Source organism: Hylobates moloch, unplaced genomic scaffold (genome assembly GCF_009828535.3).
Source record: "Hylobates moloch isolate HMO894 unplaced genomic scaffold, HMol_V3 SCAFFOLD_8, whole genome shotgun sequence".
NCBI lineage: Eukaryota > Metazoa > Chordata > Mammalia > Primates > Hylobatidae > Hylobates > Hylobates moloch.
In genome coordinates, this window is record NW_026652283.1 from 90,761,748 (window position 1) to 90,989,492 (window position 227,745).

Sequence of the window (227,745 nt, forward strand, 5' to 3'; positions counted from 1 at the left end):
GGGCACATGCCTCCCAGGCCACCTCAGTCTCACCTGCCCGCTCTGGGCTGGCTGCTCCTAACCTACCTCGCCGAGCTGTTTGTTGGAGGGCTGGACATTTGTGGCAGTGCTGAAGGGGGCACTGCCGGAGAGTAAAGTATTATGTTTCTTCTTGTCACCCCAGTTCCCTTGGTGGCAACCCCAGACCCAACCCATGCCCCTGACAGATCTAGTTCTCTTCTCCTGTGTTCCCTTTGAGTCCAGTGTGGGACATGGTTTAACTGTCCCAGCGACATTTCTCCAAGTGGAAATCCTATTTTTGTAGATCTCTGTGCTTTGCTCTCAAGGCTTGGAGAGGTATGTGCCCCTCCTGGGTGCTCACCGCCCGCTGCATAGGCAGGAATGCGGTTGGGAGGCAGGCCGGACTGCCAGCCCAGCTGGCCGGAAGGAGACTGTGGTTTTGTGTGTGTGGACAGCCCGGGAGCTTTGAGACAGGTGCCTGGGGCTGGCTGCAGACGGTGTGGTTGGGGGCGGGAGGTGAGCTAGACCCAACCCTTAGCTTTTAGCCTGGCTGTCACCTTTTTAATTTCCAGAACTGCACAATGACCAGCAGGAGGGGAGAAGAGAGTAGGAAAAAGGAAGGAAGGACAGACATCAAGTGCCAGATGTTGTCTGAACTACTCGAGCACCTCTCACCAAACTTCATGTATAAATAAAATACATATTTTTAAAACAAACCAATAAATGGCTTACATGACCTGATCTAGGCTCTGTCCTTGTGCTGAGATTTGACAAGAGTGGTAGCTGAGGCCCGAGGGCCTGGGAGATGGCCTCCTCCTGAGCAAGTCTGGGGAACATGCTGAGAGACCATAACTGACCATCATAACCATGGTTTAAGCATACAATTCTGTGACAGTAAGCACATGCACACTGTGGTACCACCATCACCACTGTCCATGTCAGGAACTTTTTTGTCAGCCCAAATTACCACCCTGCACCCATTAAACACTAACTCCCCACACCTCCCTTCCCCCAGCCCCAGGGAGCTGCCATTCTGCTTTTCATCCCTACAAATTTGACTACTCTAAATGCCTTATATAAGTGGAATCATACAATATTTGACAAATTCGACCACCCTAAATGCCTTATATAAGTGGAATCATATAATATTTGACAAATTTGACTACCCTAAGTGCCTTATATAAGTGGAATCATACAATATTTGTCCTCTTGTGACTAGCTTATTTCACTTACCATCATGTCCTCAAGGTTCATCCAGGTCACAACACATTTCCTTCCTTTTTAGGAATTTTTTTTTTTCAGGATTTTCAGAATTTTTTCTTAGTTTTTTTCATAAATTTTCAGAATTTGCATCCTTTTTAAGGCTGAATAATATTCCATTGTATATATTTTGCTTATCCTCTCACCCACTGAGGGACACTTGCGTTGCTTCCACATTTTAGCTATTGTAAATAATGCTGTCGTGAACATGAGTGCACAAATATCTGAGACCTTGCCTTGAATTATTTTGGGTAGGTACCCAGAAGTGGAATTGCTGTTTCATATGGCAATTTTATTTTTAATTTTTTTAGGAACTGCCATACTGTCTCCCACAGCACAAGGGTTCCAGTTTATCTACATCCTCATCAACTCTTGTTATTTTCTGTTTTTTTCAAATAGCAAGTCATCCTAATCTGTCTGAGATGGTATCTCATTGTAGTTTTTTTGTTTGTTTGTTTGCTTTTTGTTTTTTGAGATGGAGTCCCGCTCTGTCACCCAGGCTAGAGTGCAATGGCACCATCTGAGCTCACTGCAACCTCTGCCTCCCAGGTTCAAGTGATTCTCCTGCCTCAGCTTCCCGAGTAGCTGGAACTACAGGCACCAGCCACCACCAGCTAATTTCTCTACTGTTTTTAGTAGAGATGGGGTTTCACCATGTTGGCCAGGCTGGTCTCGAACTCCTGACCTCAGGTGATCTGCCCATCTTGGCCTCCCAAAGTGCTGGGATTACAGGCATGAGCCACTGTGCCTGGCCTCATTGTAGTTTTGATCTGCATTTTCCTAATGATCAGTTACGCTGAATATCTTTTCATGTGCTTATTCGTCATTTGTATTTCTTCTTTGGAGAAATGTCTATTCAGGTCCTTTGAATTTGGTTATTTTCTTTGTCATTGTTGACTTTTAGAAGTTCTCTATATATTCTGGATATTAATTCTTTATCAGATATATGATTTGCACATATTTTTCCCCATTCTGTGGGTTGCCTTTTTACTCTGTTGATACTGTCTTGGGATGCACAAAACTTTAATTTTCACTAATTCCATTGTCTATTTTTTATTTTGTTGCCTGTGTCTCCTCCCATCTTATTGACTGTGCCTTTTCAGCCTCCCTTGGCAGAACATCCTCTGGTGTCTGACTAATGTTCAAGTTCTTTAGGCCCTGTGCTCTCTCCCAGAAAGAGTGGAAAACACATTCTTTTCCCCTCCCATGGCTCTGAAGAGTCTTGATCTTTTCCTGAGGCCAGGTCTCTCCTTGGACCCCCAGGCCAGCAGATTCAGCTGCTTACTTTGGACATCTCCAGAGCTTTCAGGCCCAGCCCAGCCAACTCTGAGCTCCTCTGCCTCACCCTGAGCCTATCTGTGAAGGTGCTCCCACAAATCCATCCTCAGCCGCATGCAGCCCTCACCTCTCACCCCTCACCTGGTCCAAGCCCCGTTGGCTCTACCTCCTTCGTGTGTTTCAAATCCCACCTTTTGGCTCCATCTTATTGTCCCTTCCTTGCGTGAGGCCAGCATATCACCTCATGGAGGCCACCAGGGAAGCTCCTTCCTCTAACCTCATCCATTCCAAACTCTTCTCCACTTAGCTACCAGAGTGATATTTTCATCCAAGATAATTACCCCCATAAGACTGCACAGTGGCTTTCTATTGCCTCAGGATTAAGGCAAACCCCTCAGAGGTCCCCCCAGCCCTGCCAACCTCTGTAACAGCATCTCTTCCAACGCCTCAAAGGCTCCAGGCTCTTCCCCCTCCCAGCCTTGCCAGAACACTCTTCTCCTTTCCACTCAGCCTTCAGACCTCCCTGAATGCCCCTTCCTCTGGGAACCTCCCCTGACACAGCCCGGTCCCCTCCCCACCATGTGCCCCACTCTTGATGCTTCCCTGCCATAGCCCTCCACACTCCTTGCAAATACCTGCAAAGCCATTATGTGACCAAACACGATCCCAGATGTAATAGAACCCAGCCTTGGTCTCTGTCCCTTCCTGTCTCTTTAGCTTTATTCAGGGGCGATCATCTTCCCTGGCCCTGGAGAAAACCCGGGCAGAGCCTGTAGCTTTGCAGCTCAGTCTTAGGTTATTTTACCTAATCAGTCAGTTTGTGTTATACACACAGACTCAGCCAGGCCAGGAGGGCATTCGATCCCATGACTTGTCAGAGACAAGGTGGCTGGTGGGTTCTCCTCCCCAGGCCAGGCAGATGGTTAGGGATGCTCTCACACAAGGCATTTTTGTGGGATCTCTCTTCTGGGTACCCCCTTATGATCTCTTCCTTTGCCCATGGGAACCATGAGCCTAGCCCTTCCTGGCAAGGCCTCTTGTCCCTCCAGGTGGCCCTGTCATAGTGGTGCACACTGGCTCTCTCTCCACCTGCCCACCTCTGGCCCACAAGAAACACTTGGAGCACTTGCCCCACCTACTCTGGGTGGGGTCATGCCCTGACAGCAGTGCCCTCTGCAGCCACCCCCAGCACAGCTGGCCCGCAACCCTTCCTCTGGGTTCCCAGGGCGGGAGTCAGACCACACTCACTCATCCACTTGAGCTTTCTTGGATCCTGGAGGCCCAGTTCTCTGTGTCTCCAACATCTTAAAGCTCTCTGAGAAGCTCTGGAAGCCCTCTTGGCCTGCCCAGAGTTAGAAGGTGGTGTGTGCCTGCCACAAGCCTTGCCAGAACCTCCTGCAAGGGAAGGCTGGGGTTCTGGAAACAGCACAGCAGCAGCTTTCTCTGAAGAAACTGGCTCCCAGGGTCCCGCAGCCCTCCACTCTCTAAGACCCCTTTTTATATCCTTGATATGACTAGGGGCCCAAGTGGGTGGTGCCATTTATTTCCCTTGTAAACCAACTTCATAGGAGAGGCATGTGGTTCAGTGCCCTGAAACCTGTGATATTGGTTCCTTGGTCCAAACTGGGGCAGGGATAGTCCATTCAACACTGGGCTAATCATCTTTCCCCAGCCACACGAGAGTTTTTCAAACGGCAGACCATGTCCAGTTTTTTTTTTTTTTTTAAGAATATCAGAACTTAAAATAACAGTATATCCCATGTGGTAAGAGTGAGTGTTGTTTGGAGAAACTGTTGATTCAGCTCTATATAAAACTTGGGTGAGTGCCCATGTGTGTATCCTGGTGAGTGATAGAAAATAAACTTCTTACTAGGAATCTCAGTGAAAAAAACTTAAAAGCAGCACAAGAACACAGTCTATGTCTGCTTTACTCAGCACTGCATCCTGGGACTAGCTCAGTGGCTGGCACATGGTGGTAACTCAATGACTATTGCATGTGTGAGGAAAGGAGGGAAGCTGGAGGCTACGACTCCACCATGGGGCTGTGAGGGGAGTCAGGTCTTTTTCACAAGCTCCAGGGATTCTAACTACCGCCTTTGTCTGGGCCAGCGGGCAGCTTCCCGCATTGTTCTTGAAACCAAGGCTTGGAGCCCATGCTTCTCGGCCCCTTGGGTGGGGTCCTCCCTGGCTGCCTGAGGTGGGCCCTCACCTGGCCTGGGATGTGGGCAGGTTCACCTGGAAAGAGTGAGTGAGGCTGGGAAGTGGCTGAGGCCGGGAGAGGAGGCCTGTGCTTGCAGCAAGGCTGCAGCTGTCGCTGGGTCACTCTGGGGTGAGGCTGGGGTCCAGGCAGCGGGTGGCCCTGTGAGTGACAGATGCCGGCTCCTGTGTCAGCGGGAAAGCATGCAGCCCAAAGATCTCAGCCCTTGGCAGAGAGAGAGATGCTCCTGGACAGACGTCAGCTCTCACCCTGGGGGCCACGGCAGTGTTGGCAGCTTCCCTACCCCCGTGCCAGGAGCTCCTCCAACATCAGCCCTGATGGCCACGAGACTAAAAGCTCAGAAGGTTGGGAGCGGCCAGGGAGACAGAAGCCCAGGCACTCCTACAGGCAGAGACAGCAACTAGGGACAGCAACTGAGAGTGAGGCAAGGGTGTCATAGCAAAGATGCCAAAGGGCAGCCACTGATGGGCTCAGAGAAACAGCAGGGACTAGTGTCTCCTGACCCTGGCTGCTTCTGAGAGTCTGTGTGTGCTGGCACGGTGCCTTTGCACCCCACCATTGCTCTAAGCACACTGTTACTGTGCAGCCCACCTGTGAGTCTAAGGGCTGTGCAAGGCCAGGCCAGACCTGTTTGTTCATAACACAGTCTTCAGCCCCTGCCCCAGCACCTGGCACAGATAAGGAGCTGGGAATGTTTGCAGAAGAAACAAACTGATTGATCAGCCAATTCACTCTCTGCTGAGTTCCCCTGGACCTGCTCCTCCGTTTGAACCCTTCTTGTCCCCTCAAGTTTCCGGCCCCTTTTTTCACCAGCAGTCCCACCTTCCACTCTGTTTTTCTGGAATGAGGTCAGACACAGGACCATTTGAAATTCTTGCCAGATGGAGAAACGTGTGGATTCACCATGCACTTGTGCACACGCAAGGCACAGAGGCTGTAGTCAGTCTGTCAAGGATGAGGAGGGGCACACAGGGAGATGCCTCAAATCCCAGGAATGAATGTCAGGCTTCCTGTCCCAAACCTTCTTGGGCCAGGGCCCTCAGGACTTTCTCAGGGACACAGGTAGGCAGACAGGCCAGAGAAGAGTCAAGCAGAGAGGATGGGTGAGGAACTTAGTTCAGAAATGATACTTAAAGGCTGGCAGTTGCCAAGCTCCATCTGAGGGCATCCCAGAGGGACCCCAGGGTCCCTTCGGGTAGCACCATCCTCATGTGGGTATCCCAAGCCAGCCTGAGTGGCAGGGGTCGGGACCAGGCCAGCCTGAGCCCAGCACGTGTAATGACCATCCTGACAAGCACTTCCTCCCATGCCAGCTCACAGAGCTGGCATCCCCGGGCAGCTGCCAGGCACCTGCTGCCGGAGAGAAAAGCCCCATCATCCCAGCCTTTGTGGACAGACAGGCCGGCTCGGATTCCAGAAAGGCATGCAAGGTCAGAGTGAAGCCCCCTTCCCCGGATGTGGGCTGAGCAGCCAGCAGTATGTCCTGTCCTCCTGCCTGCCCCACTCCGTGCTGGCCTCTGTGTGAGGCAGAGCATCAGGGAGTGTGCACTGGGATCCTCAGTGTGACTGGCCAGGGGGCCGAGCTTGCCTCCAGTATTTGTCCTGGGAGCCGTCTCCCCTTGGGGCCCATGTCTGCCACTCATCCTCCCAGGCATCGCTCCCTCCCTGGCAGAACCAGGCCACTTCTGTACGGAAGACTGTAGGACTTGTGGCAAGGAAGGCAGAGGGCAGGGACGGCTCGCCCAAGAGCCCTCCCTGTTTAAGAGAAGCCAGTTTAAGAGAGATAATTGGGGCTCCTGTATCCTGTATCAATCCATCACATTTATAGCCATCACTCCAGACAGGAGACAAGGAAATGACAAAAGCCAATAAGGCCAATAAATAAAGGGTAATGGAATAATCAGTATGTGCAGCCTATTCCCTGAGCCACAGAGCCAGGGGCAGGGCTCAGCCCCTCCCTTTGGTCTCTGTCTCAGCTTCACCCACAGGCCCCAGGAGACAGTTAAAACCACTCAACAGCCCCCACGGGGGTGCCCGGCTGGATTTCCAGCTGCTCAGGCCAAAACCCTTGACGTCATCCTTGCCTCCTCTCTTTTTCTCACACCCTACATCCAATCCGGCCGGAAATCCTGTTGGCTCTGCCTTCGAAATATATCCTAAGTTCAACCACTTCTCAACATCTCCACTGCCACTGCGCTGGTCTGAGCTGCCATCATCTCTCTCCTGGATTCTTACAGCAGCCTCCTCACCAGTCCTTGTCCCTAGCTGCTCTCAACACAGCAGCCAGCATGGTCCTATTAAAATCAAGTCAGATCACACTCATCGAAAGCCCTCCAGCAGCCTCATCTCACCCAGAGGAAAAGCCTTTACCCAGCCCTTACCCAGCCCTGATCCATCCCTTGCCCATTTGCCTGCCTGAGCCTCGCTATGGCCAGCCTCTTGCTCCACTTCAGCGACACCGACTCCTTACAGGTTCCTGAGCAGGCCAAGCATGTCTTGGCCTGGCACTGGAGCACTGGCTGTTCCCTCCCACCTGGAATGCTCTTCCCCCAGGATCAGCCCTAGCTCCTCTGCTTCCTCTTCCAAGTCTTAGAGGTCACTTTTGCAATAAGGCCGACCATGACCATCCTATTTTCTTCCCTTTCCCAGCCCATTGTTTTTATTTTTTAATCAGTTTTAGGAAAGTATAACTTATATACAATAAAAGGCACCCTTCTTAAATGCACAGTTTGATGAGTTTTGACAAATGTTTAAACAGTACAGCCACCACCATAATTAAGATATGGAATATTTCCATCACATCAAGAAGTTGTCTCATCTCCTTCATGGTCAGTCCGCTGTTCCTGGCAATCACTGATCGATTTTCTGTTCCTATAGATTTGCCTTTTCTGGAGAGTCCATATAAGTGGAGGAATTTTTGTATGCAGCCTTGTGTGCCTGGCTGCTTTCACTTAGCATAATGAATTAGAGATCCATCCATGTCATTGTCTGTATCAGTTGTTCCTTTTTATTGTTGAACAGTATTCCATTATATGAGCATACCACAGTTTGTTTTCCATTCAATAGTTGATGGACATTTGAGTTGTTTACCATTTTTTGCTATTGTGAATAAAGCTGCCATGAACATTTGTATATAGATGTTTGTGTGGGCTTATGTGTTTTGGACTTTTTTTGTTTGTTTTTTTGAGATGGAGTCTCACTCTGTCACTCAGACTAGAATGCATTGGCATGACCTCCACTCACTGCAACTTCATCTTCCCGGGCTCAAGCAATCCTCCCTCCTCAGTCTCCCAAGTAGCTGGGACTACAGACATGCACCAACATACCAAATAATTTTTTTTGTATTTCTGAGAGACAGGGTTTTACCATGTTGCGCAGGCTGGTCTCAAAATCCTGAGCTCAAGTGATCTGCCTGCCTCAGCCTCCCAGGCATGCTGCGATTACAGGCATGAGCCCCCACACCTGGCTATGTTTTTATCTCTTGGGTAAATACCTAGGAATTGAATTTCAGAGTTATATTAATAGTGTATGTTTAACTTTATATGAAATTGTCAAAATGCTTTCCAAAGCATTTGTTTGCTTTTCAATCAGCAATGAGAGTTCCAGTTGCTGTATATCCATGCCAGCATTTAGTATTGCCAGCCTTATTTTTCCTTTAACTTCAGCCATTTGAGTAGGTGTATCTTGTAATTTTAATTTGGATTTCCCTGATGACTAATGATGTTGAGCATGTCTTTTTCTTCTTTAAGAGATGGGGTCTCACTCTGTCACCCAGGCTGGAGTGCAGTGGCACAATCATAGCTCACTGTAACCTTGAACTTCCAGACTCAAGTGATCCTCCCACCTGAGGCTCCTGAGTAGCTGGGACTACAGGCATGAGCTATTTAAAAAAAAAAAAAAATGTTGTAGAGATGGGGGTGTTGCTGTGTTGCCCAAGCTCGTCTCAAACTCCTGGGCTCAAGTAGTCCTCCTGCCTCGGCCTCCCAAAGTGCTAGGATTACAGGCATGTGCCACCGTGCCCATAATGTGAGCATCTTTCCATGTGCTTATTGGCTATTCCTCTATCTTCTTTGGTGAAATGTCTGCCACTGTTTTAAAGAGCTCTCAACCATGCTTATACGCTTACATCATCACTGGAAGGAGCAAGCCTCCCTGTGTGTGATAACTTCCACTGCTCTGACACAGGCTTTCTGTGTGATCTGGGGAAACTGACCTCACTGGTCCAGTTTCTGTTCCCTTGTCTGTAAAATGGGGAAAATAACAACAGCTGCCTCCCAGGGCAGTGTGAGGACTATGAAAATTAAGATTTGTAAAGAATTTACAATGATTCCTCAAATATAGTAAGCGCTTAATAAATGTCCAGTATGATGACAGTGATGATGATTATTAAGCCCTATGTGACTCGTTCATGTCAATCCTATTTCCCTGTTAAAGTCCAATGTTTTCATCTATAAATGGTTGTGGGAGAGGGTGGGGGCTGAACAATCTCTAAGTCCTGTCCACAGTAGCATCCCTGAGTTCTAGAATCGCTCTGTTTATGGACACACCCTTACAGGTCCCTTTCCCCTCCCAGGGCATGCCCAGCAGCCACCCACCCACGGGACTCTAGAGTTACACACACAAGGCAACAGGAAGCTCACCTCCAACTCCTGCCCTCCAGAAATGGACTAGGGCCCAGCTCCTTAATCACCCATAAGAAGGACCATGAGAAACTGAAAGGATCAGGGGAGATGCAGAAGTCAGAGGCAGAGCTGGGAAGGGTAGGTGACACCAGGCAAGAGCAAGACAGTGGGAAGCTGGGGAGAGCAGTGTGGCCTTGCAGGGCTGCATCTCCTGCCCCCACGGTGGCTCCACATGCTCTCCCACTCCAGCCCTCTACCTCCCACTAGGCAGCTCCACAGGTCTGCGGGCCCAGCCCTCCAGCAGCCCTGCCTTCATCCCTCCCTGACTCTGGGGGAAGGCTGGGCCCCCCAAGGGAAGTGTCTCAAGTCCTTGAGTCCCTCCCTTTGGGGCAGTGGAGTGGGAAGGAGGACAGGAATGTTGGGAAATCAGTGCACACAGATCTGGGGCTGGTGCCAGGGTGCCACAGGGAGCAAGGAGGAGGTGATGAGAGAAGGGCACGGCAGCTCAGCAGGGCCCAGGCTGCAGGCAGGGCAGGAGGGGTGGTGGGGATGTGACTCGGTGAGCGGACGGGGCTGGGAGGCTGGGAGAGCAAGGGGTTATAGAGGTTAGAGGCCAGAGATTTCTGAAAGACCAGATCAGGGAGAAGAGGAGGTCCCGAGTGGCCAGGGTACAGGAAGGGTGAGGAAGATGAGGCAAGGAGCAAGGGCATGGTTGGGGGAAACGAACCTCTGGTCCTCCCAGCCTCCCAGGCCTTCACTTCCACTAAGCATACTCTTCATACTCATTGTCACCCTCTTGATTGTGGGCAGCCCTGCCCAGCCTTTCCAGCTACCAGCCCCTGCCAGGACTCTCTTGGCACCCCAGCCACCCAGTGTCCTCCTCCCTTCCAGGCCAGCTACCACCTCCATGCTGCCCTCACCACCCACCTGCTGCAAGGCCCCCATCACAGAGCCCCCCAAAGCCAATTTCTCTGCTCCCACACCCCAGCTGAAACCCACCCAGCCCCAAGCATAGGATCACTATAAAGCCACGCATCTGCCTTCTGCCAGCCCTACCTGCCACCCTCTCTCTCCTGTGGACACTCTGACATTTGAAGGATCAATGACTACCAAGCAGCAGGGCCAGACGAGAGGCTCCAGAACCAGAGGGTCCCCTTCCTCACTCACTCACTCCCACCAAGTGAGATCAGCCTACATAGGGACCAGCTGGGGAAACTGAGGCATCTGTCCACTCTTTGTTTAGCAACCACATATTGAGCATCTTATAGATAAAACCAGACAAGGTCCCTGTCCTCACGTAGCTCACAGTCAAGTTAGGAAAACAGGTATTCACCTCTAAATCCACAAACAAGGCTGTTTATAGTTACAAAACTATATGGCAGGGTAGGGGAGTACAAAGTGCAATGAGGGAGAATAACCAGTCAGGTGATCTCTACAGGGAGAGATGAGGGTGGCTTGGACCAGGATGGGGCTAGTAGAGAATGAGAAGCTAGGGAGCTATTTCGGATGCAAAATTGGTAGACAGAGCGCTCAGAAGTGGGAGAGGAGGTGTCTCTGGTCTCTGGCTAGGACAGCCATGAAAGTGCCATAGGAGGCTTCCTCAGATCACCTCCCAGGCAGCCCCTCAGGCCTCCTATGTCTGCCCCACAGAGCCCTTGGCAAGCAGAATGGATGACCATTTGGGGACCTATTTTAAGAATGAATCCCAGGTCCCATCCACCCAGATCCTACCTCCTACAGCTACCATGGGGAGCCAAGCTGTAAACAAGAGCAAGTTCCCAATACCTGCTGAGGCAGCGCCGACACATCGCTGGTGATGGTGAAGACACTGGCGTCTCTGGTATCTGTGAATGCAGCCGTTTGAACAGTCCCTTGGGCACAGAGCACAAAGGTGGCCTCAATCCACTTTTAATTTTTTCTGTTAACCAATCAAGAATTTACATGACACGTCCAGTCCCTCCCTTTAGGGATTTTCACTTTCTGAGTTTTTTTTGTTTTTTTTGTGTGTGTTTTTTAAAAAAAAAAAAAAAAAAAAAAAAAAAAACAAGCAAAATAGGGATTGTGGGTCTGACCAGCACTACCACATCACTATTGAGGACACTTATAGCATCCTCACAGGGACAGTATCACTCCTCAAAGTCAACTGGAGCCCAGGGGCCCCCCACTGTGACTCATATCTAGGTGGCAGTCCCTGGCCAGGAGCACAGGCACAATGTCAGCATGGCAGAGTCTCCAGAGCTCCCGGCAGTTAGCCTCACACTGTGCTAAGGACAGCCTTACCCCAGGAAACACAGGTGGGTCCTGTTGTAAGCCCCGGGCACCACCCTAGACTCATGTGTTCCTCATATTAATCTCATTTCAGAAGCCCCATGGCCCAATGCCTTTATTGTGGCCACCTCACTCCATCCCAACAAATTCTCTTCACTTCAAATCCCAGGAGCAGCAGTTGGATAGTGTTTTCTTCCCTCACAGAGATTCTGGGCTCCCTCTGTCAACGGATGTGCTTCCTCCAGGGACCAGCTTTGCATACCAGAGATCTCAGGGAGAGGAGGCTTTGGATCTAGTCTCAAAACAATAAACTAGCTCCAGGTGGGGGACCAAGGCCACTCATTCTTCACCCTACGTTTACATAACTAAGAAAGCTATTTAAGTGGCTTTCACTGAACTCCAGTTATTTCACTTTAAACTGTCCCTGTGACTTGTGGACACAGAGAGTGGACTTCACCAGGCACTTAAATCCTCCTCGTTGGTCCCCAGAGCTTTGAAGAGGCTTATCTGGAGAACAGACCTCCCACAGCACCCTATCCCAGCCTCCACACAGGCTCTGCTCTGAGTGCTTTTCAGGCAGGGAAAAGGAACAAGTCCAGGTGGAAATCTTCCAAATGTGTCTTCCCCAATCACCCTGTCACCGGACTGTTCTCAGCAAAAACTTTCTCATAAATTATCTTTGCCTTTGGCTTTTCACACACAAAGGTCACATAGTTGTCTGCCTTTGGTATCACACGTGTAGCTGGAGAAGTGGTTTCAGAGGTTCCCACAGCTGGAATCTCCAGAGGAATTTCAATCAAGAAAAGGGAAATGAGGTCATGACAAAGAGGGAAAGGGAGGAAAGAGAAAGTGGGGAAGACCTGGAGAGCTAGAGGAGGAGAGGGGAGTCTCTACCTAGGTCATCTGGCTCCTTTCCCCCTTTCCATCCCTAAGCCACTCTTTTCTTCAGTGGCACCCTCACCATCGTATCCAAGTGAATGGATAATAAAAAGGGCCAACTGGAAGCAATAACACACCATGTGAATGAGCACCCACAGCACCCAAATCTTGGTTTCTAAATATCATTCCCCATTAAAAGGAACCAGGGCTCCTTGGTGAAATGGCTGATTCAGGGCTAGAGCCAGGAAAACACCAGAAAACCTGGAACATCTTATTGTGCCAGAAAGCAAAAAAGTGCTTAAAGACAGATGAAGATAAATGTCAAAAGACACAGGAGCCAGTATGAATGGGCCAACTAGTAAGTTTAGAAGTAATGATGGTGTAAAAAATTATTAGTGGGCAAAAACTAGTGGGTAGAAGTTTGAATGAGGAATATAGTCTCAAAGTATCTCCCCACAATTACTTATTAATTAGAAAGAGAAAATAGTAATTCTACAGGAGGGGGAACAGACACCACTTAAACTAAGTGATCAAAGATAATATCACTAACAAGTGGAAAAGTTGACATAGTGTGCCTCCTGATATAGGACTCTGAGAAAGAGTCACCTTCAGTAATCATCCCCAAAACACATCACCTGACAGTCATAATGAGGACGCATCCAACAGGATTCGAGCAACATTCTTCTTCAAATAACTGGCCTGCACGCTTCAAAATTGTTAAATTCAAGAAACACAAAGAAAGGCTGAGGAACTCTCCCAGATTAAAGGAGGTGAAAGAGACATGGAAACTGAATACAATGAGTGGCCCTGGAACAAGAAAAAGAAATAGAAATAGGCCAGGCTCGGTGGCTCACGCCTGTAATCCCAGCACTTTGGGAGGCCGAGGTGGGTGAATCATCTGAGGCCAGGAGTTCGAGACCAGCCTGGCCAACATGGTAAAACCCCATCTCTACTTAAAAATATAAAAATCAGCTGGTTGTGGTGGTGCATGCCTGTAATCCCAGCTACTTGGGAGGCTGAGGCAGGAGAATCACTTGAACCCAGGAGGCAGAGGTTGCAGTGAGCCAGGATCACACCACCGCACTCCAGCCTGGGCAACAGAGTGAGACTCCGTCTCAAAAAAAAAAAAGAAAGAAAGAAAGAAATAGAAAGAAAGAAGATATGATGAGACAACTAATGAAATGTACATATGGACTGTGGATTCAGTAACAGTATTAGACCAATGTTAGATTTTCTGATTTTGATAATTATACTATGGTTTTGTAAGAGAATATCCTTGTCCTTACCAACACACACAAGTATTTAGGACAAAAAAGGCATGATGTATTCAACTTGTTCTCACGTGACTCTGAAAAAAATGTGTGCGCATGTGCGTATGTGTATATATACTATATATAGTAGATACGTAATACAGAGTACATCATAAGCACACACATATTTGAGGAAAGAGAGAATGATAAAATAAATGTGCAAGATATAAACAATTGCTGAATCTGCATAAAGGGCATATGGGAATTTCTTGCAACTTTTCTGTATCTAAGTTTGAAATTATATTAAAATAAAATTTACAAAAAATATTACTAATGGCCAATAATTACATTGTACCCGATACGGTTTAAAACGCTTTACTTATTTCAGCTCATTTGGTACTTACAACAGTTCTACAAGGTATATGGTATTATCTATCATCTATGTTGTCGTCTTCATTTTACAGATGGGGAAACCAAGGCACAAGGCAGTTACGATACTTGCTGTAGCTCCCCCACCTGGTTAAGATGGCGGAGATGAGACCCCAGGCTAATAAGCCTGGCTCAAGTCTGTGCTCTCAGGATGCTCTGATGCCTCCTAAGGCATCAGAGGCTGAGAATAGAACCCACAGACAGGAATGCACACAGGAGGACAGGCACACCCTTCCCCACAGACACACACACAGTGGGGCTGCCTGGAGCAGTATGGATGCAGTCTGCTAATCAAAATAGTCTTCAGATCTGAACACAGAAGAAAGCCTTTTAGAGCGTGGAAGGAAGTTCAGAGTTCAGTGCCATAGAGCCTAGGGGCTGGACACCTGGGCTAAGACCCTCCACCCTGAAGGGTTTCCTACGGCCTCTGGCTTGGTCCTATTTGCCTTCTCCTTCCCCTTCCCTAGAGCTCCAAGTTTCTGTCTCTCTTTCTCCATGACTTTTCTGTTCCCTCCACCCCATCCCAGTGAATCCAGAAATAAGAGGTTTCTGGCAGGGCCTTCTGGTGAACAGTGGCCTTAGAGGAAAGAGGTGGGCCCAGACAGAGAAATGGCCCAAAAGCCAGGCAGTTGGAGGGGGAAGACTGGAAGCTGATGGTCGCAGTGATAGAGGAGATGGGGTGAGGAGAGGAGACAAGAGGACCAGCCATTGAAGTTTGCCCAGTAATAAGAGGCACTGTGTGTGCCAGGCCCCAGCATCAGCAGTCACTGCAGGAACAGGCCTGATGGGGGAGGGAGGTGGTCATCCTCCTTGGCACTTTGCCAGGAAGGACCGAGGGAGGTCTGTCTCCTACCATCTCTGAGAAGGCTGAGGCCACATGGAGCAGAAACAAATCTCCAAGCCAGGGGCTGTCAGGGAGGGTGCCTGGTTGCTAGGGCCTGTCTAGTCTGACAGGGCAATGGGGGTTGGGGGAAAAAGATGCTGACGTCTGAATTCAGAAGTGGAGTGGACCCCCACCATCACCCTCCCTGCCGAAGGGCCTGTCACAAGGCGGCCGTGGCTCACACCCGCTTATCAGCGCTGGGGTGTGGAGAGGGTGTCGCAGACGGGAGATAGGGCTGGGACAGGGCTGTCCACACCAGCCCTGCTCTGCCTCCCTCATTCACACCTCCTCAGAGGCCCTCGGCCCACTTTGCCCCTGTGGCCTCCAGCCCGCCCCACTGTGCCTCTTCTGCAAACCACCCCAGCAGGCTGCCTTGCTCCAAGGATTGCTCTGCCCTGGACAATTAAGAGACACCAAAGAGGAGGGATGCCGGACACTGTCTAGCCCCAACCCCTCACTTTACAGATAAAGGAACTGAAGAGTGAGGAGCGGCTACTTAACTAAGATCCTATCGCAAGTACACCGAGGAGCCAGAAGTAGAAGGCAGGTTCTCACCCCAGACCAGAACATGAAAGAGTCTGAGCCTCAGCTGGGGAACCCCTGAGAGCAGGGTTCCAAGGGCCATAGTGAAGGAGGAGTGAGGGGCACATTTATCCCTAAGGAGGGCCAGTCTGTTCATATTTTAGCCTCATGCAGGGAGAGAGAGCACAATCAAATTATATCATCCTGGTCTCCACCTGCCTTGGATAAGACCCCCCAGGGCAGGGCTCTTCCATCTCTGCCCCCAGACTAGCTCTCTTCCATCTGTGTCTGAATGGTGATGGGTGGCAAGGGGTCAAAGGCTCTCTCTGAAGTGGGCAGAGTAGGGACACAGAGAACATCAACCAAGAGGCTAGTGGGAGAAGCCAGGGTCCCTTCATGGATGCAGGGAGGGAACCAAAACATCATCCTGTCTGGTGGTATAAGAAGGAGCCAGTTGGGCTCCGAGACCTCAAAGGTGCTAGGGAGGCTCAGCAAACTTAAGGTCACTGCCTGTCACTGCCCTCACCCCTGCAGCCTTGAAAGACATTTGGGTAGATCTTTCTATCCGGGCATCACCAGAGGTAGGACATTTCATCCTGTGCCTGTGGAGTAACTGGGGCTGGAGGAGGGAGACGATGGGAATAATTCTGAGATCCTGGTTGGGGGTAGGTAAGGGGGTGGGGCTTCACACCTGCACACAGCTGGAAGACCTAATTTTAGCTCTGCTTCTCCAGGGTCAAACAGAGCCCTTGCTCAGCGCACTCTGACTGCCACCTGCACGCTTCCATCTTCCCACCAAGGTGACTGCCTCAGACCAGAGACCAGACTACAGAGCCTAACATAGGGTGCCCAGGGAAAGTGCCGTGGGAGTTCAGGCATGAGTTCAGCAATGCTCAGTACCCGGGCATTATTCAAGACACAGGCTTGCCCACAGCCACATAGCAGGACCCAGGTCTCCACCCTTCTGTGTCCCCACGCCCCCTGCCCAAGTGAATGAGCACATTAGGACTCAAGCAGGATAAACTCCACCTTTCTGACTTGCTGCGTAACTCCAAAACATTTCTTGAACACTCACTATTTGCAGAACCCTGCAGGGGCCTCAGAAAAGAATCAACTCCATTATGTGCCTGCCTCTAAAGAGTTAGCAGGGCACTGTAGGGCTAAAATGGGTAAATGCATGAATGACCGAATTAAAAAGCAACATGGATGAAGCTGGAAACCATCATTCTCAGCAAACTATCACAAGGACAAAAAAACCAAACACCGCATGTTCTCACTCATAGGTGGGAATCGAACAATGAGAACACTTGGACACAGGAAGGGGAACATCACACACCAAGGCCTGTTGTGGGGTGGGGGAAGGGGGGAGGGATAGCATTAGGAGATATACCTAATGTAAATGACAAGTTAATGGGTGCAGCACACCAACATGGCACATGTATACATACGTAACAAACCTGCACGTTGTGCACATGTACCCTAGAACTTAAAGTATAATTTAAAAAGATATATATATATATAAAAAGAAAGCAAATGAAAATAACTGCAACAACCTTGAGGGGGGGAGTTGAGGGTAAACATTACATTGGAAGCTAGAAAATCTTGGTAAGTTCCTAGAGTTTGTTGCTTCGTTTGTGAAATGGGATGAATTGCGCCGATTCAAATGGTAGACTGCATAAGCTCTGACTGGAAAGCGCTCTGCAAACTGTAAAGCACGGATATGCTCAAAGGGCTGGTAGCAACACATCACAGTCTTAGGATTTGAGAAGAGATTGAACCACTTCCACCACCGCAGGTTAACACCATACTGAGGCCTGGCTCTGTCCTTCACTCTCTCAGATCAGGATGACCTTCATCAGACACCAATAATCATTCTCAAGAATTCACAGTAACTGGCTACCATTTATTAAGAGCTTACCAAACTGCACATGTTATCTTATTCAATCCTCAACCAATTCTGCAGGTCCTTCTCAACCTGCTTGCAGATGAGGAACCTGATTCAGAAGGATGAAGTCAGTTGTCCTCAACTGTCCCGCACTGATAAGTGGAAAGATGATTATGTGGGACCCCAAGTCTCCCCAGCAGCCTCCCCGCTCACTGCTGGCATCCAAAGCATTGGTCCAGCCATGCCATGTAGACCCAGAGATGCGGCAGGCACTCTCCCTGTCCCAGAGTGACTCACAGACAAATTGTGATGGAGACCTATTTCTCCATAATGCAATCAATTCAGTGTTTTTCTTTCTAAAGAAACAGAAATGGGCTGAGTGACTTGGCTCAAGCCCGTAATCCCAGCACTTAGGGAGGCCAAAGTGAGAGGACTGCTTGAGGCCAGGAGTTCAAGACCAGCCTGGGCAACATGGCGAGAACTCATTTCCAGAAAAAAAAAGTTTTTAATTAGCCAGCCATGCTGGTACATGCCTGTAGTCCTAGCTACTCGGAAGGCTGAGGCAAGAGGATTGCTTGAGCCCAGGAGTTCAAGGTTAGAGTGAACTACAATTGCACCACTGCACTCCAGCCTGGGTGAGAAAGTGAGACCCTGTCTCTATAAACAAACAAACAAACAAACAGAAATGAACTTAATAGAAAATATCAGAGCACATTATCACACAAAACTTGCTGGGTATGTGAAGTGGGTTGCCATGTAAAGTGAGTTTTCTACCAGAGGCATCTTCCATGGCTCTGTCTTGTTCAATGTTTTTAACACACACATTGAAGGCTTGTTTATTCAATCTGCTATCTCAAAGCTCGGATGCATAGCTAACATGTCAGATGGCCAAATCAGGATCATCAAGATGTGAACTCACTTGAAGATGGGTAGAAACTGTAACAAGATGAAATCCTAACAGTTGGGCATACATAAAATCTCACATTTGTGCTCCAAAAACTGGCTGTGTAAGTGCATAATGGGAAAGTGATTTGACAGCAGATCGATCATGTGAAAAAGATCTGAGGCAGTCATTTGGACCGAGTTCCACAGGAAGCAATGGTATATAGTGTGAAAAGTGGAGCGTCCCTGAGAAGAGCGGTCAATCCCCTGGACTCAGTTCAGCACTGCTATCACTGCATCCTGAATGCTTTGCTCAGATGTGGCTGCCACATCATGAAGGCATATAAAATCATGATGGTGAAGGGCCTGAAATTCATGAGCACCTGAGCATGACATGAGATGCCACATGTCTTTATAAGCTGCGTATCTCAAAAGGACTATCAGGTGAAAGGAGGTGCCAGCCAGTTCTGTGTGGCCTGGAATGGCAGTTTGGGCCTGTCATTGATGGGTAGGAATTACAAGGGAAGGTTTCAACTTCATCTTATGAAGATCTACTATAAAGAAAATTGTATAGCTGGGGGCCCAAAGGGATAGGAGAACATACTCCCTTAGAGATATTCAGAAGTTCAAAGACCACTTATCTGACAAAGGACTCCTGTCTAGTGGCTGTATGTACTGGGAGAGGGTGGAGGTATAGTAGAGGGCCAGTCTGGCTTGAAACCCTGGTTTATCAGCAGAATCATCAGTGTTACTTGTTTAGAAAATACAAATTCCAGGCCGGCGTGGTGGCTCACGCCTGTAATCCCAGCACTTTGGGAGGCCAAGGTAGGCGGATCACTTGAGGCCAGTTCAAGACCAGCCTGGCCAACGTGGTGAAACCCCATCTCTACTAAAAATATATAAATTAGCCAGGTGTGGTGGCACACGCCTGTAGTCCCACCTACTCAGGAGGCTGAGACAGGAGAATCGCTTGAGCCCAGGTGGCACAGGTGGCAGTATGCTGAGATCACGCCACTGCACTCCAGCCTGGGTGACAGAGCAAGACTCTCTCTCAAAAAAAAAATACTGATTCTAACCTCACATCAAATCTACAGAATCAAAACCTCAAGAAGAGTTAGAGAATCTATTTTTTGAGGCAGATTATTCTAGATTGAGACTAGTTATAACAACATGAACTTTGAGTGAAACCTATATTTAGGGAAAAAAAATGTATAAACAACATTTTGGAACACCTGGGCCAATTTTAATAGGAATTGTTTATTAGATGATATCGAATTCTGGTAATTTTCTTAGATGTGATATTTTAAAATTATAGTGGAATGTTCTTATTCTTAGGTAATATAAGCTAAAGTATTAAAAAGGTGAAGTGTCATGCCTATAATTTACTTTAAAAAAAAAACAGCAAATTGCTTTTAATAATTTGGAAAAAAGAGAAAGCAAACAAGACAAAATTTGGGGGGAGGGGCAATCATTGCACTCTTCTTTCAACTTTTCTGCAGGCTTGAAATTTCTCAAAACAAAGTTTAGGGGAACATTATTAAGCTGTTAGGCTATTCTGATGTGAGCCAAACATGAGACCCACTGGACAAGATAACCTCTGCTATTCCATCCAGCCTGAGTGCCTGGTGCCTGATGTCCGAGGCTGACTGAGTTCTTTGTGGCTTACAGAGCTGCAAGTTCCATACTGGGGTGGTGCCACAGCTGAAACTGTCTTGCAGTGACACTAGGCCACAGTGACCCCTAGAGGTACTTGGCACGCTCAGCGGCAGTCCACCCCTTGACCACAATTGGCATGTTCAGGAGTAGGAAAGGGAAGCCCATCGGCATCCCCACTGTCCTGAATTGCATGGGGTCTATGTCAATGCAGTCCATCTTGCTTGGCCCTAATGACCTGAGGTTTGCTCCCTGAAGGTGGGGCTAGACTAGAAAAAGGAACACTGGATCCCTGATAGACAATCTCCAAGAAGGATGACATCCAGGAAAGCATCCCAGATGGAGGCTAGGCATGGAGACAGGCAGGAGCAGGAGTTTCATGCCTGATGTGAGCCCAGCCCTGACCAAATCCACCAGAATGAACTACAGTGAGGACACAGGAGGCACTTGGAAGTGTGCCAGAACAGGGAAGGACACACGGGGTGAAGGTATGAAGGGGTGGGCAGGGAACAAACAGCACCCTGGGTGCAGGGTTAGATTCAGGGATGGACTGCTAATGGGAAGTTTGCGATTCACGGAAGTGAAATCAATGACACTTATGTACTCACAAGGATGAGGCCAGGGGACACAGGTAGGTGACATGGTAACATTCAGAGTCATTCCAAGTATAGAACTCAGCCTAGAGTTCTAATCAAAGGTCTGAAGGAAAGACAGAAGTTTTCCATCGCTTGAAGGTCAAGGTGCAAGGGGCAGAAATATTTGCAGGTATTTAATTAAGGGCTGACATCCATTCTCCTAACCTTTGCAATTTGTTGTATTGCTACACACAACAATATTGGTGCAACAGCCTCAGTTCAGAGACCAGAGTTTGGAATTTCACAATAAAGATATCACTGAGGGTAGAGAGAAACTTGGGATGTGGGTTTCCAGCAGAAGAGCCTTTCCAGACTGGCACTTCCTCGACGGCTGCCTTTCCCTCAGACCAGGGACTGTCTGAGGGTAAAGAGAACAGAAGGGCAGAATCTCAGGCTCAGCCTATGCTGCATCTGAGTCCAGGATGATCAACAGCCACATTGAAGGCTGAAGCGGTATGACAGGAGGAAAATTCTAACCTCTAACCAATTATTTACATTTCAAGTTTGTTTGGGGGAACTCTTGATGAAAGCGTTGAGACAATCCAAACACCACTGTTACACACTAACAAACTTTTTCAAAGGTTGTCTGATGCACAAGTCATATAAATAAATAAATATAAATAAAAATGAGGACTGGCAGACTGCAACTTTGTATTACATGCTCTTACCTCCATTTTCCACAATGACCAGGCAGCATCTTTCAAAAGAAATAAAAACCTAAGAAACTTTATTGATCTGTCCTTTTGCAGGTGGCGGCGAGGGTGGACAGGACGCCGTGAAGGCCTCAGGCACACTATGAGAGTACAAGGTGGTAGGTCGCTGCCTGCCCACCCCCAAATGCCATACACTACCCCTCTACCACATGCGAGTATTTGCACCTAATCATGTCGTCGCCCAGTCCTGCTTCTGGTACTTGGTATCTCAGTTAAAGAAGATGAAGTCTTCAGGGGAGACTGTTACTGTGGGCAGGTGTTAGAGAAGTGCCCCCTGCAGGTGAAGAACTTCGGCATCTGGCTGCGCTGTGACACCCAGAGCAGCACCCACAACATGTGCCGGGAATATGGGGACCTGACCACTGCGGGTGCTGTCACCCAGTGCTACCAAGACATGGGCGCCTGGCACCACGCCTGGGCCCACTCCATCCAGATCATGAAGGTGGAGGAGACCACAGCCAGCAAGTGCCACTGGCCAGCCGTCAAGCAGTTTCACGACTCCAAGATCAAGTTCCTGCTGCCCCACTGGGTCCAGCACTATCAGCACAAGCCACACTTCACCACCAAGAGGCCCAACACCTTCTTCTAGGGGCAGTGCCCTCACCCGGGGTGCCCCAAATAAACTCAGGAACGCCCCGGTGGAAAAAAAAAAAAAACTTTATTGATCTAAAAATAGAGATTTTACCATCTAGGTGGAGAGGAACAAGCAAGAAGAGCATAAGTAACTCTAAGGCTGCTGGCAATGCAGGTCGGCAGAACAGAGCAACAGGGGAAGGGAGTTGGGGGCCTGCCTCTAGAGATGTGCAGTAGGTACCTAGGACTTATCCCACAGAGCTGCCCACTCACACTCCTGGAGAAACACCCAGGCCACACCATCACGACTCCATTGAGGAGAAAAAATAACAGATTGTTTGGTCACAGTGACATTTTGGCTCTACATCCCCGAGAAGAAGAGAACTGGCACAAGCTAATGGGGAACAGTGTGATAAAACAGAATGATACTAATCAGGCTATTGCGTTCTGACCCCTCAACTTTTCTTTTTTACCCAAATAAAAGAGCAGAACAAGGTCAGTCATTATCATCTTATCTTTATCTTAAAGCCTTGGCATTTCTCTTAGAACAAACACACCACAAAAATCTTTCTTGTAATGCCACTCGGAAAAGACAGCAGTGGTATGTATGACAGATTCAGACAAGTTCTTATGCCCCAAGACGTTTTACTGACAATATTCAGGATAGTCCATGAAAGGACTCCGTGTAAACCCAAATTAGGAGATCTGGCTCAGAAAAACAGCCACAGTTTCCCCCAGGAATGCTAAATGCCTTTGGACCTTTGGCCCACTATGCTAAGTAGACAAGCAGGCACAGAGGAAGCAAACAATAAGATGGTGATTTTGTGGGCAGACCTTTTTCTTCTTTTTTTTTTTGAGACAGGGTCTCCCTCTGTGGCCCAGGCTGGAGTCCAGTGGCATGACCATGTCCCATTGCAGCCTCAACCTGCCAGGCTCAAGTGATCCTCCCATCTCAGTCTCCTGAGTAGCTGGGACTACAGGTGTGCACCACCACGCCCAGCTAATTTTTGTATTTTTTTGTAAAGACAGGGTTTCATTATGTTGCCCAGGCTGGTCTCAAACTCCTGGGCTCAAGCTATCCACCCACCTCGATTTCCCAAAGTGCTGAGATTATAGGCCTGAGCCACCATGCCTGGCCACAGACCCTTCATAGGTTTCTTAATCTTAAGAACGAAAAGCTCACCTGGAAAGCAAGAACACATCAATTTGGCAGTAGCTGGTCACTAAAATAATTGTATCTCTGGAGGCAAGCATGGGCTCTAACAAACCCCACAAAGTATTGCCGTCTAATTCCCAAATACTCCTGACTGTCTCTTTCCACAGAGCTAAGGAGGGTTCAATTCAAAGAACACTAAAGTCCCTTTGGCTTGCATAGCAGACAAGAAACCAGACTCTTCTTACCAAGCATGCCTCGGGCCCACAAATACCCATGGAAATAGGTATATATTTCTGAGTAAAAAGCCACTATCCGTGTCAGAAAAGATTTGAATCTACCTCAGCTGTCTTTCTTCTCTTAGATCTGTCTGCCTCATACTTTGTGGATGACTACTCTGGAAAAGTGAAACTCGGGTAAGACACTAAGGTCTCCAAGCCTCAATTTTCTCGCAGGTAAAATGGGGATAGTGGTATTTACCTCAGAGAGTCATTGTGAGACAACACATGTAAAGCACTGAGCCTAGTATACAGAACACATTTAGTGAGCAGAAACTAGTTGCTGAGTGCTTCTACGTAGACAGAAGTAGAGGAAAGAGCAGATTCATGAAAGGAGAAAGAAGAAACAAATATACAGTGCATGTGGACAGAAACTACATAGAGGATTTCTCAAAGCTGGCTCCTAGACCAGTTCAGGTCCTAGGGGGAAAAACGTACAACACTGAGTTCTGAGAAGGCTGGGCAGATACATCAAAGACAATGCATGGTTTCGAGGCATGAAACTAAACAAATGCCTTCCCAATACTCTACATCCAGAGGGACACAAATGCAGTGTCATCTGTGGGCAGTCTTCCTGTTAACTTGACACAAGATCAGCCCTCCATCTGCAGGTGTCAAAGCTCCCTTAATAATTAGTTTCTGAGTCAAATATAATACTGACAAAAACATTGTAGATCTTTCATCTTTTGGGGGAATTTTTAGTCATAAATTTAGGATTCCATTGTTTCTTTAAAGCAAAGCCACTAGTAGCTGAGGGTGATGGTGTGTGCCTGTAGTCCCAGCTGCTCAGGGGGCAGAGGCAGGAGGACTGCTTAAGCCCAGAAGTTTGAGGCTATAGTGAGCTATGATTCTACCACTGCACTCCAGCCTGGATGACACAGCGAGACTACATCTCTTAAAGAGAAACATTTTTTAAAAAGCAAAAAGCAAAGCCACTAAAATATGTTAGCCTAAAGAGGGCATGCCTGCTTCATTACAGACGATATGACACATCTTGAGATAAAAACTAGGATGGCTTTCTTGTCTGGGTTTCTGACTGCTCCTTAGCTTTGAGTTCTTCTAGCTTCTTCTCATAGCAACTCATGAAGTAATCATCTGGTTCAATCTCTGCATTCTTCAAGTTTTCCATGATCTTTTCCAGTCTGAGCACTGATCGGGCTCCTTCAATCTTTCTTGTGCTCAAGTACAAGGTGAACTCCTGGAAATCCAGGAGCTTACAGGTGTCCACAGAGCAGATATTCCGGATATCACTAGTTCTATCCAAACGAGGAAAAAACACCAGTCCTGACAACTTCTCTAGGTCCTGGAGGCTCACTTGGAATTCAGTTAACTGGGGCTGGAAGCCTATGGCTTCATTGGGTACCACAAAGGCCCCTAGCGCCAGTGGTTCAGTAGATACTGAGCTTCTGCGGGCTAGGATTACCTTATAAAGGTGTGAGGGGACTGCCACGTTGTCCTCCCCAATCACCTAAAAACAAAGCAGCCATATTAGTGATGCCAATTTGTGCTAACAGTTTGCAAATTTTTCCTGAAAAAAACTTATTTAACGCATTGCTGAAATGTACTTATAAGCCATCCCACTCTGTTCTAATGAATTTAAATTCAACTGCCAAAAATAATAAACTGACTCAGAGATTCACATACAAGATGAGTATCTAATAGGTCAATTCTGATCACATTCTTTAAAATAATATAACCCCAGGTGAGGTACGGTGGCTCATACCTGTAATCCCAGCACTTTGGGAGGCCAAGGCGGGCGGATCACTTGAGGTCAGGAGTTCAAGACCAGCCTGGCCAACATGGTGAAACCCATCTCTACTAAAAAAAAAAATACAAAAATTAGCTGGGGGTGGTGGCAGGCGCCTGTAATCCCAGCTACTTGGGAGGCTGAAGCAGGAGAATCGCTTGAACCCAGGAGGTGGAGGGTGCAGTGAGCCGAGATTGCACCACTGCACTCCAGCCTGGCCGATGGAGCAAGACTCCATCTCAAAAAATAAAAATAAAATAATGCCAACCCAAAGATCAGGGGTCACAGTCTCTGTTCTGTTTGTAGGACAAAGGACAAAGGAATGCCATGAGTGAGTCCTGGTTTTTTAATAGACAAGAAAAGCTGTCATTTTCTCTTCATCTCATAATCAGACCTTCTGGTGCTCCAAACATTCAAAGGTCAAACTGCAGGCTTGTATACTCCCAGCTCTAGAAATGAAAACATGGCCTTAGTTTATGAAATTCACTAGGGAACTAAACAGATAGCCCTTAGAGAAGCAGCCAGGTGTCAAGTCAACATTACCATCTCCAGGATCACTTCAATTAAGGCTAATTTTTAAAATTAAATTACATAAATGTAAATACTGTTTGCTCTGAGTTTTGCACATCCTTGGGCTTGTGATCAAAGAACTTCTAAATATGTTGTCATATCAAACATTTTGGAAAGGTATCCACACAATGAAGAAGCCAGAGCCAGGGTCAGGCCTAGAAAACATAAATTAGTTGTGTGGTTTGGCTGAAATTAATGAAATAACATTATTACTAAACCTTTTCAAATTTCCTTTCAATTGGCATCCAGGCCGGGTGCGGGGGCTCACACCTGTAATCCCAGCACTTTGGGAAGCCAAGGCAGGCAGATCCCCTGAGGTCGGGAGTTTGAGACCAGCCTGACCAACATGGAGAAACCCCATCTCTACTAAAAATACAAAATTAGCTGGGCGTGGTGGCGCATGCCTGTAATCCCTGCTACTCGGGAGGCTGAGGCAAGAGAATCGCTTGAACCCAGGAGGTGGAGGTTGCAATTAGCTGAGATTGTGACACTGCACTCCAGCCTGGGCAACAAGAGCGAAATTCCATCTCAAAACAAAACAAAACAAAAAGGCTTTTTTGAAAAAGAAAATACTCAACATCTATTTACTTAATGATCCCCAATAACTGACATAATCCAACTAAAATATGCTCATGGGTATTACTGCCCCTCCTGGGCTCTTCCCTGGTAAGAGTCAGTTTTCTTTCCTGATCAGACAGCTCTGCCTGCAGCAAGATTCCTTCTTGTGAGCCCAAATAAGGCAGAGACACAACAGCTACAAAGGAGGTTTCTTTTCTGCTTTTTTCAAGCTCCTACCTACATGGCACATGGCCTGGGAACTCCAAGGCCATCTGCTGTCTGTCACACATGAAGGTCCCACTGCCAAGACCAACTGCAGAGCTTCAGGGAAGACCCATGCACGGGAATGATTTCCATAACCAAATGTCTTCGAAGTTACTGAAAGTGGTTGGTCAGGGTGTGGTGTAAAGTCTATGAAACTATGTGCTACAAACATAAGATCCCCATTTCACCCCAAAAATTCATTTATGCAGCTGGGAAGATAAACATACTCTTCGAAGCAAAAAATATACTGAGGGAGAACCCTATGGAAGTCCACAATTAACTCATGAATCACCAAAAGATGTTAATTCAACAATGCAACTCAGAGGTTCTGTGCCTGGCATTGCTGGAAATACAGAAAAGAATATGCTTTAAAGTGTATGCAGCTGGTGCCTCCACTCAAGAAACTTACCACCTAGAGTGGGAACCAAGACCTACAGCTTTCACTACAGGTAGAATGTGGTTAGGTGCCAATACAAAGCCCAAATAACAGCACGAAGGGGATTCAGGGGAAGCTGGGGACCAGAACTGAGGGTACAGATGCAGCTGAGCCATAGTTTGCAAAGAGGGAGAAGGTGAAAGGGGCTTCAAGTATTCCAGGTGCTAGCTAGGAATCCAACAGTTAAACAAAGTCTTGGTGCCACCTCGTGGACATTCCCCATCACTGCAGTACAGTTCAAGAACATTCACTTCATTTTCTCTCCTCATGGACTCCTTGTCTACAAACAAACGGCAATTTTCAAATATAATTAACACACCCATTGCTGCCATGCAGAGCTAATTAGGCTCGTAAAATTCCAGCCAAAAGTAAAGACGTTGGACATTTTAAGTTCTACAGCTTTACTTTATGCAAATGTACCATTTCTATAGGTGTTTAAAAACTCATAATTGCTAGAGGACCTCGATTCTACTTTTGAGAAACCTCATGGAAACAGAAATTCCTATTAGGAATCACAGGTGTGATCCTTCTACCCATGACCTTCTCACAATATTTCAAGGGGGTAAAAAACTATCCCTAGAACTAAGGAGAAAAATAAAAACAGCCACTCACTAATCTCTTTTCTGATTCAGTCTGCTTTGTTCTTAGGAAGCAAACATCTTTTATCTGTCTAATATAGGGACAGGTCCTAGTTGGATATTCAGAAAAACCCACTGTTTCTTCCTTGAATTTAAGACAATTTTTTAAAACAATCAATCGTAAAATATTTTAGAGCTGTCTCTTTAAAGACAACTCAACCTACATAATAAATTTTTTCTACTTTTGGAAAAATTGGAAGACTTCCAGAAATGTTTCTAAACACTACTAGAGGTTCGGTGGACTGGAAGCCCAGAGACCTGGTCAAACGTGGCTTTGCCACTAAGCTGCAAGTCGCGCCCACCCATTTCTTGTTTCTTCATTTATAAAATACGTAACAGCCATCCCCACGGGTGGATTGCTATTTTGTATTTTATAAATGCCTCTCTCATAGAATTGTTATGAAGATACAATGACACGTTAGTTTAAAATTTTTCAAAATCTACAAGATCTATGTAAAAAGCTGTTTTGTAGTGGACATCATTCAAAAGATACAATGGCATTTGGTACAAAAGATGGTTTTACAGAGGGATAGGGGCAGGGGAAACATATAATCAAGCAAGATTAGACTACTTACAGGTCAGCAATGGGGTTTCAGGAGGAGAAAGCAACCTGAGCACAAATGATGTCCGTAACAAAGGACTCAAAGGCTTAACATAAACCAAGTCTAGTTAATCAGTGAGTCAGCAAACAACCCTTTTCATGTAATATTTAGGTATAAAAATATTTTGCAAAGGAAACCCTTGCTGCTGTTAAATTCCCAAGAAGCACTGAACTCTACTCAAGACTGTAGCATAAATTGGAAGCCAACTGGGAGTTAACTAGAAAATACAATACATAAGCTGGCACTCATTCGCAACCTGAAGCTAGTTTTCTTATATGCTGGCCTGAGCTTGTTTCCTTCCATCCAAGAGAAAGAAATGACAATTTGCCACCACCACCTGTGCCACCCAGACCCAGAAGAGACCCAAAACAAACAATGCCCACATTAAACCTGCCATCTGTAAGGTCATACATACTGTAACTGTGCCTCCAATAAAATATTAAGAAGCATCAAGAGGAAAAAATATGTACCTGCTAGAATTAGATAGATATATTTGGTTACATTCCCCTGGTAAGACAAAAAAAGAAACTCCAAAAATAAAACTAGAGGGACAGATCAAGAGACCAAGCCCTTAAAAAGTCATGCCGATCAAGTGAAAGAAAGAAACCACGGGAGTTTGATAAACAGCAAATCCGAACCTGAGGGGGAGAAGGAACATGAAAAGTGAGGGAGTCACAAAGTGTGGTAAAGTCAACAAGAATGCGGTCTCCCGCTGTGTTATCTATAAAACCTCAGCAGATGCCTGTGTGGCAGCACAAACCCTGGAAGACGGTACTTCTCACGCTGGGGTATCTGTTCCAGGCCAAAGGGTAGGAGCCTACTAAGTCACAGTAAAACAAGTACCCTCTTTCTAGGCTGTCAATGGTACTTGAAAATTTAGGGTGAGGGTAGGGAGACAACCAGTAAAATAATTTAACTTTCATTAAAACAAATAGATATGGAAATGAACAAAAGCTTTCCCTAAATATAAGGCAAGAGACTTAAAAAAAAATATTACTCCCATATCACTTCAAGTGATGTTTCAAGACTCCTGAGGGCATTTTCAATTTCCTCCCCTTTAGGGTTAGTATAATGGAAGTTTGCAAAGTGCTGTTATAAAAGAACACAGATCGTTAAATATTTCTAACATTACCACCATCACTGAGTTCTAAAATCTGAAGCTCACTTTCTTGTCAGACCATTTATAATGTTCAAACCAGAATCTTCAGGTATGTTTCACTTGTCTGGAATCAACCTCTTCTTGAAACAGGAACATCAGAGAAAGCACAGGGATGACCTCAGCTATATAATAAAGGGGGTGATTCTGATTAGAACTGTCAGATGACTCACTTCTGATAAAATCACTGCTACAAATCTTCCCTTAGGCTCATATTCACTCAAGTTCTGTGATGATGTGATCCTTTCCTACATATTCTAACAGACATTTCTGCCTGGCTATAAGGAATCCTCCTCTTGGCCCATTTTCTGTTATTTTTGCATGCCAGCAAGTATCACTTGTAACTCCTCTCTCCATCCACACCATCTTTTATTATCTGCTAACCTTAAGCTTTTGTATATGGACAGCACAGCAATTCATTTACCATAAACTTGAGCGCTTCAAAGAGTAACACTGTGAATGACTGGCAGTTGTCAGACAGACCCATGTTTGGATACCCTCTTTGACAATTATAAGCTATATGCCTGAGACTCGATCCTTAAAGCCTTGATTTCCTTGTCTATAAAAGAAAATGGTCACTACTTTTTTTGTAAGGGTGTAGTGAAGATTGAATGAGATGCATATATAAAGCTACTTATATACTGCCTGGTATACCTGGCCCTCAAGAAATGCCAGTTCATTTGCTTTACTTCCCCCAAAGTAAAAACACATATATGCTTCATTGCCTGCATAGAAAACTAAATAAACCATTTTATTGGGTACAACTTCCTAAAATAAGGTTCAGAGTATAGTTGTAAGCAAGCAGTAAATATTAAATGGCTAGATCTGAGAAAACAAAACACTTTCCAAGCACTCTGAATTGCAGTACGTAATTGCAAAACATTGCCTTGAAAGCAGGAATTCATGATTCAAATTATTCGTTGCTTGAGAGAAACAGACCAGTCTCCAGCACTGGGCAATGCTGTGTCCCCTTTCCCAGAATAATTAAAGGACATCATTTTATCCATATTTGTTTTATAATTAATTGCCTACTTTTCAAAGGCCCTGCTTGCTACAAAAAGTATCTTGAAATTCTTGCCTGAACTTTTTAGCTGGTCATTTGAAGTTTCTGCCACCAGGCCCCAAACTTTCCTTTTATTTTTGTCTCCTTCCCTACATAAACGCTCTAACTTAACTGTTTTCTCAGCATATATCCTATCTCTTCTCATCTCTTCACCTTGCCTAGGTAGACCTCACACATCTGTATTTCTTAACCAAATTCTCCCAAGTTCATAGATACACGTGTGTGTGCATATATATAAAAATTTGGACCCAACTAAATTCTTGGCAAGAATTTCAAGATAATTTTTCCAATTTATTTTACTAACAAACTATATTTTGCTTTCATCTAATAGATACACCAAAGATTTTTAGGTTTAAAATTCTACCTGAAATAAAGTTTGATTTGAAATATAATGCCAAATCTAATAAAAGCAGTATTATTATGGAGATATTTGTTAGTGAAAACCATAGTTTGATATGCTTCTGAGAAAACTGAAAAGCCATACGCTTCTCCAGAAATATGGATTCCTGGAGTCAATATTCAACTTTACATATACATACACAACGTACAAACACAGTGAACTGCTTTCCTAATGACCAGTGTCTGTCAATCCCTGTTTTGAAATACAAGAACACAGAAAGCAGAGGAGAAAGGCCTTTTCAACAGTGAGCCACTAAAGGCAATGGAATCCATGTACTACGAGCTTTGGGGCTCTCTCCATCCACTACAAAAGGCTAAAAATAAATGTGGTGAACATACCTGACAAACCAAACAGCAGAGCAACCACTCAAGAATCAATCTGAATTGCTGTCCAGATCTTGGTTTCTAAACATCAATCCCCACTAAAAGGATCCAGTGCTCCTTGGAGAAATGGCTGATGGCCAAGATGAACATGGAATATAGCCTTATGCCAGAAAGTAGGAAATGCTAAAAAATGATGATGCATCAAAAGGACACAGAAGACACTTGAAGGAACTTCCACTGGCTAAATCTGGGGCAATTTGAGCATCAAAATGCACAATCACAGTAAACATTAAAACTCTTTGAATAAAAATAATTCTGTGAGTCTACATTGATAACAAGGAAAAGCTCTAACAGTGGAATGTCAACTAATAAATGAAGGAGTAAGAATTAGAAAGTCATCATTTAGCAACTATCACAGTAATAACTAATTCAGGCAAGAAATATCAATGGATGCTAAAACTATTGAGTGAAAGTTTGAAGAGAAAAAAGATGCTTACAACGCCTCAAAGTATTTCCTCGGATTACCTATAAATTCCAAAGGGGGAAATGGTGAAAAAACCTGGTAGACACCACCTAAACCAAGTAAAGTTAAAATCATCAATAATCAGACAAACTGGTATTATGCACCTCCTGCTGCGATGCACTGAGAAGGACACAAGATCACTGCTCCTACATTCTGCCAAAAACATAATGAATCATGAGCAAACAACAGACAAACCCAAAGGAGGGACACACTGTAAAACAACTGGCCCATACTCTTCAAAAACATCAAAATCATTCAAGACAAAAGGCTGAGTCAGAAGCTAGTTCAGATTAAAGGATACTACAGAGACATGACAACTAAACGCAATGCTCAATCCTGGTTGGATACTGAATCAGAAAAAAAAAAAAAAAACACAGTATAAAGGATATTACTGGGTAATTTGTAAAATTTGAATATGGACTAAATATTAGGTAATATTTCTATATGTTGTTTCAAGAATTTGATAATTATTCTGTGGTTACATGACAGAATGCTTAGGAGGAAAGGAACAAGATATCTGCAACTAACTCAAATGGTTCAGAAAATAAAAACAGGTTTATGCCTATCTATATGGGGGAGCACAAATGTGGCAAAATGTTAACTACTGGTACATCTAGGTGAAAGATACAGGGGAGTTCTTTTTATTGTTCTTATAACCTTTCTATAAATTTGAAATTATTTCCAAATAAAACATTAAGAAATATTAACCTGCTAAAAGCAAAGACAAAAAAAATTAACCTGCTTTGCAAGAAACTAATAAATATAGATTAAAGTAGAGTTTCCAGTTAAAAAAAGGCAAAGTGAACACGGGTTTTTGGTCCTCTCCTCTGCAAATTAAAAGGAAAATACACACACACACACACACACACACACACACACACACACACACATATATATGGATATCCATATATATATTCCACATAAATATATGGAATGGCAGTAAAAAGGTACAAAAGTGCTGAAAAATGACAGAGTAGTGCATTAGTGGACTAAGAAGTACCATGAACTTCTGGAAGATGAAAGATGGATGTGATGACATTGTTAAGATAAAATAAACAGGAAAAAGCCAAAAGTTGATATTAATATTTTACCACCCCTTAAGCAGTACTCCAGCAAATAACGGGTATCAAAATCAAAGTGTGTGACTGAAAAAACTTCATCTGCAGAGTTATCGTAGAATTCACAAAAATAGCAGGCCTTTGTTTTGCCTTCATATGAGGCTAGAAAAATATTCTCTAAAAGAATGGGTCTCTTTTTCTGCAGCCCATGCCCTTCCTAGAGCTAGACACGAACTTGCCTGCCAACCAAGTGCCTGCAGGGCCGGAGAAATGGCTCTGCGCCACGGCCTCCATCCTGGGCAAACCCAAGGATGGGAGCATGGGCCAGGGAGCACAGGACAAGGGCAGCATGTGAACATGATGGGTGTGGCAGGCCTGACCATGGTGCTGAGTAGGTCCACTGAGCCCTGGGTGCAGCTGTTCATCTCCTCCACCAGCATGATGGACACTACTGAGGAGAACCGCAGCCGCAGCACCCACTTCTTCGAGTTCCTCACCAAGGAGCTGGCCCTGGGCCAGGACCAGATAATTTTCCACTTTTACCCCCTGGAGCCCTGGCAGACTGGCAAGAAAGGGATGGTCATAACTTTTTAATGACTGGCCTCCAGGGATCCAGGGCATCTGTGAGCTGGCTGCCCCTTCCAGCGAGTCTTCCTGGCAGAGCACCTGGTGTTACCAGCTTTGGGTAATTCCTCATGAGACATTCCTGTGACCTCATAATCCTCTTCTTCTCCATCCTCAAGTCAAATAAAGGGATCATCCTCATTAAAATAAAAATAAAAGAATGGTGGTATACATAAAACTACCCTAGAGAACTCGTCATACATAAAGATTCCTGAGCCCATCTTCAGAGTTTTAGGACATTTTCAGACATGCAAGGACTCGGAAAGGTTATCATCCATTGACTCTTCCAGAAAAAAATTGATGATATACTCTACCAAAGCAAAAAAAAGTTATCTATAAAAAAGGGTAGCCAGGTGCAGTGACTCATGCCTGTAATCCCAGCACTTTGGGAGGCTAAGGCGGACAGATCACTTGCAGTCAGGAGTTCAAGACCAGCCTGGCCAACATGGTGAAACCCCATCTCTACTAAAAATATAAAAAATTAGCCAAATGTGGTGGCAGGCACCTGTAGTCCCAGCTATTCAGGAGGCTGAGGCAGAAGAATTGCTTGAACCTGGGAGGTGGAGGCTGCAGTGAGCCAAGATCGAACCACTGCACTCCAGCCTGGGGGACAGAGTAAAACTCCGTCTCAAAAAAAAAAAAAAAAAAAAAAGCGGGGGCAGGTGGGGAGGGTGGAAAAGAGGGATTTAAGATAATATTTAAGGGGAAAGAGGAATTTAAGGACCCAAGCTAGGAGTATAATAAGAAGAAACAGAAGGACAGATATACAGATGACTTAAAACTAAAAAAGCTTACTGGGATTGCAAACGGTCAGTTCTCAACTCATCATTGCCTCCTTGAAATGCTTTCTTCACTTAGCTTCTGGAACATCACTCTCCCCTAGATTTCTCCTGCCTTAAAGGCTGCTCCTCTGACTCTTTCGCTGGATCTTCCTCTTCTTGACCTCTAAATGTCTGAGTGCTCCAGGGTTCAGAAGTCAATTGATTGTTCTCTCCTGTCTATATTCACTTATATAATCTCATCATAGCTTTCAACATCATCGGTGTGCTGACCACTTCCAAGCACATCCTAAATCAGACCACTTCTCACCATTTCTAACACCACCATCCTATTCTAGTTATTATTTCTCATGTAGACAATTCCATTAGTCTCTTAACTGGCCTTCCAGGTTCCACACTTTTTTCTGTTCTTCACAAGAAGCCAGTGTGTGCTTTAAAAATGTAAACCAGATTATGCTACTAACCTGATCAAAACACTGTAAGTGTCCCATCTCACTTAATACAATCCACATTTCCTGCCATTGCCTCCCTCTATAATTTACCTTCTTCTCCTCCTCATGCTTACGCTGCTCTAGTCACACTGAGCAGAGCACTGCTCCTTGAATGGGCCAACCTCAGTTTCACCCGTGTCTCTGCACTCACTCTAGCTGAAAAACTCTTCATATGGCTTGCTCCCTCACTTCACTTAGGCTTCTGCCCTATCTTCACTTCCCCTTGTCTCTCTTTCCCACCCTAATACAATCCTTTACCGTGCTTTATATTTCTACAAGGCATTTTACTTACTATGTATCTCCTCCACTATAATGCACGCTCCATGAGGGTACTCTTTTCTGCCTTGTTTACTGCTGTATCAGAAGCACCCAGAACAGCACCAGGTACCTAGTAAAAGCTTAGTTAAGTCTCTGTTGAATAAAAGGAAGGAAAGAAGAAAGGGAATGAAGGAGAAAGGGAAGGAGGGAGGAAACAAGTAATCCAAATTGAAACAGAAAGTCAGAGGGCTCTAGAATATATTTTCACGAAAAAACTAATTTACCTTTTTAAAAAATCATATGATGATATGCTTAAATGACCTAAATTATCTGAATTAGAAAGTAAAAACATATTCCATTTTTAAAAAGAGCAATTATAATACACCGCCACCCTTACCTTCCACTTCTCAGTTTTTGTGGTAATACTTCTCTTTCAAGTGGCACAGATTTAATGATATAGAATTATATCTACTTCCTTATAGGTCCAAACACACTACATACACACTTATAATAATATAAATGCTGGTTAAATATTTTCCAATAGATCTTGGATTACAAACTCAAAGACCAACAAGGGCTAGACAGGAAATGTAAATGAGTAAAATGGGGCAGGTAAAGGCTACAGTGAATTGAAGATGTGTGTTCAATCTAAGGAGAAGGTTGATACTCTTATCTAGTAAACTGGCTGCCTATGGGAGTATATGCCAATTGTTACGAAGTCATCTGATTTAAGAGAAGCTAAAATCTGGATTTATGTGAAATCTCCCAATTATTAAATATTATCAACTAATTAAAAAATAACATACAGTCAGGTGTGGTGGCTCAAGCCTTTAATTCCAGCCCTTTGAGGGGTGCAGGTGGGAGGATTACTTGAGGCCAGGAATTTAAGGCCAGCCAGGGCAACATAGTGAGACCCCCACCTCTACAAAAAAGAAACTTAAAAATTAGCTGGGCGTGGTGGTGCATGCCTGTAGTCGTAGCTACTTGGTAGGCTGAAGTGGGAAGATCTCTTAAGCCCAGAAGATAAAGGTTACAGTGAGCTATGATCTTGTCACTGCACTCCAGCCTAGCAGACAGAGCAAGATCCTATCTCTATGAAAAACTTTAAAAAATATATATATACCATGTGAGCCAAATAAAATACCTCTATGGGCTGGACTTGCCATAAGAGGCCTCAGTTTACAAACTCTGCTACAGGCAAAACTCAGACTACATTATCGTTAGCAAACATAAATGTAAATGCTACAAACCTTGACAAGTATAAATGATAGATCAAGATTAAAGGTTCAAGTATATTATGTAAAGTATATGATGCAAATTTTACCAACAGAAGAACTAAAATTAAGTATATATGACTAGCAGAGTATGGTGCAGTGCAAGAAGTACACAATAAATTTCCTAATTTTAGAGAGATAAATTAACTGTTAATAAGTGACAGGTCACAAGTTAAAAATATATTTTAGTGCTCATTATTCTGAGATAAAGAAATAAGCGCCAGAACAAATAAAAACTGGACAGTGGGATAAGGAGTATAAGTGAGACTTTACCTTTTTATCCTGCCTTGTTCTGTTTGAATTTCATTACAATGTCATATACTTCCACAATCATGTTTTAAGATTTAGCATTTTTATCATTATGCACATATAACTGCATAATTTAAAAATTTTTTAAGTTTAAATTCAAGGAAAGATAGTTTACCAATTGTGACTTTAATGCCATGAGCGAAAAAAAAGCATCAAGACTAAACCGTGTTTAATATAAGTATCTAATTTCACAACTCATAACATGAACTCATGAACTCAAAAGCATCGACTTAGAAGACTACAAAAATTGTGCTTTGAAATTAATAAAGAGGCACCTGACTTTTGGGCTTCTGTAGATAAGAAAGGAGAAATAAAAAAGAATCTTAGAAATCATAGGTTTATGAGTACATGCACCAAAGAATACAAAAAACACCAGTCTTCATTCTTACGTTAGCCTCCAAAGGAGTAATAGTAGCTAACATTTACTGAACATTTCCTGTGTGCTAACTACCAAGCTAACAATGATACTAGCAACTCGGTGAGGTAAACACTACTACTACCCAAATATCACAGATAAAATTGAACTTTAAAGAAGTTAGGTCATTTTCCCAGGACCACATGCAAGCAAGTATCAAAGCAAAGATACAAGGCCAGATCTGACATGAAATACGTGCTTTTAACAACTATAACCACCCTGCCTTTCCTGCTATTGCAAGGTAAAGGGATAAGCTCCAAGTTAAACACCAGAAATTTCTCCTGTGGTCTACTACCGGTAGGTCTGAACTTCCTTACTAATTCTAGTACCCCGTCCTATGCTTTGATAAGAGGAGACATGTCAAATTAACATCCTTTATAATTTGGTCCAAATTTCACTTTATCTTGCAGATATTATTTGAAAAATTCCTTGATACAGGACTGTGAACATTCCCTAATTTCAGTATAAATGAAGTTTCCTTTTCTGTTCTTTTAATGTCACTCCTTTTGTTATGGTTCCGAGGCTTAGGAAAGTAACAACGTATACTTTCTCTGTCATGGTTTCTGTACTCCAGATAGACTGGTAGCCAACGCAATTGGAGGCAGAGAAACTCATTAGAAGCCTCTGCAATACTGTAGGTGTTCAGAGCTTCGGTATGTCTAAGTGAAAGTTATTTTAAAAAAAGAGAATTAATAGAAGTTGTTGGTTCAAAGTAATTAAGAGTAAGAGATGACTGCCAGAATGTGAAATACAGGAGAGGAAGAAAGTAATCAAGAATATAAGTTTGGGGCATGCCATTTACAATTCTGTATACCTTCCTCCCACATGACAGGTACTTGAAAATTTGCTGAACGGATGATTTACTGAATTAAAGATTTGCCTGTGTGAGCATGGATAGGTCCTATAAATTAATAGAGACATGGAAAACTAATGGTATGAGCTTAGAAGCCCAGAATCTGAAAGAGAATACCTAAGACCAGCAAGTCTTTAAAATAAAAACAAGAAACAAGACTATTACTCAAAGTATACTCTTCAGGAAGCTGATCTTGACTGACCTCACACGACTGATCATTACGACACTAAATAAGGTGAGGAGAGCTGATAGGTCTCTTTTGAAACTCTTCAAGGCTAGCTTGAACATGCTTGAGTATCATTTCACTGATAAACTATTTTAATATATCTTTTAATATTTTATTTAAATATCTACAATATTTAATATATAATTTAAAAATTTCTAAGCTTAGGATTTGTAAGAACAGCACAAAGAACTCCTTCCTTTATATCCTTCACTCAGATTTACCAATTGTTAACATTTTGTTCTATTTGCTTTATCACTCTCTTCTATTTTCCCTAAACTTTTTAAAAGTCACAGACGCACCCTTTTACTCCTAAACACTTCAGGATATAACTTCCTAAGAGCAAAGATATTTACTTACATAATCACAGAACAATTTTAAAAGTCATGAAATGTAATACTGAAAATATACAATTATCTAATTTACAGATCTCGAATGTTGCCAATTCTCCCAATAACATCCTTTTTAGCAACTTTCTTCTAGTCTAGGATCTAATCTAAGATCATATTACACATTTTGTTTGCATGACTCTTTAATCCATTCATCTAGAACAGATAGTTTCTCAGCCTTTGTCTTTTATGACACTAACACTTTTGTAAAGTAGAAGTCAGCTGTTTCACACAATGTCCCTCAATTGGGGTATGCCTGATATTTTATCCTGCTCAGCGCATCACATCAGGAAGTACGACATATCACTAAGTCCCATTACTAGCAATACTAAGCTTGATCACTTGGGTAAGGGGATGTTTCTTCACTGTAAAGTTATTTCTTACTTTGTGATTAATAAATAACGTATGATGAGATACTTTTAGACTATGTAAATACCCTATTCCTCATAAAACATTCACTCACTAGTTTTAGCTAGTGATGATTCTTGCCTGAATCAATTATGGTGATGTGTGCAAAATGATTTGTATAACTCTTTCATTCTTGCAAATTTATTAACTGACATTCTATGGTATGCAGAAGCTTTTCTTTACACCCTATGTATTTACATATTTATTGAGTATGGATTATTTAATTCAATAGGTTTATAATCCATTTTATTTTGATATTCAATAGCACCAGATACAGTAAGTGGGAGCTCCTTCAAGCTGATTCACATGTCCTTCTGACATATCCCCACCATTTGTCTGAGCACCTCCTTGGCTTTCTGGCATATGATGTTCCATTTTGTACTCTCTCTGTACCACCCCTTAAATCAGTCATTTCTCTAAGTGCTGAGTCTTTTCAGAAGGAGATGCTTTTTAGAAACCAGTATCTGGGTCTCAAGATATGCTCATTGCTAATGACATACCAATTCTTCTGGGCCTTTTCAGCAGAAAGAACTAGAAGATATATTTTTATCAGTTCTATTTTTAAAAATTATATCCAACTTAAGAAAAACAATACATTTTCCACTACAGCATTTGGGCAACACATACTTTACAGAAATAGCCACACAAAAATCTATATAGTGAAATGCTTGTAATTATTGGTTAATTTTTCCTTTTAAACATTGTACAAATTTTTGTTCTACTACACAGTAGGCTAGTGATATAAATTTTTCAATTTTATAAAAACAAAGCACAAATTAAACTGTAATTTAACCACTTAAGATATACAAGTCAAAGCTAGAAAAGCCTCTTTTCTGATATAAAATAAACGGGATTTAACAAAGACCAAGAATAATTAATATTTGAAAAACAATACAGAGGGCTTTAAGCCTTTTTTTCTCCTAAGACTACAAAATATACTAAAATTAAATTAGCAAGTTAATCAGAGGAGAGAAATTAATCTGAGAGGAGAGAAATTAAATGAATTAATTTTAAAATACTAATTCCTTTGACTTCCTTCACTCCCATATCTACTGGAATTTTCCAAGGGTGTACAAATCCTTGAAAACAACTACTCTATCATTTCCACTTAACAAACAGAAGTAGCTGGGTCATAATTTTGTGTGGAAAAAGAGAAAGTGGGCTATTCATATGGACCTATACAAATCCTTGGATGCTTGGACATTACTGCACATCTGATCTAGATAGGCTGATAATAAGCAAGTCAAATGGACAGAATATACTCTAAAAGTTTTGTTTTTTTTTGGAGGGGCGGTGGTTCCTCAATCTGTTCCTCAGGTTATTAAATTTTATCACAGACTTAAGTAATCATTTACCTAACCAGCATTTATTAAATATCTACTTTATTTCCAGAGCTGAGCTAGGTGTTCCCTCCCCTCCTCTTTGGCCTCACTAGCAAGTCCTTCAGTGCTTCTTTTTACTCACTCTACCACCTCTTCTGCTTCACTCCACCTGTTCCCTACCCTCTGTAGGCCTCACAGTATAACACTTCAGCCACCCTCTTGGCAGAATCCTCAGGATATTTCTGCATAATAAGATTAAATGTTACGCTTTTTCTAAGAACACCTGCTCTTCAGGTATACCACTTTGTAAACTGCCAATATGGAAGGCTAGCTAAGAATTTCCCAGCAACATTAGATGTCTGAAGCTCTCACACCACTAATTACACTCTCCTATCTTTAATCTCTCTTTCTTTCAGTTTATAAAAGTGCTCACATATCTTGCATATTAAAAAAAAAGAAGCTTCTAAAAGAAAAGCTTTTCTTCCCATTTATTCAACTCACTGTAACACTGTAATCTGGTTGTTTTTATTTTATTTTTATTTTTTTTGAGACGGAGTCTTGCTCTGTTGCCCAGGCTGGAGTGCAGTGGTGCGATCTCGGCTCAACGCAACCTCCGCCTCCTAGGTTCAAGCAATTCTGCCTCAGACTCCCAAGTAGCTGGGACTACAGGCACACACCGCCACACCTAGATAATTTTTGTATTTTTAGTAGAGACGGGATTTCACCATATTGGCCAGGCTGGTCTCAAACTCCTGACCTCGTGATCACCCACCTCGGCCTCCCAAAGTGCTGGGATTACAGGCGTGAGCCACTGTGCCTGGTCTGCAATCTAGTTGTTATCCTGGAACTTCTCCCTCTTCCTCACTCAAACAAGTTATTTATTCATGGTTACTCTTTTCTGTGTTCCTCTATTATTCCTCACTCCAACTGCTTGTATGTCCTAACTCATCTCCTTGCCTCTAATCTCTCCTTCAAATGCTCTCTTTTCCCACCTATCTCTTTACACGCTGCTGCCAAAATACTCTTTATAAAACCCAAATATCACATTTCTCCCATGCTTAAAACAAATCTATGACTTCTTAGTGCCTAAAAATTAAAACCCAAGTCTTCATCGTAGAATAGAAAGTCGCATATTATCTCACCCGTCCACCTGCTGTTATGGAACTCTTCGTCCCCCTTGAGCCACCCACACTGTTTTGTACCACAAGCTCCAATTTTTATGAATGATATATAAATCCCAAAACCCTGATGTTGACCACAGATGTCCTGTGCTCATCTTGCTCCAACCTCTGGAATCCTCAGGGTCCACTCCTGACTCTTATCTGTCAAGGTATAGCTCAATATCACTTCCTCTTTTAAGCGTTCCTGACCCATATGAGTAGAGCCCATCAGTCCTTTCACAAGATCACACTGTGTGTGTTTACCTCTATTACAGCATGTCACACTTTAATGTAATTAATTGTTAACAACTGTTTTCCACTCTAAACTGTGAGTTCCTTGAAGTCAATAGTTGCTTTTATCCATCACTATATTCTCTATGCCTATCATTCCTAATAGGTGTTCAATAAATATTGTTGAATAAGTGAAATTAAAAAGTAGAATGCAAAATTATTTTAAAATGATAAAAATAAAAACAAAAAGCAGAATGCAAAGTGAGATTATAATCTCATACAGATAACATAAACCTGACTATTAAACATCCTTACCTGGTAACTAACTATTTTCTTTCCATCGCTTCTAGTCTGAGGTAAGGTCAAAGGCCCAGATACCACCCAAACATCTTCAAACCTTTCTGTCAGCTCTCGACAGTACATTTCTATTCTGAAAAACAAATCAAAAAATGTATGATATTCTCACATATATACATGTAAGATAGCAGCAAATCATATCAATCCCTATGAAAGATACCAAGAAAAACTGCATTTGAGAAATTAACTTAAACAAGAACATGGCCAAAAGATTATAAGCATATAAACAATTATTTTCCCAGTTTGCTTACTGCACAGAAAAAACTTAAAAATCATATACACTAACAAAACTATCTACATTTTTCTTTATGTGCACTCAGAGTACATTCTGGAATTCAAATTTCATGAACTTACAACTTTTTTTATGTCATAGTTCCCAACCAGCTTTCAAGAATTATATATCATTCCAACAAGATGATATACTTTATTTAACCATTCCTCTTGCAGGACAATTGGGCTTATGTTAACATTTCTTACATAATGCAACATTGTATCAATTCCTTAGGATAAATTTCAAGGACCAGAATTATTGAATGAATTTCTTTTAAAGACATCATATGTAAAACTAACATTTTTAATAGGGTTATATCAATTTACTCTATAAGCTCCAAAATACAACACAGCAGTTTCACAACAATCTTTATAATGCTGGGATTTATCATTTAAAATCTGTTTTTGTCAATCTACCAGATAAAAATGGCAAGTTTTTTTTTTTTTTCTTTTTTTTAGACAGAGTCTCACTCCATCACCCAGGCTGGAGTGCAATGGTGCAATCTCAGCTCACTGCAACCTCCGCCTCCCGGGTTCAAGTGATTCTCCTGCCTCAACCTCCCGAGTAGCTGGGATTACAGGTGCCCAAATGGCAAGTAGTTGTAATATGTACTTTCTTACACTGCAGTTGGAAGATTTTTTTTTTTTTTTTTGAGACAGAGTCTCACTCACTCTGTCACCCAGGCTCAGCTCACTGCAACCTCCGTCTCCTCGGTTTAAGCAATTCTCCTGCCTCAGCCTCTCGAGTGGCTGGGATTTTAGGTGTGTGCCACCATACCCAGCTAATTTTTTTTTTATTTTTAGTAGACACACGGTTTCGCCACGTTGCCCAGACTGGTCTCCAACTCCTGACCTCAAGCAATCTGCCCACCTCGGCTTCCCAAAGTGCTGGCATTACAGGCATGAGCCACTGCGCCCGGCCCAGTTGGAAGAGATTTCTAAATGAGAGATAACAATGCATGTCCTCATTCCTCAGTTTCTTAACTAAAAAGTAAAATCCAATTATTTTTATAGGCTGGTATAAGTGTAGTGGTGTTTACAACTAATTGTTCATAACCAGTTACATAACTTTTTTGTTCTTTCTCTACTCCCACTGCTTCACTTGACTGGCCTTAAAAATTTTTTTTAATTATTTTTAATAGCAGGTATATATATATGTCTAATTACAAGGTAAAGTTTTCCTCCCAGAAATTTATCTCTTGGGAAAAGAAAATGTTGAATGCTTCCACAGATATGCGATCAGCAAATCCAGAATATGGAAAGGAAACTCTAGGACAAACATCCTAGATCTTCAACAGATAATTTGAATGGAGGAAAAAAGAAGAAAGGAAAACCTACAGATTAATATGAACTAAAGAGATATATCAACCAAATTTTTGTGTCTATCTTGTTTGAATCCTGGTTCAAACCAACCAACAACAACAAAAAATTAAAGACAACCAGGAAAATTTGAACACTGACTATAAAATTGGTAATAAAGAATTATTGTTAAATTCTTTAAGGGCATTAATAATACTGTGGTTATATTTTAAAAGAATCCTTATCTTCTAAATATATATAACGAAACATTTATAAATGAAATATCTGCAATCTGCTAAAAATAACCTGAGTGGGGCAAAGTGAGGGTATGTAGATGAAACAAATGTCACCATGACTGATAACTGCTGAAGTCTCTCGCTGGTGCAGGGTGCTCTCTTCATTATTTTAAACCACAAACTACTATATGGGGAAAAACACAATAGCCTGAAAGAACCTCAAACTGTTAGTTTTAGATGCATAAAGAAACCACCTGACAGTATCAGAAAAATGTAGAAGGCCCAGATTATTTTATAGTTAGGTTCTATCAAAAACTGGTTTATAGTGGCTGTGCGTGGTGGCTCATGCCTGTAATCCCAGCACTTTGGGAGGCCAAGGTGGGCAAATCACGAGGTCAGGAGTTCAAGACTAGCCTGGCCAACATAGTGAAACCCCATGTCTACTAAAAATACAAAAATTAGCTGGGTATGGTGGTGTGTGCCTATAATCCCAGCTACTCAGGAGGCTGAGGCAGGAGAATCGCTTGAACCCGGGAGGCGGAGGGTGTAGTGAGCCGAGATCATGCCACTGCACACCAGCCCAGGCGACAATGTGAGACTTTCTCTCAAAAAAACAAAAAACAAACAAACAAAAAAACTGGTTAATAGTTACATTAAACTATACCCCAACTTTTTTTAAGTTCAGGAACTTTTTTTTTTTTTTTGAGACAGGGTCTTGCTCTGTTGTCTAGACTGGAGTGCAATGGCACAATCACCACTCACTATAGCCTCAGACTCCTGGGCTCAAGTGATTCTCCCACCTCAGCCTCCTGAGTAGCTGGGATTACAGGCATGGACCACCACACTTGGTTAATTTTTAAAATTCTTAGTAGAGACAAGGCTTCACTATGTCCCAGGCCACTCTCAAACTCCTGGCTTCAAGCAATTCTCCTGCCTCGGCCTCTCAAAGTGCTGAGACTATAGACATGAACCACTGACCCTGGCCTAAAGCTCAGGAGCTCTTGAAATACAAAACTGTTTTTTTAAAAAAGCTAGGAAATATTGGAATACAAGAGAAACTAATAGTGTTCACTGAACACACTCAAGATGCTGCCTCAATTATTAAGATTATTATTTTGAGTCATTTCTTTGAAAACTTGACTTTTGAACAGTGGCAAGCATGTTCAAAAAGGCAGGCTATGTTTTGAAGTCTGATCTTCTGTAGAAGACTGTACCCCCAAAACACAGCAAAGAAAACTGGCCCAAAGTACTTACCTTCAGAGGCTTAGCTTTTGAAAAACAAAGACAGAAACAGTTAATAGGCACATCAGTACATTCTCCTGTCACTTCATTTATCTTCCATAGAGTCATGTTTTTAAAACTCATCCCTCACCTGTTCCAATATCCAGAATTATTATCAAAATCCTGAGGCACAATGTTAGAAAGGTAAAAGGTTTCAGCCATGGCTTTCTGTAAAGAAGGAAACATAGTAACTTGCACTGAAATGCTTTCCCCTTTAAAAGATATTTTATTAAAAAGACACAGAAAAACATTTTATTTATACATTAGTGCCAGGCAATTATTGACTACTTGTTTCAATAAATGAAAGCCATAATTATTCCAGGACAGAAAGCTCTTATAATAATTATTCAAAATGAGGACTATAAAGTAAGTAGTCGGGTAGGCTTATCAATTATAAAATCCAAACCTATAACGTGAATTCTAAGAACTAAGTATTTCCAACACAAAGCTTAAGGGAAAATTCTGGTTTTAAGCCTCTGGCAAAGAGTTTCTCAATAGAGATCAATTTTCACAAAAGTTATTTTAGTACAGTACAAACATACTAGTTCAAAAGTGGCAGAGAAAACGTCCTTGTTCTTCTGAATATCTGGCCACTATGTGTTCATTCACTTCACATTTCTGACCCAAATACACAAGGCTCTACCTCACTGTAATTTCCTCACTGATCTATACTAACTGTCAATGCTACAAGTACCTTCTCTTCAAGCAGTCGCTCTCAATCTTGAGTGCACACTGGAATAATCTAGGGAGCTTTAAAAATATTGATATTGATGCCTGGGTCTCATCCCTGAGAGTTTCCAATTTTATAAGTATGAGGTTCAGGTCTGGGCATCAGGATTGTGAGAACTTCTCCAAGTGATTATAATGAGTGTCCAAGGTTAAGAATTACTATCTTAATGACATAATCACCAATAGTTCACGTAACAAATGTCAGTATCATGAAAGACATTCCTCCCACTTTTTGGCAGGGAAATCATTCTAGATTAAAGAAGACTAAAGAAATATGATAACTAAATGTAATGTGTGATTCATGATTGAATACTGAATCAAAAAAGCGATAAAGGTCATAATTAGGACCATGTGGGAAAGCTGACTATACATTGTATTTTAGGTAGTATTACTGCACAAACATATAAAAATGTATTAGTATACACTTCTTGGTATGATACTTGTATTTATATATATTATATTCATATATATAAACATCCTCATTCTTAGATGATGCATACTCCTGAGCAATCTATTTAGAAATAAAACATGCCTGCAACTTTGTCAATGGTTGCAGAATTTACATATGTATATGTAAAGTAAATGTATCAATGTTTGTTGTACTATTTTTTCATCTTTTCTATAAATTTCTACAAATTAAAAAATTTTTTAAAAATAAATTAGCCAGGCATGATGGAACATGACCGTAGTCCTAGTTACTCGGGAAGCTGAGGAAAGAGGACCGTATAAGCCCTAAGAGTTCAAGACTACAGTAAGCTGTGATTCCACCACTGTACTCCAGCCTGGGCATCAAAGCGAGACTCTGTCTCTAATTAACTAATTAAAAACAAGTGAGTGGCTGAGCACAGTGGCTCACACCTGTAATCCCAGCACTCTGGGAGGCCGAGGCAGGTGGATCACCTGAGGTCAGGAGTTTGAGACCAGCCTGGCCAATGTGGTGAAACCCCGTCTCTACTAAAAATACAAAACAGCTGGGTGTGGTGGCGGGCACCTGTAATTCCAGCTACTTGGGAGGCTGAGGCAGGAGAATCACTTGAACCTGGGAGGCGGAGGTTACAGTGAGCCGAGATCATGCCATTGTACTCCAGCCTAGGCGACAGAGAGAGACTCCATCTCAAAAAATAAACAAACAAACAAACAAAAATTAGCTGAGCATGGTGACGCACCCCTGTAATCCCAGCTACTCAGGAGGCTGAGGCACAAGAATTGCTTGAACCTGGGAGGCAGAGGTTGCAGTGCGCCGAGATCAAGCCACTGTGTTCCGACCTGGGCAACAGAGTGAGTGAGACTCCATCTCAAAAAAAATAAATAAATAAAAGTGAGTAGCTTCAGCTCTCAGTGGCTTTCCAGTTCCCTTCATATAGCACTTAGTTTTCCTCATTCAACCTGTTTAAAAATGTCTCGGTATGTGATTGAAAGAAGAGAAATAAAGTCAGGAAGAAAAATAAGAGTATGGAAATTCTCAAGTTTTAAGGTTTGGCTCCTGGTTTTTAAATCTCTAATTCCTGTTGTTTGCATAACATCAGCCCCATATTCCCATCTCTCCCCCAAAGTATGCCTACACTTGAAAATTTGTTATTTCCTGCTGGAGCCATGTGTCCTCGTGACCACCCACTTCCAACATAATCTTCATTGAAGGCACTGAAGGTTGGAGGGATATTGGGATCAGGCTTAAATTTACAATGCTTTCTGTCTGCATCACCTGAAGAAAAACACACAAAATGGTTACGTTTATCAGTAGACAAATGTCCCTCAAGATTCTCTAAGCAAGGCAAGCTGGTTGCTACTGGCTGGTGTCTCTCCAAGCAGCTAGTATTAGGGACTGCATGCATGTCTCAAGTTCCTGGCATAGTTCAGATACTTCATCTGAATTTAGAAAGTACTAGTCTAGGAAAGAATGCTTTTCATATAGTGTAGCTATCTCATATAATTTTGACCCTGGCCTTTCCAGTTAAAGAAAAACTCCTCTGAATAGTATTTAAGTAAAAACAATCACCAATCAAAACACTAAACTACATAAAAAGCTTGGCTACTAAACTCTTGTTTTTTAAAAAAGACACCCATGTATTATATTTTGTACGGTTGTATTTGACAAGTTTATGTGTACTGAAATAATGGATATATATAGACACAAAACAATTTGTTCTAGGCAGGCACAGCCTTGGGGAGAGGAGTGTCTCTGATATCTTGCTTACTGCCTCTTGAACCATGACAAAATAAACATTTAAGTTATGAGCTCCACCCAGAAATTTCTAAAACAGAGTATCTGGGTACCACATAGGAGAGAAGAAATCTCAGATTTTATTTATTTTCTGACACCTCCAGAATGGTTTGTCACAGAGAATATTAGCAAACCCTAACACTATCTATTGCACTATTGTGAGGTGAGACTTTCTTAAACTACAAAAGTTATGACAACAAATGAAACATATTCAGACTGTTATTCAAAGAAGTGTAAAATGGAGAACAATGAAGTCACTGATTCCAAGGTGATTTCATTCAGCCAAGAAAAATTTAGTATCAGATCCCAAAGTTTACAGTAAAGTATCATATATGTAGCTTTTTAGAATCACTTTATAAAGAATAATACAGAAAAATTATCATTAGTAAATTTCTAAGTGTCATTACCATTGGAATCACTTCCTTCTACACCTAGTTATCTTTGGCTGGTGCTTACTGCCCTGGAAAAGCAATCTGTAGGAATTTCCAAAGACCTAAAAAGATACCTTCCTTGGGAAAAGATGTAAATTTACTGCTGTAAGGTGTCTAGCAGTATTTCCAGTGGAGAACCATATTAAACCATGCTCAGGGATTAAGGTTCCCTGACCTCCTCTCGATGCACAGATTTGGGCTGTAAGTCTGCATGATAGCCAGTTTTTGACTTTACCTTCCCTGGAACAAACTTTTTATCTTCCTTTTGGCCTTTGTTCAGTGCCAAGACAACCTTCCATGTAGTCCCTGAGAGTGGGCAGGGAAGTTAGTTCTAGTTCACTCTTCCCAGAGGATGTAGCCCTTTGGAGTTCCAGGGTAACACAGGAAGGGTCTCCTACACTGCAGGACCTACAGGACAACCTACCTTGGGTGAGCCTTAGGTCTTTCCTTCAATCCTCCTCACCCCATAATGCTGTGAATTCAAAGGCAAATGTGGTTTTGGTTTGCCAAGACTGCGCTTACCTCTTTGGATTCTGGCTTTCTCCCACAAACACTAGCCTGGCAATTCTCCACTATGCTGCTGTCTCTTCATTTTTCTGAAGTCATTTTTTAAAAGATATACTTTTAGCTGGACATAGTGGCACATACCTGTAATCCCAGCTACTCAGGAGGCTGAGGCAGGAGGGTCACTTGAACCCAGAAATTCAAGACTAGCCTAGGCAACATAGCAAAAACCCATCTCAAAAAAAAAAGTAAAAAAATATACAGATATACACTTTTTATATATTAACATTTTCTGTTTTCAGCAGGAAGATTCTATCTGAATAACTCAGTCCCTCATTACTGAAAACAGAAGACCTTTTACATTAAAATCAAGTAAAACACGGGTACATTGCTCCCTATTTTCAAATAATATTAATTGGCTCTATTTTATTGCCTCAAAAGTACACAGCTCACAAGACTTATTATACAATATAAAATGCCCAGGTTTTCTTATATGCTTGATAAAGTTTTCACTTACATCAGTTTCTCTCTAACAGCAAGTACATTCCAAGCATCCTGTTATTCTGCTGGTTGCTGTGCACTCTAGAATGGCACACACTGGCTTTAATATCAGCATTTTAATATGCATAGCCATAGCACACATTTTAAAGCAAAGGAGAATATGTGGAACACACAGCAAATTAAAAAGCAAATAACAAAAGGGAACAAAACAATTGTGACAAAAGGTAATATCCTTAATAAATAAAAGAACTTTTACAAATAAATTCAAAAGAGAATACCCCAACTGAAATAGGTAAAGAATAACTTACCAAAAAAGACTAATGCATAACATGTTAACTCTCACTGATAATCAATAAACACAAGTAAAATGAGCATTAAATTGGTAAAGCTCAGTAATGCTCACCATGGATGAAGGCTGAGAGAGAGAACAAACAACAATGGTAGGAGTGTAAACTTGAAGAATCTACCTAGAAACCAATTTGACATTAATTATCAAGATCTGGTAATTCTACAGGACCCTATCAAGACATAACGACACATGAATAAACTGACACACCTGCCTACTTCTCCAGCCTCATTTCACATCACCTTCTCCCTCATTGACCTACTGGCACTCTTTTAGTTCCCTAAAAGAACAAAACTCCTCTCCATATTGGGGGCCTCCAAAGATACAAGTGTTCCTTTCTTCCTAGAATGCTCTTCTCCACATCCCATGGCACATTCAACCCTCTGCCTAAGTAATTTCCATTCACTCTTCAGTACATTTTTTCAGAGAAGCCTTACTAATCAAAATCAGGTTCTTCTGTTATAATCTCTCATCACACTTTTTTTTTTTTTTTTTTTTGAGACACAGTTTCCCTCTGTTGCCTAGGCTGGAGTGTGGTGCTGCAATCTTGGCTCACTGCAACCCCCACCTCCCGGGCTCAAGAGATCCTCCTATCTCAGTCCCCCAAGTAGCTGGAACCACAGAGGTGCACCACCACACCCAGCTAATTTTTGTATTTTTTGTAGAAACAGGGTTTTGTCATATTGGCCAGGCTCATCTGAAACTCCTGAGCTCAAACGCCTCTGCCTCCCAAAGTACTGGGATTACATGTGTGAGCTACCATGCCCAGCCTCTCATCAAACTTTTTACTGTTCCTTAATTATACTACACTAACTTGCAATCACTTCCTTTGGAAAAATTATTGTAATTATACATCCAAAATTATTTGTTTGATAGGTCAACCCACTCTCCCAACTCAAAGTGTCATTGGGGTAGAGATCCTCTACTCTGGTCACACATAGGTCCCCAAGGGTTATCACAGTGCCAGACACATAGCAGGCACATAAATATTTGTTAAGGTAAAACTGAATGGTGCTCATTGCTGTAATATTTATGACAGAGCCTCCCAACTAGTGTGTCAAGATATGGGTATTTTCAGCCCTGAGACAGCTGGAAAGGGTCTGGCTTTCTGGCTGCCAGGTAGGGTTGATTTAACCAGTAAGCTATATAAATATAACTTTCTACATGTGCTATGATATGAAAAAAGTTGAGAATATTAATAATCATCCCTGTCTTAAATTTGGAGACATCTTTCATAAATACTGTTACTTCAATTTTTTTTTATTCAACCACCTACCCATTATCTTGCTTTTGGAAATATGTTCAAGAACCCATCTAGGCACTCGCTTTGCCTGATCATAAGACAAAGCGTGATTAGTGTAACACCTTGTATCTGTTCCAGTTAAAGGGAATCCAAATTGTTCCAAGACAGCCTTTTCTGCAGATCCTAAAAATGAAAAAAAAAAGTGGGGGAGGCAGAGACAAAAAAAAAAAAAACACACACACACAATTAGTGGCTCTTAATAATGAAAGATTATAAGGAAAAGGAGAGCGGTGTGATTTACAAAGGACTGGCTCAGAAGTCGAATCAACCAGAAAATCTCATTTTTGCAATTACTTAAGAGATGAAGAAAATAGACAGTAGGCAAAGTACTGATTTGCCTATAATCAGTGAATAAAATGCAGCTACTGCATTAACTTTTGAATAAAGATTTGATCTTATTAGTCTTTCACATCACATTTCCAAATCATCTCTGAAGCACTGATATGTGTGCTGTTGCAAGATGACAGTAAAACTGGTACTGTTTTTCCTAGTGGGAGAAACCAAGCACACATTCAACAGTGAGTCAGTTTCGAGACAATCCTCCCCTGATGCCTTCTCAAATCCTCATCCCACCAAGGGGGCAGTTCTCTTGCTAGATGCCAAGTATCCAAAGGAGCAAGTTAAATTAGCACGTCCGCAAAGTGCAAGAAATGAGCACGTGTTAATTTTTTTTTTTTTTTTGTCAAATATAAGGTACCCATTGCAACATTGAGTTTTTATACACTTTGGAAGGATAGCAGGTATTCTTCAACTGAACAATGACGAAAGAAGGGCAGTTAACTAATCTACTAAAACTATGTATTAATTTATTCCTTCATTCATGCTTACTGAATGCCAATTATGTACCAGGTACTGTGCTGGTTAGATGATGGAGACCAAAACAGACATAGTCTCAAGTCTTACGGAGCTAACAATCTTAGTGGAGGACACAGACATTAAAACATAGATATCGCGATGAGTAACTGGGGGGAAGAAAGTCGGGCGGGGGGGTAGTTCTGTGCAGAAAACGAAGATGTCCGGGGGAAGTAAGGACATGAGGGAAGTTGGCGAGACGCGAGGTGGGGAGGGGAGGCCGAGCCGGGAGAATAAAGGTCAGAAACCAAGGGCCGGGCTCGGGGCCCAGCAAACGGTGAAGGCTGTCCGTCAAGGATTGCCATTCACACCCCAGGTAGGAGTCGGAGAACGAAACCTGGTCCAGGGAAGGGAGGACGGGCCCACAGACTTACCATCCGGCTGCTTCCCTGTCAACGCTCCCTCAGCGCCCTGACTCTGGAAGAACTGCAGGGCCGTGAGCCCAGCTCCCGCAGCGCCCACTACAGCCCCAGCCACGAAGCCGCTCAGAAAACGCCGGGAGCCCCGCAGGCGGGAAGCGACACTCTTGGTAGCCATCTTGCCCGAGGTACCGGCCTTTTACCACGGCGCATGCGCGCACAGGCCGGCCCCCCCCCGCCTCCCCCGCCACGACGCCTCGCCGCCCGCCAAGCTGAGGGCCTCGCACGCCCCCTGGTGACAAACCGGGATGCCTAGCGGATCCCCGCTTCATCCCTGGTCCACTGGACGGGGCGATGGATGGGGAATATGATGTCTAGAGGGCTTAGTGGTGTGCTAGATATAGTCTTGAGAAGAAAATGCCTTTAGTCCCATTTAATAGGTGAGTAAACACTCGCACGTGGTTACACTAAGGTCTCCAGAGCCGATATTCCAACTCAGGTCTATTTATTTAGCGACAGGGTCTCTGTTACCCAGGCTGCAGTACAGTGGAATGATCATAGCTCACTGCGATCTCGAACTCCTGGGCTCAAGCGATCCTCCTGCCTCAGCCTCCTGAGTAGCTGGGACTACAGGCACGTGCCACACTGCCCGGCTAATTTTTTTGGTGGGAGTGGGGGAGCGGTAGAGAAGGGGGTCTCCTTATGTTGCCCAGGCTGGTATCCAACTTCTGGCCTCAAGCAATCTTCCCGCCAAGGCCTCCCAAAGTGCTGTAAGTCCAGGTGTGTGTCACTGTCCCCAACCTTCTCTTTTAAATTGGAATAATAATACTTAGACCATAGCGTTCTTGTGAGGATTAAAGGAGATGACACATGTAAAATGTTTAGGGAAGTACCAGGGGCATGTCACTAAGTGCTCTATAAATGTTAGAAATGTTTGAGTCATCTCTACTCTGTCTTGATAGAATATAAAATCCAGATTGCTGAACGCCTGCTGGCAAAGAAAGGATAGATTTCATGGACTACCACTCACAAATAAATGAGTCTTCATTTTGCAGCACGATCTCCAGCATTCCGTGTGGACTTAGTTCTTAGCAGAAACTTCAAGTTTCCTATTTCTTAGATAACCGGTAGGAATAACTTTCATCTGATCCCACTGATGATTCACTGACCAGGAGGCCACTTCTAACAACCTACTGAAGTGTGCACATTATTTTGACAGCCTCAAATGGGAGGCTACTCCCTTGCCAGGAATACCTCTTGTGAAGGACCCTGACTGGTTAAGCTACATCAACCAGAGTCCTTCCTAGGGATTTTCGATCTCTCTGGGTAGCAAAGCTGTGACATGAAACTCACAGGCACAGTGGCTCATGCCTGTAATCCCAGCACTTGGGGAGGCCAAGACTGGAGGATCACCTGAGGTCAGGAATTTGAGACCAGCCTGGCCAACATGGTGAAACCCGTCCCTACTAACAATACAAAAATTAACCGGGCATGGTGGCACGCGCCTGTAATCCCAGCTACTCGAAAGGCTGAGGCAGAACTGCTTGAACCCAGGAGACAGAGGTTGCAGTGAGCTGAGATCGTGCCACTGCACTCCAATCTGGGCAATAGAGCAAGACTCTGTCTCCAAAAAAAAAAAAAAAAAAAAAAGCTCTGGCACTGTATACAGCCTTGTTTCCTGCTAAGAAGTCAAAGGAGCAGATGCATCTGGTCGTGCTCTGAGCAATAATGGAAGAAATACCAGGACACAGGTGGAGAAGGCCTGCAATGTTGGGACCCCAACTCCCAAGGCTCCTGAAGCCCATATATATCCTGCCTTTCTGAAGGCTTGGCTAGTCATTTCCCCCAGAATCCTTTCAGTGAAACCCCCTTTTTTGTCTAATGGTTTCTGTCACCTGCAACCAAGAATCCTAACAAATACAACCAGACAACACTGGTATCTGTAGGCTTCAAGGCTACTTCAGCAGCTTTCCCCAGAATTTACTAAGTACACAATCACTGAGGTACTGTATTTCTTAAGGCGCTTGTAAGTGCCAGACACTGTGCTAAATACTAGAGAGAGAAATATTAGATGGCTTTTCCTAATCCAGATCCTCTACTTCTGAACAACAGTGTAACCCCACATTTGGTCCCAAGAGGTCAAGAACTGGAAGGGCTGCCTGCCTCTGAGTAGGAAAACTCCCTCTGGGCCTGTTTGCCCACCTGTAAAATTGGAATTGGGCCAGTGATTTGTAAACTTTAATCAAGGTTCCTAGGTATTCCATAGGGATGCCTGAGGGATGACGAAGGGATGGGAGGTAAGTGAAATGGTCCCTTGGCCCTCTTCTACTTGCTTATTCAGACAAGCCTGGTTTTATAAACCAACTTCTGTGTCAAATTTCTTTCGGTCAAAGAAACCAGATGACTCCTAAGGTCCAACCTTTCAGCTTTTCCTGCTCCAAGATCCTGTGTCAAAAATATCAGCCCTTTGCCCTCCTTCCTTCCTTAGGGGCACTCACTAATAAAAGGTGAACTTTCTAAATGTGAAAGAGCAAAAACAGCCAAATATTGGGCAACTGGTCCCTGAATAAAGGGTCCTTTCATCAAAAACTTTCTCCAAAAGTTTCAAACAGTTGCTTAATTCTCGTAATAAAGGGTGAATTAAAAGGGTGTTTCTCCACTTAGGCAAGTAAGAGTCACGGACCAAAAAACTTGTTACTGCAGAAAGCAGTGAAGTGATTCCTGGGGCCTTCCTGTTTTGTTAGGTATTAAAGACTATCATTATTTTATTATTGGGGAACCATGAGTTCCTTTAGTGAGATTAAGTCCAGACCTCTGAAACTGGAGACCTGCTTTGCTAATTCCAGGTTGGGGATAAGGACCCATAATTGTATTTTTTGATAGCTCAGCAAATGACTCCAGTACTCAGCAACGTTTGGGAATGGCAGAGTTTGTCATCTGCAATAGTCCTGAATACAACTATTTTCAAGGCTTCTCCGCTCCACTTACAATAATATTGCTCAGGGTTGTCTGCAAAGTACAGGACTGGTGGCAGAGGATGGGGGAACGGGGAAGTGTCTTGGACATTTGGAAAATATGCTACCCTGCAGAAACTTACTCAAAATCCCAGAACAGTTTGTTCAGGAGAATGGTCCCCATTCATAATGTCCCCAACTAGACCCTGAACTTCTGAATGGCAGAAATGGAGACCTGTGCTTAGCTCCAGCCCCACAGGACCATGGCAGACTAGGCATTCAGCCATTAACATCTGTTAATGTTACACATACCAAACAGGAACTGTCTTGAGTCAGCCCTCTAAGCAGCGGAACACCATTTTACTTCCAATCCTCATGAAAGGAAACTCCAATCCCCTGCCACGTAATTAAGGGAGACAAGATTGTTTTATTATTATTTTATTTTCATATACAAAAAGATAAAACTTGAAATAGTTCTAGATTTTTCCTCCTATTGTTGGGGTGTAACTGCTTCTTCACACAGGGGGAAAAAACTACATTCACATCGGTTTATTTGAGGACCCAGTGCAGAGTTCAAGCAGCAAAACCCCAACTTAGCAGATCTAATTTCAAACTTGACACTCATTTCTAAAATTACCACAGTAAAAAGGAACAAAGATCCACTGCAAATGAATGAACTATGATACAATGTTCTTTCCAAAATGTTTTCATTTTGCAACTGTAATTACATGGATGTCTGCTTTAGGCCATTTTAGGTGTATATGTGTGCGCACGTGTGTGTGTGTGTGTGTGTGTGTGTGTGTGTGTGTGTGTGTAATATATATATATAAATCAGCACACTTCTCAAATCCAGACAGGGTAACAGCAACAAGCTTAACTCTGTGTATATATATATATATTTTTTTTAAAACATGATACTTTAGTATAACTTTTGTTAATTCAGTAGTACAAGCTATTTCTGTTCTACAAAATTTTTATTTTATAGCTACAAGGGTGAAAAGTGACCTACTACATTTACATCTCACATATCCTGGTATACAAACAGTACTTATTTGAGCCAAAAACTAGAAGTCTTTAGTTTTAGCGCTTGAAAGAGCTTCCTTGCTTCTACAGCCTTAAATCATATACTAGTCACATTTCCAGAGTTTGCAATTACTCATCATTTTGAACTGTGAGAAACAGGTGAACTCAAATTTTTAATTACAATTTTTATATACAAGTTAGGTAACACAGCTCAGTAAGACTTAGCTATCCATCCTAAGCCCAACACACACATTCTCCACTAAGTTAGACAAGTCTTAGGGTTTTCCTTCTTTCCCTTACAAATAATGTACAAATTTAGAAGTAGCTGGTAAAACTAATAGATATAAGATGGCAAATAAAAGGTGACATTTTCTGTCGGTTCCAAAACTGTTCCTGCAAATTTTGTCCTTTGCTGTGTTCTTTAACCGTTGTGTGTTACATGCAGAAAGCTCTTTTCATAAGAATTGACATCAAACTCAATGTAAGCTAAATTTACAGTACTGTATAAAGTTATTCAGATTCAAGGACAAATGTGGAAAAATATTAACAGGTGAAAAACTTGGCCTTTGACACTACCATTAAGATCGTGTCAAGTTCATAAGCAGATTTTTGTACAGCTGAAAAATGGCATTGTTGTGGATTTGTGGTGTGGAACTGAAATCTAGAAATATATTTCTACTCTGCGGTAACCCTCTCCCTCAATTCTGAAGTACCACTCAACTTTCTCTGCATTTTTACAGAATTATAGAAAAAAAGAGGAAAAAAAAGCCGCTGGCATTTTAACAATTCCTTCCCTCACTGGCAGTCTTAACATTTTCAGATGAGGTCTCCTGAAGAATCTCTAATAATCACTTGCTCCCAGTCGGCCTTTCATGATGACTTGGACACTTTTCAAATTAAAACTCAGATGTTGCCTAATCTTTCCTACTCTCATCTCTGTCATTGTTGGTAAAATTTGGGTGACTGCATTTTTCCCTTATGGAGAAATTATTTGGCTAAACACACACTTAACTTGTGGCAGTGCTCTGAGAAAACCCCACTCGGGCTAAAGCACTTGCAGGGACTGAAGTCAACAGTCCACTGAATGGGGCAGAGACCAAACACTTAAGATGACTCACTTGGGACCCTCACTGGGAACACACTGACCTTGTGTCCCATGGTCTGCGGAACAGCAGGTCTGCAGGACAGCAAGACAGCCCAGGAAGGTAGCCCATGCTCTCGTATAGCTGAGTTACCACTTTTAATCTTGGTCTGCCATCTATGCCCCAGAGACAAAAATTCAGATGTAGTGACTGCTGGTTAATTAAACTTTTTGAACTGGTAAAAAAGGCTCTTTAAAAAATATATATATTTATTTAAAATACATCAAAATGACAAACAGCCATATCCCACAAGGCCTAATTTCACAGCAACATATGCTACAGACATCTTCCCAAAATGCACTATGGTGGATAGTGGGTTTTTTATCCTGCCATTTAAAGGAATGTTCTACATTTGAGCATTAGCGACTGGAAATGTGTTACAAAGAGCTTATCTTTGGAACTAATTTGCGTGCAAGACCAGCCAATTAAATCGCTTTGCCTATTCAGACACACGAGAATACTGAAAATGGCAGAATTCAAAGAGGAACACAGGAAGCACCATTCAGATGACACTCTAGACCCATCCCACCACAATGCCATGACGAGCTTGCCAGAAGCCCTTTCTTCAGTCCTTGGGAAGAGTTTTGCTTTAAAACAAGTGCCCACGCTCAACAGGGTTCCTGCATGTGTACGTTAAAAAGTCTGCAGTATCAAGAGGACCCAGATGGCGACACTGTTCAACATGAGGTCTGAGGTAACTGGTTCTTAAAATACCTGGATCACAGAAGTGCATCCAGAAATTAGAGCTGGGAAAAAGGAAAAAGGTAGAGGTTGGGGACTAGAAAAGACAAGTAGAAGAAAAGCTTACAGCAGTTGCTTTCGGGGGGAAGAGAGTGACAAAAACAAAGGCACAACAGAATTACATTCCAAGACACGTGGCTGGAGAGCAGAGAAATGTTCTTTTTATGGGGAACAGATGGGGTTGGTTTCTGGAGTGCTACTAGATCTGCTGGAACTAAATTTATTCCAAGTATAAAAAGGGTAAAGTGTAAACCTATACGCTTAACCAGAATGAATAAAAAGCACAGCTGGTTTAAAATTACACATTAGGGATTCTCTTGATAAAACTATCCCGTCCAGTGCACCTCTGTCTGGAAGCAGCAGCCTGAAGCCAGCGGGCAGGGTCTGGGGGACAGACAGGTCTTCAGCTGGGCCTCAGGACTGGCCATTATGCATACCAGAAATCAACTTAATTATTCCTTATATATCGCCACCAAAAGTCCCACACAAATAACCATCCACTCTCTGCCTAAAAATAAATAGGCTAAAATGAAGACCACTTTCCATATTGTGGCAGTGATGCTGAGCTTCCTAAGAAAAGCAGGAAAACTCTGGAGCTATTTGAAAGATGCTCTGCTGTTACTGGGGTTCTGAGCTTCCTCACTGGGCTCCTGGCTGATTCCACAGATTGAAGCAGCGAGCCAACCCAACCATTCTCACCTCCAAAAGAGCACTGACCAGAGAGGACAAAATGTGCCTGGCAGCTCTCCATTTAATTGGATCACTGCATCCACATGCCACCCTCCCCACTTTTCTGAACAATTACTTAAATGGGTAATTCTGCCCCTCAACCTGGATAATGTGATCTTAGATAATTCAGTCTGGTGGATTACTCAAACCACCAGATTCTCATTTCAAAGTTTTTGTACCTGAATCTTTTTCGAGTCCCATCCCACCCCAATCTGCACCCCTATACAATTTCTGTTCCCCCAAACACTCTCACATGACTATGTCCTATGGCAAAGGCTTACAAACTAATTTGTGACCTCAGAACCCTTTGTTCAACAGAAATCTCAGGAGGAAGCACCAATGTAAAACACATTGCAGGCCCTCTCTCTTCCCAATCCACAAGAAGCTGAGCTGAAGTATCACTGTCCTACACAACCACAAGTGGAGTTTTGGCCAAAAAAGACCCGCAAATTGACTCCAGTCTGCCAGTGTATCACAAGAATCCATATAAATGCTAAGTAAAAGTTCCACACCACTCATGCTCCAGTGTATGTGTTTCTCTTGAAAGGTAAAGCTCATTAGCTCTGATTACAAAATCATTCAAATTCACTAACTTTATAAAAATAATCTATGGTATAAAACAATCTCCACACTGTGTAGAAGAAATCTGTCAAGTGATATAACTAAATATATATGTAGAACTATCAATTCTTTTAAAGTAAAGTTTCAAGTGTTGTGTATCTATTATACAACCTATTCTTTTATTTACAATGCTAACATTCTGACGCAAACATGATTAGGAGTCAGGGAATGAGCCCACACCCAACCAACAGAGAAGTTCCCAGGACTCAAGACAGAACTCATGCATTTGCAAGAAGACCCATCCTTACCTGCCTGAAAAACTCGTGGGTCATATTTTTCGTAACTGTGAGCTCAAAAATGTAAACTTTGCAAGTGAATGTAATACTCTTCTGTAGATGTCCAGCATAGCCCAGGTTTATATAACCCATTCCATACACACAAAGAGCAGTATGTACATTGCTTTAGTGTCCTGTGGTTGGTTTACAGTAGTTCTCAGAATTACCTAGGCCCTAGACAACCCAAAGACACTGCCCTAGAGAAATGAAGGCAGTGCAGGGCCCATCACCACACATTGGCATTTAGAGAATATGTGTTTCAATTACTGAGGAAAAATCACTTCGGTTATCTCTATGAGCTGCCATAGGAGCAAATAAAGTATCACTGGTTTTGGCACTACAGGGGATACGGGAAGTACCACAATCAAAAAGTCTTGTTTCATTCATACCTGGAAGATACCATCATGAAAATGTAAAAACTTGGTAATAATTTAAATAATGGTAAATTCTTTAAATTCAAATTCTTGTTCGAACCAAAGTTTACAGTGGACCCAAAATAAACATAAAACATTCAAAATGTCCCACTAGATAATTCGGACTTTTCTTTGCTGGCAGGCCTTTTGGAGCCACCAATTGTTTTAAAAAATGTTATTGGGTCAACCGAATTAATTTTCAAGGGCATGTTTTTCCTACAAAACTAAATCATTATTTCAAAAGTCTTTTCCAACCTTCTAAAGGTTTGGGATACATTCATAGGTAGACTGCTGGTTACAAATCAACTACCTGGAATCTTACTTAAAGAACTATGCGTATAACCCTGAATTCATTAAACATTTACAAATCTAGACTGAGAAGATATACAGTTCATCAACTGAATTACTGGGCCTGTTTATCTAAAACATTACTGTCAATTGAGATTTAAACTCATCATTACTAGATTGAACACGTTAGCCGCTGAGTATTTCATTAGTTTAGAATTTGCAAACAGCCATTAACTAAAAGAATTCATGTCACCCCAGTGAGAAGGAGAAAAAGACACCTTGTCCCCTTCTCTTTCTGGCTGTTCGCCCAGGATGGAGGGTAGATGACTAGATTCACAGAGCTTCTTAAAAAGGTATGGTCTGATGTCCCTGAAATGGGAATCAGGCCTGGCCATCTCTCCAAAGGTGTGCCATCAAAAACTCAACAGGCTAAAATAACTGAGACTGAAAATCAAACTGAGTTAACTCCTGGAAACTGCTTTCCAATTAGTATATTTTTCTAGTGAAATAAAGTTTTCGAGAATAATAACTAGCTGTCCAACTTCTAGTACCAATTCTAAAAACTTAAATACTTATGCTTACTATATTATTTTAAAAACCAGCAAATCTTTGTGTTACCAATAGGTGCTGGAAACTTTATACTGCATACTAAAAAAGGCAAAATTCTAGTTTCAAGAGGGCCATCCAATACTCCCACTTTAATGGAACAGCCACCTCCCCACCCTCACGGCTCAGAGCACAGGGGCCAAGTGACAGGCTTTCTGAGCCACACACAACACATGAAGGACATTCAATACATAGCTGGGCTTCCTTCCACCAGGGAAAAACCCCACACACAGCCCAAGCACACAGGACATAGCAGGATGGAGAAAACGAGAATGTGGCCAACTGAAGAGAAGGGTGACAGAGCCCAACTACAGGATGAAGTGCTTTGCTGTCTAAGTTATGTCAAGAGGGTTAGCCTGGCCTCTTAGGGCAAAGGAAGAACTATCTCTGTGGCCTGGAGGTGAGAGACCCTTCCCTTTGCTAAGAATATGTGAGCAAGAGTCTCTATCCTCCTGAAGATGTTCAAGGCTGGAAAACAACCTCCTTGTTCTGCAGAAACACCCCCCAAGTCCCAACAGGATGTATTCAGAGTCAGAATCAGCTAGCACGTGTGGGTATGCCCTCCCCAGGCAGGACTGGTCCCACCGGCTCCTCTCCAGAGCAGACAGGACAAGAAGGCCACGCTGGATAACAAAGGCTAATAATGCTCACCATCTTCCCTCACAGCCAGGTGTCACTTTCTCCTAAGAACAGCCCATTTGCAGCCCTTGCCCCTGAGCAACTCATGCAAAGAACTCCTGCTGAGGACCAATGGTCCCAGGAGAAAACCCAGCTTATGCCAGGCCAGGATGTTCTGATGACTATGTCCATGGCCTTTCCCAATGCCCCATCATTGAGGGCCCTCTGCATGACACTGTAATGCAATGGCCTCTGTCCTCACCTGCTTCCTCCTTCTGCTCATTACTGGATTTCTCCAGCTAGGGATGACTTCTCAGTTATCATAGATGCTTTCAAAGAAGATTCTTCCCCAAGGCCCATCCCTACAGCCAGGAGCCTGCTTGGATGACAGCACACTAGAAAGGAAGAAGTAAGGATCCTTGGCTACTCTCTGCTAACTTGGTCCCCTCCCACCCTGCATGGAACAGCCCCTCCCATTGACAGGGAAAATGATGCCAGGCCCCATTTTCCCCAGTCTGTCACAGAGCCTGAGATCAAAAACAAAAAGAAACCAATTATCTGAGCCCACCAAAGTACATGTCACATGAAGTCATTATGGAAAAGAGCACAGGCAGAGACTCTACGACCCAGTAAATTCAAAATAGGGCCCTAGATGGCTCACTCCTCCAAGAACACATGACAGCAAACAGACAAACATTTTACCCAGGGCAAAAGGCCCACCTGTGCTCCTAGACCCATGCCCTATAAGGAGATCCCCCACCTTCTTCTTGCCATCAGAACCAGATATACCACCTGATGGGTGCACTTTACACCATAGCATGAGGGGAAGAGCGGCCTGAAGCCCGAAGAACTGACATGGATCACCCTCCTCCCCAGCCACACCAAAAAGGTACCATCTCCTGACACACCATCTAATGGCAAGGCCCCACAGGGACACTATAGTGGCTGAGCGCACGGTGGGCCTAAGGGGGAGGCCACCCAGGGAAAAGGCATGCAGGCCTGACCTGTCTGTACTGTGTCCTGACCGCAAAGTCCCGCACCAGAACCATGGCTCAACCCTCTCTTGGCCAGGTCAAAACTTCTCACAAGAATCAAGCCAGCACACAAAAGAAAAACCACCCAGAGGAACTAAAACCAAACAAAGAGGCTGGGGTTTAGTGTTCAGGTAGTATCATGACCTAACTATTCCTGCAGTAAATTTGCTACATTTGATAGTGGTTTGTTTCTTCTGAGGATGAAAGGTAAAGATGCCTGCACTGCCTGAGGAGAAGGCTAAAGAAATTAGATATGGCACTTTTCAATAAATATTTTAAAGCTTCTTAAAGAAATAAATGGTAAAGAAAAGCAACTGCTGTAAGGCCTGTTTTGCCATTAAAAATTATTCCAAGGGAAGAAAAATACCACAGCACAAAATCAAACCATTAAAAAAAAAAAAAAAAACAAAAAAAAACATAGCTTACCAAAATGCTGTTCCTGTAACCACTTGGCCAGCCCACATTTTGACCCATGAAGCAAAAACTGAGCTCTGAGAGAGAAGCAAACGGGCCTCCCATAACACCCTGTGCCCCAACACCCAAAGGAAAGGACCCCCGGGCAGCAAGCCCCAGACACTGAACATAGCACGCCAGGTAGATGCCCAGGCGTGTGCAGTGCCCCTCACACTGTGGACTCCAAGACCAGCAAGGGCAAAACCCTTCACTCCCAGACATGCTGCACTAAAAGACTGGCCTGAGTCATGGTGTGCTTCACAGAGGCACCACAGATCTCTTCCAATGTTGCTGTTCATTTGCTGAAGAAGTTAAATCTCAAGTAAAATCACCCCATTCAGGTCTAAGGGCCATCCTTCTACCAAGTTTAAGTGGGGTTACTTGTCATTCTGAACACCGACCGATCAAGTTACATGTTACATGTGAATTACATGTGAAGCTCCAAACAACCCAAGAGGAGGCGGCCTCTTCAGTTCTCACCCAGGTCAACCTCTCCCCACGGCCCCCGCCTTGCCTACCCTCATGATGAAGAGATGCACTGTTTTTAAATAAAATGATCTAAAGAAACCAGAAGGAAAAGCCGTCACAAACAAGACTGATGAATGCCCAGACTTGGCCCAGCCAGCCAACCTACAGTTGATGACAATTATTTACAAGGGGGCGTTATCAAACAAAAATGGTAGCACTCCCCAGAAGATGCAAACTTTTTTCTCTTTCTCTATTTCTTTTAAACTTCCTTGTCATAAAAGCCAACTTACATTAAAATATACTTACTACAAGACAACACAACTAACAAAATATATAATAAACCTTACACAAGTAGAAAATTCTGAGGTATTTCTGGTTTGAGGTGATCTGTGGTCGTGAAGTTTTAATTCTTTTACTTTTCAAAATTTAAACCTTGGAAGCCACATAGCAAAGCATGTGTATATGTGGATGTGTGTGTTTTGTTTGAAAAAAAAATTTAGCATGTTTCATAAATTAAAAAGAATTCAAATGTTGAAACAGCAGCATTAGGAACATTCACTGACTAGAGCAAGGTTATGGCATAATAGAAAAACAGTTTTTTAGAATATGTACCACTTTAAGGGGTCTAGAGAAAGTCTTGTCCACGAGCCACTGAAAGGGGACAGTAATGTCACCACCTGGGGTGGAACCAGAGCTGCAGGAATCTGGGGTCCCCAGCGAGGCAGGCCTTGGCAGACTCCACCCAGGAAATCCTCTTGCCCTATCTGTGCAGGACAACCCCCTGTGGGCATTTCCCTGAACTGCTCCAAGAGGAAACAAAAGTATTTCAACTTTTCATCCATTAAGGGTATTTACAGCATTGTGTCTTATGAAGAATGTATTCCTAACCTGTGATGATTCTACCCTCACCTAATTTTAAAATTAGGGCAGAAAAAATGTTTCATCCTATGCCCAAGGCCAAGTTAGTGAAAAGAAACTGGTCAGGGCCAGCAGGTAAGTCAGGGCTGCACCCAGTCTCAGACTTTCTCCAAACCCCGCTCTTGCTGTTAATGCTCGGCCTCCACAAGGTCCTTCCCCTCGATTCCTGGTTACCTGAGAAGTAGCCTCCATACTAAAGGATGCTGCTCCGAATGTGCCCGAGTCCAGTGTAGCTCTGTTCCAAACCCTACCCCCAGTACCGTCCTCCCCTTCCAATTCCAGTCCAAACCATTCTCATCCCAGTTTTTTTCTCGGTCAGGACAACACCCGTTAGATCCGTGAAAGACGCATCTGCTGTTTCTTAAGCTCACTAAAACAAAATAAAAGGAGGGGAGGGAGGGAGGGGAGAAGGGCAGAGGACAGAGGAAACTCCTCTTCTGAGGAAGGTATGTTCTTATGTAACAGTCTTCAAAGGTTCCTCTAGGTAGAGTTTGCAGCATTAGGTTTCCTAAGACAGGAGATGGGTTTCTTTGTGTCACAGATTCTGAGACGACGAACAAAGAGAAAGTGGGAAAAACGAATCCCAAAGGACAGGAGGTGGCTGAGGCTCTTCAGCATGGCGCTGGTTCTGCATTCACAGCTCAGCACCTCAACGCCTGCTGACGTGTCCGCTGTTTGTGATACAGTAGAGCAATATGCTGGTAAAAACTGATCCAATCCAAAAAATAATATTAATAATAATAATTATAATAATTATAATAATAATAATAAAAAGTCAAGGTAAAATAGCAGCTGCATTTTATGTGTTTGTTGGTTTTATGGGATTTCCAAAACAAAACACAACTTTTTTTCCTTTTTTCTTCAGATCCACTGAGTCTGGACAGACACTCATGTCCTGGGCTTAGATGCTTGACTCTTTAGGGGGCAGGTCCACATTGGTGACAGAGGTTACCAGGGAAACCAGACAGTCCGAGGTAGTGCCGTTGACCGACCTCCGAATCAGGGACACCCGCTCCTCCACACAGCCCGCGGACAAGCGAGCCTCTGCATCATGGTCCCAGCACTCCTCGATGGTCACACAAAGCTGGGCCAGACCCTAAGCAGCATAGGGCAGATGGGAAAGACACCTCTGTTAGGGCCCTTCAGTGAGGAAAAGCTTTGGGGGACAGTAAACTTGATGTTCCCAAGGATCAGGCAGAGCCCACCAGCCCCAACCACAGCAGCAGGTCCACCAGCAGAGGCCTGGGGAAAACTTCAGGAATCAGCATGCCTGCCTTCATGGCAGTCATCTTTCTGAGCTTACTGGCCTCACTCCACAGCCCTAGGAAAGGCTCACTGAACCTCAACATACACAGGAGGGAGAAGGAGACACCCAGGCCCCTACTAGGGCAGACACGACTACTTGCCTTGAAGCGCTGATATTCAAACAAAATCTTATTCGAAGCCCAAACCATACAAGGGCCCAAAATGTAGTAGTTCAGTCAAAGTGGGGATCAGGAGAAGGACATCATCCTACCTTACTCCCACAACCCCTGGAACACATCCCTAGAGTCCAGGGAACGTAGCAGACTTTCTATTTGCCCGTTCCCCCTTGATTTCAGCTTACCTGCTACACGTGAAGGGTTTTCCCTTCTCCACCCCCCTGCAAAGTTGCCTGCACCAGGCCCCTTACCGGGTGTTTCAACCAGTGATCTTTAATGGTGGGCCTCATCTTCTTGTGCACCACCACCTCCTGCAGCTCCTCCAACGAAGGGTGCTGGCCAATCTCTTCCTCAAAGGGCAGCATGTACTCATCCACGGGTCCTAGGAGTAAGAGAGAGCCCAGCAGGATCACTCTAAGGTCCCACTGCTCCCTATCCCTCAACCTAGGATGCCCAGGGCTGCCATCCTACTTACCGTCTGCAGCCTTGCAGCGAGACACAAGCTCCCACAGCACCAACCCCATGGCATACATGTCAATGCGCAGGAAGGCATCTCTCTGGAAGTTGATGGCTCCCTCAAGCACCTCAGGAGCCATGTACCGTCTCGTGCCTACCTATGTGAGGACAGAGGAGGGCAGGATTTACAGTGACTGGCCATACACACACAGCTAGGACATGGGAGTTACAGCCTCTGTGCACCAGATGCAGGCAAGACACAGCAATTCAGACAGGTTATCAATGATGGCAAACCTCGATTCACCACATTCACAGCAGTTACAAGAGGTCACAGCATCAATTATACTTGGATAATAATTTTTAAATACTATATCCTGGAAATAATACTAATCTAAAATGGAATTGTTACCAAATTAATACAAGGAACTACAGATGATGTGTATGTTACTGAGATTAAGACCAAAAACAAAGAGGGAAGGAGAACACTTAAAAATAATAACAGTGATTGTTTTAGGAATGATTTCCTAAGTTTAATTCTTAGTTACTTTTTCCAGGTTCTTTGTTTGGATCCTTAGTACATTTCTTTCTGTTTTATCTTAGGAATTAAAACTAAAAAAGTGAGAGAAAGACTAAGACTGCAAGGACTAGTGGTCAAAACCCCAATGGGGAATCTCTACGTTTCCCAGCTGACTGTCCTATGGAAGCTAAGCTACACTGCCTTCCCGGCCTTGGTTTCTCCACTGGTCAAACAAGAGCATTGTTCTGAGCTCTCAGACAGCTCTGAACGCATGCAGTCACCCTCATCCCTGCACCTCGCCAGCTGAGCACGAAAAGGGCAAAGTATCTACCCCGGGCCTGTCCCTCTCTTCCTGCCCTGTGAGGCTTGTTACCTGTCCGTGGGTGTCCCCTGGAGGTTTCCCTGGCTCAAATCGAACAGCCAAGCCAAAGTCAGCCAGCACGGCTGTGAGGTCGCTCTTCAGCAATACATTCTTACTTTTAAAGTCCCTGTGGAAACAAGTGGGCAGAGATAAAGCTTAACATCATGATCCAACTCCCACCTTGGTTCCCAAGATATTACAGTCTGTGCCCTAGAGTCAGCCCCCAGACCAGGCCATCCCACCCTACCTGGGGTGCAGAGGTGAAGCAGCACAGGCAGGGAGCTGCAGGCGCCAACATGGGTGTGAGAATCCCTCAGTGCACTTCAGATGGAAGGCCTCCCCCAGGGTTGGCAAAGCAACACCTACCCTAATGGCTGGGCAGACCCTGTCCCAGTCCCCACACTATCAAAGGGCAGCCATATATTCTCAGAGAGGTTGTGGACAGGCACACTGGCCTGGGATGCAAGTTTTCTGAGAAGAATTTACAGCATTTGGAATGTGAATGAGAATAGGATTTTAATATTAGCTTTCCTAGGATCCTGCAGAGACCTCTTAGGGCCTCAAACTCACCATGAAGGCTGGGTGGAGCAAGGGTGCTATTGCATGCACCCAGCTCCACCTCTAACTAAGCAAAGCTACTTGTGGTACTCAATTTCCCCAATGCCTGTCTCAGCCTTGTGAGGATTCGACTGAGTGGTAAGTGCAAATGCTTAGGGCCACACCTGGCATACTTACTAGGTATTCCTATTAAGTTGAGCCATATAGCAGAGACAACATTCAATCTTTTGACCTACAAAAACGGCAATTTCATACAGTCTACCTTCTATGTCACCACTGTTATTACCATCAGGGACCCTTCAGCTTTGAACGCTGGAATTTGAGGTTCATTCCCCTCCCTCACAGTCACAGAACCAGACTCAACTAGCTACAAGACCTTGGCTAAATCATTCAACTTCTCTGTACTACTGTTCCTCCATCTGCAAGACAGAGCTGAGAAATACAGTACTTGTCTCAATGGGCGGTAATGAAGGTTAGTCAAATGAATTGCTACTTCTCAAGTGTTTAGAGCACTGCCTGCCATTTAGTAAGCATGACAGTGATGAGCTCATCCAGAGTTTCTTAAAGTGTGGTTCGAGGACCCCAGAAGATCTCTAAGACTGTTCCAAGGGAATCTATAAAGTCAAAATTATTTTCATTTATTTGCTTTCTTAAGGCTCATTCTCTTAGGAGCATAGTTTTCCAGAGGCTACATGAGATGTGATGTCCTCACTCTGACAGCGAATGGGATGTGTGGGTGTGCTCAAATACAGCAAATATCAATAGTCATAATCCACTTACACAAAAGTCCTTTTAAGAGTATAAAGGGGTCCTAAACTAGAAAATTTGAGAACTACTGAGCCAACTCTCCAACCAAAGTAATGGAGTCAGCACTTCATGTGGCCATTAGAGGGCACCAAAAACCAGCTTGGGAGGCCATGCCATCCCCAGGACACAGTGGGAAGGCCAGGTTTTGTGCCCAGCTGCCTCGGACACACAGCAAGCAGAGTAAGTATGTTTAGGAAGTTGAGACATCTCCAGACACTGCTCTCACCCACCAACCCTTCCCACAGCTCCAGGCCAAGTGCAGGAAAGGCACCTGCTGACCCAGGTACCTGTGGGCAATAGACGGCTTGTGGCCCTCGCCACGGCACCAGGGCACATCCTCATGCAGGTATGAGAGGCCTCGTGACATCGTCTCTGCTACATGACACAGTTCGTTCCACGTGATGATGTTCCCCTTGAGGTAATCCGTGAGGGAGCCCTGAGAGAAGACAGCACAGAACCTGAGCACAGATTCTGGGTACAGGACACGACCCAGCCCAGCCCTGGCAGAGAAGTCTCAGTGGGCCAATGGCTAGGCTGCCCTCCTGGGAGGCTACTACAATCAAGATGGAAGATGGATGAGGCCAGGAGGCAGGGAGGGCTAGGGGTGGGAATCATGGAATCACTACTCTTATCATAAAAACTTATCCCAGGGTGAGAGGTTCCTATCATAGGGGAACTTATGTCCACACCTATGGCAGGGGTAACCCCATCGTGGATAGTGCTACCGGGGCAGAGTACCTCATGGTGGACATCTCCACAGGGAAGGGGTCATCACATTATGGAGAGCCACCTAGGGGACATTCCATCTCCTCTCAGAGTCCATTCTGATGGGTGTGACTCACCTTGTCGTGGAAGGCCGTGATGAGCCACAGCTCTACTTCGAGGTTGGAGCCTCGCTTCTCGGCAGCAATGAACTGTAGCAGGTTCTCGTGCTTCATGCCAGGTGTGCTGAAGATCTCCCGTTCACTCTGCCACGACTGCTTGTCCTGAGGCCGAGGGCGAAGGGTTGGGGGGACAAGTGGCTGGCTTAGCCCTGCTGCAGTCACACTGCCCTACAGCAGAACAACCATTCCCCATTCCCCACCCCTGAGCCTCCCAGCCCATTCCCCACCCCCCAGCCTCCCAGCTTCAGCATTTGTAAGGGGACCAGGAGAAGACCTGTATTAAGCTAGGCCCCGGAGCATGAGGCCAACAGTGATCCCAGAGATCACTTAAGGCTAGCACTTCGATTTACAAATGGGGCCACTAAGGTCCACGGATGGGGAGTGAGTGACCCAGTATCACCCAACAAATGAGGCAGAGCCAGATCTGGTGTCCAGGGCCGCTGGAAAGAACCCAATGTCAAAAACAAAACCCTGGAAACCGGGGCAAATCAAGTTTTTGCAAAGCCCTACCCTAGTCCTATGATAAAATTCCACAGTTGCATGAAATCTACAGACCAGCCAAGTGGAGTAACTAGGCCCAATAAGGCTCACTTTTCTCTCATACCACAATATATTTGGGGTTTGGATTGCCCCAGGGCAGGAGAGCCTCGAGTTCAAGCTACAGTGGAGGCAGAGGACCTGGATGGAGGCCCTCAAACACTCACCTGGAGTGGGAAGATCTTGACAGCTACAAAGTCATTCATGAGCTGGGCCTTCCAGACACAGCCAAAGCGCCCCCGAGCCTTGATCTCCAGCAGCTGCAGTGGCTTCAGGCCCACCAGAGGGGATGGGGGTGGAGGCCCAGGGTCCTGGGGGAGAGCAAAGCTTAATCAGGTCTGGCCTGTCCTCCCCACCTCTACCCTACCCTGCCCCAAGCCAGCACTGTCTCACCTCATGGATGTCCACATGACCGTAGGGGGGCTTGCGATGCCGGTACATCCAAAAGGCCAGCAGGACGATGAGGGAAAGGCCCCCGATGGGCAGCAGTGAGTAGGCCAGCACCGTGAGCAGGGTGGGGGCTGTCGGGGGTGGCTCGTACGTGACTGCAGGACACACAGAGCCCTGTGTCAAACAGTCTGCCCACCCTCACACCTCCAGAGCCAGACTACAGGGCCCTGTAGCCACACCCCACCCAACTGAGGAGCCAAGAGCTCCAAGCCAAAGAGGCCCAGGTCAGCTGACTCAAGGCCCCACTTCCACACTGCCCCCTTACCTTCCGGGCCCCCAGCCTCTGGCAAATGAGTGAAGCGCTCGTTGCAGAAGTTGCCTTCACAGCAGCAGAAGTACACCTGGGGGTTCTCCTCAGTGGCCACACACTCCTGCCTGGAGGCACAGAATTTTCCATATACCCCTTACCTGGGGGATGCAAGACTCCCCCAGGCCTGACCTGCCAACCCCTCCCCACAGACAGAGCACTTCATGGGCAACACCAGGGGGACGGTGTGAACTCACCTCCCCTATAGGAGACCCAAAGCCAAGGAAGAACAGCCAGGGGTTGACACTGAGACCCCTCCTCAGGGCTGAGGTAGGACAAATAGGGTGTGTAAGGGCGTGGGGCCCTGGCTACCATCTCAAGAGCCCCTTCTTGGTCCTTTATCTCCCGCTCAGACATCCTGAGACCCAAATGGCCCAGTGGGCAGTATAAGTCCAAGAGGAAAGGAGGGCGAGTCTTGGGGTACCTATCGTAGCAGTTGAAGTCATCTAGCCAGCAGCCCTTCTTCACGAGCTCGATGGTGCCAGAGCTGTTGCGCCAGGAGGCGTAGCAGTGCAGCCGCTTGTCCTGCTCGCCTTCGCAGCGCTCCAGGCCACTCTGGTTGGTGCGCTCCAGCTCCCAGTTGGCGTTGTAGTAGATGCACTCCCGTGTCTCAGCCTCCCCACGCCCAGAGCCTGTGCCCCAGAGAAAAGAGAACCACTGAGCATGCCCCTGGGACTACCACCCAAACCCCTACTCCCAGTCCTAGGTGCCAGGCCACCCTGAGGGAGGGAGGCCGGGTGGTGGGTTGGGGTCACCAACCTCCTGCACTCACTCCTGGACGTAGGCCACCCATCCGTCCAACACCTCTTAATTTACATGTGCCAGCTGGCACCAGCCCCCACCTCATTCTGCAGCCCATCCCCCACAGGCCTAAGCAAAAGGGAGGAGGCAGGAAACTAATGCCACAGAAGGATGGATAAACAGCCAGACACACAGAGTCCAGATGCACAGAAAGGGCACCAACACCTGAGGCTCCTGGGTGAGGGTGGGGGCTACTTCCCTGCCGCAGCAGAAACCGATGAAGAGGCCCCCTTAAAACACCAGTGCACATCAGAATCACTGTATGTTAGAGGTGTGGGAAAGGGGGGCAGTGTTCATTCAAATATATATTTCCAGGCCCAATCCAGACCCATCCCAATGGGAATGGGGGCAGAATACGTGCTTTTAATCACCCCTGTCTCAGGTGATTGTGAGAAAGATCTCAAGGCCCACTTGGGAAAACTGCAAAGGGGCGTGGCTTCTTGCTGCTCCTGTCTCTGCCCCCAAGCCCCCTTCTCACGACAGTTCCCCAGGGAGACCGTGTCAGTGGGTCCTCCACAACTCCCTGCCCATACGGAATGGAAAGGACCCTGTAAGCGTCCTTTCTACACCCAGCAACCACACCTGGTGCTCGGCAGGGCTGGAGAACATAAGGAATGAGGCCTGTGTGTACAGGGTAAGCCTCCCAGAGTCACCAAGGGGAATACGTGCCTCAGGCAGAGGAGGGCTAGCTGGTGGCTTAACCTGCAATCACAGATCATTCTCCTGGCTAGGCTCCTGATGACCCCAGGGCATTCCCCATCACTTCTGAACCCCCTTCCACCTGCTGCAGGAAGTGTCATCCAGGTGGACAACCACTTCAACCCCCACCTGCCCATTCAAACACTTTCCTTCAAACTTGATTTCAAACATTCCCCAAATCCATCTTCCTCACCATCCCCTACAAAACAACCTCCAGTCCCAGCCCCAGTCTACTCCCACTACCCCCAGGAACCACATAGCCCTGAAATGGGAAAGAGTATGGAGATGCCAAAGGAGGTTCAGTTCTGTCTGAGAGCTCTGCCAGCACCCCATTATAGGCCGCCCACAATGGAGGCAGGTGGTGGCATTTACAACCTCACTGCCAGAACCCCACGCAGACACCCAAGAGGATAGTTGCACCAAGCATCCAGCCATCCTGTCCACACTTCTTGGGCCCACATAGGCCAGTGACCTGGCACCACTCCTGGCTGGTCTTCTACCACTATTCCCGTCCCAGAAGGAGGGGGAGGTCAGAGTCAATCTCACCAGACAGCCAGCCCACCAGCAGCCAAGAGCCCTACTTCGCCATCAGCCTGAAAGGCTGACTGGAGTAGCAAGGAACACGAACCCTGCCCTGACCCTGGGGGAGGGCAAAGTACCCTGAACACTAGCGTAGCCTAAGGACATCCTCACTCTCATCTCCACCCCCACTGTTGGCCTTCATGAGGAAAGAGCTTGATTTCCCAGGGTATACCCCAGAGAGAAGGATACTGACTGGCTGTCAGGTGAAAGAAGCCCCCCACCAGTGGAGCAGCCATTCTCCTGTCAAACCCAACCCCTTTCTGCATCTCCCTGAAGTGATAGGATGCTTCTTCCAGGGGCAGGAGCAAGCAACGAATCTCAAGGATCCAGGTAGCACCTAAGGGTCCGAAATGTCACCCAATCAGAATGACAGTGCCCAGCCACAGCTCTGGTCATCCTGCACCAGGTGGCCTAGGCTCTGACACTTGTGAAAGGAAAATGCATGGCCTCCTGACCAGCCAGTCAGCTGGGACTCAGCCTCTTCTAAAGGAAGGGCCTCAGGGTCCACAGAGAGGCTTACAAGGGTACACACTGGCTTCCCCAGCCAGGCCCTTCATCAAGAATGTGGCTTTAAGGTTTAGAGGGAGAACCTGAGAGGGTGGGGTAGGGGTAGTAGACCAAAGGCTGAAGAAGCACACTAGGGCCAGGACTGAGGCTTGCACCTACATTGCCCCTGTCTGCCTGCAGCAGCACTCAATGACTGGGTTATTCGAAGCACCCTGCCCAGAGGCCACAGGGCCTCCTCTCCCCAGGCTGGGCCCCACTGCATCCACGGCAGCAGTTCTTGTGGGGGTCCGTGGAGACCTGAGACTTGTGGGGCCAGCCACGAAGCTGCACTGCAGACAGGGAAGCTGGGAACTTCCCTACCTTCCTCCCCTCACTGCAGCCACACCATAATGTCATACCCTTGAATGTGCTCGGCTTCTAGGCTTAGCATTAAGTCGGAAGTTACCACCTCTGGCCGTAAGGTTCCCCACCTTCCTCTGATTTCAGCTCTTCCCTCTCCCCTGAGACCAGGCAAACTCTCTACTTCCACTGGCCCTTGTGCTTCCCCTGCCACCTAACTTAACCACCCTTGACTAATGGCCTGTTGTTGCTTAAAGGATTATTTCAGACATCCAAAAAGAGTACCGATAATATAACCAAAAATAATCTCAAGAGGAAATAACACAATGAACACTTGTATGAGAAATAAAACATTACACATGTACTCGACAACTATTTTCTAAACGTCAGGCTTTCCCCACAAGACTGGAAAGCCGACAAAGGCAGGACCCTTGCCGTCCTGAGTGGCAGAATGATTCCAAACACATCATAGATGGATGGGTGGACAGACAGATGGACAGAAGGGTGTAGGTATCATGGCTAGAGCAAGATTTCAAAAGGAGGGGACAACAAGGAAGGATGGCCTCAGCCTGCAGCCCAAGCCCTAGGTCCTCAAAGAGTTTCCATCTCCATTCAGACAAGCAGCAAGCCTCTGTGCTGAGGCAGGAGTCCAAACAAGGGAAGCCAACAGAGTAACCTCCTCTCTCCAGGCCACTGATAAGTCAGGGACCATCCTCTTGCCACTACCATGGGCAGGACCCAAGTGAAGAGGCTGGGAGTTCCAAATCTCAGAGGACCCAAGGGTTCAAGATGTCAGCTGGGCCAGGCACGGTGGCTCACGCCTGTAATCCCAGCACTTTGGGAGGCCGAGACGGGCAGATCACCTGAGGTCAGGAGTTCGAGACCAGCCTGGCCAATGTGGTGAAACCTGGTCTCTACTAAAAATACAAACATGAGCCAGGCATGGCAGCGAACACCTGTAATCCCAGCTACTCAGGAGGCTGAGGCAGGAGAATCGCTTGAACCCAGGAGGCGGAGGTTGCAGTGAGCTGAGGTTGTGCCATTGCACTCCAGCCTGGGCAACAAGAGCGAGACTCCATTTCAAAAAGATGTCACCTGACCCCCATCTGACCAGATCCTCCTACAGGCAACCCAGCAAAAAATGGCAGCCATGAGCGGGCCAGACTTCAAGTCCTACTCCAATACTTCACAGCTAGGGTAGCTGTAGGAACTAATTGAGTTAATGCACTTTAAGAGTGGTTAGAACACTGCCTGGCACGTTGGCTATATTACAGCCACAACCACCCCCTACTGCCTATGACAATCCCTCATAACACAAGTCCCCTGTATGACTCCCAGCCCATCAAGTCACACCATGCCTACAAGAACTTTATGTTCAGAGCCCTATGTAACATTCCATGCCCCTCCCTGACCACAGGGCTCTGCTGCCAGCTGGAGACCCAGGGGCCTACCCCATTCCTCTCCTTCACACACTCAGCTATTTATAGCCTCTGGCAATACTCCAACTACAGGCCACCTCTGCCTTTTAATAGATACAGATTCCCACCCACACCCAGGAAGCCAGGGCATCCATGCACAGGAGGCTCCCCTTGACCCCCAGCCACTAACCTGGCAGGAGGAGAAGCCATGCTCCAAGATGGGGTTGCTTATGGTACCCCCTTAGGCCTGCTGCCTCATAGCCCTGAGGTAAGTGAGCATGGCCCCCAGACACCAGGACAAGGGGCTTGCTGCATCCCTGAGTCACAGCCAAACCAACTGCTGGCCTCCAAAGGAAGCTGAAATAAAAGTGGCAGTGTCCCCAAGGGGCAATCCCTATGCTCCAAGGGGCCTAATGCCAGTAGAAAGAAAGTACCCAGTGCTCCCCAAACCTTCCCTCCTGGCAGGACCACTCCCAGATACACCACCCCCGACCCTCACACAAACACGCAGTACATGCACACACACACAGTACATGCAGACTGCACTCTGAACCAACATTCCTGGTAGCAGAACCTAAGCTGGCTAGTTTTGATGCTCGAAGACACGCAGTGGGAGGTCAAATACTGGGAGGTTCGTTTCTCCTATGAAGCAGCTCAGTCCAGTAGGCCTTAGACATACCCACTATGCCCTGAGGAGAAAAGGGAGAAATCTCACCAGGGTCCCATCTGTGAGGGGCTCAAAGTGCAACGGGGAGAGAAAGAAGAGGAGATGGTTCAGAGGTGGAGCGTCCATGCCCACCTCCCCTGGAGTCCCTGAGCTCTGCACTTGGGTGTCCCCAGTCCAGCCAGTGTCTCCTAGAGGAACTGTGACCCCAGCAGCCCGCAGAACCACTGCTCAGTTGGCTCCTGGAGGCCACTTGGCAGCCACCTACCCCAGGGAGCAGGTGCCCAGGCCCACCCTTGTGGGCACTGTAGTGGTGAGGAGTGTCACTCACCACTACATCTATCTAGGTCTGATTCTGCCAGCACACTGAGGCACACCCTCCCAGAAGCCTCCATGCCCAAGAGGAAGACAAGTAAGAACATCTCAGGAGGGCCAGTGTTCTCCCTCTGGTGTCCAGCCTTCACATCTGCCCAGAGAGGAGAGGCAGCTCTCCCCACAGACAGCACCCCTCGAAAGGCAGCCCTGAGTCTGCTCAGCTGCCTTTATTGCCCTAGCAGGTCCCTCCATAAGAGCCAAGGAGGGCCAAGAGCAGTGACTTATCCATGTTATGATTCCACACCCCCGAGCTCCACAAAGCAGCATCTCCACCACCTCCCCAGGACCAGAGTAAGGGCAGCCGGGGTGTAGAGATGGAGGGAACCTGAAGAGACAGATGGGGCCAGGAAGGAAGGCTGGAGTGTGTAACAGACAAAGACACTGACACACACACACGTGTATGCACATTGTGGAATGGCATGTACAATAGGGAGAAAAAAACCCAAAATATTCCAGCATTGTGTCTTTGCATTTCTTTTACCCAAGAGAATAACTCTTGACTGTTTCTAGCAACCAAATACAATCTCTAATACATATGCTTTTTCTCCTTCATCCATATATTTATAAGCCATCCGGGTTGATACATATTTATTTAACACTTACACAGCTCACACTTCATCCCAGGTCCTATTCTAAGCATTCTGCAAAGAGTAACTTATTTAATCCTCATGATAAACCTGTACAGGTCCTCATTTTATAAAAACTGAGGCTAAGTAACCTACCCAAGTTATTTATTAAGTGTCAAAATCAGGCTTCAAACCCCAGGCAGCCTGTCTTTAGAGTGCATGTTCTTTATATACTGCCTCTCCTGCAGCTCTGAAGTGCATTTATTTCAGAAGCTTATAACCTCACATAACTTTAAGTATCTACTCATCTACTGGACTCTTAGGTTATTTATGTTAGTTGATCTCAGCAATGCCATCATGAATTCTTTTTCACATTTTTGTGTGTGTGTGTGCTCATGTGTGGGCGTTTCTTGGCTAAGTCATAGGGTCTAAACATCATCAACTGACTAAACACTGTTAAACTGTTCTCCAAAGTGGATGTGCCAATCTAAGTTCCCAACAGATGACAGCCCCCACCTGGGGTTCACCTGATGAGTGTGAAATGGTACACAATTTGGATCTGCATTTCCCTGATTACTTGTGAGACTGATCATCTTCTTGTGATTATTAACATTTCCTTCTGAGAACTGTTTGTTTGTATCTTTTCTCATTTTTCTACTGGACTGCTTTTCCTTTGAGTTACAGAAATTATTTTATATATTCTTGGTAATAAAATTTTTCTTACTATATAGTAACCCTCTTCATTTGTAATGAATGCTCTTTGCCAAAAAGTCCATTTTATCTGATGTTAACATAGCTATATGACATTTCATGTGTTAGTATTAGAGAAAATTATCTTTTCTAACTGAAACAAAAAATCTTTCTCTCTTCCCTCCCCCCAGTTCAATCTAACACCATCTTTTAATTAGAGTTTGGTCTCATTACATTTATGATTTCTGGGTATGTTTACATATATGATTACTGGGTATGTTTAAATTTGTTTCTTTTCTACTGTTACCTCTATTTGGGTTATCTTTTAAAATTTCCTATTTTAGCCACTTTTGAAGTTATACATCTCATTCCTATTCCGTTGTAAGCTAGGCCTATAAACTTTAATGGGTACACTTACACTAAAAGCCTAAATCAACATCTCTACCATCCCTCATTGGAACTTAAATATTTTAAACTCTAATGACTCTTCCAATGTACATCTAATTTAACATATTACTTGTGTTCAGTATTTAGTATCACTGTTCTTACTATCCAGCTCCCAAATCAGACATTATTTGTGTCTATATTTTGTAAGCATCCATACAGTCATCTCTCCCTGCATCTCTGCCTTTCTTTCTGAGACCACTGTCCTTACTGAAAAAAAATATTTCAGTAGAGATCTCTTGGCAGAGGAGCCTTTGTTGCTTTTCTCAAAATGTTTTGTCTTTCTTCCTGAATGGCAATTTAGATGAACATAAAATTTTAGACTGTTATTCTATCTCAGCTCTCTGAAAATATTATTCCACTATTTTCTAGCTTCCACTACTGTTGCTGAAAAGTCTGCTATTAATTTAACTTTTCAGATATTCTGTTTTTTCTCTCTCTGGCTGCTTTCTCTCTTTGCAGTTTCACTACAAGGTATGTGTCTAAGTATATATTTAAATTTATACTACTTGGGGTTTACTATGCCTTTAGAGTCTAATGATTTGTGTTTTTTGTCAATTCTGACAAATTCTTGGCTATTATCAACTTGAATATTCCATCTCTATATTCTATGATTCTGAAATTCCTATTATAAGCATATTAGACCTTCTCATTCTGTCCAGTCTCTTAACCCTCCTTTCTTAATTTCCAATTCTGTGTCTAAACACAAGTAATTCCTGAAGATCAACTTTCAATTCACGAATTCTCTCTTTAGCTATGTCTAATCTGTTGTTTGGTTCTACTCAATTTATAAATTCAATTATTCTATTTTTTCATTTCTAGAAGTTCTATTAAAAAAAAAAACTTCCTGGTCAATTTTGATACTTCTGTACTTTGGCCTACTTCCAAATCTCTCTTAGAATTCTATAATTTAACTTCTTGAAAGTCTGCTTCTGACATTTGTTATTTCTGACTTTACTCATGGCACTGTTTCCTCATGTGGCTTTAGAATTTTGAATACTGAGCTTATGTTCAGTGAGGCCTTTTCTGTTGAACTACTTTGAGGCCAAGTTTGAAGGGACAACCTTTCAAAGGTAACTTATATTTCTGCCTTCTGCCAGTCTCCCTAGGACATTAACTATTTGGAACCACTTTAATTTCTCAACTTAGTTTACCAGAGAACAGGATGGTATAAATGCCAAGCTCACATGAGCATAGGCCTATGGTTATAAATTCTCGGGGAAACTACCCCAACCCCAACCCTACCTAGTCTCAGACAATTTCATTATTTAGTCTCTTTGTCAACAAAGACATGTTTCTTCTAGCCCACATTTTTACTGAAGGTATAACACAACAGAAGTCTGAGGCCATGCAAAGGCCTCAGTCTCTTTCAATTCCACATGTTGTCTCCAATTGTCCACACTGCTACTAAACCCACATCTCTAAATTATAAAGACAGGCAAAGTCCCCAAGGAATCAGCAGTTTCAGTCAGTGAAGGCATACAACTCTAGTTTCCAGCTCCTTCTTGCTTTTCCCTTACTTCTTATACATGCAGCAATGTATATGCATTTTAAAACGGTGTTTATTATACTTTTTCCAGCATTTCTTTGTATTTTGCATGAGGATTTCCACTGCTTTGTTCACTACAAATGCCAGAAATGTAAATACAGAAGCACCTTCCAAGGTGACAGGAGGAGCTCCATCTGCCTTCAGAAGTCCTGCCTAGGAACAAGGAACCAAGCCAGGTGACCTCAAGTCACTTCCAACTTGGACTTTGTAAACAAGACCCTGGCACCATCCTCCTACAGCTCTGAAATACATGTCTTTTTCCAGGCCCCATCATTCCTGGACAACACTGGAAGGAGAGCTTCCAGGTAAAGGCCAAGGATTATACACAAACATTTCCTTTTGCTCCCTCTTGTAGTCCCACTAAAAAACCACAGTGAAGTATTTTAAGGCATAAACCTGTAAGAACAAAGAGAACAGGAGAGAACTACAGAAATGACATTTCAAGGCTGGAAAGCACTTACACACATGGTAACTGATCACGCAGACTCCTAAGTTGGCTCTGGATAAAGTAGAAAAGCAATGTGACTTCCCCCACAGAACCCTTCAAAACTCAGAAATTTGTGGCACCAGATGTCTTTGAAAGAATGGGGTAAAGATGAGTCTAAAGACAGAAGAGTTGGTTAGTAAGATACAGTCAGATCCTCAGATCCCACCACCACTCATCATGGTTGCCCCTCTCCAACCCAGCGGAGATTATGTTTATTTTCTAAAGAAAATGAACAGAGAGCCTCTTCAACAAAGAGGAACAGGCAAATCTGAGGACACAGGTATCACACTGAAACAGGAGGAATACAGAACAATATACCAAATACAGGAACCCCTAGTTCTCATCCCCCTTGATTTCCAGGATGTTGATATCCAAGCCTGCCCCCTCCAGACAGAAAACAGAAGATATTTCTCAGGGGAATCCAACTAATTCCCAAAACAGCCCAATCAGATCACCCTAGATTAAGCCAACTCCACCCATGGACTCAGAGCTTTTAATAAGTATTCAGGTCTATCCTTAAATATTTATTAAGAATTCTTACATCAGGCCTGGCATGGTGGCTCATGCCCATAATCCCAGCACTTTGGGAGGCTGAGGCGGGCAGACTGCTTGAACTCAGGAGTTCGAGACAAGCCTGGGCAACATGGTGAGACCCCATCTCTTCCAAAAATACAAAAAATTAGCCAGGCGTGGTGGTTTGCACCTGTGGTCCCAGCTACTTGAAAGGCTGAGGTGGGAAGATCGCTTAAGCCTGGAGGGGCAGTGGTTGCAGTGAGCTGAGATTGTACCGCTGCACTCCAGCCTGTGTGACAGAGCAAGACTCTGTCTTAAAAATAATAATAATTTTTACATCATATATTTATTAGAAATATTAGCTATTTTATCTCATCTGGTCTATGTTCCCTTGTCTCTTATTGCTTTCTTCTCAACTGAAGAATGCTCTATTATTCCATATCTCCTTTTTTTTTGGACACAGGGTCTTGCTCTGTGACCTAGGCTGGAGTACAGTGACTCAATCACAGCTCACTGCAGCCTCAAACTCCTGAGCTCAAACGATCCTCCCACCTCAGCCTCCCAAGTAGCTCAGACTTACAGGCGCAATGCCACCACACTCGGCTGATTTTTTGTATTTTTTGTAGAGATGGGGTCTCACTACATTGCCTAGGATGGTCTCAAACTCTGGGCTCCAGTGATCCCACTTGAACTCCCAAAGTGCTGGGATTACAGGCATGAGCCACTGCACTCGACCCATTTGTCTGCCTTTTTTTTTTTTCTTTTTTTTTTTTTTTGAGACGGAGTTTCACTCTTGTTGCCCAGGCAGGAGTGCAATGGCGCAATCTCAGCTCACCGAAACTTCCGCCTCCCATGTTCAAGCGATTCTCCTGCCTCAGCCTCCTGAGTAGCTGGGATTACAGGCATGCGCCACCACGCCTGGCTAATTTTGTATTTTTAGTAGAGATGGGGTTTCTCCATGTCGGTCAGGCTGGTCTCGAACAACCCACCTCAGGTGATCCACCCACCTCGGCCTCCCAAAGTGTTTGGATTACTGGCGTGAGCCACCACACCCCAGCCCATTTGTCTCTTTTTTAGCTTGAAAATTATCATCTATCCTTTGGTTACCCTAGAGATGACAGCGTGCCTTATCAAAATTTAGTATTACTTGGTAGTTCCACTCTCTTCCTGGATATTGTAAGAATCTTTAGAATAATTTAAATTCATTTTCACTCCACTCTCACAGATATCATTGTTGCCAAGCATTTTCTTTTGTGGTATTTCAAACTCAGTAACACATTCTCACAATAAATGCCTGAATATTTATTATTTTCATTGCTCTTCATTCCTCTCTTCATCTCTGACATTCCATCTGGATTTATTTTCCTTCTGCCTGAAGAACACATTCCATGACATGTTTATTCTTTTTTAAGAAGTTTTGTAGGCCAGGCATGGTGGCTCACGGCTATAATCCCAGCACTTTAGGAGGCTGAGGGGGGTGGATCACGAAGTCAGGAGTTCAAGACCAGCCTGACCAACATGGGGAAACCCTGTCTCTACTAAAAAATACAAAAATTAGCCAGGCTTGGTGGCGTGTGCCTGTAGTCCCAGCTACTCGGGAGGCTGAGGCAGGAGAATCGCTTGAACCCAGGAGGCGGAGGTTGCAGGGAGCCAAGATCGCCCCACTGCACTCTAGCCTGGGTGATAGAGCAAGACTCCAACTCAAAAAAAAAAAAAAAAAAAGTAGTTTTGCTTTAAAAATTGACACGTAATAACGGTACATATTTATGGGGTAGAATATGTTTTGATACATATATACACTGCGTAATTATCAAATCAGGGTAATTAGCAAATCCATTACCATTTATCATTTCTTTGTGGTAGCAACATTCAAAATCCTCTCTTCTGGCTATTTTGAAATATACCATACATTCTTGCTAACTACAATCACCCTACGGTGCAACAGACCAGAACTTATTCCTTTAAATGTAATTTTGTACCCTTTGACCACCCTCTCCCCATCTGACCTCCTACCTACCTCCTTAGCCTCTGGTAACCACTATTCTACGCTCTATTTCTATGAGATCAACCTTTTTAGATTCCACATATAAGTGAGATAATGTGGTATTTGTCTTTCCATGTCTGGCTTATTACACTTAACATGATGATGCCTTCATTCTGGAACAACAGTTTCACTTGATACAGAATTTTAGGCTGATAACTATTTCTTTTGGCACTTAAAGCTATCATTCTATTGTCTTCTGGCTTCCACTGTTTCTATTGAGAAGTTAGCTGTCAGTATAACTACAGCTCTTTTGATAGTAATGCCTTTTTTCTGCTTTTAACATTCTCTGTCTTTGTTTTTGGAATTTTTACTGTGATGGAACTAGATGTGGATTTTTAAAATTTATTATCTTACCTGGGATTCACAGGACTTCTTGAATTTGTGGCTTGATGTCTTTAATTAATTTTAGAAAGTTCTGAGCTATTATCTTTTCTGCCTCATTCTCTCTCCTTTACTTCTGTGGCTGTGATTTCATGAATCTTAGACCTTCTCATTTCATCCTCTATGTGTTTCTCTTTATTCTGTTATTATCCATCTTTCTGCCTGTCCATGCTTCAGTTTATATTTTCTTCTGATCTATCATCCAATTCACTAATGGCTCTATACAGTTTCACCTAATCCCCTGATAAAAGCATTCACTGATTTATTAATTTCTGTTATTATGCAGAACAAGTCTTTAAGAGATTTTTCCTTTGGTTTATAGTTTTCAGCTATCTGCTGAAATTCCCACTCTCATTTCCTTGACCACAGTGAACACTGTTTTCTTTTGTTTTTTTTTTGAGATGGAATCTCGTTCTGTCACCCAGGCTGGAGAGCAGTGGTGCGATTTCAGCTCACTGCAACCTCTGCCTCCCAGGTTCAAGCAATTCCCTGCCTCAGCCCCCCGAGCAGCTGCGATTACAGGTGCCTGTCACCACACCCAGCTAATTTTTTTGTATTTTTAGTAGAGACAGGGTTTCACCGTTGGCCAGGTTGGTCTTGAACTCCTGTCCTTGTGATCCACCCACCTCGGCCTCACAAAGTGCTGGGATTACAGGCATGAGCCACTGCACCTGGCCCGAACACTTCTATTATTAAATATGTATATGGCAACTCCAATCTGGAGGTTATCCAGGTCAGCTTCAACTGTGATGTTTCTGCTAGCTATTTACTTAAAATTACCAGCCAGTCATTGTATTTGCAAAATTATAGAGATAATTCGAGGCCTAGGATGACACAAATCCTCTAGAAAGAATTAACATGTCTAAAGGTACCATTAATCCCAGAATATATTTTCTGTTTTGGAGATGGGGTCTTCCTATATTGTCCAGGCTGGTCTTGAACTCCTGGGCTCAACTGATCCTCCCCGCCTCAGTCTCCCAAGTAGCTGGGATTACAGGTGTGCACCACCACACCCAGCAGCCCAGAATATTTCAATCTAACTTTAGGGTTTGTCTACATTTTGGTCCCCCTAACTTCTATATCTCTGGGATCTCAATCCCAAATAAGTGATTGACTCTGCCCACCCTTTGCTTAGAACTCCAATTCCTGTCTTCCTAGCCCCACAAAGCTATCAAATGCAGCCTCTCAGTTGCCCCTATGACTAAAAACAGACTCAAATACCAAAATCATCACCCTAGGCCTTTGTTCTCATGCAGATACTGGCCTGGTAGGTCTTCAGTATCTTCTTAGATATACAATGCCTTCAACCAGAGAAGTTTTATTTTTTCCAGTTTCTCCAGTTACCTTTAGAAAGAGATTTGGTCCCGATTATCAGAAAAGGACATCTCCATATCTACTTTTCACCCAGCTTTTAGACATATTTTCAGGATCATAACATGCCCAAAGGCAAGGGAACCTGCACACATCCACAGAAATTAAGCCCACCAGTGTAGACAAGATTGTCCATGGACAGTATTAAGCAAGAACAACAGAGACACCAGGGCAAAGCCCTGAAAAAATTAACTTCCATTCCAAAATGTCACTCAAGAGGAAAACAGAATTCACTTTCAACCAAACTTTATTGTTTCAGACAGTCATAGACTGAACTGAGTCCCACCAAAATTCATAGGTTGAGGCCCTAACCTCCAAATGTGACTATTGGGTTGGTGCAAAAGTAATTGCAGGTTTTGCCATTAATATATTTACAGATAAGGCCTTTAAGGAGGTAATTAAGGCTAAATGAGGTGATAAAGGTGGGCCTCCAGTCCAACAGGACTGGTAGCCTTATAAGAAGAGACACCTGGAGTGGATACACACAGCAAAAAGGACACAGCAAGAAGGCTACCATATGCCAACCCAGGAGAGAGGAATCACTGGAAACCAATCCTGACAGCACCTTCATCTTTAACTTCCAGTCCCCAGAATTGTAAGAAAAGAAATTTCTGTTGTTTAAGCCACCCAGTCTATGGTATTCCATTATGGCAACCTGAGCAGAGTAAGACACAAACAGTGTACATCATACGTAGAATGTGGGAAAGCTGATTGGAGTGTCATTTGTACTAGAAACAGTTCCACAAACTTGAGTGTCATCTAAATCCATTAGCAATGCCGGACAAGTGGACTTACATAAAGAATCCCAACATAACAGTAAAGAGCAGGCAGCAAGCTGAAGAACAAGACTGGGAAGCAAGAGCTTTGGTGAACAAGTCATCCCTAAGTCTTCTGCCAACTGTGGCAGAGGGTTATACAGGGAACAAGGCATACACTCAGCCAGGAACAGAAACTCACCAGAGCTCCTTCTGTCATGAAAAGCTTCTCACCAGACTCTAAAATAGTTTTTCTACAAGTTTCTCCAATATCCCCAACATCATTATCACCACATATGAAATCAGAATTTGTCACACTCAGATTTTGTCAAATGCAGTGGGCTCGCCAGTAGTACAGTTACCCAGAGCTCTTCAGCAACCTTCAACAAGTGCCTTAGTCTCTTCAGAGTCTGCAGGCAGCATGGAGCCTGGTAAGTGAACATACATATGCACTTCCACCCCAAACCCAGACCAGCACATCCTGGCTAGTCCAGTGCTACCTCCCTCATCAGCACAGTACCCAGGAGACTCGCGCACATGGTAGGAGATGCAGGCATGAGAAGTTATCTCCGGGTCTCCTCATACATTTAGCCAGTGGAAGTGAGCCCTTCCCATGTCTGGGCACCCTTCATGAAACCAGGCTATTTTAACCTCTGTAACCTAGCATTTCAGCAGGGGTTGGGGTGTGGAGGTGGGAAGGATGCTCACAGATTACCACAGAGAGCCAACTGCCGTATCACCCAGCTTCTACCCCCACTGCCATCACTTGGGTAGCCTCAAAAATTAAATAAATAAATAAAATAGTATAATCATTTTTCAATATCTATTAAAACCGATAGTATACATGTCTTATGATCCAGAAGTTATTTTCTCATCTACCCTTGAGAAACAGTCTGCATACATTCTATACAATCACAAAGTCCATCAATAAGAAACTAGGATATTAGAAGTCAGAATAGTAGTTAACCTTAGTGGGTGTGGGCAGAGACTGAAATGGAACAAAACAGGGCTTGCTGGGGATGGGGAGCTGGAAAATTTCTGATTCTTGACTTGGATGCTGACTACACCAGGGTATTCAGTTTGTGAAAATGCTTCTTAGCTGTTACTTATGGTAATTACTTGTACATTCTTCTGTATATGTTTTATACTTCAATTAAATGCTTGAATACCATTTTAGGTGGAAAAAAAGCCTATTTATTTATTTATTTATTTTGAGATGGAGTCTCGCTCTGTTGCCCACACTGGAGTGCAGTGGTGCTATCTTGGCTCACTGCAAGCTCCACCTCCCGGGTTCATGCCATTCTCCTGCCTCAGCCTCCCGAGTAGCTGGGACTACAGGCACCACCACCACGCCAGGCTAATTTTTTGTATTTTTAGTAGAGACGGGGTTTCACTGTGTTAGCCAGGATGGTCTCGATCTCCTGACCTCGTGATCCGCCCAAAGTGCTGGGATTACAGGCGTGAGACACCGCACCCGGCCAAAAGTCTCTCTATTTCTATAAGTATTTCTATAGATGCACAAGTAAAAATGTCTGGAAGAATACACCTCAATCTTAAAGGATTACCTTTGGAGGGGGCCTCAGATGGGGAACAGAAGTGATAAAAGGAGACCCTAGTTTTATCTGTAACATCTAAATTTCTGCAATATAATGTAGGTATATTACTTGTTTAAAAAGTAATAAATTTTTTTTAATGGGAAAATTAGTTACGGCTGAAGTACTCCCCCAACTATATCCCAGGGTGGCTAACCTCTCAGTGATGGGAGGTTTGGATGGGAGGTTTCAGGGCAGGGGAGATAGGACTACATTGCCCTGGCCCTCCTTCTACTCCCACACAGCCTTGTAGGTCTCACTCTCAGCCGGAAGGTTCACAGAAGGAGCCAGCCAGGTGGGAAAAGAAACCAGAATTCATCTCTCTAACCCTTCTGCTCCTCTGGTTTCTAAGCCCCAGAGCAGATGAGCCTTGATTCACTATGCCCTCACTACACAGAGAAGTTGGACCTCTTGTGTGAGCCCTGGGCCACAGGACTCCCCTCTAATCCAATATCAAACCTCAGTGAGAAGGAAATTCCCAAAAAGTGCATAAAATAAGAGTTCTTAAACCATGGTTGCCAGCCCAGGCTGGGAAAACTCATGCGTGCTTTCTAAATCAATGGTCACATAATCCAGTTGGAGGGGAGGGGGAGGACGGTTGTCAATGGCACTGGACATTCATTAAAAGGCATTGTCCTCATACCTGAAAACACTGTGCACCACTGCACAAGCCAGAAGGAAAAAACATCCTGGCATCAACACTCGAGAGAGTCAGCTTTCAAGTTAGTCTCCTGTTTTAATTGGTTCAAGTCTGGGAGGCCACAGGGACCCCTCCCTCTCCTCAGATGGACAGATAACAGCTGGTCTGGTCCCATCCTCCGAAATGCTCAGGCACAAACCTGGGAAGCAGCATCCTCCATTCTCCAGCCAAGGGCTTGGGTTTCCAACCAGCCTTCCTTTTCCTTCTCCAGAACTAATTTTAGCCTCCTTGGTTGTCAGAGTGGAACTGAAATAGTCGGCAGAGGAACACATGCAAAGAGCATGAGCTCGCCTCACAAAACACCTCAGCTCCAGCCCAGAAACTGGCCAGGGAGAAGGCCCATTGTCCAGCAGGTCAGACCCATCCAGACAACATTCCCCTGGGAAGACGGCCTCACATTTGCCCAGTGGGACAGGCTTCCTTTCCATACCCGCTTCCAGAGGTCATGTGTCCATGAATGAAAACACCCCGTTGGAGCTGCCAGTCCCAGAAAGGATCTGAAAAAGGCACATGCATGTGTACAGCAAGCCTAGAATAACCAGGGGAAAGCATGGGGCTGTCCGAAGGCGGGAAGCCATTATTGGTCCTGGGCCAGGAAGAGACATGGCTGACCCTTGAACAATCCCAGCCTGCTTTATCCATTGATTTCCAGTACCTACCATTGTCTTAGTCAGAGACATCACTGACCAATGTAATAAAGAGTCAGAAGAAGGCAGCAGCATTTCCACCACCGGAAAACCTGGGCATTCAGGAGCAGTACCCCCAGGACCACAAGGAATAGGCACCTCTAGGGCTAGGATGGACCCGTAAGTCTGGTGGAGAATGAGAGACCAAAAACGAAAACCCACAACAAGGGGGTGGGTGTCTGTTTTGGAACACAGAATTAGTGATAGAACCGGAGGGAAGGAAGAGAAAGAATTCTGAGAAGGAAATAAAGTCCCCTTCATAAAGACCCCAAAAACAGATGGAACTAGGAAGTCTGAACCCCAGCAAGCACTTCACATACCAGTGATGTGGAGCACTTGGAAACTGGGTCTTTGAAAAATGCTTCCTCCACCCTGAGTCCAGTTTGTAATCACTTCCCAGTGCAGCAAACTGTGTCTCACTGAGTTCAAGATGAGAGAGACAGAGTCCCACAGAAGCATTCCCTAGCCAAGCTTGAAGCAGGCCAGGGGAGGAATAGAAAATAAACATGGGGGCAGTCACAGGGGGCTGCTAGCCTGCCAAGCCCAACAGACAAGCCTCCACAGATACCAACCGCTCCACCAGGGCCTCCAGTGCTGGCTGCCTGTCTAAGGCAGCGCTGCCCACACCTCCCCAGGTCCACAGCAGGAAGCCTGGCCCTGCCCTCAGATTCCCATCTGGCCACCACACCCTGAGGAGAGGGGAGAGACTTGCACCCATACCTTTGGGGAGAGGCTGCCCACCTGCCCTGGTGTCCCCAGCCTGGGGGCTCCAGGCCCACAGCCTCTGCGGCTCCCCGGAGTGCCACACAGCAGGTCCGCTCAGAGGAAGGGGCATGCCCACGGCCTGCTACAACCCCAGTGCTCCACTTGGCAAACAGGGCTAGCCTCAGCTCCTGAGGCCCCCAGATGAGCAGAGAGGGGGTGACAGGTAGGCAGAGAGTCCCCAGCAACAGGCACTTCCTGACATTCTGCATGTACGGGAGGAAGAGGCTGAGTGCCAGCCTTAAGGCAACGGTCAGAGGCGAGTAGGCGGGTGCGAGCAGGCAGGCTGCCCAGCCACCCACAGCCTCCGCCTCCCTGAAACCCGAGCCACTTCTGGGAAAACTCAAGGACGCCAGGATTCTCCTCGGTGGTAAGCTGTACACCAGAACCACTAATTTTGAACCAAACTCTCATGTGCTGAGCAGATTTCACTAAGCAGGAATGTCCTAGGCTTTGAGGAGAATCTCACCTCCAACCCTGCATCCAGAGTAGGGGGATGGATAGGCACTCAAAAGCCGTTACCCCTACTTCTTACAACTGCGTACCTCTTTGAAAGCATGAGAACATTCTAGATCAGTGGTTCCCAATCAGAGATGATTTTGCTCTCACCTCTGCCAGGGACATTTAGCAAGATCTGGAAATATTTTTGGTTGACATGACTAAAGAGGATCTACTGGAATTGTGGGTATAGGCAGGGATACTGCTAAATATCCTACAATGCACAGAACAGCTCAATCCACCACTACCCATACATAACAGAGTATCATCAGGCCCAAAATGTAAAGTGTCAAGGCTGAGAAACCCTGTTCTAAAGTGAGGCCCATGCAACCAGGACCCTGCCTCAGGACTATCTAGAGTCTATCTAGAGTCACTCGCAAAAATATTATCCAGACCCAGTCCTCAACCCTCCAGATCCCAATCCATGGTGATAGGTCAGTATCTGTGAGTGGATCTAAACTCCTGAACCGATACTCCTTGGTTCTCATTTGCACTACCCTAAGCTCCCAAGCAGACGGGCTGAACGCATAGGCTGGCACTCAAGAGGACAGCTTTCTGGAAAGAGAGACCAGGGCTAGAATCTGAACATCCGGCAGGATCACAAAAGGCAAAGTAAGTGAGGTACCAAGGTAGAAAAAGCACCCCTCCCCCGCAGAACAAGCTGCCCCTTAGGACTACTACAGCGGATATGTGCAGGGCAGCCAGGACTTCAAGGAGTCTAATCAGGGGGCAGCAGGTTCCCAGTATCTGTACAAAACAGAGTGGGTGCATATAATGTACACACACATGCACACATATACCGATTTACATTTTCCTGGGGCAAGGGTCCACAGCTTTCATCAGATTCTCAGAGGGGTCTATGACATCAAAAAACCACTGTATAGAATGTGGGCTCTTCATTGGCTCCTTATAACGGGAGTTCCTTAGGTGAAGTGCCAGCGGAGGTCCAGATGCTTTTGGAGATTCTTGATGCCCAGAAAGACCCACAGAGTAGTACACAATAGAGGCCCACCCAAGTGATGAGAGGCCATGGGGTTTAGATCTTATGTTTTTTACCCAGCTATAGGGCCTGGAAAGATGGGCAGGTTTCTCACATCATCTGTCTTGAAAGGGCCCCTAAGAGCTAGGGAGGATACCCATTCCTCCCAAAGGGCAGCCCATCCAGACAAGGCAGAGCCTCGAGTGCCCAGCAGATACAAGGACAGGTAGCAGAAAACACTCTTCTCTGGGAGGGGCACCCACGGCCCATGGCTCTGTAGCCCATGTCCTTCGCAGCTACCACTACACTAGGCCTGAGGGATGAAGGTCACTTCACTTCATGAGCACACTCCCTCCGCCCTCCCCCAAGGAAGTGGCCAAGAAACTTCTTTGGGTCAAACTTCTTTGGGTCAGCCTATCAAGAGTAATCAGGGCCTGTACTTCCTGATGGGACGGACAGGAGGCAGGTCCCTCTCCAAGAGCTCTGGATACTTCACTTAGAATACTGTTTACCCCACCCCCATAGGCCCTTTGATCTGAACCCCAAGTACAGAGTACAGAGACAGGTGTCAGGAGTTCCTGTAGGATACAGCATTGAGTGTCCAGGATGTCCACTGAAATGCAAGAGCCAAATGGCTTGTTTCCCAAGGACACTCGGCCATGCACAGACTACAAAAGACTTAAAGAATTATTAAAGAACCAACTAACCACTGACTGATCTTGTGACAAGCACCATGTGACATTTATTACACCATAAATTCTACCTTCCCTTCTGAGATTCCATTGTCCAATATGGTAGCCACTAACCAAATGTTCTGCAGAGCACTGGAAATGTGGAAAGTTAGAGTTGAGGATGTTCTGTAAGGCATACACTGGATTTTGATGACAGTACAAAAATGGAATGCAAAATGTCTCATTTTAATACTGATTTCAGGCTGAAATTACTCTGTATATATCAAATTCAGTGAAATATACTTTTTCTTTTGAGACGGAGCCTCACTCTGTCACCAGGCTGCAGGGCAGCGACATGATCTCGGCTCACTGCAACCTCCACCTCCCGGGTTCACGAGATTCCCCTGCCTCAGCCTCTGGAGCAGCTGGGACTACAGGCATGTGCCACCACACCCAGCTAATTTTCGTATTTTTAGTAGAGACGGGTTTCACCATGTTGGCCAGGATGGTCTCGATCTGTTGACCTCGTGATCCTCCCACCTCAGCCTCCCAAAGTGCTGGGATTACAGGCATGAGCCACTGCGCCAGGCCAGTAAAATACACTATTTAAGTTCATTCCATCTCATGGAAAGAATGTGTCCCCCCAAAATTCATACAATGAAGTTCTGACCCCCAGTGTAATGGTATTTGGAGATGGGACCTTTGGGGGGTAGTGAGGGTTAGATTAAGTCATGAGGGTGGGGCCGTCAGGTAATGAGGACAGGATTCACAGTCTTACAAAAATAGGAAAACAGCCCCTTGCCCCACCCCACCCCTGTCATGTGAGAATGCAGTAAGAAGGCAGATGTCGGCCTGGCGCGGTGGCCCACGCCTGTAATCCCAGCACTTTGGGAGGCCGAGATGGGCGGATCACGAGGTCAGGAGATCGAGACCATCCTAGCCAACACAGTGAAACCCCATCTCTACTAAAAATACAAAAAAAATTAGCCGGGCGTGGTGGTGGGTGCCTGTAGTCCCAGCTACTCGGGAGGCTGAGGCTAGAGAATGGCGTGAACCCGGGAGGCAAGCTTGCAGTGAGCTGAGATCACGCCATTGCACTCTAGCCTGGGCAGCTGAGCGAGACTCCACCTCAAAAAAAAAAAAGAAGGCAGATGTCTGCAAGCCAGAAAGAGGGTCCTCACCAGAACCCAACCATGCCAGCACCCTGCACCCTGGGCTCAGATTTAGAGCTTCCAGAACTTTGACAATATAAATATAAATTCCTGCTGTTTAAGCCACCAGTCTATAGTATTTTGTTATGGCAGCCCCAGCTAAGACACAGCTGTTTCTTCTTCCCTTTATTAACATGACTACTAGAAAACGTTGTTTTGTATCTATCCATAGTTCATATACTATTTCTGTCGCCCAGACAGCACTCTTCTAGATGTTCCTTCTAGCAGGCCATTGTGTGCTGCACAGGGTGGGGGTTATTCCAAACAGCAAGCCAGAAGCATGAAATAAAAGGGCATCCCTGAAGCCAAAGCAACAGGACGGTCAGGTCTGCTCCAAACTGGGCCTGGGGCAGCTCTTTTCACAGTTCCCCACAGGTCAGGGACTGGCTGATGTGACTACAAGAAATACCCAGTGACCCCCACCTTCCTCCCAGGGCAGGAATACAGGTCCTTATAGTGTGACTCTGACTGCCCCCTGGCAGGGTACACTGCTCAGCACTGCCCAACCTAGGTGACTGAAGCAGAGAAAATTCAGAAAGCACATACAGTCCTTCCAGGGGTCTGATGCCACCCTGCCCTGCCTAAGGAGGGAGGTGTGAGACTGGTGTGATCCCCAGATCCCAGGTCTGAAGCTGTCCTGTCTTGGGAGAAAGCTCTCCTAAAGGCCTGGGCTTGGAAGAGCCCCAGCACTTCCAGGAATCACGCACCCATCGGGTCTGGAGGCAGTCAGGTGGGCTGCTGTCTGCCTATCAAGTCAGCTTGCTGCCGCCCTCCCTCTAGCAGACCAATGACTCCCCTTTCACTTTCGAGCCCTCCTTCTTGGGGAAAAGGCATCCCAAGGGAGCGGGGCAAAAAAGAGGAGCAGAAAGTCCAACAAGACCACCACTTTGCTTCCAGCACACAAGAAGCCGCTCCAGGAGAGCTGCAACGCCCTCTTCCATACGGTACTCAGGTGCCAGTTGGTCTTTGCCCTTCGGTTTCCGCACTCAGGCTGCGCGCGCGCTACTACCCTACAGAACTCACTCGCTTTCGGGGTAAACTAAGCCTCACGGCGACGCACAGGAGGAGGTAGAACTAGGGTGGGAAAGGGACGGAGATCCCAAATCCCAACCCCCGCAGCAGCGTGGGGACTCCGGCCCCGCCCCTGCACTCCCGGCCCCGCCCCTCGAGGGTTTCCCAGACTCCAGGCTGCTGCCACCGTGGGCGGCGGGGGACCCGCGCTGCATGTGTAATGGGGGCTGGGAACAAAGACGCGCAGGACCCGGCGGCCGGGTACCAGCCGCCCCGACCTTCTCGCCAGAGCTTCAATGCCCAGCTCCCCACGTTTCCCAGGACTGGCCAGGGGACGTCCCGGCGCGCCCGCCGGGGTTAGGCGTACCCTGGCACCACTGGGAGAGGGAAATCGGTGCTTGGGCCGTAGGAGAAACAAGCTTTCCAAGCGGAACTCCGCTTGTTTACGCCCGCGCCCACATACCCCCAAACACACATGCGCTGGCCGAACACCTCCAACCACACGCCCGCAGCCGCCGGCGAGCTGAGCGCTGGTCACCCACCCCGCCACGTGCCTCCCGGAGGCCCGAACGAACCGGGACCTGTTGGTTTTCCATATTACCCACCCCCTCCCCTCCCAAGTGCCCAAACAAAGCGGTCCCGCGAAGCGACCACACTCCGCATCCCGGGGCCAACGGCAGGGAAAGAGGGAGCAGGTGGGAGCCAGCACCAACAGCCCGCCGGGCCGGTAACGCGACGCAGACTGGTGGCGAGAGATGCAGGGGACTTTGGGCTGCGTGAAGCCGTCCCCTTCGCTTCGCTACACTTAGTGACTCTGAGGGACGTGCAACCCTCCCCGCATGCTGCTGCTGCTGCACCTACAATCCTGCCACCCCCAATGAGATCTGCCCACCCCTCTTGGCCGTCTTCCCCACGCTCAGGTTTTCCTCACTCTTTCCCTGGGATCCACGCGCCCGCGTAGCCCGAACTCTGACCCTGAGGCTCCGCGCCCTGGCCCCCATCGCAGGGGCGCCTCTAGGAACCAGAACCCCGCAGATTACTGCACAGACAAGATCGTGCCCCCAAGATCGGCGAGCCGGGCGCCCACCGCGCCCCCAGCCCCCGCCCCGGGAGGTGCGAGCTGAATACAGGTGGCGCGGCGACGAGGCCGCGGGCCCGCCCTTTGTTGGTAAACACCGCGCGGCGCCAGAGGCCAGCTCCGCGCGCCCTCTCGGCGTCCCCGCGCCGCGCCCAGTTCTTACCCGCGCACAGCGATCCCCAGAGGAGGGCGAGGGCCGCCCAGGGCGCCGTCATGTTCCGCGGCGCCGCCCCGCGCACACCCGGAGCCCGCGGGCAGGGCCGCACGGCGCTCCCGGGGCGCGCAGGGCCAGGCGGCGGCTGCGCTCTCCTTCCCGCTCCTTCCTTCGGTCTCGTTCCCTGCGCGCTTCCTGCGCCTTCGTACCCAAGCAGCGTTAGGGCTCCAAGGGCCGGTCAGCGGGGCCGAGCTCAGGGCCGCTGCGGGCGGCGCAGGCTGCGGCCCGGGCTCCGGGGCGACGCGGGGGCCGGGGGGCGGCGGCGGGGCACGGGCCGGGGCACGCCCGACTCAGGCATAGCGCGGCGGGGCTGGGCCCGGGCCCCGGGCGCAGGGGCCGAGTCCGGAGGGGCCATGAACGGGGGGAGGGGTGGGGGGAGGGGAGCTGAACCGAGTCCAAAATGGCTCCTGAGCGGCGGCCACGGAGCCGAGCCAGCGGGGAAACCCGGATGTTGGATACAAAGAGGCGGGCGGGAGGGCTGGGCGGGGAGGGGGAGGGGAGGCGGGCCCTCCAGCCGCGTGGTCCGCGCCCCCCTGAGGGGCGGGGCCCCTGAGAAACAACAACACGGAGGCCCCGCCCCCATCCCGCGCTTTGTGGGAGGACGGCGTGCACCACCCTGCTGGAGGACATGGCAGGGCGCGCGGACGGAGGTGGCAGGAATGGACTTCTGACCACTTTGCCCGGGAGCCTGTGGCCACTGCACTCGCAGTTAGTGCCCCGCACGCTCGAGCCCACACTCCTGACACATGCTACCCTACAACCCCGAAATGAGTGGATAGCCCCGGGACTCTGGCCCAGACCCCACCGCGCCTTGGATTCCCCACCTGTGCAACGGAGTGACAGTGAACCGTGGGAAAGTTGGATCTCTACTGATGGGGAATTAAGTGGCAGAAAGAGGCTGACTTCCCTGAACTGACAAGCAGTCCCCCGTCTGCAATCCCTGGCCACACACTCAAAGGCACAGCTAGGGCGGGGAGTGGTGATTTAAACCCAACCAAGTGAGGGAACGGGCAGAGTCCCGCCCCTCCAAGCCCAGCAGGTGGAAAAGGGCCTCTGGCAACCTGCTTGCCCTCCTTAATCCTATCTTGCCTTCTGCAGTTCCTGCGCCGCCCGCAGCGGCCCTGAGCTTCAATCTGCACTTTCAAAACTTCCCAGTTGCCTCCAGAGCCCTGCAGTTGAAGATCTTGTCTAGCACATGGTTTTGCTGTTGTCCTCACCCCGAACTCCCTCCTTGGAGGGCCATCGTTCTCTGTCTCAGATTCCGCCCTCCTTATCACACAACTAGAGCTTCAGAGGACCGTGATGGGGCTCCCAACTAAAGAGGGAAAGACCATCATAGCTCAGGGATGAGGCTCCGAGATCCTCAGATAACATTAATTGTCCTCTGTCTTCTCTTGACTTGGCACATCCTTGCTTGGAACAGGGCAGGAGCACCTGAAAGGGAGGTGGCACCTGGAGGTCTCAGTCATTTCACTTCTCTGAGCCTCAGTTTTCCCATATGCAAAGTGAAGAGGTAAGACTCCCTCAGGATTTTGCATCTTCTTAATGGCAGAAACCTATTCAAACAAAATCTTATGTAAATGTTCACTATAGGCGGGGCGAGGTGGCTCACACCTGTAATTCCAGCACTTTTAGAGGCCCTGGAGGCTCTTGGGGTCAGGAGTTCGAGACCAGCCTGACCAACATGGCGAAAACCTATCTCTACTAAATAATACAAAAATTAGCTGGGCATGGTGACACACACCTGTAATTCCAACTACTCGATAGGAGGCTGAGGCAGGAGAATTGCTTGAACCCAGGAGGGAGGTGGAGGTTGCAGTGAGCTGAGATTGCACCACTGCACTCCATCCTGGGTGACAGAGTGAGACTCTCTCTCAAAAAAAAAAAAAAAAAGTTTACAAAGGAATGTATATTGTTCTGATTGACACTGAAATAGGGTCAACTACCCCCGGTCACCAGAGCAGCAGGAACACCTCAGGGACCACACTTTGGAGGCACTGCCCAGAAAGATTTCTGGGTCTTTAAAAGTCCCTTCCAGTTCTGGGAAATCCTATGTGAAAAATGATGGTCCCTGTTTGCTAGAATCCCTACAGGTGACTTATTATCTAAGCCATTTAACACAGGATTGAATACTATGCGACTGTGTGCCAAGCAAGAAGCAGTGTTGTATGGGACACCCTAGCTGTGTATAAGGTATCTGGTAATACCACAGGAGGCCACAGTGATAGACTGTGATAACGGAAGTAATTCCATATCCAGTTTAAGTGTCTTTTCTACGGAGTATAAATCGTTATCTCCATTCCAATATGGACTGAAAGGTATCAACTTTTATCCATGTGCCAAAAATTAGATTGGCTGGTTCCTCTCTTCTACTCCATACCAGGTCAGGTATCATAATAAGAGCTCAGAGTGGTCCAAGCTGCCCAAGTATCTGTGTCTTCCACTCTGACCTGTCTGGGAACTCCAAATTTATATCCAACTGCTTACTTGACAACTGTAGTTGGTAGCCTACCAGGCATCTCAAATTTGACCTAGCCAAAGCAGAAGTCCTCATTTTCCCCATAAATCTCCCCCCCAGTTTTCCCTGTCAGAATCAATGGCATAAGCAACTACACCATTGCTCAAATCAGAACCTTATGAGTCCTACTGAAACCAGCCAAAGAGTCCCATAGACAGTTGTTTTTGTTTTGGAGACAGAGTTTTGCTCTTATTGCCCTCACTGGAGTGCAGTGGCACGATCTCGGCTCACTGCAACCTCCACCTCCTGGGTTCAAGTGATTCTCCTTCCTCAGCCTCCCAAGTAGCTGGGATTACAGGCATGCCACCATGCCCAGCTAAGTTTTGTATTTTTAGTAGAGACAGGGTTTCATCATGTTGGCCAGGCTGGTCTTGAACTCCCAACTTAAGGTGACCTGCCTGCCTCAGCCTCGCAAAGTGCTGGGATTATAGAAGTTGACCCTTTTGCAGTTAAAGCTTGAAACTTATTTGTTTTATCGGAGTTCCTTCCTTCAGGCCTCTCACAAAAAGTATCAAAGAACTGAAGCCATAAAAAGTATCAAAAGAACTGAAACCAGATCACTGCATTAGATGCTGGGCCCCTCAGTCACCATGATTGCTTCCTTGTCCCTCCCATGTTCCTGTTTTCTTACATATTGTTACATTTCTTTCCTGCTATATAAACCCTTGGTTTTGGTCAGTCAAGGAGATGGATTTGAGACTGCACTCCCATCTCCTTGGCTGCAGCACCTGATTAAAGCCTTCTTCCTTGGCAATACTTGTCATCTCAGTGATTGGCTTTCTGTGCACCAAGCAGCAGGACCTAGACCAAACCCCTGGTGTTTCGGTAACAATACTTGATTCCTCCCATATACAGTCCATCAGCAAAATGTCCTCAAAAGCGTATCCACCATCTGACTACTTTTTTCCATGTATACTACTGCAACATTGTCTTATATCTGGACTGTTGCAATAGCAGTGAACCAGAAGGGAGCTTAACTGGTCCTCTGAATTCATTCTTGCCTTAAATAAATCTTCCATATAGTAACCGAAGTGAATTCCCTGCCACCATTTTGATCATGAGCTCATCAAGCAAATACTAGGCTGGTTGAGGAAGGTGATAATGGATATTTGAAAAACGAGTTCTATTTGGGTTTTCTGTTCTTTTGAATGACTACAAGATCGCTAAATATCACATTTGATATCAGACATGGGGTGACCAAAAACTGAAAGGCAAAAAAAATCCCAAACACCAAATGTCTGCTGTAGAATTTCTGGCAGTGAGTTCTGCCATTAAGGCATTCAGTGTGTTAGGACCACTATTCCCTGGCTTCCCCACTCTTCAACAATCAAGACCAGAAACCAAGAAATTGGGAAGAATCAGTTGAACGTGACATTCTTTAGTATCAAGCTATGGAAGAAGATGGAAAACTATAGCATTGTAATAAGACTTGGCATCTATATAATGAATGCTATTAAGGGATTAAATACATTCATTTAGCAAGATAAACTTTGCAAGCAACCACAATTTTTATAATGTTATTTGGGGATTTCCTCATTTGAGAAAATGTAAGTGGCCTCACCCTCTCTCAGTTTCTGAGAGGCCCTGGTTAGACATACACTGTAGTGGGTAATTTAGGCATAGCAATACGAAATGAAACAATTTTATGAGAGTACCATTCACAGTGTATAATTGTGGAGGGAGGGGTGGGCAGTGTATGCTTTCTTTGGTAATACAATTCCCCCAAGACTTAATAAGCTGTTATTTCCTAGACATAGTTCTCAAAGTGCTTTATTTCTTTGCGTTATTTATTTTCTTCCTAGACCTGGTACTTCTCCCTGCCCCCTTCTCTTAACTTAATGGTAGTTACTTGAGGTCAAAAAAATGAATTGGCTTGGGTAGAAAGCTAACACTCTCTATCTCTCAAGAGAGATTAGATTCTGCTGTGCTAATGGAAAAATCCCAAAACCTTAATGGCTTAAAATAACAAAATTTATATCTTTCTCATGATACATGTCCATTGGAGGTCAACAAACAAGCTCTACTCATTGTAATAACTCAGGGACGCAGACTAAGAGGGCTACCTTTTGATACATGTTTCTACTATTGGAGAGACAAGGGAAAGAGAGCATGGTAAACGCTGGCCCTTAAAACTTCTACCAGACTAGGAAGATGATGGTTAGGTTGTTGGCTGCATTGTTTTTGAATCTTTCAAAATCTTCACATGAAAACACAGAGTAAGCTGGGCATGGTGGCTTATGCCTGTAATCCCAGCACATCGGGAGGCTGAGGCAGGAGCATCACTTGAGCCCAGGAGTTCAAGACTAGCCTGGACAACATAGTGAGACCCCCATTTGTTAAAAATAAATAAAAATGAGGCAGGGCACGGTGGCTCACGCCTGTTATCTGAGCACTTTGGGAGGCCAAGGCGGGTGGATCACAAGGTCAAGAGATCGAGACCATTCTGGCCAACGTGGTGAAACCCCGTCTCTACTAAAAATACAAAAATTAGCTGGGCATGGTGGCACGTACCTGTAGTCCCAGCTACTCAGGAGGCTGAGGTGGGAGAATCACTTGAACCCAGGAGGTGGAGGTTGCAGTGAGCCAAAATCATGCCACTGCACTCCAGCCTGGTGACAAAGCGAGACTTGAATGTCTCAAAAAAAAATAATAATTAATTAATTAAAATAAATAAATAAAAATTAAAAACACAGAGCAACTGTATGGAAAAAACCAGACCATCCAAGTGCACTCACTGAAAAACTAGGTGACAAGATTTCCCTCAAAACATCAAAATACAAGCAAATAGAGACAAACTACTACTAACAGCAACAAAAGCTGTGTGGGCCAGCCTCTGCACAAGAGGGAGCAGGATACAACAAAGTATATGACATACCTGAGAACCTCCAAGAATTCACACAGGACGGGGAAATGTTTAGCTCCACCCAGCAAAATTGGAGTCTTCATGGAAAACTCAGAACATTCAGTAGAGACCCAGAGAGTCACTCCATAGTAGTGGAGCTAAACCAGCCTTAGATAATAAAGGCTATTGTAAACCACAATACTAAGCTAAAGGAACAAGCCTTGACATGATCAACCTGATCCATAAGTTAATTTAACTACCCACCAGAGGAACCATCACTTTTTAAAGAAATTCTATCAATCTGGCACTCAGTAAAAAAATATTTTAAATGCCCAACATCTAATAAAAGAATTACTAAGCATAGGAAGAAGCAGGAAAATGTGACCCAAAAGAAGCAGGAAAATCATTCAATAGGAACAGATACAGAAGTGACAGAGATAATGGAATTATCAGTCAAGGATTTTAGTTTAATTTGATTTTTACAGGTATTTTTGTACAAATTCATGGAGGACATGAGAAATTTTGTTGCATGTATATAATGTGTATTGTTCAAGTAATGGCATTTAGGTATCCATCACCCAAGATCAATACATTATTCTTAAATATAGTCACCCTACTCACCTATCAGACATTGAGTTTATTCTATCTGTATGTTTGTACCCTTTAACCCAGTTCTCTTCACCCACCCACCCCAGCTCCCTACTCACCCTTCCCAGTCTCTGTTATCTATCTCTCTACTGCCATAAAATCAAATATTTTAGTTTCCACATATAAGTGAGAATATATGTTTGTCTTTTTTTTTTTTTTTTTTTTGAGACAGAGTCTCGCTCTGTCGCCCAGGCTGGAGTGCAGTGGCGCAGTCTCGGCTCACTGCAAGCTCCGCCTACCGGGTTCACGCCATTCTCCTGCCTCAGCCTCTCCAAGTAGCTGGGACTACAGGCGCCCGCCACCACGCCGGGCTAACTTTTTGTATTTTTAGTAGAGACGGGGTTTCACTGTGGTCTCAATCTCCTGACCTCGTGATCCACCCGCCTCGGCCTCCCAAAGTGCTGGGATTACAAGCGTGAGCCACCGCGCCCGGCCGAGAATATATGTTTGTCTTGTTGTGCCTGGCTTAGTTCACTCAAGCTATATCCAGATCCATCCACAATGCAGCCAATGACAGGATTTCTTTTTTTTTTTTTAATTAAAATTTATGAGACAAGGTCTCACTATGTTGCCCAGGCTGGTCTCAAACTCGTGGGCTCAAGCAATCCTCCCTCCTCAGTTTCTCCAAGTGTTAGGATTACAGTCATGAGCCACCGTGCCTGGCCAATTTCATTCTTTTTAATGGCCAAATAGTATTTCATTGTGTATATATACTACATTTTCTTTATCTATTCATCCATTGATGAATGCTTAGATTGATTCTGTATCTTCTCTTTTAAGAATAGTGCAGTAATAAACAAGAATGGAGGTATTCCTTTAATATATTGATTCCTTTTCCTTTGGGTAGCTATCCAGTACTGGATTGCAGGATCACATAGTAATTCTGTTTTTAGGTTTTAGAGAAATCTCTATACTGTTGTTTTCCATAATAACTGTGCTAGTTTACATTCCCACCAATGGTGTATAAGAGTTCCCTTTTTGGCCAGATGTGGTGGTGCATGCCTGTAATCCCAGCATTATGGGAGGCCAAGGAGGGAGGACTACTGGAGTTCAGGAGTTTGAGACCATCCTGGACCAACATAGGGAGACCCTGCTTGTATCTACCAAAAAAAAAAAAAAAAATCAAAAAATTAGGCAGACGTGGTGGTGCATGCCTGTGGTCTCAGCTCTTCAGGAGGCTGAAGTAGGAGGATCATTTGAGCCCAGGAGGTGAAGGCTCCACTGAGCCATGATCGTGACACTGCACTCCATCCTGGGCAACAGAGTGAGACCTTGTCTCCAAAAATAAAAAATAAAATAAAATAAAAAAGAGTTCTGTTTTCTCTGCATCCTTGTCAACATTATTTTTTGTCTTTATAGTAGTAGCCATTCCAGCTGGGATAAGATAATTATATCATTGTGGCTTTTATTTGTATTTCTCTGATGATAAGTGATATTGAGCATTTTTTCATATGCTGTTATCCATTTATATGTCTTCTTTTCAAAAATGTCTATGCATGTCCTTTGTCTACTTTTTAATGGGATTATTTGGGATTTTGTTCCTGTTCAGTTGTTTGAGTTCCTTGTATATTCTGGATATTAGTCCCCTGTTGGACTAATACTTAGCAAATATTTTCTCCCATTCAACAGGTTGTTTCTTTATTCTGTTGATTGTTTCTTTTGCTTCGCAGAAGCCTTTTAGTTTAATAGAGTCCCATTTGTCTATTTTTGTGTTTATGGCCTGTGCTTTTGAGGTCTTAGTCATAAATTCTTTGCCTAGACCAATGTCCAGGAGAGTTTTCCCTAGGTTTTCTTCTAGTATTTTCATAGTTTCAAATCTTGAATTTAAGTCTTTAATCCATATTGAGTTGGTTTTTGTATATGGTGAGAGATAGGGGTCTGGTTTCATTCTTCTGCATGTGACTACCCAATTTTCCCAGCACTATTTATTGAAGAGGGTTTCCATTCCCCAATATAAGTTCTTGTCAGCTTTGTTAAAGATTCGTTGGCTATAAATATGTGGCTTTATTTCTGGGTTCTCTGTTCTATTCCATTGGTCTATGTGTCTATTTTTATACCAGTACCATGCTATTTTTGTTCATACACCCTTGTAATATATTTTGAAGTAAGGTAATGTGATGCCTCCAGCTTTGTTCTTTTCACTCAAGGTTGCTAGTGCATCCAGAGCTGGACTTCTGGATGGGGTGGGGACTTGGAGAACTTTTCTGTCTTACAAGAGGATTGTAAAATGCAACAATCAGCGCTCTATAACTAGGATTTTAAAATGCACCAATCAGCATTCTGTGGTTACCTAGAAGTTTGTAAAGTGTGCCAATCAGCACTCTGTAAAAATGCACCAATCAGCTCTCTGTGGCTAGCTAGAAGTTTGTAAAATGGACCAATCAGCACTCCAATCTGGCAATCAGCACACTGTAAAATGGACCAATCAGTGCTCTGTAAAATGGACCAATCAGCAGGACATGGGTGGGAACCAATAAGGGAATAAAAGCTGGCCACCCCAGCCAACAGCAGCAACCCACTTGGGTCTCCTTCCATGCTGTGGAAGCTTTGTTCTTTCGCTCTTCACAAGAAATCTTGCTGCTGCTCACTCTTTGGGTCTGTGCCAGCTTTATGAGCTGTAACACTCACCATGAAGGTCTGCGACTTCATTCTTGAAGTCAGCAAGACCAAGAATCCACCAGAAGGAACCAATTCCAGACACTTCTTGGTGACCAAGAAGGGACTATCGCCAAGCAGTGAATACCATTGGACCCCTTTCGCTAGCTATTCTGTCCTATTTTTCCTTAGGATTTGGGGACTAAACACCAGGCACCTGTTGGCCAGTTAAAAGTGACTAGAGTGGCCGCCGGACTAAAGACATGGGTGTCAGGCTTTCTGGGAAAGGGCTCTCTAACAAACACTGACTCTTCTGAGTTGGGAGCGTTGGTTTGCCTGGAACCAGCTTCCACTTTTCCTGTACTTCTGGGCTGACCCAAGGGTTGACAGAGAGGAAAGCCATTCAGCTCCAAGGTCCCAAGAAAATGTTGGTTGACCATGTAGCCATGAGCAGAACTCTCAAAGTTACATCGCCCAAGCAAGACTTGCCCATCTATCCTATCTGTCTTGACCCTTGCCTCCTGGGTCCTAACACCTGTCAGACAAACTTCCTCCTGCCTCTCTTCTCCAAGACTAGTCCCGCTTTTAGAAAGCACTCCCTGTTTCTGGTGCTTTTCTAGTTTCTCCGATAAGAATGATTTCTAGTATAAATGTCATGACTCTGTTCCCTTCGTTAGGCACCCAGGCTCACCAATTAGACATAATTTTTGCCCAAAGCCCCGTCGCAGGGGGAAGATCAACTATCCTTTTAGGATCCCTCCTCAGACAAGCAGGCCTAACAAAGGCTATATGGGAGCTTCAGAAATGATATCCTTCCTATCCATACGATGAGAAGTGAGGACAAAAGGCGTTACTCTTCCAACCCTGGAGATCCCTTCCCTCCCTCAGGGTATGGCCCTCTACTCCATTTTTGGGGAACATCATCTTTATAGGAAAGGGGTAAGGTCCCAATACTAACAGGAGAAAATGCTTAGGACTCTAACAGGTTTTCAAGAATGTGTCAGTAAGGGCTACTAAATTCGATTTTTCTTGGTCCTCTTTGTGGTCTAAGAGGGAAGGCAAGGGTGCAGGTTTTCAAGAATGTGTTGGTAAGGGCCACTAAATCCAACCTTCCTCAGTCCTCCTTGTGGTTTAGGAGGAAAACTGGTGTTTCTGCTGCTGCATCGGTGAGTACAACTATTCTGATCAGCAGGGTCCAGGGACCATTGCAGATTCTTGGGCAGGCCGGGGGTCGGGGGGGCGTGGGCAGAAACAAATCAAAACTGTGGGTGGTTTTTTCTTCCAGATGGGAAACACTCAGGCATCAACAGTCTCATCCTTGAAATGCATCCTAAGCCATTGGGACCAATTTGACCCACAAACCCTGATAAAGAGGTGACTCATTTTTTTCTATACTATGGCCTGGCCCCAATATTCTCTCTCTGATGGGGAAAAATGGCCACCTGAGGGGAGTGTAAATTACAATACTATCCTGCAGCTTGACCTTTTCTGTAAGAGGGAAGGCAAATGGAGTGAAATACCTTATGTCCAAGCTTTCTTTTCATTGAAGGAGAATCCACAACTATGCAAAGCTTGCAATTTACATTCCACAGGAGGACTGCTCAGCTTACCCCCATTATCCTAGCCTCCCTATAGCTCCCCTTCCTATTTATGATAAGCCTCCTGTAATCTCCCCTGCCCAGAAGGAAACAAGCAAAGAAATCTCCAAAGGACCAAAAAAACCCCAGGCTATCAGTTATGTCCCCTTCAAACTGTAGGGCGAGGAATTTGGCCCAATCTGGGTACATGTGCCCTTCTCCCTCTCTGATTTAAAGCAGATTAAGGTAGACCTGGGGAAGTTTTCAGATGATCTTGATAGGTACATAGATGTCCTACAGGGTCTAGGGCAAACCTTTGACCCCCACTTGGAGAGATGTCATGCTATGAGATCAAACCCTGGCCTTTAATGAAAAGAATGTGGCTTTAGCTGCAGCCTGAGAGTTTGGAGATACCTGGTATTTTAGTCAAGTAAATGATAGAATGACAGCTGAAGAAAGGAACAAATTCCCTACTGGTCAGCAAGCCATCCCCAGTATAGATCCCCACTGGGACCTAGACTCAGATCATGGGGACTGGTGTCGCAAACATCTGTTGACCTGTGTTCTAGAAGGACTAAGGAGCATTAGGAAAAAGCCCATGAATTATTCAATGATGTCCACCATAACTCAGGGAAAGGAAGAAAATCCTCCTGTCTTCCTTAAGCATCTACAGGAGGCCTTAAGAAAACATACTCCCCTGTCACCCAACTCCCTCGAGGGTCAATTGATCCTAAAAGATAAGTTTATTTCCCAAACAGTCACAGATATTAGGAGAAAGCTCCAGCAAATCCTAGGCCCTGAACAAAATCTGGAGGCATTATTAAACATGGCAACCTCAGTGTTCTATAATAGGGACCAAGAGGAACAGGCCAAGAAGGAAAAGTGAAATCAGAGAAAGGCCACAGCCTTAGTCATGGCCCTCAGACAAACAAACCTTGGTGGTTCAGAGAGGACAGAAAATGGAGCAGGCCAATCAGCTGGTAGGGCTCGTTATCAGTGTGGTTTGCAAGGACACTTTAAAAAAGATTTTCCAGTGAGAAACAAGCTTCCCCCTCGCCCATGTCCACTATGCCGAGGCAATCACTGGAAGGCACACTGCCCCAGAGGACAAGTGTTCTCTAGGCCAGAATCCCCCAACCAGACGATCCAACAACAGGACTGAGGGTGCCTGGAACAAGCACCGGCTTATGTCATCACCGTCACTGAGCCCCAGGTACCTTTAACCATTAAGGGACAGGAAATTGACTTCCTCCTGGACACTGGCGCAGCCTTCTCAGTGTTAATCTCCTGCCCTGGTTGGCTGTCCTCGAAGCCCATTACCACCCGAGGAATCCTGGGACAGCCTGTAACCAGGTATTTCTCCCACCTCCTCAATTGTAATTGGGAGACTTTGCTCTTTTCACATGCCTTTCTTGTTATGCCTGAAAGTCCCATATCCTTATTAAGGAGGGACATATTAGCCAAAGCTGGAGCTATTATCTACCTGAATATGGGGAACAAGTTACCCTTTTGTTGTCCCCTGCTTGAGGAGGGAATCAACACTGAAGTCTGGGCATTGGAAGGACAATTCAGAAAGGCAAAAATACCCACCCAGTCCAAATCAGGCTAAAAGACCCCACCACTTTTCCCTATCAAAAGCAATATCCCTTAAGGCCTGAAGCTCATAAAGGATTACAGGATATTGTTAGACATTTAAAAGCTCAAGTCTTAGTAAAAAATTAAAAAAAAAAAAAATGCAGCAGTCCCTGCAACACCCCAATTCTAGGAGTACAAAAACAGAATGGTCAGTGGAGACTAGTGCAAGATCTTAGATGCATTAATGAGGAGTAATTCCTCTATATCCAGTTGTACCCAACCCCTATATCCTGCTCTCTCAAATACCAGAGGAAGCAGAATGGTTCATGGTTCTGGACCTCAAGGATGCCTTCTTCTGTATTCCCCTGCACTCTGACTCCCAGTTTCTCTTTGCCTTTGAGGATGCCACAGACCACACGTCCCAACTTATGTGGACGGTCTTGCCCCAAGGGTTTAGGAATAGCCCTCATCTGTTTGGTCAAGCACTGGCCCAAGATCTAGGCCACTTCTCGAGTCCAGGCACTCTGGTCCTTTAGCATGTGGATGATTTACTTTTGGCTACCAGTTCAGAAGCCTCATGCCAGCAGGCTACTCTAGGTCTCTTAAACTTTCTAACTAATCGAGGGTACAAAGCATCTAAATCGAAGGCCCAACTCTGCCTACAATAAGTCAAATAGCTAGGCCTAGTCTTAGCCAGAGGAACCAGGGCCCTCAGCAAGGAATAAATACAGCCTATACTGGCTTATCCTTGCCCTAAGACATTGAAACAATTGCAGGGGTTCCTTGGAATCACTGGCTTTTGCTGACTATGGATCCCCAGATACAGCGAGATGGCCAGACCACTCTATACTCTAATCAAGGAGACCCAGAGGGCAAATACTCATCTAGTAGAATGGGAACCAGAGGCAGAAACAGCCTTCAAAACCTTAAAGCAGGCCCTAGTACAAGCTCCAGCCTTAAGCATTCCCACAGGACAAAACTTCTCTTTATACATCACAGAGAGAGCAGGATTAGCACTTGGAGTCCTTACTCAGACTCGTGGGACAACCCTACAACCAGTGGAATACCTAAGTACGGAAACTGATGTAGTAGCAAAAGGCTGGCCTCACTGTTTATGGGTAGTTGTGGCAGTGGCCGTCTTAGTATCAGAGGCTATCAAAATAATACAAGGAAAGAATCTCACCGTCTGGACTACTCATGGTGTAAATGGCATACTAGGTTCCAAAGGAAGTTATGGCCATCAGACAACCACTGGCTTAGATACCTGGAGCTACTCCTTGAGGGACTGGTGCTTCAAATATGCACGTGTGCAGCCCTCAACCCTGCTACTTTTCTCCCAGAGGATGGAGAACCAATCAAGCATGACTGCCAACAAATTATAGTCCAGATTTATGTTGCCTGAGAGGATCTCTTAGAAGTCCCCTTAGCTAATCCTGACCTTAACTTACATACTGCTGGAAGTTCATTTGTGGATAATAGGATACAAAGGGCAGGTTATGCCATAGTTAGTCATGTAACAGTACTTGAAAGTAAGCCTCTTCCCCCAGGGACCAGCAATCAGTTAGCAGAACTAGTGGAACTTACCCGAGCCTTAGAACAGGGAAAGGGAAAAAGAATAAATGTGTATACAGATAGCAAGTATGCTTATCTAATCCTATATGGCCATGCTGCAATATGGAAAGAAAGGGAGTTCCTAACCTCTGGGGGAACCCCCATTAAATATCACAAGGAAATCATGGAATTATTGCAGCGCAAAAACCCAAGGAGGTGGCAGTCTTACACTGCCAAAGCCATGGGGAAGGATAGGGGAGAATAGCAGCATAAGCGGCTGGCAGAGGCAGGGAAAGACCAGCAGAAAGTCAAAGAGAGAAAGAAAGAGAAAAGAGAGAGGGGGAAAGATGGAAAGTCAGAGAAGGAAACAGAGACGGGAAAGACAAAGTCAAAGAGAGAAGGAAAGAGGGAGAGGAAGAGACAGAGAGACAAAAAGGGAGTCAGAGAGAGAGAGAGGAAGAGACAGAGACAGAAAGTCAGAGAGAAAGAGACAGTCAGAAAAGGAAAGAGAGAAAGAGAGAGATAGAAGTAGTAAAGAAAAAAGTGCGTACCCTATTCCCTTAAAAATCAGGGTAAATTTAAAACCTATAATTGATAATTGAAGGTCTTCTCCATAACCCTGTAACACTCCAATACAACCTTGTTGTCAGTGTAACCAAGAGCGTAGCCCAAAAGCACTGAGGCCACTGATAATCTATAGTCTTCCTATTAAAAATCCTTAACCCAGCAGGTTTCATGACAGGGGATCTAAATCTTAATTACCACACAAAGATCCGAACAGACCTAGGAGGAAATCCCTTTGGGACAGGACGATAGACGGTTCCTCCCAGGTGATTAAGGGAAAAAGACACAATGGGTATTCAGTAAGTGATAAGGAAACTATTGTAGAAGCAGAGTTAGGAAAGTTGCTTAATAATTGGTCTGCTCAAAACATGCGAGCTGTTTGCACTCAGCCAAACCTTAAAGTACTTACAGAATCAGAAGGGAGCCATCTATACCAATTCTAAGTTAATATGGACTGAACGCAGTCTTATTAATAGCAAAGAATAATTGAAATCCCAAACTTACAAGGTTTTTGACAAAAGTAAAGTTTGCTAAAAGTTAACAGTGTAACATGTATTATCCTAACTTCTAATCTTGAGGAAATCAGACCCTATTAGTACCCCTCAAAGCTGAAGTCTGTCAGTGCAGGGCCATACAACTAATAACCCTACTTATAGGGTTAGGAATGGCCACTGCTACAGGAACCAGAATTGCCAGTTTATCTACTTCACTATCTTACTACCACACACTCTCAAAGTATTTCTCAGACAGTTTACAAGAAATAACAAAATCTATCCTTACTCTACAATCCCAAATTGACTCTTTGGCAGCAGTGGCTCTCCAAAACCTCCGGGGCCTAGACCTCCTCACTGCTGAGAAAGGAGGACTCTGCACCTTCTTAGGGGAAGAGTGTTGCTTTTACACTAACCAGTCAGCGATAGTACGAGATGCCGCCCAGCGTTTACAGGAAAAGGTTTCTGAAATCAGACAATGCCTTTCAAACTCTTTTTTTTTTTTTTTGAGACGGAGTCTTGCTCTTTCACCCAGGCCAGAGTGCAGTGGCGCTATCTCGGCTCAATGCAAGCTCCGCCTCCTGGGTTCATGCCATTCTCCTGCCTCAGCCTCCCAAGTAGCTGAGACTGCAGGCACCCGCCACCGCGCCTGGCTAATTTTTTGTATTTTTAGTAGAGACAGGGTTTCATCACGTTAGCCAGGTTGGTCTTGATCTCCTGACCTTGTGATCCGCCTGCCTCGGCCTCCCAAAGTGCTGGGATTACAGGCATGAGCCACCGCGCCCGGCCGCCTTTCAAACTCTTATACCAACCTCTGGAGTTGGGTGACATGGCTTCTCCCCTTTCTAGGTCCTGTGACAGCCATCAGGCCCTGTATTTTTAACCTCCTTGTCAAATTTGTTTCCTGTAGGATTGAGGCTGTCAAGCTACAGATGGTCTTACAAATGGAACCCCAAATGAGCTCAGTTAACAACTTTTACTGAGGGCCCCTGGACCGACCCACTGACCCTTTGGCTGGCCTAGAGTTCTGCTCTGGAGGACACTACCACTGCAGGGCCCTTCTTCGCCCCTATCCAGCAGGAACTAGCTAGAGTGGTCATCGCCCAATTCCCAACAGCAGCTGGGGTGTCCTGTTTAGAGGGGGGATTGAGAAGTGAAGCCAGTTGGACTTCTGGGTTGGGTGGTGACTTGAAGAACTTTTCTGTCTTACAAGAGGATTGTAAAATGTACCAAGCAGCGCTCTGTAGATTGTAAAAAGCACCAATCAGCGCTCTGTGGCTACCTAGAAGTTTGTAAAATGCACCAACCAGCACTCTGTAAAAACGCACCAATCAGCTCTCTGTGGCTAGGTAGAGGTTTGTAAAATGGACCAATCAGTGCTCTGTAAATTGGACCAATCAGCACACTGTAAAATGGACCAATCAGTGCTCTGTAAAATGGACCAATCAGCAGGACATGGGCAGGGACAAATATGGGAATAAAAGCTGGCCACCCTAGACAGCAACAGCAACCCACTTGGGTCTCCTTCCACACTGTGGAAGCTTTGTTCTTTTGCTCTTCACAATAAATCTTGCTGCTGCTCACTCTTTGGGTCCATGCCAGCTTTATGAGCTGTAACACTCACCATGAAGGTCCGCAGCTCCCTTCTTGAAGTCAGCAAGACCAAGAACCCACCAGAAGGAACCAACTCCGGACACACTACAGCTATTCAGGCTCTTTTTGGTTCCTTATGAATTTTAAGATTGTTTTTTCTAATTCTGTGAACAATGATGTTAGTATTTTGATAGATATTATGTTGAGCCTGTAGATTGCTTTGGGCAATATGGTAATTTCAGTAATATTAATTCTTCTGTTCCAAGAGCATGGGATGTTTTTCCTTTGTGTCTTCTCCAATTTCTTTCATTGGTTTCTTTTAATTTTCCATGTACAGGTCTTTCACTTCCTTGGTTAAATGGGTTCCTAGGTATTTTATTTTATTTTTTGTAGCTTTTGTGAATGGGATTGCCTTTTAAAAAAATGGAGACAGGGTCTTGCTCTGTCACCTAGGCCAAAGTGCAGTGGCACAATCAACTCACTATAGCCTTGAATTCCTGTGTTCAAGCAATCCTCCCGCCTCAGCCTCTGAGTAGCTGGGACTACAGGTGCATGCCACCACACTTGGCTAATGTTTTATTTTATCTTTTATTTTTTTGAGACAGAATCTTGCTCTGTCACCAGGCTGGATCTTGGCTCACTGCAACCTCTGCCTCCTGGGTTCAAGCGATTCCCCTGCCTCAGCCTCCTGAGTAGCTGGGACTACAGGCACACACCACCACACCCGGCTAATTTTTGTATTTTTAGTAGAGATGGGGTTTCACCATGTTGGCAGGCTGGTCTCGATCTCCTGACCTCGTGATCCACCCACCTCAGCCTCCCGAAGTGCTGGGATTATAGGCATGAGCCACTGCGCCTGACCTATTTTAATTTTTATACAGGGTCTCACTATGTTGCCCAGGCTGGTCTTGAACTCCTGGCCTTAAGTGATCCTACTGCCAAAGCCTCCTAAAGTGCTGGGATTACAGGCATGAGCCACTACACCTGGCTGGGATTGCCTTCTTGATTTCTCAGCTGGATCATTATTGGTGTATAGCAACATGACTGGTTTTTGTACATCGATTTTTTATATCCTGTAACTTTAGTGAATTCATTCATCAAATCTAAGAGTTTTTTGGTAGAGTCTTTAGGTTTCTCTGGATATAGGATCATATATCATATCATCAACAAACAGCGATAATTTGAGTTTCTCTTTTTCAGTATGTATGCCTTTTCTTTCTTTCTCTTGCCTGATTGCTCTGGCTAGGACTTCCAGTACTATGTTGAATAGGAGTGGTAAAAGTGACTTGTCTTGTTCCAGTTCTTAGAGTAAAGGCTTTCCACTTTTCTCCATGCAGTATGATGTTAGCTGTGGATTTGTTGTATACGCCCTTTGTTAATTTGAGGCATGTTCCTTTATTGCCTAATTTCTTGAGTATCAGGAAGGGATGTTGAATTTTATCAAATGCTTTTTCTACTTCTATTGAGTTCATCATATAGTTTTTGTCCTTCATTCTGTTGATATGGTGTATCATGTTTACTGATTTACATATATTGAGCCATCCTTGCACCCTTTTTATAAATCCCACTTGATTATGGTGAGGTTTTTTTGGTTTTTGTTATTATTATTATTATTTTTAGAAGCAATCTCACTCTGTCACCCAGGCTGGAGTGCAGTGGTGTGATCTCGGCTCACTGCAACCTCCATCTCCTGATTTCATGCAATTCTTCTGCCTTAGCCTCCCGAGTAGCTGGGATTACACGTACCCACCATCACACCTGGCTGATTTTTGTATTTTTAGTAGAGATGGGTTTTCACCATGTTGGCCACGCTGGTCTTGAACTCCTGAGCTCAGGTGATCTGCCTGCCTTGGCCTCCCAAAGTGCTGGGATTACAGGTGTGAGCCACCACACCCAGGCCAGGTGTGTTATCTTTTTGATGTGCTGTTGGATTTGGTTTGCTAGTATTTTGTTGAGGAATGTTGTATTAATGTTCACCAGATATACTGCCCGGTAGTTTTCTTTTTTGCTGTGGCCTTTTCTGGTTTTGGTATCAGGGTGATGCTGGCCTCATAGAATGAGTTAGGGAGAATTCTCTCTTCTTTGATTTTTCAGAATAGTTTTTAGGAGGATTGGTATTAGTTCTTTTACATTTGGTAGAATTCAGCTGTAACTCTATCCAGTAAAGGGTTTTTCTTTGTTAAGAAGCTTTTTATTACTGTTTCAATCTCGTTACTTGTTATTGGTCTGTTTGCGTTTTCTATTTCTTCTTGGTTCAAACTTGGTAGGTTGTATGTGTCCAGAAATTTTTCCATTTCTTCTGGTTTTTCCAGTTTGTCTATGTATAATTGTTCATAATAGTCCCTGATGATCTCTTGTATTTTCATGTTACCAGTTGTAATGTCTACTTTTTCATTTCTGATTTTGTTTATTTGGGTCTTCTCTCTTTTTTTCTTGGTTAGTCTGGCTAGTGATTTATCAATGTTGTTTATCTGTTTGAAGAGCAAACTTTTTGTTTTGTTTATCCTTTGTATTTTCTTAGTCTGTTTTTCATTTAGTTCTGCTCTGATCTTTATTCCTTTTTTCTGCTAATTTGGGATTTGGTTTGTCCTTGCTTTTTTAGTCCTTTGAGGTACATTGTTAGATTGTTAACTTGTGATCTTTCTATTTTTTGATGTAGGCAGTTACTGCTATAACTTCCCTTTTTGCACTACTTTTGCTGTATCCCACAGACTTTGGTATATTTCATTTCCTTGAAGAATTTTTTTTATTTCCATCTCAATTTCTTCATTGACTCAATTGTCGTTCAGGAGCATGTTTTTAAATTTCCATATATTTGTATAGTTTCCAAAGTTCCTCTTGGTATTGATCTCTAGTTTTATTCCATTGTGGTCAGAGGAGATACTTGATATGAATTTGATTTCTAAAAAATTGTTGAGGCTTGTTTTGTGGCCTAACATATGGTCTATCCTGGAGAATGTGTTGTATGCTGATGAAAAGAATCTATATTCTGCAATTGTTGGATAGAAAGTTCTGTAAATCCCTGTAAGATTCATTTGGTCTGAAGTCCAGCTTAAGTCCAATGTTTATTTGTTGATTTTCTGTCTAGATGATCTGTCTAGTGCTGAAAGTGGAGTGTTGAAGTCCCCCACTATGATTGTATTGCAGGCTATCTCTCTATTTAGATCTAATAATATTTGCTTTATGAATATGGGTGCTCCAGTGTTGGGTGCATATATGTTTCCAACTGTTATATCCTCTTGCTAGATTGATTCCTTTATCATTATAAAATGACTGTGTGTGTGTGTGTGTGTGTGTGTGTGTGTGTGTGTGTGTGTGTGTTACTGGTCTTGACTTAAAGCCTGCTTTATGTAATATAATAAGCATAGATACTCCTGCTCACTTTTGGTTTCTGTTTGTATGGAATATCTATTTCCATTTCTTTACTTTCAGTCTATATGTACCTTTACTGATAAGGTGAATTTCCTGTAAGCAACATACAGTTTGATCATCTTTTTTTTTTGAGACGGAGTCTCGCTCTGTCGCCCAGGCTGGAGTGAAGTGGTGTGATCTCAGCTCACTGCAATCTCTGCCTCCTGGGTTCAAGTGATTCTCAGCCTCAGCCACCCGAGTAGCTGGGATTACAGGCACGTACCAGCACACCTAGCTAATTTTTGTTTCGCTATGATATGGCGATGGGGTTTTGCTATGTTAGCCAGGCTGGTCTTGAACTCCTGGCCTCAAGCAATCCACCTGCCTCTGCCTCCCAAAGTGTTGGGATTATAGGCATGAGCCACCACACCTAGCTCCAATCAGTCTGTATCTTTTTAGTGAAGAATTTAAACCATTTTCATTCAAGGTTATTATTGATATATGAGGCTTTGTTCCTATCTTATTGTTGTTTCCTGGTTGTTATGAATATTCTATGTTTCTTTTTCTCTTATTGTCATTGTGGCTTGGTGGATTTCTGTAGTGGTACTATTTGAGTTCTTTCTCTTCCTCCTTTGTGTGATTGCTTTACCAATGAATTTTGTTTCATGTGTTTTCATGATGGTAAATGTTGTCCTTTTGTTTCTAAGTTTAGGGCTCCCTTGAGGACTTCTTGCAGGACCAGTGTAGTGGTAACAAATTCCCTCAGCATTTGCTTATTTGGGAAAGACATTTCTCCTTCATTTATGAAGGGTAACTTTGTTGAATAAAATATTTTTGGCTGCTGCTATTTTTCTTCCAGCACTTTGAATATATCATCCAATTCTCTTCTGGCCTGTAAGGTTTCTGCTGAGAAATCCACTGTTAGTCTCATAGGCTTTCCTTTATAGGTAATAGATGCTTTTCTCCTGCTGTTTTTAGGAATCACTCATTATCTTGGACTTTAGACAACCTGACTATAATGTACTGTGAAAGAGACCTGATGTGGTTTGGCTGTGTCCCCACCCAAATCTCATCTTGAATTGTAATAATCCCCACATGTCAAAGGCAGGACTAGGTGGAGATTATTGAAACATGGAGGTGGTTTTCCCTATGCTGTTCTCATGATAGTGAGTGAGTTCTCACAAGATCTGATGGTTTTATGAGGGGCTTCCCCACCTTCACTCAGTGCTCAGGCTCTCTCCTGCTGCCCTGTAAAGAGGTGTCTTCTATCATGATTGTAAGTTTCCTGAGGCCTCTCCAGCCATGTGGAACTGTGAGTCAATGAAACTTCTTTTCTTTATAAATTACCTAGTCTCAGCTATTTATTCACAGGAGCTTGAGAACAGACTAATACAGTAAATTGGTACCAGGAAAGGGGTGCTGCTATAAGGATACTTAAAAATGTGGAAGTGACTTTGGAACTGGGTAAGAGGCAGAGGTCGGAATGGTTTGGAGACACAAAAATGTGGGAAAGTGTGGAACTTCCTAGAGACTTGTTGAATGGCTTTGACCAAAATGCTGATAGTGATGTGGACAATGGAGTCCAGGCTGAGGTGATTTCAGATGGAGATGAGGAAATTTTGGGGAACTGGAATAAACTTGATTCTTGCTATGCTTTAGCAAAGAGACTGGCAGCATTTTGCCCCTGCCCTAGAGATCTGTGGAACTTTGAACTTGAGAGAGATAATTTAAGGTATCTGGTGGAAGAAATTTCTAATTGACAAAGCATTCAAAGGAAGCAGAGCATAAAAGTTTGGAAAATTTGCAGCCTGATGATGCAATAGAAAAGAAAAACCCATTTTCTGAGGAGAAATTCAAGCCTGCTGCAGAAATTTACATAAGTAATGAGGATCCAAATGTTAATCACCAAGACAATGGGGAAAATGTTTCCAGGGCATGTCAGAGAACTTCAGGGCAGCCCTCCCCATCACAGGCCTGGAGGCCTAGGAGGAAAAAATGGTTCTGTGGGCCAGGCCCAGGCCCTCTCTGTTGTGTGCAGCCTAGATACTTGGTGCCTTACATCCCAGCTGCTTCAGCCATGGTACAGCTTGGGCTGTGGCTTCAGAAGGTGCAAGCCCTGAGCCTTGGCAGCTTCCACATGGTGTTGAGCCTGCAGGTGCAGAGAAGTCAAGAATTGAAGTTTGGGAACCTCCACCTAGATTTCAGATGAAATGCATGGATGTCCAGGCAGAAGCTTGCTGGGGGATGGAGCCCTCATGGATGAACCTCTGCTAGGGCAGCACAGAAGGGAAATGTGGGGTTGGAGCCCCCACAGAGAGTTCCCACTGGGGCACTGCCTACTGGAGCTGTGAGAAGAGGGCCATCATCCTCCAGACCCCAGAGTTGTAGATTCACTGACAGCTTGCACCATGTGCCTGGAAAAAACGCAGACACTCAACGCCAGCCCGTGAAAGCCAAGAGGGGGGCTGTACCCTGCAAAGCCACAGAGGTGGAGCTGGCCAAAGCCATGGGGGCCCACCTCTTGCAGCAGCATGGCCTGGATGTGAGAAATAGATTCAAAGGAGATTATTTCAGAGCTTTAAGATTTAATTACTGCCTTGTTGGATTTGGGACTTGCACGGGGCCTGTAGCCCCTTTGTTTTGGCCAATCTCTCCCCTTTAGAACAGGTATATTTACCCAATGCCTGTACCTCTATTGTATCTAGGAAGTAACTTTTTTTTTTTGATGGAGTCTAGCTCTGTCGCCAGGCTGGAGTGCAGTGTCACGATCTCAGCTCACTGCAACCTCTGCCTCCTGGGTTCAAGCGATTCTCCTGCCTCAGCCTCCCGAGTAGCTGGGATTACAGGCACACACCGCTATGCCCAGCTAATTTTTGTATTTTTAGTAGAGAAGGGGTTTCACCATGTTGACCAGGAGGGTCTCGATCTCCTGACCTCGAGATCCACCCACCTTGGCCTCCAAAAGTCTTGGGATTACAGGCGTGAGCCACTGCATCTAGCCAGAAGTAACTATCTTGCTTTTTATTTTACAGGCTAGGTGGAAGGGACTTGCCTTGTCTCAGATGAGACTTTGGACCTGGACTTGTGGGTTAATCCTGAAATTAAGTTCAGACTTTGGGGGACTGCTGGAAGAGAATGATTGTGTTTTGAAATGTGAGGACAAGAGATTTGGGAGGTGCCAGGGGTGGAATGATGTGGCTTGGCTGGGTTGCCACCCAAATCTTGCATGGGGGCTGTGGCCCCTTTGTTTTGGCCAATGTCTTCCCTTTGGAACAGTTATATTTACCCAATGCCTGTACCTCCATTGTATCTAGGAAGTAACTATCTTTTTTTTCAATCTTGAATTATAACAATCCCCATTTGTCAAGGGCAAGACCAGGTGGAGATAATTAAATCATGGGGGCAGTTTCCCCATGCTGTTCTAATGATAGTAAGTTCTCATGAGGTCTGATGGTATTATAAGAGGCTTCCCCTTCACTCAGTGCTGATTCTCTCTCCTGCTGCCCAGTGAAGAGGTGCCTTCTGTCATGATTGTAAGTTTCCTAAGGCCTCCCTGGCCTTAGGGGAAACGTGAGTCAATTAAACCTCTTTTCTTTATGACAAACCCACAGCCAATATCATACTGAATGGGCAAAAACTGGAAGCATACCCTTTGAAAACTGGCACAAGACAGGCATGCCCTCTCTCACCACTCCTATTCAACATAGTGTTGCCAGTTCTGACCAGGACAATCAGGCAAGAGAAAGAAATAAAGCATATTCAGCTAGGAAAAGAGGAAGTCAAATTGTCCCTCTTTGCAAGTGACATGATTATATATTTAGAAAACCCCATCGTCTCAGCCCCAAATCTCCTTAAGCTTATAAGCAACTTCAGCAAAGTCTTGGGATACAAAGTCAATGTGCAAAAATCACAAGCATTCCTATACACCAAGAACAGACAAACAGAGAGCCAAATCATGAGTGAACTCCCATTCACAACTGCTACGAAGAGAAATACCTAGGAATCCAACCTACAAGGGATGTGAAGGACCTCTTTAAGGAGAACTACAAACCACTGCTCAATGAAATAAAAGAGGATACAAAACAAATGGAAGAACATTCCATGCTCATAGGTAGAAAGAATCAATATCAGAAAATGGCCATACTGCCCAAGGTAATTTATAGATTCAATGCCACCCCCATCAAGCTACCAATGACTTTCTTCACAGAATTGGAAAAAACTACTTTAAAGTTCATATGGAACCAAAAAAGAGCCCGCATTGCCAAGACAATCCTAAGCAAAAAGAACAAGGCTGGAGGCATCACGTTACCTGACTTCAAACTATATTACAAGGCTACAGTAGCCAAAACAGGATGGTATTGGTACCAAAACAGAGATATAGACCAATGGAACAGAACAGAGACCTCAGAAATAGCACCACATATCTACAACCATCTGATATTTGACAAACCTGACACAAACAAGAAATGGGGAAAGGATTCCCTATTTAATAAATGGTGCTGGGAAAACTGGCTAGCCATGTGTAGAAAGCTGAAACTGGATTCCTTCCTTACACCTTATACAAAAATTAATTCAAGATGGATTAAAGACTTAAATGTTAGACCTAAAACCATAAAAACCCTAGAATAAAACCTAGGCAATACCATTCAGGACATAGGTACGGGCAAGGACTTCATGTCTAAAACACCAAAAGCAATCGCAACAAAAGCCAAAATAGACATTTGGGATCTAATTAAACTAAAGAGCTTCTGCACAGCAAAAGAAATTACCATCAGAGTGAACAGGCGACCTACAGAATGGAAGAAAATGCTTGCAATCTACTCATCTGACAAAGGGCTAATATCCAGAATCTACAAAGAACTTAAACAAATTCACAAGAAAAAATCAAACGACCCCGTCAAAAAGTGGGCAAAGGATATGAACAGACACTTCTCAAAAGAAGACATTTGTGCAGCCAACAGACCCATGAAAAAATGCTCATCATCACTGGTCATCAGATAAATGCAAATCAAAACCACAATGAGATACTGTCTCACACCAGTTAGAATGGCAATCATTAAAAAGTCAGGAAACAACAGATGCTGGAGAGGATCTGGAGAAATAGGAATGCTTTTACACTGTTGGTGGGAGTGTAAATTAGTTCAGCCATTGTGGAAGACAGTGTGGTGATTCCTCAAAGATCTAGAGCTAGGAATACTGTTTGACCCAGCAATCCCATTACTGGGTATATACCCAAAGGATTATAAATCATGCTACTATAAAGACACATGAACACATATGTTTACTGCAGCACTATTCACAATAGCAGACTTGGAACCAACCCACATGTCCATCAATGATAGACTGGATTAAGAAAATGTGGCACATATACACCATGGAATACTATGCAGCCATATAAAAGGATGAGTTCATGTCCTTTGCAGGGACATGGATGAAGCTGGAAACCATCATTCTGAGCAAACTATCGCAAGGACGGAAAACCAAACACCGCATGTTCTCACTCATAGGTGGGAATTGAACAATGAGAACACTAGGACACAGGGAGGGGAACATCACACACAAGGGCCTGTCATGGGGTGGGGGGCTGGGGGAGGGATAGCATTAGGAGAAATACCCAATGTAAATGACGAGTTAATGGGTGCAGCAAACCAAATACATGTATACTTATGTAACAAACCTGCACATTGTGCACATGTACCCTAGAACTTAAAGTATAATAATAAAAAATTCAAAAAAGAGAGAGGCCTCAGGAGAAGCCAAATCTGTGAACACCTCGATCTTGGACTTCTGGCCTCCAGAATTAAGAGGAAATAAATGTCTGTTGTTTAAGCCACTCAGTCTGTAGTATTTTGTTATGGCAGCCCTAGCAAACTAACACAACTGTAATAGGTTAAAATATGCATATTGGCAATGCCTACAGCAATCACTAAAAACTAAAACAAAGAAGCTGTTGCAGGTTGAGTTCCCCTGAGCAGAGATGGAGTTCAGTGTGAAGGATGTTTATTAAGGAGTGCTCTTGGGACAAATACCTGTAGAAGGAAGGCGACACAAGCAGGGGTGGGCAGAATGAGAAGCCAGGTTGTTATGCTAGTCCAATAATAGCCTTGGCCAAGCCCACATGAAGCTACAGAGCTACAATGACTCTTCAGAATTGTGCTGAGTTGGATTGAGATGGTCAGACCTTAATATTCTTGCATTCAGCACTGGATGTTAGCCACCTTGGGAAGGCGAATGACCTTGAGCAAGGTAGCTCTCTGCAATCGTGGCAATCCCTGAAGGGTCTGTCAGCAGAAAGCTATCTATCAACAGGTCTCCCAGCAGGGGAAACAATAATGACTTCTTGAAGTATTTCTTGATTTGAAGAGGAACGTGAGCAGCATTTAACATTATCCATCACAGAGATCTAACCAATATATGGAGTGGAGATAAAATGAGATAACAAAAAATACTCAAATAACTCAAAAGAAGGCAGTAAAAGGGGAGGGGACAATGAACAGCTGGAACAAATAGAAAACAAATAGTAAGATGTGGGATTTAAAGAAACCACATCAATAATTACATTATGTAAATGGACTCTAAACACTCCAACCAAAAGACAGTGTTTACAGTTCAAGAAGGTTAAAATTTAAATGATTTAAAGAAACATATAACATGCAAATACTGATCTAACAAATGATGGAGTGGCTATAGTAATTTCAGGAAATAGTATTCAGAACAGTGAATATTAACAGGGAAAAAGAGGAACATTTCATGATAAGTGGGTCAAATCATCATGAAGATAGAACAGTCCCAAATATGTATGTCCAAGTAACAGAACCTCAAAGTATATGAAGAAAAATGGAAAAAACTAAAAGGAAAAATGAAGAAATACACAATCATGGTTGGAGATTTTACTACTGCTTTCTCAGTAATTGGTATAACAAGTATATAGAAAATCAGTTAAGACATAAAAGACTTGAACAACACCATCAATCTAATTCAACCTTATTGTCATTTACAGAACACTCAACAAGAGAGAAGACACATTTTTTTTTCAAATACACATATAACATCCCCCAAAATTAAACTATATGCTGGGCCAAAAAATAAATGTCAGTAAGTTTTAAAATCTTGAATTTATACAGAGCATATTCTTAGACCACACAGATGACATTAATAACAAAACAAAATTCTAGCAAAAAGGTATCTGGAAAATCCCCTAATATTTGGGAATTAACCTAAGAATTAACAAATAATAGCAAAGGAAATCAGAAAACATTTTGAGCAGAATGACAACGGAAACAACATATGAAAATGTATGGGATGCAGTTAAAGCAGTGCATACAATGAAACCGATAATGTTAAGTGCTTATGTTAGGAAAGAGGAAATGTCTTAAACCAGTTATGTAGATTTCCACCTTGAAAAGCTAAAAAACATTGACCAGGCATGGTGGCTCACACCTGTAATCCCAGAACTTTGGGAGGCCAAGGTGGACGAATCACTTGAAGTCAGGAGTTCTAGACCAGCCTGCCCAACATGATGAAACCTGTCTCTACTAAAAATACAAAAATCAGCCAGGTGTGGTGGCTGGCGCCTGTAGTCCCAGCTACTCAAGAGGCTGAGGCAGGAGAATTGCTTGAACCGGGAGGCAGAGGTTGCAGTAAGCCAAGATCATGCCACTGCCCTCCAACCTGGGCTACAGAGCGAGATTCTGACTCAAAAAAAGAAAAGAAAAGCTAGGAAAAGCAGAGCAAATTAAACCTGAAGTAAATAATAAAGAATGGAAATAAATAAAATAGAAAAAAAGTATGATCAATAAAATTGATAAACTTCTAGCTAGTCTGATTCAGAAAAGAGACAAATGACCAATTTCAAAAATGAAAGGGAATTCTTTCACTACAAGTACTACAGACATACCAAGGATAATAAAGGAATATTTAAACAAGTTTATGCTAATAAATTTGACAAGTTAAAATGGAAGATTCTGGCCAGGTGTGGTGGCTCACGCCTGTAATCCCAGCACTTTGTGGGAGGATTGCAGGAGTTCAAGACTAGCCCGAGCAATACGGTGCCAAGACCAGCTCGATCATGGAGACCTAACGAAGCAGCACTAGAGGAATTAAGACGAAGACACAGGAATACAGTATAAGGTGGGGATTCGGGGGCTGACAGCCTTCAGAGCTGAGAGCCACAAACAGAGCTTGACCCACACATTTATTGACAGAAAGCCAGTGATGAGCATTGCTTCTATAGATTGTAGAATAGCTAAAAGCATTCTTTATGGGAAACAAAGCAATCTCAGCGAGGAGCAGAGAAACAGGCTCTGGCTGATTATCTGCAGCAAAAACACGCTGTCAAGGCACAGGCCTTTCCTGCTATCATTTGTGGTTTGAGCAGTTTTTTGCTCCAGGTGGGGCCAGGTGTTCCTTGCCCTGCTCCAGTAAACCAACAACTTTTAGCAGTGTGCATGACAGCCATCATGAGCATGTCCCATTGCTGCAGAAATCCTGTTTATGGCCAGTTTCTTTAAGATCTGTTTATGACAGGGTTAGGGATTGCTACCAACATGTCCCCCCTTTCTGTTTTTGCAAAGTGATAAAGGCATAGGCAGCTTTGTCACTTTGGGATCCACATCTGCAGATGTACAAATGACCAATTTCATTTGTATTTCAATTTGATATACAAAGAAACAACACCAATTAAAAGAACAGTCATCATTGAAATCACAGAGCCTCCAAGTGTCTTGATCCATTTTAACGGGTTAATAGCTGCTAATCCATCTGAAGCACCTTCGAGCACTTCAGTTCCTGGCATTAGTGTCAGATGTGCCTGAGAAGCTTGAAATATTTGTTCCTTCAGTTTTGTAATATCTAAAGTAAATTTCCAGTATGACCTTTCAAATGTTTCTTAACTCTTTCCCACTCATGCTCTCTTTCATTATACAGATGAGGAGTAATGCAAAAATCAGAAGTATTCCAATCACATTGTAACTGCATTCTATATTCTAGACTAACTACTCAATCTCCTAGCCACATTACAGTTTGTTGGAGATAATTGATTTGATTAGCTAGTTTCTGGTCTATATTAGTTTGGGAATTCCACAGCAAAGTAGAATTTTTCTGCCAATTATTTACATAGTCTGCTGTTTGTACTGTGGAATGCAAAGCAACTCCAGCTGCCGCAGCAGTAGCTGTGACAGCAATCAATCCCATAATGACTAAAATTAAAGTAGCAATGAAACACTGAGAGCATCTCAGAATCTTTTGAAGAATTTCATTAATAATATGCACAGAAGGAGAGGCTTCCCAAGGACCGGAAAGCTTTACAGGTATCCATACTCCTTCTTGGGCTCTTACCACCAAAATAGAACGATCAGTATTATACAAGGAAGAATTCACACAAGAAAACAATCTACATTCTTGACAAGTCCCATGATGATTTGGGAGATCAAGTTTTTTTGTTTTTTTTTTTTTGAGATAGAGTCTCACTGTCGCCCAGGCTGGAGTGCAGTGGCACGATCTCGGCTCACTGCAGGCTCTGCCCCCCAGGGTTCACGCCATTCTCCTGCCTCAGCCTCCTGAGTAGCTGGGACTATAGGCGCCCGCCACCTCGCCCGGCTAATTTTTTGTATTTTTAGTAGAGATGGGGTTTCACTGTGTTAGCCAGGATGGTCTCAATCTGCTGACCTCATGATCCACCCGCCTCGGCCTCCCAAAGTGCTGGGATTACAGGCGTGAGCCACCGCGCCCGGCCGAGATCAAGTTTAAATCACCCACTACAAGCAGGAAAGGCGGACTTACTGTCAGTCTCAACGTGGCTGCAAGTGGGGGGTCCTTGGGTTCCTCCCAAAATCTCTTCCTCAGCATCTGGCTCATGATAAGGTTTCAGGTATCTTGATGACATCCAAATCAGCTGCTGGTTTTGGCCTGGAGAAACACAAGCATAACCTCTACCCCATGTTATTATTTTACCTATTTCCCAACTTTTTGTTATCGGATCTCTCCACCAAACCAGTTGTTCTGCTTCTATGTTTGAAGCTGGTTTCTGTAGATGCTGTGCAGCTGCTGGTAGCATCCGGCCTTTAGGCAGGCTCAAAAAATTTAAAGTTAATAATGCTAGATTTAGTTGTATGTGTGGAGTCCTATAATCACTGTTCCTATAATCATTGTTCCCCCTCTTCTGCTTTTGTAATTGTTGTTTTAGGGAGTGATTCAGTCTTTCCACAATGGCTTGTCCTTGTGAATTATATGGGATGCCAGTAATGTGTTTAATATTCCATATAGAGAAAAATATAGCTAGAGCTTGGCTAGTATAGCCTGGAGCATTGTCCATTTTAACTGAAGCTGGAATGCCCATGACTGCAAAGCATTGCAGAAGATGCCATTTAATACAGGCAGAAGATTCCCCTGTTTGGCATGTAGCCCAAACAAAGTGAGAAAATGTATCCACACATATAAGTACATAAGCTAGTCTCCCAAACGAGGGAACATGTGTGACATCCATTTGCCAAACAGAATTAAGTTCCAATCCTCAAGTATTAACTACTCCTGTAACAGATGCAGAATGCACCATTTGGCAAGTTGGGCATTGCTGGATAATAGCTTTAGCTTCTTTCCAGGTAATGCTGTATCTGCGTTTGAGACCAGAGGCATTAACATGGGTTAAATTGTGAAAGTGTCTAGCATTAGATAATGCCATAGCAACTAGGCGATCAGCCATTTGATTTTTTGCAGTCAAAGGTCCTGGAAGAGGTGTATGAGCTCTAATATGAGTAATGTAAAAAGAGTGCATTCTACTCTTAACTGCTGTTTGCAATTGGGTAAATAAAGTCGTCAGTTGTTTATCTGCATGAAATTGTAACTGAACATTTTCAATTAATTGTGTGGAATGAACCACGTATGAAGAATCAGAAATTACATTGACAGGCATTTCAAAAGCAGTCAGCACCTCAATTACAACTACAAGCTCTGCTTTTTGAGCTGAAGTATAGGGCATCTGGAAAACTTTACTTTTTGATCCAGGATTAGAAGCTTTACCATTACTAGACCCAAATGTAAAAACATTTTCAGCACCTTTGATTCGTTTAAATTTAGTTATTCTAGGGAGAATCCAATTAGTTAATTTCAAAAATTGAAATAATTTTGTCTTTGGAAAGTGATTGTCAAGAAAACCTATGAAATCAGCTAAATGGGTTTGCAATTAAGACTATTTATAAAGGCTTTTTGTATTTGTGCCTTTGCAAGGGGAATAAAAATTTTTCCAGGATCATATCCTTGTAATTTAACAATTTGAGTTCTCCCATTTCCTATCAGAGTAGCAATTTGATCCAAATAAGGAGTTAGCGTCCATGATTTAGTATGTGGAAGAAAAAGCCATTCTACAAGATCTTGCTCTTGAACAATAACACCAGTAGGTGAATGCTGAGTTGGAAAAATCAATCTTTTCTGGATCTTTTCTGGATCTATTCTATTTATTTGAACTTTATGCACTTGCTTTTCAATCACCTGTAACTCTGCCTCAGCCTCCTTTGTTAATTGCCAAGGGCTTGTGAGACTGGGATCTCCTCTAAGGATAGAAAAGAGATTACTCATGGCATAGGTAGGAATGCCTAGAGCAGATCATATCCAATTAATGTTTCCCAGTAATTTTTGAAAGTCATTCAATGTTTTCAATTGATCCCTATGTATGGTTACTTTCTGTGGCACAATGGTAGTGTCATTTAATAAGGTCCCAAGTAGGAGTAAGGAGTAGTAGTCTGAATTTTGTCAGGAGCTATAATTAAACCAGTACGAGAAATCGAGTTTTGCAAGTGATTATAACATTGGAGTAATATTTCCTGAGTGGGGGCAGAACAAAGTATATCATCCATATAATGAATAATGTAACACTGTGAAAATTTTTTACAAGTAGGTTCAATTGCTTGTCCTACGTAAGTCTGACAAATTGTTGGACTGTTTAACATGCCTTGTGGCAACACTTTCCAATGAAAACGCTTAGCAGGCTGCAGGTTGTTTACCGCAGGAATTGTAAATGCAAACCATTCACAGTCTTGTTCAGCTAAGGGGATAATAAAGAAACAGTCTTTTAAATCTATGACTATTAAAGGCCAATTTTTTGGAATCATAGCAGCAGAAGGCAGTCCAGGCTGCAATGCTCCTATAGGTTGTATAACTGAATTAATGGCTCTAAGATCTGTCAACATTCTCCATTTATCACATTTTTTCTTAATAACAAAGACTGGAGGGCTGGCGCGGTGGCTCATGCCTATAATCCCAGCACTTTGGGAGGCCAAGGTGGGCAGATCACAAGGTCAGGAGATCGAGACCAACCTGGCTAATGCGGTGAAACCCCGTCTCTACTAAAAATACAAAAAATTAGCCAGGCGTGGTGGTGGGCGCCTGTAGTCCCAGCTACTCGGAAGGCTGAGGCAGGAGAATGGCATGAACCCGGGAGATGGAGCTTGCAGTGAGCCAAGATTGCACCACTGCACTCCAGTGTGGGCAACAGAGTGAGACTCCATCTTAAAAATAATAATAAATAAATAAATAACAAAGACTAGAGAATTCCAGGGGAAAACGTTAGAGCTATATGTCCTTTTTCTAATTGTTCAGTAACTAAGACCTCTAAAGTCTCCAATTTTTCTTTACTCAGCAACCATTGTTCTATCCAAATTGGCTTACTTGTTAACCATTTTAAAGGTATAGGTTCCAGAGGCTTAACAATGGCCGCCATCAAAAATGATATCCTAAACCCTGACAAGATTTTTTTCCTTCCGCTTGAAGTGGTTTCTTTAACCCTTGTAAATTTTTTCCTAATCCCATGCCAGGTACATACCCCATCTCTTGTATCATATGCTGACTTTGAAGGCTATATAATTGTTCTATGTAATGAGGAACTTGTGCTCCCCATTGCTGTAATAAATCTCTCCCCCATAAATTTATAGGTACAGAAGTTATAATTGGCTGAATAGTCCCAGATTGTTCATTGGGTCCTTCACAATGCAAAATATAAATACTTTGATATACTTCAGGGGCTTTACCAACTCCAACTATGTTACATTGAGCTGATTGAATTGGCCACACAGACGACCAGTGCTGTAGAGAAACGACTGAAACGTCCGCTCCTGTATCTCCCAACCCTTTGAATTTCTTTCCCTGAATAGTTATTTCACAGGTAGGACATTTATCAGTAATTTGATTTACCCAGTAAGCTGCTTTCCGTTGCTTATTTGTACTTCCAGATCCTCCTGTTTAGTTTCATTTCTCCCCATTTCCACATATGGCACAATCAGGAGTTGTGCTATACACTCTCCTGGCTCTGCTTTCCAGGGAACAGAAGTAGATATAACAATTTGAATTTCCCCATTGTAATCTGAATCAATGACTCCTGTTTGTACTTGTACTCCTTTTAAATGTAAATCAGACCTACCTAGAAGTGATCCTGCTGTCCCACTGGCATCATCTGACTGGAGACAGCAACATTCTTTAACAGTCCCATTACAAAAGGAAAACCTGGTCCATGTTGATTAATAGCTTGTTTAAATTCTTTAAGTATTTTAAAAGGGAAAGACTCAAATGTAGATATAATATTTCCCTGTTGATCAGGTGGGTGCCTTCTAACAGGAAACTGCCAAGCATCCATATCACCCTCTTGTCTAGCTTGCTGGATTCCTGCCTGAACAGAACTGAGAGCAGTTGCTTGAGGCGCTGCTCAAACAGTCACTGGGGCAACTACTTTTCGCCCAGTGTCCTCTGGAAAAGAAAGATTCGGAGGGTCAGGCCACTCCTTTTCTTCAAAATAATGAGGGGGTGTAGAGGGGTAGGGACAAACCTCGCCCTACTTTGCTGCTTTAGCTGGCAAGCAAACCTGCTCTGTCACCTCTTCTGTTACTTCGTTAGACTCTCCTTCTTCCTCTGATTCCTCCTCCTCATCAGTGTGGAAAGGCTCCAAGGTGTAATGAACCAGAGCCCACACTGACCAGTTATAGGAATATCCCCAGCACCATCCTTATATGCCTTTTTCAATGTGCTGCCTACCTTTTCCCAGACCTCTACATTCACAGTTCCTCGGTCCGGAAACCAGGGGCAATATTTCTCTACTGCACTAAAAAGCTTCATAAGTCAGCTAGTGCTAACGTTCACTCCTCCTTTTCTGAGGAGATGTCGAAGCCGACTCAAATAAGCCTCATGCCTGCTCGACCCTTGTCCCATTGTTACCCTGATGCTTCTGAGCTCCCCTTCTTACTCACCATGAGGATTGCTTTAACAGTACTCCGGTGTCCTCCAGCGTAGTTGCACGTTTTCTAACCATCGCTCTGGCGACCCTTCGACCCAGGTTCGAGCCCCCGTGTTGGGCACCACTTGCCGAGACCAGCTCGGTCCTGGAGACTCCAACCCAGCGGTGCTAGAGGAATTAAGACAAAGACACAGGAATACAGTATAAAGTGGGGATTAGGGGGCTGACAGCCTTCAGAGCTGAGAGCCACCAACAGAGCTTGACCCATACATTTATTGACAGAAAGCCAGTGATATAAGCATGGCTTCGATAGATTGTAGATCAGCTAAAAGCATTCCTCATGGGAAACAAAGCAATCTCAGCGAGGAGCAGAGAAACAGGCTCTGGCTGATTATCTGCAGCAAAAACATGCTGTCAAGGCACAGGCCTCTCCTGCTATCGTTTGTGGTTTGAGCAGTTTTTTGCTCCAGGTGGGGCCAGGTGTTCCTTGCCCTGCTCCAGTAAACCAACAACTTTCAGCAGTGTGCGTGACAGCCATCATGAGCATGTCCCATTGCTGCAGAAATCCTGTTTATGGCCAGTTTCTTTAAGGTCTGTTTATGACAGGGTTAGGGCTTGCTACCAGCAACATGGCAAAACCCTATCTCTACCAAAAAAAAAATAAAATAAAAGGAGATTCTTTGAAAGATACATATTATTAACATTGACACAAAACGAAGTACAAAATCTGAAGGGCCGTATGTAAATTGAATTTTAACTTAAAAGTTCCACAAAGAAAACATCTAACTAAGATGGTTTCACTGGTGAATTCAATCAAATATTTAAGGAACACATAATACCAAAACCATAACACATACATGTAAAACATTTACCAAAATTCAAGACAAACCTACACATTCTTTTTAAATATTCCTCCCCACCTCCAGCAAGAAATGAAAGGGAAATTTCTTAGCCCGATGGAGGGCATATTCATACACACACTCTTAGTGATAAAATGCTGTCCCCTAAGATCAGGAACAAGGCAAGGATTATTGCTCTCCCTGCTTCTATTCAACACTATACTAGACATTCTAGCCATTGCAGTAAGGCAAGAAAATGAAATAAAATGCTTACAGATTGAAAAGAAGAAAACTGTCTTTGTTTTTATAGATGACATAACATGATGGATAGAAACCCTACATATCCTACTAATACAAAATACTACCATAACTAGTAAGTGAATTTAATAAAGTTGCAAGACACAAAATCAAACAAAAATTGATTCTTATGGCTGGGCGTGGTGGCTCATGCCTGTAATTCCAGCACTTTGGGAGGCTAAGGCAGGCGGATCACGAGGTTGGGGGATTGAGACCATCCTGGCCAACATGGTGAAATCCCGTCTCTACTAAAAATACAAAAATTAACTGGGCATGGTGGGGGGTGCCTGTAATTCCAGTTACTCAGGAGGCTAAGGCAGGAGAATTGCTTGAACCCAGGAGGCAGAGATTGCAGTGAGCCAAGATTGTGCCACTGCATTCCAGCCTGGTGACAGAGTGAGACTCCATCTCAAAAAAAAAAGATTTTTATATGTTAGCAACAAATAATTCCATATACCATAGACTATCTCTATATGCTAGCAAAAACAGTTGAAAAAATGAAACACTTTTCCAACAGCATCAAAACAATTAAATGTGTACAAACGGCCAATAAGAACATGAAAAGTGCTTAACATCACTAGTCATTAGAAAAACACAAATCAAAACCACAATGAAATTTCACTTCACATCCATAAGGATGGCTATTTTATATATATATATAAAGAAAAATAACAAGTGTTGACAAGGATGTAGAGAAACTAGATCCCTGTGCATTACTGCTGGGAATGTAAAATGGTGCAGCTACTGTGGAAAACTGTGGTGGGTCCTCAAAAAAGTTAAACGGAATTACTATATGATTCAACAATTCCACTTCTAGGTATATACCCAAAAAACTGAAAGCATGGACTCAGATATTTGTACATTAATGTTCATAGCAGCATTATTTACAATCACCAAAAGGTGAAAACAACTCAAATGTCCACTGATGGATGAATGGATAAACAGGATGTGGTATATAAACACAGTGGAATATTATTCAGCCTTGCTACAATGTGAATGAACCTTTAAGTTTAAAACATTAAAACATTAACTATTTTACACATGTAATATTTAATAAAATATTACACGAAGTGGAATAAGCCAAAAACAAGAGGACACATGTATGATACCACTTATATGAAAAACCTAGAATAGGCAAATCCATAGAGACAGAAAGGATACAGATTACCAATTACTGGGGAGAGAAAAATAGGAGTTATTGTTTAGTGAGTAGAGTTTCAGTCTAGAATGATAAAAAGGTTTTGGAAATGTGTAGTGGTGATGGTAGCATAATATTGTGAATACACCTAATGCTACTGAATTTGATCTTTATATGTTCGCAATGAGTAATTCAACATGCCATGGAATATTACTAAATGCTAGTAAAAACAATTGAAAAAATGAACACTTTTCCATGGTTAAAATGATAAATGTCATACATTTTATCACAAAACATGGTTAAAATGATGTCATACATTTTATCACAAAACATTTTTGAAATATCAAATAATTTAACAAAATATGTGTAAGACATACACTAAAAACTATAAAACTTTGTTAAGGGGAATAAAAAGAACTAAGTAGAGAACTGTCCTTTGTTTATGGAATTTACCCATCATTGGTACATAGAGATCTTCCTCATTCTTTTTTATTGTGTGGATGCATTATAATCTATTCAATCTGTCCTATATTAATGTATATGTGCCTTTTCCCAAGTACTTTGCTGTTATCAATAATTTCACAATAACCTTATACATATGTTGTCTTGTATGTTGGAATTGTGTCTTTGTGCAGATGCCTATTGGAATGGTTAAGTCATACTCATATTTAGTTTTGTTGATGTTGCCCAATTTCCCTCCTTAGGAGTTTCACGAAGTTGCACTCCTACCAGAAATGTATATGAACGCCTATTGCTCCACAGCCATGGTAACAGAATTTTATCAAACTCTTTGATTTTTGTCAGTAAGCATTTTAAAATATGCTTAAAGTGTATTTGCGTTTTTTCTGATACATTCATACATACATACATACATACATATATATATATATATATTTTTTTTTTTTTTAGACGGAGTCTTGCTCTGTCACCCAGGCTGGAGTACAGTGCTGCCATCTCAGCTCACTGCAACTTCCACCTCCCAGATTCAAGTGATTCTCCTGTCTCAGCCTCCTGAGGAGCTGGGATTACAGGCGTCTGCTACCACGCGCGCCTAATTTGTTTTGTATTATTAGTAGAGATGGGGTTTCACCATGCTGGCCAGGCTGATCTTGAACTCCTGACCTCAGGTGATCCACCCGCCTAGGCCTCCCGAAGTTCTAGGATTACAGGATGAGACACCACGCCCAGCCTGATACATATAATTTTTTTTTTTTTTGAGATGAAGTCTCACTTTGTTGCCCAAGCTGGAGTGCAGTGGCGAGATCTCGGCTCGCTGCAACCTCCACCTCCCGGGTTCAAGCGATTCTCCTGCCTCAGCCTCCCAAGTGGCTGGGACTACAGGCACGCACCACCATGCCCAGCTAATTTTTGTATTTTTAGTAGAGATGGGGTTTCACTATTTTGGCCAGGCTGGTCTTGAACTCCTGACCTCATGATCCACCTGCCTTGCCCTCTCAAAAGTGCTGCTCTACCATGCCTGGCCTAGAAAATGTCTTTTGAGCAACTATGCCTCCTTGTTGCCCATAGAAAGTTGGGGGTCCAGGGTCTTTTAACATTTAGTCCCTTTTAATCCAGGTTAATGCCATTAGTATAGCTTCCTAAAATGTACTGTGGGTTTTATGTGTCTGATTGGAATCTACTCTATGTACCAAAAGCCTCACTCACAATTATTTTTGAGATAGCTCCCAATGGGTTTAATCACTGATATGCCAGGTGTGTGAGGCTGCTGTGGGACAACAATCTTGATTCCTAGACGGGTCATAAGTTCCTAGGGACTACAGGCTCCTGCCACCATGCCTGGCTAATTTTTGTATTTGTTTTGTAGAGATGGGGTTTCACCATGTTGCCCAAGCTGGTCTCGAACTCCTGAGCTCAAGCGATCCACCTGCCTCAGCCTCCCAAAGTGCTGGGATTACAGGCGTGGGCCATCACGCTTGCCCTAGAGTAATATTCTCTATTATCAAGGTAGAAAGTTCAACATACATTCATTAGATCTATTTTATAGTGTTATTTAGATCACTTACATCGTTATATTTATTTTTTGTCTCCTTAACTTCAGTCTTGGATGAGACAAAGGTGTTTTAAATTTCTGTTATTTCTAGATTTCTATTCATTTTTCCTGGCATAATTTGTTATGCAAATCTTATGTGCTTTGACAAGGCAGAAGTAACACAACGGAAACAACGAAAAAGGAGGGAGAAAGAGGAAAGTACAAAGAGCTCTTTGTTGTACAGGGAATAGGTAGGAGCCAAAGAATATCACTTAAAGTTGACAAACCAGATAACTGAAGCTCTAACACTCATAAGTAGTATATCCTCATTGTGAATTGTGGCTTTTAGCATTTTAATGTATCCTTCATTGTCTTGTCTATTTTTTCCTGAATTCTACCTTTTCAGATATGGAACTGTAATCTTTGCCTTTTGTGGTCCTACTTCTCTGGTCTATTTTTGCCCATCTCTTTTTTTTTAGCCTCTCCTGAATCACTTATTTTAGATGCTCTTATAAATAACAGACAGTAAGACATTGGTTTGTAAGCCAATCTGATATTCCTTTTAATAGGTAAGTCCTTTCACATGTACTGATTTAACTTATATGCTTGGACTTAATAGTATGATGGTACATTTACTGCATGTTTTTCACTGTAATCTACTGCCTTTATTATTGTTTCTTTGAGCATTGATGATTTACATTTTTATTCTAGTAATTATACTATGTATTCTACACTATTAATAGTACAGTACACCTTTAATGCTCTAAATCTCCCTTTTTCCTTACACTTCATATACTTGGTTTGTCAACTTTAAATAATACTCTTTGACTTCTACATATTGCCTAAACAACAAAGAGTTCTTTGTATTTTCCTCTTCCTCTCTCCCTTCTTTTTTGTTTTGTTACTTCTGTCTTGTCAAAGCATATACAATTTGATACTACTTCATGTGATTAGGCTTTCTGTCCCCACCCAAATCTCATCTTGAACTGTAATCCCCAGGTGTTGAGGGCGAGACCTGGTGGGAGGTGACTGGATCATTGGGGTGGTTTCTCCCAAGCTGTTCTCATGATAGAGAGTTCTCACAAGATCTGATGGTTTTATAAGACAGTTTTCCCTGCTTGCTCTCTTGTGCGTTCATGCTCTTTCTTGCCACCATGTGAAGGTCTTTGCTTCGCCTTCACCTTCTGCCATGATTGTAGGTTTCCTGAGGCCTCCCCAGCCATGTGGAACTGTGAGTCAATTAAACCTCTTTTCTTTATAAATTACCCAGTCTTGGGTACTGTCTTTATTATTTTTCTGAGATGGAGTCTCACTGTCGCCCAGGCTGGAGTGAAGTGGCACAATCTCGGCTCACTGCAATCTCTGCCCCTGGGTTCAAGCAATTCTCGTGCCTCACCCTGCCAAGTAGCTGGGATTACAGGCGTTCACCACCATACCCAGCTAATTTTTGTATTTTTAGTAAAGACGGGGTTTCACCATGTTGGCCAGTCTGGTCTCGAGCTCCTGATCTCAGGTGATCTGCCTGCCTCAGCCTCCCAAAGTGCTGGGATTGCAGACATGAGCCACCATTCCCAGCCGGGTACTATCTTTACAGCAGTGTGAGAATGGACTAATACTGTTCTTCCACCCTTATCCCCACTTCCATTTGGCCTCAGGTCTACAATCAAAGATATTCAATGGTCATGTCCAGTCCTTTTGCTCAAGTTTTCCCAATCATCTAGTTGGATAAAGCTTGTCTTTTAGTAGAACTCTAAGGAAGAAGTTGTGAGTATAATAGTCCCTGGGCTCTTGTGTAATTAAAACTTCTTCCTATATCCTTGATACTTAAAGGACAGCTTGGTGAAATATGAAATCCTCAGTTCATACTTTGAGTTTCTTGAAAAGGTTGCCCCATTGCTATCTTGCTTTGTTGAGAAGTCTGAGGCCAACCACATCTTTCCTTTGTAAGAGACTAGGTCTTTTGGCCTAGAGGCTTACATAGTTCTTTTTCTTTGGCTTCATAGTTGGTAGGCTATGTCTCAGAGCTAATCATTCTGGGTCAATATTCTAAGTAACAAGATAGACCCTTTCAAGATAAAGTTTCAGGTTTTCTTTTGTTTTCCAAAAGTTCTTTGGGGTTTATTTGAGTTTCAATATTTGAATTTTAAATATTAACTCTATTCCACAGTCTTATCCTTTGTCTTCATGAGTTCCAATTTTACCTGTATCATCTTTTCTTTGCCAGTCTTCTTTATCTATCATTTTATTTCTGGGTCTTTTTGGCTCTTCCTTTCATATTGCTTTGTTTGTTTTGCTTCTCTTAGCTTTTCTTACTCCTACCTTCTACGTGCCTTAATGTACTTGTGACCGTATCTATTTTCATTGATATAATTTAGTATTCATATCTGTGAAGATTTATCTTTTTGTTCAAATTATTTCCCAAGTTCAGTCAGTTCCCTTCTCATATATGCTTGTAGCTTTTTCATTTTCATTCTGAGTTTTTGAATTTCTGATCTCTGGTGTTCTTTTATATCCATAATTATTTATTTTCAAATTCATGTTGAAGTGTTTTGTTACAGTTTACTGTTTCATGGTCGAAGACAGCCTTTTTCTGCTGGTCAATAATGTAAAATGTCTTTAAAAAGTAACGTCTAGGTGGTACTAGGGGGAGTTGTCTGTCTTCTTTGGAATCTTGGGCTTGCTGTTGTATCTAATGGGCCATTATCTTTAACCTCTTGCTTCCTTTGCTCCCTTTCATCCACCATGCCTCCAAAGGACACCACTCCCTTTCAAGATGGCTTCATCTCCATCAGAAGTGATGCCTTTGGTCCCATTCATTTTCTAAGCCCCCTCCTTTTAACTTCCCACTAGCTACTGCTCTGATCCACCAGGTCTCAAACCTATCTGCAGGATTTTGTCACTCTGGGTGAGAACATGAGTATTTTGATTTAGCTGGAGTCCTGAGCTCAGTAAAGGCCTGGGGCAGAAGAAAAATCTGGAAGAGTTTGCAGGAGTCAGATCACAGAGGACTTTCTACAGAGGCTTTTGCAATAATTTGAGCAAGGAATAAAGAAAAACAGGAGGGATAAAGAGGAAGGAAAAAGGAACTCACTATACAAATATAGGAAGAAAACTCAAAGTGAGAATCACAACTTTTCAGCTGATGAAATACTCCAAAATAAAAAAGAAATCCAGAATTTTGGAAATTCTTCCAGAGAAATGACACAACTTCTTCAACAAGTAGACTGCAAGAAGAGAGAGGGAATGAGGGAGAAAAAGGGAGAGAAGTTCTAAACTGCGCCACTTGGGAGATGGTCCCTCTCAGTGATCTGTGGGCATAGCTAAAAGGAGGGCACAGGAAGCAGGTCCACCAGGCCCATTGTTTGGGTGGGAGGTTGTGAATTATGCCAAGTGAGTCTGGGGAGGGAGGAGAGATGAAGGAGGGGGAGAGAAGAGATGGTGAAAGGAGAGAATGGGGACAGCATGGAGAGGGTGAGCATGGGGCAAGTAAGAGAGGCCCTGGGAGGCACCTCAGACAGCTGAAACAAGGAGGGCAGGGTGTGGGAGAGAAGAGACTGTGGGGTTTGAATTGGGGGAGAGGATGGATGGTAGATCAAGGTATGGGGTGGGGGCAGCTGTGGGTCATGGTTTGGGGAGGAGTGGGCAGACAGTCAGGGTTGGAGAAAGAGATAGGATGAGGTTAGGGGGTGAGACAGGGCTTTGTCTCCCCCATTCTGCTGATTTGAGTCCCTAGATTAGCTGTAATTCTGCCTCGGCAAGGGGAAAAGTCATAGTTTTTATTGGACGTATCCCAGTCTCAGTGTTGTCCTGCCTCCTGGGATAAAAGACAGGAAAAGAGAGATCTTTCCTGCCCTGGGGCACACGGGCACAAGGACACGAGGCCTATCTTCAGGCAGATGTGCTGAGGGTGGCTTTAAGATGGTCCTGGACACTCCAAGGACTCAGTAGGGGCAGGAAGAGCTCTTCAGAACGGAGAAGTGGATCTGGGGCCATGTCTCCAAGTGGGGTCAGTAAATCTGGGCAGGCAGGGGCAACAGGGATGCCTGTTCACTCCGGAGACCCCTGGGTCTGAGACAAGATTCTCTGCTCGAGTTTGGCGTACTGTGGGAGAAGGGCCTCGTAGACCTAGAAGAGCAGAAAAAGCAGTTTAGAACAGGGAGGGGGGGAAATGCCTCTTACATCTGGTTGCACTTTGCAATTTAAAATTTTTAAATCCCGTTTACTTGCAATTTAACTTTTTTGCTGGGCAAAAGAAAGCATCAATTCACAAAAGAGGAAATGCTAGTAGTTCTCAAACCTATAGTTTAAGATTTTTTAAAACTGTAAATTATGACAAGAAACCAATTTTTATGATCAAATCTACAAAATTTTAAAAAAATTCTGGTGACAGTACCTAGAAATGGCTGCCTCATTGCACAGCTGGTGAAAGCTGGTGATACAACTCTTTGAGAAATAGACTTGACTTCATATCTGTATTAAGGAGCCCATAGTATGGGCCCCAGTTATTCTACTTTGGTGAAGCTCTCCTAAGGAAATAATCCTAAATGTAGGATGCCAAGTCCACCAAGGGTCTTCTTTGATACCACTAAACATTCAGACTTATAAGACCACCATGAGCCAAGGGAAGACAGTGGCGGGAGGTGCTCCTCTCAACGGAAGACCTTGTAGCAGTCCATACAGCAGTTCACACAGCTGTCCAGGAGAGGGTCTCTTTACCTCCCAACCAGGTTATAGCCCAGGCACAAAGAGTTGAGATCTGGCTGGGTATGGTGGCTCATGCCTGTAATCCCAGCACTTTGGGAGGCCAAGGCAGGTGGATCACCTGAAGCCAGGAATTCGAGACCAGCCTGACCAACCTGGTCTCTACTAAAAATACAAAAATCAGCCGGGTGTGGTGGCGGGTGCCTGTAATCCCAACTACTCGAGAGGCTAAGGCAGGAGAATCACTTAAACCCGGGAGGCGGGGGTTGCAGTGAGCCAAGATCGCACTGCACTCCAGCCTGGGCGACAGAGTAAGACTCTGTCTCAAAAAAAAAAAAAAAAGAGCTGAGATCCACATCATACAGACAAAAGAATGACCCTGGCTTCAAAACCTCATATGCCCTACAAAAGTATCTTCTGTAACAACTTAGTAGGTAGGAGCATGTCCAGGAGGAGTCACTGCACTCAAGGAGGCCCTGAGGAAGACTTCTCACTGGGTAGTTACGGTTTTCTCAGTTCAGATGCAGTTTCCCAAGCAAAGGCCATTTTTATATAAGCAATGTTGCCTAGTAAAACTGTTGATAGTCCACTTTTATGAGATCTCAAGGAAAACAGAGCTAGAAAGTTAACCAAAGTTCAAATTCTCATGTAGAATAGGAAAGGGTTTTTTTTTTTTTTTTAATCCTTGTCTAAGAAGAGTTAATTATAATTGAAAAACTAAAAGCAACTGTGCTAAGGCATGGAAAATGCTCGAGTAAATTGTGGTTCTGGCAAAAAATTTGCCAGATTTTTTTTTTTTTTTTTTGTAGAGATGAGGTCTCATGTTTGCCCAGGCTGGTCTCCAAGTCCTGGCCTCAAGTGATCCTCCCACCTCAGCCTCCCAAAGTGCTGGGATTATAGGTATGAGCCACTGTGCCTGGTCTACCCAGATAGAATATTATACAGTCATTAAAAATGGTATGCACATACATTTTTAAGAATGAAATATTTATGTTATAATGTAGAAATTTTAAAGAAGTTACAAAATTATATATACAATGTGCTGTATTATAAGCCAAAATAAATAAACAAAAAGCCCAACAGAGAAAAAAGACCAAAAAGAAACACAACCCCACATTCTTACTCTTCTTTTATCCCCCTAAGCAGTTTTCCCTGTGGCTGTCCATCTTACCTGAGAAATGCAGTGCACTTCAGGCAAGCACACGCTGTCTTACAGACAAACAACAAGATCAAGGACCCAGATTTTCCTGGGACTCGCAAGTAAACACAAGTAGGAGCTCATGCCAACCCCATTCCTTCTTAATTTGGTTTAATTTGCTCCAAAGTTAAGTTTTGTTTTTTAATTTTTTGTGACAGGGTCTCACTCTGTTACCCAGGCTGGAGGTGCAGTGGTGCAATCTTGATTCACTGAAGCTTCTACCTCCTGGTTTCAAGTGATTCTCATGCCTCAACCTCTCGAGTAGCTGGGACTACAGGTGTGCACCACCACACCCAGCTAATTTTTGTGTTTTTTTCTTTTTTAGTAGAGATGGGGTTTCGCCATGTTGGCCAGGCTGGTCTCTAACTTCTGACCTCATGTGATCCATCCACCTCGGCCTCCGAAAGTGCTGGGATTACAGGTGTGAGTCACCACGCCCGGCTGGAAGCCAAGTATTTTAATAACTGGTTATGCAACTGGGGCCTACTCTTGGTGTAGCTGGAGCAGCTCTGTCTGAGAAGGCTCAGGGACAGTTACATGGGGTGTCAGAGCCAGAGAAAAGGAGCCTGCTGGCTTCTGAGTCCATGATGAGTCTGTGCTGCCTAGAAGGGCTTAGAGGGATAAATTCCTCTGCTCTTCCAAATGAGGGTGACACAGCTGATGTTCTGGTTCTACCCTGTGAATTATGTGTTTGTGAAGTACTTGGGAATAGACTCCATGAGTAAAATAAAACAAAAGATAACAGGTGACCCTTTATAAAGAGTCCCACAGGTGAGGGGCCTAAGGTTGTCCTAGCCTGTATTGGACATTAAGGAGTCAGAGAACAAAGGTAAGGGGCTTTGATTTCTCCCCATGGAGAAACTGCAGCGTTCAGCTGAGCTAAGGGAGAAAACATTCTTACTGCTTTGAGTTTCCCCTTGAGCACAAGCAGTGCTGTAGGTGCCACAGAGAGAATGAAGAATGTGGCCCTGCTCTCAAGAAGTTTAACTCTAGTCCACAAATTCAGTCTGCATATAAGTCACGTATGCTGACAATCATATAGACTGTCACTGCTTGCAACCTGCTGTTGGGCGGGCTTTTGAGTTTACATTTGGATCCAATGGTAAAGGGTTCCATGAGTTGTCAGTGATTTAGGCCATGGGCAGGCCAGGGAGAGTGATGAGGCACATACAGCTCAGAGGATTGGCCACTCCATACTCTACATGAGGCAGACGCTGCTGTGCTGCCCTAAAACTTTCCCCAATTACCTTCCTCCTTGCTGGCCTCCTTCTAGATACAATGAAAGAGCCAGACCCTACCCTAGCCTTTCCTACAACCAGAATTGACCATATGACCAAGTGGTAGCCTGTTGGGGATGTGTGGGGTAGGGGAGGGATAGGCCAGTATTTTTCTCCCTGATGAGCAAGAGGTGTGTGAGGAGAGACTCTCTGCCCAATGTCACCCTCTGATCCCTGCCTTTGAATACAGCTGTGAAGACATGATGTTTGGGGCAGCTACAGCTGTCCTGTCACTGTGTGGAGCACATCCAGAGCTGCACTATCCAATACAGTAGCTGCAAGCCATGTATACCTTTGCATACTTGAAGCATGCCCAGAACTGTAAGTATTAAATGCACACCAAGTTTCAAAAGCTTCATGCAAAAAAGGAAATGTAAAATATCATATTAGTAACTTTTTTTTTTTTTTTTTGAGACAGGGTCTCTGTTGCCCAGGCTGGAGTGCAGTGGTGTGATCTTGGCTTACTGCAACCTCCACCTCCTGGGCTCAAGTGATCCTCCCACCTCAGTCTCCCAAGTAGCTGGGATTACAGGCACACACCACCACACCCAGCTAATTTTTTAATTTTTTGTAGAGACAGGGTTTTTGCCATGCTGCCCAGGCTGGTCTCGAACTTCTGGGCTCAAGCAATCTGCCCACTTTGGCCTCCCAAAGTGCTGGGATTACAGGTGTGAGCCACTGCATCCAGCCCAACATTAGTAACTTTTCTAATTTATTACATGTTGACATGACAATATTTCAGATATAGTGGATTAAATAAAACGTATTAAAATTAATTTTAATCATTTATTTTTATTTTTACTTTAAAAAAATGGGGCAACCGAATATTTTAAATGACATATGTGGCTCACATTATGTTCCCATTGTCCACTGCTGACCTGAGGAATTGCAGGGAACATGACCAGAGTTCTCATGCTGAACCACTGAACCAATTCTACCTCCAGATTTCCTATTAGATTATAAAGCCATTTCGGTCAAGGATTCTTTTTAAGCCTCACAATTAGCAGGTTAAAGGGAGGCAGGACAGATGGTGTACCCACTTCACAGATAAACAGAGGTCTGGAGACAAGGAGTGCTGCTTAAGGTGTCATGGTGAAGGAGAAGCAGAATAAGAATCAGAACTTAAATGCCCTTTATCTTGACATTGAATCTTTCCAGTGTATCAAGTGGCCTCTCAAACATAAGAGAAAAATGGCCTCACACACAACAGAAAAATTACAGATGCTTGGGCACACCTATGTGTGTGGTTTGTCTGGTCTCCTAGACAGCATGAGCTCCTGCTTCCAAGATATGCTGGGAGACAATTCTCCATAGTGTTTCTACATGTCTTGTGACAGCTTTCGCTTCAGACTATATGTTTTCAAGGATGTCTGTAAAGTATAGAGACATATAGATAGTGTCTCTCTCCAGGGCAGACACTGGAGAGAGTGCTTGTCTGTTTGCTGACAAGAATAATAAGGATAATGTCTCCTTTGGTGGCAAAGTTTAGGCAGGTTTGCTCACAGTTCCTTTACAAGGTTGGGAGTTTTCTATGCTCGGGATCATTTGGTTGTATCACAGACTATTATGTGCACAGTATCCACTTGGGCCCACTTTGCATCACCCTGTGGAATTTGGGGGCCAAGGGAAACTGATGCAAGCACGAAGCTCATGCTTCCTGATGAACCATGAGTTCATCACGGTTCATCATAATAAAGCCCTTTGTCTCTGATCCAGGAGTCCCGTGTCTTCTGCCTGCCGCTACAAAACGGTGGCAGGCTCACTTGTTAGCTTGCAAGTCAGGTAAATCTCAGACCCATCACAGTTCCTTACAAGATGCACCCACCCCTGCTGCTGGGCTGCCAGACCCTTCTGCAAATAGGTACAGTGGTGTGGCGGATGCTGTGGTGCGCCATCCAGATTCACCTCAGGAATGAAGAGCTTATGCTCCCAACTGATGGAAGTGCTGTTGGCAGATAGCCCTCAGCTGACAGCCGGTTTTGGAGATTGCTTTAGCTATAAAGAGCTGCCTCACCCCATCCTGGGGTGGCCCACATGCGATGACTGATTGACATGGGGTATAAACGCCCAGTCCCTTAGCCCAACTGGGTAAAACTCTACAGGTCATCTCAGCTTCGGAGCTTTCTGTAGGAACAGCTTAGGCTCCAGAAATTGTATTGCTGCTCACCTTCTCCCTCTGTCCAATCCTGTCTACTCTCTTTCCTTTCTGCAGTTGTGGATTCCAAGAGCAACTCCCCCCCACTTCCATAAACCTCATATATCTTAGTTGACATCTCAGACTCTGCTTTCTGAGGGACCTAACCTGCAACAAGTGAGGTCTGCCTTCACAAGGATTTCCTGGCCTGGGTGACTGCACAGCTATCTTGGGTCTAGACTTGAGATATGAGTGCCAGAAACCCAGCATGTCTTGAGTTTCAGTGACGGATCCTTTCACTAGCTTTTATAGCACAGTGACATGGAAGGGCCCACTGTGAGGCATACGAAGCAATACAAATATGCCCAGCAATCCATCTGACCCTGGCTGTGAAATCAGCAGTATCTGTGACTTGCAGCTGACAACCTGGCTCTTTTGCTCCATTTTCTTGATAATTTCAATAAAGCAGAATTTCTCCTTTAGTTGGGCACATCAAGTTCAATGTAGGTGACCTTTTGGTGGGGGAAAAAACCCTAGCAGACTTTCATAATGCAAATGCTACAAACAAATTCTGATGGTCTCTCACCTGAGAAGCTCCCAGGCTTGGGGTAGCAGCTAGTCTGGGATTTGGAGATAACTTCACAACCTCTGAAAAGGGCACATCTGTTCCACCTGCAAGACCTAGAAGGGAAAGGTCACATTAGTGCATGTTGCAAATGAAGACGTTAACCATAAACACCACGAAGGATCTCACTGGGGTGGCAAACTGTTCTAAAACTGGATTATAGTGATGGCTGCACAATTCAGTACATTTATGAAAAACCAATGAATTGGACACTTAAAATGGATGATTTTTATGTCATATAGATTGTACCTCAATAAAATTACAAAACAAAACAAAACAAAAAAATGCCAAGCGCAGGCTTGTCTCCAGCAGGGCCCAGCTTGTCTTGCTCTTTGTGGTTGTGCCTTTCATGGAATGGGCCGGGTAACCTCGACATACGATGAGGAAGGGTCTGCCTGACCCTCCTCTCTCCCCTCGTTCACCACATTCTGGACAGCCTGGTCTTCTCTCCACTCATTCTGCCTCAGAGCCTTTTCACTGTATGGAATGTTCTTTCCACTCTTCATACACCCGTTCCCTTCTCCTCAGCTAAGATGCACCTAGGACCATCACTTGTTCAGGAGGCCCTCCTTAGCACTCAGCACCATCTGCATTTCCTCAGAGCACTTTTCCCAACTTGTGCCCATATATTTCAGTGATTATTGATTTAAGATCCCTCTTTTGCTGAGCTGTAAAGTCCACGAGGCCAGACACTGTGTCTCTCTGGGTCACCACTATAACCACGGTGCCTAGCACACCATCTGGCATACAGGAGGCACTCAGTAATTACTCACCAAGCAAATGAGTAGCAGGGGGAAGGTTGCCATTGGTGGGCAAGAAACAACGAGCAATTTCTAGGCAAGGTAAGTAGTAGCGTCAGATATACAGAGAAACACACCACCACCAGGAGTGAAGAAGGACCCTCTGAAGATGTGAGGACCAGTTTTCCTAACCAAATGCTAGAAAATCCCAGCTCAGAGCAGAATGGATGAGGGACTGGGATGGTGGTGGGGTGGACAGCAGAGACACTAATCAAAAGACTCTGGTTCCATCTCTACTCATACTCGCAGACTGGCTACACAAGACAGTCATCCCCAGACCCAGACGGGGAGAAGAGATCTCCAAATGAAGTGGTTAGTATCCCTCTGGGTAGGGACTGGTGAGCTAAGATTTGGCTCAGGCTTTGGTTTTGGAGGGCAGAGCAGGACAGTGCCCCAGGTACCCTTTGGCAAGCACAGAAAGGGAAAAAGAATAAAACAAAACACAGTACAGGATAGCAGTGAAGTCCCTAAAGGGTAACTCCTTTCCCACTTCTACTAAAGAATTATGAAGCAGACCCCATACTTCTCATCAGCAACCCTGAAGGCCAGAAGATTATGGAAGAGTATCTTCACAGTTCTCAGGAAAAGTATTTTGAACATAGAGTGTTTTACCCAGCCAGTATTTGGGAGGATGAAACAAAGGCCTTGTTGGACATGTCAGGCCTCAAAACCATCACCTATTGAATTCTCTCTTAAAATATTTATTTAGGTTGTATATTCCAACAACACTACCATACAGCCTGGGTGCGGTAATCCTAGCACTAGGATTCATGCCTGTAATCCTAGCACTTTGGGAGGGTGAAGTGGGTGGATCACTTGAGCCCAGGAGTTCGAGTTCAGCCTGGGCAACATGGCGAAACCCTATATCTACAAAAATTAGCCAGGTGTGGTGGTGTGTGCCTGTAGTCCCAGCTATCCAGGAGGCTGAGGTGGGGGTGGGAAGATCACCTGAGCCTAGGAGGTTGAGGCTGCAGTGAGCCATGACTACGCCACTGCACTCCAGGCTGGACAACAGAGACCTTGTCTCAAACAAAACAAAACAAAACCTCAGCATAGAAATAAAGGAGGAAGAAGAAGAAATTTGTTTGTTTGTTTGTTTTTTTGAGATGGAGTCTTGCTCTGTTGCCAGGCTGGAGTGCAGTGGTGCAATCTCGGCTCATTGCAACAGCTCACTGCAACCTCCGCCTCCCAAGTTCAAGCTATTCCCCTGCCTCAGCCTCCCAAGTAGCTGGGACTACGGGCACGTGCCACCATGCCCAGCTATTATTATTGGGGTTTTTTTTTGTATTTTAGTAGAGACAGGGTTTCACCCTCTTGACCAGGATGATCTCGATCTCTTGATCTCATAATCTGCCTGCCTTGGCCTCCCAAAGTGCTGGGATTACAGGCATGAGCCACCGCACCTGGCCAAAATGTCAGGAAGTTTAAAAAAAAAAGACAAAGTAACAAACGGAGAAAGGAAGGAAGGAAAGAAGGAAGGAAGGAAGGAAGGAAGGCAGGCAGGCAGGCAGACTCATAGGTAAGTGTGAATAAAAGCCAATATGATATTAAATGTACTTAATATAAGAATCTGGAAATAAATTCCCAAGTGATCTTGATATAGGATATGGCATGAGGCGGGGTGAGGTGGATGGAGTGGGGAGAGAATAAAAGAGTAAGAGGTTAATTATTATCATTATTATTTTTTGAGATGGAGTCTTACTTTGTCACCCAGGCTGGAGCGCAATGGCGCAATCTCGGCTCACTGCAACCTCTGCCTCCCGGGTTCAAGCGATTCTCCTGCCTCAGCCTCCTGAGTAGCTGGGACTACAGGTGTGTGCCACTATGCCCAGCTAATTTTTGTATTTTTAGTAGAGACAGGGTTTCACCATATTGGCCAGGCTGGTCTCGAACTCCTGACCTTGTGATCCACCCACCTCAGTCTCCCAAAATGCTGGGATTACAGGCATGAGCCACCACACCCGCCCAAGGTTAATTATTAAGAGAAGGATATGTTGCCTGATTAATTCTCAACGTTGATAGAAAAACATAAGCTTAGGCCAGGTGCGGTGGCTCACACCTGTAATCCCAGTACTTTGGGAGGCCGAGGTGGGCAGATCACAAAGTCAGGAGATCGAGACCATCCTGGCTAACACAGTGAAACCCCGCCTCTACTAAAAATACAAAAAATTAGCTGGGCATGGTGGCGGGCACCTGTAGTCCCACCTACTCGGAAGGCTGAGGCAGGAGAATGGTGTGAACCCGGGAAGCGGAGCTTGCAGTGAACCAAGATTGCACCATTGCACTCCAGCCTGGGTGACAGAGCAAGACTCTGTCTCAAAAAAAAAAGAAAAGAAAAGAAAAGAAAAATATAAGCTGAAATAGGTGTTAAAAAGTTAAGAATATGAAAAGAATAGAACCACCTGGGCTGCTACAGGAGCTCCCTTAGCAGGTAGGAGACAGAGCAAATTGATCCAACTTGAAGCACTGCCCTTGTAGGTAGGTGCTGCTCCCGCCAGAACTCGCCTAGATCAGGGAGCTTCCCTTAATACCCAGAGTTTCAGCGAGGCCTCCATCAGGGCAACAGGGCTCCATGGCGCTGTCCAGGGTCCTGGACTGCTTGGGCCTGAGGTCTTCCCCTTTGTTTCAACTTCTGTTCTTGCTGAAAAGACAGCTCTGGACTTTGTCCACCTCTCCTGCCCTCTAGCTGTCCAGACCCATGACCACGTGCTCTCAACCATGCCCTGTGTTCTTTTCTCATGTCCCTGTGCCGACCTTAACTCTGACCAGACCTCATTCAGTTAGGACCCAGCCTCTTTTTCTCCACTTTAAGCAAAGAATAAAGGAACAGAGAGTATGGGTTGGTTCTCACCTGCTGGGAGCTAGAAAAATGAAGCTGAAGTCCCCAAGACTCCAACGTCCCCAAAGACTGGGTACACCTCACTCTCTCCTTTCCACCCTCCTCAGCCTGCTCCATGTCCTGGCCACTTCCAGAGATAGCTGTCTCCCTCCATCGACCTACCATGAAAAGCTCGGTATGCAGAACCCACACAGGCTGAGTTGGCAGTGTCCATAACATACACCGGGGCACCAAACACATCTGCAAGCACCTGAAAAGGACACAGAGGTTCTACTGTGGTGAGCCATTCCTCAGAGGGAACACAGACATTGTGGGATGCACTTTCCAGGCTCTCTCCCTCATATTTCTGACCCCTTCCATTCCACCTCGACTGCCTTAAGAGGAGTATGCTTGATTATGCTACCCTGGTGATAATAGAGTCAGGATGAGCTGGAGGAAGTCCATAGTGGAGGGCCACAGCTCCCCAGACTGTCCCTGTACTTTTTAGCCATTTAACCAAAGATAAGGCAGAAGATTTAGGAAGTATGTTTAGCAAATGGCACTGACCTAGGGCTGGAGACAGCTGGGTATTAGACTAACATTAACAAGCCCAAACAAACCCAAGCTAACAAGGGCATGTTTCATGGGGATAATGGTGAAGTTTCCCATTTAGGTTCAAAAATAAATTGCATACATTTCAAATGAAGGACCTGTACTAAGAGGAGTTCACATGGGAAGAACTTGGGGGAGGTCTTAGTTGACCAGAGATATTGTAGTAGATGCCACTGATGCCACCCAGATCCCCCTCACTGGACCATTGTGCAACCCGCCCCAGCTGCTGTGAGTACTGGCTACTAATGGCTTGCAGCACTACTTCCTCAAGAAAGCTGACCTTGGCTGAGCATAGGCCACCGCTCACAGGAAATTTAACCTCCCCAGGGTGGCCTGTTGGCCCCCTTGTCCCAAGGTAAAATCAGCTCTGTGGTATAATTCATGTTCCAGAGCCCCACCTCCCCACCAGGATGGAGCTGAAGTAGAGTCCAGACAAGACCATATTCTCACTTATCCTTCTTCCTCTGCACTGCCCTGAGTCCCTCACTTCCTTCTTCCTGGGAGTACTCTCTCAACAAACTGCTTATAGAAGAATTCCCATTTCAGGCTCTGTTTCTAGAAAAATCTTACCTAAGATAGGTAGTCACAAGCAAACAGCTAATACAGTTACTCTAACAGTTAAGGCAGCCCCAGGCTACACCCAAAAATGCACAATGTCCCCATAACAGGCTCTGGCAGCCCCACAGGTGACAGTCTGAGTGTCAGACATCTGCAGGTTGATTCTACTTTTGGTCATACGTTTCTGGCATAATGAAGGACCAAAAGGACAGTAACAGTCTGGCAACTGTGTTATAAGAGGACTGGTTGGAGAATCAGCGATGGTTAAATTGGAAGGCAGAGGCCTTGAGGAAGACAAGAACACTGGCATTAGATGTGAGAAGGTTTGCCACGTGGAAGAACAGGCACTTTCCATGTGACTCCAGAGGACAGTGCTGGTATCAGAGAGTGGATTGTACACAGCCGTAGAATTCACCTGCATGTGAGACAGATCCCACTCACAGTGTGAGCTGTAAGGCAACAGAGCTGCTTCCTGGAGTGTGGGCTAAGAGCTCCCCATTCCTGCAGGAGTGGGAATGGAGGCTGTCCTTCCTATTGAGTCTCTGGCTCTTAGACATAACAGATATGGGAGAGGCCATGGTGTAGGGCCCACTACTAACGCTTACCTGTAAGATGTCTCTATTGTGAGATGCTCCTCCTGTGGCCAAAATCTTTGTCTTGGACACTGCAAGGGAAAAGAAAAAAGTGAAATAGCTATGCCAGTTCTCCCAAGGCAGAAAGGGCTGTTTTTGCAGAGTTCTTCAGCTACAGAGGGCTCATGATGGGCCAATGCCTCCCACTTATCACACAGGACTACAGGAGAGATCCAAAGCTGGCTCTGTGCGTACAGGCCTGTTACATTCATTTGCTTGTAAGGTTGCTGCCCCACCCACCTTAACTGTCTTTAATACTTTTTTTGTTTTAAATATCTCAACAAAACAGGAGAAGGGAACTTCCTTAAATGATAAAAGTCATATATCTACAACTTATAACAAGTGTCATTCTTAACAGAGATTTAGAAGCACTTTCTTTCAGACTGGTGTGCCAGCCAGATTCCAAAATGGCCTCCACATAATCCCTCCCTCCTGATATTCACACCTTCAAGTAGTCCCCTCTCACATTCAATAGGGCTGACTTGTATAACCAACAGAACCTTGTGTAAATGATGGCGTATGAAGTCCAAGACTAGATGATAAAAGACATTGAGGCTTCCATCTCACTCTGACACAGATCACACTCTCTTGGATCACTCACTTTGGGGAAAGCTAAGTGCCACATCCTGAAGACACTCAAGCAGCCCTAGGGAGAGGTCTACATGGCAGGGGACTGAGGCCTCTTGCCAACAGCCACATGAGTGAGCCAGCCTGGAGGCAGATCCTCCAGCCTCAGTCAAGCCTTCAGATGACTGCAGCCCCAGATGACACTGTGACTGCAACCTCAGGAGATATCCTGAATCAGAATCACCCAACTATGCTGAAACCAAATTCTTGACCCAAAGAAATTGTGTAAGAGAATAAACATTTATTACTGTTTTAAGCTGCTAAATTTTGAGATAATTTGTTACATGGCAATAGATAACTAATAACAACTACAAACAAAACAAAGATTCACAGTGTCCAGTCCACTGTTTAACACAGTATTAGATCTACCAGTCAATGCCATAAGATAACAAAAACAACTAAAATGTTTAAGTATTGAAAGAAAGGAAAAGAAAACTGTCATTTGCAGACAATAGTCCATCTACTCAGAAAAAATAAAGCATAAACAAACTAATAAAACTAACAAGAGTTTAATAACAGTTAAATAAGAGTTAGATACAAAATCAACTTATAATAATCAATGCCATTTCTAATAATAATCAACTATCAAATACGACAGAAAATAAATAAATTAACATTCACAACAGAAATGTAAGGTAGACTTACATGTAAGGGAATACCTTAACAAAGAATTCAAAAGTCTCTACTAAGAAAAAGTTGAAATTGTTGTTAAAGTACAAAAAAGAATATCTAAATAAATTAAAAGATATTCCATGGTCTTGAATGAATATGAATTAACATTATAAATATGTCAATCTTTTCCAATTAATATATACATCCTATTCAACCTAAATAAAAATTCCAACTGGACTCTTTTAAGGAACTAGACCAATTTCTTATAAAATATCTATGGAAAAATGAAGACCTATAAACAGTTCAGACAATATTTTAAAAAGAAAAGCAAGGAGGGGATAATTGCTATACTACATATTAAAACATTATTATGGGCTGAAGTGTGTCTACCCTAAATTTATATGTAGAAGTCCTAAACCCCAGTATCTCAGAATGCGAGTGTATTTGAACATAAAGATAAAGACAGATATCACCTCTTTAAAGAGGTAATTAAGTTAAAAATGAAGTCATTAGGGGTGGGCCCTAATCCAGTATGACGGATGTCCTTATGACAAGAGAAAATGAAGACACAGGGACACAAAGGAGGAGACCATGTGGAGACACAGGAAGAAGGGGACCATGTACAAGCTAAGGAAAGAGGCCTAAGAAGAAATTAACCCTGACGACACCTTGATCACAGACTTTTAGCCTCCAGAACTGTGAGAAAATAAATTTCTGTTGCTTAAGCCACCCATTCTGTGGCACATTATTATGGCAGCCCTAGCCAACTAATACAGACATACTACAAAGCCACAATAATACAACAGTTTTTCTGCCCCAAGAACAAGACCAATAAACCCATGAAGTAGAAAGAGGAGTGCAGGTCAGGTGCCATGGCTCGTGCCTGTAATCCCGGCACTTTGGGAGGCCAACGCAGGCAGATCGCTTGAGCCCAGGACTTTGAGACCAGCCTGGGCAACATGGCAAGACCCTGTCTCTATAAAAAATATTTAAAAATTAGCCAGGCGTGGTAGCACGTGTCTGTAGTCCTAGCTACTCGGGATGCTGAGGTGGGAGGAACCCAGGAGGTGGAGGTTGCAGTGAGCTGAGATCGCGCCACTGCACTCCAGCCTGCACAGCAAAGTGAGACCTTGTCTCCAAGAAAAGAAAAAAAAAATGAAAGGGAGTACAGAGAAAGACCCATGTATATACAGGAACTGGATAAATGATAAAGGGGGCACTACAAGTAATGGGGTAAAACAGACCACTTAGTAAACAGTGTTTGGAAAACTGGATCAACATGTGGAAAAAAATAAATTGGATCCCAAGTTACACCATTCACAAAGACTCCAGATGGATCAAAGTCCTAAATGTGGAAGGTAAAATTGTAATATCAACAGGAGAAACATAAAACAGTACTTCTGTGATACTGGAGTAGGGGGAAAATCTCTTAAACAATACCTCAAAAGCATAAAATGTAAGATGGAAAATTGATGATTTCATCAAAATTCTGTTAAATTGCTGACACTATAAATAAGCAACAGACAAATGAGATATCTGCAACACAAAAAACTGTCAAAAACCTAATATTCAAAGTATATAATAAAATCCTGCAAATCAATAAGAGAAGGCTAGGAAATCAAATAGAAAAACGGGAAAGAATGTACATAGCCAATTCAGAGAAAGAAACCAGAGTTACGAAGAGCTGTTCAAAATCATTATTAATTGGCCAGGCACAGTGGCTGATGCCTGTAATCCCAGCACTTTGGGAGGCCGAGGCGGGTGTATCACCTGAGGTCAGGAGTTTGAGATCAGCCTGGCCAACATGGTGAAATCCCATCTCTACTAAAAATACAAAATTAGCTGGGCATGGTGGCGTGTGCCTGTAATCCCAGTTATTCGGGAGGCTGAGACAGGAGAATCACTTGAACTGGGAGGTGGAGGTTGCAGTGAGCCGAGATCACGCCATTGCACTCCAGCCTGGGCAAAAAGAGCAAAACTCCATCTCAAAACAAAACAAAACAAAATCATCATTAATTAAGAAAACACAAATTAAACTGACACTGAGATACCAGTTTTCACCCATCAGACTAGCAACAGATTTTAAGGTTGTTGCTGTTAAGTGTTGGTGGGGATATGGGAAAATAAGAACCACATAAACTGCTGCTGAGAGCACACGACTGACTTCATGACAGCAGGGGTCTCAAGCCCCTTCCCTCCACTCCCTTACACTCAGCAGCAGAAGGAGCAGCAGTGTTTGTCCCCAAGCTAAAGTAAAGAATTGCTCATTAGTGAAAGTGGGCTACTAGCTGGGAAGGGTGCATGGGGGGACTAAGTGAAGAGTAACTTGGAATGACACTGAGCTCCCACAACAGGCATGGAGACAAACATGGAAAGTAGCTCCACTCATCACAGAAAAAAGCTTGATTCCTCTTCCAACCAGAATAAAACACTGCTTATTTTGGGTTGGATGATTCTTTTTGTGAGGGATCATCCCGTATATTGTAGAATGTTTAGCAGAATCCCCAGAATGTTATGTCCTCACATGGCTGAAAAGCAGAAAATGGTGAACTCACTCCTGAAAGCACTTTTATAGTGGCATTAATACACAAGAGCCCTCATGACATAAACACCTGCCATCAGGCCCATCTCCCAACACTGTCACATTGGGGATTAAGTTTTTAACATGTGAATTTGGGGAGACACAGTCAGGCCATAGCAAATGGATAAATGGTTGTATAATCATGTGATGGAATATCACAGAACAATGAAAATTAACAGCTAATAGCTATCTATGCACATTAACATGGATGAATTCATAAACATGACGTTGTATAATTCCATGTATTATGAAGTTCAGAGGGCAAAAAACCACAGTGTATTTAAAGGAATGCATACACAACTGGCAAAACCATGAAGAATTCCAGGGAAATGATAATGCAAAAATCTAGATAGAAACGATCTCTGCAGGGATGAGGGGAAGATGAGGATACAGGGGAAGGGGAGCATAGCAAGATTCTAAGGTTCTAGTGATGTTCAATTTTTTTTTTTTTTTGAGACTAAGTCTTGCTCTGTCACCCAAGCTGGAGTGCAATGGGGTGATCTTGGCTCACTGCAACCTCCGCCTCCTGGGTTCAAGTGATTCTCCCGCCTCAGCCTCCCGAGTAGGCTATAAGCGTCTGCCACCATGCCCGGCTAATTTTGTGTTTTCAGCAGAAACGGGGTTTCACCATGTTGGCCAAGCTGGTCTTGAACTCCTGACCTCAAGCAATCCGCCTGCATCAGCCTCCCAAAGTGCTGGGATTTCAGGTGTGAATGACTGCGCCTGGCTGATGTTCTATTTCTTAACCCGAGTGCTGATCATCAGATGTTTGATTAATATATTTTATAACTTGCTGTAAGATACATATACTCTACTGTATACATGATATTTTTCACCATATACTGACTGAGCGTAGTGGCTCATGCCTGTAATCCTAGCACTTCAGTAGGCCAAGGCAGGAGGAGGATTGCTTGAGCTCAGGAATTTGAGACTCACCTGGGCAACAAACTAAGACCCTGTCCCTACAAAAAATACAAAAATTAGCTGGGCACGGTGATGCATGCCTGTGGTCCCAGCTCCTAGGGAGGTTGAAGTGGGAGGATTGCTTGAGCCCAGGAATTCAGCCGTGATCACACCACTATACTCCAGCCTGGGTGTATTCCTGCCTGACAAAGCCAGACTTTGTCTCTAAAAAAATATAATAGGCTGGGCACAGTGGCTCATACCTGTAATCTCAGCACTTTGGGAGGCCGAGGCAGGAAGACCACCTGAGGTCAGGAGTTAGAGACCAGCCTGCCCAATATGGTGAAACCCTGTCTCTACTAAAAATACAAAAATTAGCCACGTGTGGTGGTGGGCGCCTGTAATCCCAGCTACTCAGGAGGCTGAGGCAGGAGAATCGCTTAAACCCAGGAGGCAGAGGTTGCAGTGAGCCGAGAATGCACCATTGCACTGCAGCCTGGGCCACAGAGCAAGCGAAACTCCATTTTAAAATAAATAAATAAAAATAAATAGTAAAATAATAATAAACCTTAATCTAATAAAAGACATATAGTTCCACTTCCAGTTAAGATGATGATGGTCAAGAAAGAACACACTTGTGCTGTAACAATGACAGAATGGAATAAACAACAACAACCAGAGCATCATATTTTTATTTGAAGCTATCAAAAAATTATAAATTCAAGAAGTCTAAATAAAATAAATTCCAGAATGAGATGAGCCCTTAAGTACTGATTCATACCTGCAGCATGGGAGACATGAAGAAGTAAGACTCTACAGGCAGATAAACTTTGCTAGAAAAGAAAAGCAACTACATCCGGGCTGGTATGGAGGACTGAAATCTGGAAGACTCCAATATAGAGCTAGTCCTCCCTACCCACCAATTGTCTCCAATGAACTACTATGGAAGCAGTGATGTGGAAGTGGGGGAAGAGCTGGAAAACAGAGAAAGAGCTCTGTAATCTCAGTGGTTAGGTCCCAAAGACTTGATGGAGGGAGGGGCCTGATCCTGCTGATCCTGATCCCAAGACACTGCAACTACTGGTGAACTAAAACTAACTAGTACTGATCCAACCCCTGATTAAACAAAAAAGACCACCACCTCACCCTCACTTCCTGATAGAAGGGCAAGCCTTTTCTGCAGGTAAACATTAGCTATTTATTTAACAACTGCATGTGAATCTACAATTATCTCAAAAGTAAAAGGTTTAAAAATTAGCCACTTTAGTCAACACTGTACTTTTAAACACAACGTACAGCATTCAAACAAAATTAAATAGCATTTTAAGAAGCAGGAAATGGGAGTAAAATAGTAAATAAAAGCAGACTCTGAGATGAATTAGCAGATAGGAACTTTATAATAATTATAAAGATGATATAATTATCATCTTTCCTCTATCAGAGGAAAAGATGGACAAAATGGTTAAAATATGAAAAATTTCAGCAGAGAAATAAGACAGCATAAGAGAATGAAATGGAAACTCTAGAAATAAAAAAAATATAATATCCAAAATGAATTTGTTAGATGGACTTAATAGCAGACTGTATACAGCAGAAACATGAATAAAAAGAGGTGTGACAGAAATTGTCCATCTGAAGTCCGGGTGCAGTGGCTCATGCCTATAATCCCAGCACTTTAGGAGGCCGAGGCAGGCGGATCACCTGAGGTCAGGAGTTCAAGACCAGCCTGCCTAACATGGTGAAACCCCATCTCTACTAAAAATACAAAAAATTAGCCAGATGTGGTGGCGCTCGCCTGTAGTCCCAGCAACTCAGGAGGCTGAGGCAGGAGAAGCACTTGAGCCCGGCAGGTGGAGGTTGGAGTGAGCCGAGATCATGCCACTGCACTCCAGCCTGGGCAACAGAGCAAGACTCTGTCTCAAAAAAACAAAACATAACAAAACAAGAAATGAAATTGTCCAACTGAAGCAGGGAGAGAGAAAAAATTAAAAAAAAAAAAAGAATAGAAAATCAAGTCCTATGGGACAACAGCAGATGTGTAACTGAAGTCCAGAGGAAAGGAAAGAGGGAATAGGGAAAAATAAATATTTGAAGAAATAATGGCTAAGAATTTTCCAAAATTGATGGAAGACATTAACCCACAGATCCAAGAAGCTCAGTGAATCACAAAGGGGATACATACAAAATAATAATAAAAAACCCTTGCCGGGCGCGGTGGCTCACGCTTGTAATCCCAGCACTTTGGGAGGCCGAGGCGGGCGGATCATGAGGTCAGGAGATCGAGACCATGGTGAAACCCCGTTTCTACTAAAAAAATACAAAAAATTAGCCGGGCGTGATGGCGGGCGCCTGTAGTCCCAGCTACTCGGAGAGGCTGAGGCAGGAGAATGGCGTGAACCCGGGAGGTGGAGCTTGCAGTGAGCTGAGATTGCACCACTGTACTCCAGCCTGGGCGACAGAGTGAGACTCCGTCTCAAAAAAAAAAAAAAAAAAAAAAAAAAAAACCCTTACTTAGGTATATCATAATCAAACTGCTGAAAATCAAAGATTAATAGAAAAATTTTAAATCAGCCAGAGAAGAAAACCCCATTACATTCAGAAGAATAACACTAAGAATGACAGTTAATTTCTCATCTGAAACATTAGAAGTCAAGAAAACAATGAAATGACATTTTCAAAGTGCTGAAAGTAAAAAGTGCCAACCTAGAATTCCACAACAGAAAACATTATTTTAATATGAAGTAAAATAAATACATTTTCAGACAAAGTAAAACTTAAGAGAATCCACTTCTTATAGATGTTCTACATTCCTTCCTGAAGCTCTGACTTTCCATCTGGTATAATTTTCTCTTTAGCCCAGAAGACATCCTTTAGTCATTCTTGTAGTGCAAGTATGTTGGTAAAAAATTCAAGTGTATAATATTAGCGTAAACCAGACTTTCCAAGTTAAGGATTTCAATTTAAAAATCAATTAAAAAGTGTATACCTTAAAAAGCCAACAGAGGAGATAAAATGGAATACTGGACATTGCTCAGTTAATCCAAAAATAAGATAGGAAAAGAATAAGAAAGAAAAAAGAACATATAGAACAAAAGAAAAGAAAAAGCAAAATCGATACGTAATCCATTTTGTAAATGGATGGATTGAAAAAAATAAATGGATAGATTCAATTAAATCCAATCATTTCAATAATTACATTAAATGTAAATGGACCCTTCCCTTTAAAAATATTTATTGCCTGCCTACCTTCCTACCTTTCTTTTTTTTCTTCCTTCTCTAAAAAGCCATTAAATAGGCAAACAGAAGTGGCTCAAGGGCCACATGTAAGTACATAACCTGAGTGGGGCAGATCCAAGAGGCTGCTGGAAAGAGAACACAGAGACAACACAGGTAAGGGTAAGCAGAGAAGCCAAAATGGGGCCTGCATGTCAAGGAGGCAGCAATCTGGAGGGGTCAGAAGAATCAACTTTGTCACTGTTAGGATAAGATACAAATATGGGAAGGAAGAAAGCCAGAATGAACCCCATGGTGTTGGACTGGAAGTGGAGTGTATAGGGTTGAACTCATGTTTTTCAACACATGGAGAAGTAGACAGACAGACAAATAGAAAGGTAATGTGTGTATTGATACAGACTTATATATATATATATATCTCCTAAGATTTCCCAGCTCAGCCCACTGAAAGGGGCTGTTATATATCCCAACATATTCCCAGCTCAGCCCACTGAAAGGGGCTGGGAACAGCATCATCCCAGTAGCAATGAGCATCCAGAGACAGCATCCAAACATCTCTCCCCACTCAAAGGAGTCAGGGCCCCTTGGATAAATGGAAGATTACAGGGCTGATCCAAGGAAAAAACAAGATGAGCCTGAAACTTTTTTTATACTAGAAGCTATGGAAATGCTCAAGGAAGGATGGAAGATATGTCAAAAGGACGAGGGGCCAGTTTGAAGGACCACTCATTGATGCAGAAAAAGATGAAAATTACTATCTTTTTAGAAATGAAAGATACATTATGTAAATAAAGTTAACATGTAGCATTCTGAAATGCATAAATTAGAAGTTAATATAGAATGGGAATAAATGAGCTAAAATTTCAACTTAAAAATACAGAAAAAGAAAAAAATTCATAAAGTAAAAGGAAGGCATTTAAAAAGATAAAATTAGAAATTAATAAAAGGGAGCACAAAACAAAATCTTAACATTGCTTAATAAAATATACAAACCTTTAGCTAACATGCTCAAGGGAAAAAAAATACACAAACAAGAATGAACTAGGGACAAGAGTATACGGCATAGAATGAGATGTGAAAGTGGAGATTACAATCCCAGCACTTCGGAGGTCAAGATGAGTGGATCACTTGAGGTCAAGAGTTTGAGACCAGCCTGGGCAACATGGCGAAACCCCATCTCTACAAAAATACAAAAATTAGCCAGGTGGTATGGCGCGCACCTGTAATCCCAGCTACTCAGGTGGCTGAGGCGCAAGAATCGCTTGAACCCGGGAGGCGAAGGTTGCAGTGAGCTGAGATTGTACCGCTGCACTCCAGCCTGGGCGACAGAGTGAGACTCTGTCTCAAAACAAGAACGAAAACAAAAACAAAACAAAACAAGAAATAATTTTAATGTCCTTCAACTAGGGCTATAAAATAATTTAGCAGACCTCATGCCAGTCATTAGAAAACAAAAAGGTAGACCTGTACATACTGTTATAGAAAGCAAGTCTCAGAGTAACACATAGAATATAATAGCATTTCTGTTAAATCTATACACACACACACACACACACACACACACACGTATCAGGTTGAACCATATGAAATTGCCATTTTTGTAAATCAAAACTTCTTTAATATTGGCAATTCCGTATGATTCAATCTAACACAGAAACTCACAGGAAGGAAGTCACAGTCTGGAAGGAAGGAAAGGAGTCTGGGAGGCATATGAAGGGGGCATTTGCTTCTTATTCCACATTTCTGTTTTGCATGAATCTTTTATGATAAAAAGACATCCATTCGTTATGTATTTTAAAACAAATAGTTGTTTTTAAGACCTGCTGCTTTCCATCCAGCCCCTTCGCTCTGTCCAGGAGAAGACATTCAGCCCCACCTCTCAGCTTCTCCCATCTTCATTGCTGGCCATGAAGACAGTGTCTGGGAAGAGAGAAGGACTGCCATCCTCCTGGGGAAATAATTCAAGCTATCGAAGATGTTCTAGTGTGATTCCATGTTGGAAAACCAAGAACAATGGCCAGGCACAGTGGCTCACACTTGTAATCCCAGCACTTTGGGAGGCCGAGGCAGGTGGATCATTTGAGCTCAGGAGTTTGAGACCAGCCTGGCCAACATGGTGAAACCCCGTCTCTACTAAAAATACAAAACTAGCTAGGCATGGTGGTGTGCACCTGTAGTCCCAGTTACTCGGGAGACTGAGGCAGGAGGATCACTTGAACCCGGGAGGCAGAGGTTGTAGTGAGCCGAGATTGCGCCACTGCACTCCAGTCTGGGCAACAGGAGTGAAACCCTGTCTCCAAAAAAACAAAACAAAACAAAACAAACAAAACAAACAAACAAAAAAATGAGAACACCCTCAGTGCCCAAATGCAGGAAAAGTAACCTGGCCTTCATATGCAGCACCACAAAGATGACTTCTGACAAACTTTGGTTCTTGTATACACCCTTTGCATATAAGGTACAAAGGAACAAAACTATGGCTATATGGAAATAAGCTCATAAAGGAGACTGGGAGAAAATGTCCCCAAATGGTACCAGTGTTTGGAGAGAGGGGATGGGATTATGAGTCGTTTTCCTTTATTTTTTTGAGACATGGTCTCGCTCTGTCACCCAGGCTAGAGTGAAGTGGTGCAATCACAGCTCATTGCAGCCTTGACCTCCCAGGCTCCAGCGATCCCCCCGGCCTCCTGCCACCCCCTGCCACCCCACCCCCAGTAGCTGGGACCACAAGCACATGCCACTACACCGGGATATTTATAATTATTATTATTTGTAAAGATAGGGTCTCTCTGTTGCTGGTCTCAAACTCCTGGGCTCAAGTGATCCTCCCGCCTCCACCTCCCAAAGTGCTGGGATTACAGGTGTGAGCACCAGGCCCATTTTCTTTATTTCTCAAACTTGCTATTACAAGGTTTGACTGTTTTTACAATCAACCTAAATAACATGAAACACAATGAAATATAAGCTGAAAACGATGGCTTATTAGCCCTGCCCAGCTGGTGTCTATCATGTCTGATGGTGTCTATAAACATCAAGAGGGCGATTGTTCCTTAAAAAAAGCAGGTTCAGCCAGTGGTTGAGAATCCAGCGTCTGGAGCCAGACTGGTTTGGTTCAGATCCCAGCTCTGCCAGCCCCGACCAAGTTATTTAACCACTGCAAATTTGGTTTCCTCGGTTGTGAAGTGGGAATCATATCAGTACCTACTTCAGAGGTACTGTTAATTGCTAAGGAAATGGGCCGGGCACACACTCAGTGCCCAACAAATGCTGGCAGCTGTTAGTATCACAATAATCATTTTTATTCAAAGTGCCTCTTTATTCCCCCTTAGACACTATTAAAGCCAAATGAGAGGATGACTGGGCAAGAACGAAAACTAGAGCTGGCCAGTCCACACGGCAGCCTGGAGAAGGAGTCCTTACGTGCGTGCAGCCTCTGTTGGTTCCAAGTATGTCTATTTAAGTGATCACTCAGCAGAGAGGCAAGACAGGTCTGATTCTGCATTCAAGCTTGCTAAGAGGAACAGAAATATGGCTGTATTCTGCCCGGCTCACCAGAAGTCAGAGTTTAAGGTTATCTCTCTTATTCCCTGAACAATTGCTGTTATCCTGTTCTTTTTTCAAGGTGCCCACACTTCATATTGCTCAAACACACATGCTGTATAATTTGTGCAGTTAATGCAATTATTACAGGGTCCTGAGGCGACATACATCCTCCTCAGCTGACAGGATCAAGAGAGTAAAGACAGGCATAAGAAATCACAAGGGTATTGATTGGGGAAGTGATGTGTCCATGAAATCTCTACAATTTATGTTTAGAGATTGCATTAAAGACAGGCATAAGAAATTATAAAAGTATTAATTTGGGGAACTAATAAATGTCCATGAAATCTTCACAATACACATTCTTCTGCCATGGCTTCAGCCGGTCCCTCCGTTTGGGGTCCCTGACTTCCCGCAACACACCATGTTGTCCAGTCTGGTCTCGAACTCCTGGACTCAAGCAACCACCTGCCTCGGCCTCCCAAAATGCTGAGATTACAGGTGTGAGCCACTGTGCCTGGCCTGTAGTGCCATCTGCTTTTGAATTTGATGTACAGAGAACCCTGCCATATGTATGTCCATGTTTGGCCTCTTTTGCTCAGTGTTACATTTGGTGAGATTCACCCATTTCATTGTGTATCACTGAGGCTGGTTCATTTTCATTTGTGTGTAGTATCCTGTTGTACAAATGCATCACAATACATTTTTCCTGTCTACTATTAATGGGCACTGGGCCACTTCCACTGTGGGGCTATTCAGCATAGTGCTGCAATGAATGTTCTCCCGTACATCTTTAGTAAACACATGCACAAATTCCTGTTGTGCCTTTACTTAGAAATGAGATTGCTGGGTAGGCGTATATTCAGCTTTAGCAGATGCTGTCTAACAGGTTTTCCAAGAGGTTTCCCTAATGGGTATTTTTACAGAATCCTTTTACTCTGTTGATTCAAAGATATAAAATATATATTACATAGAACTTGGATTGTCCATAAAGTATCATAGGAAGGCCCTCAAGCAAAGCAGCTTCACTATCTTCTCTAGTGACAACAGCTATAGCCCAGAGGGACAAATAAATCTTAGAAACCTGGACTCTATAGGCAGCCAGTCCAACCTCCTTACAGACCCTTAGACCATTCCAACGCCACCTGTAAGGGGAACTCACTGACACCCTAAAGCTGATTATTCTACAACTCAAGTTCTCAGAAATCCCTTTCTCCTCTTTTTGCCTCCCCCCAGCCCTGGGTCTGCCCTCTCCATGCCAATTGCTATGGTTTGAATATGTGTCCCCTCCAAAACTCATGTTGAAGCTTTATCTCCAACATGACATATTGAAAGATGGGACCTTTAAGGAGATTGGGTCATGAGGGCTTTATGAGTGGATTAATCCATTCATTGGTGAAGAGATTAACAGGTTAATGGATTAATGGGTTATCATGGGAACAGGACTGGTGGCTTTCTGAGAAGAGGAAGGGAGAACTGAGCCAGCACATTCAGTTCCCTCACCATGTGATGCCCTCTACCTCCTCAGGACTCTGCAGAGAGCCCTACTAGCAAGCAGGCCCTCATCAGATATGGCCCCTCAACTTTGGACTTCTCAGCCTCCATAATTGTAAGAAATAAATTCCTTTTCCTTATAAATTACCCAGGAACAGGTATTCTGTTATAGGCAACAGAAAATGAACTAAGACATCAGTCTTCCGAGTTTTGACAGTGGTACTACATCCCCCTCTTCCCTGTCCGAGCTGAAAGACCCAGACTGTGTTCCACAGGCAATGGGACCTGGCCAGGCTGGAAGGCCAAGATCCACTCATGTCCCCAGACCTTGCACTGCCTATGTCTTTGCAGTCCAGAGCTCAGGACAGCTCATCTGCAGCTTGGGGCTTAGGGTTTCAGAAAGACTATTCCCAAGTCTTACAGGTCCTGGCCAAAAGGTCAGGCTATTGTGGACACAGCTGAGAAGCGGAAACAACCTGTCTGCTATTCTATGCTTGCCTACAAGTGCCAATTGACACTTTCTCATCCCATCCCCGAGGTCAGGCTCCACCTCCCTCCTGCACAAGTCCCCCTGTAAGAAAACTTTAGTAGATATTGCCCCACTAGCCCTGGCCCCCAGGTGTGAGCTGGCCCTGAGCCCCCACCCTGGGACACATGCTGCCAGTGGCTCACTTACTGACTCGATAGCCCAGGCCTTCTGCATGAATCCTCTTGGCCATGAATTGTCCTTCAATCAGTGCTCGAACCTCCACATCCCCAGGGAATGCTGCGACCTGTCTCCGGGAAAAGGTGGGCACAGAGTAAGGAACTCTCATTGTCCATTCGTGTGTGTGTGCGTGTGTCTGTGTGTGATCTTTTTAAACAACAACCCAGATTTGAAACTCATCGCTGGGCTCTTTAACCACTATCTTTGCCTGTCACACACACTCACACAAACACACTACTCAAGCACACAAGCTCACAGCCTCACATGCATGTCACTTTGAAGAGTCAAGAGACATTACAGAACTTAGTCTCAGGCAGCTGAGAGTTCAAGTTCTACCATTCAGCTCTGCAATCTTCAATAAGTTACATTAGTCTTGCTATCATTCTTTTTCTTAACAAAACGGTGGTAATAGTGGCGCCTGTTTTTTATGGTTGTTGCAATGATCAGATTAGACAACAGAGCCTGGAAAATGCAGTACATACTAGATAAGTGAGAGCCACGGGCTTACGCTGAGATCCCACCCCTGTGGCATGTCCTTCAAGCTAGCACTGACGGGCATCAACCCTAGGCTCACTCCTGCTTCTCTGGCACCTGAGACCAATGCTAGAACCTGCTGCCATCCCCCTCATAAACAGCTACACTCTAATCTTACTGACCTTCTTCTAGTTCCCAAGCTGCTCCCTCTGCCTGAAAGTCTGTCCTACTCTTTCCATGGTGAGATCCTGAGTACTTTCAGGTCTCAACCTAAAGGCCACCTTCTCAGAGAGGCCCAGGCCCGATCACCCCACCCAGGGTAAGTCTCCAACCTGCCCACCAGCTGCTTTCCTTTGCAGCAGTCTGTTCTTCTGCCTCCTAGCCTTAGCACCTGCTGCATTCATGTACGTGCTCATTCAGTCGTCTACTGTCCCTCTCCCTCCTAGACAGCAGGCTCTGGAGAGCAAGGGTCACCGATGTTTTGTTCTCCTTTGTGTCCCCGGTGCCTGGCACCAATCATACATATCTGCTGGTTGAATGAATGAGTGAAAAACACTACTTTCTCCTTGACAAATCTAGGATTGATATGCATGAAAGAGAACAGGCACAGCTTCTCACTCTAACAAAAGAAACCAAACTGATCCTCCATCAGAAGATTGAGATGAACTTCCTACTTTATACAAAGCTTTCCATTCATAATCCAACATGTAGTGCCATCATCTGCCACTGAATCCAATGCCAACTCTGACAGTTACAGTTTCCAGACAGAGTGTCTCACGTAAACCCCCCATTTACTGGGGTCAGAAACATCTCTCAGGTACAACCCAAAATGTGGTGATGACTCTCCAGTGACTCTCTAGCAGCAATGTCAATTTTGAGCAGCAAGAACCAACTAAATCCTTCCCAAGAAAGGTCACATTGTGGAGGAGAAAGAAAACAGCAGCTTCAGAGCCAGAGAGGAATGGGTTTGAGCCCCCTCCACCATCTATGACCTTGTGACTCTGGGCAGATTATTTAGCCTGAGCCTCTGAGTCTCAACCTCTCCATCTAGAAAGAGGAACAATAGTGCCTATTGCTTTGAAAAGTAAATGATAGCCAGGCATGGTGGCTCACACCTGTAATCCCAGCATTTTGGGAGGGGGCGTATCACTTGAGGTCAGGAGTTCGAGACCAGCCTGGCCAACATGGAGAAACCCCTGTCTACTAAAAATACAAAAATTAGCCAGGCGTGGTGGCTTTCGTCTGTAATCCCAGCTACTCAGGAGGCTGAGGCAGGAGGATCATTTGAACCCACGAGGTGGGGGCTGCAGTGAGCCGAGATCATCCCGCTGCACTCAAGCCTGGGCAACAGAGCAAGACTCCATCTCAAAAAATTTAAAAACAAAAGAAAAGTAAATGAGGAAGGTATAGAAAACCATGAGCACAATGCCTGGCACCAAATGGGCTCAATAAACGTTAGTACCTCCCGGGCTCAGCAGCTCTTTCAACCAGGAGGAAATTCATGATCTCAAGATCCATGGGTTCTTGATGGGTATAGGATAAAACTCGCCAAGGAAATAAGCTCTGTGATACCCAATGATAGTGTTAGCATTTGTTAAATAGGAAGAGAACTCTCAGGTTTTCTGCATTCCTCCCTGAGGGAAAGGACCGTTTCTGTCTTAGGTCCTGCAGATTCCCCAGGATCTAGAATGCACCCTGGCACACCACAAGTGTGTATGATATCAATGGATGAGTGAATGAATGAAGTCCCTAAAAGTAACATAATTTGATAGACAATTTTTAAATTTTACACTCACAAATGGAGCCAATGTAACTCCAACACCAACAGCACACGTACCTTGCGGTTTTCTATGTTAAACCTATGACGTCCAATAATTTCAGGGGTGATCTCCATTACATCAAAATAAAAACCTGAAATAAAACCAGGAAGAGATTAGCCGTCATTAGTCAAAAAACAAAAGATCAGCTTCTCAACAGACTTAGAGCAGGACAAAATCACCCCATATTCCTGGGTCCCCTGGCTCTCTTTCATCCCCCAGATGAGACCTGTGAATATTCTCAGTTCCTTCTCTCCAACAGGATAGAAGGGAACCAGGGAGCCCTGAGCTAGCTTTTCTCAAAGACAACTCTTCCTGCTCTCACTTGGCAGCCTGAAATAGGAAGCAGCTGCCCAGCCAATCCTAAAATACCAACACAGGTTTGACCAAGGGAGGCACAGCCCCTCCCTGCTCAGGCCTGCCCAGACACTGGGCACTTTTCCTTGTGCCTGGGGCAGAGGGCTGTGAACGGGGATACACCAGGGTAGAGGCTGCCCTCTCTGATGCTGTCACCAGGGGCTTGGTGGGGACAGAAGACGTAGCTATGGCCTGATGCTCTGCTCAGAGCAGAAGCCAAGGACAGCCTTACAGCCCCACCCTCGCTCAGAACACAGGGTTCCACAGCAGCTTGTAGGATGTGTGGAATAGAAGTGCAGACAGACAGGACTCCCCTGGACTTCTCCATGGCCCTCCTCTCCCCCAGCTCATGGGGCCCCAGGCCCTGTCCCTCCAGCCGGCAGCTGCTGACCCTTCACAGGCCTGGGCATCACCAACTGGCCTACCCAGGTTTCCGCCGTTGCCCATCTCTGTGGACTGCAGTGCCTTAGAGAAATCGCTCCAGGAACGGGACGCAGACTCGTCGCGGATCTTCTCTCTCATGAGGGAGCCATTTTTAAAGCTGCAGAAGAGGGCATAGCTCTGAGGGAGGGAGCTGGTGCTTGCTGACTGGACCCATGAGTTTCAGTGAAGAGACCCAGAGAGAAGAACTGCAGGTCAGGCTGGACCACAACCCCTAGTCAGTGCACAGCAGGCTCTGAAACTTAGGTATCGGAGGCTCTTCCTCAGATTCAGGCCCCTGAACGTCCCTGGGAGGCGCCGGAAACGCCCTTGTCTTGGGCTGTTTACACAGGAGGCTGACACAGAGGAGCCCCAGGTAGAGATGAGGAGCTCGGGTTTCTGCACATTCTACCACAGGCACAATGAGGGAGGGCTAGATTAACTAGCCACATTCTCCAATGGTTCTTAGGGCTTAGGAGCTCAGAAACCATTTCCCTCAGTAGCTTTGGACAGGTCTCTAAAGGCCTGTGGTCAGAGCACAGAGCACGTCCCTTCCATGAGAGCTGTCGGGAGGCAGGATGTCCTTCCCGCCATTTGCTGAGGGTCCACCACATGCCAGACAGGTCACAGTAACAATGTGAGGTAAATGCTCTTACCCTCCCCATCTCATGAGGAAAGTGTGGCTCAGACATGCCACACTACAGAGTTTGCCCAAGGTCACACAGGATATAGGTGGTGAGGATAGAATTTGAACCTGGGCTTGAAGGACACAGGGTCTTGGGTTATTCCCCACCCAGCTCTGCTGTCAGCAAGAGCCGGTGAGTCCTTGCGGGTCTCAGTTGCCCAGCAGAGCCTGGGAAAGTGGAGGGAGTCATTCCAGAGCTTAGTGGAATGACTTGGGGTCCTCAAGATGGTGCCAGATCTGCCCACAACTCCTCACCCAGGGAATGGTGCCAACCAACACCCAGGCTCACCACAGGAGTGCCATGTAGTGCTGGGAGTCAACCGGGTTGCAGAAGATGTGGCCTTCCAGGGCAGGCATGGGCTCTTGGAGCCAGAGAAACAGGGTGTCACTGGTGCCCAGGCTGACCTGGGGAGAGATGGGCAGAGGTGGGGCGCCTTGGGTTTTGCCCACACACGCTGCCCTCTGCCAGCGACGCGCTGTACTTCCCCCACCTTAACCCTGTCACTTCACTCATGCTGCAGATCTCAGATGCAAGGCCACTTTCTAAGAGCCACTTCTGACCCTCCCACACCAGATGAGCCAGGAGTTAGCTCCCCAGATGCAGATCTCATGGATCTTCTGTGCTGATTTCCCACAACTGCATCTAAATCATGGTTTGGGTGATGACTGGTTCCCCACATGACTTTCCTACTAGAAGGAGGAATGCCTGGGTTATGTCTTCCTTATTCATCTGGGCTGCTCACAGCCCTCTGGCCCCGTATCTGACCCTCTGCCACTGCATGCACTAAGACTGGCCACTGTGAAGCAGGCAGGGGTCCTGCCCATCTAGCAAAGAACAATGACTTTCTGAGAAACATGTGCGCTCCCATTCCCTCCCTCCACTGTCTTTTGGAACCGGCAGACACTCTGATAAGTAGCAGAGATCCTGCTGGGACCCAGATCCCAGGGTCTGGGTCCCAGCAGGATCTCTGCTACTTATCAGAGTGTGGGTGTGAATGTGGAAACAGAAAGAGCCTATGGGTGTGGGAAGTCACCTTACCGCAATGTCACCTTCCTCCAGTCTCATGCCTGCCAGCGACGCTGAGAATGGGAGGGGAGCTTCTGGTTAGCTGGCAGCCACGTGGGAACCACAAAGCAAACCACAGGGCTCTCCAGGCAGGCGCACAGCCCCCACCTCCAACCCCCGCCCACACCCTAGGGTGGAGGCAGGAGCAGGGGGAGCTGAGGGCTCAGGAGGCCCTAAGAGGAGAAGGTCATAGTGGTCAGGGGGTGGAGTCTCTGTTAGCAGGGCCTCTGATTTGAGTTTTGAAGTCTCTTCCCTGAAGGGGTCCAAACATCCCTCCACTGTCAGGCACTCCCGAGACTGCAGAGAATCAAGGAGGCCAAGACAAGACACCAAGGATATACAGCAGAGAAAGACAAAGGCAGTAATGGAAAAGAAGGGGGTGAGGTTATGTTCACTCTCTGTGCCCTGCCTTAGACACAAAGCCCACAACAGCAGTCTTTTTTTTTTTTTAAGAGATCTATAGGTGGGGTCTCACTCTGTCACCCAGGCTGGAGTGCAGTGGCATGATCGTAGCTCACTGCAGCCTCGAACTCTGGGATCATGCAATCCTCCCACCTCCGCCTCCCAAGTAGCTAAGACTACAGGTGCACACTACCATACCTGGCTCACAACAGCAATCTTTATCTGACTTGATTGCTGAAGGGCCCCAGTGCTGAAGGAAGGCCTGGCACATAATAGGCACTCACTAAATGCTGAGTGAACATGTGAATAAAGGTGAAATGGGAGTGAGGAACAGGTGCACTCAAACACTGCCACTGAGGTTCAATCAGCAGTGTGTGTGTCAGAAGCCTTGGATCTAGGAATCCCACCTTTGAGAACTTATCCTATAACAACAAAGAGACGAGACCGAATGTGCATCTCAACATCGTTTGCACTGCCCAGACACTGAAGCAACACCACCCTCCATCCATCAGGGACCAGTGAAATAAATGCTGGGACAATTGAGCTCTAGACAACCGTTAAAATGAGAAAGATACTGCCTAGGGTGATTAAAAGAAACAATGCTTATTTACGAGCACAGAAAGAAGACTGAAAGGACAGAAATTAATCTTTCTAATTAAGGTTAAAATTAACCTTTCTAGTTAGTGTTAAATGTAACCCTAATCTGGTGGATCATTAGAAAAAGACTTACTTTTCCTGGGGTGGGGCTGAGGGGTAGTAGTTAGGGTGTTATTCAGTGTAGCCCACCTGGCCTTCCTTCAGAGATCCGAGGGCCCCTCCAGGAGTGGCTTCAGGACTACCCAGAGGAGAGGAGGAGGAAGAGAAGAGGCTAGGGAAGGAGATGAGGTGTCTGGACGAGAAACAAGTCATTGCTGCAGATCAGATGACAGGGCAGAGACTTAAAACCATGTCCTAGAGGAAGGGTTAGAGGAATTGAGCTATTCATCTTGGAACGGAAAAGACAGGTTAGGGATGGGGTGGGCATGACTACCTTCCATAATCATTGGGCAGTTTTCATCCAGAGAGAGCAGACTGACCAGCTCCTGAGGGCAGAGTCGGAGCTAAGATGGGGCACGTACAAGGAGTCAGATCGCAGGGTGGGAGTGGTGAGGCATGACCACAGAAGGCTTCACCAAGAGGCTGGACTGGAATTCTCAAACATCCAGCATGGGTGGGGGTGGTGAGGAATGACCACAGAAGGTTTCACCAAGAGGCTGGACTGGAATTCTCAAACATCCAGCATGGACCCAGTCAGGCTCACTGGAGAGTGAAACTCCCCGAGATACTCACCTGGGTTGTCCCCAGTGAAGGCCACCACTTTGCATCCTGGAGGAAATCCATAGCGCTGGACGTAGTAGGAAGAAATGGCTCCCTGAGGGATGGGGATAAAGCAAAGGTGCTCTGTTGAGGTAACTCCCGCCTGCCCAGCACAGCCACCCACCCTTCAGGCCACGAAAATGCTACAGGCTCCAGGTCACCAATGCTGAAGGAATCTTTTGCAGAGCCTGGAGTCACATCACTCCCTGTCACAAACTGAGCATGTCCCTCCTGTTCACAAATCACCAGAGAAGTGCAATGCAGGTTTGGAAACCACGAGCATGAGGTCATTTCAAAAACTGCTGATCTTGAGATTTAAGGTAGAGAGAACAAACCAACCCCTAACTTGTGCTTGCTTTATAAGCTCCAAATTCTAGATATAGCATTAAAAAAAAAAAAAAAAGGTAACAGGACACCAGTAAGCAAACTCATGGGAGCAGATAATGCCTTGCACACTCGCTCTATCACCCCAGCAACTGGATTAACAATAATTGGACATGAACGTGCAGAGAGCAATGTTCTAAGGAAAGTAATCCAAAAAAGACAAGTGTGCAGGGAGGGCTATCTGAGCACTACCTGCAAAAAGAGGGATGATGAAAAACATGGGTCTTGCATGGTTCCCCCACACGTGACACCTATGTGACAAATGAAAATGCCTTTTCAGAGTCAGTTCTTTCCCGATCCTCAAGCTGCTTGTCTGCACAGGCTCCTTCTTGGAGGCATGTGTTCTCGCATAAGGCAAACAAAGCCTGCTCTGAATATCACATCCAACTAAAAGCCATGTGTGGATTACCAGTCCGGGTGGCTTGGCTGTTTTCTGTCTTCCCCTTCTCTGCCTTTCTGACCCGTGTCAGAAAGCGGGTCAGAAAGCTGCGCTGTCAGCTTCCACAGGGCCACATGGCTCTTCCTTCAGCTCTGTGCACTGGCCTCATGGCATACTTTGGATGCTGACGGTTTGGCTTTGACATTCTGCCTCATGGTGGCAGAGGCTGTTTTCAGCATGTCAGTATGAATCATACAAGAAAAACGGCCGAGCACGGTGGTTCACACCTGTAATTCCAGCACTATGGGAGACTGAGGCAGAATTGCCCAATCTAAGCAACATAGTGAGACCCTGTCACTACCGAAATAAAAAAAAATTAGGCCGGGCACAGTGGCTCACGCCTGTAATCCCAGCACTTTGGAAGGCCGAGGCGGGCAGATCACGAGGTTAGGAGATCGAGACCATCCTGGCCACCACGGTGAAACCCCATCTATACTAAAAATACAAAAAAATTAGCCGGGCGTGGTGGCGGGCACCTGTAGTCCCAGCTACTCGGGAGGCTGAGGCAGGAGAATGGCGTGAACCCGGGAGGCAGAGCTTGCAGTGAGCCGAGACTGTGCCACTGCACTCCAGCCTGGGTGACAAAAGCAAGACTGTGTCTCAAAAAAAAAAAAAAAAAAAATTAGCTGTGCATGGTGGAGCAAGCCTGTGGTCCCAGCTACTCAGGAAGCTGAGGCAGGAGGATCACTTGAGCCCAGGAGTTGGTGGCTGCAGTAGCTATGATCATGCCACTGCACTCCAAGTTGGGTGACAAGGTGAGACTCTGTCTCTGAAAAGAAAACAAAAGTGCTTCTGTGGCTGAGACTCCCAATGTGAAGTCCTCACAGCAGCCCCTCCTCCACGTGGCCCAAGACTACCAGTTACACGACTCCCTCCAGGCCTCAGGGTGCCCTTGTCCCTTCTTCACACCAACACTCTGTCCCACCCAGAGTTCCTTCTGGTTGTTCTGGCTCTGTGGTAAGCATTTCCCACCAAGGGGCCCCAGGGGCAGGACCCAGATCTTTTTCTCTCTCTCTACTCCACTGTCCCCACAGGACAATGGAGAACAGGGCTGGCCAAGTAGGACACCCCAGGGCATTCACAGCCAGTGTCCACTGCAAATGGGTGGGGCCGCTGTGATGGGTAAATGTTTTTCCCATTACCAGTGGGACCAGGCACTATTTTTTAAGTGCTTTAAAGTATTAACGCATCTAATTTGCACAACATCCCTGTAAGATGAATAGCATCATTCCCCTTGTTCCAGATGAGGAAACCGAGACAAAAAGTCACAAAGCTGGTAGAACCAGAATTCAGTCCCAGGCTGTCCAGTGCCAGGGCCTGTGTTGTGCCAGCCCCACTGGTATTTCTTTCTATTTTCCCCAAGGCCGCCTCCTTCAAGCTTCATCAGTAGTCCCTAGAATTTCAGCACTCTGTACATTTTTTCTTTAGATATGCAATCACCTGCCATTTTTATCCCTATTCTAACAAATTTCTAGTGGAATTTTCCAAAGTCCCACCGACCATGAGGCATGTACCTGAGCACCTACTATGCGCAAGGCACTGATCCAGACACTGACTTACATCTTAGGCTAAACTGAAGACCCTGCATGTGTATGCCTGTGGGTGAGTGAACAAATAAGGGAGTGTGCAGTGTGTGTGTGTTGTGTTTGTGTGTGTGTGTGTGTGTGTGTGTGTGTGTGTGTGCGCGCGCTACAGTGCTTCCTTGGTAGCTGCCAGCTCTTAAATGAGCCACATCGCCAGAAAGGAGACCTACCACAACTGAGCATGATGGTACTGGTGGGCCAAGCTTCTCCTCTAAATGAGGTGCACAGGCACCAAGGCAAGCCTGGGACCAGACTTTATCCTGTATCTGCAACAAATTCATTCCAGAACCTGAGGAAGGAAGGAAACAAACAACAGACAATCTTGAAAATGGACGTTTTGTGAAAATGCACAAATCTGGCACAGAGAAGATAATTGTCTTGCCGCAACTTGTACCTGGAGCTCTTTCTTCATGGAAGGTATGTATGCTTGTGTTGTTCTGGAACCAGAGAACCAGAGGCCAGAGGGGCCCTTGGAAACACACGGCACCACACCTCCTCCAAATATTCCTCATCAACTCAAACACTACAGTTAGCTTGGAAATCTGCTGCTCAAAGACCTCCCAGGGGGCCTGGAACTAGCAGCAACACACTGACCAGGAACCACTCTCCATGTCCCTTAGGTTTCCAGGTCAGCCCCCGGGGATTTCTCAATCTCAACTAACTTTTCAAGGAAAGGTCTCAGAGTCCTCTAAACTTCCTCCTGGTCACTGAGATCAACCTACTAGCTCTTTCCTAAAACATCCTCCTTCTCCCAAGGCTTCCCTGAGGATTGGAAAGGACAGGGAACCCAGAGCACGGGTGGAGAGACCTCCTCCTCCACTGGGCCAAGGTAGAGACAGACAGAGGTGGGCTGGGATGCTGATGGTGTCACCTGCCCAGGTGAAATGAGGAGGTGACATCTCAGGTGAGTGAAGGGGGGCAGAGTGGAGGGCCCAGCTGTGGCCGAGGAACGTAAACCTCTGGAATGCGCCCCGGAACAGCTGCTGTGGTTATCAGCCCTGTGGCAGGTGTGCAGAATGGGTGGACATGTAGGCTACTCCAAGTTGACTGTTCTGCCTGTCTGAGTTCTACAGAGCTAGCTGTAGGGAACCCTGTTGCCTCCTCCAGATTGTGAGGGACTCTTAACAGCACTCTTTAGTCACTTTCCCTCCTGAAACCAGAATAAAGCCTGGCATACAACAGCCCTCAAAAACTTCCCATGGACTCCCACGAGGCTCAGAGCATCCCAGGCTCCATTCTGAAGCCACGTCCATGGCTCTGGGCTCCTGCCCTGCATTCTGTACCCCCATTCTGTCCACACTCCTCTCACTCTTACACTCATCTAAGAGTTCCTGCGGCAACCTCCTCCCAGGTTTCCCTCCTCACTGGCATCAACTGCAATTTATTTTTTTCGGGGTTTTGATTCTAGAAGCTCATAAATCTCATGAGTTCACCAAATGTGAAACAAAAACTTTAATAGCTCCTTGCAGGAGCCAGGCTCCATGATCGCCCCTACTGATCCCCACCTCCTGGTGTTCACCGCTTGTGAGGTTCCCCCCAACATTATACTGGGTCAACTGTACCTAGTGTGTGACCAGTAAGATGAGACAAAAGTCATGGCACGGCACTTCAAGATTAGGGTATAAAAGACTCCTCAGCTTCTGCTTGGCCTCTGTCTCCTCCCTCTCTGCAGTGTCACTAATAGCCCCATAAAGAGGCCCACATGTGAGGAACTGAGGCCTCTTGCCTGTAGTCATGTGCATGATGCTAGAAATGGATCCTCTAGGCCCCAGTCAACCCTTCAGATGACTGCAGCCCCAGCTGCCAGCTTGACTGCCACCTTGTGGGAGATCCTGAACCAGTACCTCCCAGCTAAGCTGCCCCGCATTCCTGACTCTCAGACACTAGGTGAGAAAATAAACATGGTGGTCTTCAGCTGCTAAGTGTTGGGGTCATTTGTTATGTGGTAAAAGATAATGAACACACTTCCTTCCTGGCAATAGATGACAGGGCTACAAGATTGGCACCCACGGGGGGTAGATGGGGCTCCCACTACCTGTACACCCATATGCCACATGCACGCTGCCCAGGCACCCACCCCATACCCCGAGGCTCACCATCGCTGTAGTCAATAGGGGAGTAAGAGCCAAGAAACAGGGAAGCAGCAAAGCTACTGACCAAAGAAATTCTCTGTAAAGGAAAGAAACAGTGAGAGGTACCTCACTTCCACATACCCTACGCTACTGAATGCTTCTGACACACACACAGCATGAAAAAAAAAATTGGAGAGGGAAGGGGAAACTTTGAACAAAAGGCCCAAGTAATGATGGAGACTGTGCATCTCAGATAGGAGCAGCTGGAATACCATGAGCGGACTCCTAGGGAGAGCATTCATTCTCTACAGTTTCTGATGGGCCATAAAACTGCCAAGTTCAAAAGAGACAAAAACCAAAAGTCCTATGAGAAAGGGCTTAGGGAAGCTGCGTTTCCATCCGGAATCCACATGCTGGGGAATGTGTGCCCTGATTTCCTTCCTCTATTTCCTTGGCATTTACTTCTGGTCACAAGGGAAGTGGATGTGTGGCCTCAGAACTAACCAGGACACTCTCAGGGCTTCAGGAAAGCTGGCTCCTCAGAAGCCACAGACCCTGAGCACTAGCCAGAAAAATAGATGATGGATTTTCAATGCCACCCTGAGGGTCTGTACTTCCACATGAGAATCATGGGCCTTTGGAACTGTGGAGAGAATGTTATCATCTCCTGTCCTGTCAGGCCAACTTCGTTCCACACACAGAATTTAGGGAGGGTTTTCACCCCTCCACCCAAAGCCTACATTAATGGCTAATGCTGCCGAATAATCTGGAACCTCAAATCATTAAATAATAAACCACATGTTAATTTCTAAGATTAAAAAGGTGCTTTGGTTTAACGTGAGCTGATCGTTTCCTTATCACAAGATGAAAATCACTAGCCAGGGTGTGGGGCTGTTTATCAGGCAGCAACAAGTGCTGGCTTCAGCAACTGTGGAGCCAGGAATGAACGTGGGTTCCTGTGACAGAGGCTCTGGCTGAAGGGCCACAGCTGGGGACACAAACACCCAGTCCTATACATTTCCAAAGAAAACACTGGCCCTATGCCAATCATGTGCCTGGTAGCCCTCCTGTGTTAACCATATAGGAAAGTGAGCACACACAGCCTGCTCAGACACCCAGATCTTCCACTCAGGTGGTCTCAGGAACAGGTCAGCCCCCAGTGCTCCCACCTGGACCCTCACCCTCACCCTTCTGGTCAGGAGAACCCCTGACTTCTCTTTCCCACATTCCATTCTTCCCCTCCTCTTTGGAAATGTCCTGACAATGAGAAAAAGCAAATCGAATATATCATTTGTTAATGTCTGCTTATCAATGTTTTCAGTCACTGCACGTAAGATGTATCTATTCTAACATATTATGAAAAGAATTCAACTGTGACTTTCAATCAAACAGGAACATTTAACCAACCTCCGTATGTGAGTAGGCCTCAGGGTTCTGCTGGTAAATTTTTGCAATTTGGTTTCCTGTAAAACGCTGGAAAAGGAATATAAATTCTTAGAAACCCAAATCCTACACAGAATGAATAATCACCTCCATAAAATGAGTTTAATGTAGCATGCTCTGGATAGGAGTAGGTACCATAAAAGCTTTTAAAAGTAAGCCCCAAGCAGGCACAGTGGCGTGTGCTTGTAATCCCAGCTACTCAAGAGGCTGAAGCAGGAGCTCTGGAGCCCAGGAGTCCAGCCTGGGCAACACAGTGAGACCTTGTTTCTAATAATTAAATATTTTAAAAATAAGCATTAAATCTGTTTGATATCTACTGAACAATGTGATCTTGGCCGTTGAATCCTTAAAATGTCCTTAGTAATCAAATACTCAGGTAGTAAACAATGGCTCTGCACTCACAGGATAGAGAAGTGAGTAACTTCTGGGCCATCCTGGAGGGCCTCTCCACATCAGGACTGGACAACCCTGAGTGAATAACCCTTGCTCTTCACACAGCATGGTGACCGTTCTGACCAAGGCACCAGACGGGGGATCGGGGTATTTTCCCCACCCACATATTGTTATTTCAGGTGGCCCAAGTAGAGTTGGCCCTATCCCCAAAACTTCTACTCCAGCGAGGTCATGTGACCCAAGCTGGCCTAATCACAATCACCCCTGGGGACATGGTTGAACCAGTGGAACAGAGACATTATATTTTTTTCTTTTTTTTTTTTAACATTGCCAGGCACTACGCTAAGTGCCTTACATGCACTGACTTCTTTCAGCTTCAAACCTACCTAAAACATAAGTCCTGTTGTAATCCCCAGGTTACAGACAATGAGAGGAGGTGCCCTCTCATTGAGGGGGTGCGCTCACCCCCATGCACAGCACCTCCCTGTCAGGAGCACAGCCATGTGCACACCCAGCCTGGCCTGGGAACACACAGGGCGGCAGGTGGCCTGGATCAGGACCCAGGGGCCAGAGTGCCTGTTGCTGGCTCCGCAGGGCCAACACCTCCACGACCTCATGTGATCCCCACAGAGGCAGGCCACCCACTATGCCTCCAGGGCCTGCAACCAGACCACCCCCTGCACCCCCCTGCATCCTCAGCCTACCTCATAGGCGCGGGACCCCGTGAGGCAGCTGAGAGCCTGAGCCCCGCCAACGGCAGCCTCCAGCTGGCGGCACTGGGCTGTGGTGCTGGAGTCCATCCACACTGGGCAGTCGCTGATGGAGAAACAGTCCTGGGAAGGAGGGCAAAGGCGCAGGCTTAAGCTCCATCCGCTGACTTGGAGATCTGCCCCAGGGCTGGCGGTCACACTGCCCATCAAGGCAGTCGTGACGCTTCTTCCCATGTGATCTTGGTTGGGGACACATGGGCCAGTCCTTCATGCTATAACTTAGAACTGGCCCAGTGGTGTCTCTCCCCAAAAGCCTGAGGTTGAAAGCTCTTCTGGTGAGGGCACCTGAGCACAGCTGCAACACTGAGATGAGCAGGCTTCAGGACCCACAGGACTTGCGACTCTGCAGAAGTTTCTCACACTCACGCAATGTAGCCACAGTTACCTGCAGCTGCTGGTGTAGCAGGAGGTCTGGTGATAGGCTTGTCAGTGCCTGCTGGGCTCCAACCTTCCAGTATATACTTCCGTGTTGCTGTTGGGAAACCCAAGCACATGTTCACATGACCACACACCAGTGTCACAGCCTCCTGAAGACACAGAAAGACCCCAGACTACATGCCAAAGAACTGGGCTCCACACCTGCCCCTGCCACTTCTTAGTCACAGAGCTCATCACCCTCCTGAGACTTGGTTTCCACTTCAAGAAAATGGGGAAGAACTCTGCCCTGTCTACCCTACAACTTATAGAAAAGCTCCAAGAACTAATTACTGGTCTGGATTTTGATGCCTTTTGTAAAACTGCATTTAAAGACATTGCTCATAATATTACCTGAAATTCATGTATTTATTCACTCACCCCACTCATTCATTCATTCATTCAATGAACATTTATTAAGCATATAGATCATGCCAGGCTTGGAATAGATAAATAGGATACTATCATCCTTATTCTTTAGGCTATTGGAGTTGAGTCGGGGAAAAGGACACAAATGTACAATTATAAAACCCTATGGAGCTGCAGTGACAGGGCTGTGGGAACAGAGGCACCTAACCGACTCGGGTACAGATGGGTGGAAGGGTTGTGAGTATCAGGAAAGGGTCCTAGTGTGTGTTGCATGCAGAGAATCTGCAGGTGAGGGGCGCCAGGCAGGTCCCGGGAAGGGTGGCATTCTAAGCAGTGGGCGTGAGGCTGGGTCAGGGGTGGGTGATGGGCTGAAGACAGAGGGGACAGCCTGAGCACTGAGACCCTGAAACCATGCTCAGGAGGCTGGGGTTTATCTTGGAGGTGGTGGGAACCCTGGATTACCAGGGGGAGTCGTGTAGACAGAGCTGAATGTATGAACGGCTTGTGGGAGTCACGGGGAAGGTAGGCTGGAGGCAGGGAGGCTGCAGTAGAGACCTGGAGAAGAATGACAAGCAGGTAGCGCTGGAGAAGAGATGGTAGAGTCAAGGGTCACAGACAAATCAGTGGGACATGAGGACCCTTGGATGTGGGGTGGGAAGGTGGAGGAGGCAGGGATGACACTTGAGTTGTGCCCTGGGTGGATGGGGAGAATTCCCTGAGAAAGAGAACCCAGAAAGGAGGAGGTCTGAAGGGAGAGAGAACTCAGTCTGAGACATGCTAAGTTTGAGGTATATGTGGGACATCGAGCCATGGGGGTCGGGGAATAGCTAGGAGGGAGATGGGTGTCCAGGCCTGGGATTCAGGACAGAGAAGTGGACAAGATCACCCAGGGAATCTCTGTTGTGTTTAACAAGAACCCAAACAATAAATTCCTGTTAGGTCATGGAGGAAGAAGCATCTTCAGAAAAATAAGTTACATCCTAGTGAGGATTTGAAAATATAGTAATCCAGCGTGGAGAAAAGTGATCCCAGCACAGCTAAGGGACTGGATGAGATGGACTCAGGTCCTGACTCCCACTCCCAGCACTGTGTGATCTTGGGTAAGTGACATCACCTCTCTGTGCCTCATGTAAATATCAATGATAATAACAGAAGCCCAAGCTTTAATAACGTTTACTGCGTATTAATAGGAGGCACTGTGCTATGTACTTACACTCACAATGACCCTATGACAGATGAGAATACAGGGGCACCAGAAAGCCAGATGACGTATCCCAGGTCACTGCCTGTAAATGGCAGAGCCAGGGATCAAACCCAAACAGTATGCCCTGAGTGTGTACCAAGCACTCCACAGCACCACCCTGTAGAATCATAAGGATTAAGTTGGATGACATCTGGAAAGGCCTCAGAGTTATATCTGGCATGCACTAAGTGCTCAGTCAATGTCCTCTGATATCATTATTAATACTCTTCCTTCTACTGAAACTACTGTCATTATTAGGATCATTTTTGACTTTGTTTTTACTTTCAGGAAATAGAAAAGCAATTGTGGTGCCCCCAAGCAGTCATAATAAATTCATGTCAATTGCTTCCTCCATCCCCTTCAGAGGAACTCAGTTCTCTCACCAAGCATCCTATTTTATATAATACTTACTCCTAAGAACTCTCTCAGATCCTTTTGCAACGAGACAAGTTATACAGTCTCCAAAGTAAAATAGTTGTAGGGATTTTTATTCACAGTGAAATTTGTGCAGTGGCTGTCAAGAATGAGCCACTCCCCATCCAAGGGTTGCCACCTCTTCAACACCCACACCATTGCCCAGGACAGTCACCCTCACATGGCAGACAGAGTCTGCTGCAAACGAACCTGGCCTGCCCCGGACAAGGCTAGGACTTGAGAGAAGTCGAAGCCCGAAGCCTTCATCTTCTCCAAGATGATATCCAGTGCCTGAGAAGAAAAACAGAACCCACCATGACTGTACAGAACCACTGAATCAGACACGCAAGCCTCAGAATTGAAACGCAAATGCCTGCCATTACAGCAGAGGACTCTGGGCAGATGATGAAGAAACTCATGACTTGGGATTTGTAAGCACTAGAGTACAGTAATTAAACAAGTAGGCATCAATCAAATAAAAAGGTCAACTATGCTAAAAATATTTTAAATAAATGGAATCATAAACCACCAATCCTCAAATTTTACTTCCCCATTTTTTTTTTCTCCGAGACACGGTCTTGCTCTGGTTCCCAGACTGAAATGGAGTGGCACAATCTCAGCTCACTGCAGCCTCAACCTTCCAGGCCTGTGATCCTTCCATCTCAGCCTCCCAAGTGGCTGCAACTACAGGTGCATGCCATCACTTCACACCTGTAATCCCAGCACTTTTGGAGGCCAAGGCAGGAGGATCACTTGAGCTCAGGAGTTCAAGACCGGTGTGGGCAACATAATGAGATCCCATCTCTACAAAAAATGAAAAATTTAGCTAGGTGTGGCGGCATGAGCCTGTAATCCCAGCTACTCAGGAGGCTGAGGAGGGAGGATACTTGAGCCCAGGAGACTGAGGCTATAGTGAGCCATGATCACACCGCTGCACTCCAGCCTGGGCAACACAGCGAGACTTTGTCTCAAAAACAAACTAACAAAGTAAGGCAGCCAACTTTTGCCTTCTTTTATTTGCATTTTCAACCCACTATATTAGTGATCTGACTTCACAGGGAAGTGAAGAGCAAAGTAGAGAGCTCCCATGAGAGCACAGCATCAGGCCCAGACTCCCTGTGTCCAGGAGCCGGAGGCTGGAGGGACTGGATAGAGATGATGGCCATCTGTTCCAGGCCCCTATTCCAGCCTCCACTGTCTAGTTGGACCCTCCTTTCTAGCAAAACCCAGTGAGTGGGATGGATGGTGGTGCCCAGCAGAGCTTGGCACCACCCTCCTAAGATTTCACGGCAGGAATTAGAGATTCACTCTGACCTGTGTTTTCCTGAGGGCAGAGAAGACTCTCTCACTTTTGCCTGACTCCACCACACCCAGCCTTTGCTGGGAGGGCTTCTTTCAGCCCTGGCTGTGGCTGCCATCTCTATCTGTGCCCATCAAACCTCAGGCAGGGAGTGGGGTGCAGCCAGAGCAGGGGCTGGCAGAGCTACGATCAAGTTTGGTCCTGGAGGCTGTGTCAGATCAGAAATCACCCTGGCCCCACCCCCAAGCCTGGCTCTCACGCACTGCTCACCTCCCCAGGTGAAGGCCTTGGCCTATGAGATGCCCTCGACATCATCACTCAGACCTCCTGACACTGACCATTGCCTCTAACCCCCGACCCTCCTACTCTGCCCCTTGGTCTGGCTCAGCCCCCTCTGAAGTACATTCTAGCCGGTTTGCCTGGATAAAATCCATCCTTTACCCCAATTCTCCAGCGTATGAATCAGGGTTACACCAATAAAAAAGAAATCATACTAGTTATTTTTAACAAAAAGAATTTAATATAGGGAATTGGTTAGATAGGTATTGGAGGACTGGAAAAAGCTTTTGGAAGACACACACTTAGCTGGCCTCCAGTTTCAGGGACTTGGGGACCCTGCAGCATATGATGAGGTAGCCCCTGGTGCTACCATGCCTGTCTGCGCTGTCCACATCCCTGCTCCTGTGTGGCCCCCTAGGTCACCAGTCACTAGATCCTGCTACAGGCATTCTCCTTTCCTGTTGATCCTCAGCAGGCAGGCCTGGCTTGGGATTGATATGAGTCTGAATGGCCAGGCCATAACTTGCCATTCTGAGTGCTTAGGGATCTAAGGGATCTTGGAGGCTGAGCACTAAGACCCTAAGGGCTATGTTTGTACTTCTTTTTCTTTTTTCTTTTTTTTTTTTTTTGAGATGGAGTTTCACTCTTGTTATCCAAGCTGGAGTGCAATGGTGCAATCTCAGCTCACTGCAACCTCCACCTCCCAGGTTCAAGTGATTCTCCTGTCTCAGCCTCCTGAGTAGCTGGGATTACAGGCGTGTGCCACCACGCTTGGCTAATTTTTTGTATTTTTAGTAGAGACAAGGTTTCACCATGTTGGCCAGGCTGGTCTCGAACTCCTGACCTCAGGTGATCCATCTGCCTCAGCCTCCCAAAGTGCTGGGATTACAGGCATGAGCCACCATGCCCAGCCTATGTTTGTATTTCATGGTACACAAGGGAGGCCACAGGGCCTGACTGCCCTGTTTGGAAAATATTTGCTCTGTGGTATTTTAAAGATGGTTAATGGCAGGACTTGCCATCTGCTGTGGCTCCAGTACCTGGAAGTTTTTTGTAAGTCCTTTGAGCCTGGGAGTGTTGACACCAGCTGAGGCTGAGCCTGGTCCCAGAAGCCATGCCAACTCCACTTTCCCATGAGCACCTGATCTCAACAGATGCTCTCATTGGCTGCCACCTTTGGACTTCCTAGCAAATCACCGAGTCTGCCAGTGAGACAGGCTGGGGACAGAAGGAGAAGAGGAATCCCTACGCTTACCTGGACCCACATTAGTACTGGAGAAGTGACCGTCAGCCCATCCTTGTGCACATGAACACCGCCCTGAGTCCTGCAAGAACAACAGAGAATGTAGGCCAGAGCCTCAGGGCAGGCAGACCATTGCAAAGCCAGTAGAAACCCTGTGGTAGATGACTCTGGAAATGTCCAGATGTAGGAGAACCTTTCCAACCCCAAGGGGGAACCGTTGATTGAACAGGCATGAGGGCTGCAAAGATGGAAAGAGAAGACAGGCAAATTGCCCAGAGTGGCCCAGAGGTGGCAATTCTCAGAAAGCACCTTCTAAAGAAACCTTCCAGATAAGAAAGGCTCACCCTGGGGGAGTGCAGGGTGGGATTATAAAATCCCTCTCAAGCCCCATAGGTTTGGAGAGGTAGAGGAGGGGCAGCCACACAGAGATACTGCGTGGGAGGAAAGAGTGTCTCTACTATCACAACAGATCAAGAAGTTCTTGGACTACAGGCTTTGGAAGTTTGACTGGAACCCTCTCCCCACCCTCCTCACCCCTAGAAGACTCTAGTGCAAAGAGCTGATCTGATAAAATCCAACCCTTTTAGCTATGTGTTAAAAAAGAGAAAACCAGGCTCAGAATCCACACCAAGATGCTATTAGATAACCACGTGATCTAGCCATTCAATTCCTAAGTATCCAGCCAAGAGAAATGAAAGACTAAGTCCATAGAAAGATTTGTACACAAATATTCATAGCAGACTTATTCGTAATAATTAACTGGAGTCAACCCAGTGTCCCTAAACAAGTGAACAGATAAATTGTGGTGTATATATGTGATATCATACTACAGAGCAAGAAAAAATATGAACTACTGATATGTACACAATTATAACTTACATAGGAACAGAATAGAAGACGCAAATTCATCTACACTGAGAAAAGGAGATCAGTGGTTGTCTAAGTCTAGTGGGTGCTGGGAACAGGCCTTAAAGAAACTGGCCATAAACAGGATTTCTGCAGCAATGTGACATGTTCCTGATGGCTATGACACTCACACTGGAGGTTGCTGGTTTACCAGAATGAGGGCAAGGAACACCTGGCCCACCCAGGGTAGAAAACCACTCAAGGCATTCCTAAACCACAAACAATGGCATAAGCGATCTGTGCCTTACGGACATGTTCCTGCTGCAGATAATCAGCCAGAGCCTGTTTCTCTGCTCCTCGATAAGAATGCTTTGTTTCCCATAAGGAATGCTTTTAGCTACTCTATAATCTATAGAAACGATGTTTATCACCGGCTTACTGTCAATAAATATGTGGGTAAAACTCTGTTTGTGGCTCTCAGCTCTTAAGGCTTTTAGCCAATTCCCACACTGCACTTTATTTCTGGGTCTTTGTCTTCATTCCTCTAGTGCCAGTGCATTGGAGTCTCCACAACCGAGCTTGTCTCGGTAAGTGGGGAAAAAAGCGATCCTTTGGGGGGGTGATATAAACATTCTGTATCTTGATTGTGGTGGTAGTTTCACAGCTATAGGTCTATATCTGTCAAAATACATTTAATTATACATTTTTAATGGATGGCATTTTTTGTACATAAATTATACTGAATAATATGGATTTTTTTTAAAGATACTACTAGGGAAAAAGAGGAAGAGAGCAACAAAATTTTACTATAGACAGTAAAAGCTCACCAAAAAATGTTGCCTTTACAAAACAGATAAAAACTGTAACCAGACATTCTGCCATGTATTTAACAACTTAAAACTGGCATTTCGGCTGGGCGCGGTGGCTCACACCTATAATCCCAGTGCTTTGGGAGGCCAAGGCAGGCAGATCACCTGAAGTCGGGAATTCAAGACCAACCTGGCCAATATGGTGAAACCCCATCTCTACAAAAATACAAAAATTAGCCAGGCATGGTGGAGGGCATCTGTAATCCCAGCTACTTGGGAGACTAAGGCGGGAGAATTGCTTGAACCCAGGAGGCAGAGGATGCAATGAGCTGAGATCTTGCCATTGCACTCTAGCCTGGGCGTGATAGAGCAAGGCTTTGCCTCAAAAAAAAAAAAAAAAAAACCACACACACACACACACACACACACACACACACACACACAGACACACACAAAACAAAACTGGCATTTCCAGCTAAGAAGGAAGACCAGAGCCACCCTATGCCCCAAAAGCACCAGGCCCAAATGGTTTGACAGAAAAATTATACCAAACCTTTAAATAGCAAATATTTCTAATACTATTTAAATTGTTCTAGAGCACCTGAAAAGATGGAAAATTTTTCCAATTATTTTAGTAAATATAAAATTGATACCAAAACCTAACTAATACTGCACGAAAGCACAAATAGCAAAAGGAAAAAAGTAGGAAAATTAGACTTTATCAAAATTAAAAACATTGCTTCAAAGGATCATCAAGAAAGTGAAAAGACAACCCACAGAATATGACAAAAATTTTGAGATCACATATCTGACAAGGGACTTGTATCCAGAATATATATTAAAAAAAACTTTTACAACTCAATAACAAAAGAGAAATAACAGTTTTTTTTTTAAAAAAAGGGCAAAAGATCTTAATAGACATTTCTCTACAGAAGATATACAAATGGCAAAGATACTCAACATCATTATCATTAGATAAATGCAAATCAAAAGCACAGTGAGATTGCATTTCCCATCCACTAGGATGGCTGCCATCTGTAATTAAAAAGACAGTCAATAATAAATGTTAAGCAAGGATGTAGGCCAGGCACAGTGGCTCACACCTGTAATCCCAGCACTTCGGGAGGCCATGGCAGGCGGATCACAAGGTCAGGAAATCGAGACCATTCTGGCTAACATGGTGAAACCCCGTCTCTACTAAAAATACAAAAAATTAGCTGGGCGTGGTGGCGGGCGCCTGTAGTCCCAGCTACTAGGGAGGCTGAGACAGGAGAATGCCATGAACCCGGGAGGCAGAGCTTGCAGTGAGCCGAGATCATGCCACTGCACTCCAGCCTGGGTGACAGAGTGACACTCCACCTCAAAAAAAAAAAAAAAAAAAAAAAAAAGGATGTAGAGAAACTGGAGGCACCATCTACCACTGGTGGGAACGGAAAATGGTACAGCCACTTTGGAAAACAGTTTGGCAATTCTTCAAAATGTTGAACACGGAGTTACCATGTGACCCAGCAATTCCACTTTTAGGTAATATACCCAATAGAAATGAAAACATATGTACACACAAAAACGTATACATTGTATTAGTTTGCTCAGGTTGCTATAACAAAATACCATAAACTAGATGGTTTAAACAACAGGCATTTATTTTCTCACAGTTCTGGAGGCTAGAAGTCCACAAACAAGGTGCCAGCAAATTCAGTTTCTGGTGAGGGCTCTCTTTCCAGCTTGCAGACAGCTGCCTTCTCACAAGGCCTTTCCTCTGTGCATCTGCGCATGAAGTGGGATAGCACTGGTGTCTCTCCTTCTTATAAGGAAACCAGTCCTATCAAATTAGAGCCCCACCCTTACCACCTCATTTAATCTTAATTATCCACCTAAAGGCCTTACCTCCAAATATACTGTCATGATGAGGGTAGGCTTCCAACATATGAATTCTGGGGGGCCACAATTCAATCCATAACATATGTGGATGTTCAGGGCAGAATAACTCACAATAGCAAAAAAGCAGAACAACTCAAATGTCCATCAGTTGAATGGAAAAACAAACTGTGATATATCAATGCAATGGAATATTACTGAACCACAAAAAGGAATGAAGTACTGACACATGCTATGACGTGGATGAACTTTGAAAACATTATGCCAAGTATCTGGTTCAAGTTGGTATTTGAAATAAACAAAAAGCTATGAAAATTTTTTAAAAAGAAAACATTATGCTAAGTAAAAGAAAGCTGTCACATATTATATATATTCATGTCTATGAAATGTCCAGAATCAGCAAATCCAGAGATAGAGAGTTGATTGTGGTTGCCACTACTGGCAGGAGGGGGACTATACAGTGGATGCTAATTAATACAGGGTTTCCTTTCCAGGTGGTGAAAATATTCTAAGATTACACAGTGGTGATGATGATATGGTACTTTGAATATACTAAAACCATCAAATTGTACATTTAAAGGGTGAATTTTATGGTATGTGAATTACATTTCAATAGAAACAGTATTTTCTCTTTCTTTCTTTCTTTTTTTTTTTTTTTTGAGACAGAGTCTTGCTCTGTCGCCCAGGCTGAAGTGCAGTGGTGTTATCTCGGCTCACTGCAAACTCCGCCTCCCGGGTTCATGCCATTCTCCTGCCTCAGCCTCCCGAGTAGCTGGGACTACAGGTGCCCGCCACCAAGCCCGGCTAAGTTTTTCTATTTTTAGTAGAAATGGGGTTTCACCATCTTAGCCAGGATGGTCTCGATCTCCTGACCTCGTGATCTGCCCGCCTCAGTAATCCCAAAGTGCTAGGATTACAGGCGTAAGCGACCACGCCTGGCCCCAGTATTTTCTTTAAAAAAAGTATATGAGGGAAAAAATTATATTAGTTAATGAAAAACACATTTCTATGGCTTGATACAGCTGAAGTTTCTTTCTCCTCAGGTAAAGCACAATCAGTAGGTGGTGAGGAACATGAGTGGGGAGTGGGGTGTTCTGCTCCATGCAGTCATTCAGGAACCAGGTTGATGGTGGCTCTATCATGTTCCACATGTGCTTCCAAGGTTGCTCTGGATACCCACATCAGCCAGAAAATGGGAGAAAAGTCGGAGAAGGAGGTTTTAATGGACTAGGTCTTTTAGAGGCATGATCACATTTTCTTATATTCCACTGGCTAGAACTCAGTCATATGGTTGAACATAACTACAAGGAAGGCAGGAGAGTACCTAGGAAGAAAGGGAAATGAGTTTGGAAGACAGCTGATAAGTTTCTGCTAGAAACCTCCGTTCCCCAATTACAATAGTAAACGGATAAAAAAGTTAGAAATAAACTTAAAAATAATTATCTACATTGGGTAGTTTTTGCATTGTCACAAACCACTTCAAAACTTAGTGACTCAAAACCATTAAGCTCACAATTCTACTTGCTATCACTGGATGGGGCTCAGCTGGGCTCACTCATACATCTGCAATCAGTTAACGGTAGCTAGAAGGCTCTGCTTCATAGATAGCTAACAGTAGCTAGGGGCTGGCTGGCTCTTAGGTGAAGAAGTTGGGGCAACTAGGCCACATATGTCCAACTCTCCAGCAGTGTAGCCTGAGCTTGTTCATTTGGTGGCTGGGCAGAGTTCCAAGAATGACAGCAGAAGCACGTAAGGCTGCTTGAGGCTTAGGCTTAGAACTGGCACAATGCCACTTCTCCTGTTCTATTGGATAAAGCAAATCAACAGGTAGGGAAACGACTCCTTGATGGGAGGAATTGCAGTCACATTGCAAAGGGTGTGGGTACAGGGATGGGTGGAGTACTGTGGTCATTTTTGCAATCTACCAAAGTCAGCAAAATCCATATGTTAAACATATTAAAACACATGTGAAGTATTCAAAAGAAGACTTGAACAAATGGAAAGTCATAACGTGTGCTTAGACAGGAAGACTTAATCTCAGAAAGTTGTCAATTCTGCCAAGTTAATTTATAAAGATAATATGATCTCAATAAAAATATTAACAACAGGCTGGGTGCGGTGGCTCACGCCTGTAATCCCAGCACCTTGGGAGGCTGAGGTGGGTGGATCACCTGAGGTCAGGAGTTTGAGACCAGCCTGACCAATTATGGGGAAACCCTGTCTCCACTAAAAACACAAAAATTAGCCAAGTGTAGTGGTGTGTGCCTGTAGTCCCAGCTACTCGGGAGGCTGAGACAGGAGAATTGCTTGAACCCGGCAGGTGGAGGTTGCAGTGAGCAGAGAACACACCACTGCATTTCAACCTGGGCTCCAGAGCTAGACTCCATGTCAAAAAAAAAAAAAAAAAATTAACAGTTTGGCTTTCTGGAACCTGAAAAACTGATTCTGAAGTACATATTGAAAAAGAACAAGAATAGCCATGGAAACTCTGGAAAAAAAACGAACAGAGGGGACCAACAATTCTAGATATTAAAACATATTACAGGCCGGGTGCAATCGCTCATGCCTGTAATCACAGCACTTCAGGAGGTCGAGGCAGGCGGATCACCTGAGGTCAGGAGTTAGAGACCAACCTGGCCAACATGGCAAAAACTCGTCTCTACTAAAAATACAAAAATTAGCCAGTGGTGGGTGCCTGTAATCCAAATTACTCAGGAGGCTGAGGCAGAAGAATCACTTGAACCCAGGAGGCAGAGGTTGCAGTGAGCCGAGATCGTGCCACTGCACTCCAGCCTGGGCGACAGAGCGAGACGCCAACTCAAAAGCAAATAAACAAACAAACAAACATATTACAGAGCTGGGATAATTGAAACAATCTGTTACTGGCTTATGAACAGATCTACCAAACCATGGAACAAAAAAAAAGCCCCAAAATGGACCTAAGTGAACGCAGAAAGTAGCACATGATAAGGCTCACATCTCAAATCATGGAGGTAAAGATGGACTTTTTTTTTTTGAGATGGAGTCTCACTTTGTCACCCGGGCTGGAATGCAGTGGCGCAATCTCAGCTCACTACAACCTCTGCCTCCCTGATTCAAGTGATTCTCCTGCCTCAGCCTCCCAAGTAACTGAGACTACAGGCACCCACCACCATGCTCAGCTAATTTTTGTATTTTTAGTACAGACAGGGTTTCACCATGTTAGCCAGGCTGGTCTTGAACTCCTGACCTCAGGTAATCCACCCACCTCAGCCTCTTAAAGGTAAAGATAGACTTCTAAAAACCCGGTTGAGGCTGGGTGTGGTGGTTCACGCCTGTAATCTCAGCACTTTAGGAGGCAGAGGTGGGTGGACTGCTTGAGCCTAGGAGTTCGAGACCAGCCTGGGCAACAGAGTGAGACCCCATCTCCACAAAAAAAATACAAAAAAATTAGCCGGTCATGGTAGGGGCGCACTTGTGGTTCCAGCTACTTGGGAGGCTAAGGAGGGTGGATTGCTTGAGCCCGGAAGGCATAGATCGCAGTGAGCTGAATCACACCACTGCACTCCAGCTTGGGTGACAGCCAGCTCCTGTCTCAAATAAAAAAATTAAATTAAATTAAAACATGGTTGGTGTTACAACAACTGAACAGTCATCTGGGAAAAATTAAAGTTGGATACAAATGTCATACTATGTACCTGGATAAACTCCAAATATTTTTATGTAAGAAAGCTGAAATCTTACAAGAACTAGATAAAAACATAGGTGAGTTCCTTCATAATTTTGGAGTGAGGAAGGCCTTTTAAACTATGACTCAAAATCTAGAAGCAATAAAAGAGACTGGGAAATTCAATGACTTAAATATTTGTGTGTGGCAATAATAGCGACAACTTGGCCAGGTGTGGTGGCTCACGCCTGTAATCTCAGCACTTTGGGAGGCGGGCAGATCACGAGGTTGGGAGATCAAGACCATCCTGGCTAACATGGTGAAACCCCGTCTCTACTAAAAATACAAAAAATTAGCTGGGCGTGGTGGTGGGCACCTGTAGTCCCAGCTACTCGGGAGGCTGAGGTAGGAGAATGGCGTGAACTCAGGAGGCGGAGCTTGCAGTGAGCCGAGATCATGCCACTGTACTCCAGCCTGGGCGACAGAGCGAGACTCCATCTCAAAAAAACAACAAAAAAAAGCAACAACCCACAGCAAGTCAAAAATCAAACAAAATCTGGGAAACATATTTGCAATTCATTCAACAACAAAGACGGAATTCCTCCAATATACGAAAAGCTCCTAGAAATTATAAGAAATGGATAACCAATCCAAGACATGATAAGAAATAGATAGCTAATCCAACAGAAAAATGGGCGAAGGACATTAAAAACAACTTCACAGAAAAATAAATTCAGGTGGCCCTTCAACGTATGAAAAGATGCTCAACTTCACTCATAAGAGAAATGCAAAGTATATCATTATTCACCTATCATATTAGCAAAGAATCAAAAACTCAATAACCCTCACTGTGCTGGCTAGGCTGTTGGAAAACAGGCCCTGTCATGTGTTAGTGGTAGGATGCAAATCAATATAATCCCTATGGGAGGCAATCTGGCCACATCTCCCAAAATTATAAATCTTTGGACCAGCAATCCCATTCCCAAAAATTTAACTTACAAATAAATTGGCACACATCTGCAATGACATATGTAATGTAATCTACTATATTATTTTTCATTGCAAATAAGTCAATGTCCTCCATTAGGAAATGGTACATCTACACAATGGAATACTACACATCTATAAAAAAGAACACAGAAGTTTTTATGTATTGACATGTAAACACAGCCACATTATTGTGAAGTGAGTAAAGCAAAGTACAGATCAGTGAGTATAGTATGCTTTCTCTTGTATGAAAGGAGGAAAATAAGAATATTCATACCTTCCTATATTTCCATGTAAAAACACTGGAAGGAGCCTGGCGCAGTGGCTCAAGCCTGTAATCCTAGCACTTTGGGAGGCTGAAGCGGGTGGATCGCTTGAGTCCAGGAGTTCAAGACCAGCCTAGGCAATATGGTGATACCCTCTCTCTACCACAAAAGTGCAAAAATTAGCCATGTGTGGTGGCATGTGCCTGTAGTCCCAGCTACACAGGAGGCTGAGGTGGGAGGATCGCTTGAGCCTGGAAGGTGGAGGATGCAATGAGCCAAGATCATACCACTGTACTCCAGTTTGAGGGACAGAGTCACACCTTGTCTAAAAAGTAAAAACAAAAAAAAAACAAAAAAAAAAACTGGAAGGATACACAACAAATTAAAGTCATCTGTAGAGAAGGGATGGAGAGGAGAGATGAGCTCACAGGTGGGATTAAGACTTTTCACTGTTATATGGCCAGACGCAGTGGCTCACGCCTGTAATCCCAGCACTTTGGGAGGCCGAGGTGGGCGGATCATGAGGTCAAGAGATCGAGACCGTCCTGGCTAACATGGTGAAACCCCGTCTCTACTAAAAATACAAAAAATTAGCTGGGCGTGGTGGCAGGCACCTGCAGTCCCAGCTACTCGGGAGGCTGAGGCAGGAGAATGGCGTGAACCTGGGAGGCGGAGCTTTCAGTGAGCTGAGATCGTGCCACTGCACTCTAGCCTGGGCAACAGAGCCAGACTCCGTCTCAAAAAAAAAAAAAGACTTTTCACTGTATACTGTTCATTTGAGTTACATATTAAGTGCAATGTAAAGCCTGTTAACAATATAAAATATTTTTTATTAAAATCACCACTTTGGAAGAGAATTCCTTAAGAAGTTAAACATATACCTGCCATATAACTCAGCAACTGTACTCCTGGTATGTCATTTCCAAGAGAAATGAAATCATATGTCCACGAAAAGACTTGTATGTGACTCTCATAGCCCTTTGCTTATAACAACAGAAAAGAGAAACAACCCCAATATCCCTCATCAGGTGAAACCAACTGTAGTCCATCCATACAACATCACACAATGAAATACTACTCAGCAATAATAGGAACCAACTATTGCCACATGTAGCAACATGGATGAATCTCAAAACTGTGATGTGAAATTTTAAAGGTTTTAAAAAAGCATACATAATTATGATTCCATCTATAAAAAATTCTAGAAAATATAAACTAGTGATACAAAACACATAAGCGGTTGCCAGTGGGTAGGGGTATTGGGAAGGAGGCATGGCTTGCAAAGAGGCAGGAGGAAATTTTTAGGACATGGAAATACTCATTGTCTTATTTTGGTGATAGTTTCATGAAAGAATACAGATATTAAAGCTTTTAACTGTATACTCCAAATATGCACAGTATTGTACATCAGTTATAACTTAATAAAGTTGTAAAAAAAAACCCACAATGCAATTGAGGTGATGGGGATGGAATGAACTAAATCTATAGGTATCTGGTTTAAAATATCTTGAAAACATAATGGAAAAAAGCAATACCGTATTTTGGTTGTGGACACCTTTTTATAAATGTCCAGTGGAGAGGACTGACTTATTAAATGGAAGAGAGAGTGAGGGAGAGGAAATTTTAAATTTTTGGAAGACTAGAAGTCATATAGGGTATGTTCTCAGACACAGTGAAATTAAACTCGAAATGAATAACAGAAAGCTAGAAAACCTGGAGATTAAACAACACACTTCCATACTTCTTTTTTTTTTTTTTTTTTGAGACAGGGTCTCCCTCTGTTGTCCAGGCTGGAGTGCAGTGGTGTGATCTTGGCTCACCAAAACCTCCCTCTGCAGTTCAAGCAATTCTCCTGCCTCAGCCTCCCAAGTAGCTAGGATGACAGGCATGTAGCATACACGGTGCCTGCCACCATGTCCAGCTAATTTTTTTGTATTTTTAGTAGAAACAGGTTTCACCATGTTGGCCAGGCTGGTCTCAAACTCTGGACCTCAAGTGATCTGCCTGCTTCAGCCTCCCAAAGTGCTGGGATTACAGGTGTGAGCCACCGCACCCAGCCTAAACAACATTCTTCTAAATAACCTATGAGTCAAAGAAGTCTCAAGAGAACTAAAAAATATTTTGAACCAAAAAAAAATGAAACTATAACTTATCAAAATTTATGGGATGCTGCTGAGGCATCCCATAAAAAGCATTTATGCTTACAGAGAAATTTATAGCATTAAATGCATATATTAGAAAAGAAGGTCTTAAATCAATCCTCTAAGCTTCCACTTCAGGAAACTAGAGAAAAAAGAGCAATTTAAACCTAAAGCAAGCAGAAGAAACTAAGTAATAAAAATTAGAGCACAACTTGAAGAAAACAACAAAACCAAAAGTTGAACTTTGAAAAGATCAATACAATTGATAAACCTCTAGCCAGGATAACCAAAGGAAAAAAAGAGAGAAGACAAATTACCAACATCAGAAATGACCAACAGCAAGAGATCATCATTACTGGTCCCAGAGATATCATAAGGAGCATAAAGGAATATTATGAACAACACTATGGCCACACATTTGATGGCTTAGTTAAAAAGACCAATTCCTTGAAACATACCAACTACCAAAAGGCAAACATGCAAGGCCTGCAATAATAAAAAATGTGAGAAAGCAAGATGACTTCTAACCTCGGCTCCAAGGGGCCGCATTAGCTGGGGGCAAAGAGTTGGCAACACAATGTGATGGGTAATGAGAGGTGCATAAAGGGCCAGCTGGGAAGGCTTCAAAGAGGAAGTGTGTCTAAAACAGACAGGGAAGGACACTTTTACCAGGACCTCACGAGGGTGCCTCAAAACCAGCAAGTCCACAGTGTTACGGACTGAATTGTGCCCCCTCTGCCCCCAAAACTCATATGCTGAAATCCTAACCCCGAGGGCCTTGGATTGTGATTATTTGGAGATAGGGCCTTTTAAAAGGCAATTAAGTTACAATGAAGTCATTAGGATGGGCCTTAATCCAGTATGACTCATGTCCTTATAAGAAGATTAGGATACAGATGCACAGACACCAAGCACTCCTGCACCGAGTGACCACCATGTGAAGACACAGCAAGAGAGTGGTCACTTGCAAGCCAAGGAGAAAGGTCCCAGAGGAGACCAATCTTCTCAGCACTTTGATTTTAGACTCCTAACGGCCAGATGTGTGAGAATACAAATTTCCGCTCTTTAACCCACCCAGTCTATGGTACCTTGTTATGGCAGCCCAAGCTGAACTCATGATCTGTCTCTCCAAAACTCATTCTTTCCCACAGTCCGACATGCATTCTGAAGGACAGCCAGAAATCCCACCCTTACATCTCACATTCAATTTTGTAACAGGACCTGTCCATTTTACTACTCAGCTGTCTCCTATCCATTATTTCATACCCGAATGACCTGCAAAAACCTCTTCAATAGTTCCCCACGTCCATTCCAGCAATGCTCCGAATCTGTTCTCCCAATGCCCCCAGAGAGATCTTTTCAAAACAAAAATACAACCTGTCATACCTCACCCATACCCCTACCCCTTATGGCCCTTAGTGGCTGACCATAGCTTTTAGAATAAAGACAAACTCTATACCATGGCCTACGGAGCTCTGACCAGCCTCCACCTCTCTGCTCCCCAGCCTCATTGGCTTTCTTCAATTGCATGAAGGAGTGAACCATGCTCTTTCTTGCCACAGGGCCCTTGCACACGTTGTTCCTTCTGCCTGGAATGCTCTTCCATCACCTGGCCAACTTCCCTTCCATCGCTTGGCTAACTTCACTCACTCTGATCTCTAGCTTAAGCACCACTTCCCTAGAGACGCTCTGGGACTTCCCCTCCCAAGTCTGAGTCACATTCCTTTATAATAAGCACTTGGAGAAGTGAGTTTCTTTCCTTCAGAGGCCTTCTCAGAGTTTATAATGAAACATTCTTTTGGGAGATTCTTTGTTTGATAAGTCTCCACTACTCAGTGGGAAGTTCTGGGAGAGCAAGGACCATTTCTCTTTTTGTTTCACCATCAAGTCCTAGCACCTGGCACACAGTAGGTCTCAACTGATGCTTACTGCATGAATGGATGAATGGAATTGGGAAGAAATGGGGGAGATGGCACTCTAGATATAGGAAAAAAAGATATTTGAAAGGTCTGCCGAGACCACCACTCCTGTATTTGGCAAAGCCTGAACAGTGAGGTCTATGAATACAGAAGTTTGCGGGAGGACCCCAAAACCAACACCCTCATCACACACGCATGCACATCAAGTACATACCCAAATTCTGGAAGATCTCTGTCAAAATGCACACTTTCCTCATAGAAGACATTCAACTCTGCATCAACAGCAACAACCTTTACCTGAAAGGCATTTTAAAAAATGAAGTGTAGAATTTTCCTCAGCTTCTACACTGGTTCACGGGGTACTAACATCACCAGATGAGGCCCCACACCCTAGGAACGGTTCAGCCTAGAGACCTCCTTGAAGGCAGGGCTGCCTCACCGTAATCGTGGGAACAGAGGACTCATCTGGGGTGACACTCAAAGATTTCGTAAAATGAAGAAACTGAGGCTAAGTAGGAACACCCACATGTCTCAAGGAATCTTTGTTCCCCAAATAGCCAAAGCCAAGACCCTCTAGAGGAAGATGTTCACAGATGAGTTGGTTCGTGCACCTGACAAGGAGGCGGGAGAAAGTGCCAGAGAGGAAGGAATGGGAAGCAAGGCATCTCTGGGGATCCATGTCTGCAGGGGCCTGAGACCAGGCAAGGCCATGGGCTATTCTCACAGGCCATGATTGTGGTCCAGAGACATTAATGTCCCACTGAAGCAATCTCCAAGCTTGGGAGTATGACTCCTTTCCTGGACAGATAGGGAAACTGAGGTCTAGCAACGCAACTCGAGTCATCCAGAGTCCCACAGGACTTTCCCCCCAAGGACTGGCCAGAGGCCTGCCTCCCTTGACCCATTCGAGAAGATGGGTTTGACTGCAACTGTGTATATTTCCCAAGTACTTTAAAGGAAAAGGTGCCCTGGTCACCCCATGCCCTCTTTGAAGGCAAATTTTGATTTGCTTGCCTGTTTGCGGGGCGTTGGCAGCAGCACACTGCTCCTCTGGCCAGCAGTCCTGGGTCCACAGACCAGGCAAGCTGGTGTCAACGAAGGGCGGTCACAGAGTAAAGTCCATTTGTACACTATGCATTTCACTTTTTTTTTTTTTTTTTTTTTGAGACAGGGCCCCGTTCTGTCGCCCAGGCTGGAGAGCGGTGGCGCCATCTTAGCTCACTGCAATCTCCACCTCCTGGGCTCAAGCGATCCGCTTCAGCCTCCCGAGAAACTGGGACTATAGGTGTGCGCCACCATGCCCGGCTAATTTTTGTATTTTCTGGTAGAGACCGGGGTTTCTCCATATTGCCCAGGCTGGTCTCGAACTCCTGGGCTCAAGCGATCCACCCGCCTAGGCCTCCCAAAGTGCTGGGATTACAGGCAAGAGCCACCAGGCCTGGCCCATTTCAATTTTTTAAAAAAGGTTTTGGGCTATAATCTGCTTCCAGGTCACTGGTTGTGCATGTGCGCAGGGCTACCCGCCTGTCTGTTCCCCTGCCTTAGAGTAGCTGACTTCCTTCGGATCCCCGTCACTCGGTGCCCATAACTGCGCAGGAACCCGCCGAGTTCTCCGGTCCCTCTGGGCACCGGGGGTCCTGCCGAGGAGCGCCTGCAGTTTCCTGGGGTAGCGGGGTCCAGGCGGGGTCGAGGCCGCATCTTGCGAGCGGGTGGCATTGGCAGGGCATCTCCGGGCGAGGGCGCCGGCGCCCCACGGCCGCGCGCGGGGCAGGGGCGGGGGCCCAGGGAAGCCCGAGAGGTAGGCGCGCCCGCGACCGGGCCCATGTTTTCCCGCGTCCAGGTGACAGCCCGCCCCCTACCCCCACCGTTGCGGAGGAGGCGGCCCCGTGGCCCTGCGGCCAGGCGACTGTACCTGCTGCGTGCTGAAGTCCCAGCCCAGGCAGCAGCGGCGAGGAGCGTGCTCCGCCATGGCCCTAGCGGGTAAGGCTGCGCGTCCGTCAGTCCGTTCGTCCGCCACGCAGCGTGACCGTCGCTGCGCTCCAGCGCCCAGAGACGCAGGGGCCCGCCCCTCGCTCCGCCCGGCCGGACTGTGGACCAGAGTCACGAGGAGGGCTTGCGCTCTGGCGCCGCCTGCGGGGCGACGCGAGCCTGGACCGCGTCCTGTGCAATCGACGGTGCCCCCATGCAGCCCGCTTTCCTTCCAAGGTTACCCCCTCTGGTCCTCCCCATCTTTATCTTCTGTCTTCATGGGCCTTGCCCTGACACAGCCTGGCTTCCCTTAGAGGACGCCTGGGCCAGAGGTTTCAGCTATAAGCCGGCTTGTCTCTCAGAGGGACCCTGCCTGTCCTTCTGGAGGCCCTAGGCCTGCAGTCCTCTGTGGCTGTATCATGGCACTGGAGCAGCTGTCCACCCATGGGGGTGACTCAGGGGCCACAGGGAAATGGGCCCTGGGGTTGGAAGCACTGAGTCCTGACAAGCCCCGTCCAGATCCAGCAAATCTGAGTGGTTCCCAGTGTGTCACATCCCACCTGTGTATTTAAACTCAGAGTTCCTGATGTCTCCACGGGAAGACACTCATTCCTGGAGTCAGTTGGTATTGATGGTCTAATGTGTGCCAGGCGTGGTAAAGGGGAATGAGAACCAAAGTCAGACCCACTCCCTTGATTCATGGAGCTGAGGGAGCTTGTACCACCAGCTACATCCTTCTCGTCCCTAAGACTGACTGCTTTCCAGAATTCCTCCCCAAACCCAGCAAGTGAGAGGCTCCTCCTGCGAACTTCACAGCCCACCAGTGCCCTTCACATGCACTTGCAATGGTCTGTCTCCCTTGCTGAACTTGAGCTGCTTGGAGTCTACATGGGATCCTCTTCATTGCTGGAACAAGAAGGAGCCAACATACTTGTCCTCCAAGACATTCACAGCTTATTGGGGACACAGCCCCTCCAGCAGTCACCACCTGTGACAATAGACAAATACTGGATACTAGCTAGATCAGAAACAATTATGCAACCTGCTGAGCACATTTAATCCTCACAATGATGCTGGTAAGTAGATACTATTATCTCCACTTTTAAAAAATTTTAAATAAAGGTATCTAATCAAATAAAGGTATCTAATCTAATTAAGATTAGATTACTGCATTTTAATCTAATCTTAACTGCTTGATGACTTTTTTTTTTTTTTTGAAACGGAGTTTTACTCTTGTTGCCCAGGCTGGATTGCAATGGCGAGATCTCAGCTCATCGAAACCTCTGCCTTCTGGGTTCAGGTGATTCTCCTGCCTCAGTCTCCCGAGTAGCTGAGATTACAGGCATCCGCCACCATGCCCAGCTAATTTTGTATTTGTAGTAGAGACGAGGTTTCTCCATGTTTGTTAGGCTGGTCTTGAACTCCCGACCTCAGGTGATCCGCCTGCCTCGTCCTCCCAAAGTGCTGGGATTACAAGCATGAGCCACTGTGTATGGCTCTAATTTTGTGTTTTTAGTAGAGATGGGGTTTCACCATGTTGGTCAGGCTGGTCTCGAACTCTGACCTCATGTGATCCACCTGCCTCAGCCTCCCAAAGTGCTGGGATTACAGGCGTGAGTCACCGTGCCTGGCTGATGACTTTTTAAAAATGTATGTATATACCCATATAAACACTGAGATCAAAACAACATTTCCACCACTCCAGAAGTTTCCTTCATGACCCTTCCCAATCATTAACTCCCAAGGTAATCACAATTCTGATGTCTACCAGTATAAACTCACTTTGAACTTTGTATAACTTACCATCTTCATTTTACAGAGTGAGAAACTGAGGTGTAGAGAAGTTAATTAACTTGGCCTAATGAAACTGCCATTGCAAAATTATAACTGAGACAGTGAAAGAGATCTGACTTAACCAATTCCATCTTGCTTCTAGCCTCCAAGCTGTCATTGCTCATTCCTGGGCATAGGCAGAACTAACTTTGGGAGGAACTTACTTTATAGTTTAAAACAAAGATGTTAACAGCCCTTTCCCAAAACAAATCTGCTTCTTGCCTGTGACTAGACTACCTTTGTAGGACTAACAAATTAGCCACAAGATTAGAAATTAAGGTTTAGGAGTCATACAGCTGAAGACTACAAGATTCTGACCATCACCAAATTGCTCCTGCGGATAACATCACTATTGTAAAACCTAAGATCAGTGCTTGAGATATTTTAGAGACCCTGCACTTGATGGATCAGCTGGTACCACCCAGCTCCATAAACTGGTTCATCTGATCTTGTGGCCCCCACCCAGGAACTGACTCAGCACAAGAAGATAGCTTCAAATTCCTATGAGTTCATTTCCGACCCAACCAATCAGCACTCCCAACTCACTGGCCTCCACCCACCCACCAAATTATCCTTAAAAACTCTGATTCCCAAATGCTCTGGGAGACTGATTTGAGTAATAATAAAACTCTGGTCTCCTACACAGCTGGCTCTATGTGAATTACTCTTTCTCTATTGCAGTCCCCCTGTCTTGATAAATTGGCTCCGTCTAGGCAGTGGGCAAGGTGAACCTGTCGGGCGGTTTTACGTCCTTTGCTCAGATCATTGGAACACTCCTTCTTTTGTACAGAATGAGGTGTTGCCCAATTCTAGAATCACAAATAAAATCCATTTAGGATCTTTAAACTAAATTTGTTGTAATTTTGTCTTTCGACAGCAGATGTCAGCTCCCAATAAGAGTGGGTTAGATTGCACAGAAAGGGCTCAGAGTGGACAGATGAACTCACATAGGGAGCTGTGAAGGCTATCAAAGACACAGAAAGAGATCATGAGAGGGGCGTAATAGTGGAATTCACTAGACTGAGCTTGTCCAGCCTGCAGCCCATGGGCTGCATGTGGCCCAGGATGGCTTTGAATGCAGCCCAACACAAATCAGCAAACTTTCTTAAAACCTTATAAGATTTTGGGGGGGGATTTTTATTTTAGCTCATCAGCTATCATTGGTATATTTTATGTGTGGCCCAATGTGGCCCAGGGAAGTGAAAAGATTGGACACTCCTGCACTAGAACCTTCCTGGGAGGTGGGGCTTTTGACAGGGTCAAGTGCTGCCTAGGAGCCTCTCCCTCAGGCTTAGCAGTAAAGAGGGCAGGTTATCGAAACAGCAAGAGCAGGCCCATAGACCTTACTTTGTGTTTTTTAGCCTGAGCTGCTTTCACAAATTGCCACAGATTGATGGCTTAAACGACAGGTATTTATTTCCCACAGTTCTGGAGGCTGGGAATTCTAACATCAAGGGGCTAGCAAATTCAGTTCCTGGTGAGGGCTCTTTTATTGGCTTGTAGACAGCAGCCTTCTTAATGTATGCTCACATACAGCCTTATCTCCTAGTATGCATGTGGGGAGAGGGAAAGCTCTCTCATCTTTTCCTCTTATTAAAATTTAATAATCTCATCATGAGGTCCCCACCCTCCTGACCTAATCTAGATCTAATTACCTCCCAAAGACCCCATCTCCTAATACCATCACATTGGGGGTTAGGACTTCAGTGAATTTTGGAGAGACACAAACATTCAGCCCCTAACAGTTTAAGTACTTTTAAAATTCAGCACCGTTTTGAAGATTTATTAATATTCATGTACATATCTAATCCTGTGGTTCCCAAACTGCACCAACGTGCTCTGGGTAGCTGCAGGGAGCCCATAAAGGTGCTTTGGGATACTTTCCATTTTGGTGGGAAACACAGTGATGCAAAACATCTGTCAGGCATCACGTGAACCACTAACTTGAGGTAGTTCACAGTTCCAGCATTAGACTGCTACATTCCTTTCCATGACATCTTATTTTTGCAAAGCTGTATTTTCAGCATTTGCAGTGACAAGCAGATACTGCATGAAAATCAAGGGGAAACAAAATAAGGGCACAGTGTCCAATCTGACCCCAACATTTGAGAAGTCACACGGTGCCCAACAGGCACACACATCACATCCCCTCAGTAAATAATTCTGGTTATTTAAGAATGAAATATTATTTTTTCCTCCATTGTATGTGTATAAATTTCTTCAAACAGGTACTAGTGTATTGGGACATAAATACTTATTAAGCTGTTTGGACCATCTACTTAATAACAGAGCAGAATGGCTAGCTAGAGCTGTTAGCCATTTCTTTTGGCCTAGGAACACCGTGAAGACATTGGTGCATGAAGTAAGAATGTTTGGGAACGCCTGGTCTAGTTGATCATATTCGTTAGTGAGCCAACACCACATTTTATTATCCAGACCCCCAGTGAGCGACACCTGGGTGGAGTCCAGTTCAGTGCAAACAGCATTGCATGGAACGCCCTCCCCCATGGCCGTATGGACCTGTGTGAGAGAATGTTTCTGGGCTTTATGTCTGAGAGTAGAATTTATATGATGTGTGCATGACTGATTGGACCAGAGAATGCTGGAGTACTCCTGAGAATGGCTGTGCCAGTCAACGCTCCCGCCTGGAATCCATGAGACTACCCCATCCCTACCCCCTGTATTTAGCACGTGGCATTTCCATCCTTCTAATTTTTTGCCGGTTTAATAGATGAGAAGTGATTTCCCTTACTGTTGTTAATTTGTGTTTTTTCTCATTATGGATGAATTGGAGCATTTCTTCATATAGACTCATTGGCCACTCAGGATTTCTCATTCAGCGAATTCCATACTTATCCTTTGCTCATTTCTCAGTTGAATATTTTTGTCTCTTTCTTGTGGATTTGTAGGAATTTCTGGATGTTTCAAGATATAAACCCCCTGTTCATTTTAGATGTTGCAACTATCTTCTCCCAATATGTCATTTATCTCTTAACTTGATCCAACTAACCTTTTGTTGACTGGAAATCTTTAATTTGAATATAATAAAATCCATCAATTTTTTGCCTTATTGTCCAAGTTATTTGATCTTAAGAAGTGCTTCCCCACCCTCAGTCCACAAATATATAATCCTATATTTTCTACAAAGACATTAGCCCACATTTTTTTCTATTAGCAAGATCTTTGAATTTTGCATTATTGAATTTTCTTTGAATCTAGGCATTTTTCAGCTGAATAAATTACCATCATAACAGAAATCAGTGAAAATGAATTCAAGGATAAGCACTAGGTGTAAGCTTTTCAGAGAAAGAAAAAACTTTTTATTTAGTAAATATAATAATGAAAACGTATTGCAAAATAAGAAAAAAGAGACAAACATCAATCCAATTCTTATACACTGGTCTCCAGTGAAACAACATCAGAACATTTCTTTGAGGTTTGTAGCCATGTGAAACACGAATTTTTCTCAAAGTAAAACTTTATATTGGCAAAGGTCCTTAAGAAAATGTGCTTTCTTCATAAAGATGTATTGTTGTTAAATTCCAGTATGCTTTATTCTGTTAATTCTTCATTAGGCTTTATTCTATTAATTGCAGGCTAGTTGCTTTTAGCTCACACATTCCTAAATCTGCATTCATTAATGTTGATAACTATTGAAACCACTCAGGCTTGTATATATTTTTCAGAATGAGTAATTTTATCTTATTTGTTTTTACTTATTTTTTTGAGACAGGATCTCACTCTGTTGCCCAGACCGGAGTGCAGTGGCACGATCTTGGCTCACCGCAACCTCCACCTCCCAGGCTCAAGTGATTCTCCTGCCTCAGCCTTCCGAGTAGCTGGGATTAGAGGCGCACACCACTACCACCTGGCTAATTTTTGTATTTTTAGTAGAGATGGAGTTTCACCATGTTGAGCAGGCTGGTCTCGAACTCCTGACCTCAAATGATCCACCCACCTCAGCCTCCCAAAGTGCTGGGATTACAGGCGTGAGCCACCACGATGGGCCAGAATGAGTAATTTTAAAAGTAAAAAGTTGGCAGTATATTAGTAGCTTAAATTTTATCCCTCCTACTTCTAAGACAAAGATAAAATTACTGAATTAAAAATAATCAGAGGGCAGGCATGGTGGCTCATACCTGTAATCCCAGCACTTTGGGAGGTAGATATGGGAGGATTGCTTGAACCCAGGAGTTCGAGACCACTCTGGACAATATAGTGAGACCCCACCTCTAAAAAATGAAATAAAAATAAATAAATCATAAAAAAATCTGAAATTAGGAATGAATTAGATAAATCAATTATAATTCAGATTCACTGATTGTATATATCTGAAATTCTATAACATGCACACATATAAAAGATTTCATCTTGTGATATGTTGGAAATGAATATTTCCTCTGTCCTTTCTGTACCAGAGTCAGTAAAATCCTTTGTAAGATCAATGGGACGCTCTTCCAAGTGAAAATAAATGTTTCGAACTACAACCCATAGCAGGGCAAATGTTTGAAGGTGGGGGTAGGTCTGCCTCCAGTTAAATAAGTAACTCATGCTGCTGAGGTTAAAATTTTTAAAAGCTGAGTTTGGGTTTGTATCTGGAGAAAAGTTTGATGGACTTTGATATTTAAGCAAACAGATTCCAAAGAGCTTTGAGGAGAAAAGTTTTTATTTTCACCAAAGTGTGAATATATCTGCTGTTAATTTGTTTGTACTCACTTTAGGAGCAAATTTGGTTTAGGAAAATTAGATGTGAATATCTTCCATTTTTTCCTAGTTTTACTGCATTCACTCCTTGGGATCTGCCCTTCTCCCGCTCCATGAGTATTTGAAGCACATAATTCAGCCAAGTACTTCTTTTGTTTTGTTTTGTTTTTAAAATAAATTGAAGGTGTATAAGTGCAGTTTTGTGACATGAATGTATTGAGTGGTGATTAAGTCTGGGCTCTTAGTGTAATCATCACCTGAAGAGTGTACATTATCATTAGGTAATTCCTCATCCCTCACCCCCCTCCCACTGTCCCTAAGCCAAGTACTTCTGTATACATGAAAGAATGGTTTGCAAAGATAGCCTCCAAATTATCAATAATAATGATCTGTGGGAGTGGGATTTAGAAACTATTGGTTAGGGGATGACTTTTGCATTTTAATGTATTCTATATTATTGAATTTTTGTGAACTAAAAGAATAAAGAAAAAGAAAATAAACAATAATAATTGAAGGAATCTCAAGCTGCTTAGAGCCTTTAAATCATTCTCGTAAATAATTAATGGCTCAAAAAGGCAATAATACTACAACACACTACTTAGAAAGCAGGAAAATGAAAACATCCTTATCAGAACCTTTAAGATATCCTCAAAGGTAAATGTATATTCTTGAATGCTTTCATTAAAGAGTGAAAGTAAATTAACCCCATGTAGTGAGTAGAACTGTGTATCCCAGAAAGATGTGCTCAAGTCCTAACTCCCAGTATCTGGGAGTGTGACTTACTTGGAAATAGGGTCTTTGCAAGTGTAATCAAGTTAACATGATGTTGTGCTGGATTGGGGGGCTCCAATCCAATGACCAGTGTCCTTATAAGAAGAGGAAAATTGGCCAGGCATGGTGGCTCACGCCTGTAACCCTAGCACTTTGGGAGGCCGAGGTGGGTGGATCACCTGAGGTCGGGAGTTCGAGACCAGCCTGACCAACATGGAGAAACCCTATCTCTACTAAAAATACAAAATTAGCTGGGCGTGATGGCACATACCTGTAATCCCAGCTACTCGGGAGGCTGAGGCAGGAGAATCACTTGAACCCGGAAGGCGGAGGTTGCAGTGAGCCGAGATCCTGCCATTGCACTCTAGCCTGGGCAACAAGAGCGAAACTCTGTCTCAAAAAAAAAAAAAAAAAAAAGAAGAGGAGGAAAATTTGGACACAGACACATGGGAGAAGGCCATGTGAAGACGGAAGCAGAGACTAGAGTTTTGCATCTGCCAACTAAGGAACTCCAAGGATTGCTGGCAACCACTAGAAGCAGGAAGAGGCAAGGAATGACTTTCCCCAGGATCCTCCAGAGAGCGCATGGCCCTGCTGATGCCTGATTTGGGACTTCTAACCTCCAGAACTAGGAGAGAATCAACTTCCTTTTTAAACCACCTAGTTGGTGGTACTTTTCAAATGGAAGCCCTAGGAAATTAATACACTCCGTAATTCAGGAAGTTAGAAAAAACAAAACCAAGACTGGGCATGATGGCTCATGCTTGTAATCCCAGCACTTTGGGAGGCCAAGGTGGGAGGATTGCTTGAATCCAGGAGTTTGAGACCAACCTGGGCAACACAGTGAGACCCTGTCTGTACCCAAAATCAAAAACTGACTAGGTGTGGCAGTATGTGTCAGTAGTCCTAGCTACTTGGGAGGCTGAGGCAGGAGGATTGCTTGAGCCCAGGAGGTTGAAGCTGCAGTGAGCTATGATTGCACCACTGCACTCCAGCCTGAGACCCTGTATCAATAAGCAAAGAAGGAGGAGGAGGAGGAGGAGAAAGATGAAGAAGAAGAGGAGGAGGAGGAGAAAGAGGAGGAGGAGGAGAAAGAGGAGGAGGAGGAAGAGAAAGAGGAGGAGGAGAAGAAGAAGGAGGAGGAGGAGGAATAAAAACAAAAGCAGGAAAGCAGAAAGAAGACAAGAAAGGCAAAACAATGAGAAAACAGTAAAAGCACCAAAATGAAATAATAATAAATAACTACAAGAGCTGATCTTTGAAACCAGAGAAAAAGACAAGCCTCTAGAAGAAAACAAAAACAAAAACTAAAAAAACTCATAAAAATAAACCTGTAATGCACAATGCTGAACCCAAGCCCTGACCTAACAGCACTTAGGCCCTTTTACCATGGAGGTCTCTAGAGGAGGCAAAAACAGCTGCTGGGCTCCTGCAGGGTTGCAGAATCCAGTCTAAAGTGACATTGGCCTCAGGTGTCCAGGACACAGGTCACCAGGCCCTGCCAAGGCTCTGGGAAGTCTGGCAGCTCCACACTTCCCATCCACTCCACATGGCCCTGGATCCAATGCCACATGAGGATGCTTCCTTCAGCTCTTCATCTGGAATATGTTCTGAAGCACCAAGATGTGGAACTTCATAATCCCATCCATGGAAATATAGCGCCTTGATGTCTGCAGCTCATTTGCTGCAGATTGTTTGAGCTCAGGAGTTTGAGGCTGCAGTGAGCTATGATGGATGAATCTCAGAGTTGAGTGAAAGAAGCAAGAGTTCAAACTGTGACTGCTCTTATAAAGTTCAAAAACAAGTAGAAGTAACCTATATTGTCAGAAATGAGTAATTACCTTGAAGGAAGGGGAGGTGGTGACTGAGAGAGGAAGGAGGGAGCTTTGGGATGCTGATAATTTTCTGTTTCTTTATAAGGGCAATGTGCACCCAGTATGTGCTTTGTGATATTCAAAAAAACAGGGCTGGGCATGGTGGCTCACACCTGTAATCCTAGCACTTTGGGAGGCTGAGGCAGGAGGATCACTTGAGCCCAGGAAATCGAGGATGCAGTGAGCTATGATTGCACCACTGCATTTTGGCTTGGGAACGAGATCGAGACCCTGTCTCTAAAAACAAATAAACAAAAACACATTAAATGATTTATGCACTTCTACATATGTTATTCTTCACTTAAAAAGTTTAAAAGATTACTGTAAGAACGTCAGGTGAAAGAAAACTTATGGCAAAAAGCATTAATAGAGACAGGGGAGTTATATTTAATAATTAAAGAAAATAATCGAGCAACTCACTCCTTCTAGGGCAGTATCTTATTCTGATTTTACTTCTCTATTGTGTTCTTTAATTCAGCCACTATAGTGTTCATTTCTAGGATTTATGGGTGTCATTTTCCAAGTTTTTGTCTTAGGAGTTATGTGACTTTATCTCTGAACGTTTTAAACAAAGTCTTTTCAGAAAGAGCACTCTCACCACTAGTTCATTGATGGCAAACCCTTCAGTGTATTCCTTCTATTTTTATGCCATTTTATTTCTTCATGTGCTCAGTAATTTTTACTTACAAGTTCATTTCATTGAGATTCATCTTCCTTAGAAGCCCTGTAAGTCTTGAGTTACTGTGGCAACCTTGTTGTGGATTGCTTTAGTGTTTGCTTCTGCTAAGGCCTTACAGGATTCACAAGTGTTTAGGTTTGTTTTTGGGTTTGGGGCTTGCATTCATGGGGGGCTGAGTTTTCTACTCACGGCCTGGGGGCCTCATCCTGTACCATGCTGCTTCACACTCATCCCGTGCATCCCCTCAACATGACCTCAAGGCCTTTGGTAAATTGTTAGCAGCATCCCATGTCAAGGATGGGGATGAAAGGGGATAACCTAGAACAAGAGGCTGCTGCTGCCACATTTAGGCCAATGTTTAAACAGTGGTAGAAATATATAAACAGCTAAAAGAAGCAGATGAGAATTCCACAAAGGCAAGTAGTCAGTGACCAGGAAATTAGAGCTCCAGAATTCACAGTTCACAGGCATCCATGGGTACCATCACAAGCTGCAAGATTACTGACCTCTCTCTCTCTCTCTCTGCACACAGGGAGGCCCCTGCCAACATGTCAACACTGTCTATTGTATCATAAAAATATCACAGGTGTGAGAAAGAGTATTGACAACATACAATTTCATACAATTTTGGCATTTAATTTTAGGCATTACACCAAGATACCTGTGTGATAAGAATGATGTGTAAGACCAATAAAAGGAATGTTCTAGTCTAGTACTGTGTAATAGAACTATAATGTGAGATACAAATGCAAGTCAGGTATAGTTTTAACATTTTTGGTGGTCACATTTCAAAACATTTTTAAGAATAAGTGCAATTCATATACATGGTGGAATATTATGCAGCCATAAAAAAGAATGAGTTCATGTCCTTTGCAGGGAAATGGATAAAGCTGGAAACCATCATCCTCAGCAAACTGACACAGGAACAGAAAATCAAGCACCGCATGTTCTCACTCATAAGTGGGAGTTGAACAATGAGAACACATAGACACAGAAAGGGGAACATCACACACCGGGGCCTGTCAGGGGATGGGAGGAAAGGGGAAGGAGAGCGTTAGGACAAAAACCTAATGCATGCAGGGCTTACAACCTAGATGATGGGTTGATGGGTGCAGCAAACCACCATGGCACATGTATACCTATGTAACAAACCTGCATGTTCGGCACATGTATCCCAGAGCTTAAAGTAAAATTAAAATAATAAGAATAGGTGCAATTAATTTTAATGTTTTATTTGCTCAATATATCCAAAATGCTGCCATTTTTACATGTGATCTGTATTTAAAATATTGAGATATTTTATGTTTTATGTTGTACTATGCCTTTGAAATCCAGTGTGTTTTTCACAGTTATAGCACATCTCAAATCAGTCTAGCAACATTTGCTGTTATTGTTGTTGTTCTTTGTTTTGAGACGGAGCGTCGCTCTGTTGCCCAGGCTGGAGTGCAACGGCATGATCTCGGCTCACTGCAAGCTCCGCCTCCCGGGTTCAACTAATTCTGCTGCCTCAGCCTCCCGAGTAGCTGGAACTACAGGCGCCCACCACCATGCCCAGCTAATTCTTGTATTTTTAGTAAAGAGGGGGTTTCACCATGTTGGCCAGGCTAGTCTGGAACCCCCAACCTCAGGTGATCCGCCCACCTCGGCCTCCTAGACTAGGCACATTTTAAGCCCTCGATACCCACGTCTGGTTAGTGGCTGCTGTATGGGACAGCATGGGTCTAGTCTAGTAAAATACATAATATCAAACTCTAAATATTATTAGCCATTGATTCAGTAAACAACTAGGTAGGTCCTAGCTGGAACTGACTGACAAGCCTTGGCCACGTAAGAAAAATTGAAAGCGTGTAGGAGTGCAGTTGGTCTCGCGGACAGCCACAGCCTGTACAACCAGCTCCTTCATACCCGCACTGCCCCATCAGTTTTCTGTCCTGACCCCTCTCTTCCTCCTGTTCCCTATGGCACTAGGTGATTTCTGGCAAAGTAACTTTGAGAGAGGTGTTTAAATAAGGCTAATATGTTGGCATCACAGCTCACACACGGGCCTCTGCCAGAAAGAGCAACAAAGACTTTTCAAGCATCCTGTGGTCCTATGAACAGATACTTTGTGAGATCCCTTTCTGGGCCCTTCAAACCCCACTTTGGAGACCCTCCTAGGAAACTCAGTTAAGAACAGTAGGCACAGAAAATGACACTGAAAGGGAAAGGCATGGACACCAGCTTCTTGGTGTCCCAAAGCTTGGGAGCACATGTGCAAAGCAGTGTGCTGGGCCAGAGTGCTGGGAATGCTGGAGGCCACTCCCTGCTTCACTGGACTCCAACCTGCCCGGGAGATCCATGGCTTTGCTGCCCTGGCTCCATGAGAGCTGACTTGCTTATCTGTCTTCCTCCCTCAGAGGCTATGAGGAGTCGAACCAGAGCTATTCTCTGCAAGCCCATGATCTTCCAATAAACTAGCCAAGTGTGGAGGAGGTAAGACAGGCCCCGACTCCTCTCCCAGGGAGAGAGGAGGTAGTGCCGAAGGCCTGACCCAAGGACTTCACAGTCTGGTTGAGGAGTCCTGGGCCCTGCCTGGCAGAGCCCCCATGCCAGCTGGGAAGGGTAGAATCACCTGCAGGGCAGTTAGGGTGTGAGCTGGGGTACGGGGGCTTATCCTCAGAGTGGTGGAGGCCAGAGGTCAGCTAGGGTGGAGCCATCAGGAAAGCATCCCCAGGGATGTGGACCGATTTGGGTAATTCCCAAGGCCATGTTTATTTGCAGCATCAGCAGAAAGATGGTGAGAAAGCCCTATGCAATGGGACAAATGAGAGACGTTCTCAATGTTCCTTTACATTCCAGCCCTGCCCTGACTAGTGCATAAAACGGAGCTTTGAAATCTGTCCTCAGCCTGTGCTTCAGGTGGAAACTCACCGTGCTAGCGGATGTGTGGGCTAGTGGGTATGGTTGATGTGCAGGCACAGTCTTGCCCTCGCTTCACCTCTGGCCCTCATAGACATTGCCCTCCCTATTCCCCTGCCCCCATCCAGAGAGCTCCTCACTGTCCCTGAACAATTAGACAAAGACACTAAGGAGTCTGTCTAACCCATCTTCCTCCAGGCCAGGGCCTCTGCATTCTCCACACATGGGCAACTTGACCCAGCCATCTCAAGACCAACATTGTACCTTTATTGGAATGAATCACAGCAGAGCTCCTGCAGAAGGGGGGGGGCATTTTTTTTTTAATGTCAAGGGCTGGCCCGGGAGCATGACTGACCATGCCCCAAGACTGAACTAGGCCTGGAATTTGTGGCCTGGAATCCACGACCCCATACTTGGCCACTCAATTCCAACCCAAGATGGTCTGGGGGCCTGGCCCACAGGGAGCCTGGCTGTTTGCTTCCTCTTTATTGAATTGCTTCAAGGCAGGGTTGGAGACAGGGTATGGGTCCAATCTCAGGATCTGGGCATTGAGAATGACATTCTTGGCTGCTTCCTCAGACATATCATCAGATGATGTATCCTCAGTCGTCATGTCCTTGACCTTATTCCAGAAAGAGCCATCGGAGGATAAGTCCGGGGCCACATCTTTCTGGAAGCTGAGAAAAGCAGCGGCTTGTGCCTTCAGCAGCGCCCAACCCTGCGTTCCCAAGAGGTGAGGCTTTCTCACTCCAGCAGGTCCCCAGCCGAGCTTTGCCAGGAGCCTCCAGAATCAGGCCTGCTCCATCTCCCAACCCTTGCGAGACCCTTCTCTTTTCTGTCTTTGAAGTTGGTCCACCATCTTCACTGCTAGCATTTACTGAGCACTTGCTACATGCCAGACCCTGTGCCAGCTGCTTTGTGTAGGTTTAATCCTCTCAAAAAAACCCATGGGAGAGGATGGCTGGGCTACATGGCCTTACCTCTCTGTGCCCCAATGTTCTCATCTGTAAAATGGGGACAGTGACAGGACCTACCTTGCATTTGATTGTTTTGAGGATAGAGTGAGATAAGGCATGTATAGAACAGGGTCTAACACATAACAAATGCTCAGTTCATCTTAGCTATTGTTATTACTCTGTTCTCATTCCACTTTGCAAATGAAGAAACTGAGCCTCAGAGGTATGAGGTAACTTCTGCGTGCACACACTAGGAAGTTGCGGCACATGGAACGTGTGCCCATAACCATTATCCTCTCTCCCTGTGCGGCGCTGAACTTCCTCTCTCTATAGTGGGGCAAGTTTCTATCCATCCTTCAAAGCCCTACTCAGATGTCGCTGTGACATTTTCTCCGACTCCCCAGATTAACATTCTTCCCTTGTTAGGTTCCTACAGATCCTGTATATCCCACTGTCAGAGTCATCTAGCAGTAACTGTTTGCATTATCTGTCTCCCCATAAGCTATGGTTTTCTCAAGGATGGGGAGTGCTGACCTTTGATAGTCAAGTCCTGGAACAGTGCCTAGCATGTGTGGTTCCAGTGAGAGCAGGGAGGGAGGGCAGGAGGAAGATGGTAGGGAGGAGGGCAGAGAAAGGCCAGAGGCAGTGACTCCTGTGGCACAGAGCAGAGGACACTCTAGGGCCTCGGGCAACCTCTGCTCCTCACTGGTGCTCGGGTCCCCTTAGGTCAAGGGAGAGCGTGTTCATTGGCCCAAATCCCAGAAGGAATGGTTCTGCCCATCATGCCAAGTCTTCTCCAGGGGACACTTGGGAGATCAGAGGCCAGAGGTGCCCACAGAGATGTTGGGTGGAGCCCAGTTCCCAAATGGGGTCCTGGGCTGCTGGGGCCAAGAGGCCAGAGTCCTTCATCAAGACTGGGTTTTTTATGAGGAACTAGGAGTTCAGACAGGAAAAGAGATGTACTCAGAGTCAGTTCCAAGCCAGTCCCCTGTCCCTGGGAGGAGAGGGAGCCTCTGGGAGGAGTGCCCCTGGAGGGTATGCCCAAAGGCAATGCACCCATCCAGACAGGCAGGCAGGGGCAAGGAAAGGAGACGACATGGCCCAGGCCGGGTCAGGAGGGGCAGCAGGATGGGAACTGGCAGAGGCTGGGTGGGAGCAGGTAGGCAGCAGCAGCCAGAGGAGTGGGGAGACTGCTATGGACATGGCAGCCTTCGGGTCACAGGCTCTCCGGCAGACAGGCGGGGATGGACAATGCCCCGCACGCTCTCTGTGCAAAGGCTTCAGAGCCAGGCCCCATGTTGGCACAGCCCAGGAGGCTCCCACACCTACCTCATCTGTGACGAGTGGTCCAGACTGTCAGAGAGGGGCTGATCTCGCGTTTCCGGCAGCAGGGAGGAGAGGGAAAAGGCCACGATGGCTAAGACGCAGCAGAGAAAGATGGGCAGGAGGGAGGGGGTCTGGCTGATGATTGTCAGGGACAAGATGGCTCCAGCTGCTGAGGCCAGAGACACCAGCCCCAGACCTGTTGCCCTGAAAGTGGAGGTGAGAGCTCCTCTGAGGGGTCTGTCGGGTTCAGAGGCTGGGCAGGGCCAGCGGCTACATGAAAACCCACACTCTCCAGTCTCCACACTGTCCCGTCCTCATTGTGTGATTCCAAGTAGGCAGTAATTTCTTCTGGGCCTCCTCAAGGGGGATGAGGAGGGGGAGAGGCAGAAACCATCAGCATTATGTGGATGTGCGGGGAGAGGACACAGGCAGTGATGCCAGCCAGGCAGGAAGATAGTGTTCCCATCACCAACCTCAGGGAAGGATCTGAGCCTCCAAGTGGCCCAAACACTTTCCAGGCAGTGAGTGCAAGGCAGGGGCTGGAGTCAGGCTGCCTGGGGCCAAATCCCAGCTCTGCTGCTTGCGCTGTCTGCCCTTAATCGAGAGCCTTTATCTGTCTGGTCTTGCATCTGAAATAGGGTTAGCGATGGCATTTGGGGGATTTTCTGGTGGTGTTTAAATGAGATCACTTATGTAAACTGCTTAGCACAGTGCTTGTCACCAGGTGAATGCTTGTCTTACTTGCTGCATTAATCTTGTCATTGTCAGTCCCTGCCCATGTTCCCACGGCCCCCTCGCCCACCAGACCCCATACCTGAGCACAGTGGGGAGAAGCTCGGCGGTGTAAAGGAAGAACACAGTGACAGTGGCGGCCAGGCTGAACTCTCCGAGTGTGAGCACCAAGATCGTCACGGATTTCAGCTCTGTGGCCAGACAACGTGGCCACTTGAGTCTGAGGCCATCCTCCCCTGGGGCGGGTGAAGGAGGCCCACCCATCAGCGCTCCCTTGACCCATCCCAGAAGGCATCTGAACAGCCTTCCCCACCACCTGCCCAGCTGGCCAGCAGGCTCAGGCATTCCGTCAGAAGAGGGGCAGGCTGTCAGAGGCCCAGCCAGGCTGGAAGGCAGGACATTTGCAGTGCAGAGTTGGTCAGCAGGGGTAGGGAGGTCCCCTGGGACACCCATGGCCTCTCAGGCCACCGTCTCCCATGCTACACCCAACACCCCCGTCTCTGCCTCCAAGGCTGTGTCTTCGTTCCACCTCCTCACCCAACTGCAGCTTCCTCACCCCACTGGGGATCCACTCAGGGCCAGGCCTGTATCCTGTGGGTTGGGACCCCTGCTCAGGGCTGTACCACCGGGGCTCTGCAAGGTGGTCAGAGCAACGGGGTGTTTGGTTCCTGGGGCCTGAATGGCTGGGATGGGTCCCAAACTCTCCAGGATGTTCTCTGGCCAGCTAGACAGGCACAGTGAAGGGGAAACTGGGGAAAGCCCATTCCTCAGACCTGGTGAAGCTGGGGGCTTCAGCCCCTGCCTGCCTGCCTGCCTGCCTGCCTACCTGCCTGTCAGCCTCTGCAGGACCCTGCCCCAGCCTTACTCCCATTCCAGTCCTGGCTTTTCTTGTCTCTGGGATGAAATCAGAGATCCAGTTTTATCTACTGGGGAGTCCATTCCTAGTTTCTGTCACACTTCTGAGTTTACACATTTCTGCTTGATTCAGTATAGATCCGCTTTTTTAAAAACCACCAGGCAATTAACATTCAGTAATGAATTTGTTTCCACATTTTGTGTTAGCCAATCTACACTGCCAGCATCTGGGAGTGGAAGGGTCCTAATCCAGACATACAAAATTCCAGCCCTGGAGAAAGGGAGGGAGCCCCTCCAGGCAGGCCCGGATCTAGCCTCCCCTGCCCTTGCTGCGACTGTGAAAGGGTTCCGCAGGCAGTCATTCTAAGTGCATGTGCTGCACAGATCGCTCCAGCTCTAGGACCTGTGGTGTATCCATTGTTTAGGGCTCTTTGAGATTCTGAAGATAACACCAGCCCTTCCTGTTTCCTTTTCTAAGGAAAGCCTAGGAATGGCTCAGTGCCCCATTCCTAAGCCAGTAGGAATGGGGCACTGAGCCCCTCTGGAAAGGAGGGGCCTCCATACAAGAGCTGTTCCTGAGTGCTGAGCCCCACATTACACTCAGTTTTTCAGTGGGCAGGTTATTCCTGGTGAAGCTACAGAGAACAACAGGCATTTCCCAGTCAAAAGGGCTACAGATGACAGGTGGGCCTGGGCAGCAGTTGAAGGAATATTTTTGCCATCATTTATTCACATGTAACCATTAGACCTCCTTCTAAGGTGGATTGGAATCTGATGGAAGAAGGCTGCCTGCTATCTTCTGGAAAGTACACCCTCCTCTTTCAGGCCTCTGAGAGAGTGTTTGTGCCCTGTCTGGGGGACCCCACCCAGGAAGGGCAGTGCTCCAGGGATTGGAGGCGCTGGGGCCTCTGTGGGGTGGGTGGGCTATAGGTGCAGGAGGCTGATTCCCAGGGTGTCTAGGTGGCCAGCGATGGCAGGCGGCACTGGGGAGGGGTTTTGGGAAGCAGGAAGGCTGTGGGCAGCCCACAGGGGAAGGATGGGCTGTACCTTCAGGGAGGAAAAGGAGAAGCAAGCACCAGATGATGGCTTGGAGGAGAGTCACAGCTAGGCTCCACTTCCTCCCAATCTGCTGGAGGATAAAGATGCAGCACAGCCGGGCAGGCATCTCCATGATGCTGGGGACCATGTGTCTGAAGTGGATGCTCACGCCCAGCTCTCTCATTCTCAGGCTCAATGTAAAATAGGTGTAACTGATGGTAAACCTGGATGAAACCAGGAGGCAAGTGCACGTGCGTGGGTACACACACACACACACACACACATATACACACACACACACACACACACACGGAGCCAGGAATAAAGACAGAGGCAGAGCAGCAAGGGTCAGGGTAGGAACGGAGGAGAGAAATAAGCTCGGAGACCTGTGATCTGTGTCCTTGGGCTTCCTCCCCTGCAGCCTGACCATTCCCATCCTCTCCCTAGAGTTTCCAGCCTGCGCACCTGTTCGCAGTCCCTGCCAGCGAGCCCTGGATACTCACCACACGCAGCTCATCACCAAGGTCACCTTGCAGAGCTGCCTATTCTTACAGAAGTCCAGGACAGAGGCCCGAGTCACCTTCTTTCTGGGCAGCTGCAGCTACAGAACAAGCAGGACCAGTCAGAGGCAGGGCCAAGACCCCAGCTTGCTCCCCAGCCCCACAGTACCCACAAGGCCTGCCTGTCCCTGAAAGTGCCAGCTGGCTTCTGGCCTTCCCTGGCAGGGTTCAATTTTGCTGTCACCATTGTCCTTAAGCAGTGGACTGGAGGCACCCTCTGGACCAATGTCCCACCTGAAAGGATGAGGAGGGAAGGGGCCCTTCCACAGCCCACTGCTCCGGCCCCACTCCTGGCCGGAAGCCCTTTACCTCGTCCAGCAGATTTGAAGGAATGGTCTTCTTGTTCACACTTGCGGCGTAGCACAGCACCTGCTTGGCCTCCTTCACCTTCCCTTTCATCATCAGCCACCGCGGGGACTCCGGGAGAATCCTGTGTGGCCAGCCCCTCTCTTATCTCATCGTTCTATGATGCCCAGAGCCCCCCTGCTGGCCCTCTCGTGGCCTCAGCTGTGGCCATCCTGTGCCAACATGAGGTGATTCAGATGTCAGGGCCTTGAAGGCCACCACTGACCTCGAGCTGCCCTCTGCTCCTCCCTGGCGGTCATCCCTTCCCCTGTCTAAGCCTCACATGGCCTCCACTGCTGCTAGGTGACACCCTGACCACCAGCTGCCTCTGTCTCCAGCCTCCTTGATTTGCCCTCGGTAATCACTGAGAGCTCTCTCCTTTTCTATCTAGGGGGCCACGCCTATCTGCTCACGCATGCTGAGGGCTCCAACCTCCATGTCCACAGCCTCCTGCAGAGCCCCCATGCCCTTAGTTGGGATTTCTCCTGTTCCCTGTCTGTCTCCCCAACACCCTGAGGAGTGTGAGGGGGCAGGACCCTGGATCTGACCCCAGCGCCCAGCACTCTGCCTGGGTGAATGGAGGGGTGAGTGAAGGTCTCTACTCTGTCCCATCTCTCCCCCACCACATCTCTATTGCCTTTGACTTTAGAATAACTCCTCTCTGTTTTTTCCCATCCTCTCAGGCTGTCAGAATCCACACAGTTTGGCATAAAAAGCACTTATGTGTGAAAAATGGTGTTTGGTGCCCTTGTATATATAGTCTTGTTTAATCCTCATCCAAACCTGGACCTAGTATGATTATCCCCATTTTACTCCCAGGCTCGAGGAGTAAAGGCTTGCCCAAGGACACAGAGGCAGAGCTATGTACTTGGGGACTGGTACAGCCTTAGTCCCCTAAGGTGGTATAACTTTTTAATAAAACTATGCCTGCTGATTTCTTACACCAGCACTCCCTCCCTGACCAGGACTCTGGCTGGTTGCCATAAACATACACTCAAGACACTAAAGACAACTTCATTCCTTATACCTGCCCTGCTCCTCCTCTCTTCCACCAGGGTTCAGCAATCAGCCATCATTTTCCACTCTAAGGCTGTGGAACTCTCCTAAAGAAAGCCATTAAACTGAGACTTCTTCAAAAAGATGGGGGATTGGCCTCGTGTCCACAGAAAAAACAGGAATAAAAAAAGGATACCGACGCTCAAGGACAAAGAGAATGGGAGGGAGGACACAATGGGAGAAATGTAACAAATGCACTGAAGAGGTCATGAACAGAATGTTGATATAAATATGGACAATAAAGACATTCTGATGAGGTCTCAGATGCAAATGAGGAACTATTAGAAACTGGAGAAATGGCAATCCTTGTTACAAAATGGCAAAGAGCTTGGCTGAACTGTATTCATGCCCTAGTGTTTGTGAAAGAAGGAACTTGTAAGTGATGAAATAGGACATTTGGTGGAAGAAGTCCCTAAGCAAAGTGTTGAGGGTGTGGTATGGCTTCTCTTGACCACTTATAGTAAAATGTGAGAAGAGAGAAACAAATTAGAATTTATAATTAAAAGGGAAGCAGAACTTAAAGATCTGTCAAATGCTCATGTTGGCCATGTTGTGTATTCATTTTCCATGAATAACAAAGTGTGTTTGGGAGAGAACACCAAGGATGTGGCCAAGCTACTGTTTGATGAGGCTGGTACAAATCAGCGGAAGCCAGGCACTATCCTTGAAGACACTAAAAGAATAACCCCAAAGATACATTAGAGATCATTGGTTCCGCCCCTCCCATCACAGGCCCAGAGTGCCAAAGCCTAGGGGACACCACTATGTCAAAAGAGGGGCCTTGAGCACCCATAGTACATTGGTGCTCACTGCTGACAGCCTACCAGTAGAGGCTGGGAATCCAGTTCATGGAAGTGACAGGGTCTTGAATCTCTCCTCCTCACTCCCCATAAAACTCTCATCTACTCAAGCTAGGCAAAGGGGAGTTCAAGAGAACTCCTTAGATAGATGAGGGGACTGCCTTTGAAAAATGACATCTGCCATCCCACTCTGGCTGGAACTTGCTAATTCAGAAACATAGTGGCTTGCCCTGGTATTCCAGACAGTAAGAGAGATTATAAGAGAGTTAATATGTGTCACCTGGAGTTTGAGGGCCTACATAAACCCAGAGAATGATGCCCATCTCTCATCTGGGTATAATGAAGGCAAGAGGTTGATTGGAGCAGCCCACCACAACAGGGTGGAGGCTGGGGAACAGTGGAGTTTTTTGGCCAAGTGGACCCTGCTGTCTTAAAGGCACCCCATGTGCTAGGATGAGGAGACCCCTACAGAAAGAGGCTGTGGGGTGAACTGCCAGGGACAAGAGCTGAGGGAGGTCACAAACAGAGCACTGGGAGCATTAGGAAATTCTAATGCTCAGAAGACCCACGAATGGACCCGAGAGTGATGGCATTTGAATATCTACCCTACAGAGGTCCCTGAGAGACTATAATAGCCCCTCCCATGTCAGTCTTTGGTCTATTTTATCTGATGCCCCTACCCCATGCCTAGAACCTGGAAAATCAGAACAAGGAGACAGGAGGAAGAACAATAGGTCTGAACAGACCTCATCCCCCTTGGCCACTATCCTGAGCAAGGGGCCAGGAAGAAGCTGTGGATCTGATGTAAGATTAAAGTTTTTAATTGAACTGGACTGAATTTTTTTTTTTTTAAACAGGATGTCACTCTTTTGCCCAGGCTGGAGTGCAGTAATACAATCATAACTCACTGCAGCTATGATCTCCTGGGCTCATGTGATCCTCCCACCTCAGCCTCCCAAGTAGCTGGGACTACAAGTGTGTGCCACCATGCCTGGCTAATTTTAAAATTTTGTGTAGACGCAGGGTCTTGCTATGTTGCCCAGGCTGGTCTCAAACTCCTAGCCTCAAGCGCTCCTCCCACCTCAGCCTCCCAAAGTGTTGGGATTACAGGCATGAGCCACTGCGCCCAGCCCCCATGCTGTTAACCCCATCTCTTATCATTCTTACTACATATGGTACAGTTAAAATGCAGGGGCTTTGGAGACAGCCCCTGAGTTCAAATCACAGGTGCCCCACTTTCTAGCTGTGTGACGTTGGACAAGTTATTTCCACCCTCTGAAGCCTCAGTTCTCCCTCCTCCCCACCTCCCATGACATGGGAGTAGCATACTTCTTCTAGAGGGGTCAAGATTAAGTGTAATAATGTCAAGATTAAATATGATCATTGCTTCATGCAGAACTGCCTAACCCTTCATACGTGAGTTCTTTCAGCTTCTTCTCACCTCCCTCTCTGTCTTCTCTTTTGTCCCTCTCTTTTCCCACCTGCCCAAGGTTAACCTTCTTTCTTTTGGCATCTCACTTTTGTTCTCAACCCATATTCCTCCAAGTTTTGCCCCATCAGTTGTCCTCTCCCAGCTTTAATCTCTTAGGTTCCTGTCTGTGACTCCCCTACACTCAAAACATCTGATACTCTTCCCTGACTCTGTCTTAGTTGCCCATATAAATCATCCCTTTCTCCCTCTTTCTATGAAAGTCATCTCCTGGCTGAATTTCTTCTGCTCCTAGTCACTCCTCAACCCTCTGCCACTGCAGTGAAGCCACCTCAAGAAGGTCACCAAGGCTGGCAGACCCTTTCTCAGCCTCACCCCTCTTGCCTTCAACACTGACATTTCCCTTGTCCTTAAACCCTTGGCCTTCAACACTCTTCCTCCTGGTTTTCTGACCACCTCTCTGACATCTCTTTGAGGGTCTTCTCTGGGTCAGGGAGGAGGCTAATGCTGAGGTTCAGAGGCTCTGCCCTTGGTGCCTTCCTATCTCATCCCATCCACATGTACTTTCTCGCAGGGAAATCCCACCTATTCCCACAGCTTCAAGGACCCTCCACACTCGTCGACATCCAGCCCATCAGACCCAGCCCTGTACATGCCCTGTACTCGCTTGCTCACCAGATATAGGAGATGAGGGGGATCACAAGTACCCCACCCACCAGAAACAGCAGCCGCCAGTGGGGAAGACTGTAGGCGATCCCCGTCAGCAACATGGACCCAACAGCGAAAAAGCAGTGTTCCAGGATAATGGCGTGGGCCCGGTGCTCGCCCACTAACCACTCAGTGGCTGTGCAGAGGCCAAGAGGACAAAACCATGGTCACTTCAGGGTCCCCAGGGCTGCCCTTGCATCCAGCCTTGCTGGGTGTCCCCACCTGCTCTGGACAGTTGAGATCAGGCAAAGCTTCTTCTGCTTGTCTCTGCACTGGGTCCAGAGACAGCCCCTCAGAGCCCGGTAGAGTGCCTCTGTTCCCGCCAGGGCACACCCTTATCTCCTAATCATATACACAACTTCCATCCCGCTCCACCTGGCTGCTCCCTCTGCACACCCCCTGTCTGACCATGTGCCTCTCATAGAAAAGACACAATACCAGATACGTGGCTTGACACATGGTCAGGCAAGGAATCATTGTCCTTGTCTTTGCTCTGAGTGTATTCGTGCTTTGGCCACCTAGGCCTAAGTCTCCCAATGAGAAGAGGTTCTCCTGCCAGGAAACCCCGAGCAAACTAGGCAGCTGCAGCTGTAAGGCTGCACTGGGTGCTTTAGTGTCTCATAGGCCAGGGTTGAAGTCCCAGCTTCTTCACTTAGTTGCTGTGTGACCCTGTGCAAGTTGGTTAACTTCTCTGAGGCTCAAGAGTCCTCCTCAGCTGAAGGAGTAATAGAATAGTGCCTCCTGAAGAGAGCCGCATCAGGAGGAAATAAGACAATGCATATAAAGGGCTTAGCAGGCTGCCTGGCTCTTCTTAGCAGCTGCCTGGCTCTTTCTTCTCCTTCTCCTTCTCCTTCTCCTCCTTCTCCTTCTCCTTCTCCTTCTCCTTCTCCTTCTCCTTCTCCTTCTCCTCCTCCTCCTCCTCCTCCTCCACCACCTCCTCCTCCTCCTTCTTTCTTCTTCTTTCCTCCTCCTCCTCCTTCTTCTTCTTCTTCTTTTTTTTTTGCCTGGCCTTTCTTAAGGGCTCAATAAATGTAACCCATGGAGCTTGGCGGTACGCAAAGAGTATGCGGTGGAAGGTGTGGGGTGTGAGGGAGTTAGGAAGGAGGATGAAGGTGGAAGGGCAGTGAGGGCACTGATTCTCTGGCATCTCCAGGCAGCCAGGAACAGAGATCCCTTCCACTTCTGCCTGTCCAATTAGGCCCCTGACTTTGTGTCCTGTGGGCTCCCAGCAGGTGCCCATGCCACCACACCCCCACCATGCCCTCTTGCAGCCACGCCACACCCCCTTGCCATCTGCCTATGCCGCCATGCCCCCTGCCACTACTTCCCCTTGTCACCTACCTATGCCGCCATGCCCCTGTGCCACCCTGCCCTACCCCATTGAGGCCCAGTCTCACCCAAAGAAATGCTGCTGATGGCGTAGCCCACCACTGACTGCGAGATGCCAAAGCGAAACAACAAATACAGGTGAAAGCTGTTCACGAAGGCTGTCCCAAAGCCGAAGAGGATCAGCCCCAGCAGTGATAGCAGGATGGCAGGGTAGCGGCCCATCCTACAGGCGTCAAAGGGAGGCTGCACCAAGCGCAGGGATCTCCCTGGCTGGCCCCAGCCGGATACACCTGGGCCAGGCCCTGAGCCATCCATGGGTCCCTGGAGAACCGCTACCCTCACCTCCCTCAGCCTGACACACTCCAACCCTGAATGCCCATGAGGAGGAGGTGGGATGGCTCGGGGACCAGCAGAAACTCCCGGGGACTCACTTGTCAGTTATGAGCCCAAAGATGAGAGAGCCTATCAGGAGCCCTGCCATGAACATGATCTGTGCAGTGTCCTTCTTCGTCTCCATGCCACATACCAAGTCAAACTGTGGGTCAGACACAGAGATTGGCCACGGGCACCCACCTTTGGGTCCAGAGACTGAGCCTCATCCCAGGGTGGGACCTATAGGCCAAGGGGACCTGGGGTAGGGGCAGGTAACTGTGTGCAGCGTGCCTCAGCTGTTGCCTCTGCTCTGTTACCTCTGCAACCCTTCTGGCACCTGCTCCACCCTGAGAGCTGGGCCTGGAGAGAGTGACCAGAGGCATAGGCCAAGATGTGTGTGTGGGGTAGGGGGTAACTGAGCAAAGGCAGGAATCAGTGCAGACCCTTTCCCAAAGGCAGGTGCGAGGCCCAACCTGCAGATTCATGCTAGGGTGGTCTGTGTTGTAAAGGGCCTAGATTGCAGCTTGGGTTGGGAAGCCCTGTAAGAGATGCCTGATCAAAGCTGCTTCTTTCCCCAAGCCCTACTTTTTGTGAGTTCTAAGGTCAGAGCCACAACTACAGGAGCGATTTCTTGGACAGATGGAAAACCCTGCCATGCAGCACCCATCTCTACCCTAAATGTACTCTATAGATAGGCAGGGCCAGGGCTGGGCAGCAGGAATCCTAATGTTCTGCCCAGACCTGCCTCTGAAGGTTGACCTCAGGCCAAAGGCTTCCCATTTCTGAGCTTCGGTTTCCCCACTCGTTCAGTGAGGGTGGGAGGCACAACTCAGCCTGTAGGGTAGTTACAGACAACCCATGACAAGACATACCTCATTGATCAGTGATCGCTTCTTAGCGGCAGGATAGATCCACCCATCTTGGCATGTGTCTGTGTCATTGAGGCCAAACTGGATGATAGAATCCAGATTCCAAGGCACAGGAAGGTACATGAGGCATGTCAGGAAACTGCCATTGGGTGCTTGGGGTATGGTCAGATTCAGCTGCTGAGCTTCGGACAGGTGGGGACCCACTGCCAGGATCCAGCTGGTATTGCAATAGGGCTTCTGGGCTGTGAACACGAAGTGGTCAGCAAACATGAAGAAGGCCGACATGATGCTGGGGATAAAGGTGAGGGCCACTAGCCTCTGCTGGAATGTGCCAAACTCCCCCACCGCATCCAGGAGGTTGGCAAACTTGTCATCCTGCTTGGTGTGGACAGCCCTCAATCTGTGTAACAGCATCTCCAGAGACCGGGAATGTGGATGTCCTGCTGTCTCATGCTGGTTCAAGTTCCTGGAAGCATCCTGGGATCTGAGCTCTTCCTTGAAGTTCTCCTCTCCTGCCATCTGTCCAAAGAAAGGGTGCAGCTCAGTCTCTGCTGAAACCACTAACTAAACATCAGAGACCAGCATGGGAGCCACCGACCAGGAACTGGCCTCTGGCTTGAAGCAATATGGATTCCAACCTTGATGTTCTCAGTAGTTCCCTCCCTTGCTTTCTTAGTTAACATGATTTATTCCCCACTGGCCCAACCATCCTGGAGTTTTAGTGTAATTCAGATTTTTAATGTTTTATAAAATGCTGTGCTTCTGTTGTCATGAAGGACTAAGTTCTGAGGAACTCTCCTACAACTTCCCCACAACTCAAACTTTTTGTTTACATGCACATTGAGACACCAGTGGTCTTGCAAAAGGTAGGAGAGGTCTCCAGGGACCTTTTCTTCAAAAACAAACAAAGATCTGCATCGGCAGTGGCCAGGAGCTGGGCCCAAGGTGGGAAGCTGGAAGCCTGGGCCACAGAGATGGGGCACGAAGGCTGGTGCAGTGGTGAGGTGGTGCAGCATGGAGCCAAACTGGAAAGGCAGGAGCGGGGAAGGAGGAAGGTGAGCAGTACAGACTGTCAGCATATTACCTTGAAACAGCAGCGAGGAGGGGAAACTAAGCTTAAAACTCTGTTTTGAGCCAAAACTCTCAGAAGGGGTAACAGTTCCTGGTGCGGGGCACCCCTTGGCTCAGAGCAGAGGCAGAAGCGAGCCTTCTCTAAAGGAAAATGTCTTCAAGTTGATTCTGCAAGACTCTCACAGAGGTACATCAAGCAAAGAGATTACAGCTTGAGAAGGCAAGCCACTCTACAAGTCAACAGAACCCAGAAACCACAGACTTTTAGACTGCAGATGTTGAAACTGTCAGATACAAAATTTAGAACAGCTATTGTATGAACTTTTTAAGGATTTAAAGGTTATAATTACAAAAATGAACTTACAACAACAATCAGGAAAAAGTGGACACTTTTGGAAGGAAGATTAGGAACTTTTAAAAATGAAAGCTTGTTGAATGGCAAGTTGTTGTTGTTGAGATAAAAACACTAAGAGGAAAGTTAAACAAATTTGACACAAAGAATCAGTGAACTGGAATAAACTGCTGAAATGTGATAGAGAGGTAAAGAGACTTGGTAGATAGACGATTTAACATGTGTCTAACTGCAAGCCCACAAGGAGAAATGCAGATGAAATAAAAACATACTTTTTCTAAAACTTTTAAAACAAATTCTTAGATCCAGGAAATGTAACTTAGGCAGGATAAATAAAAAAGAAAACCATGGCTAGACACATTGCCGTGAAGCTGCAGGACACCAATGACAAAGAAAAGATCTTGAAAATCAGCTGGAGAGAAGACAGGCCACTGACTAATGAACAGCCTCAGCAGTCTCCTGTTAGAAGCAGGTGCAGGCGGGTAGATCACTTGAGCCCAGGGGTTCAAGACCAGCCTAGGCAACATAGTGAAACCCTGTCTCTACAAGAAAATACAAAAACATTTAGCCAGACTTGGTGGCATGTGCCTGTAGTCTCAGCTACTCGGGAGGCTGAGGTGGGAGGATCACCTGGGCCCAGGGAGGTCGAGGCTGCAGTGAGCCATGATCATGCCACTGCACTCCAGCCTGGGTAACAGAGCGAGACTCTGTCTCAAAAAAAGAAAAAAAAGAAGATGAAAGTTAAGCAACAAGGAAACCAGCAGAGCGAAGAATATTTTCAAAATGTGGATGGAAAATTATAGACCACATAGAATTGTATACCCAGCAAAATTGTCTGTCAAGAACTAGGGTAAAATAAAGGTAATTATAGAGATAACCAGAAATTGAAAGAACACACAGCAAGAGACCTGATTTGATTGAACTTTTTTTTTTTTTTTTGAGACAGAGTCTTGCTCTGTCACCCAGGCTGGAGTGTAGTGGTGTGATCTTGGCTCACTGCAAGCTCTGCCTCCTGGGTTCACACAATTCTCCTGCCTCAGCCTCCCGAGTAGCTGGGACTACAGGCGCCAGCCACCACGCCCGGCTAATTTTTTGTATTTTTTTTTTTTAGTAGAGACGGGGTTTCACCGTGTTGGCCAGGATTGTCTTGATCTCCTGACCTCATGATCCGCCCACCTCGGCCTCCCAAAGTTCTGGGATTACAGGTGTGAGCCACCGCGCCCAGCCTGATTGAACTTTTAAAAGATAAGAAGGGTGCTGGCTTCGGCAGCGCATATACTAAAATTGGAATGATATAGAGAAGATTAGCATGACCTTTGCACAAGGATGACACACAAATTTGTAAAGTGTTCCATATTTAAATAAATAAATAAAAGATAAGAAGGAAAATGATCTCTGGAGGACAGCCAGAGATGCAATAATGAGTGGTAAAACGGGAAAAATGTAAGCAAATTCAAATATTGATTGTATTAAATAAATATGATCATTGAGATTGTATTGAATCTATAGTGGAGAAGAATTTATATCTTAACAACAATATTGAGTCTTCTAACCCATGAGGATAGAAGGAAGATAGATAGAGATAGAGATAGCTCCATATGTTTTTAAGTTAAAAAAAAAAAACTTGTGAATACATCACAAGTTAAAGAAGAAATCATGGTGGGAGTTTAAAAATATTTATAAATGAGTGATAGTAAGAACCGTAACATATCAAAACGTATGGGTGGTATAAAAAGCGGTACTTGTGGGAAGTTTATAGCTTTAAGTGCTTTATAATAGAAAATCAGAAAGATTAAAAATTAATCAACTAAACAACCATCATAAGAAGTGGGAAAAAACACAAAAACATAAATCTAAAAAAAGTAAACGAAGAAGGTAGTAAAGTTAAGACAAAAATAAAGGAACTAGAAACAAAAGTATAAGAAAGGGAATCAACAAAGTTCAAAATTAGTTCCTTGAATAGATTAATAAGATAGACAAAACTTTAGTGAAATTACGTAAAAAATAAAAAAGACAAGATACAAATAAGTCTTTTATATATGCAAAAAGGAATATACAGATATAGCAAGACTGAAAATATTAACTGGATACTAACATCAGCTTTATGCCAATGAATTTAAAAACTTAGGTGAATTAAATTTCTAAACCAAAATTACTCAAAACAGATTTAAGAATAAATAGAAAGTCTTAAAAGTTCTATAATGACTAAAAGCAGAAGCAAAAAATCTTCCCACAAAGGAAGTCCAATTTATATAATTTTTTTTCAGGGAACAGGCAAAGATATATACTCCCAAAGAATTTTAACTTTGATAGCACAACTAGAAAATTACAGTACAAAAAGGAAATCACAGATACATTTCACTCATAAAAATGGATGCAAAAAACTCTAAATACAATGTTAGTAAATCAAATTTAATAGTACATTAAGAGAAAAATATATCACAGTAAAGACAGTTTTATTTTATCTTTGAGACAGTGTCTCACTTGGTCACCTAGGCTAGGGTGCAGTGGCACAGTCTCGGCTCACAGCAGCCTCGACCTCCCAGGCTTAAGCAATCTTCCCACCTCAGCCTCCTTGAGTAGCGGAGACTACAGGTGCACCCACCACACCCGGCTAATTTTTATATTTTTTGTAGAAACGAAGTCTTGTTATGTTGCCCAGGTTGGTCTAGAACTCCTGAGCTCAAGCAATCTGCCTGCCTTGGCAATCTGCCACCATGCATGGCCAGTTAAAAACAGTTTTAACCAGAAATGCAAAGATGGTTTTACTATTAGAAAAAATATATATATATGTAACTTTTTTTTTTTGAGGCAGAGTCTCACTCTTGTCACCCAGGCTGGAGTGCAGTGATGCCATCTCAGCTCACTGGAACCTCCGCCTCCTGGGTTGAAGCAATTCTCCTGCCTCAGCCTCCCGAGTAGCTGGGATTACAGGCATGCGCCACCATGCCTGGCTAATTTTTGTATTTTTTAGTAGAGATGGGTTTTCACCATGTTGGCCAGGCTGGTCTTGAACTCCTGACCTCAGGTGATCCGCCCGCCCTGGCCTCCCAAAGTGCTGGGATTACAGGCTCCTGAGCCACTGCGCCTGGCCTAGATAATATATAAATACTTATATTTATATAAGTAATAAATCAATACTTAATAGATCAATGGAGAAAACCATATGATCATGTTTATAGATGCGGAAAACGCATTTGATAAAATTCAACAATTTGTGATTTTTAAAGAAAAACCCTAAGAAAAATGAGAAATTTAGTAACAAAAAAACTATCTCTCCCCTCCACAAAAAAAAAAAATCCTAAAAAGGAAACATTAAAAGTATCCCTTTTAAAATCAGAGGGAAGACAAAGATGCCCACAATTACTTATTTGACATTATGCTGGTGGCCCTAGCCAGTGCAATGAGATAAGAAAGAGAAATTAAAGACATAAAGATTGAAAAGAAAATAAAACCCCAAAGAATCTACAGAGAATTAGAAACAATAGGAGAGCTTAGCAAGGTAGCTGCATATAATGTGAATATATAAAAGTCAATTGCATTTCTGTAAACCCAAAACATTTAGAAAATATAATTTGTAAAATTATGCCATTCAGTGAAAAAAATCTTCAAACTCACTCAAAATTTGCTGAAATGCTAATTACAGCAATACTGTGATAACATTTCTCACCTATCACATTGGCACATTTTGTTGATGAGGCTGTGGGTGGGGAAACAAGCTCTTTCATACATTGCTGATGGGAATGCAAACTGGCACAACCTTTCTGAAGGACAATTTGGCAATACCTGATATGAAAGAACGAGTTAACCCAGACACCCTGATTTGTTTACGTCTTGCACATGTTCAGAAAGGACTGCTTGAGTGATTAGTCTTTGGCTGGCTTCTGGAATTGAACTTTTGGAGTGTTCCCTGTGCTACCATTAAGAGTGTTTGGGGCCAGGTGCAGTGGCTCATGCCTGTAATCCCAGCATTTGGGGAGGCTGAGTGGGGAGAATTGCCTGAGGCCAGAAGTTCAAGACCAGCCTAGGCAATATAGCGAGACCCACCCCCCATCTCTAAAAAAACAAACAAAAAAATTAGCCAGGCGTGGTGGAATACACTTGTAGTCCTAGCCCCCGGGGAGGTTGAGCCACTCCTGATAGCTTGAGCCCAGGAGTTTAAAGCTGCCGTGTGCAAGGCCTTATCTCTAAAAAAAAGTTTAAAAAGAGTGTTTGGCATGCTTGGAACCTTGAACCACATTGTACCTGCTTGGCTAGATAGCTTATGCCTTATGCTGAACATCTTTCCTTCTTGGGGTCTGAAATTGGGGAATGCAGTTTCAGTAATTATTGTTAGTCATGAAGGCACTGTGTGGTTTCATGTTCAACCCCCAATAACAATGCTGGGCTCTTAGGCTCAGGGAGATTCCCTGGCAGAAAGACTTCACACATGTTGCTGCAGTTCGTTGTTGGGGAAGTAAGGGCATCCCATGTACTTTCATTGGGAGAAGATGGGAAGATGGCACCCAGTATCCTCTAGACTCCACCCAATGTGCCTTTTCCCTTTATTGACCTTGCATTGTACCCTTTTGTTTGTTGTAATAAATTGTAGCAGTGTGTATAATAACTTTTTTTTTTGAGATGAAGGCTCGCTGTGTCCCCCGGACTGGAGTGCGGTGGTGTGATCTTGGCTCACTTCAACTTCCGCCTCCCAGGTTCAAGTGATGCTCCTGCCTCAGGCTCCCAAGTAGCTGGGACAACAGGCACACACCACCACACCTGGCTAATTTTTGTATTTTTGGTAGACATAGAGTTTTACCATATTGGCCAGGGTGGTCTTGAACTCCTGACCTTAGGTGATCCGCCCACCTTGGCCTCCCAAAATGCTGGGATTACAGGCGTAAGCCACTGCACCCGGCCCTAGAATAACTTTTGAGGCCCATGAATGCTTCTGGTGAATTGCAGAGCCTGGGAGCCGTCTTACAGACCACTGATAACACCTAAAAAACTATGTATACACTTACTTTTTGATTTAGCAATCCCACTTCGGGAATTTACCCTGAAGACTCACTTCCAACAGTAAGAAAATACATGTGTACAAGGTTATTCACACTGCAGCATTGATTGTATCACAAAATATTGGGAAAAAACCTAAATATCCATATACATAGGAGACTGGTTGAATAAACAGTGGTATAGCCACTCAGTGCAATACTATAACTGGCGCAGTGCCTCACACCTATAATCCTGGCACTTTGGGAGGCTGAGGCAGGAGGATTGCTTGAGCCCAGGAGTTCAACACCAGCCTGGCCAACAAAACAAGACCCATCTCTACAAAATATAAAATAATTAACCAGGTGTAGTGATGCATGCTGTTAGTCCCAGCTACTTGGGAGGCTAAAGCAGGAGGGTCATTTGAGCCCAGGAGATTGAAGCTGCCGTGAGCTATGAATGCTCCACTGCCATCCAACCTGGATGATAGTGTGAGATCATCTCAAAAATAAAAAAGTGACATTATGCAGCTGTAAAAAAGAATGAGGAAAATGTCTATTCATTGATATGGAATGATTTCCAGACCATATTGGTAAGTGAAGAAAGCAAAATGCTCGAGTATCTCTAGTAAGCTGCTCTTCGTGTAATAAAAGGGGATATAAGAATATACATGTATCTGCTCAGTTGTGAAAAAAATACAGAAGGATAAGTCACAAACTAATGAGACTAATTATCTCTGAGGGTGAGTGGGTGGGTATGGGTGAAAAGAATGAGGGAATGGAATGGGGTAGATGGGATGGGAGGGGAGGGACTGTTCTCTGAGTATAGCTTTTTGTATAATTCTGATTTTAGAACCTTAGTAAGGTTTCACATACACCCCATACCCAAATAAGTAATTAACTAAAACCAACCTGTACAAAGAAGTAATCCAAACAACAGCAAATAAACCTAATGTGATACAAATAAACATCATAACTGCATTGAAGAAGATGGGGAAGAAAAGGACTAATCTAAGTAACTGAAAAATAGCATATTGACTACATATTGTAAAGCTAAAGATGAAAAGAACTGTACACAAGTACTGTTACCCTAGTTAGTGAATTTGTTTCTCACAGAGATGGATTTGCAGTTCTGAAACTATGTGTATACTATATTTAAGCAAATAAGTAACTATATTGTAGATAATAAGAGCTAGGTTTTTGTCAGAGAAAGGAGTTACAACAAAGGACAGGGGAAGCTGGGCACAGTGGCTCACACCTGTAATCCCAGCACTTTGGAGGCCAAGGCAGGTGGATCACCTGAGGTCAGAAGTTCAAGACCAGCCTGGCCAACATGTTGAAACCCTGTCTCTACTAAACAATACAAAAATTAGCTGGATATGGTGGCACCTGCCTGTAATCCCAGCTACTCCAGAGGCTGAGGCAGGAGAATTGCTCGAACCCAGGAGGCAGAGGTTGCAGTGAGCTGAGATGGTGCCACTGCACTCCAGCCTGGGTGACAGAGCAAGACTCCGTCTAAAACACACACACACACACACACACACACACACACACACACAAAAGATGGGGAAGACTATAATGAAGACTGTGGTGTTGGATTGGAACCAAAGGTACCAGAATGAACTCATGATAGATAGATAGATAGATAGATAGATAGATAGATAGATAGATAGATAGATAGATAGAT

The 227,745-nt window shown here is 45.0% G+C and overlaps 4 protein-coding genes, 1 non-coding gene and 1 pseudogene across 25 annotated transcripts in view; 2 read left to right on the forward strand and 4 right to left on the reverse strand.

Annotated features, from left to right (window-relative positions):
- The first annotated feature begins 20,641 nt into the window (after nucleotides 1-20,641).
- On the forward strand, nucleotides 20,642-22,147 carry LOC116472465 (large ribosomal subunit protein eL20-like; annotated as a pseudogene).
- A 2,129-nt stretch (nucleotides 22,148-24,276) lies between these two features.
- EXOG (exo/endonuclease G) lies at nucleotides 24,277-52,350 on the reverse strand. Of its 2 annotated transcripts, XM_032162046.2 has the most exons (6): nucleotides 52,160-52,350; nucleotides 50,907-51,056; nucleotides 47,190-47,329; nucleotides 44,990-45,066; nucleotides 41,771-41,885; nucleotides 24,277-24,849 (listed from the first exon to the last, which is right to left on the reverse strand). In XM_032162046.2, the coding sequence occupies exons 1-6, from the start codon at nucleotides 52,320-52,322 to the stop codon at nucleotides 24,388-24,390; spliced, it is 1,107 nt and encodes a 368-aa protein (XP_032017937.1). In that variant the 5' UTR covers nucleotides 52,323-52,350; the 3' UTR covers nucleotides 24,277-24,387. The 2 variants fall into 2 exon arrangements, with proteins under 2 accessions (XP_032017937.1, XP_032017938.1); XM_032162047.2 differs by lacking the exon at nucleotides 50,907-51,056.
- Nucleotides 50,943-127,908, reverse strand: ACVR2B (activin A receptor type 2B). 4 transcript variants are annotated; one of them, XM_058442852.1, is made up of 13 exons: nucleotides 127,846-127,908; nucleotides 123,398-123,523; nucleotides 71,150-71,357; nucleotides 70,684-70,793; nucleotides 70,362-70,513; nucleotides 70,136-70,279; nucleotides 69,390-69,533; nucleotides 68,835-68,983; nucleotides 67,195-67,309; nucleotides 66,324-66,462; nucleotides 66,100-66,230; nucleotides 55,411-65,523; nucleotides 50,943-51,056 (listed from the first exon to the last, which is right to left on the reverse strand). In XM_058442852.1, the coding sequence occupies exons 2-12, from the start codon at nucleotides 123,498-123,500 to the stop codon at nucleotides 65,329-65,331; spliced, it is 1,590 nt and encodes a 529-aa protein (XP_058298835.1). In that variant the 5' UTR covers nucleotides 123,501-123,523; nucleotides 127,846-127,908; the 3' UTR covers nucleotides 50,943-51,056; nucleotides 55,411-65,328. The 4 variants fall into 4 exon arrangements, with proteins under 4 accessions (XP_058298835.1, XP_032017946.1, XP_058298836.1 ...); XM_032162055.2 differs by lacking the exons at nucleotides 123,398-123,523; nucleotides 127,846-127,908 and adding an exon at nucleotides 94,262-94,862; XM_058442853.1 differs by lacking the exons at nucleotides 123,398-123,523; nucleotides 127,846-127,908 and adding an exon at nucleotides 93,952-94,110.
- On the reverse strand, nucleotides 123,469-194,617 carry XYLB (xylulokinase). 6 transcript variants are annotated; one of them, XM_032162048.2, is made up of 20 exons: nucleotides 194,476-194,590; nucleotides 192,778-192,860; nucleotides 180,084-180,153; nucleotides 177,460-177,540; nucleotides 175,195-175,281; nucleotides 174,744-174,872; nucleotides 173,611-173,676; nucleotides 172,228-172,300; nucleotides 170,302-170,420; nucleotides 167,699-167,780; nucleotides 165,941-165,981; nucleotides 165,191-165,306; nucleotides 164,222-164,337; nucleotides 163,460-163,533; nucleotides 161,119-161,215; nucleotides 147,425-147,483; nucleotides 145,833-145,920; nucleotides 141,993-142,087; nucleotides 127,846-128,000; nucleotides 123,469-123,523 (listed from the first exon to the last, which is right to left on the reverse strand). In XM_032162048.2, exons 1-20 carry the CDS (start codon nucleotides 194,530-194,532, stop codon nucleotides 123,469-123,471), a joined length of 1,743 nt encoding a protein of 580 aa, XP_032017939.1. In that variant the 5' UTR covers nucleotides 194,533-194,590. The 6 variants fall into 6 exon arrangements, 5 of the variants coding, with proteins under 5 accessions (XP_032017939.1, XP_032017941.1, XP_058298833.1 ...); XM_032162050.2 differs by lacking the exons at nucleotides 123,469-123,523; nucleotides 127,846-128,000 and adding an exon at nucleotides 130,996-136,221 and having other exon boundaries at nucleotides 194,476-194,617; XM_058442850.1 differs by lacking the exons at nucleotides 123,469-123,523; nucleotides 127,846-128,000 and adding an exon at nucleotides 130,996-136,221 and having other exon boundaries at nucleotides 192,778-193,648; nucleotides 194,476-194,527.
- A 13,071-nt stretch (nucleotides 194,618-207,688) lies between these two features.
- Nucleotides 207,689-227,745, reverse strand: part of SLC22A14 (solute carrier family 22 member 14) — a 36,227-nt gene continuing 16,170 nt past the window's right edge. For 4 of the 12 annotated variants that reach the window (XM_058442922.1, XM_058442918.1, XM_058442920.1 and 1 more), the window contains 10 exons: nucleotides 219,669-220,184; nucleotides 218,856-218,959; nucleotides 218,493-218,647; nucleotides 217,063-217,231; nucleotides 213,067-213,187; nucleotides 212,701-212,798; nucleotides 212,207-212,421; nucleotides 210,387-210,540; nucleotides 209,576-209,776; nucleotides 207,689-207,967 (listed from right to left, as the gene is read on the reverse strand). In XM_058442922.1, coding sequence (XP_058298905.1) covers nucleotides 207,712-207,967; nucleotides 209,576-209,776; nucleotides 210,387-210,540; nucleotides 212,207-212,421; nucleotides 212,701-212,798; nucleotides 213,067-213,187; nucleotides 217,063-217,231; nucleotides 218,493-218,647; nucleotides 218,856-218,959; nucleotides 219,669-220,184 — 1,989 coding nt within the window. In that variant the 3' untranslated portion in view covers nucleotides 207,689-207,711. Of the gene's footprint in view, nucleotides 208,009-209,575; nucleotides 209,777-210,386; nucleotides 210,541-212,206; nucleotides 212,422-212,700; nucleotides 212,799-213,066; nucleotides 213,188-217,062; nucleotides 217,232-218,492; nucleotides 218,648-218,855; nucleotides 218,960-219,668; nucleotides 220,185-227,745 lie in introns of all 12 variants that reach the window. The other 8 variants (XM_058442919.1, XM_058442923.1, XM_058442925.1 and 5 more) reach the window with 8 other exon arrangements.
- Nucleotides 222,343-222,449, forward strand: LOC116473920 (U6 spliceosomal RNA). Its single transcript, XR_004249483.1, has one exon. It is a non-coding gene; the product is annotated as a U6 spliceosomal RNA (small nuclear RNA).

Coding starts and splice junctions, on each gene's coding strand:
- EXOG (XM_032162046.2), bottom strand. CDS start 52,322: ATGGCTACCAAGAGTGTCGCTTCCCGCCTGCGGGGCTCCCGGCGTTTT. Junction 47,330..50,906: donor TTCCAAAAGCAAGATAATGG/GTAGGTGGTTGA, acceptor GTTTTTCTTCAG/GTGATGCAGACAGAAAGCAT. Junction 24,850..41,770: donor AGAAAATAGTTAGTTACCAG/GTAAGGATGTTT, acceptor CTTTGTTTTTAG/GTGATTGGGGAGGACAACGT.
- ACVR2B (XM_058442852.1), bottom strand. CDS start 123,500: ATGTCATCAAGATACCTGAAACCTTATCATGAGCCAGATGCTGAGGAA. Junction 70,794..71,149: donor GACTTCAACTGCTACGATAG/GTACCCCAAGAC, acceptor CTGTGCCTCCAG/GCAGGAGTGTGTGGCCACTG. Junction 70,514..70,683: donor AGAGGCTGGGGGCCCGGAAG/GTAAGGGGGCAG, acceptor TGTGTCCTGCAG/TCACGTACGAGCCACCCCCG.
- XYLB (XM_032162048.2), bottom strand. CDS start 194,532: ATGGCGGAGCACGCTCCTCGCCGCTGCTGCCTGGGCTGGGACTTCAGC. Junction 172,301..173,610: donor AGGCCTACTCACATACGGAG/GTTGGTTAAATG, acceptor TTTCCTTTACAG/AGAATTTCTTTGGTCAGTAG. Junction 123,524..127,845: donor CTGTTAAAGCAATCCTCATG/GTGAGTAAGAAG, acceptor GTGTTTCTCCAG/GCCAAAACCAGCAGCTGATT.